The sequence below is a fragment of the Limanda limanda genome, chromosome 20, assembly GCF_963576545.1.
Source record: "Limanda limanda chromosome 20, fLimLim1.1, whole genome shotgun sequence".
NCBI lineage: Eukaryota > Metazoa > Chordata > Actinopteri > Pleuronectiformes > Pleuronectidae > Limanda > Limanda limanda.
In genome coordinates, this window is record NC_083655.1 from 8,020,100 (window position 1) to 8,306,640 (window position 286,541).

At 43.9% G+C, this 286,541-nt stretch overlaps 12 protein-coding genes, 1 long non-coding RNA gene and 1 other non-coding gene across 34 annotated transcripts in view; 9 read left to right on the forward strand and 5 right to left on the reverse strand.

Annotated features, from left to right (window-relative positions):
- Window positions 1–4,763: 4,763 nt before the first annotated feature.
- On the reverse strand, window positions 4,764–38,591 carry fam49bb (family with sequence similarity 49 member Bb). Its single transcript, XM_061093738.1, has 12 exons — window positions 38,507–38,591; window positions 29,151–29,241; window positions 17,231–17,313; window positions 15,962–16,083; window positions 14,992–15,097; window positions 11,211–11,350; window positions 9,707–9,784; window positions 6,870–6,986; window positions 6,693–6,772; window positions 6,479–6,605; window positions 6,331–6,401; window positions 4,764–5,536 (listed from the first exon to the last, which is right to left on the reverse strand). The coding sequence occupies exons 3-12, from the start codon at window positions 17,301–17,303 to the stop codon at window positions 5,473–5,475; spliced, it is 978 nt and encodes a 325-aa protein (XP_060949721.1). The 5' UTR covers window positions 17,304–17,313; window positions 29,151–29,241; window positions 38,507–38,591; the 3' UTR covers window positions 4,764–5,472.
- A 1,306-nt stretch (window positions 38,592–39,897) lies between these two features.
- eef1a1l3 (eukaryotic translation elongation factor 1 alpha 1, like 3) lies at window positions 39,898–41,801 on the forward strand. Its single transcript, XM_061093569.1, has 7 exons — window positions 39,898–40,041; window positions 40,118–40,297; window positions 40,380–40,676; window positions 40,751–40,901; window positions 41,045–41,301; window positions 41,375–41,609; window positions 41,695–41,801. The coding sequence occupies exons 1-7, from the start codon at window positions 39,898–39,900 to the stop codon at window positions 41,799–41,801; spliced, it is 1,371 nt and encodes a 456-aa protein (XP_060949552.1).
- A 999-nt stretch (window positions 41,802–42,800) lies between these two features.
- Window positions 42,801–90,294, reverse strand: asap1b (ArfGAP with SH3 domain, ankyrin repeat and PH domain 1b). The gene is made up of 28 exons (XM_061093568.1): window positions 90,169–90,294; window positions 74,106–74,178; window positions 72,309–72,454; window positions 69,933–70,007; window positions 69,446–69,495; window positions 69,104–69,233; window positions 66,203–66,288; window positions 64,408–64,483; window positions 64,095–64,181; window positions 63,020–63,120; window positions 62,818–62,887; window positions 61,141–61,228; window positions 60,798–60,846; window positions 58,432–58,598; window positions 55,908–56,041; window positions 55,582–55,673; window positions 55,302–55,488; window positions 53,504–53,589; window positions 52,624–52,739; window positions 52,464–52,531; window positions 51,587–51,694; window positions 50,533–50,761; window positions 48,099–48,260; window positions 46,292–46,370; window positions 46,083–46,147; window positions 45,452–45,996; window positions 44,677–44,799; window positions 42,801–44,155 (listed from the first exon to the last, which is right to left on the reverse strand). Exons 1-28 carry the CDS (start codon window positions 90,292–90,294, stop codon window positions 44,081–44,083), a joined length of 3,393 nt encoding a protein of 1,130 aa, XP_060949551.1. The 3' UTR covers window positions 42,801–44,080.
- trnaa-agc (transfer RNA alanine (anticodon AGC)) lies at window positions 50,940–51,012 on the forward strand. The gene has a single exon. It is a non-coding gene; the product is annotated as a tRNA-Ala (tRNA).
- A 4,927-nt stretch (window positions 90,295–95,221) lies between the features above and the next one.
- nfx1 (nuclear transcription factor, X-box binding 1) lies at window positions 95,222–107,926 on the forward strand. Its single transcript, XM_061093799.1, has 23 exons — window positions 95,222–95,467; window positions 96,849–97,793; window positions 98,517–98,678; window positions 98,968–99,045; window positions 99,124–99,229; window positions 100,101–100,172; window positions 100,280–100,419; window positions 100,533–100,632; window positions 100,729–100,946; window positions 101,243–101,340; window positions 101,683–101,713; window positions 101,799–101,881; window positions 102,258–102,366; window positions 102,559–102,678; window positions 102,753–102,832; window positions 102,925–103,155; window positions 103,592–103,665; window positions 103,757–103,858; window positions 103,948–104,085; window positions 104,215–104,281; window positions 106,281–106,426; window positions 106,519–106,620; window positions 106,910–107,926. The coding sequence occupies exons 1-23, from the start codon at window positions 95,449–95,451 to the stop codon at window positions 106,983–106,985; spliced, it is 3,297 nt and encodes a 1,098-aa protein (XP_060949782.1). The 5' UTR covers window positions 95,222–95,448; the 3' UTR covers window positions 106,986–107,926.
- A 12,111-nt stretch (window positions 107,927–120,037) lies between these two features.
- smarcd3b (SWI/SNF related, matrix associated, actin dependent regulator of chromatin, subfamily d, member 3b) lies at window positions 120,038–144,677 on the forward strand. Of its 2 annotated transcripts, none has more exons than XM_061093707.1 (13): window positions 120,038–120,611; window positions 128,523–128,734; window positions 134,126–134,168; window positions 136,060–136,182; window positions 136,358–136,480; window positions 137,143–137,238; window positions 139,542–139,643; window positions 140,208–140,369; window positions 140,458–140,555; window positions 141,080–141,215; window positions 141,456–141,578; window positions 141,756–141,857; window positions 141,962–144,677. In XM_061093707.1, exons 1-13 carry the CDS (start codon window positions 120,534–120,536, stop codon window positions 142,013–142,015), a joined length of 1,452 nt encoding a protein of 483 aa, XP_060949690.1. In that variant the 5' UTR covers window positions 120,038–120,533; the 3' UTR covers window positions 142,016–144,677. The 2 variants fall into 2 exon arrangements, with proteins under 2 accessions (XP_060949690.1, XP_060949689.1); XM_061093706.1 differs by having other exon boundaries at window positions 120,040–120,611; window positions 136,355–136,480.
- Window positions 144,678–146,158: 1,481 nt separating this feature from the next.
- Window positions 146,159–152,279, reverse strand: chpf2 (chondroitin polymerizing factor 2). Its single transcript, XM_061093675.1, has 5 exons — window positions 152,093–152,279; window positions 150,891–151,220; window positions 148,905–149,469; window positions 148,601–148,783; window positions 146,159–148,014 (listed from the first exon to the last, which is right to left on the reverse strand). The coding sequence occupies exons 2-5, from the start codon at window positions 151,160–151,162 to the stop codon at window positions 146,740–146,742; spliced, it is 2,295 nt and encodes a 764-aa protein (XP_060949658.1). The 5' UTR covers window positions 151,163–151,220; window positions 152,093–152,279; the 3' UTR covers window positions 146,159–146,739.
- Window positions 152,280–153,636: 1,357 nt separating this feature from the next.
- Window positions 153,637–158,815, forward strand: abcf2b (ATP-binding cassette, sub-family F (GCN20), member 2b). Its single transcript, XM_061093711.1, has 15 exons — window positions 153,637–153,698; window positions 154,477–154,627; window positions 154,748–154,960; window positions 155,103–155,285; window positions 155,441–155,612; window positions 155,956–156,051; window positions 156,157–156,259; window positions 156,453–156,548; window positions 156,883–157,002; window positions 157,146–157,235; window positions 157,319–157,429; window positions 157,513–157,575; window positions 157,696–157,824; window positions 157,915–158,118; window positions 158,216–158,815. Exons 2-15 carry the CDS (start codon window positions 154,489–154,491, stop codon window positions 158,330–158,332), a joined length of 1,836 nt encoding a protein of 611 aa, XP_060949694.1. The 5' UTR covers window positions 153,637–153,698; window positions 154,477–154,488; the 3' UTR covers window positions 158,333–158,815.
- Window positions 158,816–158,817: 2 nt separating this feature from the next.
- On the reverse strand, window positions 158,818–167,234 carry si:ch73-173p19.1 (uncharacterized). The gene is made up of 18 exons (XM_061093712.1): window positions 167,106–167,234; window positions 165,994–166,100; window positions 165,740–165,879; window positions 165,403–165,548; window positions 165,099–165,257; window positions 164,538–165,006; window positions 163,989–164,090; window positions 163,101–163,191; window positions 162,680–162,712; window positions 162,363–162,586; window positions 162,020–162,262; window positions 161,841–161,939; window positions 161,443–161,636; window positions 161,172–161,346; window positions 160,919–161,075; window positions 160,667–160,820; window positions 160,248–160,359; window positions 158,818–160,144 (listed from the first exon to the last, which is right to left on the reverse strand). Exons 1-18 carry the CDS (start codon window positions 167,124–167,126, stop codon window positions 159,972–159,974), a joined length of 2,799 nt encoding a protein of 932 aa, XP_060949695.1. The 5' UTR covers window positions 167,127–167,234; the 3' UTR covers window positions 158,818–159,971.
- Window positions 167,235–169,607: 2,373 nt separating this feature from the next.
- Window positions 169,608–202,866, forward strand: slc4a2b (solute carrier family 4 member 2b). Of its 7 annotated transcripts, none has more exons than XM_061093427.1 (23): window positions 176,334–176,505; window positions 181,600–181,777; window positions 189,077–189,245; window positions 189,367–189,593; window positions 190,483–190,607; window positions 191,419–191,636; window positions 193,269–193,405; window positions 194,915–195,095; window positions 195,182–195,317; window positions 196,417–196,645; window positions 196,736–196,844; window positions 196,939–197,123; window positions 197,213–197,426; window positions 197,518–197,724; window positions 197,849–197,997; window positions 198,271–198,465; window positions 198,851–199,066; window positions 199,183–199,272; window positions 199,369–199,535; window positions 199,624–199,877; window positions 199,962–200,131; window positions 200,380–200,553; window positions 200,744–202,866. In XM_061093427.1, the coding sequence occupies exons 2-23, from the start codon at window positions 181,712–181,714 to the stop codon at window positions 200,822–200,824; spliced, it is 3,699 nt and encodes a 1,232-aa protein (XP_060949410.1). In that variant the 5' UTR covers window positions 176,334–176,505; window positions 181,600–181,711; the 3' UTR covers window positions 200,825–202,866. The 7 variants fall into 7 exon arrangements, with proteins under 7 accessions (XP_060949409.1, XP_060949410.1, XP_060949412.1 ...); XM_061093429.1 differs by having other exon boundaries at window positions 196,739–196,844; XM_061093430.1 differs by having other exon boundaries at window positions 191,422–191,636.
- A 9,618-nt stretch (window positions 202,867–212,484) lies between these two features.
- On the forward strand, window positions 212,485–242,235 carry nrbp2b (nuclear receptor binding protein 2b). 3 transcript variants are annotated; one of them, XM_061093657.1, is made up of 18 exons: window positions 212,485–212,699; window positions 232,585–232,707; window positions 233,302–233,403; window positions 233,566–233,655; window positions 234,056–234,096; window positions 234,190–234,284; window positions 234,426–234,449; window positions 234,572–234,658; window positions 235,155–235,210; window positions 235,303–235,398; window positions 235,656–235,788; window positions 236,448–236,550; window positions 236,659–236,709; window positions 236,797–236,932; window positions 237,216–237,269; window positions 237,417–237,480; window positions 238,842–238,897; window positions 239,013–242,235. In XM_061093657.1, exons 1-18 carry the CDS (start codon window positions 212,580–212,582, stop codon window positions 239,097–239,099), a joined length of 1,518 nt encoding a protein of 505 aa, XP_060949640.1. In that variant the 5' UTR covers window positions 212,485–212,579; the 3' UTR covers window positions 239,100–242,235. The 3 variants fall into 3 exon arrangements, with proteins under 3 accessions (XP_060949640.1, XP_060949642.1, XP_060949641.1); XM_061093659.1 differs by lacking the exon at window positions 212,485–212,699 and adding an exon at window positions 225,791–225,836; XM_061093658.1 differs by lacking the exon at window positions 212,485–212,699 and adding an exon at window positions 225,858–225,965.
- LOC133027053 (uncharacterized) lies at window positions 227,021–230,373 on the reverse strand. The gene is made up of 3 exons (XR_009683252.1): window positions 230,091–230,373; window positions 228,107–228,297; window positions 227,021–227,405 (listed from the first exon to the last, which is right to left on the reverse strand). It is a non-coding gene; the product is annotated as an uncharacterized LOC133027053 (long non-coding RNA).
- A 1,495-nt stretch (window positions 242,236–243,730) lies between the features above and the next one.
- puf60b (poly-U binding splicing factor b) lies at window positions 243,731–251,211 on the forward strand. 4 transcript variants are annotated; one of them, XM_061093579.1, is made up of 12 exons: window positions 243,731–243,796; window positions 244,347–244,442; window positions 244,674–244,769; window positions 245,183–245,272; window positions 245,773–245,823; window positions 246,950–247,111; window positions 247,221–247,313; window positions 248,510–248,723; window positions 248,804–249,036; window positions 249,596–249,710; window positions 250,176–250,423; window positions 250,536–251,211. In XM_061093579.1, exons 3-12 carry the CDS (start codon window positions 244,692–244,694, stop codon window positions 250,833–250,835), a joined length of 1,584 nt encoding a protein of 527 aa, XP_060949562.1. In that variant the 5' UTR covers window positions 243,731–243,796; window positions 244,347–244,442; window positions 244,674–244,691; the 3' UTR covers window positions 250,836–251,211. The 4 variants fall into 4 exon arrangements, with proteins under 4 accessions (XP_060949562.1, XP_060949563.1, XP_060949561.1 ...); XM_061093580.1 differs by having other exon boundaries at window positions 243,741–243,796; window positions 244,350–244,442; XM_061093578.1 differs by lacking the exon at window positions 244,347–244,442 and having other exon boundaries at window positions 243,747–243,796.
- Window positions 251,212–252,477: 1,266 nt separating this feature from the next.
- The window catches only part of scrib (scribble planar cell polarity protein), a 55,683-nt gene continuing 21,619 nt past the window's right edge, over window positions 252,478–286,541 (forward strand). For all 9 annotated transcript variants that reach the window (XM_061094083.1, XM_061094088.1, XM_061094090.1 and 6 more), the window contains exons 1-15: window positions 252,478–253,471; window positions 276,427–276,544; window positions 277,438–277,516; window positions 278,453–278,542; window positions 279,146–279,202; window positions 279,466–279,529; window positions 280,345–280,419; window positions 280,602–280,746; window positions 281,239–281,357; window positions 281,505–281,704; window positions 282,078–282,244; window positions 282,397–282,524; window positions 282,630–282,755; window positions 282,921–283,103; window positions 283,200–283,562. In XM_061094083.1, the coding sequence (XP_060950066.1) occupies window positions 253,313–253,471; window positions 276,427–276,544; window positions 277,438–277,516; window positions 278,453–278,542; window positions 279,146–279,202; window positions 279,466–279,529; window positions 280,345–280,419; window positions 280,602–280,746; window positions 281,239–281,357; window positions 281,505–281,704; window positions 282,078–282,244; window positions 282,397–282,524; window positions 282,630–282,755; window positions 282,921–283,103; window positions 283,200–283,562 (2,073 nt within the window). In that variant the 5' untranslated portion in view covers window positions 252,478–253,312. The remainder of the gene's footprint in view (window positions 253,472–276,426; window positions 276,545–277,437; window positions 277,517–278,452; window positions 278,543–279,145; window positions 279,203–279,465; window positions 279,530–280,344; window positions 280,420–280,601; window positions 280,747–281,238; window positions 281,358–281,504; window positions 281,705–282,077; window positions 282,245–282,396; window positions 282,525–282,629; window positions 282,756–282,920; window positions 283,104–283,199; window positions 283,563–286,541) is intronic.

Genomic DNA, 286,541 nt, shown 5'->3' on the forward strand with positions numbered 1-286,541 from the left:
GGACAGATTTACATGAAGCTTATTAAAATGATACGGTTTAGGTCAGAGAGGAATCCATTACATTTCCGTTTGGATCTGGATCAGGCTGCGGCTTCAGGACTGGATCTTTCCCTGTCTTACTTTTGTGAGATAGGGCGTTTTTTATTGTTATTTCTCTATCATGTGCTTATTTTGTTTCCTGATTATAAAGATGGGTTGCTAATAGGCAGAGCCAGGCTTCCTGTTCCCCCACTTTTCCCAGTCTTTACGCCACAAGGGTCTCCGGCATTTCCAAACCGTCGCACCCGCCAACCAAGACTTATTTCGCCATTTTCTGCCAGAAAAGGCCAATCAGCCAGCTAGTTCGGCGGCTCGGTGGGATGTGTGGCAGTGACAGGATGGCTGGAGACAGACCTCGGCGGTGGAGACCCTAGCAACAGTTGCACAGTCATCAGGACTCAGAGTTATGATTTATGGTCAAACGCCACGACAGAAAACGGTCGACTCCCTGCGTCAGGACCTCCGTCTGAGGATATTGCAGCAGACAGGCTGCATCAGGAACTGGAAGTGGAAGTGACTGAGAGCGCGACGGTTTTGTCTTCATGAACAAAAAAAAAAAAACTTGATGTCCGAGCCAGGTATTAGTCTGGACCGAGCTACGAGGATTTGTCCACATGAGACAACATCTGTCAGAGCGTCATGATGATATTTCAATTAAAAAGTCTTAATAATTAATATTTCATGAGGTCTAAGGAATGCTTTTATTAACTAAATTATTTATTTAACTTATTATACTCATACTCAGGCTTTATTATCTATATTCAGAATATTAATAAGTATATGTATTATACTTCAGTGTACAATTTGGAATAACCAGATATTATTGTACTACACTGTCTAATAGACGTAATAGACAATGTGTTGTAAATACATTGGGAGAGAAGCTTTTACATGTAAACGATATATTTGTACACAAAACTTTACCTTGTGATATGATTTTACTACTTTCATTGTTAATGATTGACATAATGATTGTTTCTGCTTTAACGACAGTAGTAAACCATTAATAACTTTTGTTGGTTGCTAGGATTTAGTGATAATCAAATTGGCAAGAAATTTCCATAATATGCAAAAGATCACACAATATTTTGAAGCTTTTTTTTATAAAGAATAATAAAGATTAGCTAAATATTATTATTATATTTATAGTCATCAATCGTTACTTGTGAAAATAAACCAGTAAGAACAAAACCATTGGGCTGACAGGTTGTGAGAAGGTTGCTCTTTCTCACAAAAATCTCATTTAAGCTTTTATAAATTATTAACTATAACTTGTAAACACAGAGTATGTCTGGTACCAAAGGTTCACTGTGGAGCTCAGAAACATCTGAATCCTCTCGGAGCAGAAGTGGTCTCGGTGTCGTCCCCTGACGTGTGGACCAGCTGCTGTTTACAGTGTGAGTGAGTGTGGACGTCTGCTGACCTGCAGCCGGAGGTCAGCTCCGACATGAGGACAGGAGTTCTACTGTCAACAAGGACATGACGTCCACTGAAGGTGTATTTCACACGACGCCTGCTCACTGATGTGTGAGGCATGTTTATAAAACATCAACAAGCAACAAGCAACACGCTCTGGAACATCTTTAGAAAAGGTGGTTTAGCTGCTCAGACAACTGGAAAAATACTTTATCTGCGTCTCCAAGACAACCGAGCTACTGAGGAAGACTGTGTGGGGAGATCGAAAGAAAATATTGCTTAACATTAAGTAAGGATTTAATTGAATTAAGAACATCTGCATAAAAATGTCACAGCTGCAACTACGAGCAAAAAGTTGTTTTGTTTACTGTTGTATAAATTATGGAAAAGCAGCAAATCTTCACCACTTACAAGCTGCACCTGCATTTCTCCTGGATGTGGACTCCACCATCCATCCATCCGTTATCTGTACCGCTTATCCCAACCGGGATTCAAACCTTCTACTTATTGAAAGTTGTTGCACTAAAAAATCGTTTGTACAACTGCTTTATTTAAATCATCTCTTCCAGGGGTCATTTGCTCTCATGGATTATTTGCATTAAAAACTGTTAGAACCTTTATCTCTGTGACGTGATGATATCTTCCTTTAATTCCCTTCTTACTTCCACAGAGTTTCCTCCTGATGTATGAAGTCTAAAAGTCAATATAAATGTTTTACATCGTTTCTAAAGTTTATATTTAACTACAGGAACAAACAGGAGGTGTTTCTCTGTGTATTCTAGAACAGGACCGGTGCTCGGGCCTGAGCCCTCTCCCCCCGAAGTGTAGCAACACTTTCACTGACTTCTCACTTCCTGAGAAATTGCTCATGCAAATGCTTTTCACAGAGAAAATAGTCCTATCTGCCCAACGGCCTCAGATTACAGCTCCTCTCGGGTTTGGCATGAAACCTGATCCTCGCTGAGCCGTTGATGTTTTGACACGACTGATTAACTAAGACTCCTCCGATTAAAGCAACGTACAGGAGGAAGTGGGATTTTTTTTTTGTGTTCAGGGGGGGGGGGGCTTCTGCATCTGTGGCAGCGTGTTTGTGTGTGAAGGGGGGCGGGGGGGTGGTCTAAGAGGATAGCCGTTGTCTTTCCGAGAAAAGCAAACTTGTCTCACCCCAGAGACAGATGAGCAATGTGTTAGGGCCTTGTGGTTTATGGACAGAGTTCAGTTCTCAGGCTCCTCTGGGGGGGGGGTGGGTGTGGTGGGGGGGGGGGGATTTCGCTGGAATTAGAGAAACTCTTTACTCAGAAATAACTGACAGTTGTGCCAGTTCACCGTGGCACATGATGCTCCAAATGTCAAACCGTAGAGCGGCGTGACAGGAACGTTACACAAACCTGGTGTATTCAAGAAAAAATAATATATTATATTATCCTTATTGCAAAAAGATGGACGTTTCTAATTGTGTCCAGAAGACGAGACTCTCCTCATGTTCGTCAACTCTCTACGTCTTCACTTCAGTCGTCATAAAAGTCGTTTAGTGTTAACGTCCCCGGACACGAGGAAGACATTTCATCTGTAAAAGGTTCGACCGACATCATTCACCTGATGAAAATCCTCAAGGTCAAACTCTGGAAGCTGCAAATCGCTGCAGGACTCCCTCTCCTGTGTGTTTCCTGTGCTGCATCTGTCCTCCACCTTCACTTAACCTTCAGGTTCGGCTGCAGTAAAACAAATACAATTCCCCCCGAACATAAATCCACATTTATGCACCAGCGAATGTCTGTTAGAAAGTAAAATATGAGGTTATCACCCAATATAAGTTATTTTTCTTCTCCTCATCCAACTCTCTGACTCTTTAAAATAGTATTTGCTTCATATCAGACGTCAGGATGATCTCAGTAACTTTCAAGTTCACTCAATGACAGCATCCGGGTGCAAAGTGCAGTTTGGGAGATTGGATTTTCTTGTTTCTTCGAGTCGGCCACGCCTGCAAACCGCATTTTTTCGTCATAATTTTCATGCCCGATAGAGCAGAGCACCTGAGAAGATGCAGCAGGATGAGTGAGTGCTTGTGTTGCCGGGTCACAGCAGGAGATCAGCCGTCGCAGAACAAGGATGCTGCTGCCCACTGAGAACATGTCACAGCGACACACACACACACACACGCAGCTGCATGCTCCACAACCACACACAAGCTGCATTCACGCAACAGAAGCTCCGGGCAGCAATTTCCAGTTCTTACCCACCCTCCTCTCCCTCAAGGACTTTCAAACCCACCCAACATTAAAGCACTTTCTGTCCTCCCCTCTCTCCCCTCCCTCCTCTCCCCCCTGTCTGTTAGTGCAGTGATGCTGCAGAGGACACACCCATCCACACTCTGCTGCCTCCTTGTCTCTCTCTCCTTGACCCTGAGAAGTTCTCCAGTGCTGCAGTGCCCCCCCAGCGGCAACTTCCCTGATCCCACTGAAATGCTGCTGGAAGGAGGAGAAACACTGAAAGGTTAAGAGACGTGAGGGTGGAATGAACGGAAGATTCACTTTCCCTCTTTTACTGAACACAACAGACACAACAAATATTAATAAATGTGGAAAGAAGGAACAATGGATCCCAGAAAAAGCTCTTTTTTTTTTATGAAAGGGAGACGACTACTTGTCAATGACATCATGTGAGTAGGTTTTTAATGAGCCCTAAAGTACAGTAGACATGGAGTGGTCATAAAAGGCAAAGAGAACACGGCTCATATTAAAAGCACATGAAGGGAAATGCATGAATTTAAAGAGAATGTATTACTCCCTTTATTATTTTCTTATTTATTTAATAAGTCTTTCATAAGCCTGAAATCAAACTGTCCCAAACTGTTATTATCGACTCATTCCTGCTTCAAATTGAGGCTTCAAACCTGCAGCTCACAAACCAATGGGTGACGTCAGGGCGTGGTTTCTTCTGCTGCACATTCAAGATGCCTCACTCTCGATTACCAGTTTAAACTAAATGAGCAGATCATCAGATTACATTTATTTTGCAATGCCGAACTTTCTTATAAGGTTCGGGTTTATTGTTTATATTAAATAAATGTTTGCTTTTTGTGTGAAACTGTCCCTTTAAGGTAGTGGAGCTCATCCTGTGTCACTGGGTTTGTTTAATCAAGAAAAGAGAAGCTGTGAGATCTGAAACGTTTTCCCCCGCTGCCTGTTTTTATGATCGATCATAAGAAGGAGCTTCTTGCTAATTATCACGTGAGGAATAAAAATAAACCTTTACAGTAAAACATCCGACAACTCGGATATGAGAACAGATGAAACCCGACGAGGCGATGGTAGAAAACCAGAGTTCTCTTTTTAATGTCTCCAGCCACAACTTACTGTCCACGTACAGTACACGCTCCCAATTTGATTTAGATTTTTGCACACATCACAGTTTGAAAGTTTTCAAATGAAAAATACAACACAACTATGAGAAAAAAAAGTCATATGCACAAATTAAAACCTATAAAAAAATATAAAAACAGTACTCTGAAATCTCATTTTGACAAGTACCATTTCAATAACAAAACATGTAATAATGCACAATAGAGCAGACAAATTAAACTGAACCATTAGTTTTTTTAAATACAAGGAAAGAAAGACAATTTTCATCATGCAGAAGATGTAATATTAAATAACGAATCAAACAAAAATAATATATACTTCTCTATATATCTCTCTCTTTTAAATTTTCAAGTCAAAGCACTCCCGTCCCTTAAACAGGGAAAAAAAACAAGACATTTTTAAAACCCCAGAGGTTCTGCTATGTTTTCATCAGCTGCCATTGTTTCATGGCCTTTTTATCGAAAACATCACAGCGACATCTTTTTGGCACAGAAAAAGACGTTTCATAATGGCAGTAGCATTTTGCAATATAAAAAGAGGGCGGAGCTGCAGCTCTTTAAAAAGGAAAAAAACAAAAACATTCTGTGCACCGACATCAGTCAGGAGAGTGGCGTCCCCCCCCCAGCAGGCTGTGAGGCAAGCAGGCAGCTCGGTCCTACTGCAGCATGCTCTTGATAGTCTTGTTGGTTGATTCATCGTTCAGATGCTTGGTCGTGTACCTGCAGCCACAGGAAAAGACACAAGTGAATTTCAACAAACAGAAGAAGTGTTCAGATGTTGTAATTCCCTCCGACATGGAAGTTGTGATTTCATCTGCGTTTGTTTGTCTGTTAGTAAGTTAGTACGATGCTGGAGGATACGAATCAAAACAAACAGAGACAGAACAAACATGCCGCCAAAGAAGTGGAGTTAAATATAGGACAATATAATGAAAACCTTCCTAAATGGATTCATGACTTAGTACATAATATTTGAATGTATTTGGGACTCTTTATAACCCTGGAGAAAACCTGTGTAAAGTAAAGCTGTACTAGAAATGTACTTTGCTACTTTCCACCACTGTACATCTAAAATAATTTGTCATCCTCTGTCCGATCCGAGATGTGGTCGCTGAAAGGAAATCTGGCAGCTTTGGGATGAGGTTGACCTCACGCTGCTGCTGAGCGCTCGCCCGCCTCAGGCCTCCGGTACAAAGAGGGAGAGAGAGAGAGATACAGATGTGAGGTCGACACAGACACGGCCTCGGCAGCTCCAGCAGCTGTGAGTTTTGGCCCAGGCGGGCAGAATTTGGACGACTACGAGGGAACGAGGTGTCAGACGTAATTGGAATCTCTGGAGAGGCTTCGACAACCAACACACAGACGACAGAAACCCCAGCGGACCGGGCAGAGGATGAGTGGCCGCACTGGAGGCGAGGGTGAAATAAACCGAGAGCCCCGTCTGCTGCTCATGAGCCAGAATCACCAGCAGGAGCAGCCGTCTCCTTCTCACTGAGCTGCAGAGGGGAAGTTACCTGAGAGCGTTGAGAAGGCCTTCCACACTGTTCGGAGGCTGATCTCTGAGGACTTTGATGCAGCCTTTCATCTGAGGACCAGAAAGAAACTGTTAGAGTCGGAGTCAGATGGGAAGAGCAACAGTGCAACGACCCGGGCAGCACTCACGTCGATTTTCGATGACTTGGCGAAGGCCCCTACGGGATGGACGTAGTCGTACAGGATGATGACCCCGACCATGACCCGCAGACAGAACGACACCGTCTCCTCGCTGGCGAAGCGGCTGCGGTACTCCCTGTGAGGACATGAGTATCGAGGGGTTACATCCACGAAGGGAAAGAACAGGAGGTGAAGCAGCTCTGTCAACATTCAAGTCACTCACGGTGTTTCCAGCATGACTTTACACACGGTCGCCATCGTGCTTAAGCAGTCTGTCGTGTTCTCGATAGGCAGGTTCTTGTTCTATAAAAAGACAGAGAGATAAAAGAGGAGTGAGAGCTCGGTGACACAAAGACGGGTGGGTTAAAAAAAGCTCGCTGCCTCGGCTGTCAAGTTTTACCTCCGACACAAACTTTGTCGTGCCGTCGCTTAATGTCTTCAGCATGGGCGTGGCATCGGCGTAGAACAGAGAGATCCGGTTGGCCAGCTCGTTGTTGACTTCATTCTCACCCTCCGCCTGCAAACAGTTATTTATTAATGAGTTAATCGTGTGTCATTATAATTTCTTTGAAGAATCATCACTTTCATGTCAAAGGTCAGACAGACCGGACCCTGGAGTTTACAAAGATTCACCAAACTGCTCAATACAGACACCTTATTGATTTGTATTTAAAATGAGCAGAGTGTTGAGATGCCATTGTTCTCTTTTTTGTGATAATGTGCAATATTTAGTTTTTAAAATGAACAAAAGACGAATTGAGTAGGTTGGAAGAAAGTGAGGGAGTCATTTGGAAAGCAGGTGTTTTTTATTTGGCTTCACACTCGTCTCCATGCCGCCCGACTGGGATTGTGCGTTAGAAAGTAATTTCATTAAAATGAGATCCTGACAGAAAGACACTGATGTAAACTGACCCCTCCTGCTCCTCCTGGTTTTGACACATTCTGCCGCTTCACTGAAAAAACACAGGTATCTCTCCACCGGTCTGTTCTAAATTTGTCTGCATATTTAAAAAACGATGAAGAACAATCCGTGCCTTCATTGTTTCAGCGCTGACAGAATAGGAATAAAATATCAAAACCAATTCCTGCTTTAACAGATGACGACATGCGAGCCCAGAGACGTTACCACGGGGACAGATGTGTTTCATCTCCGATGTCTGAATGATTCAGTCGTCTGAGCGGTGACTCAAACGCTGCTGCTGCTGCGTGAGACTGAGCCCGAGCTGCTTTCAACAGTGACAGGTTCTAATGACAAGTGTCTGGGTCCATTCGCCGAATGGTAAATGTCAGAGAGATCAAACCAAAGAGCGATGTCTGTTCATCCTACACACACACACACAGGAACAATGAAACCTCTCTGTTATATGTCCACTGAAAAAAGATGCATGTCTTCTATATTTTATATCGCAAAGTAGGAGTGAATAAAACGCAGGCCCGGACTTTGCTCAATAAAAAGGCTCAAGCTACATTTCCACAGGTCTTCATTTTTAGAAAAGAGTAAGGTCTAAAAGTACATTTTAGGAAACAAGCTTAACACACCTCAACTTAGTGAAGGTCAATTAGAAGATTTATTAAATAGCAGTTTCACGGGTGAATCCATTGTAAAATCACAAACCCTTATCAGGTTTTTCTGCAGCAGTCCTGCTTCGCTCTCACACCACGAACAAAGCTTGGAACTCGTCCAAGACGCCCATTTGCTCCAGACCAGAGTTCAATCCCAGAAGGTGTCATCTACAGGATCCGCATTGACCTGGAATTAAGTGTTTAATCTCTAGAGGATTTGGGCCGTGCCACTGATTTGGGATCAGATTCTCCCGCCACGTGCTGTTACCTCCCACTCTGAGCTTCAAACTCCCTGAAGCTCCCTGTGGGGCCGCGGCGATCAAACAGTCTGAAAACTTCATTTGTCATTCCCGCCTTTCAACTCCCGCGCTCTGAACTCTGCCGAGATTCTAACGAGAAGCGACGGCTCAGGTTCTGAGTTCAGACGAATCGCGATGACGCACATCTTTAAATTTGATCAGGGCCAGCGCCACGGCGACATTAAAGGAATTCAAAATCACAGAGCGTCTCAACATGAGGAGTTTTAAAATAAAGTCATTATTCATCTTTGCTGAATCTTTTGACAGTTGACGTAAAGGCCTCTGCAATCACACACACACACACACACACACACACACACACACACACACACACACACACACACACACACACACACACACACACACACACACACACACACACACACACACACACACACACACACACACACACACACACACACACACACACACAACTGAATTCTTTGCATTTTAAATAGCAAACTGATGAAATGTGTTGTGGTCGTTAACTGAAGTTGAGCTGAAATTCTGTATCTATGTTTTGCAATGTCACACCCATCAGAGATAAAGGCAATGCCAGTTAATTGACTTCATCCAGTAAGGACTACACAAAGTAATTTAGAAAATAAGTAACATAAAGAGCGAGATAGATAAAGTTTGGGGAATTAATATACTATTCACCCCAAGTCAGTTTCTTTTCGATCTAACTCCTCTGAAGGCATGTACACAAGAGACCAAGAGCACTTGTTACATATATTCTTGATGACTGCTAGGAAAATGGTGACAATGAAAAGGTTGAATCCACAGCCGCCTACAGAGGCACAGTGGAAACAGAAGCTGAGGGAGGTGTATGGAATGGAGGCTTTAACTGCTCAATTACAATTAAGGTCTGATGTTTTTGTGAGGAGGTGGCTACCTATTGCAGGATACCTCTCTAACTGAGGGGAATCCTGTGGTACGATGGAATGTCTTAACTGTCCATTTATTTATTTTTCACTAATCAGTCTGTGATATCTAATTTGTGATGTTGTCAAGTAAAGTTTGTGTTTCTCTTCAACAAAGTTCTAAAAAAGAAATAAAAAATAAGTAACTTTTTCTGCTGCGGTTGAAAATAACATTAAAACAAGGAGACTGAACCAAAACAGTATAGTTGCAGGCTTTTAAATTAAAACAATAAACTAAAAGATACTAAAACGCTCACTAGACTAGAGCTGAACTGCAGAATTGTGTATAAATCTCTGAGCTTATCATCTCCAGAGATTCCTTTCAAGCACAAGTAGATATTTGATCCATGGCTGAGATCAAACCATTGATTGTCGCTGCTTTAACCAAGTTGAATTCTCTTCAGCTACAGTCCCCCCCCCCCCCCAGAGAGCGTTGGACGTAATGAGCTCACCGGCACGTTGTTGATCCGCATGCGGCTCAGCGTTCTCCTGTAATAACTGAAGTCATTCTGAATGGCAGGATTTGTCATCTGGAAAACAAAAACAAACAGAAATGGGTTTTAACACACACACACAGAGTGAGAGAGTGTTTCTCTTCATGTCTGCAGGACATTCAGCTCGGGATCAAACACGCCGGCGTCCTGACAGAGTCTTTTAGTCAACAAGGCAGAAATGTAGCTTTGGGGGGCAAACGACATGAAAAGAACACTGATACAATTACAGTTTCATTTGCTGAACTGGATTTGAATCCTCTGACACTCATCCCGCTTTAACGTCCACATCCCCGGCTCCTCCTGTCAGGGGGTATTTGGTAATTCTCCCTCCACAGTCTGGCTGTGCAGCTGGATAGTTTCTGACAGGAGGGTCAACAATTACACAGCCGTCAAAAAGGTAGTAGCGGGTCTCGTTAGGCCGAGCGGAGGTGAGAAGGAAAGCCTCGAACAAAAGCCACAGAATTCAGTTGATTTCCTTTGACACCACTTTCTACAAATATGACTCATCTGGCTACAGTGACCTCTTAAAAAAAAAAAAGCAAAAAAAGAAGCAACCAACCAGGGAGCTTCTTTTCAAATGTCACCACTAGTGAGAGCTCATCCTGTGGCTAATTATCGTCAGTCCTGTATGAGCATGTCACATCCAGAGCTGGACTGGCAGCAGGCTAATCCTGCGACAATAGACTGGTGCTCGGTCTGCGTCCACCAGAGGAGACGGGCGGCACGCCACACAGACAGTTTAACTAGGTCAGGAGCCCGTGCATGGGTGTGAAAGATTGATGACAAGGCCTAGCATGCCACTTTGCACCCCCCCCACCTTTGGGTTTCCATCCCTGGGCAGTGGGCACTAATTGGGACATCGCAGCAAATGGCCTCAGGGTGTCAGGAGGGGTTTTTTGTAAGTTTTTGTTTCTGAGGAGTCGGGGTGTAAGGGGAACCAGTTCACCCGCTGTCTCATCACGAGGCCTCATGTTTCTGACAATGCGCATTCAAGCGACACCCCCACTCCATTCCTGGTGGGTTTTTTGGCTGGCATCAGCAACTTGTGTCTGAACTCGAGCCAAATATTAATTTCTGGAAGGTGCCTTTCTCCTTCATTAATAAAAAAACGACTTCATTATGCAGAACTACACTCAGGACAACAACAATTTGCAGACCTCTTTACCCGCAGTAACCCGTATTAGCCATTCCACTGACATCCGCTGTATTATAAACAGCAGAGCAGTATCAGGACTCTAATTAAATGCTCATTATGCACTCACTGGCTGCGGTTTTTAAATTGCACGGAGCAAGAAACCTAATTCAAGGGCGTCAGCAGCTCATAGGGGACGGAGAGGTTGGGTCTGTATCACAGGAGAACAGTGCAGAGGTTACTTCAATATCTAAAAAGGTGAGCTCGAGGTTTTTAAATGCAGAAAGTGACGCACCCCCGGACGGGCTGGAGACATTCAGAGTGTCTTACTTTAAGCTCATCAAAGCGCAGAGTGAAGTGCAGGATCTCGGCAAACTGCTTGGCCAGCGCCTGCTCCCGCTCCAGGTGCTGAGTGGGGTCGTCGTACGTCTCGCTGGTCAGAGCTCCCAGGAGGCTGTGCAGCGCCGCCTCTGTGGGAGAAACACGATGTCTGTGTTAGAGGAAAGGAGCCGAGAGGACGGGCACGAAAACACGAGAACAAAATATATACATGTTCTTTGATTGAGCCCGTCAGAGCCCAGGTTGTCTTTCACAATCGAGTTTTTGTTGCTCAAGGTTCCAGTTAACAGCTGAAGAATCCGTACAATATTACAGAAATTGAAAAACTCAAAAGGTTGTGAGAAAGAAGCAACGCTCCATCTGTCACAGCAGAGTGAATATTCAACTCTTAAATGTAAAACAGTGCAGCGACTTTAACAATTGTAGTTTATTTTCAACATTGATTCATCTGCTGAATATGTTCGTTCACATTGAATTGTTTCTTAAGTCTTTGGGAATGATTAAAAAAACTTTAAACAAGACAAAATATATCAACTTTATACTCATTAATGATAAGAAATAACAGCCAATCTTAACAATTGAGAGGCTGATCCCAGCTAGTGTCGACCATAACAGCTCCAATAACCCTTATTTGTGATACATGGATACACCACCAACGGTACCATAGGACTGTAACTATTTGGAACTCTGAATTACATTATAAACAGTATATTAATACTGTGTCATTGCTGTATTTCTCTGTGATGTCATCCTATGCACCAACTTTTTTCTTTTTTTTCTCTTATTTAATTAGTTTTATTTCATCAATGCGTGTATTTTTTTTAATTTTGTTATGTTATTTTCTGTAATGTTTGATGTAGATTGCTCTGTATGCTCTGCATGTTCTCTTGCAATGTGAAAATATTTTGAAAAATAAAATATTCCAAAAAATAAACCAGCTCCACATAACTCATCAACCAAGATTTAGATTCTTTCTGTCTCGTATCATTGTGTGTGTTGTTTCTGGACGAGGCCAAAGAAAAGTCTTTAAAGTGGATCATCACCACAGTTAGTGTGTCAGCCAGCTGAAGTCGCCTGATTAGGACACAGACAGATAATGGGACAGTGGTGGTGGTGCCCAAACTGCCGAGGGCCCAGTGCCAGTCTGGGGGGGGGGGGGGTGAGGGGTGGTCCGGGAAAGAAGGGCAGGGGGGGGACGAGAGGCTTTCCTGCTCAGATGCAGATGAGACATGGGACTAATTATCTCATTGGAATGGAATTGAGGGGGGGGGGGGGGGGGGTTGGAGGGGAACAGGATTTCATTCAAGCAGAATTACACTCATTGTTTTGACAGTAAGTAAATACAAAGCCTGTGTCATGCCTGGACGTGACACACACACACACACACACACACACACATACACACACACACACACAGACCGATCATTACACATGCATGAGGAGCCGCAGCAGGGACATTAGGAAACGATTAAGTGAAACGTAGAGATCGACGCTCAGGAGATAATAATATCAAACGAGACAGGTCCTCTTCAAACTCACAGTTTCAAGATCGAGAGGAGAAACCTGAGTCCAGCGGGAAGTTTGTATTTATAGATGCAGACGATGCTCAGAATTCAGTCTCGTCCGAGATGCTTTTTAATAATGACACAACCCAGAGGAGCTGAGCATCTGATGCCAGAAGCCGAGCGTGTTTCCAAATGAGCACCGGGTCGATTTACTCTGAGTGTCTTTTACATCTCTTGTTGATTACACACGACGACGAGCACGTCAACATTCAGACGGTGGTCGACTTAAGATAATCAGAGAGCGGAGGGGGGGGGCGGACGGACGGAGCTCTGGCAGCTCCGCGCGGCAAATTGAGCGTGTTTGCCATTCGGTAATGACTCCCATCTGCTCGGGCCGGCGATGGCAGCGAGGCGGCTGACTCAGAGCGGCACTGAGGAGCGGCTCCTTCCTTCCCTCTAAGTCCCAGTCACAACAGAAGTTAAGATGGAGATGCTTAGAGGCTGTCGGGAATGAGCCACTCTGGTCTGTGGGGATGGAGGGGAGGGTGGGGAGGGGAGGGGGGGCATGTCTGAGCTCATCAGGTCACGGCAGAGCAGGCAAGTAGAATGCGGGCATGTTAGGCGCTGTAGTCGCAGAGAGGGGGGGGTGAGTGCGTCTTTAGTCTGTTCGAGACCCGAGAATCTATGAGGAGTGAGACTCAAATTCACATCAGTTTCTCAGAGTTAAGGTCATAAACGTAAAATCCTCATCAGAAATAAAGGATGTTAGTCTGGTCTGTAGCAGAAAAAATTTACGTTGTGACAGTGATGTTACATTAAAATCAGATTCGAGTTTTCATGCAGGAACAACACGTGAGCAAAGAAACACGTCTCTTACATAATCAAGTAAAAATGTCAAATATTTACCACCTTCTTTCACATGCAGTAAACATTCGGTTTGTTTTCAACTGTTGGTGAAACAACCCAAACAACATAAAGACCTTTTATTCTGGGAGGATCCAAGTCTTAAGTCTACATTATGCTACATTATGGGGAAAAATTGGTGTCAACATAAATGACAAAGAAACACGTCTCTTACATAATCAAAGCAAAAATGACAAATATTTACCAGCTTCTCAAATGAGTCTCTTTCAAATACATGAAATACATTCGGTTTGTTTTCAACTGTTGGTGAAACAACCCAAACAACATAAAGACCTTTTATTCTGGGAGGATCCAAGTCTCAATACTACATTATGTTACATTATGGGGAAATATGGGTGTCAACATAAATGACATAAAGAAACACGTCTCTTACATAATCAAAGCAAAAATGTCAAATATTTACCACCTTCTTTCACATACAGTTAACATTCGGTTTGTTTTCAACTGTTGATGAAACAATCCCAAACAACATAGAGACCTTTTATTCTGGGAGGATCCAAGTCTCAACACTACATTATGGGGAGATATGGGTGTCACCATAAATGACATAACGTCCCCAGTAGTAGATCTTCCCTCCTCAGCTCTGCTCCACCAGCCTGGAGTGGTGAAGCTCTCTCAGCTTCACGCAGATCCGACAGGAAGTCGGGACGCGGACGCCATCACGGCCCCTGGAGCCTGAAGTCAAGGCGGTGAAATAGAGCAGCAGCCGCGACTGGGAGGTGACCTACTTCATTACATAACCGCCACCGCCAGGCAGCCGCCGCCCACTGCTCCCATTGACTACCTTCTGCACCGCCACTGGGATTACGGGGCTGAGGGCGTTGGGGCATGGCGGGCTGCCCCCCCCCCCCCTTCAAGCCTGAGGGTCATAAGAAGATCAGGGAGCAGTAAGCCTACTCCCCCCCCCCCCTGTATCCATGCTAATTAAACAACCTATAGCCCAGCAGAGGTCAGCGGGCAGTGCAATGCAAGCAGCATGTTGAGAAATGCGCGGCTGTGGGGGTTTCAAAGGGAGTTTGTGTAAGGCTGAGCTGTGGGTTACGTGTGTGTTGACTTTTGCAGTTCAGCAGTCAATACTGCAGATGCACACGTGAACAATTAAGGTCATGTATGAAGGTTGTGTGCTGCTGAGGCCACTAGAAGATGTTTTATATAAAGCACATGTACTTTCATCCTTCTCAGCAGCAAGTCTGGGACTGAGGTGATGCTTCAAATTAAGAATGCACGAAAAACTGAGACACACAAGAGAGGAGTTTTGCATTTTACAGGTAAAGAACGCAGCATGAGACTGTTTGGGTCGGACACGTTCAGGACAACAGGAAAGTTAATCTGCAGATACGTACCTAACCTCTGGGAGAACTGGTAGAACTTCTTCAGTTTCCCCACTAAGGGAACCACGGCCGCCCACGACTGCTCCTGTAACGCCTCATCGTTCGGATTCTGGATCGCCTGGAAACACACACACAAGAAAAATAAGAATTATTTCAGGTGAATTACAGACGAGGGTAACTAAACAGAGTTATAATAGAGGAGCGCTACAGATTTTCTACAGGAAATTCTGTATAAAAAGGTATTGGGGTGCACTGGAAAATGTCTTTTGTGGTTTCCATGCTCGAATTTAGTTTATTTACTTCATAGAACTTATAAAGGGAGGACAAGGAGAAAGACAATTTTCTTTATACAATTGAAAAATCTGATTCTTTTCAATAAAATAATTTTATCTGTCATCAATGTCTTTCAGAGTTGGTCACAATGGTATGTTAATATCCCCTCACTTCACAGAAAAATGTCTAATGTCCACTTTTTTCTTCAGGTGTATATATATATATATATATATTTAGATATACGTTTATATTTTATTTTCTATTTTAAATTTTTGATTTTCTATTTTCTATTATTTTATTCAAATTTTGTTTTATTGGTTGTAATACTCTGAGCATTGCTAGAAGAATTCCTGTGACCCAAGCATTTCATTACCAGCGACTGCTTAATGTTATTGTTGTGCATTTGATAATAAACCCTTGAATCTTGAATCTAAATGTCAATATTTATTTGTGGTTACAGACCGAGGCGAGAATTCCTTAATGACTTAATCATTTTTACAACCCTTGTGAATTATTCCCAGCAGTCGTCTCCTAAGGAGGTTATTCATTTGACTTTTCTTATTTTTAATCCGAAAGGGAAACACCTCCACTACTGTCAGTGTGATCTGAAATCCTTTCTTCACAGCAGGACACAAGCAGACTCTCCAAACTCTGCAGCAGCTCTGCCTGCCTCTGAGTTGGAGTTGGGTTATTTTGTGTAAGGGCGTACCTCTCTGATCTCCTGGCCCGCTCCCTTGTACGCCTGCAGCTCATCCAGGATCCCCTTGGCGTCTTTCAGCACCACGTCCACCTGCTCCCACACCTCGCGCTCTGCGTCCGTGGGCTGGGCATCTGCAGCAGACCACCACCACCACAACAACAATAACAACAACAGGGTCAACAGGGCAAATCTGATTAGTTTCTAATCCATATTCAGACTGGCTTGAAACACACGGTAAAAAAACAGCTGTAGGAAATCTATTAAATCCCCAAATATGATGAGAATGTGCAGCTTTCAATTATGTAAATGTAAATTCACAGGAATAATCTCATCTTGGCAAAGTTTCCCATTTATCCGTGACACCACCCACTTCCCTGGCTGATAGGAGGGAAATGGAGCAAGATAAGAGAAGACAAATGAAAAAGGCTTATATATATTCTTTGTAACAGCTCTGTGTGTAGAGACTGTTTGGTTTTCTGAGCTCTTATTTTGCCTTGAGAGAAGTGGCAATGAAGAATAGCAACAGGAGTATGAACTCCTTTCCAGCACCTGAAGGAAGAGCACCTTGCCAAGTGTGATGAATGTAAACTCCTGCTCCCGTGCAGAAGCAACACCTCAAACTCAGCTCATACTGGGAGCTATAATAAAGTATTTCTACTGTGAATCATTATTCATTTTGCTTTTGAATTTAATCCATTCAATAAGTCTTTGTTTAAATTTAATATGAGTTTTTTTGAGTAGATTTTAGGGAGTAAAAACATTCGCAAAATGCAAATACACTCTAGAAAGACTACAGCTAGTGAGATCTTTATAACATTTAAGCAATCCTGCATTGAAATTATTTGTTAGATATAAAAAACTGTGATGTTATTTCAATATATAAAAAGAAAATCAGCTAGAACCAGTTGGAGCCATCCGAGGCATTGTTTCCTCTAAAGGTATGACTGAGTCTCTGGCTCTGCCAAGTGTGAGAATAGTACAGTACAGGATCAAGCCATGTTGAGGGGCCTGAGGCTACACAGCAGCTGAACTTAAGCGCTTTATATTTGAGGAGGGGGCTCTGCTGCAACCCGGCCCTGATTGATATTCCGCTCACACTCCGGTGGAGGAGAGGCAGGTTTGATTCGAAAAGAGCAGAAGTGGTGGGTTTTATTCCTTTTTGCCGCTGGGAGGAACACAGTGTTTTTCGGAGCTGATAATGCTATGGTAAGATATTCAGGTGATCAATATCAGTGGAGAGGGGGGGGAGGGGGGAGCAATTACTTCAGAAGGACTCACTTTCAAAGTCGAGGAAAAAATTGGGCTCCTGTTCCAGGTCTGTGCATGTCAAAACTTTCAGTAGGTTCCCCATGATACGATACCTGTTGAGGAGAAGGGAGACAAATCAATAGGGAGCAAAGAGAGAGAGGAGTTCAGCGGTAAAGTGAGTGGGAGGAGAGAGCGAGTGAATCCACCTTGCCAATGCAGCGGTGCCCCCCAGATGTGTTTCCTGCTCTCAACAACCACATGTCACACCAACAATTCCAGAGAATATAAAAATAAAACAACACTCTTATTCTACCCGGCAATCATCAGCATTTACAGGCGGTTGTACGCAGAGTAATCAATCCCACCAGCCTCCGCAGGGAAATCAAACATGATCTATGTTTATGTGAAGCAGGTAAATGTTCCCTGCACATGATTAGACGCAACTAATTAAACTTTTATAGAGGATGTTGTCATGTGGAAACAGAAGCGGAGCAGATTATGGAGTTGGTTGCTCGTGTGTGATGTAGAGCTCGTCCGCCGTGATTTGAAATGCACTTCGTCGTCTGTGCAGAACCACGATGTTCCTCGGGACAGTGCGCCGCAGTATCGTGAAACACAACATGAATCATTCACGTCCCTTTGCCAACCTAAGTACCGACAGTGGGACAGACACAGAGGTTTGTATGTACTACAGGAGCACAGTGCAGGCCAGTCGTAGTATTTATTGTGTTTTTATGTTTATTGTATGCACCAACAACCAGAGCAAATTCCCGGTAGGTGTAAACCTACTTGGCAATAAATACATTCTGATTCTGATTCGTCCATATAGTATAAAATACATTCACATCCCATGAGTGATGTTGGAGCAAGTTAGATTCTATGACAAAGAAATTTAAACTGCAACTAAGTATTACCTCCACAAGTTAGTTTTGTTTTCACCCATTGTCTGTTAGTTTGTAGGATTAAGGAAAAACTACGGAACAGATTTCCACAAAACTTGATAGGACGGGACAGTGGATCCAGAAATGTTTCAATCACGTTCTTTAACATTGTGAGAAAGTGACTTGTTTTGAAGTTTTCACTATTTTTCAAGGGAATCATTCATGGATCTTGATGAAAAGAATCCGGAATATTATGAACGCCTGAGTTATGTTGGAATTCCACGTTAAATTCTATGACAAAGAGATTTAAACTGCAAACCAAGTATTACGTCCAAAAGTTAGTTATGTTTTCACCCTTGTGTGTCAGTTTGTAGGATTAAGCAAAAACTACAGAACAGATTTTCAAAAAACCTGATGAAAGGACGGGACAGAGGATCCAGAAATGTTTTAATCACTTTCTTCTTGTGAGAAAGTGACTTGTTTTGAAGTTTTCACTGTTTTCCAAGGGAATGATTTATGGATCTTGATGAAAAGAATCCAGAATATTACGAAAACTCTCCAGTTCCATGTCCCCATACACAAGAAATTAAAATAATATATGAAATGATTCCATTGTTCAAGCAAATAAAGATGCAAATGAAAATGTTTCAGAAATGTACTCGAGTCTCATTGACCTTCACTTAAAAAATACTCCTTTTTCAAGCTTTCACACTTTGTAACTGGATTTTAATTCCTGGTGCAACAACTGTGCAGCATAAGGCAAGTATCAGACTTTGCCATTGTCCCTATGACGTGACTTGACGGTTCAGGAAGAGGATGATGATGATGAGGAAGACTTTCCAAGCTTTGGCGGTCACACCCATACCGTCGCTGCTGATGCACACAGACGTTTACAGATACACCTTAAAGCTACAGATCTACTGAGAGCTGCACAGGGAGAAGTGACAGCCTCTCACATGTCTCCGTCCTGTCGATCCTCCAACTCCTAGAAAGCACAGAGCAGGATCTCTCTCAATAGCACCAGGTCAACAGACATATGACGAGTCGAAGATCGGTGGCGGTTTGTAGAGAGAAAGCAGCGGCGGTGACAGATTTAACCCCTGGTGACAGAGCGGAGACGGGCAGGAAGCACTCAGGGAGGAGGGAGGGAAGGAGGGAAGGAGGGAAGGAGGGAAGGAGGGAAGGAGGGTCCATGTGATGAAGTTAAACTTCAGCAGGCAGATGTCAGCAGGAGGAGCGACAGGTGAGCAGCCAGAGTGACTGAGTGAGGACCGGAGGTGACAGGGTGAATCACGCCAGCAGAGGTGATGCTGGGAGACAAGGAGACGCTGCGACAGAGCAAAGTACAGAGTCAGCAGCACGGGGGGGGGAGATGGAGTGCTTTTAAAATGCATGAGGTGCACGAGGGAGGGAGGGGGGGGCGACGCGTAGGCTTGCATCTTGAAAACCTTGTCAAGGCTTTTTTTTTTTTTCTTAAACAGAGATTTTTTTTTATGATGAATGGACAATTTATACTTGACTGTAAAGTTTATGTACAAAAAGCTTTTATACATATTATTACCTTCTCTGGATCCAGATAATGGATTGGTACTTAATGAGCAGAGCATCTCAAAGTCAAAAGGACAAAAAATAAATGTCTTCTAACATGTTTCCTCAAGTTCAGTCACGAGTGAATCAAGCTGAAGATAAAAAATATATACATATAAAATCAAATATCTAAGTTTATCTAGTTCTGGATCTGGTTCCTGCTTCTTCAATGGGATTTCTTTTGGTGCTGGTTTTAATTTTCTTGGATAGTACATTTTAAATCTGGGTGTTTTCAGCTGTGGTGGTCTAGTTCAAAACAAGGCGGTTTCACTATTGACTTCTTTGTGTTTTATCGCTGCAGATCCAGGAAAGCTGCTCAGTGTTAGATTGAGGATTGTGATTACTACTAGATTGCTTAAATATAAAATGTGCCTGCCCACGTTTACAACTATTACTGACAACAACACCATCATTACTGTCATTGCTGCTCTGATACTTTGTCTTTTGTATGAATACTTAAAACATTGATGCACCTCTCCACAGTGTTGTCTCCTGAATGCTTTAAATAATGTTATTTTGTCGACATGCTCTTTCACACACGAGACACCTATTGCACTTCTGTCTGTCCTGGGGGAGGAATCCCGCTCGGAGGTTTCTGCATTCCTCCGTTAAAAGGTATTTGTTCCTTTCCTCTCTCTCTCCTGCAGCACTCTGCACAGACAGTATCTTCTCCTGACTGTTGTGGTCGCTCGTGGCGCCCAGCGACCACCTGCACAGCCCCACCTGCCTTGTCCGGCCTCGTCCTGTCACCCTCCACTAATGTGACCTGAATGTCTGGCTGTGCCGGCGCTGGCACCTCCCTGGCTGTCGGACAGCAGCACCTGATCCAGCCGCCCTCAGAAGGGATGAGAGCTGTCAGCGTCCTCCTCACCCTGCTGGATGCAGCGGGCACTGCCCACCGTCGGGGGGGCCTCCACCGGTCCTCTGCTGCCCCCTCTCAGCCGCCCTCGGACCGGCTGCCTGGCAGAGCTGCCGGGGCTCGGAGCGCTCGGACGCCAGCGCTGGCAGCCGTGCACGCTACTCCCCCCGTGCCGCCTAGAATGAGGTCATTTTAGGGACAGGGATTCACGTGGCCGAGTTTCAGAGTCAACCGGGGGAATCTTCAAGTGTAGCAGAAAGACGGGAGATTAAATCTAGAGCATTTTTAATTGTTATACCTCGATCTTTCTCTCAAACTGCAGCCTGAGTATCACTTTCAGATTACATAAACATGAACCAGCTGACTTTATCGCTCCTGTGATGACGACCCTCCTTACAGAAGATGAATTAAATGCAATATGAGTTCATGTGTGTACGCCGGTTGCCTGGTGACGGTGTAGTAGAGTGAAGTGCCGGCTGAAAGTTCACAGATACAGTATCAGAGAGAGATCGAGGAATTGAAGCCGCCGCCCCTCTCTCCTTCTCTCTCTCTCCCTCTCTCTCTCTCCCTCCCTCAGCAGTGTAGTACTACCCGGTCGTGCTGGCATGACCTGGGCACCACAGAGAGCCCGCCGACAGCCTTGTTGTTGTTTTGCACCCCCCCTCCTCCACACCCCCCCCCCACTGAGCCATCGCGTGCTCCCTGTGTGGGAGGGGAGGGGGGGGGCTGCTTCTAAGGGCCAGGGGGCAGAATCTGACAAGCAGGAGCCCGCGCGCTTCTCCCATTGGCTGAGCCGATCTACCCAACAGCTCACTGTATCCATGGAGTCAAAAAAAAATTTAGTGCCATTGAAAACATTGCAGCAGCCAATCAGAGGCCGGCTCCCGGTGAGCAGCGAGTACAGTAGTAGTAGGACTTGAAAGCACATGAATATATTAATACAGATGAGGTAATGCGCCAAAAACAGCGGATTAGCAGAAGGAGGGAAGAGGAATTTTTAATTCCACTAGTGAGCACGTTGTGGGTTGGAGTGATTTCATTATTTTTTATACGCAGTACAGCAAGTTCACATTATTATGATCAATTAAAATTAAAAAAAATATTCACAAATTATGCTTTGTGTTGTCACTTTGCGAATAACGGATAATCAGTCAAATATCAGAAAAATATATAATATAAAACTGTGAAAGTATTTGCAGGTTGCAGAAAAAGGGCTGAAGCTTATTTTGGAAGAGACACCACCACAGTGCCACGCCCATGCAGCAGCCTGACCTCCGGATGGCACCGGCGTCTCTCAGGTCCCGGCTCTGAGACGCCGGAGCAGCTGAACCCGAGCACTGCGGCAGCGTCCGACACCAACCTGCTCCAGGGGCCGATGGCCGGCTGACGGGAGGGAGGAGGAGGACCAGAGTGCTGACATTCCACTACTCGGCTGCAGCATGAGGATCCACGTGTCCTGCCGCTTTACTATGGATGGAAAAAAAGAAAAACAACGCCCTCCCCTCTCCTCTCCTCCCCTCCTCTGCTCCCCAGCCGGGCGCAGACACAGCACAGAGCGTCACGTGGGCTCGGCCGTGGAGAGGCTGAGAGCACGCCTGGGGTGTGTAAAGGGAAGGGGGGGGGGGGGGGGATGGGGAGGCGGCGGTGGCGGTGTGTGTGTTTATGTCTGAAATAATGTGGGTCTGGACTGGGAAATGCCTGGCTCATTATTATTAATTTTTTTGGGTCTGTGTATGATATTTAAGTTAAAAATTAAACAGTAATATGGGGTAAGGATGAGTGCTGTGTATTATGGGGTGTGTGGAAGGTGGGAGGGAGGGGTGGGGGGGGGGATTTTGGAGCGTCACACTGCGGCAGAGGCGGGCAACGCCAGGCAGCTTTAAACTTGACCTAGATTCCCCGGGTGACACGCCACATCGCGTTAGCCCACTCAGCCGGACCCCGGACCCGCCGGAGCTGGCTGACACTGGCCCGTTCCGACAGGCAGAAAATGGGGGAGCACTTCCCGGCGTGTGTGCCCCTAACCCCCCCCAAACACACACACACACACACACCCCTTCCTCTAAGCCATGTTGTCTTCCCCAATTCAACTTCTCCTCACCCCCCCCCTCCTTCGCCCATCCCCTGCCAATTCAACCCAGCTGACTAGAAATGGCTTAGGGGACACATGGCGATGAGGAAAAGGGGGCGGGGCTTAGGGGGAGGCCGCCATTTGTTTGTTTTTGGGAGCGAACCTTGATTACCTCGTAGCCACGCCTTTGTGTTGTCACGCCCGGGTAAACATCGGCTAATGCTCCTCTCACCCAGATTCTATCACATCAAAACAAAACCGAATCTGCACGACTGGCGGCGGCGCTTAGAGTGACATCAGCTGCCGGCGAATATTAAAAATATTCCCTCCTTTAAAAAACAACTCCTTTAAAAGCTTCCTGCATCACATCCCATCTTCACTGTGTGTTCATCAGGGAAATGAACACGTGAAGCCGGCAGTTTTGGACCAGAGAGGCAGTTTCAGAAGAGGAGGATGAAAGTGACAGCCCCTCATCCTCGGCTAAGCCCCCTCTCTCTTTGGACGGCACCAGATGAAAGTTGGAAACCATGGCAACAGGCACATACACAAAGAGTCAGCTAAAACGCTGGCTCCATTGAAATTAGAGCGAAGAGGCTCTCAGCGCCGGCTCGGCAGTCACACCAATATAACACTTTACCCCATCAACACAGAGAGAGACTGACTGGGAGTTTCAGAAGCAATTACTGATTTGCTTGATTTTAAGACTAAGCTTCTACAGCAGAATATATCACATATATCTATATCAGAGCCACAAAAGTTTATTTGATTCTCCAAAATGAAGAGAAGGATGGAAATATTGCGTGACTGACATGTCAAAGGGTTATGGAACCTGGCCACGATGTCTGTATGAACTCTTTTCCAATTTCACCACTTTTGACTCTTTCCTCTGCATCCGCTGAACATCTGCCTGAGAAGGAAGCCCCCCCCCCCACCCCCCCCACCCACCCTCCCTCCCTGCCCTTGAGAGTCCTCTGACTTCCCTCCTATAGGACGTGTTAGGAAATCATTAAAAAAAAGTGGCATATTGCCTCAGTGTCCTCAGTCAAAGCAGCACCTCCTTCAGGGGCAGCTGCCTCCAGAACCCATTCACAGACTGATCCCCCCCCCCCCTGGTTCTTTTGCCCCGAACCATCATTACTCGCCCGACCTTCTGACTGACTCTGACTCACCAGCATCACTGCATCCTCAAGTCTAACGCAACATTCAGAGGGATTACTCCTCACAGTTTTGTGTGATGACAGATGAATGCCTCATTTGAAATGAGAGAAACACACGTGAAGCGTCACCTCACTTAGTTTTTCCCGGCAGATTGTGAACCTAACAGGAATTTGGGTGGGGCTCGCTGGAGATTTTGGAGGGATGATGCCTGTCACATGGAGGAGCACCCGGGGTTTTTATTTCTGTGAGAGATGAGTGCCATCTGGAGGAGGAAGGCAGTAGTGCATGATGGGTAACGAAGACCACTCCCAAACCGTACACCATCACAAACAAGCTTTAGGGACGCTTCGTACTTTCAGATACAACTGCAAGGGAACAGCTAGAAACCTTACAATTAGTTGAATCAGTAAAATAAAATGCTGTCATCTGCAAAAACTAATTTTAAAATCTTTGCAGCAAATAATATAAATATCTGATTCTAATAAAGAACCAGCTCCCTGGATGAGGACTGGCATTAATGACTGATCCAAGAGCTCCACCCAGTGTTTACATGCAGTCACTTCAGGAGATAAAGGGGATTTAGATTTTATAAAAAAGGAAGAGAATTCAACATTATTATTATTATTGACTAAATCTAATGTTAATCTGCCTTTTGACAGGATGTCCAACATGTGCGGCTGCAGGAGGGAACTTTGACAGGAAGTTCCAGAGCCATCCAGAGGCATAAATAATAGATAACTGAGGAGAAGCCGGGAGCTTTTAGCTGACATAACAAGCCACTCCATATATTACACCCACTTAGACACATCATCTCAAATTACCCATGCAGCCTGTGAGGGTGAAGAGGAGCAGGGGCGTTTTCCATATGCTGACTCAAGACTGGAGCAAGTGATATTTCCATGATATAAAAAACTCGTGACCAAGTCTTTTCATAAGTAAACTCCTGAAAGACAAAGACCCCCTTTAGTTTGGAAGTGTAATCGATGGCATTTGTTTGGAATCACTGATTTTAGAGCTAGAAAACATAAAATCACAGAGATCTAGTAGTCAGACCCTTTTTATTTCATCTAATGTTGCAGCCTTATGCCAAAATAAAAATAATCCTTTTTTTAATCTTTTCCAAAAATGGAAATACATAATATTTAGGCCCTATCCTCACAAGCACCTTTGACGGGGATTAGCAATAACATGTGCACACCTGGGTTTAGGGATTTTACTACCATGCTTCTCAGATAGACTCGTTCTCTGTCAGGTCAGATGGCGAGCGTCGGTTCAGAGCTATTTTCAGGTCTGTACAGAGATTGGGTTCAGGTCACTGCTCCGTTTGGGCCACTCGAGGACACCCGCTGTCCTGTTGGAGGGTCCTGAGGGCTCGGATCTTTTAAAGGATATCTCTGTACTCTAGTAAAAATCGAGGGGAGGCTGAATTGAATTAAATTAAATTCTCTGCCAGTGAAATACACCTCCACACTACCACTACTATGCTCCACCTCTAAAATGGGATTGATGAGCAGTGCTGGTTTCCCTCATCAAGGTGTAGTAACAGGTTAAAGATGATCATGAAATATTAGAGGCACTTGAGCTTAATTGTAAGCGTCATAGCAAAGTGTAGGAATACTTGTGTCAATTTGATATTTCAGTGTTTTATTTTTTAATAAATATGCCCAGTTTTCACTTTGTATTTTTGCTCAGAGTGTGAATTGATGAGGGGAAAACATAATCAAGGATTTTCAGCATAATGTGAATTCTATATTTTATGTGCAAAATCCACTATATCAGGCTCCACCAGCTGGGGGCAGTATTGACCAGGTTATGATCCTAGCAACAGGAGAGCCAAGGAAAGCTTCTCCTCGGGCTTAGTGAGCTAATCCATCCTGTGCATATTCACACAAAACTCTGCTGCATTAACTCGGCTCCATTCTCTGTTTGTAATGCAACGCGTCTCCTGCTCGCCTGCACCGCCACAGGCTTGTGTACTGCATGCTAACTAAAATAGCTCGTTGTTCAGGCTATTATCGTGAATGGATTTGAGTCTCACTCGAGCACCACGGCAGCTTGGGGTTAGCCTATAGACACACACACACACACACACACACACACACACACACACACACACACACACACACACACACACACACACACACACACACACACACACACACACACACACACACACACACACACACACACACACACACACACACACACACACACACACACACACACAGTTCTCTGGTGGGGATGCACTGACTTAGTGATCCTATATATGAACCACCTGAGGCTAAGCTGTCAAAACGGTGCAGCATTCAAGCAAAGGAGCTTAACAAGTGGAATGATAGCTCTGTGTGTCATGGAGACAATCTCCAAGGAAGAAAATACAACAGGGATGGGCAGACAGACAGACAGACAGACAGACAGACAGACAGACAGACAGACAGACAGACAGACAGACAGACAGACAGACAGACAGACAGACAGACAGACAGACAGACAGACAGACAGACAGACAGACAGACAGACAGACAGACAGACAGACAGACAGACAGACAGACAGACAGACAGACAGACAGACAGACAGACAGACAGACAGACAGACAGACAGACAGACAGACAGACAGACAGACAGACAGACAGACAGACAGACAGACAGACAGACAGACAGACAGACAGACAGACAGACAGACAGACAGACAGACAGACAGACAGACAGACAGACAGACAGACAGACAGACAGACAGACAGACAGACAGACAGACAGACAGACAGACAGACAGACAGACAGACAGACAGACAGACAGACAGACAGACAGACAGACAGACAGACAGACAGACAGACAGACAGACAGACAGACAGACAGACAGACAGACAGACAGACAGACAGACAGACAGACAGACAGACAGACAGACAGACAGACAGACAGACAGACAGACAGACAGACAGACAGACAGACAGACAGACAGACAGACAGACAGACAGACAGACAGACAGACAGACAGACAGACAGACAGACAGACAGACAGACAGACAGACAGACAGACAGACAGACAGACAGACAGACAGACAGACAGACAGACAGACAGACAGACAGACAGACAGACAGACAGACAGACAGACAGACAGACAGACAGACAGACAGACAGACAGACAGACAGACAGACAGACAGACAGACAGACAGACAGACAGACAGACAGACAGACAGACAGACAGACAGACAGACAGACAGACAGACAGACAGACAGACAGACAGACAGACAGACAGACAGACAGACAGACAGACAGACAGACAGACAGACAGACAGACAGACAGACAGACAGACAGACAGACAGACAGACAGACAGACAGACAGACAGACAGACAGACAGACAGACAGACAGACAGACAGACAGACAGACAGACAGACAGACAGACAGACAGACAGACAGACAGACAGACAGACAGACAGACAGACAGACAGACAGACAGACAGACAGACAGACAGACAGACAGACAGACAGACAGACAGACAGACAGACAGACAGACAGACAGACAGACAGACAGACAGACAGACAGACAGACAGACAGACAGACAGACAGACAGACAGACAGACAGACAGACAGACAGACAGACAGACAGACAGACAGACAGACAGACAGACAGACAGACAGACAGACAGACAGACAGACAGACAGACAGACAGACAGACAGACAGACAGACAGACAGTGAGAGAAGGAAGAAAAAGAAAGCAAAAGGGAAACATGAACAGGAAACAATTTCTAAAACATTCTGCTCTAAAATAAGAAACATGCAAATCCTCTGTGAGGCACAACAGCTCAACAGCATGGAAATTAAAAAACATGGAGAGTGCGTGTGTGAGAGATCGCACAAGAAGTATCGAGAGCTGAGAGTTTGTCGTGAGCAGTGACCCGGCGCCCTGTCGTTACATAAATACACTGGGCCTGGGGAGGGGAGGGAGAGGGGGGGGGGGGTGCAGGAAGCACCTACTGTACATCTCTCTGCTCCTTTTTACAGCCCACAATGCACTTCATCCCCTGAGCCAGTGTTACACATGCACCAACAGCACGGCACATTAAGATGATATTAATAGGCAAAGGTGCACCACCGGCGGTCTTACATAACGATATGTCTGTAGTGGTGCACGCAAGGTACAAGCACAGAGATTAAAAATGCTCAATATCTTTAATCCTTGGTGACGAAAAAGGCTAAATGGTTTTTATTTTAACACAAGCCATTACGCCTGAACAGCAAGAGGTTCAAGGAAGATGTTAAAACTGCATTTCAACAGTTTTTATGATGACTTTAATTATTACCTGCACCAAGGAGGTTGTGTTTATGCCCCGAGGTCATTGCTTCGACTTCCCAAAAACTGTAGGACGGATTACCACAAAGTTTGGTGGAAGGATGTAGTGTGTGGGTCAGGAAAGAACCTATTAAATGTTTGTGTGGACCACAAATCCATGGTCAGATCGAGGACAATTTTTTGATTTGAGGCTGCTGAACAATGTCCATAGAGAGCAATATCTCCACCTGGGTATTAAAACAGCAAAGTGAGACAACAGTTCCACGATTTCTCCTCCCACCTGCACTGAGCCCACGCGAGCAGGGGAAACACCAGCAGTGGAAAGAAAGCTAAGTATCAACAGCCATTTACAGAAAAATGCCTCCATCGATTCAAAGTCCTTCATGACCTAAATTCCTGCTGAAACAATGGGAGAAATGCAGGCGCACAAACCAGAGGGATGTAGAGAATTATGTCTTTTCCTCTCAGTGACCTGTGTTTTCCAGCGCTGCGGTCAATTCAAATGAAGATCAGATATGATTTTAATCCTTGGATGGATATAAATAGACACGTAAATGCAAATCAGCAGTAACTGTGTGAACAGGAGATGCAATCTGGACATGCAAAATGGAAGTTGACATAATAAAAATAGCCCAATGGGGGAATTTTCATCGATGAATTGAACACTGAGATGAAACATACAGACTTAGATATTCAAATTAACAGTAAAGTTGGTTTTCGGACAATACTTCAATGTTTGTATGAACCCTGAGTCATAAGTCATAAGTAAATGAGGCTGTGAAGAGATCTCTTTTCCCTAATTAATATTCCATTAATTGTTATCGTAATTTTTCAAACACCATTTAGTTGTAACTTCTCAGTTGTGGGCGTTTGCTGCTTTTCTTTGTCACAGTAATCAAATATATTCAAGTTTCTCTGAAAGTTTTCACCATTTTCTGACCATATGTCACCCACTAACATATATAAACTTAGATAAAAGATAAATTGAGACAACCATCTGCAGATTACTCGCTGTAGCCACTTCTGAACCAATCACACGACAACAAACGTTCCCCACGGCTTACAGGTGAGGCTTGTTAGGAGGACTCACCAGCAGTGGAGCTGTGCGACTGTCAGTCCGGAGCAGGGAGGCCTGGCCTGGCAGTGGCCCCGGGTCACAGTCCTCCAGCAGATGTCAGCCTCTGAAACACAGGTCGACACAAACCACATCTAAATGAAACTCTACGCAGGAGTATAACAAAGTAGGGCCTAGCTCAAACAGCAGGAGAGAACCTGCACACGCATGTTATTTCACTTCTCTCTGACAATCTGTTATAACTCAATAACAAAACACACAAGAGAAATAACGCAACCAGAGTTGTAACAGTTATGGTAAGGATCCAGTAAAAGGTTTGCCGTTATGTTCTGCTGTGCCTAACTTGGGGAGAATGGCCGAATTGCAGACTGAGTTCAAAAAAACATGGAACAAATAGCTGTGCATACAAAAAAAACCACTTCCTATTGTGCAACACTTCCTCTGATTCACTTCAGGTTATCTGCAAGCCGCCCGGCTTCCTCCTGTACGAGTGCAGTAACTTAATACACTCAACCCGGCTCTCGTTTACCACCCAACATTTAAAAGACGACCAATGCAAACTGCGAAACTAATTAAGTCGTTTAAAAGACACCTTGCAAATGCCAGGACCTAGAGTAACAAAATCACCGCACACTTTTCCGTTTTCCGATTGAACACATTCTCTTAAAGCCACAAGTTGGTTTCACAAGATTTGCAGAGAACAAGCTCAGCAGACTGCGAGACCAGTAGTACCAAGGAACTTCTCTCTTCCACAGCCTGCATGCAAATGAAGGGCAAACGCTGCAATGTTGGTCATGCGTGATTGTGATCAGACTTCAAGCCCTGAAACTTCAAATACCCACAAGAATGGAGAGAGGCCTGTGGGGGTCAGCCGGAGAATCCAACAATGTGAAAACTACAAAAATAAAAGCAGGAATAATAGAACCACTCTGAACGTGAAACTGTAATACAGAGTTACGGCCTCTTTTCTTTTCCTGCTTTCTGTCAGAAGCTTTCCTTCATGCAGACTGGCCGCTCCTCCGATGGAGCGGGCCTGTCAGAGGGGAGCTGCTGGGTGACATCTGTGTCAGGGCGTCATGGGAGTCAGCCACACATCATGCTTACAGCTGGAGGGCACAGTGACACACGGCCAGATCAGCCCTCAAATAGAGGTTAATGTTTAAACCCACAGAATGTGGAGTGGAATCTTTAAACTACTCTCCTGCATCACGTTCTTTATGATGAAAACTATAACTTCACAGTCAAGATTAATAGAGCAACTAAGCCAAGATCATTAAAATAACAACATGCATTGCACATGTCATTTAATTCAATTTTATTTGTATAGCGCCAACTCAGAGGGTTAGGAGCCGAGAGATGGGTGCTCTGCTCATGACAGCTTCCATAATAAATGTGAGGTGACCTGATAAGTCCATCTTCTGTAGAATTCACTCCCACAATCTAAATTATCTTTTAAAGCAACTATACATATATAGAAGGAGGAGGAGAACTGTCATTCACTGCAGCACTGACGACAAAAAAGCCTCACATGATGAGATCATTCATGGGCTGTGTGTGTGTGTGTGTGTGTGTGTGTGTGTGTGTGTGTGTGTGTGTGTGTGTGTGTGTGTGTGTGTGTGTGTGTGTGTGTGTGTGTGTGTGTGTGTGTGTGTGTGTGTGTGTGTGTCGTCATTCCACTTTGCTCATGCCCCCAAGCAACAGATAAATCCAAGCTATCAGGGGAAACTCAGCTCCAGGATAGTGTAAGTATTTAACATTAGTGTAACTATTTAACATTTCAACTCTGAGGCGTCTGCTTGTCACATGAGACGCTTTTCATCCTACAGGAATATAAACTTAAAAATAAGCTATTTAAATAAAAGACCAAGTCGGTCAATAGATCAATGACATAAAAAAAAGAAAATCAGATATTAAACATGCTTTAAAAATCTCTTTTCCAAACATCAGTAAAGCAACACGACTGATCCGACGCTGCTTTAATCCCACAGGATCAGAAGCAATCAAACTGGGCTCCATGTTCACATCCTGCTGTTTCAAATACTTAATTCCTTGTTTTGATTAGTCACTTTCAGAGCGTGTGCACAGTAGCTGCTCCGCGTCAACCAGATCAGAGGAGGATGCGTTCAAGAGCTGATGTCGAGGGGCTGGAACATCACAGCAGCTCCAGTTTGCAGGAGCAGTAATAAGTCGACAGGCCGCAGATATTCGTTTGCCTTTTATCTATAGCACCACATGAAGGGGTCGATCGTTGTGTGTGGGCCGGCTGCAGAGTGTGTGTGGTACACATGTGTCGAGTCCGTCTATAGATGAGAGCCCTGAGGTGATCTACAGGATCTATATGTGGAGCCCGTCCATTTGTCACGCACATGGAATACATAGGGTTTATTAGGTTTCCCCACACACACTTTATATTCATCTTTAAACTGTTGAGAAAAACGTAAACTGACCTGTTGCTTGAAATTAGCTCCGTCTGCCGTGACACGATTCAAAAACGCCACAACTGCCACTAAGTAGACTTTGTGGTGGGACTGTTCTGACCCATATAACATGTTTAAGACTCTTTTTAAAACGCTAATAAATGTGACATTACTGTTGCTATAAAACTGAAGTGTGTGTCTGAGGGATTGAAGACCAGCCAGTACAGAATTAAAGCCCGAGGCACTTGGACACAAATCCGTCGTTGTGGTGTGAGTTTCAACACCACTGAATAAAACTTCCATTAAAACTCAAGTTGCCATGACAACTAGTACTCCCCTTTCCCCTGCTGGCGAGCGAGAGCCGAGGACGGAGGAGGGACATATCGAGTGAAGGTGCCGAAGCCAACGGAGCACAGCGGAGCCTCTGTGGAAAATCATTTCATTAAGAAAACTCCCACCGCTCAGGTCCGTGGACTGGAGACGCTCGGACTGAAATGTCACAACAAATAAGTTGTTAGGGTTTGCTCTTCTCATCTGGACACAGGAAGGCATCACAGCACGTAGAGCTATTACAATCAATCACCACACAGAGGTATAGAGGTTTGTTTGTTAGTCTGCCATTAAATTATCATTATCTTCATCAGTGTGAGCTTTGGAAAGAAGCCAACTCCAGTCTTTTCAACAATATCAATCCACTGACATGATGTCAACTTGAGACAGACATGAAACCAAAGACTTTAGTAAATAGGCATAAAACACAAACCAGTTGAAAACGAGAAAAACATGTAGATAGTCCCACGTGACGGTTTCGATTCGATTGTTTTGTCAAACCAACAGAGAAATACCAAAATATATTTAGTTCATAATAGAGCCCGACTAATTTATAGGTTGGTGAATGAATACAAATTTTGTAAAACAATTGTTTGATATGAAGTATCAGCGCTTACATTTGCCAATATGCTTCAATTTTACATATTTATTTTTCTTAAACATTGCGAAATAGGACTTTCACCATTTTACCAGTTAATACAAATATTTAAAGCAACAAATCACAGATCTGAAATTACTATTTGTCCCTGAACAATTAAAAACCCTGGATAATGAGCCCTGTGTTCTGCACCACAACACTGCGTCTTTGTCAAGAAGGAGAATTATAATCGTTTATCAGCAGCTTACAATGTTCTAAACATGGTTAAATATTAATGAACTACGCAGTTGCAGTAAAAAGTGGGACAGGATTTCTCCCCGGGTTTATGTGACTGTTTAACACTATGAGTGTGAGAATGAAGGTTTGGTGCGGGGGCGGCACAGCAACAGTTTCATGCAACAAAAAAAAAGAGAAAAATCTTAATTTCCTGCTGGTCGGCCATCTGTGGCAACACCCTCCTCTACGTGTCCACAGACAAGTGGGCGGCCACATGAGGACTTCATGCCTGCCTCCTTCAACATGCTAACAGAAGCATCAACAAGGTGCAGATGGATTCATTCTGATCTGCTCGCTGCAAAAAGAAATTCACTTTACATCTAACTGATTTACATGAATTTTGCTGAATTTTGAAGACATCTTGTACATAAATGTCTCTTTTCTATGATCTGAGCCTGGAACGGTTTTCACTGCAAGTGTGAAAGGTATGGAGGGGGTGGGGGGGAGGTGAAAGACGTCACTGCTTTTTTTTCCTTTTGAGTGGGCCTTGCTATTTATAGCCTAATGTTAGGAGATTCAATGCAAAGTCCACTTGGCTTCTTCTTTCCGCATTTACTCCCGAAGATGCGGCTGATGCACGCAGGGAGCAACAAATGAAAGCATCCTGTTGGCCGCCTGCAGGAGAGGGAACGAAGAGGAAGAAGAAAAGGAGCTGCTCCCTCTCTCCTCTCATCGTGCACATGCTTTAAGGCTTCACATAAGCCAACATCACAGGGCGGAAGTGAGAGAGTTGAGAGGAATGCTCGAGTCTACCAGCACAGCAGATCAGAAACCAGCACTCACACAGTGATTCATGCACATCAGAGACATACATCAAAAGTATATTACTGCTGCCGCCAAAGGGCTGCACACACACACACAAACACACACATACAGACACACACACAAAGCCAGGACCTCCACAGCTTTAGAACATCTCGCTCTGCTCATTTAACAGCAATAAACAGTGTCGACTAAATCTGTTAGTGGGCTGACGAGCAGGGAGCAGGAGCACTCAATGTTTCCTCACATACAGTACGGACTCTTTTGTGAATTCAAACCACTCACATACACTCTCACTGAATCCATATGGTGTCTTATGAGAGAGAGAAGAATGTAAATGGACAATTTGTTCCAGAAGCTGAATAGCAGCATCACTGAGATTAAACAGCTCTATTGATTGTGAATAAAGATCGATGACGTGTCTCTTCTTCTTCGTCACACTATCCAGAAATGAAGCTTGAAATATCCTGGAATCGAACGCTGCCATCCTGCACATTTAGAGCCAGAGTCTGACTAAGAGCGATCGGGGGATGGAGCTGCAAGAGAGAGGTCCAGCAGATGCACATGCTTGACCATTCAGATCACCCAGTTTTTTTTATAGCATCAAATAACAGATTAAAACCAAACAACAGACACATGAACACATCAGTGGGATAAGAAGCACAGAGAATGAAAGAAGGAGTCCAAGGTTTCTGTATTTGATGTGAACTTTGAGTTTTTAGTTTGGTTTTATGATGCAGACTCTCCACCATGAGGTGATCAAGATGTGGTTTCACATTTGGGATGCCATCATGTCTTCGATATTTATATACAGTCTAGGTCATGGCTAAGACATAAAGGCTATGAAAACATACACCCTAAACCCTAATAGATAGATAATAGATATGTATATGAACAGAATAAACAAGTAGCACAAAGATAACGATCAGAGGGATAATGTAAAGGTCAGAGTCAGATATCTAATAGATTTCAGGTCCCTAGTAATTCTGCTCTGTACAGGAACACAGGCCTGCTCCAATGGTGAGGTGGTGTTGGGGTGTGGGGTTGAGGGGGGGAGACTCAGTCGGCCTCTCCCAATGACTGACTCAAATCACTTCAGCTATGATCTGCTTGAGGACAAGTGCAGACATGCAGCAGTGAGAGAAGAGGGAGAACCGTGTGCACTCGAGAGGGAAACGAGATCACTGAGGAGAAGTCCACGACTGATTATTGTATAGCTGTCAAATAATACAACTTCCATGACACTGACAAATCACCTGTCTCTGTAATTGTAAGTCGAGTGCCTTTAAAAAGTATATAACCTAAAATTAGATAAATAGAATGATGTCCTCGCTGTGTCATGATCATGTTCAGACAAAATGCTGAACAGGCCAAAGCAGCCAGAGGAAGTTCAAATCCAAACAACTGCACAAACAGCATTAAGCTGTGGAAAGAGATCGATCCAGCTCTGTTCAGTATGAAGCCAAGACACAGCAGCACCTGGCCGAGCACGCTGACTAACACAAACCTTGCAAAATGTGTAAATACTGAAATGTAGTTGTGTTTGCGGACTGCGTCAGAGGACTGCTGGTTTGTATTTGAGCCCCTTGTCAACTTGTTATTGTGTGAAACAACTAAAGATCAAATAAGTCCAATACGATGCAGGTGGAACTGAATAAAAAGCTGAGAAACAAGGTTAAGTGGGTCAATAACAGCTTTGCACGGTAGTAAGGTAAATACTCACTGCTTAGTTAATTAACATGGTAAACGAGTTGGATTGTCCCAACACTGCAGACCCTAATGTTGCAGCAATGACTCAGCTAGAAAAAATGCAAAGTGTGTGTGTCTGTGTGTGTGTGTGTGTCCATTTGCTGCCGGAAATATATCAAATCGTCTGACTGTCAGCAGGAGACATCAATAAAGCTCATATCGACAGTAACTGAACCTCCAGTCAGCGTCTCACGGGGGGGGGGATCAGGAGAGTGGGCTGCACTAGATGGTTCTCGCCACTTGAAAATGTCCCAATCAGATATTATACAAAAGGTGCATAATTGTAATCATAAGTTTTTGTTCTCATGACTGTTTTCCCTTTCAGTGTAAAGACAGACAAAATGAGAGTGTCTGAGCAGCTCTGTCTTAAGAGGTGCTTGAGACGACTCCTGGAAAACTGATGAATAATTAAAATGACAAACCATTATGCTTCCTCTCCTCTCATGTTATCAGCGTCTACAGATGGTCCAACTAGAAAAGATATTTGCTCAAGACACCATGTGGAAACTCTTCACTTCACTGGTTCAGTGGATCCCATTGGGTGGAAATCAGACAGTTTAACACAAATTTAATACAATATGAGGCTATTTTTTTAACCACAATTAAAAATGTGTCTATTCCTGTTATTTAAGCATTAATATAAGTTAAATGTAATGCAAAATAAAGGTCACAGCCAGATTATAACCACGCAGTGATAAGTTAACACATAGAAATATCCATTTCCTAACCTGGAAGCTGGCATTTGCTCTGTATTACACAATATCCGATCACTGTTGGATTTTCTGAGAAAGGTCATGCCTACCAAACGTGCATGCCTCTGCATGCGTGTTGTGCATAATGAGCCTCATTCTACTTTCATGCTTGTTTGACAAACCACAGCCGTGAGAAGAAAGAGAAGAAGCTCCTGCATGCGACTTCCTGAAGCCTCAAAATACTCAACACCAGATTTCACCTTTTTTGTCACAAGAGGCATTTCCTCTCACTTTGGCAATCTGAGTAACTGCTGCTGCAGATATTTCCATTCAACACGGATCAAAGTAAGGATTCTGTTCACTTCAAGATAAACTGAGAGTTTGAAAGTCGCCCAGGACTGATTTCACATCTGTTCACGCCACTGCAGAAAGAGAATGAGACACAGCAGAGCAAGTCGTACCACGTCTCCCAGAGTCCTCGTCTGTGGGAGAAGCCGGGGATGTGTCATGTTGTTTCCAGACCAAAGTTACAGGGCAACGCTGAATCAAACTATGAGAGCAGACATGTAGTGTAGATGTAAGTAGGAGTAAAGAGTGAATCTTCATCACAGGCCGAACTCGCCTCTCACACGAACAGAAAGCGTGACAACTCTGAGACAAGTTACATCAGAGCACAACTACTTTGCACTTTCCTAACAAGGCATCAAATCTGTCTTTCTGGACGTTTCACTTCCACTTTCAGGACGTCTTCAGAAACACGGGCAGAGAGGAAATAACACGCACTTCCGTTCGCTGCTTGTATGGTTGTGTAGACAAGTGATGCAAACACAAAACAACTAAATAACTCCAGTCAGATAGTTGTCTGAGCTAATGACAGCTTTGTTAGTGGACCACATGAAGACTCTTGGAAGATACTGGGACCCAGTGGTTGGACCCAGTAGCACTAAATCACATTTACTCTAGAACTGCACTGGAGGAGAATGTTGGGAAACCAGCGGGTACATATTTCCATTTTAAGATACTTTACACAGCGTCTCAAATGGAAATATCGCACTTTCTACTCATCTACGTGTATACGACAGCTACAGTCACTAGTTATAGATCAGAAAATGAATTAGCTAATTGGATCATTTTGATAATTTTCTAGCAAAAACAGTGGATAAGAATTTCCTGTGTTATACACACACAAGTAAACTAAATTTATCTGGGGGTTCTTTGGACTATTGTACATGTGTATGAACAGTTATTAGAAACTCAAAGCAATAACCTACCACTGAATTTGATTGCATTTTAAAAAGTCACTGCTCTAATTGCACTAGTTTTTACTGTATTTACTTTTAAATGTTGTGTTTTTATGGGGAGTGGGGTTTGTGTGTTCTGGTTCTTTTTCTTGTTATGTGCTGAAGCAGATTCCACACACCCAGTAAAGTGGCAGTAAAAGTCCTGACTCTTGAACTGACTCTCGAACTGACTCTCGAATTGACTCTTGATTGACCCTTGAACAGACTCTTGAATAGACTCTTGAACTGACTCTCGAACTGACTCCCGAACAGACTCCGGAATAGACTCTTGAATAGACTCTCGAACTGACTCCCGAATAGACTCTGGAATCGACTCTGGAATAGACTCTGGAATCGACTCTGGAATCGACTCTGGAATCGACTCTGGAATCGACTCTCGAATCGACTCTCGAATCGACTCTCGAATCGACTCTCGAATCGACTCTCGAATCGACTCTCGAATAGAAGCATGAATCGACTCTTGAATAGACTCTTGAATAGACTCTTGAATAGACTCTTGAATAGACTCTCGAACTGACTCCCGAATAGACTCTGGAATAGACTCTTGAATAGACTCTCGAATAGACTCTTGAATAGACTCTTGAATAGACTCTTGAATCGAATCTCGAATAGAATCTCGAATAGACTCTCGAATTGACTCTCGAATAGAAGCATGAATCGACTCTTGAATTGACTCTCGAATAGACTCTCGAATAGACTCTCGAATAGACTCTTGGAGAGACTCTCGAATTGACTCTTGAATTGCTTGTCAGCCGGTTCATTTCCTCTAAAGCAGCTTTGCAGTCGCCTCCCGTCCCGCGGCTGGAAGCGAGCAGCCTAATCCAGACCATACGGTCAGTCTGGATAATCTGAGGCCGGACACCAGCTGATGAACGTGGCCTGCGGCCGGCACACGGGGTCCGGGGGCATGTCACAGTCAAATGCCTCCGGCCAAATAAAGGAGAAACGGTAGCCGGCGGTGTCGCCTTGAGAAACCTTCCGCTGGGGCTAAAACAAAAAGAGGAAGTTAACGGTTCCAAACCGAGGACGTGACCGAAAACACCCGAAAGAGAGACGTTTCTAATTAAAGTGGAATTCAATTAAAAACAAAAAACTCAGTTTCAGTTTTTTTTTGAGTCACCATTCATTTCTTCCCCCAGCGAGGAACAGAAGTGAGTGAGTCGGGAGAAGCTCCGGTGAATGGCAACCGGTGGACCGCGGAGGAGGGGGGGTGGGAGGAGGCGCTGGGTTTACTGGTTTCTCTTACCTGGATGCTGGTCCGGGGACTGGGGGGGTTTGGAGCTGGAAGCCGCCTCGCTGGGAACCAGCAGCGGTGCGAGCCGAGCGGAGAAGAGAAGCGATCTGCGGCCGCTGCTTCCGGGTTGGCTGCGGAGCGTCACTGCCGGAGGGGGGCGCTCGGTTTGAGTCACCTCTGCGGGGCGGGGTGAGAGCGGGAGAGAGACCCGCCCGTGCGCCGCGGACCCGCTGAGGTGATCCAACCCACCGGGACTCGAACCGGATCACTCCCGCTCCGACCCGCTCCACCGATGTGTCACCGCTGCTTCCATTAGGTCCTTTAGAACCCGGTTTACTGACTGTGGCGTAGCGATACCAACACTAATTAAAACTGTTCATCACCAGTAATTGTATAATTTAATTAATAATAATAATAATAATATATATATAATAATTATAATAATATGACTCTTCTTTATCAGTCATATTATTCTATTTTACACACACACACAATCTGACCCCAGGTAACCCCATGTCGTCTTAGCGTATTAATTGTTGTTAATAATAAACAGCTGAGTGAAAGTATGAAAGTGCTTGAAATGACACAAACTTTGTGATTTCTGGTGATGCAACATATAGGCTATATCCATTGTCTTTTCTGATATAGATGTTGCATATATATATATTATAAAAGTTAGCAGCTGGTGATACAGATACCGATCCTTCAAGTTATACATATAAATCAGACAGGAGAAGTTACGCAGCCTTGCAACAAGAACATGTGACTTGTCTTATTCTCTGAAGTGTGATGCACCATTATTGATGACAACAGTTTCTTGCTTAACACAGTCAAACAGCTGTTCCTGTCAAATTAGAAACACATCTATCTCCCGTCTGATCCTTTTCTCTTTGTCTCTTTGTGGTTAATCACAGTTTGTTTGATGCACACAGAGAAGCTGTTTATTAAAGCTGTTTGAAATGGTTCCACCTGCAGAACCCACCGCACCTGGCTGTAATATCAGCTCATTAGATGATCCACAGAGACTTTAAAACACAAACTGACTCTAAGTGCTCGCTGCACGATGATTAAAGCTGGAGCTGGAACATTTGCACGATTCCTTACTTTGCACTATTGTACATAAATGAAAGAAACAGCATTTCTGACAAGTATTTAAACCTTTGCAGCATTTTATTCTCCTTCTTTCCAAACTGTTTAACAGCATCGCTCCTCAGGCGACTGGACTGCCACCAATTAAGCTTAATGATGCAGCACACCTGAATCCTGAGTGGTTCCTGGAGCTTATATAGTCCGTGCACAGATCCTGTTCCTTCCTCTTTGGTAGCAGCCACAGAACACGTCCACACAGTTGTTGCATCTCAGGGGAAAAATTGTTTGTTTGCTCAGCAAGTTGACTTTCAGCCATGGTGAAAGAGAAGTCTCACGTCAACATGGTGGTCATTGGCCACGTGGACAGCGGCAAGTCGACCACCACCGGACACCTGGTCTACAAATGTGGAGGCATCGACCAGAGGAAGCTGGAGAAGTTTGAGAAGGCGTCTGCACAGGTGAAGAACAAAAGGCCTGAAACCTAATGTTTAAAATGTTGGAAAACCACTCATCTAATGTGGTGTGTTTTTACAGATGGGGAAGAGTTCCTTCAAATTTGCCTGGGTGTTGGACAAGCTGAAGGCCGAGAGGGAGCGTGGAATCACCATTGATATTTCACTGCTGAAATTCAACACACAAAAGTACACTATGACAGTTATTGACGCTCCAGGCCATCGAGACTTCATCAAGAACATGATAACCGGAACATCACAGGTAAAGATCGCTGAATGCTGAATTTACTGTCCGCATATATGTATTCTGACTCTTTAATGATGTAAAACTACTGTGGTTTCAGGCTGATGTTGCCCTCCTGGTGGTCTCTGCAGCCAAAGGAGAGTTTGAGGCCGGTGTATCGAGAAGTGGTCAGACCAGAGAGCACGCCCTGCTGGCGTACACCCTCGGTGTCAAACAAATGATTGTGTGTGTGAACAAAATGGATCTGACCGAGCCGCCTTACTGCCAGAAGCGCTTTGACGAGGTGACACGTGGCGTGAGCGGCTTCCTCAAGAAGATCGGGTACGACCCCGGGACTGTGCCCTTTGTTCCCATCTCTGGCTGGACTGGGGAGAACATGATCACCGCAACCCAGAAGGTAAAATACAGATTTAGCTTGAAGTCAATAAGGTGACTTATCAATGTGTTAAATTGATGTGTGTGTGTGTGCAGATGCCCTGGTTCCAAGGCTGGAAGGTCCGACGTAGGGAAGGCCACTCCAATGGGAGAACTCTCCTGGAAGTACTGGACTCGATTCAGCCTCCTGTGCGCACCATCAACAAGCCGCTTCGACTACCTCTGCAGGATGTCTACAAAATTGGAGGTAAGGAAAACTAATTTGATATTAAATTGAAATTAAAACTTGATTTCCAGGCTTCAGACTTGGTTGATTGTCTTAATACCCTTTAATGAGTCAGTTGAGTATTTAGGAGGAACTTGTTGAATGCTCTGTGTTCCTTCCTCCAGGAGTTGGGACGGTACCGGTGGGCAAGATTGAAACTGGCATCCTCAAACCCGGCATGACCCTGATGTTCTCCCCCGCCAAACTCACCGCCGAGGTCAAGTCCATTGAGATGCACCACCAGGGGATGGAGGCGGCCCTGCCAGGACACAATGTTGGCTTCAACATTAAGAATGTGGCCGTCAAGAACCTGCGGCGTGGGGACGTGGCCGGCAACGCCCAGCAGGACCCTCCGTCAGATGTCAGCAGCTTCGAGGCCCAGGTCTGTACGAAGCAGCTGAAGAAGTTTGACCATTAACATGTCTGCTTGTCCTGATGGTTCCTTGTGTCTGCAGTTGATTATCCTGAACCATCCAGGGAAGGTGAAGGCCGGATACTCTCCGGTGCTGGACTGCCACACCACCCACGTGACCTGTCGCTTTGCCGAGCTGAAGGAGAAGCTCGACCGGCGCACGGGCAAGAAGCTGGAGGATTCACCCCAGGCCCTGGTGTCTGGAGATGCTGCCACAGTCAGACTGGTTCCCATCAAGCCCATGTGTGTGGAGAGCTTCTTCACATACCCCCCCTTAGGTACAGAATCAGTCAGAGTCTTTATGTGAAATGAATCTCCCTTGTGTGGTCTTCTGAAGTGTAACATGTTTGTCGTGCTCCTCAGGTCGCTTTGCAGCCAGAGACCTGAAGCAGACAGTCGCTGTCGGCGTCATCAAGTCAGTGGTGAAGGACCATGGGTCTAAACCACCCAAAGCCCAAGTGGTTAAATAAGTTAGTTTCTGTTTACCAGTATTTTGGTATCACTACTTTGTGTACAGTTATTTTTATTCAGACTGAATCTTTGTGTTTTGACACAAAGTATTTGTTTTGTGTTTTGAAGTGTATAGTATTCCTGTGTTATCAATCTCAAAGATACTGTTGAGTTGTATTTTGTTTAACATGTGAAGAGATAATAAAAAAGTATTATTTGAAGTTCACGTTTCAGACTTTTGACTCATCTGCTCTTAAATTGGTGTCTGATTAAAAAAACTGAAACGAGAGTAAGGTTTCAATATCGTGTTATATAACTACCAGATCAATGTAAATGCACTGAAGTCCTGCATGCAAGTCCTCTGTATTATGAAAAAAGTAATGGTCCATTGACTGATTCTGTCTGGCATTATTGGATTACTAAACCTGATGGACCTACAGCAATTTAAAACTGTCTAATTCTACAATAAATACTTATCTACAAGTTTAGTCCAGTCTTTTCCTCAAATGTCTGATTCCCTTGAAACATGAGGTGTTGAAATAAATGAGTCATGAGGCAAACTTTCTACACTTCTCCTTCCCCACCATATTGTTAGGTCTCAACCGTTGTGTGAAGCTAAAGATAATTAATCAATTCAATTTTGAAATTATATTTAAAACCAAATCGATTGTGTCCTTTTATTCCAAACCCTAAAAAGGGAACTTACTGATAAATATAAAAGTACAAGATTTCCCTCTGAAATGTAAGTGTTCAAATTAAAATGTGCCTAAAAGAGATACACTACTTGTGTACTTGTCATTTGTTACAATCTACAAGTTGGATTTGTTTCTTTTACAGATGAGAGCTAATTATCCTGAAGACTGTAAATCACTTTCCCTTGTTTCTCCATCTTGAACAGTTGCTCGAATAAGCTGCTTAGAAAAATGCACATTTCCCTCTAATGCTGGAGTTTTGAAATTCCACATGGAGACACAAACACCTTGAAATCACTCGGTACAATGAAAACTACAGGAGCAGTCTGAGGGTTGAAGTACAGCACTTTTAATGATACAATGGGTTTGATGGGTTTGTTCCTTAACATGGGAAGAACTGCAAGTCAGTGAGGACCAGGTGAAAATACATCGGCTCTCCAGCCTTTTACAAAGTCCACTCTTCATCTAAAAGACATCTCTGGTTCACAGGCAAACCTGGAAATGTACTGAATCCAGTAACGTGGAATGATATTACATGACTCAAACAAAAAAAATATAATAAAAATTCAAGCTCATGAGGTTTTACAAGACACTGAACTGTGAACACAGGTTGGTGTGAAACGTCTAGCCTGTCAGAAAATCAAGTTATTGCTAAAGATGTTGAGTTTCCTGTACTTGTTATTAATAGTGGCTTTTAACGACAGGATACTGGTTGTGGAGTCCTGCTTAATTAATAGTGGCTCTTCAAACCCTGAGGTGAGCGTCTCAGAACGCAGCACTCCACTCAATTCCAGTCATTGTTACACCATGCACAGAGAAGGTCAAAGCACTGCGGAGATGGGAGTAGAGTTCACACACGGAGCATACACACAGTGAACAGTGTAACAAGGAGTAAATTAGTGACCTACAGTGAACCACAGGCTTCGATATTCCACCACACAGTAGCAGCAGGTTTCTATACTGTAAAACAACCATAATACGTGTACACACACACAAAGCAAGCAAGAACGAGGAGTACATTTAATGAAAGATCAGTGGGAGACTCCGGCACCTTCAGTCTATTCTGGTGGCAAACAGGGATGCAAGACACGAGTAGTGACGCGACCTATTTCACAATCCTTTTTCTCATTTGTCCTTTTTTCCAGAAATATATGCTGATAGTTACTTAGAGGGCCAGTAAAATGAATACAGATAAAACTCAACCTCTACCGCCCTGATGCTTAATCTGACAGGCAGAGAGCAATGGTACATGTTTTGTACAATAAAACATGTATATACACTCACACACAAATATATATATTTACATACATATATACACAGTAACAGCATAAACATAGACTTTTAGGTAAGTGCTAGGGTTCTGAGAGTGGCTTCGTCACAGCCGTGCTATAGGGTTAAGATAATACTGGTAGAGGAAGAATACACACATTCTTTGTACAGCATGGATGAGGAATCCATGGCTAGATCATCCTTCTTGGGTTAATTCTTCTTCTTCTTCGTTGTTTTTTTTTTTCTTTAGACACTCGTCACGTGACAAGAGGTGTAATGATCGCTATTTACAGGTGCTCCCGATTCAGGGGGAGGTGTAGTGCAAGTCTCTCTGGCTGTCAGTCACTCAGGATGTGCACAAAAGACATGGGGAACACCCCCTTTCTTTCCGGATCTCCTTCAATGTGCCCGATCTGGAAATAAAAAGCATGAATTAGTATGTGAGGACAAGATTATGATCTCGCAGTAAGTGTGTTTATGACCCTGTTCAGACCTGGTATGAAGATCTCTCTCACAAGTGGAGAGCTTCAAGTTTGTCTGTTCACACTTGATATTAGAATGTGTCCTGAAAGTGTCTCCTGTGACAACTTGTGACAGGATCTCACTTCCCCACTCACCCAGTTACCCAGAGTTTACAGACGTGTGTCCAACAATGTGTGTGTGTCTATGAAGAAAAACTATAATGTTGTGGCAGTGGCTACAAACAAATCAATGTGTGATTACTGAGCATTCAGACCTGAACTTAACACTGATCCGATCACAAGTGGTCACAGGAGAAACGATAAGGACACATTTTAATACTGGGAGTGAACAAACTTAACAGAACAGATGTTTATACCAGGTCTGTGGAGCCTCTGTGTCTTCAAGCTGGTTCAGAAACCGTCTGAGAACCAAAAAAGTGGAGGTAAAGAGTAAATAGTGGAGCAGGACTCACCCACCACTCCCCGTCCTCCTCGCCTGTAACTATGATCACCTCTCCTTCCATAAAGGTCAGCTCGTCATCGTTGTCAGCCTGACAGTCGTAGATCGTCTTCACGCGGCGGGATTTGCTCTTCCCCTGGACATATTGTTCAACATGATTTTACATTGTAAAGCCGCTGTGACCACAAATACTCATTTTAAAACAGACAAGGAGACAAAGAGAGACGTAGAAAGCATCAAAATCCAAGATGGAAAATCTCAAGGACAAGAAATCCCCTTGGAAGTCAAGCAAATACCTGTAAAATCTAAATGAAGTGGCTGTTCACCACCTTCAGTTTTTTCTGTCTTTAAGTGGGACAAAAATTTGCAGCCTGAGGGGACAGAGCTTCTCGGCACCAAACTGACAGCAGCAGGAGAAAATGCCACCAATACATCAGTATTTTTTAAAAACAGAGTTTTCGAAGACGGATAAAATGTGGAGCAGTGAGGGACTTGTTCCTCAGGGGAATTATTGCCTGAATCCAGCAGAGGACATTAAAACAAACCTTGAACAGAATGTTAAAAAGCTGATAGCCAGTGTCAGAGTGATTTATTGTATCACACTGGATGTTTTATATTTATAAATTAATAAAACTGCGACGGAAGAAAGCCAATATTGTTCTAAAAATCACAAAGGGGTGAAAAATAGAGTAAGAAGTAGAAAGTAGACAAGCTTAAAGTAGAACTGCAGTTAATCAGTTCTACATATGATAATAGTTCACAAGCTTTAGAGGTGAGCGTGTTTGTACCGTGTTTATCTTCCTTGGTAGCGGCACAGGCGTCTCCGCGGTTCCTACCGGCGTCCCATTGGTGTCCTCAGCAGTTTGGTGGGAGGGGGTGGGGACGTTTGCTTGATTAGGTGAGGGCGAGTCTTGAGGTGGAGGTTGAGCCTGCGGCTGAGGTTGGGTTATAGGCGGAGGTGGAGGTTGCGTTTGAGGCCTTTGCAACGTCTCTGGAGGGGGCCGGGGAGCGGACTCAGCCACCCCCGGTTTGGGGGGGATGTCGGCGAGGTGAGGCTTGGGAGGGAGGTCTTTGAGCTGGGGTTTGGGCGGGAGGTCTCCCAGCTGAGGCTTAGGAGGCAGGTCAGAGAGCTGCGGCTTCGGAGGAAGTTCTCCGGGTTTCGGAGGGAGATCAGACGACTGCGGTTTGGGGGGCAGGTCTCCCAGCTGAGGCCGTTCCGCCGGAGGAGCCTTCTGAGGGGGGTCCGCTGCCGGCGGGGACTTCTGGAAGACCTCTGGAGGAAGGCTGGATTTATCCATAGACGGGTGTATGGTGTCAATCTTCCGCAATGCCACTGCAGAGAGGAGCAGATCACCACTCAATCACCTCTTCATTTTGAAAGTTTCTATTACAATAAAATCAAAAAAAAGGAGACTTTACCTTTTTGAGGTAGTTTGGGAAGAACCCTTGGACCAAGTGTGGACTTTGTGTTGCTTGCAGTAGAGCTGGGGAGAGATTTCCAGATTAAACAGAATCTAAGAGGCTGCTTGCACCATCTCAGCTGGAGTGTATTTGATCATAGTGAGTGATGTCATAAATTTGAGACGCCTGAAACCACAGATTTCACCGTGGCTGTCGTGTTTCAGTACCTTTGCTGTTGAGGAATGCCTTCAAACTTGTTAGACACAGGAGACATCTTGCTGACAGGAGGCGGGGTGGAGTCACTTCCTACACAAGTAACATTAACGACGACAAACCGATTACTCAACAGCAGAGCACTCACCACGAGATTATATTGATATAAATGTGGAAATAAATAAACATGCTGTGATGGTTAAAAAAGAAAAAAAATGAGGGAGGCGTCATCTGGCTGAGCTTTCCATGAGCCCGTGTTGTTTGGAAACTAACGTTGTGCAAAATAAAGTTTAATTAGTGGTGGGGTGTTACAGTACGTGTGACACAGAATCCACAAACACCACACCACAGAGGACAAACAATAACAAGAGGAATTACAGCTAAAAAAAATCCCCATTTTACAGATAGGGGATAAAAGACCGTTTGATTTCACTCCCTCTATCTCCAAGTCTTTGGGAGGGAACCTCTCTTTTCAGGGGGTCTGCATTTCAAAAATATTAAAGTAGCTGTGTGTCTTTCAGTAATGCGAGAAGCCAGAAGAGTAAAAACTTGGTATAATATCGAAAAAAAGGAGAAAATTAATATATGAATAAAAAAATGCATCATTAGGGTGAACCAGTCATCCATTATTTCGTTTTTATCCACATTTAATTTAGATCCTTTATTCTATAGTATATATAAACTGCAAATTAAAAAAAAAGGCAGCGATGATTTGTGCTGTTCAGGGTGAAATTAAACTTAACTACTAAGAATCTAAACATCAGTAAATGTTTAGGCCTTAAAATATCTTTAAAAAGGTTTATTCTTTGAAAAAAATAACCCTTAAGAATGAGGCTGGTGATATTCTACAGTATTGTCAACAAATCACATCAACAACCAACAGTAAATTAAGTGAACTGACAAATACTGTGTCTCCAAATCCTGATACTGATTTCTGTGTATATTAAAACCGTGAGCCAGACTCTGGATGTCAGGTTCCTTCAGTATAATGAACAGGGACACTGTAGTTTACACGCACAAGCCTGGTTGCATTAATATTCATGAGGATATTCATGAGGAAATAATATAATTATTAACTGCTAGTTGACTTTGCCATAGTATTTTATTGACGAATTGTTTTATACCTTGTATTACTGTGTATATATATATGCATATTTATTTCATTCCTATTTATTCAATGTATTAACTTTTAATGTATCAACTTTTTTATTGTACCCTCGGCACCATTGAAAATGAGGGTCTTAACCCTCAATGTGTCTTCCGAGGCTTAAATAAATATTCAATCAAATGTGTATAAATCTGAAACTGAAAATTGTCTCCTACAAATGCACTATTAACTCCTGTTAGAGTAAAGTTATAAACATTAATACACATGACAGTGACGAGCTGTTTAAAGAGACATTAAACTGTGGGAGCTGCTTTTAAAGATTTACATCTTCATTGTGAAAATGTGACAAACACATAATTTTTGTGGGTTTGTTGACAATATTAAAATAAAGGATAACACCAGCCTTATAATCTGACTCAATAATCACTTAAGGGCTTTTTCTGGAGCTTTCAATAGCATGTTAGTGCAGGGAGTTGACTCAGGAGGTTGTTGTATTGTCAACAGATTGTGCACCGGTTGATTAAATAGGTGAAAGCTCTGGACAAAAGCTGGCAAGTGGACCTAGAGTTTAGATTATCTTATCAAAACTTCTATACATTTGTTTATTTCAGTGCAGATCTACTGAAATCCTCCAGCCTCTCTGGAGAATCATGATATTCTGGCTTCAGGCTGGAGCCAGGCCGACTTTACTGTTACGTGTGCTTGCGTCTCACCCCCAGTCAAGCCCCCTTTACTGTGTGGACTGTGAGAGAGCGGGCTGGGTGGGTCAGACAGGGTGCGTTTGTGTCCAGGAGGTGGGGGCGGAGGCCTCTTCTTGGACAGGGTGGAGCTGCCTCCTGGAGTGAGTGTAGAGGGAGGGCCAGATGGGGGAGGAGCTGGAGGAGCGATACATAAAACACATGAGGTGATGAGGCCGACCCCCAAAAAAATCATTCTGTTAACCCCCAAATCCCAGAGAAGGCAGAAGAGAGGAGAGGAGGATGAAACATGGAAAGGAGAGGAGGAGCGGAAAATATGGAAAAAAGTTCTGCTCGCTGTCACGGAGAAGTTTATCAAGACGGAACGAGGACACAGGGAAAACCACAGATATACAACTCAAATGTAAATTCTGAAACAAACTACTAAGTGTGTTTATGGCGTGTCTATCAGGTTGGTGTGTTTATGAATATGCCTCTCTGTCTTTACTGGGACACAAGTACTTACTGGTCCCTGTTATAGACCAAATAAAGTGTGCAAGCAGCTAACAGAGAGCTCAGCCAGAGAGGAGTCAGCTCAAGGATGGTGGGACACGGTCGTAGACGTATAAAAAAAAAATCTTCTAGACAAGAAATGTTTAACTTGAAGCTCAAGTTGCCGACGTGATCCCAAAAAAAATCACCACCACCCTTTAAACCTGAGCTGCACAGGGAGAAACAACTGAGGGGTAACTGTATGTGGGCCACACAGCCGAGTAAGGAGGAGAACGTAAGAACAGGATATTCACTGATGTATGGTCGGGTGCCAGCCAGAGTGGCGTAGTGCGAATGAGAGCCGAGGAATGCCAAGTGTGGAGCTGAAAGGATAGAGAAACAAAAAAAGAGAGAAAAGAAAAGAGAGCGAGATGAGGAGTGTGGGAGAGAATCTGCAGCAGGTCAGTCTTAAGAAGGAGCTGCTCCCACACATTATAAAATAACAAGATGAAATCTAATCAGTGGCAAGCAAAGAGAAAAAAGAGAAGGAGCAGCGGGTGCAGAGCGGACCCCCGGGGCGAGCTCGTCAGCACCCGCTGAGAAAGAGAGAAAGAGAGAGAGAGAGAAGGGCAATTACAATCAGGAGCATCTGCAGAGTTAGCATGTTTCTCTATACACTGTGCAGGTATGTCATCGTTTTGTAGAAGTAGAAACTACACTGGTTTCCAAAGCTATTTTAATCATCTGTCAAATAAAAACCGTTTACTCCTGAGTCGATTCAACATGATCTGAATAGCTCTGTATCGCCTCCAGGAACAGAGATGCTCCAGGAACTAAACTTCTGGGAACTGAATTTAGATTCTGGTTCCTGTGGTCGACAGGAAGGTGAAGGTCATGAGTTACTAAAGAGCTTCCTGAAAAAAAGAGGAAGTAACTGACACGTCTGTCAAACTTGACCTTTCTCCATATACATGCGAGGTGTGCGTGTGACTGTGATGTGAGTGAGATCAGTAACATTTGTTGTGTGGGAGTTAGATATATTTTGATATAGAAAACCCATTGATTAGCCTTCATTCTCCAAGCATAGTGTTGTATAAAGTTAAATATATATTCTGAAAACTAAGAGCATAAATGTAGCCTCTATGTCGTTAATGTCTTTTGTTTACTTCTGTGTTAAATTGTAGATCGATGGTTTAAACAACAATCACCACAAATTTCGAGAGTGTGAGAGTAGAAGGAAACTAATTCAAACTTGTTCATTAGCACTGAAAGCAGAAGCAGTTTCTCTCCTTCTTTGTTTTATGATAAACCAGATTGATGGACTGAGTGACTCGTTGGGATGGATGTGTTGCTTCTTCTGCAATATTTCAACCACCGACTTCAGTCCCCCCCCACAGAAGGAGGAGTGTTATTTTTAATTCTGATAGTGCAGAGACAGCACGCCCCCCCAGTACACTGTGTGTGTGTGTGTATAATGTGTCTGGAGTAATGATTAAGTGTGTATCCAGCTTCCCTTTCACACGCCTGTCTCCCCCCCGCCGCCACCCTGGCTTCTTCTGCAGCCATGTTTTCCTGAAGGTTTACTGTGTAAGCAATCCTAATGACACCTGCTTCCCGCCCTCTGGTCTGTTTGTTGGCAAATTGCATACCACTGCAGGGTGTGTGTATCTGTCGGTGTGTGCGTGCATGTGTGTGTGTGTGTGTGTAGACAGCGCAAAACTTTCCAGAAAAGTGATAACGAAGCGTTCCTCTGCAGCTAATTCTGTCCTGGATACAATCAATAGACCTAATAAAGTAAATTTTAAAAGCTACAAGTGCAGAGACAACCTTTGGACCATTTGCATCACATTTTGTTAAAGAGATAACAGAACATAATCTCTTGAATTTAGCTCGACTGTGTATAAACCAGTAAATTAAACTGAAAGTTGTCTGAAAAGTGGAGGCTGGAGTAAAGGCGCTCGGAGCAGGCAGTTCTGACCTTTGCCCTGGTTCCTGGGGGGCAGCGGCGGCCCGTCGGCCACGGGGGAGGAGGTGAGGTCGGTGGACGCGCTGTACATCTGGTTGGTGAAGGCGCTGTAGGACAGACGCTGCTGCTTGTCCCTCTGGCTGATGAAGCCCGGCAGAGAGAGCTTGTCGTGGGGTGAGAGGCTGGAGGAGTGGCAGAAGCTCTGGGGCCTCGGAGAGCGGTCCTTCTTGATGGGACTGGGCTGGAGGGGGGGGGCAAGGGGGGGGACATGGGACAAATGAGACTTTAGATTGATTTTAGGGACGGATGATTCAATTATTGACAATCATTCATGACATGCTGCGGATTACAAGTCCTCCATACAGATATTAGTGTGCACATTGGATCGTATCCACTTTGAAAGGGAGGCACTGGTAGCTGGGGGATTAGCTCAGATGGTAGAGCGCTCGCTTAGCATGCGAGAAGTAGCGGGATCGATGCCCGCATCCTCCAATGCTTTTTTTTCACGATTAAATTTTACTGGTGTTTGCAGCAGTTGAATGACAAGAATCTGTACTTGCTAAACTGACATCGTCACTTGATGCTAATGATTTAAATTGGTACGCATATATCTTAACGTCGATTTCAGTAACCTTGGGAAATCAATCCTTGGATTCTCTTACATTGTGTTTGTGGTGTGGTGAGCTGTTCATTAACCTAATGAGAACCAGTTTGGTAAATTATTCTAACAAGTGTTTCCATGGATGTCTTTTTTCTCTGCAAATCACAAAATCAATGCACACGAGTGTCTATTAATTTGACTATTTTCATCCCTTATTCTAATTCTTTACACACAAAGACACACAAAGACACGAGAGAAGCTTTTGTTCTCTGATTCTCTGGAGATGACATCAATTCTTGTTCCTATTATGTTTCATGTTCGCAGGGGACGTCTCAACATATCATACGAATTTGGAAGATTAGACACAAAGACGACAAAATATATCAAATCCAATCACTGAGCTCTGGAGGAGAATTCCCTCAGGCATGATTATTAGTAGCATTCAATAACATGATGTGTTCGAACCTTATCATCCAGGTCGTCATCGCTCTCGTCCATCTCCTCCAGTCTCAGGCTCCATTCATACTCCACATGGATGTGAGGGTTGAATTTCCCCTCGGCTGCCTGCACAAGCTAACACACACACACACACACATTCATCAGATAAGCTCAGGCAATGTACTCTGGCCACAGTCTAGGATTGCAAATATGATTATTTTCAGAGTATTTTTTCTTATTAAATTGTTGGAAATAGTGGAAAAAAACAAGTGTCCAAGCTGATATATTCCAATGTCCCATTTTGTGTGTCTAACAACCAAATATATTCTGATATATAAAGTATTTTATGTATGAAAAATTAATTTGATGAATTATTTGCTTGAACAAGACTTAGAATGATGAATAATTAAAAAAGACAAAGTAAAACACTATAAATAGGTCAAAAAAAGAAAAGCAGACAATAAAAAATGCCATAAGGAACATTAACACTATAAATTGGGGTCAAACATGAGAACTAGGAGAACAATAAACCACAGATATATTAGTGTTCTTCTCTGTATGAGAGCAATTGTCCAATGTACAGATGTACCACAAAGAAACGTTACATTTAAAGCTGCTTTTTTGTCTACATGCTCATATTAGCGTTAATAACAAACATACATCAACAATTATTTCCACTCTGCTGACATTGTTGCCTCTGGCTGGAGACAGACCTTTGACTGCCATCTAGTGTTCTGAATTATCTGGTCAACATGTGTCCAGTCAACGCTCCTCAGCTTTTTATTTGATTTATCTGATTTCATCTGTATTGCGTGATTTTCTTATATATTTATAAATCTTTATAGACCATCTAAAAAATCCACTGTGGTGTCCAGACGCTCCGGCCTGGCAGACGTGTACTTACTGCCTCCTCACACTGAGTGTTCCTCAGTCGCCTGGCAACATCCAGAGCCGTCTCTCCGTTCTGATTGGCTGAGGGGAGCGGAGCGAGAATCAACAGTTAGGGTCTGAAACGTGTGCACGGATGACATTAACGAGACGATGAACCTCGCCGTGTGACTCACTGATGTCAGGAGCCGGCTTGCCCCGCAGGAGCAGCTTCAGGCACTCGGGCTTCTCGTACATGCAGCAGTAATGCAGAGCGGTGTTCCCCCATTCCGTCTGCTTATCCACGTTACCACTGAGAGAACACACACACACGTTCAGATTTACACACACAGGAGTAGTCAGGACACGGGTCAAGAGCCGCAGGGTGATTTCCACAGCCCGGCAGCTGCAGGTTAATGTGGTATTACCCAGGATTTAGCGAGAGAAAATGGTTGAAAACAAACGAAGATCTGTCTATTCCATTAAAAGTCTGAAGGAAAAAACTAAATACAGCAAAAATAAAGCAGAGCAGGCATTAGCTGTGCAGAATCTTCAATGCTACAGTCGGTAAATAATCCATTTATGATCTTCCGCAGCTCCCAGAGTAATATTTTAAATAATGAGGCCTAAGCATGACACTGTATGAGCACAGCTATTAATTAATGAGAGGGTCCCGCTTCTTCTGCATACAGCCTGTGTGCGGTAGGAGCAGTGGTGGGTAAACAATTGAAAAGAGGAATAAATTAAGGCAGCGAACAAGTGCTTGACCCATTTTTTGTTTGCCTTGTGGGAATCGGAGCTGAGCTGTGCAGCACTAAGCTTTCCTCTGCACTTCGGCTGCTTTATCACAGACCGGAGCGCCGAACAAGAAAGACTCGCAGCCGACAGACAGATCACATTTAATGCTGTGTTTTCCCACCAAAGACCTTGTTTACTGCATAATTTAGCCGTAAACCACTGATGTGTTCAAAAGACATTCTGACAGCTGTTTAAACTCGCATGAAAAGCCAAAGTCAGGCCAGGCGCTTGTGCAACAACATGCCGACTTTCCCCTGCAAAGGACTGTCAAAGATTTACCTGTTCTGCACGAGGAAGTCCACCAGGTGCAGTGAGGTTTGGTCAGCAGTCCGTACAGAGTAGTGCAGTGCTGTCTCTCCGGCTTCCTGCAGGGGGCCATCAAACACAGCAAAGACACGGTGAGACAATCTTGGGCAGCATCCATTCTGTATTCTCTCCCTCTGTGTCTCTTTCAGCATTTAAACAAGCTGCAGTAAACAAAATGGCTCCTAAAAAATCATATTTAAGCCGACGAGAAACTACGATTTTGTCTATTTTGAGGGATATTCTCGCAGATTGCACCCGAATATGTTTGAAAAAACCGTAAAAGCTATTTCTTTGGATTCAACGTTAAAGCTGGAGATATAGGATTAAATTAAAGGAACGGTTACATGTATTGTATATTTGGTGGCATCGATAGGTTTGAGAATGGGCTGTGTGTCGTCATGCATTCCTGTAATGCTATCTGTGCCGAGGTTTAAGGGGAGAGTGTCACTGTGCAGTCTGCAGCCATTCAGAGGCTCTGACAGCAGCAGTTCACATATCGGTGAGTCAGACTTGAGAGCAGCAGCAGCAGCAGCTCCCTCTCTCACCAAATGATGTCTTCTTTCATTCGGTTGCAGCAAACGCACATTTAATTTTTCATTAGGGAAAAAAACACGTCTGTGTTATAAAACCTCGACCCATTTATGTCAGATCAGGTCTGACCAGTCATGTTGTTTACGGTACGATACAATGAGAGAGAGAGAGAGAGAAAACAGGCTAAAGGACAGAATAAAAAAGCTGACTCGTGGATCGAGCCACTGCAGATGTCGTCATTTCAGTAAACATGGACTCAACAGAGATTCAGGCTCACAATGTGGAGGAGGTTGTTGGATGTCCCCACCTGCTGGCGAAGTTCTCCAGATGACTCAAGATTTTCCAAATGCTACGCCCACTTCTACCCACCAAATAATTCACCGACTGGTCAAGATGTGTCAGCGCTGGTTGACGGGAATAAATGTCACATGGGGACGAACCGCTGCAGCAACATGTGCAGCGCTGCGGGGGGGCCGTGTTCCAGGCTTTCTAGTTTAGTATGAGATCACTGAGCATGATAGAAATATACTGTCGCCCTGCATGTGGAGGCTCGGCAGGAGGTTGGCAAAGATTACAGACAGCTTGCTAACCGGGACCATCAAGTTCCCCGGGTTTTTAATCATGATTAAAAGACTAGTTCAACTAAATAACACCAAAAAATGATTTTAAGGCTCCTCAACGTGCAGCAGATATATGCGTCCTTCCATCCCTGGAAAACAAAGGCTGAACTTGTGGATCCTTCTCTAGCCAACATATCCCAGGATTCATTGCACCTGGTCACAAACCGTTTTTCAAAGCGGTAATGGCGCCAGCAAGCGAACAAACGCTTGATGTTTGAGTATTAAGCCACGGTACACGTGTCAAAAAAACAAGAGCCATTAAACCTTCTCAAATCCTCTGTAGACCAGAGCGTCTCCTTTTGGTAAGCTTTTATGCAACTGGCAAATGTAAATATTATAACACATCTCCTCTAAATCTGTCAAAGAAACTCTGACACTTCCATTCAGTCACAACTCAATCACACCAGGCTGATGAGCTGATGATCTACTTCCACATTTGCTGTGTCCAAAACAGAGTGATAACAATTGCTGCAGCGTGACAAACCACATGACGTTCAAGTATCGCAAAAGATTATCATTCCACATCAAATCATATTATTTCCTTGTGGCTTTGGAGCAAATAATTGAAGTCCCACAGCCCGGGAGGGTTTGGAAACCACCGCTGCAAAGATCAGACTCACCTGCCCCGCCTCTGGCAGCGGCTCCATAAGCTCCACCCCCTCTGCGTAAACCTGGACGAGGGCCAGCAGATCCCTGGACTGAACCGCCTCGAACAGGTCGATCATCTTAGCTGATGCGGACGTGCACGTCTTCCTGGCATACCTGTGGTCCTGGTACTTAGCGTTGATGAACTCCTTCCTTACCGTCCTGTGGAAAAATGAAATAATTGTTATCAAAGTTTGTTTTGAGAGAAAAGGAATTCAGTGCAGTGTTGGGGTGTGAAACCCTGAGAGGACTTACATGTCACTAGAGGGAGTGGGCTTTGGTGAAGGGGTAGTGAGGTTTCCCTCCATGATCTCATTGAAACTACTGTTCCCTACATTCTTGGCCAGCTGGGGGAGAAAGAGGGAAAAGTCAGTCATGTTAAAAAAGTAGAGCAGCATCAGAGCCAGATGAGGACGGAGTAAGACGCCCTTCTGCTTCAGGAACCACATTCTGTGCTATCCCCAGTTTCCATGACTTCGCTGTTTCTAATGTTTCACAGGAGATGGAAATAGGAGAGGGCCTGGACTCCTGCCTCTAACAAAGACTCCTCACTAACACGTTTGAGCGATTCTCTGACTCACCAAGAGTTCGGAGGTCCCCAGCTTGTCGAGCTCCATAGACTGGATGCGGGAGATGTGGACCCCCATCTCTCGGTGGATGCCAGAGCACTCGATGCAGGTGAGGATCCCCAGGTTGGTAGAAAGCCATTTTGGGTCTAGAGACACAGACGATACAGGAATAAACACGTCAGCTTCCTGCAGCGTACAGTTTCCGCTGTAGTCGGTGGGATTGTGAGTGGAGCGGGTGTAGGTCCAGGAAAACTTTTTCAATTTGGATACGCGTCTCACACCAGGTGCCACTAACAGCTCGAAGCTCCAGATACTGCAAGATAGGATAGCTTGAATACCCAGAATCTATTTATACTGCAGTCAGGGAACATGGTCGATAAAGATTGCAAAAAAATGTATATATACCGAATGAAAAAGCTAAAGTTTCTCCAGCAATAAAAAGCATCCGTCATGCTTCTCAGTGAAAATAGATTTTGTGGCCATAATGTATCTTGGCCCTGAAAAGCTGCTGCGAGTGGTGGAATTGGTTTCTCTGAGTCTCTATCGATTCATTCCCGTGTGATTGTTGAACTCAGGAGAAAAAGCCTCGACAGAAGCTATTACACCTGAACCGTGAGGAACTGACATCAAAACCACAGATAAGGTTTATCAATAGATGAAACATTTGATACGAAACTTCTCTAAAGCTCTGTAGTCACATTCTACACTCTCGACATTTGATCACATTTGAAAAATATAGGTTTATCGGCTTTGCTTAATTTTTTTTTATATAAGATACCAAATTTGGCACATTCTGTAGCTATACACAAATCCGACCCCAGAAATTAATTTTAATAAACAGCAAGGATCTTTGTGTAGATGTAGCATTTTTTATTCCGTGCATTTTAATCCTGTGTCATTGATTGAGGCTAGCACACGGGCTAACCGCTCAATGCTACAGTCCTGACAGCAAACAACACACTGATTAAAATAAACAACCATTCCAGTCTGATCCTCGTCAGGTCAAATATTTGATATTTGAGGTCATGTAATCTTGTGTCAGCTGATGAAACGTGTGTGTTTCGACCACATGAACCTTGAAAATGACGTGGATGCTTCACACAAGCTTATTTATTGACCGCCTGGATTGATTTTATTGGCTTTTCAAAAATAGATATTTCAGTCAACTGAAGGACGGGCGCTAGCAGTGACCTCAGTGGCATCATACACAAGGAGGCAGATAACGTGTGTTGTGTAACCAAAGCAAAGCCGCTAGACGTAGCAGCAGGAACTCGGCGTGCGCTCTGAACCGCTGCATCGACCGCCATCACAGCCCCGGTGCTCTGATGCACTCTGGGAGATTTAAACCGGCGATAAACACAAAGCTGGGGCCGTGTTGCTTGTGAGCTCAGTGATGCTGCATGGTGAATGATGTCGTTCTGTCTCACTCTGACAAGTGGATACCGAGCAGCAGAGGACGGTGGACACGTCAGGTGGCACTTTGAAAATCCAGTGAGTCACACGGAGCAGAGGCCGGCACGTGCACAATGAACAGATGCGCGCCGCTGACAGGTCGCAGAGTGCACGTTGAGCATGATGACTGGATGCATGGTGACCTCTATAGCTGCTTAATGCTAAAGCTGCAAAGCCGGGGGGTTATAGACGGAGATCCTGAGAGAATATCAAATAAGATGGAGTCGTCCTCTTTCCACTCGGAGCAGAGGGAACAAAGAGGCGCCGACCTTTGTGATTCATTACGATGACCTTTGCCGTACCGGGCGTCATCTCCTGTGATTTGATGAGGTAAAAACAACAGAAAGCAAACAACCTTGATCCACATCTGGTGGTGATGCTACCAAAACCATGGATACGCAGCGGCGAGAGAACAGACGTGACAACTGCCCCCCACCCCCCACCCCTTCTGCAGATTTCAGGAGTCGACAAAGCGTGTGTGATTTATGTAAGAACATGATGTAATGATGTTGCTTCTCAAAGCGTAGAAAGGTTTTTTTTCCCCTCAGAGCATAAAGTCCTCCCGTCGGTCCGAGCTGCTGTGTGTGTTTGTGTTGACGTAGGGGAATGTGAGAGAGTGTGTGAATGTGTGTGTGTGTGTGTGTGTGTGTGTCTGTGTGTGTGTGTGTGTGTGCTAAGTGTCAGAGGGCCTGAATGTCTACCCTCTTAAGTGCTGAGTCTTTGCTTCCAAATGTGGGGGAGGAGGACCGAGATAGGATTGTGTCCTGAATGCTAACAACACCAGTGCACGTACATGCACGCTCTTGTTTATTAAAGGCTGCTGGTGGAGGCGCACTGCAGCTGGTTCCAGTGCCGTCTCCCCAGGGACTGTGACATTGCAAAGAAATCCAGATTGCTGCGTGGGATCAAATAAAACACTGGCTCACAGTTGAACGTGAAAATGCTGAGGTGACGATGTTTGTCCTTTTCCTGTAACAAGGTGAGGGATGACTAAGCACAAAACAGGAGGAGGGTGTGTGTATGTAGATGTATTTGAAACCTGTCTGGACACACACACACACAAACACACAGCAGAAGTACACACCTGAAGCTCCGCAGTCACAGCAGATTTCGTTGCCTGGCATGCGCAGCACGTCCTCTATGATGGCTTTAGTGAGATCCTCCAATCCGTCTTCGCCTCCGCTGCTCTGCCCGCCGCGGAACGCCATGTTCAGCGCCTCCTCCTTGCTGTTGGTCAGCACCGAGATCCAACTGCAGGAGGAAACACACCATGAATGGAGAGGAAGCTGGAACAAGGGAATATTTGTCCTTGTTGCTTAAACCGACAACTTTAAAATGATTAAGATGATTATATATAAATATTGCGAGTGAGGTAAATTTCCATAAACCCAAAGACCAAATATATTAAACACAATCATAAATCAATGTTAAGCAAAAACTTCAGAGGCAATAAACTACAAAAACTCCTCTATAACTAAACAGTTTTTTAAATATATATGTTTCTTTTTAATTCCATTTGCTGACATGGCTGTTTGAAAGGTGTATTAAAATCTCAAAACTAAATCGGTTTGATTCTTCGAAGGTGTTTTGTGCCTGCAGATGTGTTTCCTTTGAAAAGGTAAAACACACACAGACGTATTCACACACACTGTTGTTCATTAAGAATCACACAGGAAACACTGCAGCGGCCTTTCAAACATGGCGTCCCGCAGCTAACTACACAGCGCAATCTGCTCCTACACTCTACCCACTGAACCGGCCCACGCTCACACCTACACACACAACACAAACACAACACACACACAGAGTGGGCTTTATGAGCCTGACGTCAGCATTTCCTCTGTCCCTGTTTGTAAAGCCAGAGGCCAGACAGGGAGTGGGGCCACAGACTGATGTGTTAGATTGTCTGTTTATCAACAAGTGTGAAAACACAAAGGTATTTTAATCTGCAGATGCGTAGGTGTGCAGCTGCTGAGCCAAAGCACTTTTGTGTTTGTGTTACAATACGCTCCCAGCCTAATTGAAGGGGAGCATGATTGCCTAAAGCAGGAGGCCTATGGAGCACTGAATATTTGATGGAAAATTCCCATGAAGAGGCTGCGGCTGCTGCAGCTGGAGGTGCGTGACAGAGCAGGCGGCGAGGAGCAGAGGGCTGGATCCCAGAGGACGACATGTACACGGAGGAGCGTTCACGCTGCACTGAACCAGGCAGCACAACCACAGGAAGGAGGAAAAACAAAGTTCCCGTCTTCAGAGGAGAAACATGCAAAGGACTGAAGTGTCAGAAATCAAAAGAGTGTTTCAACTCAAGAGCGCTTTAGTCCAGACAGCTCGAGAAGATTCAGTGTGATTGAATTCAGTTTTCTTTCAATGATTTAGTGTGTTTGTCCCGAGAAGCAACACAGTTTACGTGTTATTTCATCATTTTGACTCGTTTGAATGTGTTGAATGAGGCTTTATGGTTCCATTAGCCTTGGGATAAAGTTATATACTTACTTGAAATAAAGCTGAAACATCCTCTTTTCTATGTTTTACATAAATGCAAACTCAATCATTTTGGTTGGTTTGACAACAGAAGCAGCTTGAGGGCATAATCTTGTGCTTTAAGAAATTTAAACTGGTATTTTTCACAGTTTGAAGACATTTTATTGACTATATAAAATGTCTTCAAACTGTGAAAAATACCAGTTTAAATTTCTTTCTTTTCTTTTAGTTTAGTCAGGTATTTGACCAGATAACCAGTAGATCAATTGAACATTTAAACAAATCTGGTTGCAGCCCTAATTAACATTTAATTTAGAAGTCAGTGCCAAAAAGTTAATCTTAGTTTTCAAACAGATTAATTTATTAAAAGTATTCAAATTGATGCAGCAGAAAAAGAGCTATTGCCTTATTTATTTTTACCCACAATGCAACTCGGCAGCTGAGAGTTCAGCTCATAGAAGCTAATGTAGCATCGAGCTGCTGCTGTTGATCTGCAGCAGTCAGGAAAAAACGTTACTTATTGGTTCATAGGATGTGGTTCTGCTTGTGTTTGTATCTATAATAAAACAGTGGTTGAATGTTGAACTGTCCCAGTAATCTGCGTCTGTGTGTTCCTACCCATTTATGTGCATGTGTGTGTGTGAGTGCATGTGAAACAACAGGTTGAGGTTGACCACAAATTCAACCGCTGCCTTCTCAGCCTCTAACTCTCCACTGTCTCTCTGCTCGTCACAAAGTAAAACACATCCTGGCTTCAAGGATGACAGGGACACGACCCACTGCCTGCCAGCCAACCTCTGCGGTACGTGACAGCTTTCTAAGTGAATAAATAGATTTGGATGGAAGGTCATAGGAAACCAAAAGTCTCTTTCGGCTTTGCAAGGAGGGCACAACTCAGACACCTCAGGAACTAAGAGGAAAAGCTCTTTTTACTGTGGTTGATGTATTTTTCTCTGAAGTACTCACATCACAAACTCTTGCTCATCCTCAGCTTGGAAATGATATGTCCGGTTATCTGTGGAAAACAGAAACCACGTTGTTAAATAAGCTTTGTAATGAGAATCATCAGACGGCACAGTGTTGAATAATCAGATATAAGCCTTGTCATGTGATATCTGTTGTATAACTTTCTAAAAATGTTCTTTTCTACCAAACTGTGTTGAATAACCACAGATTATTTTTCCTTGATGTTTTTGTTTAATAAACTCCTTCCCAACGTTCGGAATGCTAATGTCACTTTACGTAACTGATCCACTCTGGCACGAACAGTGTGTGTTTGTGTGTGTGTGTGTGTCTGTGTTAAACTTACGAGAAATGAGATCAAAGCACTTCCTGTCCTCGGCGCTCGGTTTGACCTGGCAGGTGAGGAGGTTGAGTTTGACCGGCTGCCTGTTGGACTGCAGACATAAACAGATTCACGATTACAAAGACGGCCCCTTCACGATAAGACATTCAATCCAGACAATGCACAATATTAGACCCTGAACGCTCTTTATGATTAATGCAAAGATTTCTAATAGAGAATCGTGTGAAATGTCCGAAAATAGTTAAAAAAGCTCATTAGAATTTCCCAGGACACAAGGAGACGTCAGCAAATTGATTTATTTTGTCCAACAACCAAAGAAAACACTGAAAAAGGCAAAAGATCCTCAGGCTAAAGAGGTACAATAATATGTAAATTGTAAAATTAATATTGATGTATTCATGTTTATAAAATTATATAAATATAATAAAAAACTGCATCAGCTCTCTCTTTTATTCTGATAAAGAAGCTTGCTTTAATCAATCATTAAAATGGCTGTTGACTTTATATTCATAATTCAATAACATCACTGCCATTAGCCAAATATAAACCTAAGATATTGAATTATTCACTAAATCAAAGCTACAAACCCGTCAAACTGTTGAACAACAATCTGACCTCAAGGCTTTTCTGGTGCCCACTTGGAAGCTGGGCCGTGCTGGCTGGCTGGGCTGTGTGCTGTAGTAATGGGCCCAGTTGGCACATGCCCACGGAGCATTGTCTCCTGCCAGTACCGTGCCAGAGGAGAGGCCGGGGCACGTGCTAACAAAGCGCTAACAGGCTATGACGAGCCTCGGAGCTGTGCTGGCCCGCTGCCGTTACACCATGTCAACCAGAGTCACCGAGAGTTCAGCTGCCGCGAGGGCTGAAGAAATAATCAACTTGGATTGTTGGTAGATGGGGAGAATTGATTAGAAGCTCTCAGACTGTACAGAGCGAGGCTAGAGATTTTGTCGCTTTCGAACGGAAACCTTTCATTTTCTATCTGAGGCGACCACTTCCCCTGAGCCTCTTCCAGCGCACACACAGGAATGATGTCACGTTGGAGGCAGCGGCTCGGTGAAGGTTAAACATCGAGCTCTAACACCGAGTCTATAAAAGCCGCTAATGTGAAGAATGAAACTGCACAGGTCAGGATCGTTCTGCGCTGCCAGAGCTGATCCCTCCGGCAGATGAGTTTGAACAAGGATGACTGTTTTCGGTTTGTAGGCCCGAGGAAGATCCATGTCGAGTTGAAACCGACGAATTACTGCCTCTCAGCTTCTCTCTTCACTTATTTGTCCTGGGATTTCTTATTTCCAGTGTGAATTCTCCAGAAGAGAAGAGAGGAAATCACACTGAGCTGTTTCTCTGCTGCTGCTGCAGAGCGGAGACACTGCTACAGACGTGACAGCGTATACAGTACGCTCGCACTCGCTCCGAGATGAGTCACCGAGGCGCAGCGGGCGGAGGGGGGAGGGGTGGTGGTGGGGGAGCTCGGTGGTTGAGGAAAGGGGGGGCACTGTTGCCATGACAACCCATCTATGTCAATTCCACTCTTGAAGCCTCCAGATTGAGAAAGACAGACACAACCTTTTCCGAATGATGATGCTCTCCCTTTGATTCACATAGCTACTTGTGGGAGGGGGGGTCAGGGAGTTTGTGTGTGTGTGTGTGTGTGTGTGTGTGCGTGTGTGTACTCACTGTGGCATGAGAGATGGTGAGCATGCCCCCCTTCACTGAGCACTGCCTCCTCTGCCACACCTTCCTCAGTCTGCGTGAGAGAGAGAGGGGGGGGGGTACACACATTAGTGAAGGGGCTGTCGTGTCTCTGGTGTTTAAATGTTAATGCAACACGTTGTGTTCGGTGCAGCGTTCTGAAACAATGGCCGTGTTCTCCACTCACCCGTCACTCTTCTTCAGCAGATAGCCTTTCTTCTCACTGCCAAACTCCTTGTTTCCCTGCAGCTGGTGCATGCTGTATCCACCCTGCTTGCTCTGAGAGTCCTGCGCAGACGCAAATTAAACTATGTTAAACACTGAGCATGCACAGGGGAGGTATGTAAAAGACATGCATCACAGACACAGGACACAGGACACAGGACACAGACACACGACACACGACACACAACAAACTGACATCCAAAGTACAGGGGCTCTTCTCAAAAACAAAGTGAAAGTACTAACAGATGAACATTTACAGGGCATGCACTTTAACACTTCTAAAGGGCCAAACAGTCAAGCATAATAGACAGATGCCAGCAGGCTCCACATGCACCAGCACTTACTCTTCTAGACTTGAATCCAGACAAGCAGAAGGCAGAGGGGGGGAGATAGAGGGAAGAGGTGTGAAAGATCCGGTTCAGGTGCAGGCGGTGGGTGTGAAAAATTGTGTGTTGCTCGCCCGTGTGCTCACTGAAATCTACCATCTCTCCTTTCAACTAGTTTGTGCTATTAGCTGGAGAAGCTACAGGAGGTGTGACTGAAATGTGAAAGGCTCTATTGGTTGTTTCATGCAGAACGGTGGCGTGAGAGTGTGAAAGTGTGAACTGAGAGGATGGTGGGAAATCTAACCGATATACCAGCCTGTGCAGATAAATAAACCCAGGGTTGGCTGTGGTTTGAATGTGTGTGTGTGTGTGTGTTAAGTCTGGCAGTGAGTGTCTCTCCACTGAGCAGCCAGTGAGGCACAACACTGGTCACCAGCAAAGCCCACCACACACTGGCTACCAGCATGGTACAGCACTGGGCACTCGCTCTGTGCTGCAGGAGACAAGCTCCAAACCTGGTAGTGGCCAGAGTGAGAGCGTGTGCGTGGTCGGACATGGAGAAGGGTGTTTTAAATAAGACTGGAATGGCTGACTCGTGCCTACCCTGACTGTGTTAAGCCAACTATATGTCTGTTTGATCTGGTGCAGTCGGAACATCACCTGCTACGAGTAAAGATTTGGCCTTGGTGTGTGTGGGTGTGAGCTGCCTACCTCCTTCTGGTCCAGCTGGAGGGAGGACTTGATCAGATCTCGCAGGGCAGTCAACTGCTTCTTCTCCTCATCCTGAGTTTGTTTAATCTGTGGAGAAAGTACAAATACACCAAAGCTGTTTTCAGACTCTGTAAACTGCCCGGGATCCAATTTTCCTGACTTTGAATTTCACATATGAAGAACGCAGCAGGAAACAAAAGGACAATTCTCAGAAACATCAACTGTGATTCTGCTGAGAGAAAACCCCCCGAAGCTGGAGGATGCATTTGTTGGAGGAGGTGAAGAGGTGAAATGGTGAAGGAGGAGTATTTACATTGTAGAGATCAGCTGCCAGCTTCTCGATGTACTGCTTCAGCTTATCCGCCGTCTTCAAGCCATCTTGGAAGAAACTGCAGAACAGAGGAACGTGTGAGTCTCACAGACATTAACATTCACTGGAATAAATATGAGGCACATCAGTAATTTACGGGAACTACTCTGCAAATGTCAGGCGTCACAATCCGCTCCTCTTGGCTGCGATGAAGGTCACACAGAGAGGAACTGCTGCAGTTTATGTTTAATGTATAGACCGACTCCGTCTGGCACCTTTGCCTCTTGGCACAGAAATTCATGGCTGGCCGAGTCTGAAGGAAATTTGCAGAGGTGCTTAGCACATCCTGAAATCAATTACAGATCTGTGAGTGGTGCACACCTCCATGCAGCGCTGCGGCTGCAAATCACCAGTAATGACCTCCCCCTTTCTCTCTCTCTCTCCTCCCACTGACCACTACTCTCTTCTTCCTCTTCTACCATACATCTCCTTTCCTCATTCCATTACATGCTCTTTCGCCTCTTTTGCACTCGTTGTCTATTACTCCCCTCTCAGTCCAGCCAGTTCTCCATTAGAGACGTTACGATACTTAGTCAGCATTAGGTCGCCAGGTCGGATCACACGCAAATGTATGTGCCGACCTAATACCAGGTCTTTAAAGTATATGAGTTTCATCCAGATAATGGATGATAAAAAGTTCAAATATACGTTAGATACGTTGTTCATTAAATGCACTAGTATTGGATGGGTACTCTGTATTGGACGATTCTTAAAGTCCCGACATCTGAATCACTATCAGGAAGGCAAAATAATACTTCAGGTATTTTGCTGTGCTACACATCTACAGAATGAAATTGAAGATGACCTTTTTCTCTACCGAAATTTGGAAAAGGAGATTAATCGACAGTGTCATTTGAGGTCCCTGAGTGAGAGCTTCGTGATCTTTAGAAATTACTTAACAGAAATCACACACTCACACGCTTTGAGCTCGGCTGGAAGTTAACACAGAAATCAGCCCCCTGGGAACCTCTGTAGCTGATTCACTAGCCCTATTCATGCTCTTTCATCTTGGAGAGAGACTGCGGTTCGGCATGTGAGAGAAGTAATAACAAACATGAGGAGATGGCTCAGGCCTGCGAGTTTCAGGATCGCATTTACTGCGAACCTTGAAGTTTTGAGATGTGAGCAAGATGTTAATAGACACCAAATTCTGCTGTTATTGCTTTACTTTCTGAATGAAATGATCTGGACCGTAAAAATGAACGCAAACTTTCAAATTATCTCCATCTTTCCTCGGCTGTAAGCAATCACACACACTCAGCTCTCCATCCGCTGCATTAATGCCTCTAATCCATCACCGGTGCAGCTTTTCTATCCATCGAGTCCCAGGTTGAACAGATTAACAGGGAAGTATATTGTTTTGTCCCGGTGTTATGACAGGACCTAGCAACGCTGACAGAGAATTTGTCATCCTGTGACGGGGCTTTCTGAGTTCTGGCACGAAGCGCATCCACTTATTTACCCACCAAACCCCACAGCTGTCAGAACACATCTGTATGAGGAACTGTGCATATTTATGAGCGCTATATACACACACACACACACACACAAACACACAATGATGCACCACTAAAGATCTGAGAAACATTAAGTGATAGGAAATTGAAATCTAGAGCTGCAAAGAGAGAGAGATGACCTTTTCCCTGGCGTGGTGTATAATCCATTTCTCCTTGGGTTTGATGTACATTACAGGGTAGATTCGCAAAATCAGGTTTGGGGGGATTAAGGTGGTACTTACTTGCACTGTGCGTGGTAATACTTAATCAGGTTCTGGAGGAGGTCCACTCCTTTCTTGGTCTTGATCTCATTGACTTTGATCAGGTACTGCAAGATAAAGAGAGGTGCAGAGTTCATCAACAGGTGGAAATTCAGTTTCTTCAATCGTTTTTTCATGTGGCAATGCTGTTAGACCGAGAGAAGAGACTCTGCTTTGTCGTATGTACTCTCTGCATTATGCTAATCACATCTGAGTGAGTGAAGCCTTTCATGTACCAGCCAGGACGGCCGTGACACTGGGAGTGGGGACAGGACTGGTGAACACAGAAGAAAACGCCTTGTAGTACAAGAGAATACCATCGCTCTGCTTTGATCTAAATAAAGTTTGAAAAGGGTGAGGAACAATATTTTATATTAGCATTATGAAGAAAAGAGAGAGAGAAGCCTCCGGAGGAAGAGCTTTGTCGGCTCCGTCTGGGCTTGTGAGGATTCAAAACAAATGTCTTCAGACGCCGCTCCCACTAAACAAACGAATAAAAGATAATCATAATCGGAGTTAATCCCACAGTGTGCCAATCCACAGAGATTTACAAAGAGTCCCGGCTAAAGACCAATTTCAGCTCCGCAGTCAAATTAAAACTACTAAAGCGTTGTTAAGCTTCAGTTGCCAACGTACAGTTTCAATTTACTTATAACATGTATGTGGATTCATGGATTCATACGTGTCTGTGTGTGTGTGTGTGCTTCTATGTGTGTATGCGTGTGCATCTATGTGTGTATGCATGCATGTGCTGTCCCTTTGTCTGCCTGACTGTGCTCGCTGGACGGGAGATTATCCACATTTTGTCTGAGCCTTGTGTGGGTTCAGTGTTTTGAAGAGCGCTGCCGCATGTGCATGTTTCAACTCTTTTGTGTGAATGAGCAGCGACGCTCAAACTGCTGCCGTGTCTGGGCGGAATATAATGCAGCCCGCTGATCCCTGCCTTTCCGCACTCCTTCGCTGACGGCGTAGGATGAAAAGGGTGAGAGAGTGAGAGCATCCTGTAATCTGGTGATTGAGTAACATGGTGAGAGAGAGAGCGAGAGAGAGCGAGGGAGCGTGAGAGTGCACGCAACACAGAGAAATGAGGTTAAGTGGGATGAACAGATTGTGCCACTGACTGCAGCGACTGCCCCACACACAACAACAGCAGCAGCAGTGATATGTCCGGCCAGGATGACTGTTGATTTAGGATATCGCTGATGTTTGTGATTACTCTGTCTCCTCTGTGTTATTGGCAGCTTCAGAAATATTAATTAATCTCAAAAACACGTCTCTTACATAAGACAAAGTAGGATAAATTGAATAAATGCCTCAGCTAGAGAGAGACATGGATAAAATGTCAGTTTAAAATGTTTGCCATCTGCTACTAATATCCTGTGAAAGGGTTTTAAACTGAGCAACCACACTACTTAGCAACTAGCATTAGCATCCTCCTTTGCAGAACTTAAAATAAATGGCTTCTATTTGGACTGGATCAGATTAATACTCTGACAAATCTTTGATGAATTGGATTTGTAGCCAGAATGTGAAGAAGCTAAAATAACAATGGACGCATGTTAAGATGCATCAAGATGGCGGGAGAGAAACGTACTGCATTGAGTTCACATAACCAACAGCAGGAGAGGAACCATTGGTCCATTATGCAATTGTTGGTATAAAAGAAAAAAGTCCTAACAGGATAAAACAGTGAAGAAGGCGTAGGCGTTGCCGCCCACCACCAGAGAGGGTTTTGGCAAAGCACAGTGAGCGCTAACAGTTTGTTCTGATTCTCTCGGGCACATAAAGAGCTCTCATTGGTTTTGCACTTAATTCCAACTGTCACTTTTCTTTAAGTACGGCCTTTGGGATTAACCAAAAAACAAACTAAAAAACAACAGTGTCGCCACAGACTTGAAGGGAGACCAGTTTGCAGAAACAATGGAACATCTGAAAACACTTCAATTAAAAGGCAAACAGCTTGAGTGTTTATGAGCTGTGAGCTGCTCAAATATTTAAAATGTACTCATCACGTGTCATGAGACTTTGAGTGTTGTGTTTTCTTAATCTTACCCACTGACTTTCAATCATTGTCCAGTGTTGAGGAAGTAGAGACTGGTGAAGTACGTACCATCCCCATGAATTAAGTTCATGCACAAGTGTTGCAGCTATCCTTTAAACTATTAAAATCATCTAAGAGGGGAAAAAGTCAACTATATTAAACTCTAGATCAATATTATTAGTAAAAGACATGCTATCGTTTAACAATAAATAAATATTCATGATGAATATCAAAATACAGCATTTTTTAAAAAGAACATAAAACCAGGAAGGCCAGTGTGATTGACAGATCCATGGGTTTAAAGGTTAGGCCAGTAAACTAAATACAGTTAATTTTTACAATTCCGATCCCAAGGAGACTGCAGTTCTAATGCAGGATAACTGCAAAGCACACGAGGCTGTGATACATTCCAGGACCTGGCTAACGGCTGGGCTGCTTCATTACAGCTCCAACTGCCACATCACTTGTGTTTTGGCTCCATTTACACCTGGTAATAAAACCTGATAATGAAATCTTATCCATCGGCCTTTATTACTGTTATTCATTAACGATCTCATCATCGTAATTCGGCCTTCACTTTCATCACATCTTAATGGGCAAACAGGAGTGGGGGGGCATAGGCACACTATCTTGCTTGCTACTGATACTACTTGAACTAGAACTCACAGCTGAGATCTGATCTTAATGAAAGACAGACCACCTCCACTTTGCCTCAGTGGCCACAGTGTGTCACTGTATGTGGTCTGGCCCTTTGTTCCTATATCCACATCCAGGCTTTCCAGATGCAGATTGCGTGTTCATGCAGCTCTTAATGAGGTCAACAGTCACATTTCACTACCTACCTCGCACATCTGGAGCTGGAAGAGACGCCGCTCCTTCTCCATCTCCTCGGCGATCTCAGCGCCGGTGATCTCGGTGCGGATCATCCCGTGCTGCTTGGCGTGCTCTCGCTTCTCTTTCTCTATCTTGGTACTGACACCGAGGAGAGAACAAATCAATAAATGAATGTGCTTCTCCTTTTCACATGTTCTTGACTTTGTGCGTAGGCTTGTGACTTCTACAACACTCCAAACTAAATGATTACATGTTACTAACACGGTTTGATCCATTAGTTAGACCACAACAATGAACAAGGTGATGCAAATATGCAGGATTGAAACAGCAGACTTTAATTATCTACTTACAACTTGGCCTCGTAGTCCTTCCATGCTTTGTCAAAGGGCTTCTTAATGTCCTGCAGAAACACAGGAGGGCAGGCATCAGCAAACTACAAAGAGGGTCACCAAGGGAACCATGTTGTTTGCCGAGTTGGATCGCTACCAGAGACGCAGCGCATGCCTCACTCCGCTCACGATTTATTCGCTGGACGCACAGCAAGGGACTGCTCCCCTTCCTTGTGCTCGAACATCAGGGGCTCGTGACCCAGTTACTTGCCACTCACCTCAGGCACAACATGGAGGCGGTGTTTATTTCCCCAAGATTTACAGTGTGTTCCTAAAAAAACAAAGAGCTGAACCCCTAACTCCCCCATCTCTCGTCTTACTCCCTCTCACTCACATGCACAGTTAGATAGGGAGGTGTGCAGATGAGGGATCTATTTTTCCTTGGCCCACTGCTGAAACGTGTCATGGGGGAGGGGGGGGCCAAAAAAGTCAAGCGAGAGATTCTTACCCCTTTCACGCCTTTCAGATCGCCCTTCAGCAGCGAGTCCAGGGTGAAGATCACATTGTGGCTGAGGCTCTGGAGCTGAAAGACGACACAGAGAGAAGGAGGACAGGAGTTATGATCTGGTTCTTGTTCATCATAAAACAGTGTGAGATGTACATGTATTTAAGGGTTGAACAAAAACATGAAAAGACAGAAACATCTATAAAGCTGGAGCTTAATATAACAAATTCAAGTAAATCAACCTGCCATAGATATTTACTACTATGAGCAACGTTTGCTAAAGCCTACAACTTCCAGCTATTTTATAAATTGGCTCTATATACAGTACTTGCCACTCTAGCTGGTTTTTAGCCAGTATTTAAACATCAGGCAGGTAACAGAGCAACCTAATACAGTGAAGGATCTTATTTCTGGTCACCTGATGAATCTACATCCATTATTCACTCTACCTCTTCGCTCTGTTTTTGGTCTCCACAAACTCCTGATCTGCACTATGTTCACTCAACGAACTTTGTTTGCAGATTGGTGGTGAAGCGGTAGCGTACATTGGGTTTATCATCTTGTTTTATTTGTTACGATGCTAAACCCAGCTCTACTGTTGCTGTAACAACGAGAGACAGGGAAACAACACTAAAGTAAAGTTTTGGTGCAGAAAAAACAAAAGAAATATGCTGAAAGACACAAACACATTTTGTTTGGTTGAGGGAAACTGCAGAATCATTCATGTGTGTCCTTCCACATTACATTCAATCATCTGATGTATTGCCAATATAAAATATCGATTAGTGAGGCCACTGATAGCCGAATGGTTAGGGCACACTCTGTATGCCTGGTGCAGCCGGCCGGCTCCTGTTTGGCCGGGCCGCCAGTTTCCTGTCTCTATCAAAATGAAACAAGAACAAACATGCCAAAAAAGCTCTACTTTGAAAAAATGTGCAGCTTTAATCTTAAGTAGGGGCTTGAAGATAGACAGCCACAGTCAAGTTGTTGTTTTGGCTTTTTTAAATTATTTTCTTGACAATGAGCAAAGTCTCTATTAACACCAGCGTTATCCTTTAACCTATAGAGCAGTGTATCATCACATTCCTGCTGATTGAAGAAAACTTCATAGCAAAAACAGCACAAGTGCAAGTTGGGCCTTTTGAGGAATTAGCAGAAGCTGGACGCTGCCAGCAGCTCGGTTTGCCACAGCTCTGCTCAGCAGCTCTAACCATCAGGATCAGCAAGGTCATTTACAACACTACTAAGCATTTAAGTCCCCGATGTCTGCACAGACACACAGCGGCCGTCAAGGAAGTAAACAACACTTAATGGGCGCTAATGTGCTTCTTAAGTGCCTGTCTTGCATATGGCCAACGTCAGAATCAATCTTCAACTGGACAAGTGCCGGACTACTCTAACAGCCCATCCTGGAAGCTGTTACCATCTCCTTGGCTTTCTCATTCGATATGTTTCTCCGAAGGAACATAACAGGGGAAGGTGCAGAGAAGCTGGAACCAACATCACCACTGACAGAAATCCTTACATTTAAGGCAGAAAACACATGTAGGACATCGAGGACAAGCATTATTCATCAATACTAATTTGTAGAACACGAGCATACCAGCAGCCCTGAGGGCTAATTTATCGAAGTCTGCACAATCACTCGATAAAATACTCAAAACGGAAATGACAGGAGGCAAAAGAAAGGCAAAAGAAGAGATCGAGAGTAAAGAACAGAGATAATTTCACTGTCCTGCAAAATATGTAGGTAGCACCGACATGTGGCTGATATGAGGAGGTTTCCAAATTGTCACACCCAGATATAGACACAGACACACAGTTGTTCCCTCATGGAGTCTAATCTCGCTGTCGGCCGCACAGGAAGAGACGGTGAGAATGGAGACTGTCTCTTCCTCCAAGAACAATCCATCACAGAGGATTCACACAGGACACAATATTCAACAGAGACGGGGGGGGGGGGGAACAGGGGAAATCCACAGCGGGCAGATAAGAGCCTTGACCGGAAAAAAGAAATACGAGACTCCGAGGTAGATTTATTGACTGTCAGCTATACAGTCTGGCTGTGGAGATGGCTTTTAAAAGGTGTACAGACATAAGAAAACCTCTTGATCACCTGCAGACAAACAGATACAACTATCACCCCTTACCTTAAAGCTTAACCTTTAACCTAAGGTAAAGCTAATCCCAAACCGTAAAGCCAAAAGCCTAAACCACTTATCCGAGCGTAGACAGGGAGAATAAACTCTCTCTGGAGAATGATCCTCTTTCTGTCCACGTGAAAGAAGAGCAGCCACGATGGCAGTGAGCGTTCAGTCGGACAGGCTCTCTAAGACGTTCCTTTTAATTATAGCCCCGGTGTTGACATGCTGGACTCACCAGGTTCTTCAGCAGGGCGGACAGCTCCTTGGTCAGGGAGGAGAACTTGACAAAGGCCGTCCCCAGGTCAGGGTTGTCCCGGCTGATGAAGTTGCTTCCGAATTTGTCCAGAGCCTGGGTGTAGTTCTCTTCATTTTGAACGTGGTCTGAGGGAAAAAGAGGTCAAGCAGTGATAAATATACCTGCCAGAACATGTGATAAGCACAAGAGTAATATGAAATGTATTTATAATCCTAACTAGAGTTCGCTGCACAAAAAATGTGGTAAGATTAAATGAAAAAGTAAAAAAAAATAACTGTAACATCACTTTTTGTATTGAAATGCAAGAGACAAACACGTGGAATAAAGCCGTTTTTTAAATCTGATTCCCCAGGATGGTCATGTTGACACAGATGTGGCAGAATCCTTGAGCGGAAAGTTTCCCTCATCAGTGCAGCGACACCAGCGAATCAATAACAGACACATGAGACCTCAACCCTCGATTTTCATCGTCAGTCAAACAGCAGCATCCATCCGTCCTCGTCCTTAACTCCAGAAATGGAGAGAAGCTGGAGGGACGGACAAGTTTAGACTGATGCCAAATCCAGACACGAGTCCTGGGAGGGAGGTCAGGTGAGACGAGCGCCGTGGAGCTGATTCCCGCAGCAGCCATTTTGGACCTTTGTTAAACTGGAAACTCAAATAGAGTCCAAACAGGGCTGTAGTTTCCATTGAGGACAAATAACCCTTGTATTGTTCATATATTCTTTTATGTGGGTCGATATTTAATGGGCCAACAAAATATGTTATATATATCCTTGACAACCTGTAATTTTTCTAAAATTAACCACACACTTCTTTTACTGTGAAGCTATCGCAAAATAACCACTAGAATTAAGTTCTTGTCACCGGAGTTAAAAGATCGTACAAAATTCTGAAAACCAGACATGTTATTTTCTTGCATTTTCTCCTGAGGATCATTTTTTATTTTTTGAAGCCTTAATGGAACCAAACGGCGCCTCAGCGAGCTGACGAATGAGGAGTTGCAGACGACGATCTGCTGCACACCTCCGACTCCTCAGCAAGCTAACTCCTTCTGCCGTGTGCAGCGTGAACTCTGATTACAGGAGACGTGATGGAAAAGGGCAAATTATAGGTCGACTTCCTTTTTTTAAAACAAAGGGAGTTTGTTTGGCTGCAAAGTAAACAGACGAACCCATCGCTCTCCTGTTGTGTTTCTGACAAAGAAGTTGATTCTTGAGAAAGTTTGGGCGCTGAAGTCTTTATCTATACTTGGCGAATCTACGAGGAGTTAAATCTTTGACTGAATGAATATATTTATATTTTCTTTTAAAAATCATACAGTATTTGTCTCACACCAACATAACTACTTTAACAAGAAGGTAACGTGTCAGACGGTAAATGCAGAACTGATCCAGGCGTTTCTCTAGAGGTCACAACCAGACTAAACTCTTTCTGGGGAGAACAAACAAACGTTTTTGTGTGTGTGTGTGTGTGTGTGTGTGAACAAACATCTGAAACTGTCAATTTACTGGGAGGAGGCTGCTCTCTGAAGAATTCAGTGGAAAATTACTGAGGATCCATGTCACAGCAACGGGCAAAACAAACTCAGGTGTTGGTTTCTGGGACAATGTGGACACGCACGCACACAAAACACCATCTGTCCAAAAAAAGCCAATGTTCCAGACATAAAAAATAAATAAAGCAATCCTGCGTTTTCCACTGGGGGTTTTATTTGGAGGTGGTCGTGAACGTGTAACCAACATTGAGTGTTGATCTAGAAACAGTGTGTCTCACCTTGTCCTGAATTGTAGATGGCCTTCACTGATTTCTTCACCTTCTGCAGGGAGGTTCGATCCTGGTCCAACGCCTGAGGAGAGAGGAGGAGACAGTGGTTTTTAAGTGGGTTTCTCTTTAAAGAAGAACATACTGGAAACAACCACATGAAAAGACAGCAAAAAAAGGTTTCGAAATTCAAAGCCCTTGTTTTAATGAAGAAGCAAATGTCACGAATTAAGGGCGTCGCAGCTGATATTTGCTCAGTGATTCAAAGCATTCCCGTTCCTTGAAACTAGACAGAGTGCTCACAATACAGCGCTTGACCTGAATATGGCATGAATCATTATTTCAACACTGCTGACTGCAAGAGAAAACCCTCCGTGTTCCCCATTAGGCAAAGCAAATAGGCAGCGTTTCCAATTTTATCGCGCTCAGGTTATTTATTCTCATACAATGAAACACATAAATGCAGGAGAGATAAACCGCTGAGCGAGTGTTAGAATTAATTATCTGTCCCGCTTTCCTTTCAGAGATTAATGCTCACAGTTTAGGAACCTAAGCACCAGGGAGTTTGAATAATGACCAATACAAATAAAAATAAACTATTCAGTGTTTCACTTTACGTGAGCGGGCCACCCGGGTATGTTAACACACACTAAAGTATGTTTTATTTTTTATTTTAAGTGAATGACGTCAACCGCGAACAACACTCTAGTTGACAGTTAATATCTTAAATTGAGTGAAATGTTTAATATTTACTTACTACATGCAGTTTACTTTATAGCCCGTTTTTTATTGTAAACCTTTCTCATTATTATAATACTTTTTATTGACTATATCCCATTTTTATCCCAGAAGTCTTTTCTTATTATTATTATCCAGACGTTTCTGTTTAACACAATATGAGTTTATCAATTTCGCTTTAGCAAATTTATTGTCTTCCAATTGTATTTTTGGTTGTTTTATTTGTAATAACAGAAGAATCTACAGCAGATATAAACCTTTTCTGAGCCCTAGTTTAAAGCTTCTAAGAGACTTTAGTCGATAATAGTAATAGTTTTTAGAGTTATGTCAAATTCTCCTCTGTTCTGTATTGTGATTTGTTTCCCATGTGTATGAACCGCTGTGAGCAGATTAACTGCTGAGCAACTATACAAATAACTGAACAATCCCGGAGACATTTCTCTGCTCGCTGCACATCAGCAACATGAAAATCACCTGTCAAGCTGAGCGCCATCTGTCCAACATGATTTCATTTACTGCAGGAGACGCTGAGGCGCTCAAGAAGCATGAAGAGTGTACACAACCAACACAACCACACAATACCTGCCTCGGCCCAATGGTTTCAAATCTGAGCCGGTATCGGTGCTCGTCACAATCAATTCGTCCTGAGGGAACAAACATTTCATATCCAGCCCGTTCTAACCACAGGGAATCCAACCATAACTCTGCCATGTTTGCTCATAAGAGATGATAAACACCGGCAAAAACACTATTACATCAAGGTCAGCCGGTTAAGAGCAGAGAGGCACACACACACACACACACACACACACACACACACACACACACACACACACACACACACAACAGCGGGCTAATTAAATTTCACAACATAATTAAGCTGTCCTTTCCTTCCCCTGGACAGTTTTACATGGCTCTCCCCCAATTATGGCAGCAGAATCTTGTAGCCGCGGGGCCGTTCTGCCAGGCCAGAGCCTTTTGATCCCCCCCCGCACACGGAGCAGACCTCTACTCATACTGCTTAGCCCCGTGTCTGTTTACCTGCACAGGCACAGAATGAAACTTTAATGGCACCATTATTACCTCTGTATATCATTTAGATAATTGCTATATTGAAAATCTTCAAACAGAATGAAAACATTCTCGAAGGACTAAAAACTGCACTCAGATCTAAAAGGTTATTTGTAGGGGAACACCCTTCCATTTGAAAAGATGAACAAAGCGTCTCCACTTCCTCCCACTATCCAGAAATGAGGCCAAAATATGCCATCTTGTGTATTTGACATATACGTTTTGGGACTTTTTGGTCCACTAACATGGAAGAGGCGGAGCTTATGATCTATACTGCAGCCAGCCACCCGGGGCCTATCCAGATGATTTGGCTTCACTTTCAGTCAACCCCAAACAACATGTCTATATAAAAAAGATTTATGTTTTACTATTGTCTTTGTATTATTTTCCATCTCTCAGTATTTATAATATGATGGATTTCTCTTTGGCTTATAATCTGATCTTTCCCAGAGTTGGAACAATAGATTAAAACAGAAAGTCTATTGGCAATAATTTGATAATTTGATGAAAGATCAAATAGCTCAGCCAGGGTCCAGCTGCTTTGATGAGATGATTTGCTGCTTCTCTCTGTTTGTGTTTTTAATTTATTCCATAACTGTAAACTGAATATCTTTGGGTTTTGATCAACACAAGATGCTGAGGACCTATTCATGGGCTCTGGGAAACGGTGATGGAGATTTTTCATGACTTAAAAAACTAAGTAATTAATCAGGAAGATCAACAGCACACTAATGAATGTCTTTTAAAAGCTGAGGGAGAATAAATCAATTTCTTATATGTGATTACAAACAGTGTTATACCACAAAAGTCACAGATTAAATCCCCGTAACAGCCAGCACATGTTCTAACAAGTCCTGTTTTGTCTCGGCTTTCCTCTTTGCAACTCGCCAGAAAGTGCCTTTGTCACTCCGTCCGAGTCCGTCTGCAGTGAAACCCCTTCCAAAGCAGATCTGTGATTATTCAGAGGTTGTAGTACCAAGCGCTGATTAGGATGAGGAGCACAACACACGGGCTGAGCAGGCAGATTGACCTTTGTGGGGCTCATGCTGAGAGCAGCTGGCACCGCCACCCAAGGGTCACCCGTAATCCACTCTGTCTGTGCTCTTAATTAAATATTCGGCCGCTATGTGAATGGGCTTTAAAAAGATTCACTTTCCTTTTGTTACACTGTCCATACATCTACATATCGTTACATCTGATTAGGTAGCTGCTATAAGATGTCAAGGCCGAGCGCATTCATTCAAAATCCCAACAAATTCATACAGCAGATAAATGATACATTTATTCTCGTTGTCCGGTACCATGTAACTGGGAATGATGGTTTGCTGAAGCTGTTTTCTCTCAGCTTTTCAAGGGGCAAAGAAATCAATGAAATAGCGTTGTCTTGGCACTCAGTCTTTGCAAACCCTTGGCAACAGGCAAGAATGCATCTGAACTCTGCTTTCCAAAAGGCTGACAACTATTGAATATAGTCAAAGGATTGTTTTTTATCTCGCGGCAGCCAATTGCGAGATCCCACTCTACCCAGGGGGATTAGCAGGCGTGACAATGCCAAAACATCTGCGGCCATTTGTCTCTCCACCCAAACAGGAAAGTGATGCATGTGGAGGATTTATTTTAGCGCTGCTGAGAAAATGAAGCGAGGAATAAAGTATGTTCCGTCATCATGTGCTGCTCCCCTGAGAAAGATCGGTCTTGAAGAGCCATTTGTGCTGTGAAAGTCAACATGTCAGTGTCAGAATGCTTTTAGGCCCAAGTCTGTCAGAGATGGAGCAAAGGAGGTCAATGGCCAATTAACGGGGATGAAGATGAGTGACCATGCATGACAACTCAGTATGAAGAGATTGTGTTGCTAGTCTGCACCAAAGACTGAAATGACAAACTTAAAATGTCTTAAATTATAAACCAGGGGGATTTCATCTCTTGGGTTTTGAGTATTAATACTAGTATCAATCAAGAAACAAGACAATTAAAGATACAAAGAAAACACAAGAAAATCCCCCAAGCAACATGTGACCTCATGTGACCAATGGGGTTAATAAGGCTGATTGCTGGTCGCCAAACAAACACAGAAAGCGGGGGGGGAACTGCTGTCTGAAGCGACTGGGCATGACTGACTGGACACTGTCTCAACTCCACACTTCCTGCCCGAGGCCTTATCCTCCCCCGGCAGCCCTGCTGTTTCCCCTGCAGCCGTCCTTTGACAGGAAGCAGGAAGCGGCCGGGCCTGACAGTGTCCTGTCCGGGGTCGGCAGCTCTTCGTCTAATGACACCAGCAGATCGCCGCTGACAGCCGAGCAGTAAAAACAACGCTCTCCGGCTGCCGGGGAAGTGTTTCTCTTGATTCGCTGATCCACTCAAGATTCCTGCTCTGTCACTTTCATGGCCTGTTAAGTCCTCACTTCCTCCCTGAACTCTTCCTCCGCAGCTCGGCATTTGGCATCACACCGGCGGACGATTTCTGCAGTTACCAAGGAGACGTGATCTGGCCGTCTTGCGCGTCGGCTCAACATTCTTCAGTGCGGAGATCGCAGGAAGCTGCTCTGACTAACCAGTTTGTCAGCAGCTCTCTGGGACTCAGTTGTGCCACTGTGGCAAAATCTACTGGGCACCCAGCAGAGACACTAGCTCTTAGAGGAGCTTAAATGCTAATTATTTCCTGGAAGAAGACAACAGGAAGTGGCACTTTTATCCACGGACTTGAGCTATAAATTCTCTGCAGTGGAATCTTTAGAACAAAAGTGACTGAGCAGCTTTCACTTTCCAGGTTTTATTTCTGCTTTTTGGTAAACCGATGAAGTCCTATTGTGGCTTCAATCAAACAATGGCTGCTACAAAAATACACACAAAAAAAGGCAACTCTGGCTTGTTCTGTCCAAATGAAGAACAGCAAAGATAAGTCCGTGTGTCATTTAGATTGTTTTTTTTCCTGTTGAGACTATGTGGCATGAGTCAAGCAGGAAGGGTGGGGAGTCGTTTTCATTGGCAGGAAACAAATGCACATCCCTTTCTCTGGGCCTGCGGAATGGGAAAAATGAGAGGATGTAACGTTTCCAAAAGCAGCTGAGGTCACATTGCCAGTTTGCCTCTCTTACACACTCACAAACGCACACACACACACACAAGGTACTGAAGAGTGTGATCAATTGCCTGTGGTTTTGGTTTTGGTTAAGAGGTGCATCAGGGCGACCACATGACCAGTGCAGTGTATCTGACATGCTGGCAACTGAAATAACAGGGATTAGGTGAGATGACATCTTTGTCAGAGATAGAAGTTAAAGGTCCAAACATGAACATGAAATCATTGTGTTTCCGAATGGGATTCTGCAGGAACCAAGCTTCTGCATCATCACGCTCACAATAAACTCAATATTTCATGATCAATAGCATTAATACTGAATGTCCTGCCAATTCAAAACTCACTTGAGTCCATAATTCATCCACTTACTCGCATTTTTAACTAATCCATTAGGCAGGATGGAGTCACAAGGGAGAATCCAGCTTTGCAGCACAGCTACAGACGGTAAAAGGTCAACAAAGAGAATTTACACAAACTGACTCTTGCATTTTCATCAATTTCCTCCAACTATTATTGTGTCTACCCCGATAACTTGATGGATGCTACGTTGCCAAATGAACAGAATGATTTCCAACTAGACAACTGTGCTAACTGAGTCTCTATGACTGTAGGTTGTTCATGTGCTAAACATAGAGTTAAACACGGAGGAAATGACAGCTCTCAAAAAGTGAAGGAGAGATTTTTTTTTTTAACACCTCACGCCCCCTCCATGTTATTTAGAGATAGTTTCTGTCATTGTAGGTCGTTGTTATCACGCTTGTATACGTTCAAGTGTTCATGTGTCAGATCATTTGGGTTTAATTGGTTATTTGAAGTGATGAAAACAGGGTGAAATGTCAAGGAAGTGACTCGTGATTGGTCGAGCGTGTGTAATGGCCCCAACCCTGATACTGCCGTCTCCTCTCCAGGATCACTTCTCCACAGAATCTGGCTCCGTATCCAGAATATTTTGGCTCCATCTTTGTACAGTGGGAGGAAGTGTAGAAATGTCGTCCATCTTTATTTAGAGTCTTTGGCTGAAACGTGGAAAATCACCAGTAGATAGCTGCTCTAATTAGCTTGAATGCATTTATCGGTTATAAAAACCTTGACCCTAATGTATTGGCCACCGAAGAGACGTCGATACAAGTCGAGCATTACTCCATTATCTACCGCTGCGATTAGCTTCAAGCTCTGGCCTCCCTGAGAGAGAGAGAGAGGAGCTGCTCAGCCGAGAGCTTCTCTGTGGTGAGTTCGGCGAGGTCACGTGATGGATAAAAAGCCGACTCTCCGAGCTGCACATCTCCGGAGACTTGATGCAGGAGGCGCCTGCGTGAGCCGAGCAAAGAGTCAAGCCGTGCACGCAGCAGTGTTACATTCACACATCCACTTCCCTCTGTGCTGCTCGCTCTCACTCAGCCCACCACTTCGAGCTGTGTGCGTGTTCTCACAATTACGCCCACGCACTGCTGCAGCAGACTCACATCACACAGGGAGCCATACCTCGATCTGTATCATGTTTACCATTATTCAGATTATCAGCAGCCATCACCAGGAGAAGAGTGAGAGGAACAGGCAGATGATGAATAACAAAATAAAAGCTTTTTCCTGCAGCAGAATAACGAGACAAATCTGAACATCACAACATCCAAAACCACTTTCTATTCAGGCCTGTGATTAACTACCACCATCTGTTAAATTTATAATGGTTTTGATTAATCGTTTAGTCCATAAAACGCCAAATTGCTGGAAAATACAGCCAAGACATAATACTTTACGATTATTTTCTCAAATAAATAATTTTTTTGGTTTACAAAATGACTGTAGTGACATCTTTTTTAAGCTAAAATGCCAAAAATCCACTGATTCTAAGAAGCTTAAGTACAAATATGTTATAGACCTTTGGATTCGTGGCAGCTGTTTGGTCCAAATAAGAAATACGACTCTTTCTACTTTGGTTTAAAAGGGATTGTGAAGGTTTTTGGAGACTTAGTGGATCACACAGATATTTGATTAGTCAAGAAAATAATTAAAACTGACTTATCAATAAAGAAAGTAGTTGTTTTTTATCTCTAAAACTCTTGGGATCTTTTTTAGATTTATTGTCAATGCATTTCTCATTGATTGATCATAGACAATAAACACTTTATTCCTGAAGCTCTTACAGATCAAAACAATGAGAACATCCGATCTATTACATCAGCATTAAAGTGTTGATCATTTATGACACATTAAGAAGAGGAATACAACACCAGACACAGAAGGTGTATTTTCTAACAGGCCAGCGTCCTGTAGGCCGATCAAAGAAAAGCTAAAATAAACTACTTCAAGCTTTTATCACCGAGTTTTCGCTTATCATTGATCAACTGGATAAGCCTGCCAGCTCGGCTTCCTACCAATCAGCCGCCCGTAAATGGTTAGGGCACGCCGCCAAGGAATGTGCTCTTTTGATAAACATGCACAATGAGAAGTACCAGTAATTTTCTAGCCTCTGAGTAATGTTCCCAAACGCCGCTCAGTCATCAGGAGTCCTTGTTGCAAAGTCACAGAGCCCGGACTCCGCAGAGCGCTTTATGGCATTCCTTGAAGTTTCTCTGCAGACCAGTCTCAGGTTTCACACTTTACAGGACTCCGCTGGGCGAGAGAGCAGCTCCTCCAGAACCACAGGTGGACCCACTCCCTCAGGCCACTCGGATGTTCAGACATTTGAGCAACTGGACATTCAGGGGACTTCACGGTGACAAACCACACGAGCTTGAACCACTTGAGGGGCTGTGGTTCGGCAAATTTCCACTTGGATTTCCCCTCGTTTTCAGGGGGACAGTCGCTTTGAGAGAGTCACGACGCACAAGAGGAAGTGATGCAGCACTTTTCACTGTCTGTAGACTAGCATTAGGAAAACACATAAACAGCTTGTGTCGAAGGCCAATCGGTGCTTGAAAATCCGCATTGAAAGGCTGCATCAGTTGTTCGGCCGCGCTACACGCACACACGCAAATGAAGACAGACAGTCCAGGGCTCACACACACACACACACACAGAGATGCAATGTTTACCCCCGAGGACACGACAAGACAGGCAGCCGTCACAGGACAACACTGTGTCCTGGTTTCTGCACGGCCATCCTGGAGGACAACAACGTTACCACTGGTATAATCAAAAAAAGAAAAACCGACAACACGCAAACAATGGAGGACTGAGAGCATCTGTGGCAGATATTCAACACTTAATGTGTCACAGCTCTATTTTCTATATTCAGAACGTGTCTAATGAAGCTTTGAGATCCATCTTACAGGTCATCTTTTAAGGGCTGCTGATGTAATGGTATTTAAATCCCCAGTATGAGTGGATGGTGGTCACTGAGAAACGATCCTAGATGCAATGATTAGTCAATTAACCAATTAACTGAAACTGGCAACTACTTTGCATGGTTTGATTGTTATCATGCGTTTCTGTATCTACCTGCGGCATGACAGATGTAATAGTTAATAAAATATGTGACTTGACTCTGGAATTAAATGAATGAACAGAAAGTGTCATTTGAAGACATGTCTCAAAGTGACAGCCCAGACTTCTGAGAGACGCATCCTGGCCTCACTCTCTGCTCCCTGTGTCCCACTACAGATTAAAATGGCTGTCTACTGAGGGAGACTCTAACACCATCCGTCCGTGTGAGGAAGGCGAGCAGACAGATGTGAACACTGACCCACTCTTCCTCACCTAAATCTGGGGAGGAGCAGGGGGGCGGGGGGGGATCAGGATGCCAGAGCAGAGTCTGGTCGGGGGGCTAATCCGCTGCCGGCTAATAGCCCTTGATGATATACGCAGTGCAGCTGCGGCAGGAAGGTAGGCCAACAGCTGTGGCCCACAGACCGATTATCAGATTTCAGCCACAGACGGCAAACAAGCCGACAAACAAGCAACGCAACAGACCCACCTCCTGCTGGGGGAACAAATTAGAAAAGGCATCGGAGATTTTATTATTAGTATTTCATTCGGGGGTCCAGATTTGAAGTCACACCTCCCCCATATGCCAGCCCTCTTTGAGATGCTCTTTTAGTTCATGTATCATCACTCTGGGAATTCATTGTGCACTTGGATTTATCTCTTTTTGATGAATTCGACCGGGAAACGTTCCTCATCATCACATTTACACAGAAAATCGCTGCTCAAAGGCCAGTTTGTCTAAAGTCACAGGCCGGCAGCAAATCATGTCTCCGTGAAGGCTGGAGTTTCCATTTTTTGTGGAAACTGTGTGTGAGATCTTGTTTGTGCTGCTACTGAACTGTCCTGCTTTGTGCTGACAGATGTTTCTATTTTGTCACTTTCTGCATGAGTTTCTGTTTTACCCAATGAACAGATAACGGAGTGTCCAGCTGTTTTCCAGAGTTTGAAGAACGCTGCAGGAGATTGTCGGGTCAGACGCTAGCGACAACAGGAAAATGTAAGAGCAGCAGGACGTGACGTATTCATTCAGTTTCAGAAATCACATGTTTTTGTTTACGGCACATCTACAACGTGTCGGCCATTATCACCCAAAGCTCTCCACTTTCGTTCTCTCTTTCCAAGTTGACATCTTCATCTGTGTCTCCTGCGTTTGTGACTCTTCTTTCTAATCCACCGATATTTGTATTCTTCCAGTTTTTGCGTTCGCCGCTTGTTAGAAACGTCATCATCACGCCCACTTGTCGCTGTGCAGTTTGCCGACATTTTCCCTCTGCACTCTCTAAGTGGACTCGCTCGGACATTTCACGAGGAGGCTTGAAGGAAAAGGTTCCAGAAGATGTCTGGAGCAACTGACTCGCATACGCAGCCCTTTGACAGCTTTTAAAATCCAATGCCATGTCTAATTTCACAGAAAATGAAAGTCACCATCAAGACAGTTTTAATATTAACTGCAGCAGTCATAGCAGTATGGTCACTATCAAAGTGTGTCGACTATGACAAATGCCGTGAAGAAACACTACTGCAACAGCTGCCGACTGAAAATGTCAAACTTCATACTGACAAACTGGGAAATTACCACTTATACTTGTTTTTTTTTACAGTGCAGTTTAACTGGAACAAGATGTCATGTGCTGTGGTGCCATGGCACAAAAAGAAAGTGTATGATTCATTGGGTTTTGGTGACACCGGGGACAAATGATGAATAAAATGCGATAACTTATTAATTGATTCCGACACAGCTGTGCTCCTCAGCTGCAGCAGTGGAGCCTGAAATAGCCGGCGCTCAGTTTTGTTATGTAAAGCCAAGTTTGATAAAAACCCAGCGTTTAATTATTCATCACATTTGCCTCAGTTCTGGTTGTTGGAGATTCAAAGTAGAGTCAAAAATATAATCAAGCAGGGACACGAGGGGGGGGGGATACTTGGCATATCAAATATTGGTCAGGAGATTAATGAACTGGAATCTATCTACTATCTGACAATAATGGAAACTTTTATTTACTAAGCACGTCTTTTAAATCCTCTTACACATCTGACACCAGAGCCTGAGCGATGTGGATTTTTTCGAATAGCAATATATTGGCTGTAATATATTTTTGGGAATTTAATGTTTATACGACCGAATCTTCTTTATCCAGAAAAGTCTGTTTTAAGTTCGGTCACTAGAAGGTAAGAGCCTCCGATGCTAAATGACCAAATACACAAAAGAGTTGTGTGTTTGCTGTGCAGACTGTGTGACCACTGGCTCCTCGCTGCTGGGCTTCACGTTACATGTGACGGCGATGAAGCCTCACATGATAACATGTCATGAAGGCCGCCGCCCTCGGGCCTTTTTCAGACAAACAACTCCGAACTACGACAACTAACAAACGCTGTATGACCCGCTCGCCGCTCTGCGACTGAACTCCAGGACACACAACAGCGACTCTGTGAAACCAACACACAGAAGATTCCTGCAAAACGTCACAAACACACACTTTTGTTGTTCACGTTTTGTAATGCTGTTCCTGTGTCCAGTGCAGGAGCTGTGGGCTGTTTGGATGCTTCTTCATAGTGAGTCCTTCGTTTTGAGTGATGCAGTTTGACATAGTATGCTAGTGAGTTTCCAGAGGCTTTGTTTCTCATTAATCCTCATTTATGCTCATTAGATTATCATTTTATTATTTGACAACATTGTCCAATATTATATAATAATATATGACCTTATTTTAGTCGATTCATTTCACAGATTCAGTGTTTTTAGCAGTTTTTTTCAGAATCGTTCAGCCTGACAAGGGGTTAAAATCTCACAAGGTCACCTTAATGAAAGATCCAGCATCTGATAGGAGACGTTCTGTAAATAAACACCGGAGCTTTGAAATGAATTGCAAGAATGTTAATTCTTCTCTTTAGACTTACAAACAAGAGGAGGAATGACGACTTGAGGCCGTGGTTTTCATTCCAATATGAAAACCCAGTGATTTGGAATGAAACTCTTCATTCAGCTTCAAAAGCAGGATGGACTCCAAACTACCTAAAGCTAAAACATGGCGGGACTGAAAAGACTGTTATATAAAAGTCAGAGTATAAAAGACCTGTGCCTATTAGGTCAAGCCCAGCCATGCTTGAAGAGAACGACAGCGTAAAGTCAACAATTCTCTGCTCCGGCCCATGTGATGTGGTGCGAGAGGCGGCTCAGAGGAATGCCAGAGCACTGAGGGTTTCCCTTGTATCGCTGCCGTGGCTCAGTGTGGTTGAGGAAAGCAAACCCAGTGACGCAAAGTACCATCTGTGGGGGAGAGAGGGAGGGACAATGAGAGCCCCACGGGGGGATAACAGGAGCCTGCTGCTGCTAATAATAATAATAATAATGTATATCAGAGAAAATGGGAACGAGCGAGCGGGAGAGTCGTGGAGTGACGGCTTGTGATGGCTCCTGCTGTTCAGCGGGAGGAAAAAAACCTCTCAATCTGATTAGCAGTTTTTATTGTCAGCCAAGTCATTGAGATTCCGCCTCTTCGGGCTCTGCAAGAAAAATCTAGGTAATAAATGAAAGCAAAGAGCATTATTATTATTGTAAACTAGCAAATGATAATTATTCTAGTCAGTCATTAGTTTAATAATTAACTAACTAGCTCTAATTTGTTGTGTTGCAACAACCCCGAATCATCACTTAACCGGACTTTAGGGGTACCTACTAAATTGAAAGCTGAGCGTTTATTAATAAACTGCATGCTGTGCTGCTTTTTAGGTACATAGAACTTGATAATAACAAGAAAATAAATCTGTCGTTACTGGCGCCAGCGATATTTAAAAAAAGAGATTGAACAAATAAAAACGAATTTCCTTGCAGCCATTTTCCTTTGTTTGAGGTCTGAAAATGCTAAATTTGCTTATGGATGTCAGTTGAGGAAAGGTCACAGGGTCATGAAAGTTTTGTCCTTACTTGCACAACTCTGCTCAGCTAATTGCACAGCGATCTGCCGACAAAGATCTAAGAAAAACAATTCTTGGATCGTGAATTGCCGAACGAAATTCTGCAGAGCTCCAGCAGATTAAAACCTCTGAAATATTTTTTGGGTCACGCTGTCTGAGGATCCAACAGATCTGAAAGCTTTCTCTCTCTGGTGTCTGTGTGAGTTAAACTCTCTGGACGACAAACTGTACGACTTTGTGTTCCAGGAGCATTCGAGGGGATTTCAGCGTTTTATCTTTGACTCTAACAAAGAACCAGGATACTTTTCTATCTCTCCTATCACGATGAACAAACTCCAAACTTCCCTGACAGTTTTTCTGGGAAGTGCAGCGAGGGGAAAAAACATCCACCGCCGACAATGGCTGATTTACGCCGAAGATGTCACCGAAATAAACCCCAGACGCATCAGCCGGCGTCCGCTCTGCCACCCACGCTCAGAGAACACACAATGCCCCCCCCCCCCCCCCGTCTCCTGTGTCTGGAGGCATCACCACAGCGCTGCCAGGGAGGTTATTTTTAGGGGCTTTATCTCTGGATCTCGCTGCTCATTGTTTTCCATATTTCTGCCGTGATCCCGGTGAAAGCTGTAAACATCTCCGAGAGAAACCCTGGTGATTCACTGTTTCCTCTCGGTGTCACTATTTCCTGATCAGCAATTGAGATTAAGACAATATGGTGCTGCGATTTTGGGGATTTTTGTTGCACCTCCAGATGAGTCAGTGGAAGCCTGCAGAGAAGGACAACCCCCCCCCCCCCTCGGACTCGACTCTCCCCCTCAGGTTACAGCATTAAATATTCACGCCGTACCTTTGCATAATTTACCTCGTCAACATACCGAGGAAATGACTCAGAGAAAAAGAAAAAGAGGTGATCGCTCTTTTAGTTTGAGGACAGGAACTCGAGGGCTCAGCAGAATCCAGACTCCTCTCCTCTCCGGGGCAAAGTGAAGCCGACGGCAATTTTTTTATATTTCTGAAAATGGCTCCGCTGGGTCCCTGCACGTCTCCGAAAGGGATAATTTTATATAACAGACTCTAACATAACAGTGTTCCTGGCTCCGCCTCCGTCTCATGGGTGGATCCCAGGCTGAGTTATTCCTCGCCGAGATGTTCCAGGGGCATCTCGCCTTTTGTCTAAACACTGGGGAGCGTGTTGCTCGGTGCCAGAATAACGGTCTTCCTTGTCATGTGATCTCGGCAAGAAAAAAAAATTCCAGAGCGGCTACTGAAGCACATGGCGGCCCTCTCCCTTCTCCCTTCTCTCTCTCCCTCTCTAACAGATGTTTTTCGTTTGTGCAGCCTCTCGGTTTCGGCGGCGCGGAGCCAGGGAGGTGATTCACGGCGAGAGCGTTTTCTCCCCTCGTTACAGTCGGCAGGCGCGGAGTGTGCTCGGGGTTCTGGGTAAACACGGCCCTGGCCTTGTTTCGCCGGATTTTCTGCTGCTGCGATATAATAAACTTGTAAAGGAGTGAAGGTAGAAGTGATGGATAGCACGGGCTGGAATCGCTGCTGGTGTGTGAAAGAGAGGCCTCAGCTTCCTTGGGTTCTTTCCCCCTTTTTAAACAAAGCGTCTCTGGTTACTGTGCTGATCAGATTATTGTTTACACACGAGCTGCACAGTCGTTTAGACACAAATAAACCTCATTTAGTCACTTTCAAAGTAAATGAAAATGTGGGTTCAAGGTTTCAGACGGAATCCACTCAACAGTCTGAAGCACGGACTGGAAATAAAGATGGATGACACGTCTCCATTTCCTCCCGCTATCCAGATATGGAAATATCCCGGATAAGAGCGCTGCCATCTTGCAGATTTGGAGGCGGAGTCAACACAGTAACGCTGAAACACGCGCTCGGCCAATCGTGAATCTGAACTGTCAATCAGGACATTTCACCCTGTTTTTATAGCATCAAATAACTAATTAAAACCCGATTCACGGCAAAGTTAAAAGTGAATTTCAGACGCTGATCCCTCCTGGAGGGTTGCGTTGGATACGGGCGGCGATGGAGCTCCACCTTTGACGGAGCCGTCAGTTCCTCCATCTTTATTCTGCGGCTCCGAAAGGGATTCTTGTCTACAGCTGAAGGTTTTAAGGTTGGAAATGAGGTCATGTTTTGGCATTTATCAGTGGAGGTGCTCGCTCCCCACCCACCCCCTGCTGGGATGTTCAATTTAATCATGGCAGCGAGTACAGGGTGAGGGACACACACGGACACACACACACACACACACACACACACACACACACACACACACACACATCACAGCCCACCTGCCTGACCTGATTACACTCCTCCTCCGTGATCAGAGGTGACACGGCTTCACACACTGGGACTTTGGGCGTGTTCCTGCGGAATATCTGCACCGGGTTTGTTTTTTTATTACTTTAAATCCTGAGATGAGAGAGAGAGAGAGAGCAGGGAAATCTCTGTAATCCTGAAACTGTTAAATCCAGATCTGACTGCCAGCAACTAGAAGAGGTTTCTCTCTCTCTCTCTATCTGTCACACACACACTTCTGCACCCGGGCTGCATTGCTCTGAAGCTGTGAGTTATGTAATAGTGAGCACAGAGAGAGAGAGCTGCAGGCCTGAGTGCACATCCTCCGAGTCCCTGCTCTCTTGCACCATTCCATCCATCCCCCACTCGTTTACTGCTCTAGATAATCTGGAAAGAAAAGGGAAAGAGAAAGCAGGATGTAGGAGTTCACCTCCGCACACACACACACACACACACACACACACACACACACACACACACACACACACACACACACACACACACACACACACACACACACACACACACACACACACACACACACACTCTGTATGTTCATTCAACAGCAGGGAGGCGTCCATCTTTGAAACCAGGGCCAGTGAAATATGAGAGAAATGCACTTTAAACAGAAACTGCAGCTCAACACGTGCAACTATTGTCATCTGTCGGAGACGGGAGTTGTGGGCGTTGACGTCGCCGATCGGATGACAACAACAAGTGCAAAGCATCATCTTACACTTATACACGCTCACGACTTGCGCTACTTGGCTACGTTGCAGAATAGCGTGTTTGTGGGAATCGCTGACGACTGCTAACGTGGAGAAGTCGAGAACGCCCTCATAATGTGAAAGTACAAAATGTGCTTGAGCATGGAAGAATTGGAAAAAATATATATTCAATGAAGGGTGGCTGACAGTAAACAACGAATGACTTAAATGTGCACCTGAATCAGGAACTGTGCATGAACCTGTGGCCCCCCTTATGGCCCCCAGGATTCATAAAAATCCTATATACACCCCTGTCATAGAACAACATCTGCATTTAGGGTCAAATGAAGGAAGCAGGAGGTTTGTTTAAAAGTTATTCCACCTTAAATTCCACATTATGATATATGTTGCCTAATTAATAACCTCCATCCATCCATCCATCCTTCCATCCTTCCATCCATCCATCCATCCATCCATCCTCTCCAGGCAGGATGACACTGTGCTCTTATTTTCTGAGCTTCTTTAGTTCCCGATGTGCTTGAACGAGAATCACATTTCAAAATCTATGCAATGATGTGACAGTAAACAAGTTCAAAGGAATAGTGCAATGATGTTGCCCCCCCCCCCCCCTGTGGCCCCCTTCTACAGCCCCTGGTCACAGAAAAACCTTAGCTCCACCACTGTCAAACCTCACCAGTTGAATTTAAGGGTTAAAAACCTGAACCAGTGGATTTAGTTCAAGGTGATTCCACCAGTTAAACCCTGATGGTTTCATTTCAACGTGTTTCATCGACCTTCACCCCCCCCCCGTGGCTGTTCTTACCTCCTCCAGCACGTTGACCGTGTTCCTGCAGCTCTGCAGCCGGGTGGTGAAGCTGGAGGTCGTCGGGGAATTGTAATCCTCTGTCGTCTCCGACAGGAACTCGGACACCGAGATCTGATCCGGCATCTTCCCGGCCAGGGGGGGGTGGGGGGGGGAGTGAGGAAGAGGAGGGAGAGGAAGAGGAAGAGGAGGGAGACAGCGGTGGAGGCTCAGCGATGAGAAGAAGAAGAAGCTCGGAGACAGAAAACCATGAAAGACGAGAAAAGAGGGAGAGAGATGGTGGAGGAGGAAGAGGAGGAAGAGGAGGATCTGGTTTTCCTCTGGAGGTGATGAAGACTCTTCTTCTTCTTCTTCTTCTTCTCGGATGACTTCACTGGTCCCCAGGGGCCACGGAGGGAGGGAGCGCGCTAGGATCAGCGGGCTGTGCGGGCTGTGTGGCTGTGTCCCCCCTCGGAGCCGTCTAATCTCTGGCAGGCGAGCGAACGGGCTCTGGCTACAGCCTGGAGGCGGAGGAGGAGGCACCGGGCAGCACCGCGGAGGAACGCATTACAAGCCACAGATGTTCCGCTGACCGCCGCTCGTCGTCCGCTCGTTGTCCGCTAGCGGCTCCTGTCTACGATGGAGCTCCAGCCATGGTCCGCCGGGGTCGAGTCTCTGCCGCAGCCGGGTTCGATCCCTCTTCTTCGGCTGCACTGGGAGGTTTTCGTCGCTGAACGCTGCCGCAGAACCGACTCCTGCTCCTGCTCGGGATCCACAGCTGCAGTCAAGCTGACGGACAGGGGGGAGGGACTTCCGCTGCAGGGTTTCACCATAAAAGCCCCGGTTGACTTTTAGCTAATGGCCAAATAATAAAACTACTCCACCAACTACTTATATTATTACTACTACTACTTCTTCTACCACTATTAATACTTCTACTACTACTGCAACAACTATTACTATTACTACTACCGCTCTTAACAATACAAATACAATGATACTAATAATACTACTACCACTACTACTAATAATGAGAATGATACTAATAGTATTACTCCAACAACAACTACTACTATTACTACTACTGCTACCATTAAGACTGGTCCTGCCACTACTGCTACTACTAACAATACTACTACTACTATGACTGCTACTTACAAATAAAATATATTGATACTAATAATACACTACACTACTACTGCTACTAATACAACTTATACAAATAATAGTAATACAAATATAACAACAAGAACAAGAAGTCATACATTTTCATGAATGCTTATTTAAAAGAACAAATTGTGCCCCAAAATTGTGATTTCTGTTATTATGACCTTTTGTCATGATTCATTACAGCTGCTCAGGATGTGATGATCAAATGACAATTGTTTTAAAATCATACTGAATAGGGACAAATCCAGCTTCATAGATTAATGTACACGACTCTCATAAACTGCCTGAACCTTAAATTTGAATGAGTCATCAAAAAAGATGCAAAGTAATTAAATATATGTAGTGGACTTAACTATATTTACCCGTGAAATTAAATGTAATGTAGTAAAACTGCATAAGTATAAAGGGAGTTAAAATTAAAGTCCACAGGCAAAGTACACCTGAGTACCTGTACTTTAGTAACTTTCCACTATTCAGTCTAACACACCTCCTTCCTTGTGTTTATATAAAAGTGAAAGGTTATTATTAATATTTTTGAGTTTCAAACTCATTATAAGGTTTTCCTATTAATTATAATATAATAATAACTCTATTTATACAGCATCTTTCAACAGCCGTTACAAAGTGCTTCTCAGAGGACAAATTAAGAAATATCTGTTTATATATTAAAACAATAAATAGCATTCAAATTCAAAGACAGCAGATTATACTCTACAGAATCTGAAATCAAATACAACAAATACAATAATGCACCATTATAACTTATTTTTGTAAACCGAATTCTTCGTTTCCGGTATCTCGTCTTTTTACCTTGACGCAAACCTCTCCCACCTCCGCTGGCTGACGGGGACGAGGAGTGCGTGTGCACAGTGCGCATGCGCGCTGTGGCCAGTGTGACTGCAGCAGAGAGACGAAGCTGAATCCCTGAAAAACCCAGAGGATCCTGGGAAATGTTTGAATCTGCGTCACTTTAACCTGCAGTTTGTGTGAAGTTCAAACTCCTGAGAGTTAAATAAAAGATGAGACTCCTCCTGGATTCTGTCAGTTCGAGGGAAGCAGCTTCACAAGAGACTGAATCCCACATGAAGCTGCTGAGGCTGTGCGCTGACCTTGTGCAGAGGAGACACAACTTTAATAAACACTGACTCACATTTATATTTTCTCATTCGTGCTTTAATGATAATCTATTTTAGATTTGGTACGAATGAATCATCATGTTCTTTCATTTTCCTCCCATCACAGGCCTCTGGTCCTCGGATCCAGCTCAAAATAAGAAGATGGACATTTAGAGTCACTCTGCATAATGTCCTGAGTTCAGTGCAAGTCTGAAATCTGTGGTTTGTCCTTTTGCTTGTTCTGAATCATGACGGTGCGACATGGGAAAGGGGCCGTTCCCTTTTTTGTTTATGTGAGTATAGACAGATCTGAAAGTTATTTACCATTTGTCAATAGACAGATCAATAGAAAGATAGATAAATAAAGATCCTTACGTACTGCACACTGCTATTATATATACTTTTGTAAAATATCACTGACAGGAGCCAGTTTCCTGCAGCGATCTTTCCTCTGAGAATATCTTTTAAAAGCAGGATGTTAAGGTGAACAGGTTTATGTTGGTGCACTGGTTCTTTAACCACACTGGAGGATCTGGTTACTTCTGCTGAACAACACAAAAAACATTCTGGATCTTTGCCAACGAAGAAACAAAAGCTGTTTCCTTCTTTTTCAACCAACTTCTCACCGGCCTGTATTAATATCCACAGACACACTGATCCATGTTCTCACAGCAGAGGTCACACATAGGCTTGTTCAGGGGAAACAAACATAGTAGACCTTTATTTAGTTATAATACATTTGAACCAGTGGTAGCAGAGGGAAGTCCTTAAATTACACCAGGTTTTAATCCACTAATAACTTTTTAATAAAGTGTAAATCTATAGAAAACACCAAGAATCTACCTGTGATAAATAAGCAGGAATATATAAAATACGATAACACTCAATATTCAACCCTGACAAGCTGCATATACACGTTTAATAAATGGTTTATTAGACATTAAAGTGTTAACTTTGTTTCAACAGATGATGGAAGTCGATATCAGAGAACACATTAATATTTACGTGACTTCTGTTTTCATCACAGATGATGAATTTCTTATTAATAGTCATTAACATTAAACACTTAAACACGACTATTATTATTAAAGGGGAAATTTAACCTCTGCTTTTAACCCATCTGGTGCCAGACACACAGAGCAGTGGGCAGCCGTGTACGGCGCCCGGGGAGCAGATGTTGGGGGAGTAAGGTGCCTTGCTCAGGGGCACTAGACAGGGTAGGGAGAATCCTCGTGGATTTTTGGACAGATCAATCCAGGTTCGTCTTTTTGTTGTTTCTCCGTGGAGTCGAACCAGAACAAGAATTATATTTATAGTGGACTAAAAATATATTTAATAAAGGTTTATATACAAGTTATAAAAGCTAAACTGGGTTCTAAAGTTGTACATTTCATAATTATTATTATTACTACACACTTTTTTCCACCACCAGAGAAGTCTCTGCATTTTTCTATCATAAACTCAAACATGAAGCGCCATCATGTGGCCATGTTGTGGAATTATTTAGTTGTTGATATATTTAGGGCCCGAGCACTGACAGGCACTGACAGACAGTTGACAGACTATTGAAATTGTAAGTATTATTATTAGTATTCAGGCAAATTAATTGTCTTTTTGAGGGCTTTAACATGCTCAAATACTTACCAAAATTTGTAGAAAATTAGAAAGTGGTGAAAATGTACGTATTCTGCAGGAATTTTCAAGGGGCGTGGCAAAATGGCTCAGCGGTTAATTGTATCCTATTTTTTTTTTATTTAATTTTAGCTGAAATTCTCTTGTTGAGAAATCAGCAATAATAACTTAATTTCTCAACTATACCTATAAGTTGTTTATGGTTTACTGTGGATGTTCAGGTTCAGGTTAGTAACAGCCTCAGATGAAGTTTATGAATATTATAAATTATATGCTTTACCTAAAGCCTTTAATATTAAATAATAAAAATAGTAAACAAGTGATCACATTTTTTAGTTTAACCTGCCAGTGTGGTGACTTATTTATGTTCATCATATTTTGAAAATCCTAACAGGAAGTTCCGGCCTCCCGCCTGCTTGACATCGCCTGTGCTAGCCTGTAGCTCGTTAGCATTGAGAACGTATATCATCTGTTAACAGGATGACCACCTGAACCGATTTCAATGAAACTTAGTGGAAAGGGGGGAAATGGGCAGAGGAAGAACCCATTAACTTTTAGAGCCAGTTTGATTAAGGGGACAGATCATGAAAATAGATTTTTCACTTTCTTTAACATTGTGAGATAGAGTATATGCTCTCTCTCTCTCCGACTGCCCTTCCAGTTGTAATATATCCTCTTTAAACAGGTGTTTGTGTCTACTTAACCTAATGTTCATTCAAAAATAGATTTATTTAAATAATTTATATGATTTCCTCCCCTTCGTTTTCCTATGAAATAGCTTCAACACTAGTTGACAGTCTCTTTTCAGCAGTGAGCTTCTTTTTGTTCATCTTTAATATAAGTAAACATGAAGGTTTGTTATTATTTAAATTTGTAGGTGACATGTTCATCATTCTATACACATTGTCCTATTTTTTATCTTCAGAAATATTTTGCTCGGTGTGAACAGACTTTAGTAGAACATGATTATTCTCTCTTTGGTTAAAGAAGTTAATTGCAGGTTATTTTCTGCTGTCTTCTGACCCTCTGATCTGGCAGGTGAAACTAAAAAAAATGTAGTTTCACCTGCCAGTGTTGTGACTTATTTATGTTTATCATATTTTGAAAATCCCAACAGGAAGTTCCGGGTTTCCCACTCCCGCCGGCTTGACGTCGCCTGTGCTAGCCTGTAGCTCGTAAGCATTGAGAACGTGATCCGAGGAGGAGAAGAAGAATCCTGACTCTTTCTCAACCAGCTCGTTTCTTCTCTCACATCCGGAGGAAAGCGGAGAGGATCCGAATTCTCTCCCAACAGTCGGACACACTTGACATTCCGGGGGAGATTCCCCATTTTGTTGTGGAAGGTCTCGACGCAGGAGGAGCAGCGACCGGGAGCAGGAGCTGGATGGCTGAAGGCTCCTCAGGTAACCGATCCTCCTCCTGAGGAGAAACTCAAAAACTACATAAACTCAACAGAACTGGTTTTAATATTTACTCTTAAGTCATAATCTGAAGTTTCACACTCTTGGGTTTAGCAGCTAGCTTCATTAGCCACCCTGAACTTTGAGCTAGCTGCAGCTAGCTTCCCCCAGCAGCTCACTCCCATCAGAAGTGATGCACTTTCGTCTTAGCTCGATGCTAACGTTAGCCTAGCATCGCAGTCAGTGGACTTTGAAGTCCAGATGCTAACAGAAGTTAAGCTAACATCGTAGCCCAAAGTGAATCCAGTGTTTGGTTATTTCATCTTGTCTCGATCGTGACTCAGTGATTATTAAATATGTAAAATAACTACGAGCCTGATATTAATATAAACATATGTCAAAGTCCCTACTACATTAGAAGTTAGTCCACATAACGTTAATGTTCACTGTTTTGCATTTAGCATTACACTTTTTACTTCACTTTTTATATCTTTTATCTTTTATATATTTTTATTCAGAAATGTTTATGTCAAAATAAATGTTACTTTGTACAAATATTGGTAAAAAGTGAGTAAATAAGAAGTAAACAGTGAGTAAATATATACTGGTTTCCTATTTTTTATTGCTCTCCTATGTATGTTGTAGTTATTGCGTTTTTATGTTTCTATGTCTATTGTTTGCACCAATAACCAGAGCAAATTCCTTGTATGTGTAAACGTACTTGGCAATAAAATACTTCTGATTCTGATAACATGAAAACGTGATAGACATAATCCAGTTATATATAGATAATAAAGCTGTATCATACGTTTGTTGATGCCTGCTCATATCTCCAATATCACTTTACTTAAACAAAAAATATTATTATTTAGTTATTTAAGATATTTTTAAGCTCTGGTAACTTTTGATTGGTTTCGTTTTTGACGTTATGTCAATTACATATATTTTATAAAGTTCTTATCTCCACTAACACTCACTCTGTAATCTTAACCTTTATCTCTTTATTTTTAGTGTTGGGTTATTGTTCTTTTACACTTTATATATTTTTCGTGTAGTCTTTATTTACTTCACACATATTTCCTCTTTTTATTTGTCTACTTTTCTATAAAAGACTAAGTTAGTAAATAAAATGGCTTAATGAGGAAGTGGCTGAAATATCAACCAATATTTGCTCATTGCAGATACGTGAGCAGACACATGACAGGAAACTGAAATGCAGAAATGAAAAAGATAAATTTGGACCCCATGTGTACTAGAGATATGTTAATTTATGTGAAATGTCCTGCTCTCTTCTGTTAACTACCGTATAGTTGCTGTGACTGTATACGTTTGTTATTGATGCTCAACACCAGGTTTCTAACATCATCTCTTCTTCTCTCTCTAGAACCACCTGACTTCGATCCTAATGGGACGTCACATGAAAAGCCTCATCAGCACAAACCCAGACGAGGTCGACCCAGATACAACAATGACAGAAACCTGAGCGGCAACAGCTACGATCCTTCTCAGCAATCGGGACACCTGCAGCAGTGCTTTAACCCCCCGTCCAGTTCTAACAATTCAAATCATGCAGAACATCAGCATCCTCCCTACGAGAGAGAGGAGGGAGCCAGGAGACGAGGCAGAGGGAGAGGCGGGCGGGGGGGGAGAGACGGGAATAGAGACGTAAATAGAGACGCAAATGGAAGCGTCGGCTCCGGCTGGCAAAGACCTGGAGGTGACTATTCCTCCCACGGTGGCAGCAACAGAGGAGCAGGTGGCTACCAGGTAGGTGCACATCCCATGGACAGACCCGATAGGTCGAACTGGCGAAGAGAAGATGTGAGTCGACACTCGGAACACGCCAGTGAAGATCAGGACCCGTGGGCGAAGAAACCCAGGAAGTTTGTCCAGGAGCAGAGGAGAGTAGAGCCAAATAAGAGGGGAACCCATGTGAAGGAGAACAACGCTTCAGGAGAGAATCAGAGGTCCGATGACACCAAAGCAAAGAAACAGCCGTCAGAAACACGAGAGAGACCTCAAAGGATCAGAGCAGGTCCAGACCCTCAGCTCGATGATCATCAAAGGAAAGACCCGGAGACAAAGAGACGACAAGGACCGATCAAACCGCCCAAACCAGCGTCTCAAGAGGAGATGGCCTCAGAGTGGGGGGCTGCTGGTCGAGACACCTCGGACCGGAGCCGAGCATCTCAGAATCCAACTGGTAAAGCTGGAGGAGGTTCGGGGAGACTCCCCCCCCTCCAGGCCCGAGGGGGGAGACGGCCTCAAAACACCAGACCTGATCCGAGGAAGTGGGACAAGATGCCACAGAGCAAAGAGACACAGACAGGTTCGAATTAAACAACAAAAAAACAACTGACCTGACCTTTGTGTCACCATTATCAGGACAGGAGGTCATGATAACCTTAAAAGTGTTTACCTTTGGCAAATAGGTTATATCATCTGTTAGCAGGATGACCACCTGAACCGATTTTAATGAAACTTAGTGGAAAGGAGGGAAATGGGCAGAGGAAAAACCCATTAACTTTTAGAGCCAATTTGATTAAGGGGACAGATCATGAAAATAGATTTTTCACTTTCTTTAACATTGTGAGATCAGCCTCAGCAAAGGTGCTCTCTGTCCTACAGATGTAATATATCATCTTTAACGAGGTGTTTGTGTCTACTTAACCCAATGCTCATTCAAAATTAGATTCATTTAAATGATTTATACGTCACACCATGATTTCCTCCTTTTTATTTTCCTATTAAATAGCTTCAACACTAGTTAACAGTCTCTTTTCAGCAGTGAGCTTCTTTCAGTTCATCTTTAATATAAGCTAACATGTAGGTTTGTTATTATTTAAATTTGTAGGTGACATGAACATCATTCTGTACACATTGTTCTATTTTTTATCTTCAGCAATATTAGTATTAAAGTCGCTTGGCATGAACAGACTTTATAAGAACATGATTTACCTCTGATGAAGCTGCAAAAGGTCAGTTTTTTGGTCAAAGAAATTAATTGCAGGTTACGTCTTCTGAGCCTCTGATCTTACCCCCCCCCCCACAGGGTGTCTGATTGAGCAGCTCTCCGAGGAGAAGTACGAGTGCATGGTGTGCTGCGATATCATCCGGCTCATGTCCCCGGTGTGGAGCTGCCAGAGCTGCTTCCACGTCTTCCACCTGAACTGCATCAAGAAGTGGGCTCGCTCTCCGGCCTCTCAGGCGGACGGTATGACCCTTTGACCTTTTAAAATAACATCTGGGAGTTTGCTCTGGACTCTCTGAACTCTTTGTGCTAGGACCGCACAGTAGCTCAGAACATACAATAGATCCCTGTAACACAACACCCTGTCATAATGCTGTGTCGGGTGTCTGCTGCACCAGAGGGGCCCTGTTAACAAAACACTGCTTTGGTTTTCCCGCTGTTTCATCAGTGTTTTGTGTTGCAGGACATTTACATTACATGTTATGCTACTTAGAAATGTGTCTTAATGTTCAGAGACTATGCTGTTTTTCAGACTCAGAAGAAGGTTGGCGTTGTCCAGCGTGTCAGAACGTGTCACTGAAAAGCCCGACCTTCTACACCTGCTTCTGTGGTGAGTGATGGCTGCACTGTGAATCTTGTGAGATTCTTATATCAATCCTCATTTCATTTGTTTTCATTTGATCGACAGGTAAAATGACGAACCCGGAGTGGCAGCGCACTGAGATTCCTCACAGCTGTGGAGACCTGTGTGGAAAGAAGAGAAGTGGATTGGACTGTAACCACCCCTGTAACATGTGAGTCTTGAGAAAGAAGAAATGTAATATATATCATTATTATTATTACTGTATCATTGTTTTTTGTTTTTTTTAACAATATATTTATTGAGTTTTACATATAAGAACATACATTCAAACATTTATAAACATACAAACGTTTATGAACACCCCCAACCCACAATCAAACACTCAGGGTAAAGAAAAGGAGGCAGAAATTAAATAACTTAAATAAGATTAAATAAAATAATAAAAAAAAATACATATATAAGAATAAATGGAAGTAAATAAAGACATAATTATACAAATACAAATAAATTAAATTCCAATCAATCAAATCAAAAGCCAAGATAAAATAACGTTCTCTTATTCATAATATTAGTTAGTTACAATTAATATTAGGTGCTGCTATTTTATTCTGTTTCACTCATTTATTTCCACTTGGTCGCTTTCCAAAAATTGCATGAAGGTGTCCCATATTTCCTTGAATTTACTGTTTTTCCCTCTGACCACATATGTTAATTTCTCCAAGGCAAGGCAAGAAGCCATTTCCCTTAGCCACATTGCAGTTGTAGGACTGTCCATACTCTTCCATCTCAAAGCGATCACTCTCCTGGCTTGAAGCATACACAGGTTAATCAAAGGTGCTGTCTTTCGGCCTGGTACAATGTGATTAGGATAGATAGCTAATATACAGAACTTTGCCTCAAGAGGGACCTCTATGGCAGCTATACGTGAGACCAGGTTAACCGTATTCTTCCAAATACTGTATCATTGTTATTATTATTCACTTGTTTGCAGTCGGTAGCATCGCCATTAAACCCTACAAACTTCTTTACATACATAAGTTGAAAAGAGATAATAACTTGTCTTAACACTTTGTTGTTGTCAGCTTGTGTCACCCTGGGCCTTGTCCACAATGTCCTGCCTCCATAACCAAATCCTGCGTCTGTGGGAAGACCAGGTACGTCGCCTTTTGGTCTTTATTGTGATTCTGTGACTTCACAGTTTGGTCATATTTCCCTGTTGCTTTGAGTTTTGACATCTTGTTGCCGATCGATCTCTTTCTAGTCAACCGATGCGCTGCGGCCAGGCCACCGTGCTCCAGTGTGCTGCCGTGTGCGGTTCTTTACTCAACTGTGCAGAACACACCTGCTCACAGGTGTGTCACAGCGGAGCGTGTGAGCCCTGCCCCCTGCAGGTTGAGCAGGGTAAGTGTCACTCCAACAGAAACACTGTGACGGATAAAACACATTATGAGAAGAAATTAGCTGAAATTCAGACTTGAATTTAACAGATTTTCTCCTGGTTTTATTTCCTGTAGATTGTTACTGTGGAGTCACAACTCGCACAGTCCTGTGTGGGACAGATAGAGACGGGTTTAACGGTTCAGGACATTTCTCCTGTCAAAAATTATGTGGAAAGTAAGTACTGAAAATGTCCCTCATCCATCCACACTAAAGCTCTTATTTCACTCTGACAGATCCACTCATCCTCTTCCTCTGTCTCTCTCTTTGCAGGATGCTGGACTGTGAGGCCCACAGTTGTCAGCAGCTGTGCCACCACGGCCCATGCCAGCAGTGCCCGCGCTCCCCGACCCTGGTGAAGACTTGTCCCTGTAGCCAGACGCCTCTGTCCAAACTCCTGGAGCTCGGCTACTCGGAACGACAGAGCTGCTCCGACCCCGTCCCGTCCTGTGGAAAGACGTGCAACCAACCTCTGGCCTGTGGCTCCAGTGGTGAGTCAGAGAGGGTTTCAACTAGAAATAAGTTCTTTGTTGTTCTGACTCATGGACACACTCATTCCCAGGAACTACTGAAACTCAAATAGTGTCTTATAACAGTGTAACTGGTTAAGGATGGGAATTTCTGTTAACCTCATGAGACCTGAAAATAGGACTTGAAAACACGGTTCTAACAGATTTGAACTCTTGCTCTGTTGTTTTAAATCTATAAACAGGAAGTGCATTACCTGGAGCTGACAGGCACTTTTCTAAGAGTTTGTTAGGAGTTAACACAACGTGTGTTATTTCAGACACCATCCATCTGTGTGAGAAACTGTGCCACGAGGGCAGCTGTGGACCCTGCTCGCTGACCTCCACTATCAGATGCAGATGTGGCTCTAAGAACAAGGTGGGCTGAAGCACCAGCAGGACACGTGTTTGTCACTGTCACTGGATTTGTTTAATGTGTGTTACCAAAGATTGGAAAGATGTCTTGTTAAAACAAACAACTGGCAGCCAACTGTGGAAGGAATTCAGCTGGGAAAATAGAGCCTGGCTTTTTTTTCCATTACTCCTAAACATTTTTACGAGATATTTATCTACACACTGGAGGCTGTGTGGCTGAAAAGACTCAGATCCCAGTTATTTTCTGGGAATTAGAAAGTTTGAGATGATTTATTGAGAGTTAGTCGTGATTATTACCCTAGGTTGGGATTGAAAAGCACTACAGTTCAAAATCTTTGTTTTTCAGGAAGTCCCATGTGTGACAATCCAGAAAGAGGGTGAGATTTACACTAAATCAGATTAAATGAAATCAATGAAAGATCCTCTCAGCCACACCTGACACTGTGATGCTTTCTGTTCCAGAGGAGCTTGTCTTCACCTGCGAGAGGCGCTGCAACAAGAAACGCTCCTGTGGCCGACACAAGTGTGGCGAGCTGTGTTGTGTGGTGAGTGTGTGTCCTGTTTGTTCACAAATCAATCAGACCTCAAGAAAGAAGACCAAACGTGGCCACTTTGAATACCTGAGGTTTTAAATGACGATTCCATATTGTCTTTATTCTTCCTGCTCAGGGACCACAGATGGAAATTTGCTCTACAGACTTAAAACAGTTGTTGTGTTGTCTGTTGCATCTGTTTAATAAGCTAGAATCCAGACGATAGCCTGTTCCCTCTTTGCACCATCTGGAGGTGTCACTTATAATACAGTTCAGTTTAATCTAATAACTGGGTTGAGCGTTCCTGTGTTGTGTATTCAAGGTTTCACAATCTGTGCAAACTGACCATATGAGGTTGTGTTACTGGTTTCTGTCCCTGTCCATTCAGACTGGGGAGCACAAGTGTCTCCTGATCTGCGGCTACAAGCTCAACTGTGGCCTCCACCGCTGCCAGGATCCTTGTCACCGTGGCAACTGTGAACCCTGCTGGCAGTCCAGTGAGTCATTTTCTGTGGTCCGACAGTGTTTAGGAGCCAAGTCTCAGTCAGACCACAGCGTTATTCTGTCATTCCAACATACTAAATTAAGGTTTCCTACATCATCTTTTGTTTTAGTTTGGTTCCATCTGTATTATTATAGTTGGCGTTTAAGAAGCAGCTCAAATGTGTCGTTACTCCGTCTGTTTGCAGGTTTTGACGAGCTGACGTGTCACTGCGGGCTCTCTGTGTTGTACCCCCCCATCTCCTGTGGCACCAAGCCCCCCGAGTGCAAGAGTCTGTGCACGAGAAGACACGAGTGTGATCACCAAGGTAGAATATAACAATAACCGTTCACCAAGGTGTTTAAATCAAGAATATGTTCTTAACGTTCTCCTCTCGTTTAGTGTTTCACAACTGCCACAGTGAAGAGAAGTGTCCACCTTGCACGTACCTCACTCAGAAATGGTGCATGGGGAAGCACGAGGTAACTTCCCCAGAGCTCATGTGTCTTACTCATAATCTGTCATTATTCCTGAGAGTAAAGTCAAGTGATGCCCTTTTTCTTTTTACTTACAGCAACGCAGCAACATCCCGTGTCATCTGCAGGAGATTTCTTGCGGCCTGACGTGTAACAACGTGCTGCCGTGTGAGATGCACCGCTGCCGACGGATCTGCCACCGGGGCGACTGCTTGGCAGAAGGCAGCTGCCAGCAGCCCTGCGCGCTGCCTCGTCCAGACTGTGGCCACCCGTGTGCTTTTCCCTGTCATAAAGGCAGCAGCTGCCCACGCAGCACCTGCACTGCCAAGGTACAAAACACTGTGACTGGGAACAGCTGGACTTCTGAGGGCTGAGAAACGGGCGACAAAGTTCAAGCAGATGGTCTCGTCGACATCTGTATTCACAGAGAGTCGGAGCTTATGTTCACACCATCAAACGTTTCTCCTCACTAAATAACTAATGACCCTGACTAAAGTGTTTTTAGGGAAAAAACTCAGTTCTATGAATGTGTTGCATCTCCTTAATGACTGAAGTTTAACAGTCTCGCTGTTTATAAACAAAGAAGGTAAAATGTAAACATTGATGTAGACTACAGGTCCGGAAAAGGAAGCCAATGCAATGCAGTGTCTGAAACCTACTTCCACTCAAATAACAAGCAGAGGGTTGCTATTGGTTGCAAACAGAAGTCAGTTTCTATAGAAGTCGACACTTGTAGTCGAGTCTAACTCTCCCTCCTGTCCACAGGTCCCTCTGCAGTGTGATTGCGGCCGAAGAAAGGAGAAAGTCATCTGCCAAGAAGCAACCAATTCCTATCAGAGGTCAGTCTCTCTCTTCTAGTGCCTCTACCTCTATAAAGCCAGGAGACATCTGAGTATGAGGGGGTTGAAACATCATATTTATGAACTTCAGGTACACGGCAATCTCCATGGCCAGTAAACTGTCGGACATGCAGCTCGGCGAAACCATGGACATAGGCCCGCTCCTCACCAAGAAGGAGCTGAAACAAACCAGGTAGAAAACCAGAGGACAAATACTGATGACGTTCACATGCAGAATTAATGTTACAACAGAAACCTGGAGTGTCTCTTTCTTCTTCTCAGGCTTGAATGTGACCTGGAGTGTGCTACCTTAGAAAGAAACCGGCGCCTGGCCGAGGCGTTACAGATAGACTCGTCCTCGGACCCCTTCCACATCCGCTCCCCCTCCATATACAGCGACAGCCTCAAAGACGACGCCAGGTCTGACACTTTTCATGGAAACCATTTGTCCTTACTGGTTATTATTAAATTATTATGAAGCCTCAGAGCCAATAAATGTTTAACCTAATTTCCTCTGGTCTCTTTATTTTGTCCTTCTTCTATTTCCAGGAAAGATCTGAGATTTGTCACCGACGTAGAAGAGGAGATCAAGAATCTCGTGGAGCTGGTTAATAAGGTGAGTCAGGGAATCCTTTTGCCAAAATGGTGGATTTAACGGGCTGGATGACCTCTGTTTGGATGTGATGCTCCCTCTGGTGGTTGTGTTTGTAGCCCACTGCACTTGGGCAACAGTTACTGGAGAAGAAAATTGATTAAACTCCTGAGCTTGCACTCAAGTTAATCCTTAGTAAGTGGTTGTTTCATGTTAAAATCAAGGCTCAGTTCACTGCTACACTATTAAAGGAAAACCGTTTCCATTAAATGAAGCAAACTGAGCTTCTTACACAACAGGATTCTTCATGAAAGATGCTGAACCCTCGATTTCCTTTCTGAGGCATTGTTTACTTTAATATGTCTGTCCTTTTTACTGGAGATTACATCATCTTGCCTATTTCAAGGATCTATTCGTGATCTTACTTTTGTTGGGAAGAAAACTACCTTTCAAATAATATAAAATTCGGCTGCAAAACCAGGCTGGGTGTGACATTAATGCATGTACAGCGTCTAAACTGACCCAGTTGTTGTATATTCAGTTATTTCTGAGCTTGGTCAATTCTCCAGTGGACCTCCAACATGGAACCAGCTGTGGCAGCTTGCAGATTTCTGTCAGTACAACGAAGCCTCTGGTGTAACTGTTTCTAAGCCAGGTCTAAATTAGTAGGTACCTCATGGGGCAGCTGGAAAAATACTTGACTTTTCTTTATTTTTTATTCGGCTTTGTTTAGTGCAAAGAGAGAATTAGGGACGAGACTGCCAAGGTCGCCGCTGCTTTCGTTTCATTGCCGGATATAAAATATTGTTTATCACCACCTGAATGTCTTTTACTCAACAAATCACGAGTGCAGATCTTAACTGCCGTGGAGTCGGCTTCGAAAAGGTTTTTATGTTCTTTTCTCACTTCTTAAATTAGCTGGAAACACATTTGTTTCATTACAGAGTTCTCTCTCTACCTCGGGTCGTATTGTGTGAATTTCTACGTTCCTAAATAACAAGATTATTAAATTTCATCCATCGAAAGTTAGCTGGAACGCTTTCTAACAATCTTCTGGCAAAGAAGGTTGACCACTTTCATGCCAGCTTTTGTTTTCCTCCTTTTTCCTTTGTGAGTGAGCTGTTATATAAAGTCGGGTCAAACACGCTCAGTGAACCTGCCAACAGAAAATAGGTCACACATACACTACACACCCAAAAGTATGTGGACGCTGAAATCACTCCACTCCTGTTGAAAAGGCTGTCCACGAGATTTTGGATCATGGCTGCAGGGATTTGCTCTCGTTCATTCACGAGTATTAGTGAGGTGGAGAACTGATGTTGGGTGATGAGGGACGATGTCTGTACGCACGTCCACTCAATCCCAAAGGTGTTGGATGGGATTGAGGTCAGGGCTGTGAGCAGGTTCCTCCAAAAGAAACTAGGGAAATCGTTTCTTTGTGGACCTGGATTTGTACACAGAGTTAGATTTAACCTATATCACTGAGAAGCCATCTTTTCTGTTTCCACATCTATGATCTTACTGATTAGATCAATGGAACCCAGCCTTTCTAACATTTAAACCCTTAAAACAAACTACTCTCCACCTGGATTCACTGGTTGCATGACAACGTGACTATTGACCATCGGATTTATGGATTAGTTTTAATACCTTCTAGAGGTTGAAAATGAGACATTATCATTAAATCCACTAGAAAAGTACAGTTGAAGGAAGCCTGCTAAAACAAATCTGATATTGTGCAGCAGAAACGTTCTTCTGCTTTCCTCTCCCATTAATCCTCTTGTGTGACCCACAGAATACATTCCAGATGTAGTTCAGTGATTAGTAATGTGGATTTTCAATCAGCATATTTTAACGTGACGTCTAAGTTAAGCATTCAAGATATTTTTTTTCCCATTTAAACTGCATAAATGAATATAAATGAACACTAACTCCAGAAGTAAAAGTCGTATTGAGGACAGATTGAAGCAGGTCAGCGTCTCAGTAGAAATCCCTAATGGACATGCATTACTGATGTCTGCAGGGAAAGCAGCCAAAGAGGAGCCACTGTTTCCCGCCCATGAACCGAGAGCATAGGAAGATCATCCACGACCTCGCCGAGGTCTACGCCGTGGAGAGCGTGAGCTACGACAGCGAGCCCAAACGCAACGTGGTCATCACAGCCTACAAGTAAGAACTCGGGTCCAAAACACACAAAGAGCCAAACTAATGCAAATGAATTGTGGATTTGAGGATTGTCTGTGTGTCTTGATAATGTTCAGGGGGAAGTCGACTTGTCCAAACTCAACCCTGACTTCCCTGATAGACAGAGAGACTTCAAGAGCCCCTCCTCCCATCGCTCATATCAAACAGCACAGCAGCAAGTGAGTCTACTTCCATGGTTCCTCGATATCCCTGGCTTCTCACAGGAGATCGTAGCCACTCGCCATAGTTCAGGGTGAGGAGAGGGAATGAAAGAGGAAACATTCTCCATAGTCCAAGTCACTGAACCATTAAATTAATTTTGAAGCTGCTGTTTTATGGTAAAAAAGCTCTTTAGTGTTGCTTTAAGAATCACACTCAACTCACACTGTACCTCCTCAGTCATTTTAGCTTCATCTGGATTTCTCTGCTTCTTTCCAAACTTATTTCATCTCATTATTTCTCCTCCAGGGTCACCAGCGGAGCGTCCTGGTCCAAGATGGTCAAAGAAGAGCCTGTGATAGATTATTTTGACGTCCAGGACTAAGACGAGCCCAGAACAAACCTCAGGATTTGCTCAGAAACATAACTTTGCATCATCTGCCAAAACTTTTACAGTTGTGTTCTCCATGGATCAATAAGAATCCCTCTAGGTTCAAATCTAATAAAATATAATTTTAATAAAATCTCTCAGATGTGATTACCTCCCTGAATCTCGGGGGAGGAATAGAAGGAGTGCTGAGCGAAGTCATCTCATGGGTTAAGATATTAAAGTGGATCTGAACGTGCTCAGATTCTGAAGGTGAAACATTTTGAAAAGCTCCAGAGTGTTTTCTTTTCCTTGTCTCATCTGTGTCCACTCGCTCATCCAAGACAATTTAATAAAAAGCAAATTATTCCCCATGTAAAGGAAACAACTGTTGACATCAGTCCAATCGCTCCTCATCAAAAAACCTCATATCTCCGCAGCAGATTGTTTTTCAGATGGTGCTCTGGTTTGAGATTCTCCACCAGTGTGCCAAGCAGCGTTTCAGCTGCCGGGCACCTTTTGTTTTCTTCGTTGGTATCGAGCCAAAGCTTCTGTAGTGAGCCTCTGCTGATAGAGTTTGTGGGAAGGTAGGAGTGGGCTGCACTGCGGAGAGAAAGCTTTGTTCCAAACAAAGCTATGACCCAGATGCGTTTTCTGAAGAACTCTAATAGTGTTTAGAGGTCAGACTCAGAACTTGTTCACCTGATGAGGATTCATATCGTGGTTAAAGGAAGAATGAGATCTCTTGCTTTCAAACCGTTTCAGTAACTAAACTGATGCGTTTTTTACTCAAGGGTTTCCACTTATATTTTTCTTTTCATTAAATCATTAGCTACAGTTCTTGACAGCCAAAACATTTCAAAAAGACACCAACAGCAGCGAGTAGTCTGTTCCTCCATCCTTTAACGTTTATGCTGATTTTGTGCATCACTGAATAAAATTGTGGCGTGTTTACATTTCCTGAAATCTGTCTTACTTAGCAATGAAGACTTTGTTTTTCTGGCACCTGTGGATCGACTTGTTAAAGTAATATTTAAAATATCAAACTCTTGCCAGTCAGGATTTTAAGCTTTTTAAATGTCAACTGACTGTCGACTACAAGTAAAATGGGCTTCAGGGACTTACAACAGGTCTTATGACTCGATTTTTTATTGCATAGGCTATATATACCAAATTGGTAATTAAGAAAATGGTTGTTAGGTGAAGATGAAGATGAACAAAGAAAATATGAGTCAAACAGTGTATCTATCCATTCATCTGTCTGTCCATCACTATCTTTTATAATTATTTATTTCATTGTTTCTGTTCTATCCATCTATTTTTCATCTGTCTATCTAATACTCTAATATTATATTATAATTGTTTATTAATACCACTTTATCAAGGGACATTGACCCTGATCGTTTGCAGATGCTTTTCCAGAACAGAAGGTAAGTGGGCGACATAAAACCCAAACCAGTCAGTGGATTCCATTTAAATGATAACTTCTCTACGAATCATCAGCAAAACCATAATGAAATGATTAACAGTTATAACTTAGATGGTGCATTATAATAAAGTACATATTCTTTTTATATTATGGAGCTGATTTCCTGCATCATAAAAGCATAACACCCAATAAATAAAAGTATATTTGCTGCACAAGCTTTTCAACATTTAAAAAAAAATATTTTGTACAGCAGTGCCTCCCTCCCTCTGAAATAAAACCCAGAGTACGATTTGCTGACGCTCCCTGCCTCGGTTGGTTTTTTCATTCCATCGCCTCCCCGGCAGAAGGAGCCTGCGCATGCGCCCTGGCCTCCTTCCCCCGAACCAGGCTTCACCAATCCGGGCTCTGGCTCCATCCCCGGCTCGGCGTCCCACAGGCCAGCAGCCCCATCGCACGCCTCTCTGTCCAGTAATGGAGAAGTGATCGGAGGAGGGAGAGAGAGAGAGAGAGAGAGAGAACCTGAGAGAGAGAGGAAGAAGAAGAAGAAGAAGAGGAGGAGGGAGCCGTGAGGAAGTTGAGGAAGAGAAGCTCCGGACCCGAACACATCCGACAGCTGCCGACCCTTTCTCCCGAAGAACCGGTCCCAGTGATGGAGAGAAAGGTACGGATGCTCCTGCTGCACGCTGGGCCACCATTGAACTCCTGTGTGTGTGTGTGTGTGTCTGTCTGAGTGTGTGTGTGTGTGTTTTCTTTATGCTGCAGGCCGGATTAGTGGGAGTTGTTTTATTTTTTATATAAATATATTATTCTCATGTAGCTGCAATTTATTGTGCATGTGGGAAAAAAAAAAAAAAAAAGCTGCAGGATTAATCCCCCCCCCCCTCCACCCCACCTCCTCGTGTTGGATTGTCTGCATTGAGTGGGGATGTGGTTGGAGAAGGAGGTGGAGGAGGAGGTGAAGAAGGAGGAGGTGGAGGAGGAGGAGGTGGAGGTGGGTGTTTTCAGGGGGCCACAGTGGCTGTGCAGCCCGCGTCTGCATCACCATCACACCGGGTCGTTGCACCTCCTCACCCCCGCCACCTCCTCCTCCACCTCCACCTCCTCACCCCTCCCTGTGTTTCTCCTCCACCCGCCGCAGACACCAGCAGCTCCGGCTTGTTAACCTTGACTGGTGTGGGAAGCAGACACTTGAGGAGCAGCAGTGATCCATGGATCCATCCTCCCTCTCTCTCTCTCTCTCTCTCTCTGTCTCTCTCTCTGTGCTGCTTCCTCCTCCTCTTCCTCCTCATGCACGCCTCCACCCACACATGCACACACTGTTAATAATAATAATAATAATAATGGTGGAGTGTCCAAGTGTGGAGTGTGTTTTGGATCTTGCAGGAAAAGTTTCAGTGTGTCTGTTTGTGTTCAGTGGGTGCACACAGCAGCAGGAGGAAGAGGAAGAGGAGGAGGAAGAGGAGGGGGGTTCAGGGTGCACAGTTGTAACCAGATCCACTTCTGCTGATTCCAGAGGAAAATCTAATTTCTTAGATTCCAGCTGCAGCCGGCACGTTGTCTGGAGCTGCAGCTTCGTCTCCAGTGTTCGTGGAGATAAAGAGACAAAGGCCACAAACTCGGTGGTATAGAAATATTAATATAGACATTTTGGGGGGGATTGTCTTTGTGTCTCCTTCCTGACAGTTGGACGATACCTCCTTAATGTCCGTATGGAGCTCACCCAGCAGCCAGTTAGCGTAGCTTAGCATGGAGACAAACAGCAAGGCATAAGTACTGTAGCTAGCCCACATACCTTAGGGCCCCTCTGCCTCGGCCTTAGCCCCTTCACATGAAGGGCCCTTCACTGAGAGGCTATAAAATCTTGTCATCAGTTATTACAGTGACAACCGATATCAGCTAATGGATTATTATAGATAATGGAGACACATCTGACTGCAGGACGGACGGGACACATTGATCTATTGATATCGTTAGTCCTGTCCAAGTTCACTAACGTTATTCTCGATGTTAACGTTAGGCAGGAAGCCATCATGAGCAAAACAACCTTTAACTAGCCTACTTGATTCTACCTTGGTATTAAGGTTAAAAGCAATGGATAGCTAACATGTATAACTTATCAGTGAGATTTAGATTTTTATCTCATTTATTTCATAAATACAAACACTGGTATAAAAACACGTTACGTCTGTCAGGTGTTATGTTTTGGTCTATTTCTTGCTAAACGCTACCTGCCATGCTAGCTCCCCTAGATTCTTTCAGCTAAACCCAAGTAGGCCTAACTGGTTGCTAGCTTCGAGTAAACAGCAAGTTGTCGACCTCATGTTAACAAATGCAGCTAAGTAGTCTAGCTTTTCCCCTTGTGTCAGTCTCATGCCTCGCTAAGCTAATGATTAAATACCTGTGGAGAGTGTTATCAATAGTCTCAATTAACGTTTAACAAGAAAGCAGTAGCCTAGCTATAAAGCAGTATTGCCCAAAATGAAAAGAACAAATACAGAGTTTTATACAGGCTTCTCTTTTGAAACCATTTTCATTTTCGAGGTATTGCACGATACCACGCATGCAGTAGATTGCAACTAGCATGGCACTGAGGGATGTCGGTGAATGGACACTGGTCGTTTAATAGGCTGGACTGTCCGGGGTTAACAGGTTAGGTTTTTACGGTGGCCGAGAGAGCTCAACACACTGCAAATTAAGAAAACAACTTCATCTTAGTGACGACACGTGCGCTGCAAAATAGTGATTTATCTGGCTCTGGTTCGATGTTTTGTGAATTTCCATCACCACTGACGAGTAGCAGACTTTACGTCACAGGGCATTGAACTACAGCCAGGTGCATCACCTTTTTAGGTCCCCTGGAAACATGTTGTTTCTGTATTTGCACGTGTCGGGACTTTGTGCAGCACATGTGTCGTCAAATTGACTTCTAGTTGCATGTGTTTTATTCATTTGCAGTGTGTTGAGCTCTCGGCTACCGTAGATTTAAGTTTCTGTGCAAATGCATCGCAGAGAATCTGTCAGAAGAATGAAAGACGATTGAAGGATATTTACTCCTCAACCTGAGGAAGGCAGAACATGTTCTGTACCTCTCAAAGGCCACTGGCAGCTTAAGGTGGATTGTTTTTCTTGTGTGTTATTCTGTGTTCGAGTTGACGTTGTGAATCAATGAAAGCGCCTTAAAACCTCTGGGTTAATGTACAGAGCTGTTGAGAAGTGCATGGAGGACCTGGTGACTCATCGGCTTTCTGATTGTCAAAGAGAACCATCGAGCTGCTGGGTTTGATTCTGTGTGTGAATAAGAAACATGGGCACAGACGTTTGGGTGCAATTAGTCAACAAAGATTGTTGCATAACCAGAAAACTGCTGATTGTGTGTTGGTTTCCCATGGATCTTATCTCTCAGGAGGGTTTTTGTCCCACCTCTTTCATGTCTTTTCCTCTCTGTTCACTTCTTCTTTGCATTACAGGCTGTATAGTTATGCTATTTGGTTATTTTCCTCCCTATGTTTGCTGTAGAAGTGTCTGAACCCTGTCGGCTCTCTCTCTCTCTCTCTCTCTCTCTCTCTCTCTCTCTCTCTCTCTCTCGGTGGAGAACTAGGACAAAAAGAGCTAATTTCTAAACTCCAGTCTTCCCTGACCCAGCTGCCGGCACACAAGTAGAACAGAGCCATTAGTATGCAAGGTGCTGTCACAGCTCCTGAGGTCTGATAGAGGATCAGAGGATCAGCTCCTTTTACAGTCCTCTGAATGCTTGACCTGGCTTTTTAAGGAGAGCCACACTGGATTACCCCCCCCTTCACACACACACATTATTCAGTCATGTTTAAAATGTAGTTTGGGTGGCTCATCAAGGTCGATCAATGTTTCACTGAGCGTACGGCTGCAGTGTCTCTCATAAATTTTGTCAACAGAATTTTTTTTAGCAGCAGTGGGATTGATCCGACAGAATCTGGACGCTATACGCTTTTGGCTTTGTTTCCTAAATAGCAGGTCACCCAATTAAATGTTCCCTGGCTTTGTGTTTTGTGTTGTTTGCTGGATAAACGGACAATGGAGCACTTCCTTTTTTTTTTGCCGGTGAGGAATGTGCAGACTCAATGGCTTTTTGTTACCCTGCAAACAAACGAGCCGACAGGAAACTTTATGAAAACTATTGATTACATGAAATATTAGTGTCCAGACTTTGAGTCCGTTCCCTCAGTAGCCTGCGGACAAGAGTGTTTTGATAATTAAATCATTGTTTAGATCGGTTCTCAAGCAAAAATGCTGGGTTTACCTTCTCAACGGTGAAGATTTATATGATATTGAATTGAAAATAATGTAGTTTATTCTCAGACAAAGCATTTCTACTCTAGGCTCTTACCCTGACAATCACTTTTCACAGTTTTCTGACCTTTTCCATAGCAAACACACAATCGATTCACGGAGCAAATAAATCGTTAATGTAAATAATCTTCGGCTGCAACTGAAATAACAATTCTGTCATTTTCGGAGCCGTTATTGTCTCAACCATATCTGTAATAATGCTCTACAAACAATAGAATCTGACTGTAGAGTTCTGGAGGTCGATGCCAATACCAATATTAGGGAGTAAAACAATTCCAATATATTGGCCAATATAAATATATGTTTCAAAAGATGGCAAACATTACTAAGATGCCATTATAAAACGCTTATGACAAAGATGTAAATGATATTCTACAGTTTAAAAATAAATGTTATCATAATAACTGTAAATGATAAGAAAACACAACTACAACCAAATGTGTTGGAATTGCATTAGGAAAATCAACTTATTGATCCTAAATGTAAATATAAATACACATATATTCTGCATCATAAACATCGTGGTTAGTATTGTATCGATCACTGTAAACAATAGAGCTAAAAAGCTGAAACTTTTATGGACAAACTACGTCATTTACAACAGTCCTGCAATGTTAATATTTTCATATTTTCATATCAACAAACATGAGAACCCACAGATGCATAAAATGTCGGTGAAAAGCTCCTATCGACCCAATTTAGATATTGGCCCATCGATTAATCCTCTGGACTCAACGAGCAGACAATGCAGTGATAAACCACAGTATTTAATATATACAGTCCATATAGTACATTTACAATCCTAGTACTGAGGATGAATTTAACAGCAACACTTCATCATGCAGCCCTCTGACCCTGTGTCATTCCCACAGTGAGATTATATATTTTTACGTTTTTAAGCCGAGCTCTTTCTAACTTAATAACGCATGACGGCCTCTCTGCCCTCCAACACATTACAACTGGTTTATTTTGAATCCTCGCTGCCTAACCTAGTACAAGATCTGTGTTTTTATTCCAGTTGCATATTACTCCCATTTAAAATGTGGAGTTAGTTGTCTAATGTGGACAAACTCTCTGGGTCCTAATGGTGCTACAGTTCACTGAGCGGCCGGTTGACCTATTTACATGTTAGCGCTCGATACTGCACCAACTCTCATGTGGGCTGCACACATTTCAAATAACAGACTCTACATCTTTCCTTTTAGCTGTAAAAGCTTTAAATTATTCAGATTATTCAAATTATTTTTAGACTAGGGAAACTGGTGTCAGTTATTTTCATGCTCTGCTAATTCGCTGATTATTTTTTCAATGAATCCTGTCGTCACAACTAGTCGGTGATTAATTGTCTGTTGATTAATCAGTTAATCATTTCCACTGTAGCATGTGTCTCCTGCTTCTTACAAAATCTATATGTCCACAGTCAGAAACTCAATCTTATTAGTATTCAAACAGTTCACCACTCTGGGATGGAGGATTATTAATATTTGTTTGGCTGTTGGTGAAACTGAGAGCGAATTAAGTTTGGTTTGATATTGAATATATTACCATATACAGCCATTGGGTTTTTATTTAATTATTTTGTACAGAACCTTTTGTACAATTTCATATTCTGTCTAGTTCTTTTCTATCTAGTACTAGTGTCATGTACATAAAACATCCAGTTTATATCGATTTAAGATATATGTGGAAAGATATATATGGTGAAACACTAGGCACATTAATTATAATATTACTCCAAGTGGAGAATTCGCCTCGGCTGGAAAACACCACAAATAAAATCTGCCACAAAAGATTTACCTCAGTAGAAATACAACTTAGACCTGAAAGCTGTAATGATCCTTCCAGAGGGAGCCATTAAAACTGAAGATGCTTAAAAGTGCAGTGTTTGAATTATCAAGTAATTAACAGCAAAGCATAAAATGAATAGATAAAGCCTCTCAGTTCATCCATTTAAACTACAGCACATTTCTGTAGTTAACAGTTATGTCCCTGATTTCATATGTACAGATGTTTAGATAATCTTTAGTTTAGTTTAATTCTTTACACTATAGTTAGTTTAATAAATACAATATTACTTCATTTGTGCTTTTTTCTCCCAATATAAACAGAAAATCAGCTTGTACAAAATAAACAATAATGAATGCTAGATTGATTGGGAGATGCAGTCACCACTTCAGAAATAGATAATTTATTTTTATTTCGATAAATGTCACATGTTTATTTCTTTAAAGTTTAAATAGTGTTTTTTTTCTCTTGACTGAAGGTTGTGGTTTTAAACTCTTTATCAGCAGAAAAGGACAAATCTGATTCAGATCAGTTGTGTGTTCTTCTTCCTCATCTGTGCACAAGGCATAAGCAATAGATCAATATGTTGAATCTTTGTTTTATTCCTATTGATGGATATTAGATTATTGATTTTAATGCCCAACCCCGAGATGAGTCTTTAACGATTCTGGGAATCTTACTCTTGGCTCGGTGACTGGAATGAAATGAAATAATAATACATTACAGGCAGAAACCTTATACTGTGTGTGTGTGGATTTATAGATTAAATTCTCGAATTGCTGCTTGGATGATGGGCGTCTCGTGACCCTGAAGGAATGGATCAAGTCTTTGACATGAAAGTGCATTAATTTAATTCGTTCCCCGACAACGTGATCGGCGCACATACCGATCCTGCCCTCGTCCTGTCGGCTCCCCCTCTCATCCTGCATGGGCAGAGTGGTGCTGAAAGATCAGGGCTATTACTCAGCCCAGGAGGAGGAGGAGGAGGAGGAGGAGGAGAGAGAGAGAGAGTGAGAGTGAGTTTGCAGTGGCCGAATTATTTTAAGTAACCTGCCAGTTTTATTTTTCATGTTGTTACTGTTGATTCACAGCGAGTGACTCTTCTTCACTGTATATTCGTGTCATCGTGGTCTCCATTGATCAGACTCTCAGCCGCCCGACGCCATTTCTGCCCCAAAAACCAGGATTTCTTCTCAGTTTCACGGTTTGAGCTCTGGAGCAGTTCCTCACTCGGGTTCGCCAGCTGCTGCTCCAGTTTAGAAGCCACTGCAGTCGACATCGCTCTCACCCGATTGGCTGTTGGCTCCAGACGCAGGGGCAGATTATCCCGTTGTCATGGCTACAGCAAACAGGAAATGCCCCGAAGCAGGTAACGCTTCAGGGCCTGTTCCGGTGCGACGCTCGTTGCTTGTGGGCAAACTCGGCTGATTACTGTTGCTCGGTCTTTCCATCTGCTCCCCACAATGCCGCCCTGTTTTTTTTCGGGCGGCGGGAAGCAGCCGAGGAGCTGAACCATAAACTCCGTCTGGATAAAGATGCTTTGTCCCAAACAAGCCCTGAAATCCAAGGTCGACGCCAAACTCCTTATCTGCAGCTCCTTGGTTTAGGTGCTTAACATACATTTGGAATGAAAAAACTAAATCCACGGGAGCGCCGCCGCTTTGTGCATCCTCACTATTTCTTCATAACATATTGTGCCGAGTCACTTTGATCGCAGAATATCAGCAGATGCTCCATTATTTTCGGCCGTCACGGGAGACTTTTCTCTCTTTCTCTGCGGGTTCCTCTTCATTACATATGCCTAACTGTTGGGAAACCGGCCCTGAATGTCCGTCCTCTCTCCCTAATCCCCCCGTGGCGAAGGTGCAGGTCTCTGTGCCTTTGTACAGTCCCTTTGATGGTCGCTGATGGCCATTGAGTCGCTCTCCGAGAGCTGCGGCCTTAGAGCGGCTTGAGCTGGGTTTTGTGTGCAGCTCATAAACCGAAGAAAGAGGAGAGAGGGGCCCAGGGGCGGGAGGGAATCAGACTTTCTCCATGCCCTCGGTTACAGTCCATATTCCCCCTAGTGCACCTCATCTGTCTGTGACAATAATGTTGACGGGGGCACACCGGTGGGTTCTGGTATGTAAACGTTGCCACCGGGGGAACTGCAGATTATATATCAGAGCTGGGAGAAATCTGTATTCTTTGTATACGTTTTCCCCGGCTCGATTTTCCTTTTTCCTCCTGAGCTGAAAAACAGACAAAGAGTATGGATTTCTCTTCCTGTCGTCCAGGGCGCTCGGCTCGTTGTTATTGCACAGACTAGTGGACGGGAAGAGAGCAGAGAAATTACACAAGTTCATACAAAAATAAGCATTTCTTACCAATACATACATACGTACATGTATATCTTTTATTTCTGTGTCAGGTCAATGCATTTTACCCCTTTTTGATGCCTCCTGCATCTTCTTCAGGGATTTCATATACAAAACATGTGCAATAGAGAAAAAGAGAAGAACTATTACATTTCTTTAAATTGACTCGATAAAAAGCTTTTTTCTCTTCACCAAGGCTTTCTCACAATAACTGTCTAATTTATACGTTTCATACATTTAAAAAAACAATAGTAAACTTCACAATCTGTTATTTTAGGAATGAGGAAATAAGTGATTTCATTAATTTACAGTCAGTTTACTTTCTCCTGGTTGGCATCTTTGATTAAATGCAGCTTAACTCTGATTATATAAACCTGCATCATATCCTTTTTGGCTTCAGACCCTCAGAGACCCTGAAAACCTATTTTTTTCTATGAACAAACTCTGATGACAGTTATGGGATTGTATTTTTTTGGGGGGTCTGCAAGGATGTAGCTTCAGTGTCGGTATATAATAATAATTTAGGTCACGTTTCAAGCAAAAATGGCAGACAATAGTCCATCATATCATCTGTGAGCATTTTATTTATCCATTCTGCAGACGTTTTGAAGACGTTTTGAAGGTTGCAGAGGATTCAGGGGCTGAAACTGATTTTCTTTACAAATCCTGAGCAAAGTCCTTGAATTTAAACAGTAATGCGATGATGCAGCCATAGAAAACCAGTTCATCCTCTGCTGTATGGAGCAAGCCTCCTGGAATCAGCTCTGTGTATCCCTCCTGTGGCCAAATAAGGAAGTGAAGAATCTACAGAAAGAGCCCTGAGAAGAAGCTTTGAAAATCGAATCTAATGATGACAATTTGGCTCCAAGTTGAATTTCTCAGCCGTTAAATATTTAAATAACATTTCAAGCTGCCTGATGTGTTTTATTTATATTCATCCTCTTCACAGCCAGTCCCTGAAAAATGGATTCCTCCTTCAGTTCAAACCCCAGCACCTCCCTGCCTCCCTGGCTCTCGGTATATATGCTCCCTCTCTTGGTCATCAGTAATACTGCTGCTGCTCCCTTACCCCCTGCTAGCCCCCCTCCACCCCCCTGTCTGCTACAGACTGGGACATTACCATTTGGTGAGACTGGCTGGCTTTGGTGGGGAGACGGTGGGGGTCCTGCAGGGGGTACTCCTGCACTCAAGGCTCCCTTCTGCATCGCCTGAGCAGCCGGATTTCTTTGTTATCGTTGAATGCCCACGTGCCGTCGATGAGAGGAGCAGGAGGGGGGGGTGGCAGGGTCTCTGAATCCGCGTGGATAAGCTTCTTGGCCTTGTGGGAAATGGAGTCAGATACCTTGTGTGCCCGTGTGGTGGATGCACTTCAAACCTGTGTCATATGCAAAGGGAGGTTACTCTGATGCTGACTGTTGGTGTGGACTGGTATCGATGCTGCAGTGAGGATACAGACGGGTTTGTGCAGCGTTTACACATCTTTACAGCCAAGCGTTTGTTCCTCAAAGCCTCCCTGACCTGCAGCAGTACACCCGTCTCAACAGCAGGGGTCACCACCAAGCAAACTAAGGCTGGGAGCGGAGCATGGGGATGGAGCAACGTTTGTCTATCGATAAGTCGGTTTCAATAATCAGGGCTGTGAAGGAAGCATGAAGGACGTATGATCCGGTCTTTAGATCTCTGCTGGTGCCATTCCTACCTTTCTTTACGTAATCATGTCTTTACCTCATGTGTTACAGTTAATATGGAAGCTTTAAGAAGGATCAGGCTCATTTAGACGCCTCTCAGGGATGACAGATCCTCCAGAAGGTCACGACCTCTGCCCTAGATGTCACAGACCGGCTAACCAGCAGTGATAATAGAGTAACTGCAGAATGTTGCTCTCAGAGCTGCACTGGAGCGACACCCTGTGTTTCTCACATCTTCCTTGTGCCGTTCTGTGGGAACAAGTTTGTGATGGATGCATTTTGTGCTTCCTGCAGTTTCCTGTTAAAACCCTTGAGGGTTGTTTAAGTTCCCCTTTGACGCCTGGGTCCACACTTCTCACACCAGGAGGGCCGAGGAAGAGGAAGCGGCGTGGCGGCGTAAATTTGCCGTCGTGTGTCACAAGCCGAGCCCCCTCCCTTTGAATCTGCCCCACTTCAATTCCTTTGTCATTCAAATAACCTCATGAATATTTCACTGCCCTGATGTGACGGCTGGATGGGAGCGTGGTGGCGGGCCGGGGGGGGGGAGAGAGAGCGGAAGGGGACCTGAAAGAGTCATCAACTTCAACGTGGCGTGCTTTTTAGTCCGACTAACGACCCGTGTGGCGACGGTCAAAGTGTGTAATTTGGATTGTTAGACGTCTTGTCACGTCACAGCTTCAGAATCACAGCACGCACACACACACACACACACACACACACACACACACACACGATTCAGCTTTGCTTCACTAAGTCTTTTCTTTATTCCTTCGCATCACATTCCTCTGTCCTTGGTGTGTTTTTGTTTTTTAATGTCGGGGGGTTCTTTCTTGGTTTCTTGCAATTTGTGGACGAAGCTTCAGGAAAAGCAGCTCGGGGGGGGAAATCACAACAGAGCCTAATCCCACGTGTCAAGTGCCACAGTCACCTTGCTGTGCGGAGCAGCCTTGTTTGTTTGCCGTGGCTCCGCAGCCCCCGAGCCGACCAGTGGGTGAAAGGTAAAGCTAACGAGGCGGCTGGAGGAGCTTCTCCTAACCTGTGAACGCTCTCGTACAAAGACCAGCGAAGAAACAAGGGAGGTGAAGATGCTCTTCTCCTTTTTGTGACAGGGCTGGAGAGCTCACTCCCATTGTGACACATGCTTTCCACTCAGAGGGAAACCGTCAAATATAGTCGCCCCCCTTTTTTTTGTTTTTTTTTGCTTTTAATTGAGGGAAATAACATCACCCTCCTCCTCCTCTTCCTCCCTCCTCCTCCTCCTCCTCCTCGTCATCACCACCACGTCACGGCTCGGTCATATATGGCAGTTTTCTGAGCGTACACATGCGCTAATGATATGCAGCGTGGCCCCTTTAAGAGCCCAATGTCCTTTTTTGAGAATGAGTCCAAACTCTGAGCTGTGTGTGTGTGTGCTGGCCGTGGCCTCTGGGCTGGTCACCAGGGGGAAGCTGCAGAAGAGGGAATGGCTTACTGATTCTAACCCCCCCAGCCCCCAGCCGGGACCAAACGGCAGCCTCTCTCCGGCTGTGTGCCCTTATCTACCAATGGAATGCAACAGCTGTGCGGGGGAGCAGCAGGGTGGGCTGGCTGAAACCCCCCTGCCAGACCCCTGCCTGGCTCCCCCACCACCACCACCACCACCACCTCCACCTCCAAGGGACGGACCGGGCTCCTGAAAGGCAGCTCAACTAAAAAGTGAGCTAGGCACACACACAGTGAGGGACTCGGCAGGGCTGCTGCACATTCAAAATAGAGGGAGAGGGAGGGAAGAGAGAGAGAGCGAGCGAGCAGGAGAGAGAGAGAGACAGGGAGGGAGAGAGAGAGAGAAGGAGAGTCAGGGACAGGCAGTGCTGAAAAGGAGAGCACAAAGAGAAGGAAAGTGGAGCAGGGGAGGGGAACAGGAGGCTGGGTGAAGGGAGAGGGAAAGACAAAAGAAGGAGAGAGGGGCGACCGAGCCGGGTGAACGGAGGGGACTGAGCAAATGGCCACGGAGGAGACGGCCGGGGGAGCCAGGAAAGCCACCAAGAGCAAACTGTTTGAGTTCCTGGTCCATGGAGTGGTGAGTGGCGCTGTCCGTCATTCCTGTGAAAGGAGCTGAGCTCTGGCATGCATCTGTGTGTGTGAGTGTGTGTGTGTGTGTGTGTGTGTGTGTGTGTGTGTGTGTGTGTGTGTGTGTGTGTGTGTGTGTGTGTGTGTGTGTGTGCATGAGTCGGCGCAGCAGCAGCAGTCTGTGTGCGAGAGATAGCTGGGTAAAGCTGGCCATGTGAAGGTTATTTCCAGCCCCCTGGATCCCAGCCTGTGAGGAGGAGATGACTTGAGAGAACAAGAAGTGGAGCAGCATGGATGGATGGAGCTGAGCAGGAGGAGGAGGATGGGGAGCAGAGGATTTCTCCCTCTCTCACACACACACACACACACACACACACACAGACACACACACACACAGAAAATGGATAATATGTAGGAATAGAAGCTAAGCGGTGGCAGCAGCAGAAAGCAGAAAGCAGCCAGCTCCCCCTTTGGCGAACAGAGGAGCACGCTGAGCATGCTTCCCTGGGAGTCACAGACAGAAGAGAGAGAGGGGGGGGGGAAATGACGAGTCCACTCACAACAACACAGGCTTGAGTAGCCTTCCAGGCGGCGTGCTGTGCTGTGCTACGGGATGGGATGGGGGGGATCTGAACCTGTAAGGTCACGAGACAAACGGACGTAGTATCGCGGAGACGGAGCCGAGGCAGACGGCCAATCCTGGAAATCATGCAGAACAATCAGCCCATTCATGTGGAGCCAGCGTGAAATGTCAAGTCAAGTGTTGCTCACGGTTTAGAGGTTAGGCAACTATTGCCACAAGCTCCACGCTGCACGTGAAGAGCAGGACAGGGAGCACAGGGGCTTTGTTTTGGTAATGAGCTGAATGCAATGGAGTGTGCCGAGTCCTTTTTTTTAAGTGACACTTTGCTGTTTGAGAGTTTGAACAGATGTGACATTGACTCGTTCGTTTCCAAACCTGAACATAAAGCCGTGTCTGTGTTTGACCTCTGTTCAACCGGAGTGACTTTCCCTCTCTCTCGGATAATTTCATTTCATTATATCTTTTAAGAGCCGGACACACAACTTCACGAAGCTCAAGGTGAAATGTCTCGTTCTGTAGAAGGAGAAACATCAAACCCCGAAGATATCGTGATGACGCTGATGCGTGACAATGGAAAGCAGCAAATTCGTTTTTTTATCGATTATTCTTCCGTCAGAGCTTAAGGTTTCTTTCTTTTTTGTACATCAAGTCTTGTCAGTGGGATACTGTATGTGCCTGTATAAGCGAACTGGCAGCCGAGCAATGACAAGGAAAGAGAGAGATGGACATGCAACATAAGTCAAGGCCGGAATCAGAGCAGGGACATCACAGTTCACGGCCTTAAAACCAGACAATTTGTAATGACCTTAAAAGGTAGAACTGTACAGTTTGACACAAAACTATGCAGCAAACGGCCTGACACGTTTCACCATAAATATTATTTACAAGTCCGCCTGACTCCGCGGGACCCTGCGCGGCCTCGACTTTATGATTAAAGCGAATTTCACCTTTGCACATGTTTCCTTAAACCTGGTGTCACTTCCTAAATCCTCCTAGTGTACGGAGAAGGTCAAATCTACTGTGGTGGAAGATTTATTCCCCCCCGTTGCCAGATTGTTTCATTTGAATACATTTATTTGGGTGTATTTTAAACCTTTGGTATTAAATTGAATCTTAAAGAGATGAAGAACGTTGAGAATAGTGAGGTCCATGATTTTAAAGACCTAGGACACCGGGGTCCTCTTGATTTTTGTCTTAAGAGAGCAAGCTGTAAAGTCTAAGAAAGCAGTAAAAATACATTTGAAATTTATGGAACAGAATTATATTTGTATTATTTCCTACTGCAAACATCATCTGACAGCCTGTGAAACTGATCCCGGGCCTGTCATTGGGTTCCTGATGTCCGGGCTTGTCCATTAATTCTTAGTCAAACAGTTTTCATAGTTTCTTAAAGTTGCGTTTTTCTGCTAAAATGTCAAAACGGTCTAAATTTGACCTCTTTGTGTTCAAAGGGCTGAAACTCCCACACAGCTCTTTTTGATGTTAATGTAAACCCACTCAAATTAAAACAGAAAATTTGCACTTTAATGTAAATCCATTATTTGATTTTACATAAAATTTGTGCTGCAGCTCAGAGCCCGAGGAGTAAAAAGAGAAAAGTGTGACCGTGTGAATAAGTTTGGCCTTGACCGTGGCTCTCTTGTCATAAACGTCAGCTCCAGGCTGTGGTTTCCACTTTCTGCTGAACTGAATTTCACCTTTTCCACGGATTCAGAAACTTGGCATCGCTTCACGAATCCTCGAGTACGTCGAGAATGTCCAGGAGACAGTTTGGCAGCGGCTAGTCAAATCTGTACGTGTCTCCGGGACGCTGGACTCGGCTCCCCGTTCGAAGACGTGACTCTATTGGAATCATGTAACGGTGACAGCAGGTAGATTTATGCACTGAAACAAGATGAGGTATTGTTCCTGTGACAGGAGCGGTCATTACAGGGGCTTCGGTGCCGAAGTCCTGCACACGAGACAGACTTTAGGATACAATGGACCAAGTGATTGATGAGACGAATGAGTGTGTCCTCTCAGCAGACCAATTAACCTTGATGAGGCTCCGGCTGCTCCAAGCCAAACATTTCCCTCTGCCTCTTTTCTCTCTCGCTGCTTCACTCTCTCTCTCCCCCACGTTTCAGAAATGGGAAAAGTCTTGTTTTAATAGTTGTGGCAGGTTTCCTCGCTGTGTACGCTGCGGAGAGCGCAGAAATATTTATAGTGTGGGATATGGCGATGATTTGGCGCAGCTTGTTAGCTTGTGGCGAAGGATGACGTTCTCCTTTCCCCCTCGTGGCCGACGGAGGCCGAGCGAGCTCTCACACACAGACACACACATGTCGCCGCGTTTACTCGGACAGAAATATATGTAAATACTGTACGTGCACGCCATTGTTGTGGTTACCAGAGGTCAAAGTGTTCCGGCCTCAAAGCAGCTGCAGGACTGTGTGTTGTGGGGGAGAGTGTTTGGCCGAGGTCTGGTGCTAGGACTGATGGGTGGGCTGAAGGTCTGGGTGAGGTCTCTTCTTTCTCTCTCATTATCTGCCTCACCTCCCCCTGCTGTTGGTCCTCTGCTGTGTGTCTGTGTGTGTGTGTGTTTGTGTGTCTGTGTGTGTGTGTGGTTGTGTGTTTGGAGGTCAGTAAGGGCTGCGGCGATGAGAAAAGCCTTCCAGAGCTCTGCATGGGAAACCCTGATAAGCTCAAACATAATACGACACAGTGTGGCTTTTGTCATCTGCAGCTCGGAGTGTGTTTGTGTTTAAGCGCGTGATTGGACCTTTGAAACGTAAACCTCCCCCCCACCCCAACCCACCCCACATCTGGATCATCTGGATTCCGCGCTTGAAGGGCTAGCTCGCCCCAAATTAGCAGAAAACATTCAATCCCTCTCATCTATGAGGGTTTAGATTTCAGTGTTTAGATTATTGTATATCGAAAATTACAAGACTAGTCTGTTCTCTGCATCTTCCCCAAAACAACTGAGGTTAAAGAAATGTTGTCTGTGGTGCTCACCGCATGGAAATGTATTTATTTTAAAGAGTCAACAGCCAAAACATGTGGATAATCCACAGACCCTGCCACGATCAGGTTTCATTGAAATGACTTCAAAGTCCAAACAAACATTGTAAAAGAGTGGTGGGGGGGTTCTTTGGAGGGATTAGAGCTCTTTCAGATGCATTTTTAAATCATATTTCTGTTTTTATGAGTTTCACAAATTAAGTCTCATTCGCCTCAGTTCACCAGAGCTGGAGGACGAGATCTCTAAGTTGGATTTCTTATAAATTCAGCACATGAAACCTTCACTGTCTGTGTGGTTTGATTCCACTGGAGGTTAATGAGAAAACATATCATAATTAGTTATTGAAGCCATTAGCATGTGTTAGATGGTAGAGGTAGGGAGTTAAAATCATTTTTTAATGGTTTATGTGTTATATTCTTTACAGTGTATATATTGTGATATGGTAAAGACTCAAAGTTCTTCATCACACTGATGTTATAGTCAAATAAGAATCAGAAGTTGCCATCAGTCCAGCTTATTGATTTGTATTTGAAATATTGTTATTCAAAGAGTTGGATAAATAGTGTTCTAGTTTGATATCAGTATCAGAATAAACACTTAAGTTATTTAATCGATGCTCAATGCAATGACCTGTGTCTCATCAACAATCTGCTCATTATTTTATCATATAATCAATCCATTATTTGATCTGTGAAATTACAAACAATAGTAAAAGAAAGAATGCAAGACTTTAAATTAGGTATAAAATATAAAAACATGTTTATAACATGTTTTTGATATCTTACAATTATCTTACTATGATACTTACAAGACGACAGTTAGATGACACAATATTAACGAATCATCTTCAATAAAGGTTAAACACACCACATGCCTTGAAAGGGGTGGTTGTCATTTTCAAAGCAGCATTATTCAGTAAACCAGGGGGTGAACATCTAATATTGGAAAACATATTTTATGTAGTCGTTGGGTTTTGGAAGATAAGAATTGACGTTTTCTGACACTTGAGATATCCCCCAATAAATCAATAATGACATTGATCTGCAGCCGGAGTCAAGTCCCATTCACGGAGCCTCATCCCCAGTTTGTAATAGATTTTCTGGGTGCCAGTCGAAATCCGTGTAACAACCCACAGATTCATATGTTTAGTTCCGTGTGGGTTAAGTTTGGCCTCTTCAAATCCCTGCAGCCGTCCCAGGGATGCCAACACACTTCTCAGATATCCGTCCACATGGCGGATTCGATTCCTGGCTGGCTGGCTGGAGCTCTGGGCTGAGAGCTGGAGTCGGTTCAGCAGGTCAGATTAGAGAGCACCGCCCATTGTGTGTGTGTGTGTGTGTCTGTGTGTGTGTGTGTGTCTGTGTGTGTGGATTCTAGGGGAAATTCATCTTACACATTACCCAGCTACGGCTGTGTGTGTTATCTGAAGAGCTTAAATTCTCCAGACAGCCGGTGGTAACAGTAGCTCTGTCTGTCTGTCTGACTGTCTGTCTCTCTGTCTCTCTCTCTGTCTGTCTGTCTGGGGGGGGGGGGGGGGGGTGGTCTTGCCGCTCAGAGTCTCGTTTCTGTTTGGGTGTTGCAGTCCAGCTTAGGTGGGGGTCAGACAGAAAAAGAAGGGGGTCTCTTAAGGCTCCATAAGGCGGCAACCATATGTTGTTTTATCCTCCCTGGTTTGGAGAGAGACCCTTCTCAGTTGACATCCCCCCAAACCCCACCCCCCCACCACCACCACCTCTACACCTCCACCAAGTCGGAGTGACAGCACCGCCTGCTTGGCCTCCTTATCACAGGATCTGTGCTCGGTCACCATTTCAAAGGACACATGATACGTCCATAGCTGAGTTATTAAATCTCCCCGTGAAGACGTGTTCATATCCTGACTCAGTTTAATATGTAGTTTGTCTGTGGTGGAATATCTAGTTGTTTTTATTGTTTATTACCTTGTTCTTTGTTTGTTTGTTGTCTGTGTGATTTGTGGACGGTCTAAAGATAACATTGGGGACTGTGTGTGTGTGTGTGTTTGTGTGTGTTTGTGTGTGTAAGCCACATTTAGACGTGACAAAAAACGTGAGCTGCACGCGAGGAGCTGAAACTCCTGATCGGTGGCGTTCAGCTGTTCTCCATCACTCAGCGGTTCTGTCACCGCGCTGAGGACAGATCCTGCTTCAGTTTGGAATGAGTTGTTTTCTGTTTTTTTTGCAGAAGGACGGTTCAAAAATGGTGTCATGGCTTTTTTTTTAAAGTATTTTTCAAGACATTTCAGCCAAATGCAGCTGAGCAGCTTTTCTATGGCGTTTTTATTGGGTTATTGTTGCAGTGGATGTTTGTATCTTGTTTTTTGGTCTTCTTTTAAATTCCCTCAACCAAATTGCCGACTAGATTACTAAAGTTATATTGTGTTGTGCTGATCTGCAGATGCTTCAGTATGAATGAACAACAAGGTTTAGACGTAGAGCTTTATTTGTGTCTCATTTGTGCACATGGAAATAACTTTTTTAATATAATTGCATAAGTGATTTTGCTGTGCTCAATAAATATATTTAAATGTTTCTTTAAGCCACCTAAGTGCACAGTGGAAATCTGTTGTAGAGAGTTCAGGAAGAATAGATTGATTGATTTCAAATGTCCAACATGACACCATGTATGCTGTTTAGAGTTAATTTGTCCTCATAATACTTATCACTCTTGAAATGTAACTACATCTGCTCCAGTACATGCTTGACAAGCTTGCACTCGTATTTCTACTCCTCTAAATAAACGTTTTCTTACTCCACTAAATTTCTTAGACAGTTATAGTTGCTAGTTACTTTAAAACTACTCCACCTATACGATGAGTTTGTGGAGTATGATGTATTTTAATAGATCAAACCATGCAACATATATATCAGGGCAGGATTAACTCAGCAGGCGGCCTCATTGGCCCCCAATCAGATTCTCCCACCCTCCCCTATCTCCCTGGGTTCCTCAAATTAGTTGGATTATGATTCAATTAAATGCACGTATAGGCAGAAAGTAAGTATAACATCAAGGGGGAGAGGCTGTGGAAATAGTTGGAACATTAGTTTTTGGTCAATAAATGTTTACTTTGTAAAATAAAATTATTACAACACACAAAAAGTACATTTCCTTCAAATACTTGAAGTTCGACCTCTTCTTCCACTGTTGATGGAAGTTAAGACGTTTAATCAGCGGTCTGGTTTCTCTCTGTAGACGTGTTCGATGTTTAGAGTTTTCTTGGGGGAGGTCTTTGCTCTGGATGAAGTGAAAAGATGTCGCTCTATCACGCGAAACACCCCCCTGCCCCCCCGCCTCCTTTTTCAGACAATAAACGGAGGCGGGAGGCAGCTGTTGCCATGGGAGTGACAAGCACAGGTGAGAGTTCCCCAGTTGTTCCCAGGCGTCAAGACAAGTGTGGGACTGTGGCTTCTGACACTGTTTGGATTGTTTAGGATGTGTGTGTGTCAGTGTGTGTGTGTGTGTGTGTGTGTGGGTGGGTGGGTGTCTGTGTGTGTGTGTTTGTGTGCACGCTGTGAATAGTCTTCATTTAGTCAGACTTTTGTTTAGAGGAGGTGAGAAGGAGGCAGAAGACACAACAGGAACACGACAGTTCCTCTTGTCCTCAGCTGCTCTTGTTTAGAGCACTTTCTCTAAATTACTCCCAGTATCTGTTCACCAGAATCTAATCAGTCAATGTTTCCCAGTGTAAAACGATCTGCTGAAACGTGACCATCTTTCAGAGAAGTTTTCTAAATCACACGGTTCATGTTCTCTCTAACGTGTGTGACAAAGAGAAATCCCACATGGAATTTCCCCCCATATATAGTTTCACAACTCTGCTGAACACACATCTGAAAACAGATTCACGCACATTGACTTCACTGAATTACGAAATTCTGTTTATCGACCAAGCTGTTGTTTGATTTCTTCATGGTTGCCAAAGGTTGACGTAGGCAGGAGCCAGGTGACGTGTGTCAGGTGCTGAGTTGTGTTGTTGGTGTTTTTATCCTAAGTTTCTGGTTTTGCCTGGAAGTCAAACCAGTTGTAACCAGAAGTTGATTTGAAAGAGGAAATATCTGTCAGGTGTCGTCGGTGAATTCCTTTGTTGATGCTCAACTTCAGGATCTTGTCAGATAAGATGGATGTTCACAAAACAAACGTCTCCCCAGTTGGTCTTCAATCCACCTGTGTGAAGTGCACAACAGCTACAATTGATGTCATATTTCTGTTCTTGTATTTTTAGAAACACTCACTTGAGATTATAATTATTATATTACTGGAGACTGTTTCCTACACACGTCTGACCCCCGGCGCCCTTCTTCTCTGTTTCTCCCCAGCGTCCTGGCATGCCGTCTGGAGCGAGGATGCCCCACCAGGGCGCCCCCATGGGCCCCCCCGGCCCCCCGTACGGAGGGAGCCCTGCTGTGCGGCCCGGCCTGCCCACCCCGGTGATGGAGCCCAGTCGCAAGAGGCCCGCCCCCTCCCAGCAGGTCCAGCAGCAGCAGCAGCAGCAGCAGCAGCAGCAGTCCGTCCAGAGCCGGTCCAGAAAGTGAGTCTGAGTCCAGCTCTCCCCCCCCCCACCCCACCACACACACACACACACACACACACACACACACACACACACACACACATCACCACCCTAACACTGCATGGCTTGGATACAGCAACCGCTCATGATCAGCTGTGGTCACTCTCTCACCTGAGCTGGAAGTCTGAAGGAAAAACATCTGACTCATATTTTGTGGAAGTATGGAACTGCTCTGGAATCAGGTGCAACCGATGTAAAAAGATCCGGGAATCAAATCTCAATATTTCTTTGTAAAAGCTCGAACTTGCCAAATTCTTTCTTTTTCTCAGTCACTCTTATTAAGTGTTTGATCGCACAAGTGGATAATTTCAGACGAAGCAAAAAGTTGTTTTCTGGCTCTTTGTGATGAGTCAATCTGAAACACTAAGCATTCGAGAAGTTGGTCCTATTGTGTTAAATTAAAAAAAAGGGCTTTTCAGGTATTAAACTTGTATCTGTATGAAAAACATTTGGAACTTGAATAGCGCCGAGTGGAGCACATTCCTCCGCCAAGGCCGAACAATCCGACACAATCGTCTAGTTCTCATAGTAGAAACAAAAAGAAAGAAAGGCTTCTGATAAGCGGAATTATTTATCTGTCACGAAACATAGTTTAAGAGAAAAAAAACCATCTGGATCTGCTCCTTAAAGCACATCTGCAACAACATGTAATGGCATCATCCATCCATCAAGTCTGGTGGAAATCAGGTTTATTTGTTTAGGCATCGTTGTCCTGCTTATAAACGAGCAGACACATTAAAACATAATCTCGTTGGAAGTGATAATGAAAAGACAAATTATAAACAGGTTAGTGTGTGAACTGGTGAACAGATCAAAGCTGTAACTGATTATTGACTGAGTGTTTCCATCCACCAGCATAACTAATCAAAAATGCCAAATATTTTCCAGCTTCTCAAACGTGAGAATTTGCTGCTTTTATCTTTTTTTCCTCCGTCCCTGTAAGAGGAAAAATGTCAGTCTGTCAGTAAAAATAAGTTATTAAAGAACAATCTCAAACTTTTAAAAGAAAAATAAGAAAGGAATCAATATTACGAAAAATCTTGTTCAACAACAGTTCCAATACTTTCCTAAAATTCGTTTTTAAAAAATCCAATCTCAAAGATTACACGGATGAGAAGTGGAACCGTGACCCGTGTGTGTGTGTGTGTGTGTGTGTGTGTGTGTGTGTGTCTGTGTGTGTGTGTTTTACATGCATCCACCCTGCTCCTCCCCATCACTGCTGTCAGAGCGTTTCCTCTGTTCAGGCTTCACGTGTCTTCACAGTCTGGTGATCTGTCGTATCCTTGTGACGTCCACACGTCCATACGGCGCTCTGAGGACGGTCAGGAGCTTGTCGTGCTTTGGCGTTTTTGTTTTGAGCATCAGTAAACCAGGCGCGCGCACACACACACACACAGAGTGGATATCTTCTGTATAAGGAGTGTGAGGCAGGTGTGGTCACTGGAAAGGCGATCGATGGTCGCCCTCTGTGGACCTCTGTCTCTCTCCGTTTCATTCTCTCAGTATCCGCAGCGCGATTGATCCTCGTACAATTAAGCCGACTTGTCGAACAGGTCGGGGGGGGAAGTGTTGTCCTGCGTCAGTGCCTCGACCCCCCCCTCCCCCCCCGAGCGGCCCGGTGGGGCTGGGCCCGGCTCTGATCAGTGGTCCAGGGTGACCGGTCCAGGCGTCTCTGTCTCTTTCACTCTCTGGTGCTTTGTGAGGGCGTGTTGGACAAAAGCTCGGACCCCCCCACCCACCCCCAACCCCCCCGGCGGCTGCCAGCTGAGGACGGACCACCTGTGTTACAGTGTCATTGAGACCTGATGGTCCCGGCTGCGCTCGCTCTGCAGAGTCAACGCTCTCATTTGCAAATCCCCCTGGCTAAAAATAGGATTTGATTTTTGGTTTGCTTTGGTATAAAATAAATACTCAACCTTGTGTCCTAACAATCATGTTTGTATACAACTGTTGTTTTCTTAAGTACAGTTTGTATTTCTGTTTACATGTACAATACATGTACATCCTGCTCATCACTCACAGGCAGGTGGTCGGAGAGGAAGCAGGAGGTTTGACCTTGACACCAGTTTCTCATCCTTAGTCCGGTGATGAGGTTACACAACTTCGACCTTAACACCTAATACATTCAATTGCAATGTTTGTGTTCCTAAAAACTTTGCTTAAAATCAAAAACCGGAATAATTATTCTTTAAATAATAAAATAACAAAATGGCTTATACTTTATTATGCTTATATCAAATCTTATTATAATGTTTATGATAATTTGCAAACGACTAAGTGCAGACGAACATTGTTCCTTCCTAGTTTCCATCGTGTTGTTGTGTTTCTCTGGAACAATCAGCTGCTTCCTTCTTCATCCAGCACAGCTCATACAATTTGGCGACTTTCAATCTCATCTTTTATCTCCCTTTTAAAACCGCATCGCTGTTCCGGTCTTTGTCCTGCCCCCCCCCCGTTAGTCCTTGAAGTCAGACCCTAAAACCTTTTCTCGCCGCTCACGACAAAGGGTTACTTAGACTTAGGACACTTGATGGTTTTTTAGGAGCATGGTGAGATCCGTGCAGGAATGAGGCCGGTCGGTGATAAACCAGAAGATTTAAGGCGCTGAACAGAGCGGAATGTTCTGGTATTTGTGCATAAAACAAAAACACTGTGTGCATGTTGTCTTCCCCTTGTGTCTCTGAACCCATCGCTTCTAATCAAAGCAACATCCAAAAGACTCTAAACTCACACACTGCCTGTCTGCTCCGTCTCCATTGAAGTTCACAGTGTGTCCATTATCAGTGTGTAGTCTGTCTGTGTGTGTGAAGCATGGTTGTTTTGGTTCACGGAGAAACTTTGTTGAGTGAGCGTGTCCCTCGGACGAGCAGGGCGCCCCCCCCAGGTCCTCGTCTGCGGCACCCTGTGTGTGCATGGACGCAGTCACACGCCCGTCCCTCTGTCTGCGTTTTGGAGTTGTGCACCTACTAATAGACCCTTGAACTTCACACACATCCAACACGCACAGACACACACACACACACACAAACAGCCAGAAACCAGCAGGTGTTGCTCCTCTTTTTGCTGCCGCTGAGTGTGTCGACTCTAATCGGAACAACCTTCGAATCCTCACCAATTCTCAGGAAGCCAGTCGGATTCCCGGGAGCCAATGAGATGCCGGCGAGGCAGATGGACATGAGAGAGCCCCAATCAGATCCCACGCTCGGATCCAAGTAGGAGTTTACTCTGCTGCATGTCAGTTTTCTTACGTTTGATGACTCTGGCCTGGTAGTTTCACCCGAGCCCAGCACTCCCTGAATGAGTTGTTTTGGCCGAACGTACATTTCGGGCCTGGAAGATGACTCCCTAACATGTAGTGGTGCATGCTTTGGACTGGAGCATGGCATGATGGGAAGGGTTCACCTGAAGCTAGAGCATTAAGACCCTGTAGAATCCAGAATCTGAAGTCCCTTTTAAATGAAATGGAGATTGTTGTGATGCAGGTTTGTGTTTCCCTTTGCACTGCACCCCCGGATCTTTCAATTTTCCTTGCAGCAGGCTTGTTCCAGTATTTGGCATGCTGATAAAAACATACTGCTTCACAGATCAGTGCAGTGCTCTGTGGTAGGACATTTCTCCACACTGCAAGAAATAGAATAGATGTGGAGGAAAATTATCTTATTCACAGTGAGATGATGGAAATGTAGAAAAGAGTGCACACCTCCTCCAAGGCTAAACATATCTTTAACCAGGTCCTGGTTATTATGTGGATATGCATGAAATTGTATAACGACAGAAAGATCTCATGAATATGTAGAATTTATTTTACATCAGCATCACAAAATTAAAGAAATAATCTCGCAATATTATGTAAAACATTTCGAAAAATCTTGTTCTGTTGCTGGATATTAAATACAATGTAAAATTGGAATGCGATAAAAGATTTGTCCATAGACTGTTTATAAAGATGGATGATATGACTGCTCCTCTAAAGTGAAGCCCAATCATCTGAAGCGCCACCTGGTGGCTGGCTGCTGTAGAGGTCATAAACCTGCCTTCTTATGGGACAAGGGCCAAACTAACTTCTGGTTCCAAAAAGACGGCAGTGTTTCTATCCAGAAAATTTTAGCTTCATTTCTGGACAGTAAGAGGAAGTGAAGACGTGTCGTCCATCTTAATAAGCAGTCTGTGTATCTGACCTTTAAATTAGCAGTTTGACATTTTGAGTCATTCATAAATTTGCTTTCTTACCAAGAGTTGGATGAGAAGCTTGATACCACTCTCATGTCGGTATGGATATATTATCTTGTTGTTTTTTCTTTTCTACAAATTTGTAGTAACTGTTACAAGACAAAATCTGAATATTTTTCAAAGTTTTAAACCATTCCTTGAAATCACTTAACAAAAGCAACCAATCTTTAGTAATTCACTATGAATATGCTCATCATTTCTTTGAATGCAGCTAAATTTGGAGCACAGCCAAGGATAAAAAAATCCCTCTGCTTATTTACAGCTTTCAAAGCTTCACAAGAAAAGATCATTTCTCTTTGATTAGAAAAACAAGATTAAATCTTCCTAAAATACATAATTCAGACTTTCTTTGTAAACTCTCTTTTTGCAGTGAAGTGCCATTTCGTTTTTTCTTTGAGACAGTGTCCTTCTGCAGGCACCAAGAAAAGACCACATGCATGAATCTACTCCACATATCACAGATGTTAAATATTCTAATTGGAAATTTAAAAAGGAAAAGGAAAACTGTCGTGTTTGGTTTTGAAAAGAAAGTGACGACAAGGGCAAACAACTCGGTACAGATTGTTCAACTGTTCTTATTCCCTCATCGGTAAGTATACGACAAAAAAACAAACACGATGTCAGTAAATACGTGTTGTCAGACAGCAGGAAATGCCTGTGATTCATGGATGAAAAAATCCACACAGACACACACATTGTATATTCTCCCCTGTGATACTCTGTATACCTAAAAACTCTGTAACGCACCTGTCACCATCTACATCCTGCTGCAGTGGCCCCAGTGAATCTATACCGTGTGTGTCTGTGTGTGTGTGTGTTGAATACATGTCAGGCAAAAGATGTGCGATGTGGCACTTTTTGGGCTGTTAGATCGCTCTCGCTCTCCAGGTGGACCGCTGCATCTCAGAGAACACACACACACACATAAAGACAACACTGCACACACACACACACACACACACACACACAGAGACAGACACACACACACACAGCTGGGACGCCGGGGTGCTGGATGTGGCCCAGCATTTTAGCAGATGGCCTGGGTGCTACGCTATCAGTCACCATAGTAACATGCTCCCTTTTCCCTCTTTCCCTCTGTCTTTCTCTCCCTCTCTCCAGTGCTAAGAGAAGGAAAATGGCAGACAAGATTCTTCCGCAAAGGGTGAGGCTGCATATTTTTTACCTTTGTTGCTGTGTGTCTGTGTGTGTGAATGTGTGTGTGTGAAGGTGTGTGTGTGTTATTATCTTTTGTGAGCAGAACGGATGAATCCTGGCCAGGGTTTTGATGTCAGAGGCTCTTGGAAGCCGCGGAGGGCCAGACGATTCGGTGCTATTTCCAATTGAAAAGAGGGAGGATGAGGGGAGTGCTCGGCAGGTTCTGGGGTTTCATCCTCAGGGTTTCATTCTGTTATTTGTAAGGTGGCTCTTTGATTTATATTGGAACAGTCACGCGAAACCACAAGTAGGAGCGAAGAAAGCGACAGAATCCCCACGTTTCCACAGGTGAGCCTGTGCCGACTGAGGTTTGATTCCCACCCAGCGGTGTCCGCTTGTGGCCCCGAGCCACGCCGTCACCTCACCACGTCCTGGCCAGCTCACCGAGGGCTGGAGCCGCGGAGGTCTGGACTCGGGTCTTATCCCCTAACACAACCCAGACGGGCAGATTGCGGCACAGCCACGGCCGAGGGCGCCTCTCCACCATAATGAGTCAGGGACAGGGAATGTCTGCCACACTCCTCCGTCTGCTCGGCACCTCGGCCACGGTGAAAGGCGGTGGGATTCAGATAGAGGAGGAATGAGAGGCAACAATGAAAGCAGCCATTTAGAAAGAAACATGAAAAAGGAAAGATAGAGGGAGGGAGGGAGGAGAAGGAGCGAGGCGGAGGAGTGTGCACAGTCGGGGGAGCAGCAGCCCTTGAAGCTCGGAGGACTTTTATCAGCACAACCTACACCTGGTTTTATCCTCCTGAGTCTCCAGGATCATGTTAATGATGAGCTGCAGCACAGGGACATTTCCACTGATGTCATCGCTCTATACGTGCAAGAATTATACCATTTGGGAAATAAATAAACATAGAAAATATTAAAGCAAATCAAAGGTTATACTTCTTAATCATTTTGAATTTGAATAATCTCATGAGTTGTTTTTTTTAAATGACTGGGTATAAATCTATACGCCACCAGGGTCCCTGAAGTTTAACTAACCGTGTGAACAAGGTGATGTTATGCAGCTAAAACTTTATTCAAAGCCTCTAAACTTTATTTCATATTCTAAACATGATCCCAAACTTTTAAAAAAAAAACACACAATACTGTATGTCAGGCTGAATTTTTAAATGTTGAAATAGATGTGATGGTGCAGCTATAAAAACATGATTTGATTTCATTAGTTTTTAACCTTTAGTTATTTACAAGTTGTGACATAATGTGACAAAGTTTTCCAATGTTAACAGAGATAATATTTGCTACATTGGTTTCATCTCTTTGCAATCAAGGTCACTTCTTTATCGCAAAGATAAGAAATGTGACGATTCTTCAAATGTCTGAACAATATCCAAAATGTTTCCAGAAGAATCAATACGAAGTTTCATTTTCATTGCACCAATTCAGATGGTTTTTCATCAGCAAAGTTGGTGAACACAACAATTCCCATGATCCCATGCGGCCTCAGGATGTCATCCAACTGGATTGAGAGGCCCCTAGTGGCCAAAGTTACATATTGTACATTTAATCATTGGCTGTGCTATTTTGAATAAAACCTTACAGCCACTGAGAGGTAAAGTCACAGGAAACGTAATGTACGCAACTCAAATGTCCTTGAAACAGGAGAGTGGACCCCCCCCCCCCAGCACCCAGGCAGGACACAGCTAATCCACTTAAGCCCTTCAGAGATATTCCAATGATATATTTGAAGAAAATCTGACTTCTTAATCCACTGTGTTGTCCGTCTATAGATTTTAATGTCAGCGTGTCCTCTCTCTCTCTCTCTCTCTCTCTCTCTCTCTCTCTCTCTCTCTCTCTCTCCCTCTCTCTCTCTCTCTCTCTCTGAGCAGATCCGGGAGCTGGTGCCGGAGTCTCAGGCCTACATGGACCTGCTGGCCTTCGAGCGCAAGCTGGACCAGACCATCATGCGCAAACGTGTGGACATCCAGGAGGCGCTGAAGAGACCGATGAAGGTTAGGACAAAAGATCATGTCCCACAAGGACCCACTGCCACAAGAACATGTTCCTTTGTCTCATTAACACAAAGAGAGACTCATTTGACTTCATCGCTAAGTGGTTCATGTTTCTGTGATTTGTATTTCAACCCCTTTTAAACGATGGATTTTCAATATGCCCTTGTGTCAGCAGCAAAAGCGTAAACTGAGGCTTTACATCTCCAACACCTTCAACCCCGCCCGACCCGACGCCGATGACTCAGATGGCAGCATTGCATCTTGGGAGCTGCGAGTAGAGGGGAAGCTGCTCGATGATGTGAGTTTCATTTGTTGTTTCACGCCTGTATTTAAAACACAGTTTGTGTCAAAGCCTTTTTGAGTATGACATAAAAATATAGTTTCTGCTGCAGAGTCTTATATCGAGTCATCTCTGGCAGATTAATTCTGTGGGAAATAGTTGTCGAAGTAACCAACATCATAATGTTTCCGTTTAGAAATAAAACTTTGCTGCTCTTTGTCCCTAAGTCACGACGGAGCTCAAACAACTCTGAGCTGAAAAGTATGTCCTGGCTCTGAATTTAAAACGATGATGTGAAAAGTGGTTTTATAGGGAGTGAGGATGCAGCATGAAAAAAAACAAAACGAGTGATCATACGTTTGCGCTGTGAGCATTGCTTCAAAAAGCCGCCTGTGATGCTCTCAGCCGTCTGGGGCAAGGCCGTCATTTCACAGCGGTAGGAAGCGTTTAAGTTTCACAAACCACAAATATTTCTGGTCGAGCTCGGAGGAAGTGGACCCTGAGAATGCCACTGTCTTACTTTCCGTCTGATCTCGCTCTGCCTCTTGTGGCTTTCTGATTAGTTATGTTGCCAGAAGCAAATACACGAAGACAAGTGTGTGACATGTGTGGTTAAACAGAGTTCTGTGTGTATCTCATTTTAGACATTTACTGACCACGTCTGTCTCTCTGTTCTGCAGCCGGGGAAGCAGAAGAAGAAGTTCTCTTCCTTTTTTAAGAGCCTGGTGATCGAGCTGGACAAGGACCTGTACGGCCCGGACAACCACTTGGTCGAGGTCAGTTCCAACATGGCTGCACAGAGACCCACTCACCCACATCTCATCGACCTTTAACCTGCTCCGGCCACAGTGCTCAAGACATTTGAGCTCCTATCATGACGGCTCTTTGGTTTCCATGTATCTAATATTACACTTTTAGGCTGAATTTCATTGGAAGAGCAAAGAGGCAGACGGGAAATAATGGGGGGGAGTACGAATACGACATGCAGCAAAGGTCCACAGCTGGAATCAAACCATCGACTCTGTGTGGCCACCAGAGCTCGCACCAATTTCCTGCTTTCAGTCACAAAACAAATTTTTCGCTCCAACACAACTAAACTGACACTATGAGTTTCTCCGAGAGCGCAAAGCTAAAGGAAGTGGGAAAAACAAGAATCCTGCATCTGGCCTCTTAATGGAAACTGCTCCTAAAGTGAATTGGTTCTTCCCTGTCTCATACCCCCCCTCCCACCAACTTTCAATACAATCGGTTCAACTGTTTGTGCATAAACCTGCTAACAGCCAGACAACCGGACCAACGGCTAGGAAAACACTAGAAACCACATCGACCAGATCCAGATTTTTTATTGGTTCTGCACCAAATTATTACTGAATCACGAGTGAAAAGTTTATGGTTTTTTCGTCTTCACAGAGGAAAGAGGTTTCAGATCCATTGCTGAGGGAATTACAAACATAACCGTGTAAAAATGTTGCCTTCTTATTCAAACTTAGGTAAAAAGCATCAGCAAAATCAAATTAACGTCCAAAAATGTCTCGTCCATCTCATCATTCTTTCTTTCTTTCCTCTCGAGCCTCAAACACTTATTTAAATGAAAATTAAAATACGTCCTCCTTTGAATTGTAGTGCAGCAGAGACATAACAAGGGTCTTTGATGACCTCCTCCTCAAATGGTTATTAAGTGATGTCTGGTTCACGTCAAACTCACCACGCTCCTCTTTGTCTCCCAGTTGGATGAAGTAAATTAACAATAAAACAGAATGAGAGAGTGAACCGTCTCTTTTCTTTAATAAATAGATTTTTCTGCCCCAACAGAGAGGAGAGTTTTTTTATATCAGCTTTGCAAGGTTGTTTTAACATGCAGGTTTGAGAGCTGGAGAAAACAAGTGCGTACTTATTAAAAACAGCCATAAGCCGCCCTTGACTTTGTCTCTCCGCAAAATGGGTTGACTTAAAAAAATAAAATAAAAACTCCCTTTAGCAGTTGCAGAGGGGAAATTATGACTTCTCAAGGTTCCTCTTTTTAAGAGCATATTTGAGTAAGGCACTCAGGTGCTTCACTCTGAATGATTTTCCATCAAAAGAAATTTTTCTCTGCCTTGAGGTACAATCACTACTTAATCTGTTATGAGTCAGCTGAAGAGCTGAAGGAAAACATTGCTGTGTATTGTGCACCGAGCCGCTGCCGCCCACCGCGCTCGCCGTTCCGTTTAAAGAGCTTCGCTTTTTCACATCGCTGAGCAGTTAAGATAAAATGGAGAGGTAAATAAGACACAGATAAGGAGGAGGTTCTGGAAGACAAGAAACACAAAGACATATTCTTGTTTTCCGCCAGGCTGCTCTTTGGTTTAGCTGTTAACTCCGGTCTCTACTGATGGTGTTGATCCTGAGTGAGATAACCTTCAGCTGCTGGTTAAACTTTTAGCAATCGTGGTTTTCTCAGCACATCTCACGTCGCTAGTTACCCAGAAATCTCCCTCGCCCCAAAACCACAGAGGCAGCTGAAGTGTGAGATCCAGATGAGCTGCAGGTGCATGGAAATGTCTTTCTTTTCATATGCACATTTGTTGATGCTCTAAAACATCTTATATAATAATAAATATTTAGAAGTTATCAAAATTAAAGTGACAAAATCCTTAGTTATTGACATTGTTCAATCGTTTGTAGGATTAAGAACCATGTTAGCTGCTCTAGGAGGCCCAGTGGAGCTTTGAGCTTAATTCTAACATCAGCAGCCTAATAATTAACAATATTAACTTGCTGATGTTTAACATGATCATAATCTGATTGGAGCATGTTTGCACTACACTCTTTGGCCTGATGGTGGTGCTAGAGGACCACCAAAGCTGTTACAGTGCATCCTGAGGAGACATGGACGTCTCACACAAACCTCATGAGAACTCATCCTGTAGTTGTCGAGACATTATAGCCTTGAGGTGGACAAAATTCTTGTGTGAAATAATTAAAACTGTTATGATTAATAAATTGGGAAACAAGTGAAATAACCATTCCGCCGGCTGAGTTTGAGGTGTGTAGTAAACATGTGGTGTTATGTGTGTGCGCGCATGTGTGTCTCCTGCAGTGGCACCGCACGCCCACCACCCAGGAGACGGACGGCTTCCAGGTTAAGAGACCCGGAGACGTGAGCGTGCGCTGCACTCTGCTGCTGATGCTGGACTACCAGGTGAGGGGGGGGACGGGACACCTCACTGTCCAGGGAACTGTGGGAATCGTCCCTGACACCAGAACTGAAAACCACCGCTCTACACAATCCATGTCACAGCTCGATATCTGTTCCCATGCCATAGAGCTGATGTGAAGCTCTTTGTTTATTGTTGTTTATTTATTTATTTAGAAGAATCCCCATTAGCTCTACCCGAAGACAGAGCTACTTTTAGTGGGGTCCACATTTAAAACATACATACAGATATCAAACATTTAAAACATACATTACAATACCAATATCAAACATTTAAAACAAACGTTACATTACAAATATCAAAAGTTAAAATACATAAAAATAATGATCGTACAATTTTACATTACAGATATCAAAAATTAACTTAGTGGTTACGCAATTTTACCTTTGTCTTGATATAAAACACTGATAAATCCAATTCCATAGAAGCGAAAACTGCAAACCATGTAAGAGAATACTACACATTCATGTACAGTACATCACCATCTAGTGTCACGAGTATGCTGTAGCCAAGTGTTTCTTTGTGATGCAATGTTCTCGTTTCCTCAGCCTCCGCAGTTCAAGCTGGACCCGCGCCTGGCTCGCCTGCTCGGGATTCACACCCAGACCCGCTCCTGCATCATCCAGGCTCTGTGGCAGTACGTCAAGACCAACAAGCTGCAGGACTCCCACGACAAGGAGTACATCAACTGTGACAAGTACTTCCAACAGGTACCGGGCTGTCGCTGGGCTACAAATCACATTTATGTTAGATCAGTGTAGCTAGAAAATATATTTTAACATTCACATTTTTTTGCAGATTTTTGACTGCCCGCGGCTGAAGTTCTCCGAGATCCCTCAGCGTCTCACCAACCTCCTTCTGCCCCCCGACCCCATCGTCATCAACCACGTGATCAGGTACAGATTCCTGCTGTTTCACTGTGTGGGAAGGGAACCTCATCGTCATTTAGATTCAAAATCTCCTTTTCCAGAGAGGTTCTGCTCAGATAGGCTAGAATAACAAGGAGTCAAAGTGTGTAGAAGTATATAAAAAGATTAGGTTTAACTTAAGAGTTTGTTCTATACATGTTTCTTTGTGTTAGTTCTTTGCCTTTTTGTGTCATATTGAAATTCTGAATTTCTTGGGGAGACCTTTTTCCCTGACGTTAAGTAAAGAGCTATTGAGTATATTCAATTCAACAGCTATTCACAAAATCTTAAACCATCAAATTTTGTTATAATGAAATGTTTCCTCAAGCTTTTTCTTATATTTTTTAGTGTTAAATAAAATGTTATAAATCAAAAAACCGAATAATCAGAAGGTGAAGCTTTAAGGGATTATTTTCTGAAAACCTATCCCGTCTGCCACTTCTGCATAAATTAATGTTTAAGAGTTTAAGGTTTGATCCATTAATCTCTGTTTCCTGTCCCGCCCCTGCCAGCGTGGACCCCAATGACCAGAAGAAGACGGCGTGCTACGACATCGACGTGGAGGTGGAGGACCCCCTGAAGGGCCAGATGAGCAGCTTCCTCCTCTCCACCGCCAACCAGCAGGAAATCGCCTCACTCGACAACAAGGTGAGATCAGCGGCGTCTCACACTGACACACACACACACACACACACACACACACACCTCTGAATCGATTATTGTGTTACTTGGATGCTCTAAATCTGGCAGAGGTGATAATTAAACTGCCTCCTGGGAACAGACACGTTTAATGACGTCAGGATGTTGTGGTGCTGCTGGTTTAGAGACACACACTTTTTCATTACAGATATAAACATGTAACAAATTCTTCATTCCTTCATGTTTCAGATCCACGAGACCATCGAGTCCATCAACCAGCTGAAGATCCAGAGGGACTTCATGCTCAGCTTCTCCAGAGATCCCAAGGGCTACATCCAGGACTGGCTCAAATCTCAGAGCAGGGACTTAAAGGTTCGAAAGCTGCTCTTTGTATCTGTACACAAAGACACACACTTAAATTCCCTCGGAAACAATAGGAAAATAGGAGGTTTTAGAGGCAGGATTAATCCAAAGTGATGATTCCATTGTTCCACCTGTAATTCCATATGCTCCATGTTAGTCTTTAATGCTTGTGCCTTGTCCCTGTAGTTAATGACGGACGTGGTGGGGAACCCTGAGGAGGAGAGGAGGGCCGAGTTCTACCACGAGCCTTGGTCTCAGGAGGCCGTGAGCCGCTATTTCTACTGCAAGGTGAGGACACGCCCCCTCTGCGTCTTTGAACTCCTCTGGTTCCTCCTCTAGATGCAGAGGACAGGTCATATAACCACGTTTCTCTCTCTCTCTCTCCCGGACAGATCCAGCAGAGGAGGCAGGAGCTGGAACAGGCCTTAGCTGTCCGCAACACCTAAACCAACCGAGGCCCTCCTGCACCTCTGCATCTGATCCCAGAGCCGTGTGTGTGTGTGTCTGTGTGTGTCTGTGTGTGTCTGTGTGTGTGTGAGGCCATCGCTGTAGTCTGCTGAAACCTAATACCTCTCAAAGTGTCAGTAACTTAAAAAAAACAAACGCAGCCTTCGTCTTTGTGATAGCGATTACATTTTTTTAAGGGTTTTGAAAAGGAAAATTTGAAATTTGAGGGGGTTTCCACGAGCCGGCAGCGATGTGCATGAGTGGGAGACAAGACCCCCGACAGACCCCCGACGCTCGGCAGCTCGGTCGCGTGTCCTTTGTTTTATTTTGTCTGTGCAGAACCGTGAGGACACCGTTGCTAATCGCATGTTTTTAGCCGTCAGAGGTCGACATCCTTCGTCTCACTGACGGATAAACGACGCTCCTCATCATCACTCTCTCTCCGCTTTGTAAATACTATCAAACCCCCCCCACCCCAAGTCCAACTCACCTGACTGCTCTGGATCCTCAGAAGACCTCGGACCCGGTGTCACATTTTAATTTTCTCAATCATTTTTTCCCGGGGAGGATTGATCGTCAGTGTGCGTTTGTTTCATTTGTTCTCATGAGGAGAGTGTTCTTGGAAACACTGAGGAGTAACTACACCAGCAAAGTGGAGGTGGGACACAGTGGGGGGGGGTTGCAGGGAATCATTGATATCGATAAACCTGAGATTGTCATTTCCAGGTTTTGACAGAATCCGTTTGACGACAACCAACATGTCTCACTTAAGTCTTATTCGCCTGGTAAACTGATTTTTCTTTTTACGACGATTCCTACGACAGTATTAGATGAGTTAACTGTGAGTATTAATCACACAAGCAGATCCCAGGTCTGTGTTTTAATGAAGGACAAAACCAGTATTGATCATTGTCACGATATCTTTTCTTCCCTTAATCAAAGCAAGATGTTCCTTGTACATGTTGAGATGTTTGGCCAGTTAATGTTTTGAAGGTTTTACCAAAGGTTGCAACGAGAGGAAGAGAAACTGAAACGGAAAATGGACAAAAATCCAGATCTGGTTTTTAGGCGAAATTGCAAACAGGAAGAAAAAAAACTCTTCGGGTGGTTTGGTCTTAAATGTTCTTTTTAAACAAACTCAGTCGAGCTCGCCCCCCCGCCAAGGCCCAAACAAGCCTTTTAAATTAAATCAAGCTGCACCAAATTTCACACGCTCATAGTTAGTAGTCCCTAAATGTGCCTGATTATTTCCATCAAGATCCATGAATTATTCCCTGGGAAATAGATAATCTTTAATCTCTCTGTCCAGATTGGCACTGACATTGAACGGCTTTCCTCTTGGCTCAGGTCTCATCCTTCCACCAAGTCGCATTGGAAATCCATTCAGTGGTTTGGTTCTGCAGAGAGAGCTTCCTTGGCGGAGGGAAAAACTAATTGCAATAAACACTTAAAAAGCCCCGGTTTGAAGCTTTGTCCATTTCTACACTTTTTTATTGGTACATGAAGAAGTTTTGTTTGTTTTCTAGAGATGTGAATGTAAATAAGTTGTTTTCCCTGCAGAGGGCCGACTGTACAGTACCCGACAGATTATGTGTGTGGTTTGAGTTACATGGTGCAGGATGGGAGCTCAATGAGTTTTGAATTAGTAGAGCAGGAATGTTAGCGTTCCTCTGCATCCCCTCTCGGGTCGGGGGGGGGTTTATTTTAGGTCCATCATGTTTATCATGGGAGCGGGGGGGCGTCCCTCGCTCTCGACCACATCCGTTAGCTGTAACACACGATATAATCCACACCACCTCATGTTACACTTCTTTTTCTAACACTACACTCGACTTGTACGTACTCGTGGTCCGATGGAGGGTTTCTCCTCAGCAGTCAGTTTCGAGCTGGAACTCTTTCCTGGGTTTCTTTGCACTCTGCTGTAACTGTTTCGTTTTTTTTTACATCCCAGCAAACACAAAACGTGATTGAACGATTTCACAAAGACCTATGCATGCTCCGTGGACATTCACTAATACAGCTCATGGGACGGTTTGTGTAAATATATGGAAAAGGAAGCTGGCATAGCCGTCTGTGTGAAGACTCGTTGAAATGCCTTCTGGGAACTTTTTTGCCAAAAATGACGTGCCCTACCAGCAACTAACTGTAGGTGTGACTTTACTTTCTCGTCTGTGTGTTTTGTTACTAGGTCTAAGTTATATTAACTGCACTCGTTAGAGGAGGAACAGTAGTCGGTGGTAGTATTTTAGTCCTGTGTCGAACCCAGAGGGACTTGTCTTTGTGTGGCCAGGGCTTTCACATTGTCGTCACTGGATCACTAGCACCTTCCTGTGGAGGAAAGTGGAAGCTGCAGTACCAGGTTCTTATCTGAGTCACCATGACGACTGTGTCTCCTGTTCCTGAAGCCTGGTGACCTGTCCACACGTCCCCCTGCATGTGTCCCCTCTCTCTGTTTACACTGAGGGTCACCGACAGGATGATTAGGGTATACACGCATAACACTGTTTATCGGTAAAGAGCAGAACTTGTTTGGTGACTTACATTCAACAAAATGGAAGAAGAGGAGAAAAACATTAAAAAAAAAGAAGGGAAAACAGCTGTGATACTGCGAGACAGCCTGGATGTAAATAAAGAAGCGCTTGCCAAAGTTTGTAAATGCCATGATCTCTGGGCGTGTCTTTTTTTTTTGTCCTCATCACCTCTATGGGAACGAGAAGTGTTTTGCTCTGCTGCAAAAAATGTACACATTAACATATTAAAGCTCAATGCATACAGAACATTTAATGTATTCATATCCTCTGAGGAAATAGTCCTTTAATGTCACTGAGATGTAAAGTCATTGCTTCCGAGTTAGAGGAGATTGAGACACGTGCAACTAGAGCTCTTAGTAGTTTTAACTTTAACTTTTTGTTTCTACCTTTTAACAGCAGTTGGATGTAACCAAGTACATTTTCTTTGTTACTGTACCTGAGTATATTTTCAAAGTATCTGTACTTGAGTCAATTAGATTTATTTTAATGTACTTTTTACTTGTACTCGTTGTACTTGTATGTGAGCAAATATCTGTACTTTTTACTCCACTAGGTTTTTGCAATGCATGAGAAGCCGCTGCCGAGGCTCAACCACAATGATGCAATAGACAGTTGCATCAGAGAGTAGGCTTCACTCAGAAAGTACTTTAACTTTTAATATTCTTAGTATATTTAAAATTAAGTACTCACTTACATTAGTAGAAAAGTTCACGTGGTACTTATACTTCAGTACATTTGTCAATATTCTGTTCTTTTACTTAAGTGAAGTGTTATGAGTACTTCTTCCTCATGTCCTTCAGCTCTGTGAACCAGTTTCCTCCCTTTCATTAAAAAACTTGAAGCTGCGGTTTTAAGGTTCAAAGTTGCAAAGTGTTGCTTGAGAGTGACACAGTCTAACTTTGCAAACTACATAGCCCTTCTTTAAAATAACTCTCACACTATGTAAGTGCTGGTGTTGCATTCAGGCTCATTGGTGGAGGGTTAAACTTTCTGCATCAGCAGGAGGCCAACAGGCGTTTTATTGTTCATGAGGCCTTTTCACTGGGAGCTGCAGCCGGGCTGTACAGAGCCGACTACAGTGGAGCCTCTTTCACTCGGCTGCTCCGCCATTCTCCTGAGCCCACAACCCACATGCTGGGTGGGGGAGGATGGGGGCCGATCGGAGAGGAGGAGGAAGAGGAGAAGGAGAGGGCTGTGTGAAGTGATCCATTCATCTTGTTCAACCATCTCGCTGCGGAGGTTCACCACCACCACAGCCCAGCTTGGACCAGGTAGACCAGCCCCCCCCTCTGGGCACTGGGTTCACGTGTCTCTCCCCAAAGACACGTTTTCCCAAAAAGCCCAGGGAGGCCCGGGGAGGGGTGGAGAATTACTGCCCGGCTGTGGGGGGGGACGAGGTGGGGGGGGCTGCTTCGGAACAAACTGTTCACTGCCTCCCGGCGCCGCACTCAAGCTTTCATTCAAACTGGGAAGAATGGATTCTATGAGAAGAAAACTTTCTGAATAAGAGCGATGAATCATTAGAGACCGACACAAACAGTGACCTTCTGTCTAATGAGACTGAAACTAATCACTTAGGTGAAAACTCTGTAGAATGAATGAAGAAACGAGTCACAGCGACAATAACACTCTTTAATAATAATAATACCTCTTTAAAAAAAAGAAAGAACATATCTTAAAATGAAGGCAGCTTCAGCTTGTTCCAGTATTATTTTTCAACATCTTCACAAAAGAAGATTTGTGGCTCAAGTGTGTTTTTCCTCAAATAATTATTAAGAAATTCTTTTTTTTATTAACTTATTTGTCATATATTCAGTGGAGTGTGAATATTGTCCTTCAGCTCCAGTTAGAAACAGCAATGGTACAGTTGACTGCTCTGTGTCTCTGTCCTCGTGTCTGTGTCTCTGTCCTCGATCAGACACAGACAGACACGTGAGGAGAATCTGTGATGAGTCATGTTTCCTCCAGACGTGACAGATTCCTTGATATTGACTCATAAGTCAGATTTGACACCTTTGAGCTCAGCACCAGCACACGATCGCTCCGTCAGAGTCCGTTTGAACGAGTGAGAACTTCAGTGTGTGGATCATAAAAGTACCGTGTTAAAATTCACATTATTCTGCATGTGTGTCTGTGTGTGTGAGGTTCAACGCTCTCGAAGTACCACAACGTACCAGCGATCCCAGTGAGATCTAGGTGCTGTTGGCCTGCTCCTGTTCAAACAGCGCCATGGCGAGATGCGAGCGGGACCCGAGTCCCTCCAGGCTGCTGAGCACGCAGCGGTGGTAGATGTCCTCACTGAACCGCGGGTTGCACGCTCGCCGGACGTACTTCTGGATGAGCGCCGGCTCCACCGCTCGGAACACGTGTAAGCCCGAGTAGCGGACGAATATGTCGTACACGTCCATGCTCTCCAGCAGCTCCTCGTTGTCTAAGATGTCTGCGGCCATCTTGGTCCGTGCCGTCATGTAATCCGCATTGTAAAAGCAGGCCTCGTCAAAGACGTGGCGGTCGAAGTGTCCGTCCCTCAGCGACTCGGAGGCGAAGGAGGAGGAGGCGGCGGAGGGCGGCTGGTCGCGGTAGACCACGGCCGGGCTGTACTCCTGGAAGTGGATGGGGAAGAACACCTGCCAGTTGCTGATGGCGTTCATCCGGCAGCGGTTCAGGAAGTCGGCGTTGACCTCCGTCCACACGCTGGACAGGAAGAACAGCGTGTCCACCGGGTGCTTCTTGGAGATGATGTCCATCAGCTTCACCTGCGACGGCACCTCCGTCTTCACGCTGATCCACGGGATCTTCACGTCGCCGTAGCGCTTCTCCACCTCGCCGATCATGGCCTTGATGCCGGCGAACACGTCGGTCTGGCTGACTCGCTGCGCGTCGAACGGGTCGTAGATGAACAGGAACGTGAGCAGGACGTTGTCGTGGGTGTCGAGCGTGTTCATCACGTACATGTCCAGGAAGTTGCTGACGTAATCCTGATCCTGGGCGGTGACGGGGAGGATGACCTGCACCCGCGTGGCCTCCGTCACGTACGGCATCGGGATGATCTCCACTGCGCTGAGGGGCCGCAGCAGGTTGACCCGCTTCACGATGACCTGACTGTGGCCCTTCTGCGTGTAGGCCTCCAGAGCCAGGTCCAGCATGTACTCCATGCCGCGCGTGGGGTCGAAGCGCCGGTACCCGTTGAGAAGACGGCGTTTGCGGAATCGCAGCTGCGGCTGGTAGCGCTCGTTCAGGCGCTCCACGGCGATCTCCAGCACGGCGCTGACGTCCGCCCGGTCCGCTCCTCTCATCTCACACTTTGGAGAACTGTCAACACACAAGTAGATGTGCTCCTCGGTGAAGTACTCCCAGTTGATCACCTCGAAACGGGTCCTGGGCTTGAAGGGGGGGTTGATCCCTATCGGCCACGTGACCCCGGCCTTCCCCTCGGGGGTCCGCTCACTCAGGTTGTTGATCTGCATCTGAAGAGTAGAGTGAGAAGGATCCGTTAAATAACAACGTGCCTTCTACGCAGTGTAAACATGACTTTCTCTGGGGTGTAATAACGTATATTTAAAATCAAGTCAAAACATCCCTGATTACCATTATTATCACCGGCAGATACTATATTTACACAATAAAGCTTCTTCAGCAGATTATAATCACAATAACATGGCACAGAAATTTTAAATGTCACGTTCCAGCAAAACGCTGTCTTCTTTGTTTTGGGCTTTCTGACAAAATTGTACGAGTCAGGAGTTTCAGCGATGACTCACATCTGGTTTGGTGAAGAGAACAAAACATTTCACCGTGACACAGAAGTTCAAGTTAATGAAACAAAATGTTTTATCAATAATTTAACTTCATTGTAATACCACAACTAACCCCAAAAGGTTGTTCTGGTTCTTTAACGAAACTAAAAACAATATACTTATATTAATTAGTGTGTTTTCATGGCTCTAGGGGTCGTGTTGTACTTCAGGACGTAGCCGTCTAAATGTTGTCCTCTTCTTTCAGTCTTTACACTAAGAAGTTCAGGTGAAAAAAGCCGAGCAGTGTATCACCGACCTGGAGCTGTTCGATCTGCAGGTACGTCCACTCCAGCTCGATCTGGCTGAAGCGCTTGTGCAGGCGGTACATGAGGTTCGGTTCAGAGACAGGATGAACCGTGAAGGCGTTTTTAAACTGAGCGCTGTCTTCTCGCTCTGGATCGGCGTTTTTCCCCAGTTCAAAGTAGCGGTAGGTCATCTCCTGGGAGCCACACACACAATGACAAAGAACAAGAAGTGTTAGAATCGATATAAAGCGTCAGAAGCACTTTAGACTGCGAATAACACTCTTCTTATTTGTATAATTTGAAGGTGTTCTTTACCCGGTGCACCTCCACGCAGCTCAGACCCAGGTAGTCGATAATGCAGCGGCCGAGCCACTCGTCAGGTCTCACGCTGAGGATGTCATTCCGGCACGTGTCCAGATGCGGCTGCAGGCGGGCCAGCAGGCTGCGGGACAGCAGGTAGCCGTAGCCCCCGTGGCAGTAGCGCGCCTTCTCCTCCCCCCCGATGAACTCCTCGGCCCGGCCCATGTACAGGTCCTGACCCGCGGTGAGGTGGCCCACCAGCTCCGACAGCCGGTCGGCCTGCAGGTACGTGTCGTCCTGGGCCAACAGGAACCAGTCGTAGTCGGAGCCGTAGTGAAGGTGGAGGTGGCGCACCGTCTCGTACATCAGCCACACAGGCCGGTCGTCGCCGTGGGCAACCACCGTCATGCCGTGGGGCACCTTGGGGCTGCGCAGACCCGTGAAGAAGAAGGTGCGGTGGAAGTGGTGGGCGACCGTGCGGTTCACGGCCACGGCCAGCGTGTTGAGCGTGGCCCGGGAGGTCAGCACGCCGACCAGCAGCCGCTCCCGGATGCCCAGCTCAGTGTGGATGTACCGGGTCCTGGAGGGGGGGGGGGGAGAGACACAGAATAAACAACAAAAATAACAAAATAAAAGCACAAACATATTGAAAGGACGCCTCTCATTTTGTTTCATTAATCAAACTTGTTTTTATATAGATAGATAGATAGATAGATAGATAGCTAGATAGATAGATAGATAGATAGATAGATAGATAGATAGATAGATAGATAGATAGATAGATAGATAGATAGATAGATAGATAGATAGATAGATAGATAGATAGATAGATAGATAGATAGATAGATTACTTTATTCATCCCCGAAGGGAAATTAAGTCGTCATAGCAGCCGGTATATTTGAATACAATAAAATACAGTACAATAGAATAAAATAAAAAAATATTGAGGTAGAAAGAATAAAAACAGAAACACAAGATAAATAGGTAGATAAGGTGCATTGGCAAGATGATGGTAATAGTACTGATGATATGATGGTAATATTATTGTTAGACAGTATATAAAAATAGTTCAGTATATATAGTATATAATATAACATAATATAATATATATTTATATATGATAGTAATTATACCAATATAATAGCAGTATATAGTAATAATGGCAGCAACAGTATATATAATAATAATAGTACATATAATAATAATAACATGTACACATGTATAAATATGTGTATATACAAGAATATACAAAGAGTATGATATAATATGATATGATATATAGTAGAGGTATAAATATAAGTATTTGACTATACAATAGATAATATAATATGCTATGAGTGTAAGAATATGTAGACAGAGTGTGCAAAAGACAATATTATTGTATAAAATGATATATAATATCAATATTGTTTATATTAACACATATTTTATGAGGTTCTACAACGATTTAAAGACAAAAAACTGTCTGAACACAAAACAGACTCTTCACACGGCTCTTTATAACCTAATGGAGAATATGGTTCTGCACATTCATGAGGAGTTATTAGATTAGATTAAACTTCATTGTCATTGCACAGTACAAGTACATATACAACGAAATGCAGTTAGCGTCTAACCAGAAGTGCAAAAAAAGGCAGTAAAAGTGCAGAGTATTGTGCATATTAAAGTGAAAATGTAAATAAATAAGATCTGTACAGTAGAAATATATATGGAATATTACAGTATTAACAGGAATTGTAAGATATAAGGATGATGAATACACTATGAGCAGGATAAAAATATAAATATATATGAATATGAATACACTATAGGCGGGGTTATACAGTAGTAAAAAAAAAAAAAGTAACGGTAGTGCAAATGTACAAATGTTCCAATGATCAGTGGTAAGAGGAGGGTGTGTGGCAATAAGAAGTATATGAGTATTGTGCATATTAATGTGAAAATGTAATAAATAAGATCTGTACAGTAAGAAGAATAAGTGTTTCCGCCCCCTCACTCACCTGAGGACCTTCTTGTGTGGCTTGTTGGGGTCCTTGTGATAGGGCACGATGCGCGGCTGGATGTCCTCGTCCCCGGCCTGGTCCCTGGAGACCCCCGGTCCGTCCCCTCGGCCCTGGAAGAGCCTCCCGTTGCCCAGCTCGTCCCTGCAGGACTCGTCCGTGTCCCCCTGCGTCCAGGACACCATGAGCAGGCTGAGGCTGCAGCCCAGGGACAGGCCCAGGAGGAGGGGCAGCGCCGGCCGGAACAGCGACAGCACCGAGGACACACGCATGTCTGGACCGGGCTGGAGGAGGAGGCTGCTGTGGAGAGTGTGTGCTGCTGCCTGGAGTCTGTGAGCAGAGCATGGGAGGAGGGGTCAGGTTTCCTCTGCTGGCTGTGCACGTCTGAATGGAAACATGTCAGGAGAAGCTAATGGAGAAACCACCTGAATCACTCATAGTTATGAATAAGAGAGCGTTATTTTATCTAGGCTTTTGATTTGATTGATTGGAATTTAATTTATTTGTATTTGTATAATTATGTCTTTATTTACTTCCATTTATTCTTATATTTTTATATATGTATTTTTTTTATTATTTTATTTAATCTTAATTAAGTTATTTGATTTCTGCCTCTTTTTCTTTACCCTGAGTGTTTGATTGTGGGTTGGGGGAGTTCATAAACATTTGTATGTTTATAAATGTTTGAATGTATGTTTCTTGTATGTAAAACTCAATAAATATATTGTTAAAAAAAAAAAAAATCTGTCATAGCTGTGTTGTTATCCTGATCGTCTCCTCCTGGTTGTGTGTAATCTTCTGATGAGAGGTTATGTGATCACATCCCAGAGCTCCAGCCTCATATTCTGAGATAACACAGTAAAGGTGAAGCTAAGACACTTTTATAACACTAGTTAATAAATCACCTATAACACAATAACACAATTAGCGTGTAACACGACTTCCCTTTGGTCTAATAACCCGGACTAGTCCTCCTAGTCCCCGGGTTGTGAACCACGTCCCTGCACCCTGGAGACAACATCAGTGTTTTCAAGCTAGCGCCACGTTAATTAGCTTAACCAGTCTTTTGGGGACTAGCTACTTCAGAAGTGAGCTGACTAACTAGCGTAGCTGGTTAACCACTAGTTAACCATCACCTGTGGTTAGTTAGCGATAAAGAATAACAAAGTTAAAAGGAGAGAAAGAGGTAGTGGAGTTAAAACCTTCGAAGCGGGCTAGCATGTTAGCATCGTCGCTTTCCGTAGCTTCTCAATCCATGTCCGGCTTCAGGGTGAAGATCCCAGTTTGAGTCACTGGTTCCGGTAGAGAGTTCCACAGTGGAGCAATGTGGGGGGGGGTCGTCCATTTGCTTCAGTTTCTCCACTTCCTCAAAAAAAACCGTCCATCACCACAAGCACGGAGGAGAAGTGACGTCACTCATCGTCATCGTCATCATCATCATCGTCATCATCGTCACAGACATAACTATAACCGAGAAAATAACATACATTTAAATCCACTTCAGCTGTAATTGCAAAGGAGGAAAATAAGACTTATTTAAACTATTACAACATATACACATTTAATTTTATATAATTCTGAACATTCATTCAGAGCCTTCTAGTTTATATTCGGTGGTGTCCTGAGGCTGCCCCCTGCTGGCTGCTGGCTTTCTCTGCTGCTTAGTTGGTTTGTGCAGCTTGTGATTAACTAAAGTTTTCCATAAAAGAAAATCTTTATTATCCTTCAAGGGCAATTGAATGTACAACCAGCAACCAGTGCACAACAAAAATATACCAATATATACAAGGTGAATAAAACACAATATAAAAACCCTATAGACTAAGTAGCAGGAGGAAATGAGCTTTTAATAAATTAATTGATAAGTCGACCAACAGAAAATTACCCGTCAAGGAAATGAAAAATGCAGTTCCTGTTTATATTAAACCACAGGAAATTATGCTTTTAAAACTATTTAATTATGTGCACATGGGCTCATGTAGTTTTATATAATCTGAGCTATGCCAGTATGCTTTGGACAAAGAGTAAATCTCTGCTGTACTGAAACCATTTTATTAAAATACACCAGAGCTTCAGCCAGAGCATTAAATGGCAAAAAGTCACACAATATTATGTCTTCAAGTTTAATTATTTTTTTTTTGGACATTGTTTTAAATCCACATTCAAACTGTTCCACAGATTGAGATTGAGACGCCTGAGTTAAAGTGTTTAAATTGATTGTAAAGTTCAGTGCTGAGAATATTAGATTAGATTAGATTAGATTCAAATTTATTGTCATCGCACATTACAAATACTTATACAACGAAATGCAGTTTAGCATCTAACCAGAAGTGCAAAAAAAGGCAGTAAAAGTGCAGAGTATTGTGCATATTTAAAGTGGTATATGTAAATAAATAAGATATGTACAGTAAGAAATATATATGGAATATGAACAGAATTAAGAGGTATTGTGTGATATAATAACGATGAATAGAGTACACTATGAGCAAGATAAATATATATAAATATTAATACACTATAGGTGGGATAATACAGTAGTAAACAAATAACAGGTTTGTGGACATTTGAGGAAGAGGAAATATTGATTCCCAGTCAGTCACCACATCATTTCATTTTATGAATTAAATCCTGTCTCTAAATATCCGGTTTGCTGCAGTGCTGTGGAAAAGGGGGAGGAGCCCCAGATCCTCCCCGCCCCCCGGTCCCTTATATGGTGCGTCTGGCGGTGTGACGTGCGGCTACATCCACCCGGCGAAAAGTGGACACGAGTCGTCGGTGTGCTCCGGAGACCAGAAACTCACTGAACAGGTAAATCCTACGGTAATGGCGACTGACAGCCGGGGCTCGAGTGAATAACACCCGCCGGTTGTCGAGGGATTAAACGCGGGTTGGATAAATGTGGTAGAACCGGTGAATTCTCCGGGTTTCGAAGCCGGCCGGTCGACGCCGGGCCGGCCTCGCGTCAAGCTAGCTCCCGGGGCCTGGTACTTCAAGCTAGCTGCCGTTGTTAGCTTAGCTACAAAAAAAGCTAACGCGGGGGAATTTAGTTGTTAGAAATGGACGCTATTCACCGTCTCGTCTGTGACACCGAGGCTCAACGTGTTGGCCACGTTGCCCCCGGAGCATCACCGGCTCACTTCCGTAAGGTGACAGGGTTCGATGCCGGGGTTAGCGGCTCCGTGTGGCCGCTAGCCGCCGGGCCGGCAGAGCCCAAACGTGGGACTAGCAGGTGGGACCGAGGGGCACCGGAGGGGGAAATGAGCTCATGGTGTTAGCATCACCGTTATCCCGGCTCGACACCGGCCACCATTGTTAATCGCGTCGGGCCTTTTTGCCAGTAACACACCGGCCCTTTCTTCTGGAATCGAGCTGTTAACCGGTAACTGTTTCCCCAAGCGACGTCAGCATCCGCTAATGGTTAGTCACTTCCACCCTGACTCATGCTCTGATGCTATCTGACTGGAGCCATCAGGGGCATCTCGCTATTATGAAACCATCGTGTCTACTGATGTTCTCCCCTCCTCCTCTCACACAACATGGCGATATGAAGGAGCTAAGATAAGATTTGTGTTTCCCTCTTGAACAGCCCTGAACAACCATGCCGTCCGACTTGGCTAAGAAGAAGGCAGCGAAGAAGAAGGAGGCCGCCAAAGGCCGTGGTCGCACCAAGAAATCTGATGAGCTCGATGGGGATGGAGACCAACCAGAGACCCAGACTAACGGAGCGGAGAGCAATGGTGAGAGGCCGGATCTGAATAAACACTTCTTTGTTTTATCTCTACAGCCCTGTTAAAGCTGAGGAGCGCCCCAGATGTAGAGGGTAAACTCTGAATCCATGTTTTTTATTTTTTTGACAGGTGTCGAGCATATAACTAAGGAGCTTGACGAGTTCGAACTTCAGAAGATGGAGGCGCGGGCGGTGACGGGCGTTCTGGCCTCTCACCCCAACAGCACCGACGTCCACGTGGCCAGCCTGTCGCTCACCTTCCACGGGCAGGAGCTGCTGTCGGACACCGATCTGGAGCTCAACTCCGGCAGACGCTACGGCCTCCTCGGACTTAACGGCACAGGTAATTGATTTGAGTTGTATATCTCCTGTGTTTCAGGATGGTCTCCCTGAGTTGACGTGACCTTAGCCCTCATTAAGCACTAGCAGTTGTCCCAAAGAAATATTTTTGTGACTCCTAATAATATAATTTTTATTCTGTTCAGGAAAATCCATGCTGTTGTCAGCCATCGGGCTTCGTGAGATTCCCATTCCAGAGCACATCGATATTTACCACTTGACCCGGGAGATGCCCCCCAGTGAAAAGACGGCTCTGGAGTGTGTAATGGAGGTGGACGACCAGAGGATTATGCTGGAGAAGGAAGCAGAGCGACTGGGCGCTGAGGACGGTGAGTTACATGTGATGCTCCATTAAAATGATTAACTGTGGAGGGCACATGAAAAACAACTTGGCCTGAGCAAACTGATTTAATTCAGAACGGTCTTGTATATACTTGTGTAGCTAAATGAAATCAATAGTAAATGAATCTCTTTTCCTTCACAGCCTCGTGTGAGAAGCTGATGGAGCTGTACGAGCGTCTTGAGGAGCTGGATGCAGACAAGGCAGAGATGCGAGCTTCACGGATCCTCCACGGTTTGGGCTTCACCCCGGCTATGCAGCAGAAGAAAATGAAGGACTTCAGTGGAGGATGGAGGATGCGTGTTGCTCTGTCCAGGTAAAGACCACGAGCTTCTGTGACATCATATGGGAGTGACTGTGTCAAGTGCAGCTGAATGAGCTCTCAGCAGAGCTGTATCTTGCACCAACCTCATTTAATTCAGAATGTTCCTGTTTTGCTCTCAAATCAAGAGCGTTTTCTGAGTGACACTCGAAGCTAACAAAGGTGTCAGTCACACATTTATGGTAACACCCATGGAAGAGAAGTAGCCCATATATGGACACACATTTTCTTGTATTTGCTTTAGAACCAAATTATTCAAGATTGGAATTAAAGAGCTGTTGCTTATGCATTAAGTTTCTGTAATTTAAACTAAAATAAATATACATTGTTTTTTCAGAGCTCTGTTTATCAAGCCCTTCATGTTGTTGCTGGATGAGCCCACTAACCACTTGGACCTGGATGCTTGTGTGTGGCTGGAGGAGGAGCTCAAAGTGTAAGTTAACTTCTTATTCCTTTGCTGTATAAGTCCAAACAGTTGTGTACATATATGATGAATGTGCGGAGATGTGTTTTAACACAACCTGGTGGTCCTTGTTAGGTTCAAGAGAATCCTCGTGCTCATCTCACACTCTCAAGACTTCCTGAATGGTGTGTGCACCAACATCATTCACCTACATCAGAGAAAACTGAAATACTACACGGTAAGATCCCTTGCTGGTGTCTTCAAGTAAAATCAAGACAGTTTGGCATCATCGGAAGGTGTTACGCATATCCTGAGCTGACTGGCTCCTGCGATTTCCTCCTGCTAAATAAGGAAACCAGGGGTAGGCTGTTGCTAATTCTGTTTGTGGGAAGACCCGTTGGATGACCATGCTTATCTATTTTTAACTTAAGGGCAACTTTGACCAGTATATGAAGACCAGAGATGAGCTGGAGGAGAATCAGATGAAGCGCTTCAACTGGGAACAGGACCAGATAACACACATGAAGGTAAAAAAAAGAGAAGATAATCCATTACTACGTGGTGCCAGTAATCATATTGTACTGTACTGAATACATTTTTAGAATATGCATTATTAATCCTAATAACAAAAAGTACACAGGTGTCATTTCACACTACAAAACCCACTCTATTGAGGCAGTTAAGTTAATAACCTGATCAGCTGACAGGGAGTAGTCTCCAGCAAACGCGGACACTAACAATTTGCTGTGAAAACACAGCAAGTGACTCATCTTGTTTTCTAAGCAGTGGTGTCAAACAATCATCTCACAGCTAATTCAATCAAGATGTGCACTCATGGTTCTGTTTACACCTCTCCTCCAGAATTACATTGCCAGGTTTGGTCACGGTTCTGCAAAACTGGCACGACAGGCACAGAGCAAAGAGAAGACTCTGCAGAAGATGGTGGCGTCAGGCTTGACTGAAAAAGTCACAAATGACAAGGTACGGTGCTGGTTTACCTGTAGGCTCGTAATGGTGCTTAGCAAACCACCTCATTAAAGACGAGCAGTGGTTTTGACCCGGTGACACTCACTGGGCAGGGCTTTTACCATTTTGATACTTATACTTCCCTTTCCCTTCTGCAGACTGTGTCATTTAATTTCCCTGCCTGTGGGAAGATTCCTCCTCCTGTTATCATGGTTCAGAACGTGAGCTTCAAGTACAGTGACAACACAGTGAGTACACTTCCTATCACAACATGAACACATCTTAATTCAGTAACTTCTCAGTCTCACTCATATGTTGATGTATCCTGCAGCCGTACATATATAAAGACCTGGAGTTTGGTATTGACCTGGACACCCGAGTGGCCCTGGTGGGGCCCAATGGAGCCGGGAAGTCTACGCTACTGAAGCTGCTGATGGGAGAGGTTGGTACAAAACACATCCCCACGATCCTGCGACAACTTCCTGTTTTCAGAGTGTACATATTTAATATTGTTCCTCTTCGTAGCTCCTGCCCTCCGACGGCATGATCCGCAAACATTCTCACGTCAAGATTGGCAGATATCATCAGGTAACTGCACAAGTTCATCTGAATCCTCACAGTTCACAGGATGTCACACCTTGAAAAGTTCTTGTGAAGTAGCACGTACACTCAAGTGACGGTCTCTCACGTTACTGCCCTTTGTTACAGCATCTGACAGAGCAGCTGGAGCTGGACCTGTCTCCTCTGGAGTACATGATGAAGTGTTATCCTGCTATCAAAGAAAAGGAGGATATGAGGAAGATCATCGGTCGCTACGGCCTGACGGGAAAACAGCAGGTGCGAATAGAATATCTGATTCAAAAAATGTGACTTGACTGTTTGGCTTTTTGGTCTTTGCGCTGAGTTGACTCCTGATGTGTTTTCCAGACGAGTCCAATCAGGAACCTGTCCGACGGTCAGAAGTGTCGGGTGTGTTTTGCCTGGCTGGCCTGGCAGACCCCTCACCTGCTCTTCCTTGACGAGCCCACCAATCACTTGGATATCGAGACCATTGATGCATTGGCAGAGGCAATCAATGAGTTTGAGGGCGGCACGATGCTGGTTAGCCACGACTTCAGGCTAATTCAGCAGGTACGCATTCATTTGATGGATTCATGGAATATTTAGTTTGAAACTGAGCTGTGAAGTAAAGGTGTTGTGATTTATAACATTTTGATCTTTCCTTCAGGTGGCGCAGGAGATCTGGGTGTGCGAGAATCAGACCATCACAAAGTGGAACAAGGACATCCTGTCATACAAGGAGCACTTGAAATCAAAGATCGCAAAGGCGCAACACGACATCTAATCCAACATCACACTGAGCCACTCCTTTATCATGTATTACGACCCGTAGGCTCACAAAGGGATGAGACGCATTTGCATCGCGGGAAATCTCCCAAACGACAAGAACTGAAACAATCTCTTTATGCATCTTCTCAGAAGCGTCTCTTGAACATGTTGTACTGTATTTCCATCTCGGTTTCGACAGTGCTGCATCGTGCTACACCCAACCCTCTCCTCCCCTTCACCTCAGGCTGCACTCTGATTGGCTGATTCACCTGAACCATCTCAGTGCATTTTGGAATGCATTCCATCGTGCTGTGTTGATAGAAAAGTTTTATTTTTTCCAAATGTTGTTTTATCCCAGCACGTATGCAGCAGCTTTTATGATATTTAAAAGTTGACTTATTACTACTTTTTTTTTCCTCCGTGTAGAAGCAGTTCTGCCTTATTTAACAATGTAATGCAATAAAGAGTTTGTCAGAATAAACAGATCATAAAAACAGCATATTTAGTCACATGTTTTCTTTTATTCTTAATGAATACAGTGCTGGTATCTTCAAATCAAAGGCTTCTAGGGAAATGAACTGTTCAACATCTGGAAATGAGGACAGAACTTGAAATGATAAGTTGCTTTGGATTCTGATGTGAGCCCCAAGGCTGCATAAATAACCATCTACATATTTATAGCCACTACAATATACTTTTCTCACTAAGTATCTGAAAATGGCTCGGCTGCCTCAAAGAAACCTTCACAAAGTAACATTGATAAAATAAGAATCTGAAAAAGCCACTTATAAACATCAATTGAGGCCAATGCATCTCCAGGATGCAGTCTGGAAAAAAAGCAAGTCACCTAATATCCATATGGGTCTGATTCCAAAAGTAAAAACCAAAAATTATTCCTAAATCTCCTTCATTGTTTAACGCCCCTTCAGATAAAACTGATGTTGGGCATTTAATAGCAAAATAAACTAGAGCTTCTTGGTAAATCTAAAACATGGGCTGTAGATTAAGATGGAAGACAGAAGTGAAGCAGAAGAGTTTCCACTGCACTACAGGTTAGAACATATCGTCCATCTCTCTATACAGCCCATGTTTTAAATCCACTCAAACTTAACAGTAGTGGACATCTGTGTTTGAACCAAGCACCTTTGGTTCAAAAGACAATTAGTTAAATAGTTTGTCATTTAAATTCTAGTCTCAATAATCTGTTATTCATTACAGTCTGAAAATACATGCTGTGTTATATGTTACTTTTCCATCAAGAAGTACATTTCTGCCTATCACTGTTGTCTCAAACATACGAGGCTGCACATAAAGCTTTAACGTTTGTCGGGTGGTTTCCTCCAGAGACCCCGGGCTGCAGTGTGTGTGTGTGAGTAAATACTGATTGATTCTATGTACAGTATGTAAACGTTATTAACGGCCAAATTGTTAAACACAAGCCTCCCATTTAAGGTTTCAACGTAGCGTGGATGATTGACAGATTAGTGGCGCTAGTCGCAGTTGAAACAGTGCAAGTTGAAGGAGTGTTTTTGGTGACGCCGTTCCCAGGTGATCCTGGAGGCAGCGGGGGGGTAAAAGAGGACAGCAGCAGTCAGAGGCGCGCTCAGGTGCAATATGAGAGGACTGTCCCAGCAGGGGGGGGTGGGGATCGATGCTCACTGGGCCTCCCACTCTTCGTCTGACGCCTCATCGGGGGGGATGGCTCGGGTGTTGCTGGCCCGGATGTTGCTGATGTTGGTGAAGGAGAGGTTCGCGATCCCCATCGGACTCACGCCGGTGCCGTCCAGGTTCACCTGAGCTAGGTGCATGTGCTTCAGGAACTTGAGACCTGAGGAGGACAGATACACACACGGTGACATTGGTCCCAGTCAGGCAGAGATTACCCGAGTGTGCGTGTAGAGGATGAGCCAGATGCAATGGGAGGAGCTTACCGTGGTCAGTGATGCGTGTGCGGCTGAGATTAATTTTGACAAGCTGATTGCAGCGGATCACACCTCTCCTCACTACTGTGTCTCCCACCTGAGTGCTGGCTAATCCCAACACCTACAACAAGCAGAAAGACGTACAATGAACAGGAGCACAGAGAGAGAAAGAGTTCATTTTACTAAATAGGCAAAGCAGGTTGGATTTGTGGTCAACGTTGGAATTAAGTTGACAGGTTTGAGCAGAGATTCACGCTTTCATTTTAAAAGCTGGGGGTTGATCCCATTTAAATGACAAGGTAACCCAGGGATAAAATAAAACCAGTGTTAATGTGATGTACACTGGGTTTTCTATGAGATATCATCACACAGGGTCAGAATTAAGATTATCCTCAGTTAAATAGACATATTCCAGCAGAGGAAATGACCTGGAGGTGCGGCAGACAGACGATGAGCTCAGCCACTCCTCGGCTTGTGACTGCTGTTCGGTCCAGGCACAGCTCCTGCAGCTCCTGCAGCCCGCGCAGAGAGGGAAGCCCAGCATCCGTCACCTGAGTGTTGCTGAGGGACAGCTTCTTCAACCTACGATATACACAAGATACTCTTCAACATCCCTGTTGTAACAGTACTCAGTAAGATGTGTTCATTACAGTATACCAGTTACTGAGTATGGGAATGACCTGCTCATGGTGGAGAGTTGATTGACTCCCTGGTCTGTGACCTGGGTGTAGTCTGTCAGGTCCAACTCTAAGAGCAGGGACAGATCCGAGAGGTATGCCAACCCGCTGTCGTTCACCAAGTGGCGTCCAGGGAGGGTGAGGTGAGTCAACTTGAGACCTGGGGAGGAGAAGTAGAAACCACGATAAGAGTTTGATTCCACACAGACTCGGAGCGTTTTCTTTTCATCTCGTCTGTTCCTGCCCAGTTACGGACCTGAGATGATCTGAAGGGCGTGATTGCCATCAGCAACAGGGACTTCCGCCAAACTGAGGGACGACAGGGAAGGGAGGTTGGCGAGGCTCTTCAGTGACTCCTCTGTCACGCGTGTCCCGTCCAGGTTGAGGGTCTGCAGGCTGGACAGCTCGGCCAAAGCGGACACATCTTCAACCTGGGAAAATAAGACACAGAAAGATCATTAGAGAACAGTACACGTTGCTAAAAACAATACTAAGATAAAAAAAAAGTGCCAGAAGAGCTGATGTACCTTTGTCTGCTTGATGCTGAGAAGTCGCAGCTGTGGTACACATGAAGGAAGGGCTGCCAGCGTGGCTTCTGTCACTGCCGTCTGATTCAGGCTGAGCTGAGAGAGGCAGGACGGAGCGGACTGCAGATATAACACCATCCCGGTGTCGGTCACTTTGGTATGGTCCAGTGACAGGAAACACAGACTGTTCAAACCTTGAAAACACAGGATGAAGAAAAATACTTTGAAAGCAAGAAAATCATAACCTCATTTAACACTTAATACAAGCACTTAACACAGAGCAGCTTATGTTTGGGGGTCTGGCATTCTTGCACGTAACTGTAGCTGCTGGTGAAGCGGTGTTGCATAATTTGTTATCCCTGTATAATAACTGTCTGAGCCTCATTCACAAGACTGACCTCTGATGTGCTGCAGACAGGAGTCCGTGAGTTTACTGCAGGAAGCGAGGTTAAGGTGCTGGAGTTTCACCAGGCTGGACAGGATTGATAGACCAGAGTCTAGAAGGAGATAAACATGAATTAGCACAGATGTTGACCAAACCAGTCCAGAAACGACATCCCAGGATAAAGCTTTATACCAGTGATTAGAGGTGAGTTGACAAGACTCAGATGCTTGAGCGCCGAAAAGACCCTCAACTGCCGCAGGAGCTCATTGGTGGAGTAAGGGTAGCAGTTAAGGACAAACTTCTGCAACGGGCAGCCGAAGAAGAGCTCCAGGGTGCGCGGACGAAGGAGCCTTTCACGGGACATGTGGTTGAGCAGGAGCTCTGCTAGCTCCGGGGTCAGACAGGCCAGACTGCTGCTGTACTGCATACTGGGAGCTGAGTGAGTAGAGACAGAGCCAGGAATGACCACAGTGAGTAAACAAGGCAACAAGACCCCACTTCTTAAAAATCTTTGAGTCACAGAGCTGTATCTCACCGGTCATGAGGTGCACGGTTGCTCGAGTAGCCAAAGCACAAAGGGACGGTACGCTGGGGGTCCTGAAGGCTCTTTTGGGGGGGGATGGCTGTCCCTGGGAGGCGCTGGGGTCGTCTTGCTGCGCGGCACGTTGAAGACGCTCCACCGCAGCCAGACCTGCAGCCACGGGCCCCCTCCGACCTCCTGCTCCCTCAGGCTCCGCTGGGTCCACTGCTGGAGCCTCCCTGAAACAGTTTAATGTAAAATAATGTTGAAAGTGTGCGAGTACATCCAGGCTCACTGCTCTCAAAAAGTTGTTTTCGTTTATGACCACTTACCTACCAAGCGGGTCAGCCTCAGCTCCACTTACACTACAGCAAATACCAAACGAAGATGGTGAGCATTATTAACATTTGCATCACACAATCTGCACATTAGCACTGTCACTCTGTACATGTTAGCATGCTAGCATTAGCATTTATATCTTGGCCCAAAATTACTGGGCCAAGAGCCGAATGCATGGTTAGTCGTGTTATAGTTTTCGTTGGGATAACATTGTATTCATTGAATTTCATCAGACTGAAGTAGACAACTAGCTGCAATGCACTTTAGTATCTGTCCTATAACAATAATTAATATTTGATGCTTACAAGGCAGTAACATGTATATTTTGATTGCTGTCATCCATATAATCTAGTCTCACCACATGCACATTACAGTTCTCACATTACATCAGTGGCGTTCTGTCTCAACACCTACCTGAGTCGATTGCCTTGTTCTGGCCAGTGGTGCCTTGGCTCAAATCCCACTCGGATCCGGTTCTCTGGAAAGAAGGGCAGCCTCGGCATTCCTGGGAATTACACAAGTGACAAAAAGTAGTTCACAAGATTATTCCAATATCATCAGACTGAACCACAAACCAAATTATTTACAGCCTCAAATGTTTCCACTGTTTTCACAGAGAATCGCAATTTTTAATTCCACACATCGAAGCCGCATCTTTTGTTCTGGATTTGTGATTCTCTTGATATGGAAAGCTACAACCTTGAATATAATTTCTCTCTGTGTCCTGAACGCACAATGAATCCTATATCAAAACCACAGATGCTGAAAGACAGAATGTGATTGGCTGACCAGCAGTAAGGACTCAGATCTGATTGGTGGGGCTCAGCACTGTATGTTTGACAGAAAGGGGCATTCACTTACATATTTCCTAATCCTAATCTTTCTTACACTGAAAACCCCCGGCACACAAAACATAGAACAGATAATCTGGTGCTATCGTAGTAAACAGAAGTCATAATATCCTCTCAAAGATGCAAAATATCAAGAGGCACCACTTCTCTACCTGACTGACATGATTGTGAAGTTGCATGAAAAATGTCTACTCAGGTAACATAATTACAGATGGATATACAGATCACTGTATCCCCCTACATGGCGTCTGGGGGGAGAATACAACTGAATGAGAGTTATTGCAGCAGCTGAGAGTGAAGGGGCCACGGCCATCTGTTTCTGATATGAGAGGATGACGCGTGGAGACGTGGAAACAGGAAGAAGGGGGTGAAAGGGAGGGGAAAGAAAGCAAAACGTAGGTGGAGGGAGGGATGAAGTGTCAGTATCAACCTCAGACAAAGGGAGCAGTACCGTTCAGCATGTAAGGTGGTTCCTCTTCAGCTTCTGGCTCCTCATCCACCTCGATGCCTGCAGCTTCTTCTGCATTAGCAGGAACCAGCTTCTGGCCTCGTCCTGTGGGGCACCAGAAATACCATAAAGCATCTATTTACATAATATGTAAATAATATCCAACAATCTGGTTTGTTGAACTAATTGAGCACATAGTGGCAAACTGGGACGAGCTGTAATGTGCCAGAGGGAAAATGTAGTCACTCGTGTAGTGACTCATGGGCTGAAGGGTAAAGATTAACAAAAGTCTCATTTAAAAAAGGTCAAAGGTTAACATAACAGACTGTATTTAAAGATGGACAATATGACATCGTCAAGGTTATCTCAATCAACACCTGGTGTCTGGCTGCAGTAAAGGTTATACATCCTGTGTTTTTCTACGCATCTAATATAATAATACGCAGCAATCAAGCTTTGACAAAGAAAAAACATGTCTGAGGTGCATAAGTAAGTGTGTTTGTAAATCTTCACCCCCTTTGTTTTTTCTGTATAAGAAGATAAAATACTTACCCCAGCAGTGAGATGGTCCAGACAGTGAAGCACCAGCTTCAGGGATCCCTGCATAATTGACGGCCTCTTCCCACAGTTGGTTGGGTAGTGGAGGAGGTAGAACCATGTCCTGCCCTTCTGCTCCCTCCATGACAGGGATACGAGGCTGGGGGGGCTGAAGAGGCTGGGGAGGCTCAGCGCATGGAGGGGGCTCGTTCTGTACTGCTAACGGTGGATCTGCAGGACTCGGCGGATCCTGAGGCGTTTCTGGAGGAGTGGTCTGAATACACAGTGCTGCATTGGGTGTTAGGCCCAGAGAGCGCAGAGAGCAAGCAAGTTCTGCCTCCCCGAAACGCTTCCGAGGGAAACCCTGGAGGAGGGAGAAGGAGGGTAGGGAGGGGTGGCGTCCGGAGATGTGCTCCATGACACTGCGCAGAGGGGCATCGGCTGGGAAGCGTTCACGGATCGACTCACCGGACGGCAGCCGAATCTGCAGCAGAGCACAAAACCCACAATTCTGTAATTTGTCTGTTTGTAATTCTGCCACATCTAATCAGATAATAAGGTTTGTCAGTGACTCACCATGAGGATGCAGTTGTTATCGACATTAGTCTGAATATTTCCTCCAAGCCTCTGCACTTGACCACTAGGAGGAGACGTCTCAGTGACTGGGCTGGTGTGGATCTTCCTCTGCTGGCTCTTCCGATCCTCAGCTATCCGCTTTAACACCAATTCGCGTTCCTGCCAGTACAAGACACATACAAGGTTCAATTCCACAAATAAGAATCAGACATTTGCCTCAAGAGATTTTGTTCTCCATTGCCAGTCTGGTTGAGTTAGCTCTGTTTGGAAGACGTCACAAGTCCTTCCTTTCTTTACAGCTGACCTGTTTCTTTTGAATTCTCTCTGCCTTGGCCTCCTGAGCAACACGGTGTCTCTCATGGTCTTCAAAGTCACTTTTGTCTTGCTTGATGCGCGACTCAAGGGGGAGCGGCTCTGGGGACTGTGGTTTCAACACCAGTGAAGGGGATGCTGTTAAAGCCAGAGACAGTCCAATGAGATCATTTTGTATCCGACAACTTACTTTCTTTGGCCATTTTAAACAGTACTGGTTTGATTACAATGTCTTATTGCAATTAATACGTACATTTATCAATATCTAGACAAAGTTAAAGCAAGAAAACAACTTTGATACTCTAAAGTCAAAACTTCTGGTGCCATACCTCCGCTTCCAGTGGGAGACGGATGTGACTCTGAAGTGCCTGCTGCCTCTTTCGGTGGGTTGAAAGCAGAAAATGGGTTTTCAGCCGGCTGTGGTGACTGCTTGACCAACTTGTGCCGTGGATACTGACCCTGCAAGAGCCTATTAACATATGAGAGAGGGACACCGCAATTTACTGAAGGGTGTTTTCCTTAAGGAGTGAAAAGAACATTACTGAATGAATGGCAATAACCACAAAGCTCTGGGTCCACTCACCACTCAGCTGCATCGGGCACAGAGAAATGTCCTGCCTGCATAGCTGCCTGGATCTGCTCCTCCGTGAAGCCCATCTCACTGAGGATGAGGAATAGCTCCCCGACAGTCTGCAACACAAAATCAATCAGGCTCGTAAACAGCTGTCTGACATGCCAATGAAGGCCGTAAGAACCAGCTGACTAAACTAGCTTTGCGGTTGTTTTATCCCTTATCAGTGATTGTGAAAACAACAGGCCACTGAAGGGGAGATTGTGCCGTTCATACTGTCTTTAGCAGATTTCCATTAAGAGCCATATTATTGCATGTCTGTGAACTTTTGCGACGTGTGACGTATCATCATCAGCTGTACAAACAATTATCCACACGTTATCTTTTAGATTCCTAATTTACTGATCACACACAGCTGTCGGTACATAAGAGAACTCAATCATTCATTGTACAGTTCAGAAACCAAGGTAAACTTTGCTCTTACACTGACTTCATAAAAAAGATAAGGATTCTGGTTCTGTTTTTAGGCTCGACTATCAGCTTATATTTCATTCTGCCATGACTGATCCGGACTGCAAAATATAATGAATATCATCTTTGAATGTGCTTTACTGTTTTTACTACAGTTGTATGAGTTGTTACTACATTATAGTACATACAAGTATCTCTGCTTTGATTATGAAATGTGTACTCTTTATATTAGAGTTTTCTCCCAAATACATCAGTGTTTTCTCTCGATTACATTACGTTGCTGCCTTTAAATTGCATTGCATAGATTTTTATTTATCTTTGTGTGTGCGTCATGCAGTGCCGTTAAATTGTTGACGTGCAGTTTCCAGCAGTAACTTCTGGATATTTTATGATTTTAGTGTCGACATAAAACGCATCAATTCCCAGGGATGTCAGTGAATTGACTGCAAACCAACAAGCTAGCTCCGAGCTAACGATAACGTGTTGTTGTGTCTGTTGGGTACAGTGGAGGCTGTCAACAACAAGCGACGTTAGCATGACGGCTAACTGCTGCTAGCCCTTGGGAGAGCGATGGCGAGGATACAGCTAAAAGCAAGCTAGCAGGCTAATGTATGTTGTGCATCACAGTGTCATGGAGGTGACGTGTAGCTTACCGAAGAGGGCGCGGAGCTCATGTCGTTGTTTCGGCTTCACCGTGGAGAAGAACCTGGAGAGAAACTGGTGTTTGTGAGGAAGTTTGTTGACTTCCTGGTTGGTTGTGCAGCGCAGCTTGCTATGCTAGCCGCACTGACTCCTCCCCCTCACAGCTGAGGATTGACAGGAAGTCCACAGCACAGCAGCCAATCAGCGCCGTGGAGAGAACGCACCGCCCACATCCCCTCTGACCAATCCAGTCAAGTCCCGCCCCCTAACCACTGCCCGACCTCTGACCTCAGTCATCCCAGTAAAAAATACACAAATAGATCTATGGACAAAGCAAGAAAAATAAAACAATAAATATGTAGACAAAGTGAAAAAATAAAAAAATAAATCTGTTGACAAAGTGGACAAGGTCAAAACAACAAAAAACTAATAAATCTGAGAAAGAAAGAGAAACAAACAAAACAAAATCCAACAGGGGTCGCCCACGTTCTTCATATAGATTTTACCATCTTTATAATCAGAACATATACAACTTTTGTGACCGTTTATCAACTTTTACAATGTTCAAGGCAAATAAAGTAATGTGAGGGAGATTTGTAAAATATCGCCATATGTTGTGGTTATTTATCATCAACGTTGATGCAAGATATTTAATGAATACTTAAAATATCAAGGAACATTTTCAAATAAGGATTTATTGGGGATTACATAAAATACTGAATGATGAAATTCATTCCCTGCAAAGATAAAAACTGAGCAGTGTCACTTTTGTGTATAAAAGGGTAAGGCTGAAAGAATAACACTTGTTTGTTGACTTAGTATTAATAAACTCCATCCAAGCTTTATATAAAAGAACACTTCATAGGATTCATTAAGCAAAGAATTCCTTGTTGTCAGTTTTCTTTAATGTCCAGTGTCAGTGGTCCTAGATCCCTTTGATGTGTTAGAATGCTGCAAAGGTGAAAGATGTACACAATCTGAAAAGATACAAAAGCTTGTTTATTTCCTGAACAACAAAAGACAGCACCAATTATTGCCAAAAGGAGGTAAGCTTCGTTTTACAACTTTTATTCAATTGACATAACCTTTTCACCGCGTGGTCTACACTTGATGATGTGGACAGCAGTGCGTGGTTAGTGTGCGTGGTCGCACGCAACACGCAGCCGAGACATTTCTGTTTCCCATTCACACTGACAGTCTATGATCTGAGCTGTTGAACCCTTCACTGGAATCCTTCACCGGGGACACTTAGTGGAAGTGAGTTGTGACAAGTCAAGTCTTTCTACGCAGGAGTTGTCACCCACTGCCAGAAAGCAGGAGACAGCGACCCCTATAGGTGAATAAAGGAAAGGCTCACTTGGTCTTTGTTCAAATACAAGCAACAGGTAGGAGGTCAGAAAGGTCAGATAAATGGAAAAGGATGCAGGCAGGTCCGGGCTAGGATCCACTAGTCAGTTTGTGATGTGGTCACTTGTGTGTCAGCTAATGCAATGGATTATATGGTATGACTAATAACAGGAAAGGAGTGGCAGGCAGGTGCTTGCGCAAACTGTTACAATTTTCCTAAATTGTAATAGTTTTTACACTCTATTCAAGTGAAACAGCAACGTCTCACATTAGAGGAAGTGAAACCAGTTCAACTTGGGGCTTTAATTGTTTATATAAAGTTTGTTTATCATTGTTTCAGCTCAGATGATGAGGACAATGACTATTCGACTTTCTTTGAGCTCCTGAAGTAACTTTGAACTGTAGATGACTCATCACGCAGACGAACTCTCAGATCCTCGAGGTCATGTTTCTGCATCATAACGGGAACGTCGTCCTCCCTCGGGCTTTCATCAGAAATGTGAATCATCGTCCACGCAGGCGCACGAACTTGAGTTTGGAGAAGATGGTGACAAAGTAACAGAAATAATCAAAGGGAGACCGGAAACAGTTAGATGTCACCTCCAGAATAAAGGCCCAAATCCATGACTATACAAATCTATATTTCTATCAGCCTATAAAGTGCTTTGGTATGTTTAACTTACTTATAAGGTCATCCTCTAATATAGTATTGGTTATTTTACGATACTCGCACTGCAGGCTTCGTATTTTTAATGTATTTGTACTTGAACTACTACTACTACTAGTACTACTACTACTACTACTACTATTACTACTACTACTACTACTAATAATAATAATAATAACAATAATAATAATAATAATAATAACAGCTTTTACAAAGTACTTCACAAAGAGGACAATAAAAACAAGAACACAAAACATCAGAGGGAATATAAAATAATGACATCATACAAAATTAAAAATAAAATAATAAAATAATACAACAGCATTTGAAATGAACTACATAGGAAACAGATATAATACACATAATAATACGTTTAAAAATACAGCTTTCACTTGTTCTGGGTTTCAAGGGGAGGATCTGAGTACTTCCTCTAGGCCTTTATTTTGAAAGGGTTAGGGTAAGAGTAGTTTCCATGATGGCGCAGTGACAGCGGTGAAGCAGCAGGTCATTCACACACGAGTTGAGGTAGAAACACACCGGTGAGTAAGTAACTCTTCATAATCTGCTGTCGTTGTTATTGTGAGTCTCCGAGAAAACAAAAGTCAGGCAAAAGGAGGCGACGTGTCTCCGGAGACCATTAGCCGGTGATTAGCCGGTGTCTTATTGTGACAGTGCCGCAGAGAGACAGGAACGTGTCCTCCGGCTGCAGGGACTTGGTCTCCTCCTCGTCTCCTTCTCCTCTCCTTCTCGTCTCCTCGTCTTCACAACCAGGTGAAACCCGGAGGAACAGCGGGAGACACACGTTCGAGCCCCGGGCCGGATGCAGCGTGTTGACTCCTTGTCCTCGGCTCTGTGGTCAAACGGGAATCAGGTGATGAACGTGCGGGATTCGAACCTCATCATGTCCCCTTATTCATTTTACGAGTTCAGTGGACGAGTGAGTCATGAAGAGGACAAGGTGTGGTCAGCTCCACTCATCCATTCATCACTCATTCATCGGGATGGAGTCTCTATTGTCTCCGGGGTCAGGAGGTGACACCAGCACAACAAAGATGTCTCTGTGGCAAGTGTGCCTATGGAAGGGGGGGGGGGGGGGCGAGTTCATGCATGAGTGAAAGTACAGCAACAGCAACAACACAACTTTAATGTGTTCACTGTGGGATTTAGGCTCATGAATCTATTGATCATCAAACTACTTCAAAGATGAGGTGAACACTCGTAGATTCTCCTAGTCTGTCGTTGGTGTGAATTACAGCAAGTAGTCGAAAGGAATCTGTGAAACTATCTTTTAATAATCGATAAATCACCGGAAATGTTTGCTTTCTAGTTTCTCGCTCTTATCGCTGTGAAGTGAATGTGTGGATTTTGAAGATGTCGCTTTGGTCATTAGTGTTTTATCCATTTTGACAAACATCTAATCGATTAAGCGATCAGCAGTTAACCAGATTACAGAAGTTACAGTCCCAGATATGTTGTGTACATCTGTTGTACTGTAGCGTTGATAATATTAGGCAATCGTGTGATATAAATTAGGATTATTATCATGAACATGTTCCACGCTGAGGTTGTCTGAATGTTCAAGGTAGAAAAATACACAAGTGAAAGTGATCCCACTGCTGATTGGTGCAGATGAGCTGTTGCTGGATGCACCTGTGCTGTAAAATATAAAAAATCATATTAGAAACCTGGTTTATTTAGAAAGGTAAAGGAAAGTAGACGCTCTGAAACTAGCGAGTCGAACAAGATTGGAGCTAGCAAGGTTTAAATTCTGCTGAAGTGGGATGTGACTGAAAACATCTGTGAACCACGCCTTCATCTATCATGAATATTGAACTCCTCTTCATCAGTTGATAACCTCCCAGCGGGAAGGTCATGTTTCCTCCGGCATGTTTAGGCGACTGTCGGGCCTCGGCCTAGGTTTAGAAGTCTAGTTTCTATATTTGGTGACATATGATATAGTTTTTTAACCCCCAAAGAAGAATGCGACTGCATCAGTCAGTAAACCACCCTGTAGCATATCATAAATAGTTATTTCAATTGATGACTGTTTGTGAAATAGATCCATTTGAAACCCCCTCCTCCAAGATCCCTACCACCCCCCTGCTTTGGGAACATTATACTCCCAGAACACCTCGTGTCACATGGCCAATAGATGTCAGGACGTGCCCTCTGGCAGGATGGAGGAAGGATGCGTCTCCTCTGCTGACTCAGCAAATTCATCCCATGCGCCCTGCCGGTTATTCGAGGGGACACTTTACCTCGAGAATATTAAATCAGAGTGAAACCAACCACTGCAGCGTTATTTTTAACCTGAGCACTTCACGACTCGGAGGATGGCGGATTCTGAAACATTCATCTTGCTCCACGTGAACTTGTTGGATCTTTTTAAAGGGAAACGACCTGAGATTTCTTCTTCTTGTGTCGCAGTTCCGGTGCTTGAACCCATCACAAACATCCATCTTATCTCTGTGATCTCACTCTCAGCTTTTGTTTGTTTCCCTTCGCCTCAGTGGAACTTGTCAAACAGACTTATTGTTAACTGATGAAAGAAAAAATAAAAGAAAGTCCGAGCACAAACAGTGGAGCAGAGCGTCGCCACATTCCTGCCGTGATTTGCTCGGTCATGCAGAAGAGAACAAAGGAAAAAGACGCAGATAGTAAATAGGGTTTTTTGTATCAGAGGTGCTCGGTTCTTCGTATTTATTTAACCTTCCCCTCTGCAGATAAACAGAGCCAATATTTTGTCTGTAAACACATCTAAAAAAAATCTCGTGACCTCAACCCCTTGACCTACAGGTCTGTTTACTATTAGAGAGCAAAGTCACATCCTTCACTTTCCCTACATGGTCGTTGCTCTGCTGCTAATTTGCTTTCAATCACCATTAAGTGCTTTGGCAACACATTCTGGAACATGCACAGTTGAGGCGTCTCCTGACCTGTCTGCAGTTTGTCGTCTCTTCTGAGCGTCTAATTACACATTTAGCTCCATAAAATATAGTCTGCCATCTTCTCTACTCCCCCCCCCCCCCTTCATCCACCTTCACTGTCGTGGTCCATTCCCACAGGAGAGAGAGGATCAACCTCGTGTCATCTGTCACACAAACGTGTTCACGTCACGTTGTTTCCCAGGAAATCGATCAATGGCGGATTTGTGTGTGACCTCAGCGTGAGATGTTTTAGGCCTTTGTCTGCGTTCTGAGAACCGTGGGGGGAGATTCTCTTCCCCCCCCCCCCCCCCCCGCGTCTGAGTTGCATGAGAGTAAATACAGTTATCACAAGCATTCTGCGTCTAAGCTTCACAATTACCACGTTTCTGTGAGAACGTGCTTTTAGCTTTTGTGCAGCTCGTGCAACCTGAGCAGCTCTGGATGTGTTTTTTGAGGAGAAAGTGCCGCACCTTCAAAACCGCTGCAGCCGTACGGGGGATATAAAAAAACAGTAAACCTCTGATATATTATACATGACGTCTAAGATTAGCCAAGAAACAACAGGACCTGGTTGTACTTGACCCAGGTATTTAACTTCTGTGGGATCAGTATTGAGACCACTGATTTCTAAAGCCTGACAAATATAAGAAGGTTAAAAAACATCCAGATATCATTATACTATCTGAGAAAGTGCTTGTGTTTGAGTTTTAAAATACATAACTTCATGCTACGTTTATGCTTGTGTGACTGGTTGAGTGGTTGTTAAATCTCCTAGGAAGAGATGACAGGACAGTATTTCTGACGGTGGAGTCGTTGACCTCCTCAGCTGAGGGATGGCTTCTCCACTTTGAAGCAGATGACCTCCTTCCAAGTCACACGTCCTCTCTGTTTAAAATATGTGCACCTACGCACCCATATGCGAATAGGTCAGAATTTTGGTAAACTTGACATACACCTGAAAAATAGAAGAGACTCCTGCAATGACAACAATGTACGTATTTATAAAATGTGGGAAATACAGCATTTGAAACATACACATCTATTTGGATATCTCTAGAATAAACTGGTTTACCTGTGAGAAGTCAGATATTAAGACTAGAGCTTCAGATAATTAATTTTTAATGGAGTTGGACTTCTTGGCTTCATTTCAAATATCTGACGACGGATTGCAGTGAGGATATTTTTATGTGGAAAAAGTTCATTTTCTATTTTAAAATATTGACCTGCCTCTCCGTGCACCACAACCCTCCCTCAGGATATACAAGTGCTCCACTGGTGGGTGTTTTGTTCTTTTCTCTTCAGGTGGAGAGGACAATGGGCTGACATTATGTTAGCCGCCTCTTTAATCCCTCTTCACCCCCGAGACAGGTGCGATCTCGGCCCTGAGCACAGCCGCCACTGGGAGACACAGAGAGATAGAGATGAGGCATACGTTTGACCAGGTGCAGCTGTTAGCAGTGTGAGACTGGACACGTTCCAGTGGCCGCGTGCACAAAGAGAAACTTAGCACAGTCGTGACGAAGTGTCGGACTCGGCCAAACCCCTGAGCAGGGTCGTGTGGTCACTGGGCTGCTAGGCGGGCGGCGGGGGGGGGGTAGAGATGTCTGCATGGTGAAGGGCTCAGGGACTTGGCTGGGTGACTTCTAAACGGCTGCGCTATTTCAGGCTAAAACACTCGGAGGCAACAGAGGCACAGCTATCTACACACACACCGCTGCCAAATCCCCATAGAGACACAAGCCAGCAGGGCAGCTGTCAGAGGGATACAGCCTCTCCGAGGGCAGTGCTTGCATCAGGAGGCTTGGCCGGGTGAGAGCACCGGGTTCGGTTCTGGTGAGTTTCTCTCCATTCAGCTTGTGGACGTTGTAAGTTCGTTTTTCTCTATGTCTCGGGAATATGGCCTCATTTTAGACCTCGGAGCAAGAGAAGAATAACAGGAAGCTGGAGAGAGAATTTGCCCAAGTTGTGTTAACGTTTGAGATAATGGCTTGAAAACTGAGCATGGGATGTTATTGTGTAGAAAAAGAATTTTGTTTCACGTTTGTTTTTTTTCTTTTGACATCTTTCAGCAGAAGAAGTTGTTTTGCAATTTACACGAGAATCTTCTCGATTTCTGCGTTTCACCACGTTGAGCCAAAGAAATGTTAAAAGCCGTCAAATTGTGCAAAGCAGCGTACGGGTGAAGCCAGTGTCTCTTCTCTGTGCAGGTTAAGTGTTGTGAAGTGAGTGTATCGTCTAATGCTCGTGGTCGAGACAAAGCTGCATGAAGTCACAACTCGTAATACAGTCGACCACAGCAGACGATGCTATTATCAGCCCACTGCTGGGATTGAGGAAAGCCCCAGACTTTGAAGTGGACTTCCACTGTAGCTGCTTGTGGCCTTGACTTGACTGTGTTTCTTTCCCCCCGCAAGACATGCATGTGACTCCACACTGAGGCCACAACCCTGGGGACAAACAATTATATCGCACACATATGCACATGCACACACACAAACACACACTCCCCCGGGGGTTGGGTATTTCTTTAGCCCTAAGGCTCATGTAAGCTGATGTGGAATGCAGCACTTTTTTTGGCGAACGGGTAAGCAACTTGTTTAGAACACAGGACTGCTCTTTGTTCGCTGCAAAACACAATTATTCCAGCGGCTTTCATGACTTTGGGTGGGATTAATTGTGTAATTGTGTTGATTCCTCCAGTATATGACAAGTTGTTTTTTCCAAAGCCAAACACCCTTAAGAACCTGCGGCATCCCGGTGTGAACAAATTCCCTAAACTTACACCAAAACCGATATTCTACCAGAACAGGCTCATATTCTAGATGAAAATATTCAAACCTGATGGACGTTATTCTGAATTACCTAAGGATACAGTGTGTCGACATTTCTGCATCCACACTTATACTGAAAGTCATTACCGATTAATAATTAAAGACATATTTGGTAACACGTTATTGCTTTACTGCTCATTTCATGACCAGAGGAGACATATTCACAAATGAATAAACATCCTCTGCAGCTTTATAAACATGTTGGTGCGAAGAACCTGGGGGCAAGTTGCAATGCCCTTCATGAGAAGTAAAGTTGCCCAATGTTCAACTTCCTAATGACTCACTCGCTGTCCTGCAGTTTGTTTTACCCTAAATGATCATTTGCTTGAATGTGGTGGTGAACCAGGCTTTTGTGGCAATCCTTATTCAGCCGTTGATCACTGTCTGTGTCGCAACAGGAACTTTCTGTCACTGCCGTGGACTAAAATAGTCAGTTTTAGAATAGATACGGTATTTCCACACATGTAATCCTCATGTGATTTGAAGGACCGTACATACTTGATGCATGCTCAGCCGTGACAGCACCGTGTCTCCAGGTCTGTGGGCCAGTCCACCACTTAGACAATATCTTCACATCTTATTGCAAATTGGCACAAAACAGACATTGTCTATGTTTACATGGAAATATTCTGACTGTTGATCTTATTCTGACTAAGACCCTATTTTGATTATTTGCTAGTCGAGTGTCCCATTCAGATTCCTGTTTACATATCATAGAGCCGGAGTCAGATTATGACGCACGTCAAAATTACATTCACTACATCATACGTCCGATGTTAGACCCGAACCCAGGGGAAGTTTATAACTGTTGAGTGCTGTGAAAACTCTTGATTATTTCTTATTTCAAATATGATTTTCAGAGTATTATAATACTGGTGTCCAGTCCACATGAACGTGTCCACTCAAGGTCCCCATGATAGATTTAACGATCTCTAAGAGACTCAGATTTGTGGTTTTGAAAGAAATCTCTCGAACACTAATTGATTGATTGGAATTGCAATGAAATAGGAAAACGTTCACCTCATGAAAAGCTTTAATAACATTTTCTCTCTAGCACCATCATCAGGCCATAATCTTAAATTGTCCAACAATTTCTTTGCAAAGTAGCTTTTTTTATTATTTTAGCCCTGATCCTAGATTTTTTTTGTGCAAAATTGCAGGTAAATATTCCGATAAAGTGAAAAGAGGTAGAAACTGATGAGGAGCTGCAAGTAGACACTGATTTCTTCTGAGAGATAAAAAGCACAACAAAGACGTGAGAGATTGATAACAATCTTTGTGATTGATTTTCAACAAGTGTGCGTGTGTGCGTCTGAGCACCAGCCTCCTCTGACTCAGTGCTGAATGGGCCCTGGAGTCACATGGTTGCTTGTCAGCAGGCTGGAGGAGGAAACATAATCCTGAGGAGGAAGGCTGCTGTTATCAGTTGGTGCTTGTTGGTCTGAGGCAGCACTCAGCTCGACGAGGGGCTGGACGCCACATCTCTGACTCTCGCCTCTTTTGTCTCCCTATCTCTTTCCTCTCTCCCTCTGTTTGTTTTTCGTCCTGCACTCTGACCAGCACCGGGTCGCTCTTCACAGCAGAGTTCAGAATTGCACTACAATGTCTGCGGTGGCTTCTCTGCAGTAAGCACACAAAGGTATGGTACAGTCGTGGACTTGTTTCTTATGTTTCTTACCCACTTGTCATGCTTTCAATTGATCTTCTTGGTCACTTTGTTGATTTTCTGTGCAGTTATGGTCAATTTAATCCATTGTTCATGTTATGTCGGTCGTTAATTTGCTGTTTGTCCGGTCAAATCAAACTTAACAGAACTCTTCCTGTTAGTGTCATTCTTTCTAACAATCGACCTGATTGAGGAGTTGAGCTGAATCAGGCTCGGGCCGTGATGATGATGATGATGATGATGATGATGATGTGAAGCGACAGCGGCTGTAAACAAATCAAGTTCAACAGGTTGCACAGCAGAGAAGCTCTCCAAATGTACCACTTGAGTTTTAGAAGGCAAAAGATGCTTTTCCACTTTTATAAATCAGAAATGAGTGGCTTGAAATTCAGTGTTTGTGGAATTGATAGCTGTGATTGATGAATTATTGCGACATCAAAACACTGAGCTCTTATTCTTTTTTTTAATCTTCTGCGTATATCTAACACAAATGATAAAAGCGTTTATTACTGGGAAGTTCCAGCAGCGTTCAGGATGTTCCTGTTTGTCACTGTGTGAGATAAAAAGACCACAAATTATCTCCACGTCACTTGGGATTATCACAACTACACAATCACTTGTTTTCACTCTCTTGAATAATGCATTGTCCGCTCAACAAAAGCTCTTATTTTGAAACCCAGTTCTCTAAAGGAACCCTCTGTTGTCGTCCTCCAGGCCCGCGTGTCCGAGGTCTGAACGTCAATCTTCCGTTTCCGCAGAGACATTTTTAGTGTCAGTTTGTATATTTGACTGAACTGATCTTTAATTACGCCTCTCTGATAGATTTTGCAGACAAGTGTTCAGTCTGTGGCTGAACGTACACAAGCCGAGCTGGCGCCTGAAGCCGGGCCTTGGTTCGAGCGTCCAGGCCGATCACTGGTTTCGGTCGCATGCGGGCTTGTGTTTGCTCTTGAACTCCGTCCAGTGGAATGACTCTCTCACTCCATTACGTTAATCTACTCATGAGGAGGAATTGAGAACCTTTTCTCTATTTTCAACCCAAAAGGTCACATGAAAGACCATCAAGAACCTTTCTAACTCACAGGTCTTGACTTAGATTCAAACAAATCTGACAGCGTCTGGTCATATTTAACCTTTTGTAGGATGTTCAGTGGGGATTTTTTTGCCAACTCATCACTTCCCAATGCTGCTGTGAGAAAACAGACTATGATTATGATGCCAGGCTAATTCCTGATGATTCAACGAGGACACTTTTAACAATAATCCAGAAACCAAAGAGATCTATTCTTTAGCTCTGGGACAAATAAGTCACCATAAGTGTGTATGACAGATCTGCAATAATGACAAAAAAAGCCTAACCTCTTATCTGACCTCATCTAATGTCTCGAGATATGACCCATATGTCAACATTTCGGTGACATTCAGCTGAACTTAGACTTTATATGATCGGCCTGTAGATAGTGAACCACTGCCCTGTTACTGCAGAAGCTATTAACAGCTGGTTACACACTGTCAGCTGTTAAATCAGTCAAATAGGATTAATATAAACGGAGGAGTGTTAATCTCCTTGGTTCTTATTATAAGATTTACTTGTTTACTTATTTCTTTGCCACCAAGCAGCCTCTTCACACACTTGAACTGGCTGTGTTCTGTGTTCTGTGTGCTGTGATCTTCCTGTCCTCTCTGTCTGTCCCAGGGACAGATGACAATGACAGCTCAGCTCGTTAGGCTGTCACACATTGAGTAAACCTATAATGCCCCAGGGAAGACATTAAGGGTTAGCTGGTTAGCTCAGGTATATAGATCCAGGTCAATGTTTCACGTGTCTTTCAGTTAACTCTTTCCAATGTCTGAAATTATAGATACTAGAAAGACAACCATGTTTCCATTTTTAAAGGATTATAGCTGCTTGTGACAAGGCTCCGTGTGTAGCTGTTGCCTTCTTCCTGTTTTCATACTTACTTCCTCCCAGAAGGATAGTTTTCCCAAACGCTTGTGTGTGCACAATTTGGGGATGTGACTAAATCTAGCATGGAAAGGTTTTGAAGTCTGGAGGAAAAATACATGCCACACACACCTCGTCTTCCTTGAGGAAAAGTCTGCGAGGTGTCTGCACTGCGATGACTCCTGGAAGACATGATGAACTTCTTCCAGGAGAAACACTGAGCGTCTCGTCCTCACTTCCTCATGCAGCGTCAGCACTCGTCCACGTCCTTTTGGGCAATTCAGATATTACACAAGGAACAATCAGTTCCTTCTTATGCAGCCCTCTGATTGTTCCTTTCATGTTTTTAAATGTACGAGCCTACTCGGGCGATTGCGGTTGGTATTATTGTTTTCTTCTGATCATTATTGTTATCCTAACGGTATTATTACAGACATGCCCGGAGGTAGATAAGCTGGTTCCCATGGTTTCTGCCCAGGATCCCAGGGTTCTGTAACTTTATCCCTGTGTAGCCAGCCCAGCCTCTTCCACGGAGCCGGGGTCTAGGTTTACTGAGAAAGTAATCTGCGAGCACGCCAAGCTAATGTACTGGTCTCCTGTATCAAAATCAATGCACGGATTGCAATGTCCCCAACCAGTTGACGTTGTTGTGTCGCACGGGAACAGCTGATGGTTTGTAATTAACAATTGGTGCATTGATAAGTGGTTTGGCAGAGCAAACGTCGAGCGGTGCCAGAACGGTGTGCGGTGTACTCTCAGTTTCGGGTCCCTGAGGAGTGAGGAAGGTGATGTCTTTGTTCAATCCTCGTCTGAATACAAGTTCACTCTGTCCGGCTCCGTCATGCTCCCACATCTCTCGTCAGTGATTGTACTTTAGTGTAACGTACATAGAAGTCCCTCGCTGTGGGCAAGGTCGTTGATTTGATTGTGCTCAGGCATCAGGGAAGCTTATCGTTTCTTTGATAGTTGCGGCCAGGGAGGCTGATTTCTAACTGTGACTCTTGAAAGTGAACCCAGAGGGCTCTCCTCTGCTGTGAGGCTGAAGGGGAACCAGCGCTCTGTCGTTAATGTTACTGGATGTGACTCATTTCAGGGCAGTTTTCCAGAAGTAGTTATCAGAATAACTGTGAAACAAGTTTCTTTTCTTGTTTGCCTCAATATGTTTATTAATATTGTGTTTAGCAAAACATCCTCCTCTACAATTTGGATTGTTTTACTACGACTACTTTTACTCATTCATGCAAATCTTATAGAAACTCAACAATGAATCTCAATTATATCAACAGTTATTTTATCAATATCAACTAGTTATGTTGCGGAAGAGTATGACATCAATGTAAAAGAGCAAGTGTTTTTATTTGAATGTCCAATTTAACAAGGAGGCAGTCTAGGGTTTATATATTATAATAAAAGATCATAATTAGATTCATAAATGACAAACATGGCTGAGTTGACAGCCATGACATGGCATCATCTGATTGGCTTGGGGGTGGGACCCTCTATCGTCTAAATCTCTGAATTCAACTCATTACTTCTGTACGTTATTGTCGACTTGTAGTATTTCCATTAACTTCTTATCTGTCTCTGGCCGAGTTTCTCCGGCTGCCTGAGTGATGATTATCTATCTTCCTGCAGAGCAGTTGTATAACGGACACTGTGGAATGACAGAGGTGGAGGTTAGCTGAGGCGCGTGCTGTTCTGCTTATCAAAGGTTCCTCTACACAGTAGCACGGTGTTATCTGGCTCTTATCAGAGTAATGGTTAATGACCTTGAATGGCGGTGGGGAAGTTCTGCAGAGCCTCAGATCGTAACTCACACAGTGACAAAACACGGGAGGGTCACTGTTTATAAAAGCCTGTACCTCCTCGGCCGCTGCTGCTGTTATGTCTCAAGCATAATGCAACCGTCTGAAAGTTTTTCCACCACATCACAGATCTGACATTTAGCTGAAGTCATTAGTGTTTGTGAAGTGGGATCCCGGTTTGAAGGTACTTGAGGGCCTTCCAGGAAATCCTCAAACTGTTGATTACTTCTTAGATGATTGCGAGTCACAGTGTCGGGACAGTGACGTGTGTTTAGCTCGGATTTGCATTTCAACCCACTGGCTGTGACATGCAAAAACTGACTCAGGTTCAAGATGTCTAACTTGTTTAGAAGCCTACAACCACTTCAGATAAACTGCAGTCAGTTCTTTGTATCCATGTGAAGAAGTGAAGAAAGCTCCAGGGAAGCAGATGTTTGTTGGTCAATACGCTTTGTTTAAGACTGAAATGTGTTTATTTAACAAGTTGATAGATTGCCATGACATTTTGTACAGACATCCACATTACTTGGACCAGAGGTTCCCAAACTTCTCATCCCCTGACCCCCAAAAATAACTGCACCACCACAGATGTGCAACCCCCCATTATCCAGAAACATATTTATTTCCCAGGGGGTCCTGACCCCTAGTTTGGGAACCACTGTCCTAGAGGATGAACTGTAATAACTCACTTTTCCTCCAGTGCCACAACTACATCAAAACTTACTGTTATTGCAACAAATGTCTATAATCTCATGGGTGAAATCTCATAGTCTGGGTATAATTTAAGGGCTCAATTTGCACAATACAACACTTTATATTTCATATTTCATCACGTATCCTTATGAAGTGTATCATCCATTGACAGTAACACACTTGGTATATTTCCATTCCATACTCTGACCTGCTCTGCACCAATTTTCCCTTCTCGCTTGTTCCAGGATATATTTGCCGTGAGATTAACCGTCAAAAACAGTCCAATGTCTTTGCCTTAAAATCTTATCCATGTGTGTTTACGATCATACTCCTGCTGCAATGTCCTAAAATTGAAGGTTGTGGTGTAAAAGAGGCTTAAGGTCATACATTGTTTACCAGATATGAATGTGAACATCCTGTGAGCCCAAACTCAGACCTTAAACCTCAAATATATTATTTTAATTTAAAATCCAATGTCCTGTAATATACTATACAGCCTACCTTTTATTTCTTGGTCACGCTTCATATTCAGAGATTACCTGCCCACAGCTATATTGCTCTGCCTGTAACTTGTGAATCTCCGGCTTCATGTGAGCTAACTCCCGGATCTGTGTCTGTCTCCAGGTTATGCTGCCCAAAAGCTGTCTGAGTCCCAGTGAGAAAGAGAAGGGCTAAAGCCGCGCTGATCCACACCAGCTTTCCAGATCCTCTCCAGCAGCAACTCCACTGCTGAGCCATGAGCAAACCCAACCCCGGCACCTCCGACCAGATCACAGATGCCGTGGCCGCGGTCATTCAAAGTGTAAGTCCAGGCCTCAGTCTCTCCAGTCACGGCACCGCTATCAACCACACAATGAAACGCTTGAGCCCGACTCGGTGACCAACCAGGTTCGGTTAGATTGTGATCGTTTCATGTAAGAGACGATGGGTCGTCAGCTCCAAACCTGACTTTACTGTGGTTCCCATTCTGCAAAACATTTACGCTGCATCAGCTCTATCCGTGCTCTCTGGCATCGCGGTGTGTATTTTGGATACGCCGATCCCTCCGAGGTTATGTACGTACAAATCTAGTCGCATCTCGGAGCCAGGCCCCTGATGCACTTATGACAGCAACAATAAAAAAATGTTAAAAATAGCTCCAAAAACGTTTCAGATCTGCACAGAGAGTTGAATTATCCCTTTTCATTAGAGCACGGGAGAAAGTGAGCCGTCCCACAACTAACGCAGTTTCCCTCCTCTTCTCTTTAACTTGACGGGCTGCCAGAGGTTGGAAACACTAAAGTAATACTGGCGCACGGTAATGAAAAACATAATTGCACGGCTGCGTGGTGGGATTGATGATGATATAGTAAACATGGCTGGCAAAGCCCAGGGGGGGGCAGCTGGTCAGCGGCCAAGGGAAAGCAGCATTCCTCCACTCAAGATCTCCCCAAGCAGTTTATCCCCGGATCATTAAGATGCTGAGGCAGAAAATATCGAAAGCTTAAAGGAAGAATCCACACACGGATAGTTTGATTTTGCAAAGATATCATCAGTTTACAGTGTTTAATGAATTCCATTCATTGCTTATTTTATTCCAGGAATAATAAGGATTATTGTGTTTTCCTTTCTGATACACCACCTCAAACCTCATGCTTTCTGACTTGAGTTCAGCATTTTCCTGTATCTCTGCACTGTCGACCATCAGGCCTGGATGATCAGTCTCTGTGCTGTTGGCTGAATGAGATATAGAGTGATAGAGGCTTCTTGGAGAGACGATAAAGTGACAGTACATTTTCTAATTGAATCGTCCTCTTCACGGTTTTCACTCGGCAGCATCAGCATTGTTCTTCTCTTCCCTCTGACCCAATTCGTGGAAACGTGAGCTTTCTCTTAGCGTAGCACTTTTTGTCAGTGTTCTCTCAGCTGCTTCCTTTTCCAACTGTCCAGGACAGCGTACACACACACTACCTGCTCCGGAGTCTGGAAGTGGCTCGGTTGCCGGACAACATGTGTGTTGTTCAAGTTTGTAATCGTACCCCGGCTGTCAAGGCAGAGAATGCAGAGTATGTCGGAGGTGGAAGTGGATCCATGACTGCGGACCCATGACGGATGTGCAGAAAGACAGACGGGTCATTGATTTAACTGTGTCTAACGAGTTGTTTTGCCCTTTTAACACAGAATGACACACTCTCTTTATGAATGGGGCTATTTACTACCCTTTACTTCCTCCTGTTTTCATTTTGAAACAAGAATGGCAGTCAGCAGAGCACGTCCACAGTCCCCTGATCGATTTCTACCTGTTTCATTCATCAGGATCTATGAATATTTCCCAGGGAAATTGGTGACAAACCCATTTGTCCAGATCCACGCCAAAGCTCAATGGGTTCTTTTTTGACATGTCCTAGCCTTATAATGGAAAGTGTTAGGAGCAAGTTTAGAAATTAAAAATTAAAACATTAAGTGTGATTCACGACACATAAAAAACAGTGTTAGATGCTGTAAAGGTCAGCACGGCCCATCCTTATGCAGAATATAGTACAACACCCCCAAGCAACTTAGTCGACCTTGAACTTCTAATTTTTCACAGTGAAGGTGTTGAATGACTCTCTCAGGGATGTTCTTTCAGGCCTGTTCATAATCTGCATGTCTGTATATCTAATTATAGCCGGGAAAGACAAACAACGTGCGGAGACACAGTGGACGAGAGTGTGACTCGGCTTAATGAGACTCTCCAGCAGGAAGCCCGGAGTTCAAGAAGCTCAGTAAAGATAAAAACATGTTTGCTCTGTGACACTGGCCTCGCAGTTATTGGCTGTTCCTCTCGCCTCCAACTGCACCAAGTTAATTATTATCTCCTTAACAATGTGCGTCTGTGTGCGTGGCCGGGGAGAGTTCAGACAATCCTGTTTAGATTTTTTTCAAGTGGCTATCATTGTGAAACGGAGTAACGTCTTCTCCCTACGTCATGTGACGCGGGGGAACTGAAGTGGGAAACGGTTTCCAGAGAAGAGGCTGCAGCACTTCTAGCTTTTGCTCTTGAAAGCAGTAAATCTAAAACAGTCTAGTTTTCTATCTGTGCTCCAAGCTGCAGCTCTGCTCCTGTGTGTTTGATGGATTATCTCTATGCGTTGAAGGTGAGTTTGTTCAGTTGCAGCGTAGAGGACTCCACATGACGTGTGAGTCCAAAGCATGGCCGGCTTTCTGTTTGTGCGTGTGACATTCAGTTTCGCTCTTATCATCCCCGGCCAGTCGTTATACATTCTCCTGAATAGTGCAAATAGACGTTTTTTTTACCCGAGCCGATGTGTATCCTGACTTTGCTTCTTCAGGTGAATTTAACCTCAGCACAAACTCTGACGCTGGTTAACGTTCAGTCCAGTTGCTCGATCCTCTCCGGTGTCTCTGCTTTGTCAACAGCTGAACGACTTTCAGTTATTAGTAAGCCAAGGTTATAATTACAACCAAACACAGTTAACTTAATGTGTCACTAATTAGTCCCCCCCCCCCTCTAATGTCCGCATGCAGGTGGATTACGAAATATTTCTCGACTGGAGAAAAGAACACGTTTACCTGCGATGGCCATTTTTAACCATGTGGTGACATATTCACATAATCTCAGGAAACATAACAGATGAACTTCAGATTTTTGTAAAGTGACGAGCTGCCAGTAACTCTGTTTTGCTTGTTTTAATACAGATTGAACAAACATTGATTTGGAGTGATATTTATAATTGTGTTATGCACATTCTGTGCCCAGCCTAGAAACACAATTATTTAGAATGAGAACAGAAAAAAGATAGAAATCAGAAACCAGAGTTGCATAAATAACAATAACAGACAAATAAACCATCCTGATGATTTCCCCCAAGATAAAGCCAATGTGTAAACATTAAAATTAAACAACCATTACTATCTGCTATCATCCGTGCACCAGAACATTTGTTCATGTAATATAGATTTTCTTAACTCGTCATTATAAGAGCAACACAAAGGGAAATGTGATTTGTTCTCAACTTCTCTAAATTCACACAATTCAGGAAACCTGTTCTCCTCCGTCAGCAGGATTACGCAAAAACCACAGAATCGATATGCAGGAAACTTGGTGAAAGGGTGGAACATGGGCCAGGAAATAACTTTTTTAATCTGTTTTTTCTTTGGCATTGCAAGATTAGGTGCTTTTTGACATTTTCAGCGATTTTCCAAGATAATAATTAATGGATCTGGATGAAAAAAAACAGGACTGAAATCAATGTGTGTTTAAATTTGGTGCGGATCCAAATATAAATCAATATCCTGATCTAAATGTGGTTTCGTAGAGGTGGGGCTTTATTTACCTTTCCATTTGTTGCTTGGTTTAAATGATTGTTTGTTAAGCAAGATTACACAAAAACAACTGAACGGATTAGGTTTGGGACTCTGCTTTGTCACGGTGTATCACCATCATCATATCTCTTTCTATTTATGGTACAAGTGTATCAGTGACTCATTGAGGATCAGTAGGTTCACACCCCCCCTCGTCTCTATCACACAACCTCATGTACTTCCTGTGACGTGCATGTGGTCGTCTCTGCAGAATCTTCTGACTCAATTATATTATCACATCTTCAGCTGAGATAAAAGGGGAGAAAACAGTATCTCAGGCAAATGCTCTGTTGATTTTATTTTATTTTTAGCTGAGCAAATAGTAGAAATCCTGATGCAATGGGAGGACTTGTGACCATCACTGCTTGCGTAACGCACAAGTGGGACAGAACTGGGTTAAACCTCTGTCGCGTGTCATCATAATCAGAAACCCTGAGCCGCTGGGATCTGCTTGCAGACTCGTGTTAAGATATGAAGTAATGCAGCCGCTCATCAGTCACCCAGTCCGACGGCGTGATCACGGCAACATTCCCGCCCTATCTCACCCTGTCCCCTCCAGTGCTGACTGTGTGGGATTGGAGACGACCTCACGACACAGATAATCTTCCTCTGCAGCGTCGGCTCGCCGTCACCCCGGGAGGAAACGCTGACACGGCACATACACAGAAACTTGCTCCTTCAGAAGATGAACTTTTCATTATCTGTATTTCTCTACAGTTGTTTTACAGCCGGTGATCCTCAGACAACAGACCACAGACTCTGAGACTTTTCAGGTCTTATTTGTTATTCAGGCAGACAGGACATTACCTGAGCTGCTTATTTTTTAGCGCAATATTTTGCATAAATCGTGAGGGTTAAAAATGTAAATGCATGACAGTAAGCCGAATATTTTTTTTTTATAATCTAATGCATCGATTGGATGAGTGTGGTGAATTAGCCTCTTGAAGTGTGTTATTGAATTATGCTCTGTTGGAAAGCTCCCATCATGCACGCAGACCGACGAGCTGTTTTATTTGATTTAATATAGTTTAGCAATTAAAAAATGTTCCTCTCCAGTCAAATCCATCCAGCTCAAATATTAGTTTTAGTCATTTGTCACGTAGAAATTGGTTGTCGGTGGTTTTCACACAACATGGAAAATCCAATTTCATTCCAGCCTGTTTCTTATTATGTCATCGGTCAATATTAGCCATCATAAATTCAGCTTTGAGGAGTGTGAGGTGTTCAGTACCTGTTCATTTACATTGCCCTTGAAGGCGCATTGACTGAAAGCACCTCGGTCAATATTTAGACTTCATGGGGCAAAGTTAAAATGTGGAGATGAATGTCAACGTGAGGTTTTTGTTCCGAGCTGTTCAAACACGGCGAGTCCTTTCAGGCCGCGTTTGTCCTCAAAGCGAGAAATGACAGTCTTGTTTATTCTGCCCTGGCACAAAGAGCTGGTGAAGGTGGCAGGTTGGCCGATAGGACTCAGATTAGGGTATCACAAGGCTCTGATAAGCAGAGGCAGAGGGATATTCCCCCCGCTGCACTTCTTAATCGAGGCGTTGGGTGTCAGAGCTTCAGTGTTAGTGTCATGGTGGAGACTCTGAAGCTTGTTTCCTCCAAAAACCACCGACTGTGATCGAGCTCTCGGGGCCATGAGCGAGGTAAGTGTCTGGAGCTCCTGGCCGAAACTCAAAGGTTCCTTCCTCCTCTGGTCAGTTCTGTTTTCCCTCGGCTCTCCTCTGCTTGTTTTCTGCCCATGGTTCTGACTGTGGAGACTTCACCTCCTGGAGAATCCCTCAGGCATCTCTCCCACCTCCAGGGATTCACTGGGAAACCATGATATGAATGAGAGCTCAGTGAAAATAAACCACCGGATTGTGTAGCAGTGCTCGGTGGTCTTATAGGCACCTGGTGAGGAGATGTGTTGTTCAGCTTCTTGATTCGCTCGTCCACTTAAATATTGAGATGTCATGTGAACGCAGGCTGAGACTCATTGACAGAGAAAGGTTCTCGTTCAAAATCGTTTGATCTATTTCCAAATGAGCAGTTTATTTTCCATTTAGGCCTTTTTTTTAAAATGAGGAAGTCCATTTAAAGAAACTGTGTGAGAGTCATCTGTGGCTAAAAAGCGCTGCATTGTCTCTGAGGTTTGTTCTTCCATGTCTTTGTTGGTTTGTCAGAGAAATAGCCATATGAGGAATTGAACCTTGGGTAAATATTGAGCAAACAGGCTGACCCGTCTCTACTCTGACTCCGGAGCAGCTCTGCAGCTCAGTGCAGGGTTTCCTCCTCCTGTCACCTGTGTGTGGCATGTAAAACAGGTCGGGGTAAAAAGCCGCACGGCCGTGTGGGTCATGGGGGTCGGGTTTTCACACGTACTTCGGACATTCCCTGATTCGTGAACATCTGGTGAGTGTTGTGAGACCAGATCACGTTTTCTCTTCTTGATGGATTTGATGAGATTAACGTGTTGAAAGTGGAACATACATGACCCAGTGGTGAATGAAACTTGATTCCAGCTGTTGTTTTTGCAATTTAAGTCAATGGAAGAGTTAATTTGAATTAATGTATTGGTTCCAGTTTTATCTATGCTTCTTGTAACAATTTGTCACACCCTAAGTTATGTTAAGTTGCCAATATCGTAAAGTTAAATTACTCTACAGTAAAGTAAAGTAAAACCTCTGCTATCAAAAGTTTACTCAAGTGTAGCAGCCTTATCAGCAAAACATGTTTAAAACCTTTATTTGAAAGTTATATTATCATGTATCCAATTATTTGATTGTTAATACCGATGCATCAGTATATAAGCAGCATTTTACTGCTGTAGTTGGTCTCGATGAAGCTTTGTCCAACTATATTATAAACAGTTAGTTTAGTCCATGTGCACACAGCACAGGAATCGAGTGAGTGGGTCGAGAGGAAAGAAAAACTCCCACTCCGCCTCGTTGGGCGAGCAACAGCTACTCATAATGAAACATCTGATATGTTCAAAGGGGAAATTTCCCTTTGGTGAAAATACTAAATGTGAAACATGATAACTTGTCACTGTATCGCATGTAAAAAAGTTTATTCGCTTTCTATCACTGCAGTTTTGGAAACATTATGTTTCTGAAGTGTGACTTTGACCCTGAACGGAGCAGGAGCTGCAGGTTGGACGAGAGATATTTCATATTTCATCAGGTGGTTTCTGTGACCTCCTGCTGCTCTGTGGAAAATCTAATCTATGGCAGATACGTCGGGTTGTCCTGAGAACCACCCGAGGGCGCATCAGTGGACGTGAAGCCCCTGAGTTTTTCCACAGGTTGGGCTCGCCGCGGGACCCGAGGCCTCCGCGCCGTTGTCATAGCAACATTGACTCTCCGGTGAGGAGTCTGCAGCACAACTCCGTCAGCCCGAGTCGATCCACTCCACCTATCACTCCAGACAATCCTTATCACAACAAGCCACCAGCGGAGCCGGGCACAGCAGGGCGACGCGTCCTGCTGCAGGAAAACAGATCTCTAACACTCACATGATCCCTGTCACACCACCGCGTGGAAATCAAGGAACCGTTTAAAGCTCGGGGCCATTGTTTCTAATCTAAAGCTTATTTTCAAGAATGCATGAGTTAGATGACTCCTCATATGGTGCACTGACTCTGGTGTGATCACAGCACCACAACGCCCTCTTGTGTCGGTTTAAGGGAAAGGCAATCACACCATACTGTTTCGAAAGCAGGTTATGGGTATGTGGTGATTTTTACTTATTTGTTCTGTTGTTTGTGTTGCAGCCAGAGGTTCCTTCTACCTCGTCAGGACAGGGGACTCCACGCCCAGTGGAAGAGGACGATGGGGACCTGAACAAAGCTCTGGGCGTCCAGCGCTTCCAGCAGATCCTCACCCCGGCTTCTGTCGTACCCGATGAGCAGCACCACCCCTACCATGACGAGGACATTGAATGTAAGCACACACACACATATCAAAGTTGCTGTTTGCGCTTTTAATGCTCTCTAAGCTCTACATTTAAAAAAGCACCTGCTATAATCATTGTGTCTCGTCTCCGCTCCATCTTCTCCGGCAGACCACCGTCACTCGTCTCACCACATCCACCGGCCTCTGTCCAAACTGCCCTCGGATGGACGCAGGAAGAAGGGCGGCAAGAAGAGGAAGAAGGACAAAGATCACAAAAGCAGCCACGCTTCCAGCAGTGGCCCCATCGATGAGGGAGAGGACGAAGAGGACGAGGAGGAGGAGGGGGCGGAGCCAAGCTCTGCTACATCTGACTCCGAGAGAGGGAAAGATGTGGAGGTAATGCTTTGGCTTCATACAAGTCTTATAATGATGGTTTAGTTCTTGATTCAGAAAATGTTCATTTCTCTGACCAACAATCAAAAAGCTTAAAATAAGCAGTTAACTGTAACGTGTAAAACAATGACGGCTGCAGATCTGTCATTTGGCAAATTGACGAAACGTTAAACACACAATTGCAAGAATCATCTATCACTTATCAAGATATTAGGACTGAAACACTTATCTACACACTGTGTCCTAGTTGTTCTGCAAACACACGTCACAATGAAACTGTTTTCCAAACTAGACGATAAAAACACCCTAATGTTTGAGCCACACTCGTGTCTTGCTTGTGTTTAAAATCTTGTTTCCGTAGAAACGTAGAACCCCTGTTAATGTAAAGCCTCTGTTTTTTATCTGCACCCATTTGCCTTCATTCCATCACACGGCCGTTCAGGAATGTGATGGAGAACAACAGCCCATTGTCTTCTCACTGTCGTGTCATTACTATATTTTCCTCTATGAATATTTCAGTACAGTCTGAATTATTCATCGGGGGGTTTCGTGTTTGGTTATTATGATACTTCACTGAATCAAAAGGCCGTAACAGGACCAGATTTCACCTGATCACGGTGTAACTAGGTAGTTTTAACCATCACAGGATTTATAGGATCGTATTTTAGACAAACAACTTAATTTTAATTGTATTATTCTTGTTTTTAATTCGTAGTTTCACTGTCTAGATATATTTGTCACTTTATATGCACAGCACTTTAAATAGTGGTTAATAACGGTAAGATAATGTTTTTACGTAAGGCCTCACAGGATCCACACATTCTCCACTATCGTTTCTCTGTTCACATTTTGGTTCCATCTCCTGCTCTCACACTCTGCGTCTCCTCCACAGTTCTTTGTTTCCGATGAAGACCCTTCATCCACACGGGGCCCAGAGAGCCCTCGAGCAGCCCGGTCGCTGGACATCGTCCCACAGTCCGGTGCCGGAGCAGACCCACAAGAAGGAACTTCCACAGAGTGAGTCCACTTCTCTGAATCAGTAAATAAACAGAAACGCTGTGTGAGAGACGCTCGGCTTCATATTAAGACTTTACCTGCTGCAGCGATTGTGTAATGTTCCTATTTTCCGTGTTGCCGAAGTGTTCTCACAGCTGTTCTGATTGGGTTAGAGCGCTCAGGCACACAATGTCGTCTTGGTCAGCGGGGAGCACACTGTACGTTACCATGTCTCAGGCATCCAGTGGGCCTGCTGGGCCTGATCTGATGGGCCAGAGTAATCCTCTCCTCAGAGACCCATATATCACCTTTCGCTCCAGAGGACACAACACCTCAGCTGCCGCAGGCTCCACCTATGACATTTACTTCTCCACTTCGTGAGGGTTTAGATCTGAGCTGGGATAAAGCTGCATTTGCTCAGGCACGCTGCTTGTTCTCAGTCCGTCGGAGAGAGGGACATAGTCACAGAGGAGTTTTATACCAGGGTAGGAAAGTTGAGGGAAAGCGAGCGTCTTGAAAGAGAAGTGATCCCGGAGGAAAAGGACGGTGAGTTCATTCTGCTCTAGTGGAGTTTTGTTGAGTATTTAATCGTGTGTGTTGTAGAAGGAGCATCAGTAGAAGGGGGAAATATCTGGATCAACAGGCGACCTTTAACTTTACTGCTGACTTGCTAATTGCTGAAAGTTATGAATAACAACAGGAGTAAAGGGTGTGTTTGTGGTTCAAAGCAAATGAATAGTCAATTTGCCTGTGAAGTTTCTAATTGTAAACAAGGGATGTTTTGGGGAAAATAGTAAATCAGCTACCCTGGTTTCTCTGCTTCTCTTTCCAGTAGGCCGGACAGATCGGACACTTCCAGTCCCTCCCAGTCAGGAGCACCGGAACACGCAGCGCTGGCCCGGCAGTCGTCCACCGGCCGCAGCTACGACCTGCAAGACCGCCGGCGCACGGGCAACATGACGGGCACCGAGCAGGCCAAGTACGAGCGGATCCCCACCGACGAGAGCGAGGCGCAGACGCTGGCCTCCGCCGACCTGGACGGCATCAAGAGTGAGTACAGACCAATTGTCTAAGACTATTTTTACTGATGAAACCTGTTGGAAGGATGCAGTATGATCCTATAATCCTTTCTGCTCTCCGTATTGTTTTTGTAAAGTATTTTGTTATAAGTAATGGCTTTAAATAATTTGTAGCTTCATTGTTACGTGGTTAGACAATAACAGTTATGAAGTCCTGGCTCTGTTGATGTCTGGATTCCTCCAGAAATATCCGTGTGAGTGCTGGGGGGCCACCTCCAGTCCCCCTTCCACATTGCAGTCTGCTCCCCACTGCACTGCCGTCCCCCGGCCCCCCGGCCCAGCGGGGGCTCGTGTTCAGGGCCGGGGAGATTTACGTCAGGCAGCTGACCCCTCAGCGGACAGCAGCAGCTTATCAGAGAGTGTGGCAGACAGGCTCGCATAATTAAATTAGCCGTTCCTGCTGTCAGCTGAGGCCCCTGGACCCGGGCCCGAACCAACATGGTAGCTAATTGAGAAACCGGCATCCAAGTTCATAAGATTTAATTATTAGTGGAGTAGAACGAGCGGAATAGTGAAACTGCCTCAGACGTAGGATGGAGACGCTGTAGTTTGAGGAACTGGCTCGATGTTGTGTTTGGTCGTTATGAGGCTTAGTAATAAAAAGTGCAGTCTTCAAAAGAAGACACCAGTTACTTTGTGTCTTCTTTTATCTGCTTTCCCGACACCGTAAATCATCCTGGGAAAGTCTGTGTCTCTGGCTGCTGCTCAACAATAGGAATTATTAGATCACTGTCCCTCCCCTTTTCTGTTCAACCTGAGCCAATTCACACCTCGGCTCGCTGATGCTTCCTGATAGCTTCAGTCTCCTCGGGGTCGGACGCCGGTCAAGAAATTACTACTTTCCCCATCTTGTCAAAACTTTAGCGTAAGTCCCACAGTCGGGTTTGAGTGGGTCACGTAGACAGAAGGCCGTGCCAGCGCTAACCCAACGCCCACCGCTGTCCTGCCTCCTCTGCTTCAAGAGCTCCATGCCAGGCAGGCCCCATTTCACTGCACCTGTACTCGACTCACATTCCAGTGAACCCATCATGGAGCAACTTGACAAGGCACCTTCTCAGTAAGAGCTGAGGATTGTGCAGGTCCAGGTAGAGAGAGGAGAGGATAGATGAAGATCGATGAAGACCCTCAAACGCGTCACTGTTTGTTACATAGAATTTACAAGCGCCGACGAAGGTAAGACGACCGGTATTCACCAGGAGATTTTCTATCCTTGCTTTTCAGCTTTTGCGTTCGTCCGATATCGTGAAATTATATTTGCATGCTCATTTACAGAGTGTAATGTTTTAGATCGTAACACCTGACAGACCTGTGCCACCCAGGGTCTCTCTCAGCTTCCTTTTCAGAGTCCGGTGCCACCATGAGTAACCCTACTCTCTGCTGGGAGACAAAAGACAAGTGGCCTCACCCTGTGTGAGTTCCTGGGCTGAGATCTGAACTTAGGGTGAAAGGTCACAGGTCACAGGCTGAAGGAAACACACTGAACACAGCAAACTACGTGCAGGACGTCACGTTTATGATTTGTGTTGGGAATAACTTTTTTAAACTGTCTTTAAATTGTTGAAGGGTGTAGTCTCAACCCCGTTGTTTCCTCTCTCTCCACCAGGTCATCGGTTTGAAGATGTCCCCGGCATGCGCAGACACCTGGTCAGAAAGAGCGCCAAGGGACAAGTGGTGCACACCAGTAAAGAACACAAGGAGCCGTCCCCCCGCAGCCGCAAGCCGGACCACAGCCCACATGAGGTGAAACATTACTCACCCGTCATACAGCCTCTTCAGCTTCACTGTACATGCATCATTTAATGTCCGCGTAGGTCCCAGGTCCACATCTGTGCTTAAGTTCATTTTGACAAAACTAGACTTGGAAAGTGTCTTTTAAGAGGGTCACTCGGTTTATTTATAATCTACAGCATCGGGATGGAATCAATTAATCAGGATCCAAATGTACGATGATGAAAATAGCTTCAAATTCAATTAATTATCTGGTCTTTTAAATACCCGAAAAATTATCTTAAGGGAATTTGTCGCAGTTTTCCAGAGCAAGAGGTGAGAACAATTAATCGTTGTTTTTCAGGTGGTCAGAAAAAATACTGAGGGGGGCTTTTAATATACCTTCATTTTGATGAGTGGGAGAATATATGTTTTAATCTTCATTTTCTCCTTCCGACTTTTATAATTTCTTCAAATATAACCGTAAATTGCTTCTAATCCTGGGAACTGTCCCCTCCTCTTTTCCTCTGTCACATTTAGTGCAGCCCTCTCTTCTTTTTTTTTTGTGTGTGGATGGGACAGGGAGGGATGGAGACAATTAAAAATGAATGAATGAGTTCTTTTCTTTCACACACGGAAAGAAGAAGAGAGAGGGAGACAGAGAGAGAGAGAGAGAGAGAGAGAGAGGGAGGGGAGCTTCAGTAACCAGACACTGGGAGCTCTTGAGAGAGAGAGAGAGAGAGCTATGTTTTATTAACACACACACACACACACACACACACACACACACACACACACACACACACACACACACACACACTCTGACCCCCAAGCAGCCCAATAGGTCCCTGTCAGGTGTGTGCGCTCTGGGACTATTAGCTATGTGTGTCGTGGTGCGGGTCCCATCCTCTGAGTCTGAGTCTAAGTCTAAGTCTGAGTCTGAGTCTGAGTCTGAGTCTGAGTCTCCTGCACCGTCTCGCTCCTCCAGCCGTCACCGGTGATTCTGTACCGCGGCGTCTCGCGGCCAGAAGGCTTCACGATGCCCTTCGGTCGAATGGCTCGGTACCAGAAGGTGAGGCTGGGTGACCGGCCAGAGTCCGACTCGTGTGAGCGTGATTTCACTGGCATGCAGCAGGTGGTTAACGGCACATGGCGGCAAATTAGGGGATTTCAGCCGTTTTTTTGGACATTTTTTTGCCACTCCGGACTGTGACTGACCTGCATGGTGTTCAGTTAATATTTGATGCTGAGAGTTAAGGGACATTATTGGCTTTTTGTCTGCCTTTTTTAAATTGAACATCAAGGAATAATAACATGGAGAATCCCATTAAGCATGAAGTCTGTTTTTTGATGCTAAAATACAAAAATGCTTCTCTGAAGTCATTGCTCCTGAAGTGTGATTTTATCGACCGAGAAACTAAACAGTGCTTTTGCTATGAGGTGGTGTATTTTGTGCACATACTGATCATGCATGTTGTCTGGTCTGGGTCGTAAAGCCGTTCTGTGCCGTGTGTCTCACTCGCTCCTGTGTGACGTCCCTAGGTGTTTGTAGAGCTGAACGAACTGACCATGGACAAGAACCAGGAGATGCAGTGGAAGGAGACGGCTCGTTGGATCAAGTTTGAGGAGGATGTGGAGGAGGAGACGGACCGCTGGGGGAAACCTCACGTGGCCTCTCTGTCCTTCCGCAGTTTGCTGGAGCTCAGAAAGACCATCTCGCACGGTGAGAAGGAGAAACCGAGTCAAGTGTGTGCACGAGTCATTTGGTAGAAGACAGAGCTCAGTGTGTGTGTCTGTGTGTGTTTGCAGGTGCTGTGCTGCTGGGCCTGGACCAGAAGACCCTGCCTGGCATCGCACATCAGGTGGTGGAGCAGATGATCATCACTGATCAGATCACAGCTGACGACCGAGCCAACGTCCTGAGGGCCCTGCTGCTCAAACACAGGTGACATGTAACATCGGTTTGGAGCTGAAACGATCCATTGATTAAAAGGGATGGGGGGGAAAAACCAAAGTTACAAAGCGCGATTCTTGTGAATGACGATTATAAATCGCCATGCTGCCTCCCAAATCGATTTCTTTTTTAAAACATATTTATTGGTTTATACCGGGGGGGATATATTGGGGTAGCGACATCACCCCAGAGCATGTTGACCAGCTCTTGTTTTTGCACAAGAATCTAAACATACCCAAGCACTAGCTTTGCATCGCCTACATGCAAACAACAATAACCTACTTTTTGTTTATTTCAAAGTTTATATTTTAAGTAAACTTTTATTCATTCTATTTAATTTAGCTTTTATTTATTTTTTAAAAGTAGCCTAGGTGGCATACATTTCTTAATCTGTCAGTTTGTGTGTAGTTGACAGGGGCTATACAATAATAGGGAACATTTTTATTTATTTTCTCTATTGGCTGACCGTCAGTCATTAAGTTAATGTTAATATTTGAAATAAAACTTGTAAAGTTCTAAGTGAATTTGACTGTGTTGTATTTTAAGGTATGATTCAACATTTTTCCATGGTCCAGTATTTAAAAAAATCCGTAATTCGTAATATTGAATCGCAATACATATCGTATCGCCACCTATGTATCGTATCGGGAGGTCCTTGCCGATTCCCGTCCCTATTGATTAACTTATTAGTCAGTCAACAAAAAGGAAAAGGTAACTAGTTTGGTAACCAATGAATCGCTTCTTCAGCAAAAAACGGAAAAAAAGCCTCATATTTGCAGATTTCAGTCTCTAAAAATAAAAGGTTTACATGCTTTTATTTGTCTAAATCCCCGAGGCGGCAGTTATGCCCCTTTGAATAATAACAGGGCCAAACACTCGTGAAACAGTTTGTGTGTTAAAGTCTCTTCTCCGAACCGCTGCACACTTCCTGCTACTCGGTGGCTTCACGCCTGGTCGCTGCCTCTCTTCCTCCTGCTCGCCCTCTCTCACCCTCTCTCTGTCTCTCCTCCTCCTGCTCACCCTCTCTCACCCTCTCTCGCCCTCTCTCGCCCTCTCTCACCCTCTCTCTGCCTCTCCCTCCCTCCCCTAGTCACCCGAGCGACGAGAAGGAGCACCACACCAGCGCCTTCCCCAGGAACATCTCCGCCGCCAACCTGGCCCACCACCACGGTGCCCACCACGGTGCCCACCACAGTGCCAACCACGGTGCCAACCACGCCCACCCGCCCGAGCCGTCGGTCACCGACCCGCTCATGGGCACCGTCCACGCCGCGGTGGACACGGACACGCGCATCGACATCGAGAAGAACGAGTCACAGGTCATTCTAAAGCTCGGGGGTGGCCCAACTATCTCAATCGCTGATGTTTGTCTTTCTCCTGATCTGACTCCCGGTCCTGGTTGTCCTCAGCAGAAGGAGTCGTCCCTGCCGCACGGGATGCACCGGTCCAAATCCAAACATGAGCTGAAGCTGCTGGAGAAGATTCCTGAGAACGCAGAGGCCACAGTCGTCCTCGTGGGTGAGTTACTAACACGACGTTTGGCACCTGAACTCAAACTCACTGACATTCCTTATTAACCTTTCATTGACTACTATGTCTCGCCGTCTTCTAGGCAGTGTGGACTTCCTGGAGCAGCCCACCATGGCGTTTGTGCGTCTGCTGGAGGCGGTGGAGCTGGAGTCCGTCCTTGAGGTCCCTGTGCCTGTCAGGTTCCTGTTTGTGATGCTGGGCCCCCCCTCCACGAGCATCGACTACCACCAGATAGGACGCTCCATCTCCACGCTGATGTCTGACAAGGTGAGCGAGGGATACAGATAAACCCCAGATCACATGAACACAGAAATATATAAAAAACAACTAAACACATTACTTGAATTATCGTACAGCAATTCCACGAGGTGGCCTACCTGGCCGATGAGAGGCAGGACCTGCTGAACGCCATCAACAACTTCCTGGACGGCAGCATCGTGCTGCCGCCGTCGGACATGGGCGGAGACGAGCTGCTGCGCTCGGTCGCCGGCTTCCAGCGGGAGATGCTGCGCAAGAGGGCGGAGCAAGAGGTCAAACTGCTCAAAGAGCCCATCAGCCTGGAGGAAGACGGTAAACATCAGAAGCTTCAGGAGCATGAGCGTCACTGTCTTTCTTACGATAGATTAACAATGTCCTCTCTCCTGTCGCCCCCCCCCCACAGAGTCCCGGCTCGATCCTCTGAAGAAGTCAGCCGACCCGTTAGAGCGCACGGGACTACCGTTCGGCGGCCTGGTGCACGACGTGAAGCGGCGCTACCCGCAGTACGTCAGCGACTTCAAGGACGCCCTCAACAGTCAGTGCATGGCGGCGGTTATCTTCATCTACTTTGCTGCTCTCTCTCCGGCCATCACGTTCGGAGGCCTGCTGGGTGAGTGTGAACTCTACCGTCAAATCCCTTTCATGCTTTCCCGTGAGAGGTCTGTGAGTGAAACTTAACACCCTGCTTGTGTCCATTGTGTTGCTGATGTGTTGCGTGTGTGTGTTGTTTGCAGGCGAGAAGACGGACGGCCTGATTGGTGTTTCTGAGCTGATCGTGTCGACCTCCATCCAGGGAGTGATCTTCTGCCTGCTCGGAGCTCAGCCGCTGCTGGTGGTGGGCTTCTCCGGACCCCTGCTCGTTTTTGAGGAGGCATTTTTTAGTGTAAGTCCAAAAGAGTTAATCAACTTACAAACACCCGACAAAGAGATATCATACTCCGACAATTTGAGCTGAGGGAACTTTCAAGTGTGTTGTTTGTGTAGATGTTTTTTTAAAACCCCTGAAAACTTGGTTTCAACTGTTTTTTATTTTTCTAAAACAATTAAAGATCTTGACTCGGTCAACCATCACCTGTAAAACTCTAATTGACAGAGCGTGTCTCTTTATTGTACGACTGACTGGTTCTCTAAACACTAATGTTTAATGTTTTCACAGTTCTGCAATTCGTACCAAATCGAGTACCTAACGGGCCGCGTGTGGATCGGGTTCTGGCTCATCATCATCGTGGTCTTCACGGTGGCGTTGGAAGGAAGCTTCCTGGTCCGCTTCGTGTCCCGCTTCACGCAGGAGATCTTCTCCTTCCTCATCTCCCTCATCTTCATCTGCGAGACCTTCATCAAGCTCGGCAGGGTACGTCCGGAACTTGAAATAACAACTTCTGATTTACAAAAGCTCTCTGTTGGCACGCTGGGAGATTATGACGCTGACACTAAGCCGAACAGACTAATCTTTGGATGATATTCAAAACCTCGGGGTCGAAATTAGTCTGTTTTTCTAGCAAGTGCACCTGAAATCAGCTGTGAGTGATTGGCCCTGAAAGTTAAATGGATTTAGAGTTTAACCATTATCCAGGCTTATGGTTCTGGATGGTTTGCTTTACCGTAGTTTCATGGCACCGACTTGAAAGCCGTTTGGTTTTGGGCTAATTTTATTTTTCCAGAAAGTGTGATTCATGAGTAATGCAGCTTGTGTGTATCCTGTAGTAACGATCTTGTGCTCTGATTCACACCCTCAGATTTTCAAGGAGCACCCGCTGAAGTACTGCTCCCTGGACAACAGCACCTCGATGGTGAACACCAGCCTGGTTCTGAGCAACAGCACCTCGCCTCTGTCGCAGAACGTCCAAGGGAAGCCCAACACGGCGCTGCTCTCCCTGGTCCTCATGGCCGGGACCTTCTTCATCGCCTTCTTCCTGCGCAAGTTCAAGAACAGTGCTTTCTTTCCCGGAAGGGTGAGGAGCTAAAATCCCTTTCAGACACGGCGTTAATGCAGCATTAATTATAATATATTCACCTCCGTATTTATCATTGTATATTAAGGATACAAGTGTGTTTTTTATGGGTTTAGCTTCGCAGGATCATTGGAGATTTCGGGGTTCCAATCGCCATCCTCATCATGGTGCTGGTGGATTACAGCATAGAAGACACATACACACAGGTAAGACTTAAACTACTGAAGCTTTGAATTAATGTACCAAAAAAGTCTCAATACAGACCTTCATCATCCTCGTCTTCATCTTCATCCTCTCTCCAGAAACTGAGTGTCCCCCGCGGACTCTCTGTGACGAGTCCTGAAAAGCGCGGCTGGGTCATCAACCCTCTGGGCTCGGAAGGTCTGTTCCCCGTCTGGATGATGTTCGCCTGCTGTTTGCCGGCCATGCTGGTTTTCATCCTGATCTTCATGGAGACGCAGATCACCACGTGAGTCTCCCTGCAGGCCACAAAATATTCTGTTAGCTTTTGATTTATCGCTCGATACTAAACCCCGAATCCTCCCGACCTCCTGCAGCCTGATAGTGAGTAAGAAGGAGCGGATGCTGGTGAAGGGCTCCGGTTTCCACCTGGACCTGCTGCTCATCGTGATGCTGGGCGGGGCCTCGGCTCTGTTCGGCCTGCCGTGGATGGCGGCGGCGACCGTGCGCTCGGTGACCCACGTCAACGCCCTCACGGTCATGAGCCGGGCCGTCGCCCCCGGAGACAAGCCTCGCATCCAGGAGGTGAAGGAGCAGAGGGTCACTGGGCTCCTGGTCGCCATCATGGTTGGTGAGTGGCGTCCCGTGAAATCTCATCGCTTCTCCTGACTCCTGTTTGGATTTTTTTTTAAATCTTTAACCTCCTTCTCTCCAGGCATGTCCATTGTAATCGCTGACCTGTTGCGTAAGATCCCCCTGGCCGTCCTGTTTGGTATCTTCCTCTACATGGGCGTGATGTCTCTCAACGGCATCCAGCTCACTGAGCGGATGATGCTGCTGCTGATGCCTCCAAAGTATCATCCTGACCACACCTACATACGCAAGGTGAGACGCTCGTGGTCACTTGGATGTTTTTGCGTTATTTATAAGGAGTTTTCAAAATATGAGAACCAACGAAAAGTGAAATAGTTGAAAGATATCAGATTCACGTGGACTTTTCTAGCAAAAACAACCAAACACCATTTTGTGGGATTTTTAAAAGGAATGAAATCACATTTTCAGATCCTTACATCCATTATTTTTGAGTCTCCTAAATGCTTTTGTTAGTTTTATGATGAATCTGTTTCCCGCAGGTCCGAACGCTGCGCATGCATCTGTTCACCTGCATCCAGCTGGTGTGCCTGGGGGTGCTGTGGGCGGTCATGTCGACGTCGGCGTCCCTGGCGTTCCCCTTCGTCCTCATCCTCACCGTTCCTGTGAAGATGTTCGTGCTGCGCCGCATCTTCACCGTCCGAGAGATAGAATGTGTAAGTTCACCACAGGGGGGCGCCACACACCGCTTTATACACCCTGGCCCCAGATGCAGCAATATACACTACTACTTTCTGAGAGAATTGACAAGTAACTAGGGAGCATTATATATTCTAAATGCCTCAGAGTGAGACTGACTCTTTCTGTGTTTCTGTTCTAACTCTGACGTCTCTCTGCTTCCTCCAGTTGGACGCCGACGACGCCGAGCCAACGTTTGACGAGCGTGACGTTCAGAACGAGTACGCCGAGGTGCACATGCCTGTATAACCCTGCTGCACGCCCTCATCGTGCCAGTCAACTCCTCTGAGTGGACACCTGTCAATCACAACCACTGACATCTTGGATGCAGCGACTCCAGCTTGAAGCCCTCATAAAGAAACTTGACGCCACATCACTGTGCACCGCCGACCCTCATCATCATCATCTTCATCATCCGCCTTAAGTCACCAGCACACAGAACGTCAGAGGCCTGTCTGGTTATTGCTTGAGTCAAACTTTTCACTTCTAGCTTTGTCAGGTTGCTGGAGGCGTCTCTGATGGTGAGCAGCACTTTGTGGTCTTTAGCGTGCTTCACTTTTTTTCAAAACAGGTATATCAGGGGAAAAGAAATCAAAATCCATGTGATCTGAAGCTCTAAATGAAATTAACAGTAGATAGATGTGCAAGGCCGATTAATTTTACGCCCTGAAAGGTTGCTCTCATTCACATTGAATATGTGGAGGACATGTGGGTCAAAACTTCTTTTATATCCTCGTGGTAGTTTTAGCTTTTTTTCTAGTTTGTCGTGTTTTTAGCTCACCAAGCGCCTTATGAAGGAAATGAACCGTATACTGAGGAGTTTGTTTTCCCTCATCCTGTATTATTGTAGACAGCTGATCACTTCCTGCCCGCCTCGTGAAGCTCGTAGCACTTTTTAAAGAAACCAAATCTGAAAGCTGGCTGTATTTTAATGTGATTGTTTTATCTCTTTAGCGTCCTCTTAAAATCCATGAATCGATATCAGCGTAGCTTTTCGTTTTCTTCTTAATTGCTTCCGATTGATTTTTAGTCTGTCCTTTAACTACTCATTATTTTTTTGTGCTCAAACGCAGCAGTTTATTTTGCCTTAAAATCAACGTCTGTACCTGTAGTGAGTTAAAAGCACCAGCAGAGGGAGAATTTGCAGGGCTGTGCTGAATGCTATACCAAAAAACTTTAAAAACAGTAAATAAGAAATGCAATTACACTAATGCCATGGCATCATAACACACGTTTTTTGTGAAAGTAAGGAAACACAGTGGCACATTAATGAATTTACTCTAAATGTCTCCATGCACATGTTTAGGGCTCTAAGGTTCTGACGGCTCGTTTTGACGTCTCACTCGGTTTGGTTGGTTGGTTTTTTGGGAATCGCTGTAATTTATTGTTGTCTGTGTCCGAGTGCCAAAACCAGGCTTTGTGTAAATAGTTTTGTGATCAGAACAATAAGCTGCAGTTCAGTCATCTCAATAACTATTGTTTTGGCCTAATTCACACATTTCTCATGGTATAACATTCCTCGTTTTATCAAATTTAGTGCTTTTTGGGGGGAGGAGGGAACTAATTGTTGACACAATTTTTATTCACTCATGAGCTTGGTCGACCAAATTTCCACACGAGCTGTGTAGACAATCTCAATATTCTTGTTACTAAGAGGGAAGGTTTTTAAAAAGAAATAAGAAATATACATATATACGATGTTTGTGATTAGTTTCAAGTTGTGTCCGTGTGGCATTGGATGGTTAAAGCTCTGTGCCTGTGAACCTCGACTCGTCCCCCACCCCCCCGCCTGCCTGTGGCTTTGATCTTGTGCCTGTTCGGTGTCGCAAAGCTGCACAAAATCTCAAGTGCCTGTGGGACCACGAAGCGATCGGCCGCACGTGTGTGTGTGGTTGTTCTGCTCGGGCGACACACGTTACAATAGTTTGCACTTTTCAGACGCTCACAAATCAAACATCTCTCCATTATTTATCTGTTGCAATATGAGGCATTATTACTGTTTTTATAGAAAAAAAGAAAAGATTTATTCAGAGTATTTCACAGAACCTTATTTCGTGGCTGCATCCCGGCCGTGACACTGAAGAGTATATTTATTAGAAGGAGGCAGTGGAGAACATTGCCGGTTGTGTGTCTGCTTATTGTGCCCGTCAAAGTGTTTGTTTTCCAAGTTGTGAAGTGTGATGTGTTGATTCATTTCAAAAGCAATACAAAGTCTGACAGGATATTGCTGATGCTCCCTTGTACATTGATGGTTCAAATATTGATGACAAATAAAAGTTATTTTCTATTTATCCTGTTTCCCTATTGTTTCCTCGTGTTTTCAAAGAAGGAGGAAGGAAGGAAGCATGTACACTTATGTATAATGTAGATTTATTTATAAAGCACATTTCATACACACATTAAGATTCAACGATCTGTTCAGGGACATTCAAAACCACACAGACTAAATTAAAAGAAATCATTCAAGTCAGAAAAGCAAGGATTAAAAAGATTAGAAAAAGAGGTCAAATTAATAAAAAGCATAACATCGTATTTAAAAAATTATAAGCTGAAGGATTTAAATAATGCAAACAAACAAAGAGTAAAGTTGAACGATGGTATAATCCTTAGATTTAAAAGAATAGATTATTAAGGGACAAAAAACATTCAGATTAAACAAAGCGGGACCAGGAATCGAACCCTGTGGAAACCCCGGGAGTCTGATATTGTTTAGAACTGCTTTGTCTGTCCTGCAAATAAATTAAACCCGTTTGAAGATGATTTTCTTGAATATCCATCATTTTTTTTAATAATCCACTGATTTCAAAAGAGTTCAAATTTTAAATCTGGGCCTTAATCTTTAGCCTTTAAATCCTCATGTTGTGGATCAGCTCTGAGTTGGTCTTTGTGTAAAAAGAGGGCTGGATGTTCTGCCCCGCTCATAAAGGGGGGTGGTTCCCATCCCAGCTCCCCCACTGTTACACACACAGGGTAAAAACATGGCTGCTTTGTTGCTGCTGCTGCTGTCGAGCCTCGGAGCTTTGTTCCTCGGCTCCGACGCTCAGGAGGCGTACGACAAACTCCCCGAGACCTACAGGAGAGGAGTGGATCTGGCTCTGGAGAAGCTCAACTCTCACGCCGGGATCCAGCACCACTTTCTCTACTTCAGGAGCCTCACAAAGTCAGACATCGAGGTACTTGTACAGTCATATCTGTGATTGGGCATTTACTGGTTGTGCAGTTGACTCATCACTGGGAGTTTTTGTGATAAACTGTGATTAATATCCTCAGGGGAAACATGTGCTTATCCAAGAATCAGGTTTGTTGTATAGAGTTCCCTTCATGGATGAGTTGCTCAGATCTAACCCTCCTCTTCCTCCTCTTCCTCCTCAGCCTGGGTTTGATGTGAGCTACATCTACCACCACTTCTACCTGAAAGCCACCAAGTGCCAGAGAGGAACCGTGGACTCCTCGGCGTGTCGCTTCAGGAACGACAGAGTGAGTTTGGCCTGATTTCCAGAGCCGTTGCTCAACTGAAAAAATGTGTGAAAGGAGGGCGACTGCCTGTTCCAACTTGTCAGTGTCTTTTTGTTTGTGTGCGTTCATGCAGCCGCTGGTCGACTGTGCCGTCTGCTACAAGACTTTCAGAGGGGAAATTGAACAAGAACCCAAACCCTACGTTCACTGTATCCACAGACCGGCCCTGACGGAGGTTAGTCCAGAGAACCCCCTCGTTTTCCTTTGTGATTTCAGTCTTTTCTCTTGTGAGTAACACAACCTCTTTGAATCCTGTCTGTGTGCCTGGCAGGAGATGAAGTTGGGCAGAGTGGAGCACTGCAACAGAATGGGCTACAGCAGCGGAGCGCCAACTCTACTGGCGTCAACAGGAGCTGACTGAACGCCGGCTGAACACGTTATTAAAAACACTGTTGTGATCTCTGCTCTCTCTGAAGACTTGTTTGAACTAGAAGCTTTTAACTGCATCTCCCTGTGAGGGATCCTTGTTTATCTGCACGTTAACATTCAAAACATTTGAGAAACCTTTTTGTGTCACATCTTCAGCAATGAAATGTTTCCTTCCACGTCGATCTCTAAAAATAAAGAATACATTTAAATTGTGAATAATCAGTGTGTTTGTGTGTGTGTGTTCCTGTACTTATATCTTAGTCAAGACTATTTAAGGGATAGATCCTACAGAGTGAGGACATTTTGACTGGTCCTCACTTTTTCAAATGACCAACCTTTAATGGACTGTTCAGGGGTTAAGGTTAGAGTTAGGTCTACGTTAGGGTTAAAATTTAGTATTTAGTTTGGATGGTTATGGTTAGGGTAAGGGGCTGTAGAGGCTTGTATAACGTCAATAATAGCTAGAAGTACAATCGTGTTGTGTGTGTGTGTGTGTGTGTGTGTGTTTGTGTGTGTGTGTTTGTGCACATTCAGATACCTTCATTAACCACCTCATTAACTCCATTCAGAGAAAATCTCAGTTTCCTGGAAGTCACCTGCTTTTCTGTTCCTACAGCAACAAGCGAGGATGAAGTTGTGTTGAAAGAATTCTTTCCAAGTCTCTGCACCGATAACATTTTCTTGATGTGAGTGTAATTCCACTTCTGGGAACTTCCCCACCGAGTGCGTTTTGTTTGGACAGGTTTTAATCTCTGTCCCGTGGGGGGGGTTTACGGGAACTGGGACAAACAGCTGGAGCAGCTGGAGCAGCTGGCCCTTTGACAGTCCCAGTGTCACTGTGCAGCCATAATAGGGCTTGTGTTAGAGAGGAGGGAGTTGATCCTCTCAGCTCAGACTTCACACACACTCTCTGGATGATGGCTGCCGAGTTGCTGCTGCTGCTGCTCTGTGCCGGAGCCGGGCTTCACTCTGCCGAGGCCCAGGAGCTCTACGATGAGCTGCCTGGCTCCTACATGCAGGGAGTGGATCTGGCCTTCCAGCAGCTCAACCTGCATTCTGGGGTTCAGCATCATTTTCGCTTCTTGAGGACGGTGGACAAGTCAGAAATCGAGGTAAACTCTGAGTTCCTTTACTTTCAAGTGATTCACACTGATCTGTGCATGGAGCTCTGCTGGTTGTTCCCAGGTCTCGTCTGGTGACGTTAGAAAATGTGGATCAGCTGGAGCTTTTATGAATATGTGAAATATAATATGTTTTATAACCCACCCATCAGTTCTCAGCTTGAAGCTTCACTGGACCTAGTAGAATAAGACAACGTTGGAAAAGTGAAAAGTCCAGATTGTTCTTTTCAGGACTGTTTTCAAGTTTTGAAATTAAACAGATAACTTTAACCTGTAAAAAGTGAGAGGAAATACACTTTAAATGTGTTTCAGATTTGTCTTGTTTTCAGTTTCCTGTTCCTGGATTTCAGGGTTTTGACACCTCTGCCTTCAGGGGATTCTGGTTAATACTTGTTTTCACATCTGCTCCAGGTCATGTTCACTCTGAATCTCTAAACGTCAACATGTTTTCAGCAGAGACGGAGGAGGGACGCCACATTCCTCCAATTATCCTTCACTCTGATTCTCTGAAACTCAGAGTGAACTGGCAGCGTTTCTGCTTTTAATATCGAGTGCTTTCAGTTGTCGACTTGGACAAACGCCAGCGCTGAAATATGAAGCAACTGCAAAACAGTTTCAAGATTTTACTCCACAGGGACATTCTACTATCAGTTATTAATTAAAGACCAATAGAAGCTGATGTGCAAGTTTTTTTAGTCTGATACGTTTAAATTCGGCTTATTTTCCTTATTATATATTTGAACTGTTGCAAACTAAATTCTCTGATGTGAGCGAATGAATTAATTTCTAGATTACAACAGGAATTCATCGTTAATAAAGTCAATTAGATTAAAAATAACAATAAAAGAGATCTATATTCTTTATAATTAGTACCAGATCATATCGTCCTTTTCAATAAATGTCTCCAGCTTTTTCTTTGCTGCTTCTCTGGCTCATATTGAAATTGCACCTCTCTCTCTTCCAGAGCGGATTCTCTGTGAAATACATCTACCATCACTTCTACATGAAACCCACCTCCTGTCCCAAAGGAACGACTGAGCCGGACCCCCTGAGCTGCCCCTTCAGGCACGACCGGGTGAGCAGATGTCAGGGACACAAACATTTGTTTTCACGTAAACAACAACAGCTTCTTCACGCTCTTCCTGTAATTTCCCCCCCCCCCCCAAAAACAGCCACTGATGGATTGTGCAGTTTGCTACAAAATAACAGCCGAGCAGATAGAGCCCCTGCCCAAGCCGTATGTCAACTGCATCCAGAAACCCAGACTTACAAAGGTATTGTAATTACCCATCATGCCATCTGTTCGCTTGGGTCTCACTTTATAGCTTTCAATGATATCAACCATGATTTATTTTCACACCACAATGTTGTACAGTATTTTAATGTTCAGATGTTTTTCCTGCTTCGTGGACAACATCCAATAAACCAGCAGCATGAAATCATTCTTAACTCTGAGAAGAATAGTAAAAGTAAATATAGGTGAAGGGATCTATTGGCAGAAATTGAATATAAACTAATTGTTGTTTTCTTTACCCTAGTATGGGCCTTAATATTCAAGTACTTTATATTTACATGAGGAGAGGGTCATCTCTATGTTTTCTACAGTTTGTTTGGGAGGGGTGGGTGAGGTGAGGGGTATTCAGCTGCAACATGCTACTTCACCACTAGATGTCACTAAACTCTACACACTGACCCTTTAATGTGTTTTTCTCTCGTGTTTCAGAAAATGAGGTTGGAGAGGTTGGACAGCTGCCAAAAACTGAGCTACCACAGCGGCGCTCCGACACTCTTGTCCTCGACCGCCGGCTAAATGTATATTCAGAAACAAACTAGCATGCTTGATATAATAACACGTCTCATATCATAGTATATCTGACAGCACACTTAGGAATCCATAGCCCTGTTAAGCTGCTTTGTGAGTCTGTGTAATCACTCTTACATGTTGAAATCTCCAACGTCCCCTGAAGGCTCCTCACTGCTCTGATGACAGCTCCGCTTTACTCCAACTGTCCCAGATGTGGGAGTTAATTAAAAACTGGTTTATCTGCAACCACAGAATCCAGCAGACTGTGAGAAATCTGTGTTCATCTGTGATATAATGTCTCTGTGTCGTGTGTGGACTTGTAAGACGACAACAACAAATAAAGTTACTCTTTCACAATTCTCACCTCTTGACTGCCGAGGGCCTACAACTGAAATCCAGTTTTATTTCTATAGTAGCTTTCAAAACCAGAGTTTGAAGGTGCGTCACGAAATAAAATATAAGGGCAAAGAGAACAAGTCATTGAAATGCTAGATCATAATGAGCATTGCAATAAAACGTTAAAACAGTCAAATTAAAAAAACAGAATTTCACAGCTGAGCACAGGAAATCTGAGCCTTTTTTATGTTCCAGTTTAAAATCAGTTGCATTTTTAGCTTTATTTACTCATTGTTCGACTCTTAATCAAACTTTGACAAACTTTAAATCATTTCCTCCAAGTTACTGCGGAGAAATTGAATTTGAATTTGAATTATTCAGCCTGAAAATTGTGAATGAACCATTTTAATGGGATTTGCTGAAAAGGAAATGAAGGAACTTGAGAATGAAAATTTATATGATTTAGTTTTTCAAAATCTTTCCTGTTTCTACATCATAGAATCACCAGGATTCAATTGTTGACTGTAACTAATCTGCTCTGTGACATATAGTTTTACAACAGCAACACTTGACCACAAGGTGTCGCTCTAATTCTTCTGTAGTCACATGTGTGTGCACTTGTATTTATTACAATGATCTGGGACAGTTGAATATTAAAATATTAAAAGTACTCACTTGACTACTTTGAGTAGTTTGAGTGCTTTGACTATGTTGAGCACTTGGTGTATTTTGAGTTATCTTCATAGTGACTTGAGTTGAGGATCTTGGAAACGTAAGGATTTAGAAATGTCTGACAGAAATATCATCTATTAAAATGTCTGACGTCACATAAATTTTAAATAACCCAGGAGTCAATATCATTTTTTTTTAATATTTAATCTCTAATGCGTTTATTGTAAATTATCTTGAGGGATGATTGCAACCAACATGTAAAAAAATGATTAATCTATTTGAAATATGCACCTAAATCTGCCAATGGTGAATTAATAATAACCAAGAGGTGCAGATATTTTTTCTTTTTTTATTCACTTTTATTTGGGTTTTCAACAATGAACAATAAAAAAAAAAGTAAATCAAAATCAAAAGAAATTCTTCATGTCAGAGATACAAAGACAAAATAAATCAAATTCCTTTCAAATAATTAAAATAAATAAATGAAAATTAGACTAGAGATCATAAATATTATTAATCAGTCTGCACATGTTGAACTCTGCAAAACAACATGAAGTGTCAGATGTGATCAAGATGAGGAATTAAAGCACATTTAAAAATTATACATCCCATGATTTTACATTTAAACCAGTATATTTTGTGAGAAGAGTCGGTGCAGGTTATTAAGGTAGATTATAAAGTGCTGCCAGGTCCAAATATATTTCCTTTATATATAAATTCCTCTAAACTGAAGGTAGACATAAGCTAACCTTTGCAGAAAGTAAAATCCTCTGCTCATTTGTCTCACATCTGCTGCTGAAAATCCAGTTTTTATTCTGATGAATCAAACAAACCATGACAGGAAAGTGTGAGAAGACTGAATAGAGTCTTTTTATAGATTTGACATAGTTAGAGCAGTTTTTCCCACCTTGTGCCAAGCCTTGTTGTTAACAGGTCATAATGATGGAGGCGCTGTGTCTCCCCTTGTTACTGCTGCCACCTCTGAAGCAGCCACTCTGGGCCCTGGACGTCTAGACGGCTCCATTGTGTGCTTGTCTCTGCCGCCTGTGCCAAGAGCAGATCTCATTAAGACTGAGAGGGATCGGCCGAGCACACACTCTGTGTGTGAACACTAAAAATAGAGAAAGACTGTGATTACAACACAAATCTCAAGTGAAGTGAATGAGGGTAAATCTGATGCTGGTTCCACTGAGGAGCAGAAAAGACAAGTGGAGGTGTCCTGGGCACAGAGGAGGCAAATGGACGATGTAGAATTTATATTTTCTCACATTGATCCAAGACATTAAATGCAAATACAATGAATTAAATATACTTCATGCTGCAGAAAATAATCTGGGCCTACTATCCCTCCAGATGCGATGGAAACCAGAACCACTAGATGGCAAACTAGCTTTTATTTTGAAATACCGTTTCCATGAAGTAATTCAAACTTCTGCTTGATACTTGGAAACACAGACTGGTACCGTATTCTTTCTGTAGAGGCTCAGAGGGAAATAGGCCGTGGGGACACAGCGATGTTGCATCAACAAATCCTTATTGTCAAGAGATTTAACGATTTATTAAAGGATTTATTTGATTGGTTTTGATTATTAATATTGAGAAATTAATTCATAACTTCAAATAAAGACACAAACACAATCAACAGAGCATAAACTGGTTATTTCACTGAACCCTGTTACTTGATTGCTCATCCTTTCTTTTCTATTAATGATTCTTCAAAAATATAAATTATATTATGTATATATTTTGTTGCATTAATCCAGAGATATATTTCGAGAGATCAGAACTGGATTACAACCACCACTCTGTGTTTTGATTTAATTTGATTTAATTCAGAACCATGGGCCAAATGATCACAGTGTAAAATAAAATAATAATGTCTTAAAAATAGATAATTCTTAATTTTTAACCGAAGCTCACATGTATAAAAAACATAGTCTGTCAAATTAACCTTATTATTTGATTTTGTAGACCTAATAAATACCACTAAATACCTGGAGTGTTTTAAGTATTTTATTGGGTTGTTTAATGTTTCTCCATTTTTTAAACTATGATTTAATATCTGTAAAAAAAATGTGGCCTTGGAATTTATTATTTATTGTTATAATTTCTGTTTTCTCACGATGAATATTTTTTTTACAGGTCCTTGAATGGACATTTTTGCCAACATGATTTATATATTTATTTTGAACCCTAAATGAATTGGTCCATCTCTACACCTTCTAATGCTTCTGCTTCTTTATTAATAATCAATAATCCTGTTAACAGAACCACATTAGACCACAGGCCCTGAGCTAACAAAGGCCCATTATCTGATTAACACATCAGACAAACAGGCCCTTCTCTGGGTGAGGGTCTGGTTTATGGTCAGTGACTGTTGCAGTGTTTCTGGTCTGAATCCAGATCTCATGGTTTGACACTGGTTTATTTTATAATAAATAACCCGTACTTGTAAAAAACAAGATCGGAAGGTGACAGGTTACTTATTAGTATACACAATTAAGATGGATAGATAGATAGATAGATAGATAGATAGATAGATAGATAGATAGATAGATAGATAGATAGATAGATAGATAGATAGATAGATAGATAGATAGATAGATAGATAGATAGATAGATAGATAGATAGACAGATAGATAGATAGACTGATAGATAGACAGACAGACAGACAGACAGACAGACAGACAGACAGACAGACAGACAGACAGACAGACAGACAGACAGACAGATATATAGATAGATAGATAGATAGATAGATAGATAGATAGATAGATAGATAGATAGATAGATAGATAGATAGATAGATAGATAGATAGATAGAGAGATAGATAGATAGATAGATAGATAGAAAGACAATATGCACAACATGACGACCGAGACACTGATAAAACACTGCACATACACGTAAATACCACAAGGAGACAGAAAATGACCACAAATTAATGCAAAATGACCACAAGGAGTTGCACAACAACTATAAAGAGACAAAACTTGATGATGTGGTCACTTACAACAACCACAGGGACACAAAATAACCACAAGGAGACAGACGATGATATAAAAAGATTACCACAAAAAGACACACAAGCTTGTAGATGTTTTTATCCGTCTGCTAGTTTGAATGTCGGGATCATGTACCTTTTACGTGTGTCCCAACGTTATTTAGTATAAAGAAGGAACAATTTTATATTTTATATGATCCGCGACTTTGCTCAAAGTTATGAAGCAAACAGTAAACACGGAATAAGTTTGGCCCCTCTGTGTAAATTGGGGCCCCTGGGTTAGAAAAAAATCCCAGATACGCCCCTGGGTTTTCAGCCCTCCTGCTTCCTATATGTCCTGTGCGCAGTAGTTGCAGGTTTTACGGTACCCGGTGTGTGTGCTAGCAGCAGCAGCGACGTGACGAGTGCAGGCGACGGACACACAACCTGATCGTCCTCCACGGAACAGACGGATCCTGCAGCGGAGGACATTACGTGCACCGGGAATCTTTACGCATCGCCGGGACGAACTCGTAACCTTCCGCGGATTCTTCCGTGAGACCGGGACGGAAGATAGGAAACCCGTTGTTTCCTGGGATACCATCCTCCCACTGTTCCCAGTTCCTCCAGCGACCCGGCGGCGTGCGCATCGCCTTTTTGAATTGTGTCCCCTGCAGGATGTTCTGAGCGGGGACAGAGAGAGAGAGAGGGTGAGAGAGAGAGAGGGAGAGGCTGCTGTCTTCTGGGTGGGAGGGAGAGAGAGAGAGAGAGAGAGAGAGGGAGGGAGAGAGATAGAGAGAGAAAGGGTGAGGGAGAAAGAGAGTGAGAGAGAGGGAGGGAGAGAGTGAGAGGCTGCTGTCTTCTGGGTGGGAGGGAGAGAGATAGGGGGTGAGAGACAGAGAGAGAGGGTGAGGGAGAGAGAGAGAGAGAGGGTGAGAGATAGAGAGAGAGAGGGTGAGAGATAGAGAGAGAGCGAGAGGTAGAGAGAGTGAGAGGGGGGGGCTGTCCACTGCGCAGACGGTGCGTCTCCTCCTCCACAACAACACACACAGAACGGGAGGGAGGGGGGTGAGAGAGGGGAGGGGAGGAAGAGGGAGGGAGGTAAGAGAGGTGAGGAGAGAAGAGGAGGAGGAGGAAGAAGAAGGAGGAGAAGAAGAATAACAAGGTCCTCGGGAGGAATCTGGACACAAACAGCGTGAAAATGACGATGTCCGTCCCGGAGAGGAAATCAGGATCCGAGGGGAAGGAGGAGGAGAGCGAGGATGAGAGCGAGATCGTGGAGGAGAGCCCGTGTGGCCGCTGGCAGAAGCGCAAGGAGCAGGTTGGTGCTGTGTGTGTCTGTCTGTGTGTTGTGTGTGTCTGTGTGTTGTGTGTCTGTCTGTCTGTGTGTGTTGTTTGTGTGTCCTGATGAGGGAATCCATCACTCCAGCCTCCTGCTCTGGAGGACATCCTCTCGTTACACAATGTGTGATCCCGGTGTTGTGCAGCGTCCTGACCCCGGAGACCTGAGTGTGTGTCTGTGTTTGTGTGTTTGTGTGTGTGTGTGTGTGTGTGTGTGTGTGTGTGTGTGTGTGTGTGTGTGTGTGTGTGTGTGTGTGTGTGTGTGTGTGTGTGTGTGTGTGTGTGTGTGTGTGTGTGTGTGTGTGTGTGTTGATCCGCTGGGTTCACATGCAGGTTCATGGAGACACTAGAAAACGTTTAAGATCCAGTTTCCTTTTCCGGTTGTTGACGTTGAACCTGGACTGTGTCTCACTGTGTGTTTGTGTGTGTGACTCACCTATAATTGCCAATTAGTCAAATTGTTAGAACACACTTAATTGGCAACCAATTAAACAATCAATCAGGTGATCAGAGCAACTTTTCAACTTAAAAGGCCCCAAAGCTGATTAGTTTCTGCTGTTTTATTCTTATACCATCTGTAAAGTGAATCTTTAGCTTCATCTCTTGGAAAAAGGTTGAATAAATGATTACTTTAATGATTAATGGAGGATGAAATAGGTTGTAAGTTGTAAATTAGTTGTAATTTTCTGTTTATCAATAGTTTCAGCTGTAGATTCAAAAGCTATAGCACAAAATAATCTGTACAACATGTGACCCCTTCCTCTGATTGTTGCATCAGGTTTGACTAATGAGACCAACCAAAGCTTAGTGACTTACTGTATAGAGTGATATGTAGAGACATACAGAGGGACATATAGGGCAACGTATATAGCCACGTGTGTTGACGTATAGACTATAGTGTGTTGACGTATAGACTATAGTGTGTTGACGTATAGACTATAGTGTGTTGACGTATAGACTATAGTGTGTTGTTGTATAGTGACATAGCAATGAAGCTCTATAGGGGCTCCAGCCTGAGGAAGATAACTGGTTCTTCTGGTTTGAACCCACTCCAAAACCAGCCCCTGCACCAGGTTTACCTCAGTCAAACAAATGTATATACTGCTGTGTGTGTGTCTTTGTGTGTGTCGCTGTGTGTGTGTGTGTGTGTGTGTGTCAGCATGAGTCCAACACCTTCCTCTTTCCCTGTTACGATGGTCAGCAGTATATAGTTGGACCGTTCAGACAGCACATGAGCCACGGGACAGAAAGAGAATAACCCAGTGGCCTCGTTGGCAACTTCCTCTCCCATAAATAATCCTGTTTGTTTGATGTCGGGCATCAAACATGGAGGCAGCAGCAGCCAGTCGGCGTCTGTGACGTCCGCAGCTGGTTGATACGACGGAAACTCGCCTGATTTCCCCCCCCCCTGCTTGTTTGCACAAACTCACAAAACGTTATCAGAAAGAAGAAACACACGCTGAGAAGTCTCCAGTGTTGTGAGGGTGTCGCCTCCACTAACGGCTTCAGATAAGGTGGAGAGGAGTGAAGTTGAAGGTTATCTGTCGCACACACACAGGCACGCACACACACACACACACACACACATGCACACACGCACACGCACACACACACGCACACACGCACACACACACACAGTTTTCACGAACGTCACGACCACCTGACTGACCCCGTTGCACTTTCTCTACCATTGAGTATTCTTCATGTTGGAACACACTCACACACAGACAGACAGACAGACAGACAGACACACACTTACACTTACACTTACACTTACACACACACACACACACACACACACACACACACACACACACAGAAAAACAGACAGACAGATAGACAGACACAAGCACACACACACAAACAAAGTCACCACCCCACCCTTGTGTGTTTCCACCCATTGATTATCTATCAGTCTGATTTCTGACATGTCACATGTCCACCCTCCCCACCCATCCTGACCCCCTACCACCGCAACACACACACAGACACAGACACACACACACAGACACGCACACACACACACACACACACACCAATGAGAGCATCACTCATTTAGAGCTGGCTGCTATGGTTAGAAAATCTATATCATAATATTTAAAGCAATTATTTTCTTATCTCAGTAAAAGTGGCAAAATGCTACATTTCTGTTATTATTCTGAGAATTTCAGTCACGATCAAATCTCTTTAAACTTGCTTTTAATTTTAATTCAGCCTGATTTCGTCTCATGATTCTGTTCCAGTCAGTCGTTATTTGATTTATTTCCTTTTTATCAAATCATCACCCTCTTTCACTTTGTATTTCCTCTGCATCTTCTTCTCCTTTTATATCCACTCGTGATTTGAATGTGCGATATAATTAAATCTGACTTAAATCTGAACCAGGAAGCAGCAGATGTCTTATTTTCTCACTACATTTTTGTAGAATCACTTTATGTTGATTTATTTTTTGCTGGCCTTTGATATTATGATCATGATCTGAGGCCATTGGAAGTCACTGAAAGAAAACTGATTTTCTCTCACCAGTTAAAACTTAATCATAGTGAGCTAATAAGAAGCATAATGCCTCTTTCACTTCACATTGACATAACTCACCTGGTGTTTGTGCAAATTCAAACTTGACCATTTTTTTTATATAAATGATGGAAAACATTTGAGAGGCAGATGTGGAGGAAATACTTTCTGCACAAAGAACCTTGTTTCTTTCAATGCAAACTCTCAGATGTGGACGTCTCTCTGCTGTAACTCAGTCAGTAGGTGAAAGTTCACCGTGTCTGTTTTTGGGCTCGGCCATGAAAGTAAACACGGGCCTCGAGCACATGCTAAGCACATGGAGTCGTTTCCTCGGATGTTTTCTCGGCGGTGGCACAGGCGGAGGAGGTTTCAGATTCTGAACCTGTATGAATGTGCTGCCTTTTCAAAGTGGAGTTTATCCCTCTGGACTCCACACACTGAGCATTGATTTTTCTTGGGGACTCCACAGGCTGGATTGGAAATAAAAGATGTGTGAGTGGTAACGTGACAACTGTGGGTGAACAGCTCTTCCAAGCTCTCTGGTTCCAGGGAAATGAACCAAACTATAAAAATGTGTTGCACAAAAAGCCTGCTGGTCATTTTGTTAAGATGATTACATGGAAATCTGCACGTCAGCAGCAGCAGCATGATCTTACATGTCATCGTTTGTTCCCACTGTGACGCCAGTCGGGACATTTTGCAGTTAGTGACTCACAAAATATAGCTGTTGCGTCACAAATTGTACAAAAAAATATTAATTGCATAATAACAAATCTATCAAGTCTTTCTGTGGAGAAATAAGTCACAAAATGTTCAGGGATCAGATGTTAGATGCTCTAAAGCTGAAGAGGTTTTGGAACACTGAGGCTAGATGTCAGCCCAAGATCTGATGCTTTCAAAACAGTCATTCCTGCAATTTGCAATAGTAATTTCACAAGTCCTAATAAAGTCAGATCTGAACACATTCTCATATTTCCCACTAGCTTTTTTATTTTACCTTCCCGATTGGTAATGTTTCAGAAACAGGCCTTTCTTCTGACTAAATTGCAAACAGGCATTACTAATAGGTGATTTGGTCTATTTAAAGGTGCCCATTTCCCAAAATGTCAATTTTTTTTGGCTAAACTGGAAATCAGTGCAGTAGTTTTCACATGTTCCTGTTAAAAGGTCTAACTGGGGTTCAGGTTGCAGCCCAGCGAGCTAACTGGACGTCCACAGCACCGGGTTTAGAAAGAGTTTCTAAAGAGTGATTATCTTACGGAGCAGAGGGAGCCAGATTCGACCTGACCCGATTTATTACAGTCCAGCTTGGACAGAAGATTATCACCGGCCCCACTGTGAGCTGGGGCTCAATAATGCAGCAGGGTAAAACCTCCTGAAGCGAACCCACACCCGTCCCGGGGTCCGTGGTGCACCGGAGCTGCACCTTCTATTTTCAGGTCCTTTCTCCATCTGCTCACAGGGAGATGAAAACCAGGCAGGGCTTCGTTCGCTCCTCAGGGTGTAAATTCACAGATGAATGTGATGGGCAGATGCTGTTTTCTGCATATGCATGTTAACCAATATCCCACTCATGTGCCGGTGTTCACATGCATTTGTCTGGACGCCGGCACACTCCCAACGCCACGGCCCGATGATCCAGGGGTTTGCAGTGGAAACCAGAACAAATGGCTTCAATATTCGGCTTCATTCTGAATTCATTTGGAGCAATTTAGTGTAAATTTGAGCTCATTTCCTTCTGACTGACCCTCGCCTTTGTATTTAACTTTAACCAAGCTTCAGCGCTAGTCCGCAATTCAGTGCCATCAGCCACTAAAGGCCCTTTCCCAGCAGTAAAAGCCCTACTCCCGAGGTCAAATGACTCTGACAATTGGCTTTGATCGAAACGCGACATGAGGCTGAGCGCGGTAATTTGGCAAGATGGTGAGGTGAGAGAGCGCCTCTTTTTGTGATGTGTTTGTGATGTCGAACATGACTCACCAGAGGGAAAAAACAGGAAGGTAAACTCCTCTACTGGCAAGGGGAAAGGAATCAATCACTTCTATAAACAAAATAGCGTCACACAGGTCCCGGAGAGCCAATCAGAAGTGAGAATAGAAAGTTAAACTACATTGCGGTGACATGTACAGTTCTTAAAACCACAAATGTAACTTCTAATGTGTCAAAACGTCAAATAAAACACCAAGAAACTCTGACATATGAGGCGTTTGAATAGATCAGAGGCCAGTGACACGCGCTGGGATGAGTTTACGAGTCAAATCAAAGGCAGCGAAATGTCGACACCTCACATTTGCCTTGATGCATGTGGAGCAATGAACCTTCAGAAGTTTTTGGACGTTTTCCATCTCCGAGCTTGTAAATACGAGTCATTAAACCGAGCGCGTGAATCCTCAAGGGGAGAGCGTGGCCCCTCGTAAGCCCGAGTCAAGTCGTGGCTTGCAGCGAGCTGGGGGGGGGGGTTCTGCCTAATGACACACTCCGTGCTAATCCAGCAGCGCAGGCATGCTCCCTGCAGGGTCGCTGGTTTGACAGCTGCCCCGGGAGGAATGACACCCACTCAGATTTCCCTGGAGGGGTAACAAGGAGCTGCTGGGCGCCATCTTTGACGCAACTGTTAACCGCTTGTTGCTCAGAGGTCGAGGGTTTACCTGGAATCAAATCCACACCCTTTGATTCCTAGAACACAAGAGTAATGATTTGGTGGTTGTTTTTAGCCGAGCTGGTGACTCCAGGGATGGAAGATTCACTCTGCGGCTGCTCTCCGACGTGCACTCAGAATGCATAGACTCGGATATAACGCTGAAATTATATAATATTTGATTGTTTCCAGGTCACAGAACCAGACGTCTCTGAGAGGAACGTGACAGTTCATCCGGTTTATTGTTGCATCAAGATTATTCCGGTTGAGCGTGTTTCTCTCGCTGGGTACAGCGGGTCCTGGTTTTCTGAATGGAGCGATGACAATGTATTTACCTCCTCATGTGTGATGACATACTGTACTTTACAGCTCGGGTGGATTTGACTCAGCCTGCCTGACTGCACAAGACACAGCGTGCGATTTTCATTCCGTGCATTTTACAGCCCGTGCACGTGAAGTTTCACTACCCAGCTTTTCAGGCAGCGGGGGAGTTTCAACGGAAACTGCAAATTAATGGTGTCGCGGGGTGTTGAACGCAGGAAAAGCTGATTTGATGTGTTATAAAAATCCTAGAGCACCTGATAAACTGCTGCAGTAGCTGCGTAGGTGTATTTTACAAGGATTAGGCAACGATTCGAGAAGCATTCCCCCCCCCCAGGTTGGAAACCACAGTGTTTTGTTATGGTTAATTGCTGCCAATGGAGACCGTTGTCCACCACCTAGTTATTTGAGGCAAGTAAAGCATGTGCATGTTAAGTTGTTTTTGCTTCTGCAGGACTGACTTTAAAACCTGACGTACTTATTTCACCAATAACTGAATGTAGCTGAGTGTTTGGACAGTCGGTCTTGGTAAACTGGGAAAAGTCTCAGTGTCAGATCCACTGTGACCCATTACAAACTGGGCCAGATGGAGTTCAGCCCATCGTGACTCATCCTCACCGGTCATCCTGACCCTTTAAAACCTGCGTTCCTTTTGGCCTCAGAATATTTTAGAGTTGTGATGTGCTGTCCGGGGGTCATGTGATCTCTAGGGGGGTCCTGTCGCCTGGTTGTGACATGTGAGCCGCTCTGTCAGCGAGGCCCCTGGGGGTCATCAGATCCGGCGGGGTGTGCAGAACGGTGGCTGTCAGCGTTTTTCCACTCCAGCTGTGTGAAATGGAGCCGGCCCCCCCCCCTGGATCCTCTGCCAGCCGCGGCCAGGGAAGCTGGCATGAAAAGGTCTCCTCTAGGAATGGCTGACATGTCTGCAGGCTTTTCCCAGAGCTGCCAGGGTACATGTAGCTCACATCACATGACATCAATGTCCTGAGGAGCTACTGCAGCTGGACTGGGTTTTAAATGACTGTTTCAATTCAGACGTATTTGTAGAACAAACTTTGTATTTGCCTTGTTCATGAGTAATGAGGCCTGTGGCGTTATTCACACTGAAACTGGAGTCTGAACATTTGCAGCTGGATTTTCTTGACTTAAATTTAGGCTGAAACTCTATCCTTATTACATCTGTCAAGGAGTTTTGTCTTTTCCCCCTGTCCGTATTTCTTTTGGCCAAAATTACTGAAAGGATTTCGACAAAACTTGGTGGAAGTAGGGAACAAGGGCCTTGAAAGAACTCAATTTGGCGCAGATCAGGACAAAGGAGCAGCTCCAGGAATATACTTTCTTAAACTATTGGGCCTTTAAGGAAGTTTAAAGCCTCTGTAGAGATAATCAGGGTGTAGCTTCATCGGGTAGTGAGCCGCATTTCCAAAGAATTGCTGGAAACTGTGGAATCTGTAATTAGGTTTAGAGAACAGCTCAAAATGAAGTGAGGGGCTATCTTGACGTCTGTAGCTTACATGTTTCAACAAGCCCAAGGATGTTTTTCCTGAATAAACCCAGCTTTGTTAACCAGCTCCCTCTAATCTCACACCCAGTTTAGGTTTCTGAAGGGCAACAATAACCAGATTAGTAAAAAGATGAAGGACATCAGGATTAGTTCTGTCAAACCCAGAGCACAGAGTGTGTAGGACGAAGTCAGACAAGGTGAGGCAGGCACATTTACAAGAATGTCAAAAATGACATGTTAAAGAGGAATCGTGATGGAAGCTCCTCCTTCCATCCTTCCAACAAGTTTCAAAACATTTGCATATTTTGGTGCTAGACTAACAGCAATGAAAACAAGACATCTGTGGTAAAAGTAATAAAAGTGCATAAGGACCGCTTGCTTTGGAACATGATGCATAAAAAGTGGAGATGTTTTAAATTCAGAGCTTTGCAGATTAAGTCTTAAGGGACTATGACACACACACACACACACAAACACACACACACACACACACACACACACACACGCGGTTTCAGTGTATAATAATAGTCTCAGGCACCGTTTATTTCCTGTCATGTGTGTCACAGTGGGAAGCCTGTTATAAATGTGTGTTTGTCTACTGAGTCCTGAGTGAAATCCCATAATATCCTTTTAAAAGAGCTGCTATCAGAGCGCAGAGGAGATAAAACCCTTGAAGACGCTCGGCTTGTTGTTGGATCTGAGTGTTCTCACCGCTCCCTCTGCTTCAGGGCAAAGGTCACACAGCTGCCCTGCGGTTCTACAGGACCCAACTTCAAAGAATGTGTGTAAATATGAGACTTAAAGAATGTTACACAAACCCAGCTGAGTCAGACGGAGCGACAAAAGGTTGTGTAACACCTCTTTACACACAACTTCTCCCACAGATAATGACAGTGATTTTACTTGTGGAGCGTTTTAATTGCAGCGTTTCTGATGGTGGGAAACTCAAAACATAATACAACATGATTTATAACTTCAACTCCTCCATGTCAGCCGTTGGGACATTTGGCAAATTGAATTAAATAAACGTCAAAATATTTTTTTCTAAATAGATGGTGTCTGGCATTATAGGTTTAGTTCTTGACTCTTTCTGGGTGTTGACTCATTCCTGTTCACTTTAACATCACAAGCTTGTATCTAGACCTGTGAAACCAGATATGGATTCCTGTGTGTCTATGTCAAATATGCACATTAAAAGGACTTTTGAGTCGTCTGTAGAAAGAGAACACACAGATATTTGACAGATGTTGGACATTAAGGTTAAATCATAAGTGAGTGAATGTGGTGTGTGGTTGCAGCTGCCCTTTTCTTTGACTCTATGATTTTTTATATTTTTTTTATCTAGATTTTGTTGTGTTTTTCCACATCCACTGTACTGATATCTCTATTTCTGTCTTTTGTTCTTTTTCTTTTGGACTTGTCGCCTCCTTCTTCATAAACAGTAACAGTAGGAAAACTGTAAGTGCCCCCCCCCCCCCCCCCCCCCCTGTTTCAACACCTGAAAGCAAGATGTGGCCGTCACACTTCAGGTGAAACATAATATGTATGAATGAAAATATTCATACCAAATAAGAGCAAAATTATCAAGCTGCTCAGTCTAGTGTTGTTACCTCGTGTCCCTGGAACCTTTCCCCTCCTGCAGAAATCACATCTAACCTGTGAGACCCCCCCCCGGCCCCCGCCTCCCTCATCAGTCCCCTGTTTGGCATTTGCAACCCTAGTTTGCATTCAGAATTTGAATGTGTCCGCATTGTTTATGCAGCTCAGGACGCTGAAAGTAAAACAGTCAAATTAGAATTGGATCCGAGCGTCCCAGCAACCATCAATCTGGGAGATGGCTGCTGAATTAAACATTGAGCCACCCCCCCCTGTGTTGGGCACTGAGGTTCAGGCCTGAGCCGCTGTGAGGACACAGAGGTCATGTGCTCTCTTCCTTTAAATGTAGTGTACATGTAGCAGATACAATATAATATTAGTAGAGTCAAATTAAAGTATTTATTTAAAGGAAATGGATGGACACGTATAATAATTTCAAAAAGGTTGTCCAGTCTGATATCATTAATTGTATTCGCTGTTTTCTATTTGAAGTTGAAGGTTAAAGCATGTTCCCCTTATTCCCTGTCAGGCTGCTTATGTTTTATCATGTTGAGTTTAAGAGTTGATTCATCTCATCCCAATGTCTGTCTCCACTTTTCTGTCCCAGGTCTTGATAGAGTCTTTACAAAAGCAGAATAAAGGATTTAGACCTATTCGAATGGCTGAGAGGACGCTGTTAGAATTCAGATTTCATCATACGTGACGAGAGAATAAGTTCAACATGAAGATCATTGAGGACAATTAAAGCTCGTGCTGGTGTCTTCTAACTTCTTTATTGAATTTGGCTCAACTTTGCAAATCCGTGTCATCGGGCAATCAAACACATGTGTGAGCTCATATTCCTGAAAAGGTCACTTTGTAATCCTGTCGACTGTTTACTCCGTGATAGTTATGATGCCAGGGTTGTAAAACACTATCTCATGGCTCTTATAAATAGCCGCGTGGTGTTTTGGCTCCTGCAGCCTTTACTCCGGACGTCCTGGTTTCCAGCGTGAACTCGTGCAGCGCCTGTTCCAAACCTGCCTGTTTGTAAATGGGCTGTTTGTTCGGCCTGTGGTGATGATTCATGCTTAAAGCTAGAGTAATCACAACAAGTTTTGTAATGGACTGTGCAGAAAACTCTGGACTGGTAGCGTTACATAACAGTAAGTGGAGGGATTAACAGAAAGACCATGCATGTCTGCCAACAGGCTTTTTGTTTGAACAGCTCAGGTTGACTCTCACTTTCTCCGCTTAATCCCACTGGAGGATAAACACGATGAACACCACTATCCTCTGTTCTAGTTCATATCTGCCTCTCTGTCCACATGGGGCCTTCTTAACAAACTCACATCCAGCCGCCTGACTAATTGTGGACTATAAACACACCAATCCTGGGCTGTAAACGCATTCCCACTCTCCTCACACAACTTGTTCCTCCTGCTTGTTGTTTTCTTACTTTCACCTTTCATTCGTGAGCTTGTATTCGTCCCAGAATGCACAGGGAGACGGCTCCTGTGTACTCAATCCAAGCTTGTACCTCTTCCTGGTTGACTGCGGTGGCCAGTACTCGAAGAAAAGCAACTTTGCAACCTTTTGCCAAGCCTTTTTGAGTCTTTACCCTGAGTAACCTCTTTGGCTGGAAGGCTGTACTGCAGTAGCCTCTGCCTGGGTTGCAGCAGGAGGGGGGGTGTGGTCGCTGGAAGCTCGCACAACATATTGCTCTTCCTCTCTGGGTTTGTAGTAGCAATGAAGCAAGCAGTGTGTGCGGATTTACAAGGAGTTGGGTAATCCAGTGGGCAGAAAGTGCCTTGCTTTATGGAGAACTTTAACACTCAGGCGCGCTCTGCCAGACCTCGTAAAACTCCTGCAGGAACAAGTGGGAAAGGGGCCAGTTTCAGGTCGGAGAAAAACACACTCACGTCTTTTTAGGAACACTGCTTCTATTCCAAGACTGTTGGAGAGAAAAATGACCGGTTGCAAAACACTCCGTCCTTGTTTGGTAAAGCTTCTCTCTCTCAGTCTTAGATGTGTGATCGAGAATGTGAGTGAAACCAAGTGATTATAATACAAATGGAATCTTTGAGGCCGAGTCCCAAAGTCCAGACCTGAAAGCCTGCAAACTTTAATTAACGCCATCGAGTGCCTCAACGCAGGAAGGTGCCAAATTCTCCAAGAGGATTGAATCAGCATTTTTGAAATAACAGGCATCTCTGTGGCCAGTTAAAGTACATGGCTCCAATAGAATGTGGATTTACAAAAGAACAGAGGGTTCTTTCTCACTTTCTGATTACATAAATCAATATGTTGTTCGACAAAAACAGATGAAGTCACACAAAGTATAAAGAAGGGCGGTTTCGGGATGATTTTCCCTGTCGTACATTTTCAACATGAAGAAATGTGGGAAAAACTAGCTGTAAACTATGACTGTTCTTTGATAAAATGCATTAATGATGGTTTTACTATCACATCTATCTCCATGTGGATCTAAAGTTGCTCAATGTAAACACACATTTGATTTTACAGCCTGAAACTTTGCTCTGTGCTCTCGTCACTGGCGTTTCCGACTGTAACAGGCGGCTTTTATTCCACAAATAATTGTCTAAAGTAAACCTTGTGCGCAAATAGAGCTCGGTACTAAACAGTGAACAGATAAAGTTAGTAGATTAAGTTGGCAAATATCTGGTGAACACAGAGTGAAGGGTTAAGGTTAGGCTATAAATGAGCAAGATATTTTCCGGGTGGAGGAGACCAAATCAAGAGCCAAAAATGATAGTTGATTATTTTCTACCTCTACCAAAAAAATTGACTTAATGTTATTTGTTTGATAGTTATTATCCATAATTTTTATTTTACGGAGTAATTAGTAACTAAAATATTCCCCTCTGAAGTGTACTGTAGTGAAGTAGAAGTATAAAGTTCCAGAACAAGGACTTGAGCAGAGTAAAGACAACTGGAAAACAGAGAGACAAAAATTGAGTTGTTTTACCTGAGAGAAGCGATTGTGAAATATCTGTTAGTGTTTTTCATTGAGAAGATTCTTATCGTTTGAATGTGAGCTGAACTGGATCGATGCCAAACAGCTGTATCATCGGTCGGTATCTCGGAGAAAAGAGCTGTTGACGATTCACCCAGATTTTTCTACAATTATGACTCAGCAGGAGAGCTGTGAATCGGCCTGTGCAGGGTTATGTAAGGACGTCGGCCAGAAGTAATAACTCTGCAATTAAATTTTTCTTCAGAAACTGGAATTGGTTGCTGCTGCAGAAGATATTAGAGGCCGTGTCAGTGTTTCACATCGATTCATTACTGTGGTTTTACGCCATAAAAACTGGATTCCTTCAAACACACATGGTGATTGTGAGGAATCTGTTTCCATCAGCAGCTTCTCTCTGGTTTTTAAAACAACGGATGACTTTATAATTTAATTTGCGGACTTACAGCATGCATCATATATTGGTTTGAATCTATCGGGTTGCTGCAGCCGCTCCTCTCTGCAGGCGTCTCCTGCTGCACTGGACCTCTGTTTGATCCGAGGTCCATTTGTCTTATTGGAGACGACGCACACAGCGGGTCGGCCTCGTTAACCTCGTGCTCCTCACGGACTCAGAGCGGAGAGGAGCAGCGTGGCCTCCCCACAGGAAATTAATAATTCCTCCCGTTATTTCAGGCACAAATTAAAGTTCGCTAAAACAAATTATTGTTTTTTCCAATGAAGCCGGCGCTGGGTTGAGAATTAATGTGACATCAGGCGAAAATATTTGACGTAATTGAAATAATTCTCAGTAGAGGGTAATTTGTTCATTAAATATCTTAAAATATCAAATTATATTTGATGTTACGTTAGGTTTGCGCCGATGCTTTTTTCTTGAAAAATATTGTAGAATATATTGAAAATATCAGTATAAATCAGTTATTATTATATATATCTCGTTTTTAAATGGATTCCACTATTAGCTCGTACATATCTATTGCTATTGTTGAATATGCCGACCGATAAGTAACAATAATTCACAGTCAAGATAGAAGCAGAAACAATATTTTTTTACAGAGGAGTTTTAAAATCTCTTGTGTGTGTGTTTGTGTCTTAAACAAAACAAAAAAGATCACATGTAAGAGTTAATTTTATTTCCATTTTTTGTTGTGTATTTTTTAGCTGTGTAAAATCTACATGTATGTTACAAAATATCTGGTAATGAACTAAAATAACTGGTTTAGAGACTAATCATTTCTCTGAAATCCTGCTGACAAACACACAAACGCACAGGGGTGAAAACATAAAACGACTTTTCCACTCCTGCAGCACCTGCCAACATAAATATTTGTGGAGCTGTGGTGTGTCGCCTGTAATTGTGACATTGTGATCCCCCCCCTCACACACACACCTAACGACCTTTGCATATCGTCCCCTTTCTACACTTCGTCCTTTTAAAAATCAGCAAATCAAAAGAAAAACACAGATTAGATAAAAGACTACAATGCAGCCGGAGCTCGTGGAGATTGTTTTAGGAAAAAGCCAAGCGCAGCAAATCGTCTGGTGATAACGGAGCCAGACGTGGATTTATGTGAGTTTTGACCTGTCTCAGTGGAGGAGGGTCACGTGGGTCAGAGCGGCGTGATGAGGCCTTCTCTCTTCTCTCCGACCTGTCAGCTCACGATGAGTTGTGTCTGCTGGTTCACCTTCTTATCAGATGGTAACTCTACGACTTGTACTCGTCATGTCGGCTCCCGACTGATACCGATCTCACTCATGAATGAAAGAAAAACGCAAACGCTTGTCATGAACCTGTTTGGATTTCTGTTGTGTAAACATGCTTCTTGTCTCTGAATTGTTTGAATCTGTCTTTCTACCTTTACCCCAAATGTTATAAATGTCAGTCAAGGTTTTTTTTGTCTGTGCTCAGAGGTTGAGCAGAGATTTTGTAAACACACGCACGCGTATGTACACATGCAGATAATAATGACCTTGTGATTTGAATGGTGGAGAAAGGAGGGTGTGGCTGTGTGAACAGTCACTGACTCCAGGTTCCAGAGGCTTGAACGTGTTTTTGTTCACGGTTCACAGCAGATTGATTAACAGATTCAGCAACGTGATTTTTTGATTAGTCATTTGATAGGAATTTAATATTTGCAGTTTAGATAACATTGATTTTTTTTTTGTGTTTTCGGGCCTATTCTGTTTGAAAATACGATGTTTGGGCCTTGGAACGTTTTTCATCTCATTGTGTTTTATGTATTTAATAATTATAACGATTGCAACCACTTCCAAGAAAGATACTGAATTTGAGAAGCTAAAATCTTACAAACTCATCATCATATTTTTGTGTAATTTAGTGTAATACAAAAAGAATAATTAATCATATTCAGTATTTTAGCCAAATTTATATTTACGCTAAATATTATTTTATTTTATAGAATTATTCTATTATTGTGACATATTTTATTAATTGTAATATAATATATTTGAATATTTATATATTTTTTAGTATTATTGGAAAATATTATTATTGCTATATTTGATTGAAACTATATATTATGTATTTTTTAATTGTTATTCGTGCATAGCTGTGAATATCAAAAACAGTTGACCATAAAAAGATGACTTGGAAAACTCAACCTCTTGTGAACAGGAACATGCATTTTTGCAAATATATGTATTAATGAATTTAGAATATATTGTTAAATAAAAAGTAATGGTTTGCAAAAAAAGACTATATTCAACCTGAGATCATAACACTTTTACTTTTTTTTGTTTTTGCAATACAGTTTTAATAACAATATCCAACAGAGTCTTTGCTCATAAATCACACGTCACTCACGACCTCTCCTTCTAGAAGTGAATGATTTATTAAAATAGCTGAATATTCCTGAATTGACGCAGACAAGTGCATGATGGGAAACTGCCTTGTGGTCAGTCTGAAAATAATGTTTCATTTAAAAGAATGAGGTTTTAATAGTCTTATGTAACGCTGCTCTTTGACGCTCCACATGCTCGTCACGTCCCGGTCAGGTCAGCCTCTTTCTTCTCCGATGCACTCGTGGGTTTTTTTCCGACTCTCTCCCGCCGGACTTATAAATCTGCAGCTTTGTCTCGGTGACAATGGGAGCGAGGACAGCGCGGTTACAGCTACACACTGAAACACAGACCAACACAGACCCACAGACAAAAGCATCTCTGAGAAAAAAGCATGTTTTGAATCTCTCATGAAGGCCTCACAATGCTCCTCATGTTCCAGAAATATTGATATCATGCAAAGCTTTTTAATTAAAAAAATGTCTGATACTTTTACAGAACAACAGGACGTTTCATTTACTCTCTTCTGCTTCAGAGCTTCATGAAAAGAGCTGAAAGAGCTTCGCTGGTCTTTCGCCGTGTTGTGACTACGTCGGTTCCTGTTGGTTTTGCAGCCGCTCTCTCTCCGCCCTGCATCGATCTGCTCGGCTGAACCCGCCGCGCTCGGCCCGCATTCCTCTCTGCGAGGAGCTTTAACTGCTCCATGACAAAATGAACAAGTGAGACATGATGAGGGCTGATGTGTCTGCTCGCCAGCCCGCCTGACCCCTGCTCGTCCTTTGGGAGAGTTATGCTCTGGAGAGTCAGGGACCCTGCCAGCGCTTTAATTTAGATCATGTGGGATACGGAGGGCGTCGATCTGAGAAACGCTGCAGACGAGTTAACATTAATTTCGTCTGCACGATGAAAGAATCTCTCACACAGATATAATCTGGTCGTCTGAATGAGGCCTAGACGTTTCCTGTCACCTGCTCACGGCTGGTGCCATCGAGTTATGCCTTCACGCTGAGTGGACGCACACACATTATCCGAGACGCTGACCTTATTGTGTCCATGTGACATCCTGAAGCGAGGACGGGGCGGGGGGGCGGACAGTTCAGCAGCTCGTGGGTCTGGTGAAGGTCAGCAGACGGTCAGTGGCTCAGGGCCCGTACACCAGGAACAAGGAGAGTGGGAGTCGGGGAATCTCGTCTTGTCTGGTTTCAACTCTGGTGGGATTCGGTGACGCTTCTCTGTAAAAGTTGACAGGGTTGGAAAGAATAAATGTTATTATGATTCTCAGTATTTAGCTGTAAGTAAGGATGAGTTTGATTGAAATGCAGCTCAGCCCTTAACTTTCCTTGTAATGTTTTCATGGTCATGTGTTCGGCTTATTAGTGTGGTTGATGTCCCATCCACTAACATGGAGGAGGTCGGGTTTATGACCTATTGTGCAACTAGCCACTTTGGCTTCACTTGTGGGGATCTGTCCTTTCGTCCATCTTTATTTACAGCAGCTCTCAAATCAGATTTTTGACCATTTCAGATGATCGCTTGTAAACCTCTTCCAAACTGTAATCTCCATGGTTACAGAGCTGTATTGGAATATCCCTGGAGGTTTTTACAGACGTAAATCTGCAGCCTTACAAACAGATTTAGCAAACAAACCAATACACAGTAAATCTGTCACTGCAGTACACACACCCTGTCTGTACCGAAGAGGCGGTTTCTTTCTCCTCTCAAACATCCTCACTGCAGAGACGTGATTTTCCTCTCTTGCATTTTCCCACAACACTCGAGTCCATCTCTTTGATCCTGCTCCTCTTTGATGCCGGTGAATTCTCCGGGAGACGCGGCGTCACAATGTGGACGAGAAAGAAGCCTGCGCTCATTTACATACATTACACTCGCCCGGCAAGTCACACCGCGTTACAGGCGCTTTACTTGGGTGGAGCCTTGTTTCCGTACCAGATCTATTTATTAAATATTCATACTGTGGGGCGTATCCGCTCATCGTTGAGGTATGAGGTGTAGGACGAGGCACCGACACATGTAGGAGACAAAGCTCTTTGTTACTGTACAGCTTGGACCCACACACAGTGTCAGACAAAGACACGCTTTCATTTAAGATGCCTCGGCAGCGAGAGTCCCACAGAAAGAGCTGCCATGCCCCCCACCCCCCTGTCTTTTCTCCCTCATCGGACCCTATAGCTGATTTACAGATACTTCTCCGGCCTCGGGGCAAAAGTTAAAGCAACCCCACCCTGAATCTCTCTGCATGTAAACTGTCACTGCAGACGCTCCAGCTAAAGCTTCTGGAATCATCGTGCTGAGGAGAAGATTTTAGCTTTTCGCCTGCATGGATCGATAGCAGGAGCCAGCTCAGCTCTGCACAGAGAGCAGGGTGTGTCTATTAGCACAAAATAAACTGAAATCTGCTGAATGGACAAAAAAAGTCTTACACAATACGACCCAGAGCTGCACAAACTGCATCCTCCTCATAAAGATGAACTACTTTCGCTTTAAAAAACTAAAGCTGGACATTATAACATCATTCGAATTTGATTACTTTCAGGATTTTTCCATTAAACTGCTAGAAGATGAGATTTTTAGCTTGGATTGAACTGGCAACTGAGTTTATGAAAAGTCAGAAAGTAGTTTTCATAAATAAATATATCTCAAAGCCTCACTGATTAAAATGCAAATGAGTAAAATACACATATTGGCTCTGCCCTCATACATATATACATGAGTACTGCGAGTGAACTTATAAACAATAAGGTTGCACATTGGAAGGCTTGCCAAGCAGATACTGTATATTTTAGTCTAATTTAAAGTTTTTGAATCTCTCTGGGTATTTACTAGTTTATTTTATATTTGTTATATTCCACACTTCCACTTTTCGTGGCCAGATTTTGTCCCTTGTTATCTGCACGTGCTCTTGAGCCCTAGATAGCAAAGCAACCAGCAGCATCAGCTAAAAGTGTAAACAATCTATTAGTCATTAATATTCAGTTCTGTCCATAGTGCTGTGTCATCAGATTACCTCTGAGTTGTATTTCTCCCCCACTCGCTGAACATGAGGGAAATCTCAGACCACAAGCACCAGGGTGTGAGTGAGCAGCGTACAGGAATAAACTGTGGGGTGAGGTAACAAGAGGCTGGTGTCGGATCCAGTTTTACCCGGCTCAGATGCAGACTCCACAAACATCAGGACAGAAGTTGGTCTTGTTTTGACATGAACACACGATCCATAAAACCATGTCCACACCCTAGAACCCACCTCCCCTCCAAAGGCCAATCAGGGAGCAGCATCCAGGGCAATGTTTACGAGTCTCACGCTACCATGACCGAGCAGCGGACCCCCGGGAAGGAGAGACGCAGGGACAGGGGACGCAGTGTTTCTCAGCTTGGAGGGGAAAATAAACAGCAGCCGAGCACCGAGCCATGTGGGGAACTGACATGAGTCCGCCCTGACAGCCATCAGAGCAAAGGAATTCCTTCTGCAGTTGTTCTGTAATACCAGTAATCAGATTATCTTTGGTGGAGTGGGAGAGTGGAGGGATTATATGTCGTCTCCTCTCTGCTGCCCACCTCATCTGTAAAGTAAACCCTGTAGGGAGCAGTGTTAGTGGAGGCTGAGCCAAAAACAAACCACCAAACATTCACTGGAGCGTTTCTTTCCCTTGCTGACTTCATGAAGACATCTGCGGAGTCTGAAAAGTCTGATTGTAAAATTCTATCAGCCCTTTGTGGTCGCTGGGATTTTCTCCTTGAATAAACAACCGTCCTCCTGTTGGAGCCGTTTGATGCAGAAAGACGTTTTTCTACTCGCAGGGTTAAAGATGACGACGTCACAGCACAAGTGGAGCTGTGTGGAACAAATCAATGGTTAGCATTTAGCAGTAATAAGCAGTCATTGAGACGGAGTGAGGAGCCCAGATAATAGTTGTTCAGCTGCTTCCCCCGTCATCGAGCTGCAGAGACACAGCTGACGTTTTCAAACCATTTATGATGATAATAGAGTAGAGTAGGGTCAAGTGCACGTTTTCTAAATGTATGTTTATGAAGTGATTTCATTAAATGTCCATGAGGAGCGACTGCTTCCCTGAAAGTGAAGCCAAATCCTTTGAATCGCCCCCTAGTGGTCGGCTGCCTCCAATTCTCAAAGATGGTCTCTATCGTTTAAGCTACAGTTCTTATCACACTGATGTGGGCTCAAATAGTTGGTTTGGTTTTAATTAGTTTTGTTAGTGATGATATAAAAAGGGGTGAATTGTCGTGATTGACAGCTGTGTGGGCGGGACCTCATTACTGCAACTCCATGGACCCTGTTCCTTTTTAATCTCTCTATATTTTATCCTTCATTTTAACCCACTATCAAGTGCATCCGTCCCAAACAAATAAACCATGAATAAATAAACAATCGTTGGACTGTCCACAAAACAATATGTTCACTAACTACTGTTCTATCCCTTTGGGAAGCTGCAGTTATGGGATCTTATATTTGTTAAATGCTTATTAGCAAAGGAGGTTGGTCCCACTTCAGTCTCTTTACTGACTTCACCTCCGCTTGCAAGTTCAGGTCGATTCAGCTGAAGCAGCAACATCCTGGGATGATGGGTCCTGAGCGCTTTGTTGCATAAGACGCTGCCTCATGCAGGGATGGAGCCCCGGGCGGTCTGCGTCTGCCAGATTAAAGACCCAGCCACTGCCTATTCTCTGCTCCCTTCTTTTTTTTATTGGTTGCAGTTCTTGAAGCGCCTGTGCCGCCACCTCCTCCATCTTGTGTCTCATCGCTCTAAATCCCTCGTCCCCAATCCCCTCACTGCTCCCGCTCCTTCTCCCACTAATCCATCTCTTCCCTCCCGCCACCACAAGCTGCTGCTCATTCACATCTCATACTGTACACGGCTGGCAGCACTGAGCACATCACCCGAGTGGAGTGAATTATCCTTCACACTGATTAGATCAACCTGAATTCGATGTGGTTGACACACTCTACCTTACAGACCCCCCCCCGCACCGAGAGGCCCAGAGTTACCACTGTCAGATCTGCGTGAATGGATTATACGGAGCTTTTAGCAGATATTAGCGTCACAGCTGGGGGGGAGAGGATTTCCAATCATTTCAGAACCGCCTTCTTTTTGTTGAGTATTTTAGCGAGTGGCCGCTAATGCTCTGTTGCTTTACACCGTCATCTACTACGTGTTGTTTTGGGTCACCAGCGAGAACCCTCTCAAGCTTTTGTATCCATTCTCATTGGTGAGTCACTGGTCTATTATTGACCTGCGATGGCAGTGCTGGCGTCGTGTCTGTTTTTTCTTCATATTAAATTTCTTAGAGTAAAAAGGCTTAAATGGCTGTGTAGGTAAAAGGCGTCAGTCAAAGTTGAAATATTGCTTCATGTCTGCAGGACGTGTAAACAGGTGACTCAGGTTGATCTTTAAAGAAAATGTGGATTTGCAATTTGAGATTGTGCAGCTGCCCTGTTTGCATTAACGCTAAATCCGATATCTGCTCCTTTCTGCCCCCTGCAGGTCAGCCAAGGAAATGTCCCTGGGGTGGAGAGTGCGTCCCTGGCCATGGACACAGAAGAGGGTGTGGAGGTGGTGTGGAACGAGGTGCTCTTCTCCGACAAGAAGGTCTTCAAAGCACAGGAGGTAGCACGGCTCTTTTTACCTAAAGTCAACACACAATGTATTTACTTTAATTTGTTGCCTTTATTATTGTTTTACATTATGTATATGACATGTGTTTCCCAGTATGATAAAGGTCAGTTTGTCATTAGATATTAATTAAGTCCAGTTGTCTTTGTTTGAAGGCTCCAGCTGTAGTCATTTCCATGTGTCGGCTCTGGCAGTGAAAGTAATTTTAAAGAGATATTCAAACTAAAAGCCCCAAAGCTTATGCAGGATTTTGTGCTGGTAGAAAATAATAATGGAGCAATGAACTTCTATCACAAACATCAACTCTTTATCAGTCCCTTGCCAATATCGGGCAAAATTAAAATAACAGTTATAAAAAAGAGGAAATTAAAGCACACAAAATAGGAAACTAGTTCGAAGCCTCCAGCTTTTGTTTATTCTCGTTGCATAATTTTCCAATTTATATATTTAATTTTGGGTTCCAGGCCCCCTTTTGATCACTGACCTGTAGTTATAGTTTTATTGTTAAAGGCCGAGGGGTTGAAGGAGCCTGTTGGGTCACTGAGGATAAATGAAGACGTGTGAATAACTGAGAGGTTTGTTTTCCAGGAGACGATCAAGGAGATGTTTGAGAACCTGATGCAGGTCGAACACCCGAACATCGTCAAGTTCCACAGGTACTGGCTGGACATGCAGGAGAGCCAGGCTAGGGTGAGAGGTCTACACACAACACACACACACACACACACACACACACACACACACACACACACACACACACACACACACACACACACACACACAGACATACAACCACACACACACACGTACACATTCACACTACACACTGATCCTTGTTCTTTTCCTCCACAGGTTATATTCATCACGGAATACATGTCGTCAGGCAGCCTTAAGCAGTTCCTGAAGAAAACTAAGAAGAACCACAAGACCATGAATGTGAAGGTCAGTGTTCTCACTCTGGTCACACACTGTATCGGTCTTTGTGTTGCGTGGCGCTGCCGTCCAATCACTCTCCGTATTTCCTGCAGGATTAGAGGTTATGTAACTGGACGTCAGGGTGGCTCAGTCTGGACCGACATTTATTGGATTTCTGAAACGTTGTGGGTTTGAAAACCAAAACCTATTTTGATATTCATCCAGCAAGTCGTTTTATCTCTTTGGTCGGTGCACATTTTTCCATTAAATAATTCAAAGCCCAGAATCATTGTTAAAAGTGCTTTACATAGGCTGGAGTGTAGCCTTATGTCCATTAAACCCTAAGAACGAAGGATCAATAATGTACTGTAATGTATTAGAGTCATTGATATAAATGTTTTAGAAGGTTCTTGTTGCTTTATTTTAGGCCTGGAAGAGATGGTGCACTCAGATTCTCTCAGCTCTCAGGTACTGACTCACTTTATTCTCCAGGATTCTAACATGAACCGTGTCTGTTATCTAACCTGAACATCAATACGTTGTTTTGTCATTTCCTGTCAGTTATCTCCACTCCTGTGAGCCAGCAATAATCCATGGCAACCTGACGTGCGACACCATCTTCATCCAGCACAACGGCCTCATCAAGATCGGCTCAGGTCTGCTCCCAGCAGGGCTCTTTATGTTACTGCAGCGAGCTGTTATCTCTAGACTATGGCTCTCTGGATACACCTCTTTAATGTTTGCAGATTTACAAAACACACTAAATATCTAATGTATGCTTAATTTTCTTTCCACAGTGTGGCACCGGCTATTTGTTAATGGTAAGAAATAGATTAATTTTGTTGTGGATCATGTACGTTTGTTTTCATTGGTGTCATATTTATATCTTACATTACCGTTTCTAATCTAATCCATCTATGTCATCTGTGTTTTGTGTAACCAGTGTTTCCAGATGCCAGTCTTCATGGTAAAGAGAGGCAACATCGTGACGAGCAGAGGAATCTGCATTTCTTCGCTCCGGAATATGGAGGCAAGTGTAGCAGAGTCGGGTTGTGTGCAGGTTTTTAGCTTTAGAGTTTTGCCATTTTTCCTGTGGAAGGACAGAGGATTTTCTCAGTCTCTTGTGCAGCAAAACTGAAATAATTTGGAATTAAAACCACATTCAGTAGCCGTGTGAACTGTTTGACTGATCATATGTCATTGTTGGAGATAGTGAATCACTGGAAACACAGTACAAATGGCCACTTAACATTTAGAAAAACCCACACTAGTCATTTGGAGACATTTAATGGATGGTTTGCGTAGATGTAGAGATTGCTTTGTTCTTTGAAGGAATTTGGACACGTGTGATTTTAGACTTCTAACTGTGAAATGCAGTGACACAATTCGAAGAGCAAGGCCCAGCAGTTCGCTTAAATTCAACCAAGCTGCACCAAATTTCACCAGATCTCAGAGATAGTAGTGTCTTCGTTTTTCTCTGATTCTCACCATCCCTCTCTTCCCTGCTTCTCCGTCTCCGATTCCAGCCGGCGAAGACGATTACGCCATGGACATTTTCTCCTTTGGCATCTGCGCTCTCGAGGTGAGAGAAGCACATTGATGCTGTATGACTCGCTCCTGTGTGTCTGTTTACGTGTGCGTTTGTGTTAACACAGATTATATTTGCACCCCTAGATGGCAGTACTGGAGATCCAGGCCAACGGGGATGCAGCTGTGTCCAAGGAGGCCATCGTCAATGCAGGTCAATCTCTGGAAGACCCTCTCATGAGAGTGAGTGTCCGAAATACCTCACGTCCTAAATAGACACCAGTGCAGCCAAGGACAACATGGAGATTAAAACACACAACTCAGTCAACACTCGCCCACACACACCACCTTGCTTCCTGGTTTATATTCAAACCTCACGCAGGAGAACTGTGTCAGGTTCCGATGAAACCTGTCGTCAGTGACGCTCAATAATCTGTCTCGTGGTGCTGCATGGCGCTCATGTAATGTGTTGGACTGGTTCTGTTGTTTGCTCCCTGCAGGAGTTCACACAGTCCTGTTTGCGTCACGAAAGAAAGCTCCGTCCCACGGCTCACGACCTCCTGTTCCACCGAGTCCTGTTCGAGGTCCACTCCCTCAAACTGCTCGCCGCCCACTGCCTCATCAACAACCAGTGTGAGTGTCTCACCTCCACAGGACCAGCTCGGAAATCCCTCTGTTCCTTCTTCTCATGCAAACACAAACAAATTTAGACCTAATATTGACACACATTACATTACATGGAATTACATTAGGTTTGTTTGTCATAGGACCAAGAAGTCACATTGGTGTTTTTATTCGCCTCTATTTGCAGTTAAAGGTTTAAAATGTACATTGTATAGTAAATTTTAACATTTTGGGATTTTTGGTTTAATCACATTGCTGACAAACTATTGCAGTTGTGCATGTGTCACTTTAATTCATGAAATCATCAGCGTCTCCCCAGATTTAGCAAAAATATTTATTATCTGCCTACTCGTTTCAAGTCTGTTTACTGTTACTTTTTTTACTACTATATTACCCCGCCTATAGTGTATTCATATTTATTTTTATTTTTATTTTTATCCTGCTCATAGTGTATTCATCGTCCTTATATCTTACAATTCCTGTTAATACTGTAATATTCCATATATATTTCTACTGTACAGATCTTATTTATTTAAATTTTCACTTTAATATGCACAATACTCTGCACTTTTACTGCCTTTTTTGCACTTCTGGTTAGACGCTAAACTGCATTTCGTTGTATATGTACCTGTACTGTAATTATCCTTAAACCTGTGTTGCTTCCACAGACTTGCTCCCTGAGAACTGCGTGGAGGAGAAAACCAAGTCCTTCGACCCCAGTGCTGTCATGGCAGAGATAAAACACGAGGACAGACCGGGAGTTCAGCTCAAGTAAAATCAAATATCCATCTCATATCTTTGGCCTCCTGTGAATATCTCATGACAAATCGTGCCCCAACCCTCACTGTGCTCCTTTCTGTGTTCTTCCTTATTTAATAGATATTCACACGTGTCTCCTTTGGAGCTTGATAAGTTTCTGGAAGATGTGAAGTGAGTGAAACTACAGCATATGACTGGATTTAGAGCCGAGTCTACGAAAGCAGCAGGTTTTAACATTTCTTCCTCTCCTCTCTTCAGGAATGGCATTTACCCGCTGATGAACTTTGCCTCGTCCCGGCCTCATCCCGTCCCTCGAGCCCTGTCCTTGTCTCACGAGCAGGTCGAGACAGTGAAGACGCCGACTCCTGAACCTCAGGAGACAGAATCTAGAAAGGTCAACAACACAACAGTGATAGATGCACAGTCATGCAGACACACAACATCCACGTCAAACAAGTTCTGTTCTACCTTCGGCCACTTTTACTTTTCCACATGGAAAAACACTGTCATTATCATTGTAGCCAAACTATGTCTAACAGGACCTGCATGTCTTTATTATTATTATCAATCATATGCCTGTTTATTATCAACCAAAACATATGTAAGACATTTTTGCTGTGTCTCCATTTCACTTTTGTTTTTTCGTCTGTGACCTTTTTCCTCTGTTGATGTTGCAGGTTCTTCAGATGCACTGTAATTTGGAGTCAAATGAAGAAGGGACCAAAACTCATGTGAGTCACGTAGTGTGACAGCTTTTTAATGATTAATAAGCACATTGATATTTTTCTTATTATCGTTGTGGCAGCATCTTTGTTTTCTAGTTATATAATAACCACAAATCGAGCCTGATTTAATTTGAACTTGTGATTTTTCCTCAGCTCTCGTTGTTTCTGAAGATGGATGATAAACTTCACAGGCAGCTCAGCTGTGACATCCTTCCAAGTGAGTTGATTTTCATTGTACCTTGTGATGGGAATTTTGTATTTAGACATGTTCAAATGTAACAGATTACATTTATATAGAAAGAAGTTTACTGAAAGATGTATTTCTGTGTTTAAGACTCATAGTCAGAGTTTAGCTCAAGTTAACACTATGCATAATACTCTTGAAGGGCCTTATAGACGTGGCCTTCTCAGTCTAGTGTGAACAAAAGGTTTCTCAACAGGGGCCAATTAAGTCTTCTGCAGCAGGGAGCTTCAAAGGCTAATAGGTGTGACCTGCAGAGACAGGAGATCTCTGAGAAACTCAACGGGTCTGGAACAAGATGCGTTTAGCATCTTGTTCAAACTTCAAAGAGACCGCCAGAGACCAATGTCTGGTCTTCCTGTAAACGACATGGAGAGAAGCTGATTGGACAAATGTATTTTACTGTGGAGAGGAGGGATCTGATTGTATAAATGGAGTGTACTTTTGAGAGCTCATCGCCATTGCCCTCATATCTGTCACCGTGATGTTTGAGCTCTGTGCCATTGAGGTCAAGTCTGTTGTCGTGACTTGACCTTTGTAAACCGTCCGCAGACGGTTTGAATTAAACATCCAGAATTGATAATTGCTTGTTGTGTCATGATATGTAATAATTTTCCATTACAACCTATAAGCATTTGTTACTCTATACTTGTGTTATTGTTAAAATATAATGTAAAGATCTAAACCAACAAAATGTCAGTCTGTCTCTTAGTACCATCTGACTTTCCCTGCCTTTCTTTGGTGTTCAGCTCCAATCCCACTGGTTACTACTGAAGATTAAAATCTCTTGGAACTAGGTCATGAATATTCAAATTGTAAAAACGTTCTAGTATTTTTAATAACGCAGTATGTTGTGTATTTTTAGGCAAAAAAATATTCGAATTTCTTGAGGAATTATGTTGTTAGGTGTAGCTTCTGGTCTTGCTTGAATTGCTGATGATCCAGAGAATATACACTCCACTTGAGTCGCACCCAGTCCACCAACGGTCCCCTTAAAATGTATCAAGTACCATGAATTATTCTCTGTGAAATCAAAAAAAAGGAACTGTGAAAAATGCCCTCCCCCTGATTCAGATCTGCATCAAATACATGTAATTGGTTCTTACTTGACACATGCTTTTTCCTTTCACCCAGTTTCATGGTAATCTGTCCAGTAGTTGTTGCATAATCTGGACTAAGAGCCAGACAGACAAACTAAAACAATCCAGACATAACCTCTTTGGCGGATTTAAACATCACCAGCTTTAACCATAAATATCCATACTTTCTGCACACACTGTAGGTCCATTTGTGTTGCAGATTTTTGTAACTGAGGTTTTTGTATGTGTAACTTTCAGCTGACACCTCCAAAGACCTTGCCAGTGAACTTGTTCACCATGCCTTCATTACTGAGGTAAATATAAAAGCTTTTTTAACTTCTTGTTTCCTTCCTTTGTCTCTTAAATGAATATTTGCATTTCATATCTAGTCTTGGAAATTGATTCAGCTGTGTTGTTTGCTGTGCGTAGGAGGACAGTGAGAAGGTGGCGGGGTTCCTGGAGGACGCCATCAGCCGACACCGGGTCCGAGCTCTCGCCTCCGGGAGCACACAGTGAGAAGAGGGTCACAACCATGTCGGGCCCGGACTTAAGGGGCCCACAGTGTTGACCATAAGGATAAAGACAGGGAGAGGGCAGGATCACACAGCCGGGAACAGAGGGGAGCCGACCCATTTGGGGATAAAACGGGGACAAATGCAGAAGGACGCTGGGTCTTGACAGTCAGTAAACCATCCCATGGAGAAGGAGGAGACTCCAGCGCTGAGAGAGGAACTGAAGGCGCCTCTGGTTGGACGACTAGAGGCATCATGGCCGTGTTCAGCAATCCCACAATGCAGTGGCAGATCGACAAACTCCCTGCCTAAAAGGGCTATCACGCCTTAATATATTTTACAACTAAGGTTTTTCCGTAATGCCACTAATCAGAACGGATATGTTTCACTTTGAAATGCAGCAGCCGCGTTTGCAGGAACGTTTTATCGCTCATAACCTCATTTGCACTCCAACGTTCACGTTGATTGGTGACGACTTACTCTGAAATGTAAACAAAGTAATTTACTAAAGCCTCTCTCTCCCTCCTTAGCCAGAACATTCATTTTATTACTTTTTTTGGGAATTTAATATTCCATAAAACCTGTACTGTTCATCCTTATTTATTTATGTTTAACTGTGAACAATAGCATCTAATATGTTTTTCTTTTTTATTATTTTCTGCAAAATTAACACACCTTACTGCGCTCTCGGGTTAAAGGCTCTTTCTCCCGGAGGTAAACACGGCACGCCTACATGTAGTGATGAGATGATGCCTCTCTTTTAGCCTGTAGTGCTCTTAAGGGTTTTCCCTGTAAAAGTGTTCTGAAAGCCAAAGACTTGCAAAGTGCCTGATATGGCAATGTACTTTGGACAAAGATTTCCTAATGAAAAATCACATCCAATTTGAAAATGTTTAATTTAAACTTACTCAGGCTGACTGTTTAAAAACTAGAAATATTTCGGCGAGTTCCTGTCTCTTATCCACAAAGTCCACAAAGTCAGCCTGTGAGAATAGGAGCATGAACTTGACACCCGATAATGGGAGCTCCATTAAGAGCTGCAGCCGCTGTACATTGGACAAATGGATCAGATGATAATTCTCTCTGCTCCAGTCAATATTGGTTTTGGAAGAGCTGCAGCTTATGTAAAAAAAACAACTGGAATACATCACGAGAAGCCTGAGATCTAGAATCATAGTCCTACGTGAGTGGGAGAAAAGGTTTCGGTGGTTTGACCTGAAGACTTATCAATACAAATGCTACATTGTTAATAGATGTTACTGCTATACTTATTTTGCTGTATCCCCCAAACCAGCTGAAAATACTTGCTAACAATGAATTTGATTTGTAAACAGGTCTAGAGGAGTTTAAAGAGAAAAATCCACCCATGTGTTCTGAAACCTTATGGTGCAAATAGAGAATATTCAAGGTAAAGGTGTCTTAGTGAGGTGTCTGGCCATTCTTCCATACGATTACACATTGGTCTAATACTAATAATAATCATGATAATATCTTAATTTATGCAGCAATTCTCCAAATAATGTTACAAAGTGCTGCATATACAAAAATAAGAACATACAAATAACATGATAACATATAAAATCACTGTGTGAAAGAAATTTAAACATGACCCATAAAGATAATGAAAACTAGAAGTAAGTAAAATCAAAAAATGCCGTGAAATAAAAGTACTTTTTAAGCTTTGTTTCAAAGGAAGTTACTGACTCAGCTTGCAGTATTTCCTCGGGCAAGTTGTTCCAGAGCCTCTAAACTAACATAACTGTGCCATAGGGATGAGATCTTGGGATTTGCATCGTTTTCATACTCATCAAGCTGTTTATTGACCCCTCGTGACTCAACTCACCATATCACTCTTTTCCACATCTGTGGTTTGTGCACAGCTGAACTCTCAAATGTGCATTAATCTTTGTAATGAAGGATTGATGCGATAACATCCCTCTCTAAGTAACAGTCAGCTAGGCAGAGTCGGTCTGGTCTTCTTTTCCTCACATCTCACAAATTAAGTTACTGTTGCTATTGAAACACTCGGCTGAACTTAAGCCCCAACAATGAAACCTCTTTCAACATCACTGCCATCTGTTCCTTCTCCCATCTTGATACAACATACAAATTAACCGGATTCAGCATTTTCATACATGCCAGTAGGACTTGAGTTAATTGCTTCTTTGCATCATGAAGTGCAGCTGCATCGTTTCTCTTTCTCTACTCATTCATTCAGGTTTTTCCTTTAATGTTTTATCTGTTTATATTTATATCTCAAATGTCTAGATCCTTTTATTAAGGATAAGCATTCAGCATTTCCATTGGCTTCTGAAACATCATTTCTGACAGAATGTTCTGTATGATGCCCATTTCCAAGAACAAAATGTGCTTCTGTTTGAGACAATGTCAGAGTGAACCTTGGAATTGATTGCACCGCAGCCCACGCAAGCACAAAAATAGGAAACATCTTTGGCTCTGCGAGATTTGCTCGTATAAAAGCTCAATATTTGCACCATAAAATAACTTTTGGGTGGATTTTTCCTCTACACAAAACAGTGAATTGTCTTATGAGTTTTCAGGAGAATGCTCTCATCTGTCAGACTCACTTAGTTCTGCTTCATTTGTTTCCTGGGTGTGTAAAGTGGCAGTTTCATAACAGTTGCGCTGCTGTACAGTCGTTGCTTACAGTGCTTACTTACTATAACTCTGTGTCGAGCCTTTTTATCAGCGTGTCCTTGAAGACAGAGGCCCTGAATTCAACCAGACATTCACTTGCTAGAGGCCGTGGTGTACATATTTGTTTGTGGCTATTAAAGGGGATTTACTTTGGATAGAAATTCAAAGCAAAGCCATTGCTCTCATTTGATCTTGTAAGCTGCATGTCTTAATAGCCTGCGACCATTCAAAACTTAGCATTTTGCCTTTTTCTCAGTCACAGTTCGGTCCCACCGGGGACCCGACCAAGGAAATGAATGTTTAGACTGTGCTAACATTGACAAAAAAAAAATCCATATCAGTCTTACATTATGTCTGATTACTTTTGTTTCCTGTGACTCTGTTGAATGAAATTTGCCTTTGGATGTGTTCCACTTAAACCTTTGTTAAATATCGTTGGTACTGCAATCAATTAAATGACAATAAACTATATGTAAAATGTTGGTATTGTCTTAAATTCTTATGATATTTGTATTCACAGTATTTTCATCTAGTACTGTGTTGTACTGAGAAATAATTGTGTGTACATGTATAAATATATGTTGAGTATGGTATCATTTAATGGTCACATCAAGAGCTAATGTCACAGGTATGATCAAATTCATCTAGCGAATGGAACTGTAAAGTTAAGCTTGTTTTTAAGTGAGTGCACAAGCACAAAAATAAATGTATTACAATTATTAAAATATATAATGACTACTGATAAATGTGTAGAATAAAATTATCAAACCAATACACATTATATAAGTATTAGTCTAAAAAGCTGATGAAATTCTTGGGTAGATGATAGAGTCAAAAGCTGTATATTAGTGTGATATTAAAGATTGTTAAACATCAGCTATAGTCTGGAGGTACCATCAAAAAATCTATATAATATTTTATAATCATAATTAGGGTTGCAAAGGGGTGGACAGTTTCCGGTAAATTTCCGGAAACTTTCCGGAAACTTTCCATGGGAAGTTAAGCTCGGGAATTTGGGGAATTTTGAAAAAAAATAAAAAATACGCAAATTAAAAGCTGAGCAATAAAAACACGATTCAAAACTCTATTCTAAAGATGTATGGAATGCAGCACACACTGCATTTTGAGTTTCAACCCTCCACTGTGCATTCTTCCATCACATGCACAGATAACTCCCAGCATCCTTCACACTACAGCAGGGCTATTGAGGCCTGCTGTAGAGTGCAGGACTAGTCAGGTAAGTTTCGATGATATTACTGGGAATACATATTAGCATGCTGATTGAGGATTGTTTAAATGTTCATCTAACCTATTTCCATTCATTTATCCATCAATTGTAAAATATGTTTACAGACGATTCCAATTGTTTGGCTAACTATTTATATCTCTGGCATTGCATTAGTGTTTTTTTACAAACTTTCTTCTCATCTTATTCTACATAGCAATACCACGTGCACTCTCTCATGTGTGGAGACATTTCACCCCATCCAATGTAGAAGGAAAGGCTGTGTACATTTGCAAATACTGTGCAAAGACCTATGTTAAGAATGACACAAAGATGCAGAAGCATATAGTCAAGTGCCCAAAGTTTCCTCAGGGCTCAAATCAGCATATGACACAACAAAATGTTTATATTTATGTCTGTATATGACAAGGTAAATACAGTTAGTATAAATTATCCACAAAATTTCCAGTTTATTCCCGTTAATTCCCGTATATTCCCGTATATTCCCGTTAATTCCCGTTAATTCCCGTTAATTACCTTGGAAAGTTTCCAACTTTGAATATTCCCGGAATTTTGCAACCCTAATCATAATACAGGTGAAAAAATGTCTATGAGAGAAACTGATAACCAGGTCACTCAACCTAAATTAACTAAAGCATTTTATTTTGAAAAGGTCCAGGACGAGCTCTCCGTACGATCAAAGCATCGCGAGGCCTTGTTCCGGTATCGCGACATCCGGCGGGGAAACGTCACTTGACGAGACTTGCAGCGTGGGCCTCTAGAAGAAGGAGCGCTTCATGGCGGTGACGGAGTCTGCGGTAAATAAATCCCTCGACACAGAGACACTTTAGCGAGTTCCGTCCCCGGGCGGATGTGTTAGTAGCAAGCGAGGCCTGGTGCAGCCGAGCCGCGGGAAATACGCAGTAAATAGACAGTAATTTTTTGCGGGAGAAAAACGGCGACTTCCCGCGTCATTGTAGTGAATCCCGGACGTTAGCTAGTACGAGCTAGCTTGCTAACAATAACGATAGCGCTGGTGGTAAGCTAATCGGAAACCAGGCCTTGCTAATTTTGTGCGGTTGTTCTAATCATGCATTTCGCTTTACTGTGCTGTAATAAAGTCAAACCTTAGTTAATGTCCGATATTAGCTCAACACCTGTTCGGCTAATGTTAGCCAAAACCCGTTGTTGCTACTTATCCTAGCTAGCCTATGTTAGGTTAGCATCCATGCGTCTCAAGCTAACGTCCGCTGAATAGAGTACACGGGAGAACAGGCTAGCTGTTTGTACAATGCTCTGTAATAAAACAATAATGCAAGCTGCCTGATTTGTAATTGTTAGTCTGAAGGCATTTCTTATTTCCCCTAGAAGTTGTTGAATTGTTAAAGCTTCCCCATCAGTCATCTTCCCCTCGGGGCTGTCCTGCCTCAGTCTGGTGGACCCAGCCATTAGCGGGTTGCGTAGGTAAGGAGTCCGTCCGGTCCCACCTGCTCTGAATCCCGGTGTATGTCCTCTATCATGCTATCATATTCAATTAATACCTGTGCTGTTTGAGGTTATGTGACTTATGCTTGCAATACAGGATTTGTGTAATTGAATACATGTTGCTGTGGATGTATGTACATGCAGCCGGATGTTGGCGCTGCAGACCAGGTTTCTCAGTATTCGTGCTAATTGCCCTTTTCTGGATTGCAGGGAGGTGAATCTCTGACGATGGAGAATGGACAGGGCACAGGCGCCAAGCTTGGCCTTCCGCCTCTCACCCCAGAGCAGCAGGAGGCACTTCAGAGGGTAGGAAGCCCTGGACATGCACTATCTGTATCAATGTACCCATAGTGATGATAGAAATAACATATTAAGTATCACTTTTCTGCTATAACCTTGTTTTTGTGGACAGGTTTCTCCTTTTAATGCACGTAGGGCCATAACCTGGACCTCAGACATAGAAAGAGTGAAGCGATAATTACTAAATACACATTATCACAGCCTGTAGAGGTCTAAATTGGTTGTTTCTTCTGTTCACATGTCTGATCAGGTGTTCTCCAATTAATGACTTCTCCTTTTAAAACACATAGGGCCATAACATAGACCTCAGACAGAGAAAGAATGAAGCAATAATTACTTAATACATATAATCACAACCTGTAGAAGTCTAAATTGGTTGTTTCCTCGGTTTTCTCCAATTAATGACTTCTCCTTTTCAGGCAAAGAAGTATGCCATGGAACAAAGCATTAAGAGTGTGCTGGTGAAGCAGACTATTGCCCATCAGCAACAACAGCTCACCAACTTGCAGGTGAGATGTGTGGAAAGTTTGTGGATCGCTGCTAAAAGAGGGATTGTATTGGGTCTGTCGCCTGGAAGTCTTGAGTATCTTAGCCCTTTTATACTTAATAATTGTTCAGTAATTTAGATTTCCGATATCTCCGAAGTATGTTTTAAATTAGCTTTCTTACTCCCCCATGCTCTGAAATACAAATATAATGTATAGAACGTGTTCCTTTGCTTTTGCTTCTGCTCTTTTTCAGATGGTGAAGATCGTCATGAAATAATTGCTTTTCATGTTAATTGCTTTGCATTTTTAAAGGCGACCTGTTTATATGTATTGCTTGTGATGATTAATAATTCAGATAGGGGAGACAACTCTCCAAACTATATATTATTTAGATGGAGGGTCTGAGTATAATTTTAGCCTAACTTCTTTTGCTTATCTAGCAAAACAATTACCTTTATGAAAAAGCATAGCTTAGGGATATCTAACTTTTCAGCACTTTTTTCGTCTTTACTGTCTTTCAGATGGCAGCAGTGACGATGGGCTTTGGAGATCCTCTCTCACCTTTACAATCGGTCAATAGCATATTCAATGTTTTATCTGTGCTACTGTTTTACTCGTTGCTTCTGCAACAATCCCTGCCTTTTTATCTAAGCAAAGAATGTATATTTTGTAAGAAACATGACTTTCCTTTAACATGAATGACTGTTAGTCATTGAAGCACTTGTTTAAGTTGCATTGGAATAATCTTCATTAGTGTTTTTTTGGAAGAAGCCAAGATGGTGGGTCGTCTCTACGGAGGCCACCATGTTTTTTTTTAGTTTTTTTTTTTACAGTAGTCCAAACTAGACAATCTAAACGCCTTTTGAGTTTTTATGACAACTAAATAATACCAGAGGTTCTCTCTCATGTTAAGAAGGTGAGGGTGAGGTGATGGGTATTCAGCTGCAACATGCCACTTCCTCTAGATGTCACTAAATTCTACACACTGTACCTTTTTAAAAGAGATTTTAGAGGACTTAAATAACTTCAAAAATATGTATTTGCTCCATTTATAAAACAAAGCTCTTGGCATGGGATGAAAGAGGGATAGCAATCCCTTTAATGGTCCAAAATGAGCGAACTGCTGGAACAGGGATCTTATTGGCCTTCTCAAAGTCAAGTTTTTATCTGTTAATGAACAAGTAAACTTTTCAGTATGTCCTAAATAAGGCAAGTGAAATATTTGGTTGGTGATGGAAAGAAATGAACAGAAGCAGAGAGTAAAACACAGTAACTTCTGGTGGTTAAACCATCGCTCACCTTTAGGTTACTTTAGTTACCTAACTTGCATCCCTGGACAACAGGTTAGTTACTGAAGCAAAATATTTGTGAGGGCTCTGCCTGTCAATCACTTACGGGTGTTTTCATCCATATGTCTGTTCAGTAGTATCTGGACAGAGGCCCTATTGTAATTACAAGTGGTGACATCAGTATTTAATAACTGTTATACTTGTAAGTGTTCTTATCCACAGTTATATCCATTGATTACATTATTGGGTTATTACCCTTTTTTACCTGTCCAGATCCCCTAACTTGAATTGCCCTCTAACAATGTTTGGAAAATGCAAGCACAGTAGTTAATATACATTTATTATTAGCGGCTGTCTCCTTTCCTTTGCTCTCTAATGCTTATCTTGTGGTGTTTTTCCTGGTTGGCAGGTGGCAGCTCAGAGGCAGCGTGCTCTCGCCATCATGTGCCGGGTGTATGTGGGCTCCATATACTACGAGCTTGGTGAAGACACCATCAGACAGGCCTTTGCTCCTTTCGGCCCAATCAAGAGCATTGACATGTCTTGGGATTCTGTTACAATGAAACACAAGGTCGGTATCATACAAATTCTTCTGCTTCACTTTGATTTTAATGCGGAAAATTAGTAATAGACATGCCTCAGTTCTTTCTAACGTTCTGTTTTTCCGGTTGACTGTGCAGGGCTTTGCCTTTGTGGAGTATGATGTGCCAGAAGCTGCCCAGCTGGCTCTGGAGCAGATGAACTCAGTCATGTTGGGGGGGCGAAACATTAAGGTTAGTTGTCTGGAGATGTTGGGATCTCTCCAATTCTTAGGATACCATGACTCAAAGGAACCACAAGTAATATCTCAAGTTCTATAACTGTTCCTTTTTTGATGTAGTTTGATTGAAACAGGAGTTTTGGATTCCCTCCTGCCAATTGGAATGCTGAGTCAATTAGTAAATTATGTACATTTGTGATTCTTAAATGACCTGTGTGTTACTAATTTTTCTCTTCTTGCGTGTCTGTGTCTGTTGATTTCCAGGTGCGTGTGTATGTCTGGGTGTATGCTTAGGGTATTGTCTGCTCGTGTTGTGTGTTTCCATGATGTCATCAAGGCTGTTTTAGTGACCAGTTGCAGTACGATGCCCAGCGGCGCATGGCATCGCTCCGTGTCCATGGTGTGCTGATGATGGGCTGCGCCTGGTTGGTGTTGCTTGGCCGCCCCATCTGTAGTACAGATCCCAGTCGCACATATATGCTCGTGTTACATAGGGAACTCAGTTCTGTGGTTAAGTGAGGGGTCAGAGTGTATAGTTGTAGCATAAGGCGTTCCCCTGTCGGTGTTGCCACCAGCTCAGCTAGTCACGCTGTGTAAATCTGGTGTTTTGAAGATGTACTTCTTTTTAAATGCTGAAGTTATTTATTTGAGTCATTTGAAATTCGGTTTAAAATGAATTAATTTGTCAAGATTGAGTGCCAACAGTTTATCTAGTTTATATAAGTTTTATATAAGTGACAATTAGGTGATGATTTTGGTGCTCAACTGACAAAAATTTGAAACAAATTCTCTCAAAAAGTGCAAATAATTGTTGTCCATAGTTTAATCTTTTAATCATGTTTAGTCTCAAAGCTTTATGAATTAAGAAACCTTATTATAATTTATTTAGTTTGAGTCCCTTTATTTTTTAGATGGGTTATTGGAGTGTTTTTTGTACGTGGTGCCCTTGTAGAGAATGATGAGGCTAGACATAGATTTCAGATCAATATCTGAACCATTAAACAGGCTATAGTGAAGTAATGGACATGCACAACAGGATAATTGACAGGTCAGCTTTTTCTCATGATTGTAGATGAAGACTGGCTTTGACTGAACTCGGTGGCTGCCGAAACTTAGCTCTGCAGGGACATACAGTTTCCGATAGTGCGTCCTCGGTTGATACAAGAAATCCCACACTCAATAGCCCTGCTGGTATGATCTGTGCTATAGGTTGGGCGGCCAAGTAACATCGGTCAGGCGCAACCCATCATTGACCAGCTGGCAGAGGAGGCGCGCGCCTTTAACCGGATCTACGTGGCATCCGTCCACCCTGACCTGTCGGATGACGACATCAAGAGTGTGTTTGAGGCCTTCGGGAGGATCAAGTCTTGCACGTTAGCCAGAGACCCCACAACAGGGCGACACCGAGGCTTTGGCTTCATCGGTGAGCTGGGGACCCTCATTCGCTCGTGCTCTAGCGTATCTGTTGCTCTGCTACTAACTACTGTTTTTATTCTCTTGCAGAGTATGAAAAGCCTCAATCAGCCTTGGACGCCGTGTCTTCTATGAACCTCTTTGACCTGGGGGGCCAGTATCTACGGGTGGGCAAAGCAGTGACGCCGCCCATACCCCTACTGACCCCCACAACCCCAGGTGGTCTGCCACCTGCTGCAGCAGTGGCTGCAGCGGCAGCCACTGCTAAGATAACGGCCCAGGCAAGTATGAATCCCTTCCAAAGGGATTTAATGGCCTTCCAGGTAAATATAACTCAGATTTAGCTAGAATTGACACCAAAAGCACAGATAATATGGGCATAAAACTTTAATTGACGTGACTGGGAGAAGTCCAGTTTTGTTGAAAATAGTAGATGCCCTGACAGAGTGTCAATTTAACTGCCCTCAAATGTAAGGCATTGTGGGCGTTATCTTTCATAAATTACAGTTTAATGTTAAACAAAAGTTTTTTGTAAAGTGTGTATATATAGTATCTTAACATTAGTAATCAATGCTCCTCCCATTTACTGATCAGGTGTGTGAGCTAAGAGTCTTCTCTGTTAGCTAGCACCTTCACCGTTATTTATCAGTGTGAAGAGTCGATGACTTACCAGAGGATTGTGTTATGATTGAACATATTTTGACTTGCTAAGAATAATCGGGGGTTAATTATATCTGTAATTCTGAAATACTGTTTGTGATTCTCACTAAGAGGCCAGGTTGAGCTCACTCTGTGCCATGCTTTGTGATCGTTGACTGTGCTGCCTTGTGCTGTGTTCTGTGTGTTTCCCTTACCTAATGTCTTCGGCCCCCCTCTCTCAAGGAGGCTGTAGCCGGGGCATCAGTCTTGGGGGCGTTAGCTGCGCCCCAACTTCTCGGTCAGCAAATGGGAATACCGCAGGCTGTTATGGCTGCCCAGGCACCAGGGGTCATCACAGGTGGGTATAAAGATGAGAGGGAGCTTTTCATCAAAGCAGGAGCTTAAATCATCTTGACAAACCGCTTTAAACATCATGCGTATTTCTGGTTTAAAGCATTATGCACGTTTTTTTCCCACCGCCTGATTTGTTTTACATTGGATAAAGCTTCTTTGGATAGTATTTGTTATTTTCAGGTCACAAACATCAATCTTCTCGTGATCCTCTTCCATTATCCTTCGTCATTCCGTTTTAATTTTCCAGCTTCTCTGCATATCCAACCATTTGGATTTAGCAAAATTTGGGATCAAAGCTTCATCGGTCAAAACCCTCACAATGATTTTACCAGTCATGTTTAACACTTATTCATTCACTTTATTCACTATTGTCATTACTTAACCATGCTTATTTATTTTGTTTTGTGAGTTCTTTTGTTTTTTTACGAGTGTTGGGACAGTTGACTGCAAGTCTGTCTTCTATCAACAGGTGTGACACCAGTGCGTCCTCCCATACCAGTGCTTCCCCAGGTTGGTCTTGTGAACCCCGTGCTCGCATCGCCACCAGTCCTGTCTAATCTCGCCCTTGGATCCAGCCTACAGGCGAAGAAGGAGGAGAAAGAGGAGCAGCTTCAGGATGGAACCGGACAGGAAATGCTGAGTGACCAAGAGCACATGAGCATCTCAGGCAGTAGTGCCAGACACATGGTCATGCAGAAACTTCTTAGAAAATCTGAGGTGAGATTCAGCAATGGAAGGGAGTAAGAAAAGCAACAATTATCTTTAGAGAAACTTTTATTTACTCCTTTTTTAATGATCAAACTCATGTGTGCTTGTTTGTTTCCTCCAGTCTACGGTGATGGTGCTTCGAAACATGGTCGGACCAGAGGACATCGACGACGACCTGGAGGGGGAAGTGACGGAAGAGTGCGGCAAGTTTGGCTCCGTCAACCGAGTCATCATTTACCAGGAGAAGCAAGGAGAAGAGGAGGATGCAGATGTTATTGTTAAAATCTTTGTAGAGTTTTCCATGGCCTCAGAGATGAACAAAGCCATCCAGGCCCTGAATGACCGCTGGTTCGGTGGTCGCAAAGTTGTGGCAGAGGTGTACGACCAAGACCGTTTCAACAGCAGTGACCTGTCTGCATAAAATGGTTTCACCAGCACCCGTCCCCTTTACCTGTCGCCCAAACTCATGTCAGCCAATGTCATTGCAGCTAGAGATACGGGCCTCTGAACCTTGTAATTATTTTTATTTTATTTTTTAATATTGCTGTTGATATTAATGTTTACCGCCCCATTGGGGGGGATTCATTCAAAAATACTCCTGTGTCAGATTATGCTTTTGTGATCTGTGAAGGCTCCCTTTTTGGTGCAAGTTAAAATTTTGTTATCCAGTATTGTAAAACGTTATAATTTGTTTTTTTCCTGCTTTAGTTACTTTTTATTTTCTTTCATGAATATACCAGGACTTGTGAACACTTTTTCTTTCTATGATTAAAAAGTTATTGTTTGTCCGCGAAAAACGTTTGATGCATTTTATTATTAATGGTTGTGAATGAAGAATCACTTCCAAGATGTCTTCGGAAACATCCTTACTTGTTCTGCTTGTAAAACTTAGCAACTAGTAACTTCCGTAGTTATCGTACGCTAAGTATCAGAAGTCAGAAAGTCAGAAACGTTCAAAGCAACAATCTCTTGATTTCCCGAACTAAGATCCCTTATTGTATTGGAAATATTCTGGGTACCCCCCCTATATTTACAGTATGTCCCTTGGAATAATTTGACATGGCCTGAAATTTTACATCATTAACTTATATGACAGGAACAAGATAAATGTTTTAGAAAGATATCAGATGCATTCAAATATTTCCCCGTGTTTACCCAGACTACGCATACGTCAAACTAATGGAAGTTTGTTTTTATATATCCCAACGTTTGTGTGAGAAGTGGCGTACGGATGTTTCAGGCCCCGTTTTGTGCGCATGCAACGGTTATAAATGAGACCACTGGTATTTCATGCTGGCCTGATATGCTGATGATTTAACAAATTAACGTGAACATGAGTTCACTGTTCGTGAAAAGTATGTGCAACATGCACAACAATGTACAGAGAGCCGCGGATGGCCGACCCCTGTCTACGGCGAAAGAACGATTTGTTTACTGTTCGACTGTTAAAGAGATGCCGATGTGAAAACATTAGTTCAGCCTCACATTTCCCCCTTCCGGTCGTGCGCCCCACCAGTTTGAGAATCACTGGCATAGATTGAGATGGAGGTTTGACTTTTTAAAAGTTTTTAATTAATTTAACTCAAATATTTGATTCAATTTAACTCAAATTTATTTAAATAAATTTTTTAAAAATTACATACATTTACATAGACTTGAATAAACTTTTCGAATTAATTTGAGTCAATTTAACTCAATTTTCTAAGTTAATTTGAATCAATTTTTCAAATAAATTTAACTCAATTTTCTAAATTAATTTTAGAAGTTAATTCGACTCAATTGTTCAAATAAATGTAACAAAATTTTCGAATTTAATTTAACTAAATTTTTCAACTTAATTTAACTCAAGTATTTAAATAAATTTAAATAAATGTAAGTTTTCAGTCATTATAGGAGCACTGAGATAAATTAGAGATTCTCATGTTTGCGTGATGACCGCGACCCGCCGCTGGATGGCGCTGCACAGCCGCATGGGGCCTGAGCTGCACGGGGCTCCAGCTCATCGCCCCCCCCCCACCCAACCCGGTCTGCCTCGGCTCAGCACGGGGGGGGTGTAGGAGCGCGGCTGTTGCTGAAGCCGCTGTTCTCGCTCGCTGGCGTTTTGAAACCACCCTGGAACGAGCAGCCACCGGGCGGGTTCCCCTCGCGTCTTCTTCGGGGAGGATCTAACCGAGGCACGCCGGCTGAAGGAGCTGGTTTTCCGGTAGCATTTCGTGATACAACCCTCAGCCGGAGGTAGCTTAGCACAAAGGCGTTCATCCAGCCGCCAGCCGAGGCTAGCTAACAGGAGCTAGCTTGCTAACAACACAGCCGGGGAGGACGAGCCTGCGCAGCCGTACGCCGGATAATCTCCTGCCGCCTCGCGTCCGCGGTGTTGTGGTGATATCCGTGTTAGCACAGAGCCGTGTAACCCTGACCCGAACCCGTCGAGCTGTGGCCTCTCATGCCCGGGACACTGGGAGCTGCGTAGCGGGCTTTTGCTGCCTGTTTTCCCGGCTAGCAACGCCGGAGCTTCGGTCCAGCAGCATCCAGGGATGGTGGCGGTAGCAGGAACCCGCTAACGCCGCTTCCCCCAGTGCGATCGAGCCCGCGGAAGAAGCGAGGCGGGGGGTGTCCTCGGTTCCGGGGGTACAAGGGTGGTCCTTCCCGGAGGTGGAAGCTGCTGACAGCACTCGGAACACGGCTGGGCTGACGCTGCGGACCTCGCTAACCGAACCAAGGGGATTAATAAGTGGATTTCGGCCTCTTCCTCTGGAGAACCACCGGGACGGGATTTGACATTGAGTGAAACCCCCCGGACAACCTCCTGCTGTCCCCGCGACCTTCACCCTTCCCTCCCCATCCGATGCGGAGATCACAGTAGCACCGGCGACCCAATCCCCCCCTCCCCGGCCGGACATGCTGAAGTGTATCCCCCTGTGGCGATGCAACCGCCACGTCGAGTCGGTGGACAAGCGGCACTGCAACCTGCAGACCGTCCCCGACGAGGTGTTCCGCTACAGCCGCAGCCTGGAGGAGCTCCTGCTCGATGCCAACCAGCTCAAAGAGCTCCCAAAGGTATGCAGGGGTCCCAACTGTCAACACAGAGACCCCCTAAACCCCCCAACACACCTGCACAAAGTTTCATTCACATGTGTTGAGCCAGAGGGCCAGGCGCCATAAGCTGCAGGATATGACCTGCTCGGGTACTTTGCATCACAGGTACACTCCTTCCTGGAGTGGTGTGGTCACGCTGTTGGCTGCAGTGACGTGTTTTGTGTTGTTGAGACCACTCAGGTCTCAGAAGAGTTGAGCTTGAGTCCTGGTGATTTGGGAGAAGCTCTGCAAGCAGTTAACAGCTCTGCATATTTTTGCAGGAATGCACGGACAAGTATTTGCTAGAACACTTGAGTGATGGGAAATCAAGTGTGATGGGGGTGTTGATCAATCGTGAGCCCAGAGGATAAACAGCTGACACACACACACACACTCACAACACACACACACACACACAAACACACACACAAACACACACACCATGTTGCCTGTAGTAAGGGCGTCAGTTGCCAGTTGGATTGGATGCAGCAGGAAGGCATGCGTGGAATGAGCTTCAATGCAGTCCCCACCCACACTCCCACTATTTAAAACATGTCCAAAGTTCTCTTTGCATGGTCAAAGCAAATCTTATTTCCCCTTAGAAGAAACTCTTGTCTGTCTGTTTGCTTCAGAGCGACACTTAACTATTTCCTCTCCATACTTTTACTTCAGCATTGTGCATGATCCAGACAAGGCACTGGCTGTGATTGCGATGGAGAAGGGAGTTTTCTATGAATAGCCGGCCCGGCGGTAGTGGAGTGGTCAGTAGTAAACATTGTTGGTCTCTCTCATTTCATGGCTCTAGGTCAGTGGTGAAAGGGACAAGTGGCACATTCACTAATTAAGATTGTTAATTTGTCAATGGCGACAGAGGCTGAAGTGGTGACACTGCCTGTTGCCTCCTGGGAATCATACACAATAGGGCTTTTTTTGTTTGTCTTTTGGCAGTAGATTCATACTTCTTCAAGAAACCACTTTTGACTTTTCATTTTCATTGTTCTGGTGAACACGCCTCATGTTCAGAACACAGAATAGCCTGAATCACAAAGTCAAACAAGTCTGGACACTGAAGAATCACCCAGAAAGGTGTGTTTTCAAAACAATTCATTTCCCGTAAGCTGTTAGATAAATATTTTTAAGACCAGCCCTCCTTGTGTTAGTTAGATAAAGGCAGCTTTTTGTATAACTACCCTCAGGACGCAAATTTGGTTGTGGGTTTTTTCGGCACAGATGGACGGATCAGCCCATAAAGACACACATGCAGTAGTTGATCAATATTTAACCTCATTTCAATCCCGTTCATGGGCTTAGGGATGTTTCTTGGCGTTAAAGCAGAGGCCTACTTCGCCTGATGAGGCTTCTCTGCAGACAGTGCACGGTTCCTCAGACAGTTCCTACCTGTCAGACATCCACAGTGTACCTGCAATACTAAATGACAGGCTATGCACGAGCTCTTGGGTGCAGACAGCCAACTAAGCAGCCCTGCCTCTCGGTGTGTCGCTGGATTCACCCAGGAGACATAAATGCATGGTGACAGAATGTCTCGTGTGGTCGCCATGAATACATAGCGTGCAGACAGGAAGCATACGGGCCCTCTCTGGTCCTGAGGAGTCAGCGGGACTTCGGCGGTGGAGTAGTGTGAGAGGTCAGGCCCCATAGACAGCTAGGAACAAAACCACTGACTGTATGATGATGGTATTACCATAATGAGCCGAGAAGCGGGTGAGGGTCCGAACGCCTTTTGCAGTTGCGTGCCCCTTTCTTGTCAGTGTGCATCCAGGTCAGAGATGAGTCTGTGGACTTTACTTAATGTCAATCCTCAGTAGTGGATTAATAATTTATATAAATCCGTTTTTGTAAAGATTCTTTTCATTATGTTGCGGATGGGGGGGGAAAAGTCGATTCAGTTACAAATCGCGATTCTTGTGAATGACGATTTTAAAGCGCCATGCTGCCTCCCAAATCGATTTTAAAAATAAATAAATATAAATATATATATATATATTTTTTTAACATATTTATTGGTTTATACCGGGGGGGGAGATATATGGGGTGGGCAACATCACCCCAGAGCATGTTGACCAGCTCTTGTTTTTGCACAACGACTAAACATGCCCAAGCACTAGCTTTGCATCGCCTACATGCAAACAACAATAGCCTACTTTTTGTTTATTTCAAAGTTTATAATTTTAAGTAAACTTTTATTCATTCTATTTAATTTACCTTTTATTTATTGTTTAAAAGTAGCCTAAGTGGCATACATTTCTTAATCTGTATGTTTGTGTGCAGTTGACAGGGGCTATACAATAATAGGGCACATTTTTATTTATTTTCTCTATTGGCTGCCCGGCAGTCATTAAGTTAATGTTAATATTTGAAATTAAACTTGTAAAGCTCTAAGTGATTTTGACTGTTGTATTTGAAGGTACGATTCAACATTTTTCCATGGTCCAGTATTTAAAAAAAAAAAATAACCAAAAGAAATCCCAGGAAATCGTAATATCGAATCGCAATACATATCGTATCGCCATCCTAAGTATCGTATCGGGAGGTCCCTGCCGATTCCCGTCCCCAATCCTCAGCCTAACATCTCGGTTAATTTCTGCTCGTCGGTTCATCCCATGCACCCGTGCAAAGCAAACCTAGTCCGCACAATGCTGGCCTGATTATCGGCTGACCCAGGGGACACAGTCTGATGCATGCACACCCGTCTAACAGGATTACTCTCAGTCAGGTGAACTTGGGTGCACTTACATTTTAAAAATCATTGAAATACGCAATACCATAATGGATGGAGCCATTAAACTGGCAAGCTGGAAACTCTTTAAAGTGATAATGACCAATAAGGCGTGATGTGTAGCTGTAATTAGTGTGTCACTGCTGTGGGTGGTCGGGGTTTAAGATAGCGAACAGATGGAGATTTAGATGTCCTGACATTTTCTTAACTTTGTTGTGACTCACCCCCACCCCCCCCTGCTGCCCACCAATCTCAGATTACGCTCTTTGTGGTAATTATGTCTCCATTCGTCACATCAAGAACATTTAATGTTTGTTATAAAAAACAAAACGTTATTCTGGTTTTTGTGGGACATTCTGGTATCCAGGCTCTGATTTTCTTTTATTACATGGATCTGAAGTATTTATATTGTGTCATATCTGTATGAAATGACTGTTTACAACCTGTTGAGGTGGCAGCTGGTCGGGAATTCCCCTCATGCCCTCACATCTTAATCTTAATACTCCATTGCGGCTCTTTTTTCTCATTGGCCAAAAACTAATCTCAAGGAGCCTTTTTGGGTCCTTTGTTTTAATTAGTACTGTGTTTTGTGTGTTTAACCATCAAGGAGTCATGATGACGCCACTTAAGCAGCAATGGAGAAAACACAGATTTATTTATACGTGGCATTGATACTTTTAGATTGTGTCTTTACTTCTTGACAACTATTATTCACAAGCTGCTTGAAGGAATCTTGTTAAAAGTAATATTCATCGATATATGTTGGCGGGAGCTTGTTCTGTGTTTACGCAGCAGAGTTTGTACTAAAGTGATGTGAATTTCTCTTTTGCTGCTTTGGAAAACTAGACCCGCTTCAAAGATCATGTTGAGGAACAGGGAATTAAATTTTGAGCCATTCTCCAGTCCCATGACAGGTTACAAAGAAGTCCATTCACCAGTGTGATCGCCTCCCTCATATCCAGTGTCATGGCTCTTCCTGTCCTGCCTCTGACGAAGCTTACATTAAGTATATCGTGACCCAAATTATCATTTTCTGAGATTCACAGTAGGATCAGTTGCACCTGCTTTTAAAAGCACAAGGTGGGCTCTTTCTCCGGAGTCACCACTGGACTGCAGGTGCATCAGCTCCTTCACATTTACACAACCACGTTTATCTATTTGTTCTTATTGGCTTTTCCAAAGTTGAAAGGGGAACAGATATTCCAATGGGTGTGTCCCTGCCTAGACTTTGCGAAACAGGTTTTAATGTTGCTCCCAGTATTATTACCTAATAGGAACTACTAGGTGCAGTTGATATGTAAGACCACAGATTTCCAGTCTCAACACTTATCAGATCTAGATATGTCAGACCTGTAGCAGCAAATATTTGGCCTACATAGGACAAGTGTCACGACTGATTTCAGGTTATATTCTTAATTATACAGCTTCGTAAGTGGACGTCAGGTTTTGTCTAAATGGGAAAAATCCTATGTTTACATACTTTGCACTCTGATTGCTATGGAAGTATATGTGCATGATAAGCAGGAGGGATGACTACGCAGTTTTTGTAATCCTCCGCTGTCACCAGTGTCCTCTCTGTGTGTGCTAACAGATCTGTGGCTAAAGGGCAGATTAGGGCTTCACCCGGCCGTGAAAACACCCCTCACACACCACACTTTGGACACGCAGCACCCCCCCACCAAGCGTACTGGCCTCCTCTGGGATCTGCTTTTCTGCCATTTGTTTTTTCTTTCGAGCACATAAACGCCCTGATAACAATCTGAGCCCTTTTCTCTGGAGTCCCTCGTGTACGATCCGCTTCGGGTCAAGTCAACCCAAAATTAGGCCGTGTCACTCAGCTGTGCTAAATGTGATTTGGTCCACCATTGTTTACCCAAGTCTGAATAGTGCAGAGTTTTGTTTTATGTTTCTTTTGTTTCTTAAATCTTTATGTTGAAGAAGAAAATAGCATTTTCACACTTGAGAATGAAGAGCTGCTGCACCTATCCTCTGTGTAATTGCTAATTATGGTGTCAGGAAAAAGCAGCCTGGGCTTTAAACCTGAAGTTTGTAGCACAATGAACAGAGATTGCTTTAATAATATATGACATATTCACTCCCTACTGTGTCCTCACTGTGTCCTGTCGAGTTCGGCCTTGTGTCTTCCCTCCTTCAGCTTCCAGTGAACTCTACAGAGGAGCCCTGGTTTGTCTCTCCCCAGCGAGCGGCTGAACCGGACTAGGACCTAAGATAAATTACACCTGCCACGGACCTCGCTGCAGTGAAAAACCACTGTGTTCCTCTAGCTCAGCTCTTTCTCACTTTCTCTGCTCTTCTCCTTCCTGCTCTGGTGAAAGTGTTTGAGGTCAGCGGTGCTGCTGCTCACCAAGTGTGAATCTGAAATACGATTTGTGGTGTGAATGGTTTTGTTTTGAATGCATCAGATCAGACTTTAAGATTTGCTCGCTTTGCAGTCGTTCCTTGTCTCATCTTGACTGTAGAAGACTACATCGGTCAGGAAAACAGAAGTTTAGGGGATTTTTAAACTTTTATACTAGACCCCCCCCCCCCCCTCATGCAGGTTGGGGTTTGTGACTCAGGGCCTGAAAAGTGAGAGATCCAGAGCTGCCAAGGCCACGAAGAAACAACGGTGTGCGAGTCCGGACTTTCTTTTTGATGCAAGAGCACATTCAGCAGGTCTCTTTGTCTGAGCTGATGACCAGCTGGTCCTCACATCCTGCCTACCCCCCCTCCCCCTCAGTCTAGAGGGAGGTGTGGGTGAGCGTGTGGGAGAGAGTGAGTATGTTGTGGTGGTGGTGGGGGGTTTATTTTATTCCGGAGAAGGATTACCAGGCGGTAGAGGGAGTGGGGCCGCTCTCGCACGTCCACTGGAGGAGTTGATCTGCGAGCTGAGCTCAACTGATCCTCGGTCCTCGGGGGCTCTGATGTCCGGGCCCATGCATCCGTCCGTGAACACTGGCGTCTGGGCTGATATGTCGTGTCAGGTGGGAAGGAAGCAGCCATGAGGAGTGGTCACAGAGCAAACAGCGGGTTCCCTGGAGTGTAGATGAATCTTCTGCTTTGCTTCACACAATCTCCCTCCTTCTGTTAAAGAAATGATGCATTCTTCATGGACGGTGACTCAGTGTAACAAGGATATGGAAAGTTACCCACAGGGTTTTTAATGTCCTGCCCTGCTACTTGTTTACAGCACTGACCTCTTCCTCAGTGTCATTGTCATTCAAATGTAGCTTCCTAGCCTCTAGAGATCAATCCATTCTCAACCATTTACATCCAGAGTAAAACGGTAAAATTAGTTAGAAGTACAGCCTGGCTAATGACTATCGATATTGGGGAGTAGAATATATACTACTGAGATGTCGTGATCCAATCCTTATGACAAAGACCTTTAGTTGTGGCTTGATATTTCAAAGTTTATCATAAATGAGTATAAATAAAAAGAAACACAGATGCAAGCAATCACCCTCCATCCTTCCATCATTCAATATAGAAATAATCAATAGTTACTCGCCTGTGAGTCAGAGAAACACGGAAACTCACGGTCCCATTATTATACCGTTGGCTCGACCCTGTGTGGTCCCGGCTACTTTCAGCACAGGATCATTTCCCATACAAGGCTGGGCCGTCACGTGACATGCAAGCGATGACCCCCCCCCACCACCTCAGTGCAGTGGCGGAGTGATTCGGACCCGACACTGACTCGCCGCTCTCCCATGCACCGTGGCCTCGGTCACCAGCCTCAAAGGTAAACAAGGAGGCAAAGCTCTGGTGAATAATTGATGGCGGTGGCAGCTGTCTGTGATAAAGGAGAGTTTGTGGCTGTGCTGCTGCAGCTCTGTGATAGGACAGGAGATCGGTTGGCTCCAGACATTAAGTCCACACAGGCGAGATGGACAGGTTTACACCATTTTGTCTTTTTCTTTGTCCAACTGTGTATTTTGTGTGTTTTGAGTTCGTCCACTAAGCAACCAGTGTTTTTAGAAACATCAGCTCTAAAGGGCACAGGTCTGTATTAGGATGCAGGGAGTGGCACATTTAAATCCTTCTTACAAGCAAATGGTTTCTAAATCGCATAATTTCAAGGCTCCAACTAATACCATCCTATTCTTAATCAGTTCATTACTTCAATGTGAAATCCGGAGATGTAAAGTTTTGCCCAACCAACAATCAAAACCTCAAAATATAAACAATTTTCCAAGAAATAAGTCAAATAAAATGTATCTGAATTAGTCAAATTGTACAACAAGTGAGAAACCTTTGCAGTGAGCTGAATGAATAAAAAACAATTAGTTCAGTAAATAATAAAATGCAATAAAGACAGTTAGATAGATTCAGTAATAATACAGTTTAAATAAATTGTGTTTACACGATAAGATACAATGATAGTACTTTAAAACTGCTTGGTAAACATGTACTCACTTATCATCTGTCACCGTCCCTTTACATTATATTTGCTCATCCTGTTCTCATCCATATTGTGTATTCTGCTTAAGTACATTTTCTGCCTGTGGCATTGGCACATTCAAACCGGTTATGTTATAGCCACATACTCCGAAGGAGAAAGCTGCCACAGACGAACACGTGAGTTCTCCAGTGGTTAAATTCAGCCCTGACATTTCTTTGGGGGTCGATGCTGTTTCCGAACCTTTCGATCACACAGGAGCTCAGGATCTTCACTCTTTGTCACACAAATGGCCCCTTTGAGGCCTGTCCGTCAGGGGGCTGCGGGGGAATAGGTCACCTGGGATGACATTAAAACTGACCACAAACAAATACCGGCCTTTATCTGCTGACCACACACACACAGTCATTGAAGGCCTCTATCTGTCGCTGTAAAACCTGATAGCCCTCACATCCTCACCCCAGTGTTCTTTTCCCGCCAGTGTCTCGAGACCTGTCCCTGTCCGTCACCTTCAGCTCTCATATCTCCGGCTCTAGGATTGGAAATTGGATTAAATCATTTAACCCATCAGCCATAGTTTTTTCCCCATACACAACAGCTGTCTGAAGTAACCATTGAAGTAACAGGTGGGCAATTCAGAATGACCTAGAGTCTGGGTGAGTGCTTGCTTCAATGCACACAAAGCTCTGGTTTTTATTTTTTCCGTGGGGCAACTCAGGCACTCGGCGTCATCGTCTAGCTCGTCCTGTTTGTTGATGCGTGTGTTTCTCTTGTTGATTCCTCTTTGTTGGGAGCGTCTCCCTGAGCAGGAAGTGGGAATAATCAAGTGAGCCGTGGAATGCCCTGTTTTGTGAGACCATCTCCACTCGGGACCTTGTTTGTGTAGCATTGTAGGGATCTTGACAACAGGGGGTTGGAGGGGGAAATTGTCTTTAGCATTCACCGTGCACTCTCCTCCCTCCTGTACACACACACTTAAAAGCTCACAGTATCTCCAACTGATGGTGTTTATGATAAATGATGTAAATCTCCTTGTTTCTCTGTAATCCTACAAGATGTGGCACCAACCCATGAAGGAATGTTAAGCCCAATAGCTCAGGAGTCCTGACACATGAGTACAGTTATAAAGTGATGGCTGCCGCAGTGTTTACTACCATGATGGCGTTGTCTGCACCACTTAAATACTCACTATCTCACAGCCTCTCAATCACAAGTCTCCAGAGTGAGAACATTTGGTTCCATTTGGGAGAAGATTTTCCCAGACGCAGCCAACGATTGATGACTGTCTCTAAACTACTACGTTGTACTTGTTCTCTTTTTGCCAGTGCCACAAAAACTTTGTCCACACTTGTGTGTCTAGATAGACTTTGAGCTTCAGTATTTATTTGCTGACTGATCATAATCCAAATGTGTGCTATGCAGTATTGGTGGCCCTGTTGCATCGCTCTGCGTTTTGAATTTCCTGATCACTTCCCATTATTGACCGAATAATCATTTACAACTTATCTAAATTGCTCTGCTGTCTGCTTCTATTCCATATTGATCAGACTATTGATTTTTCCTGCCATTAGCCAGAGTTATTGAAGCATGTTTTCTTTGTGTGTTGCTAGCAGATTATTAAGGTGTATCATTAACTGTAATGTCTGTAGTGTTTAGTGTTTCTTGAGATTGTTTTCCAGTCTGTTGCTGACTCAAAAGACTCAAAAGATCCACTGTGACTCCCTTATTTATAGACACAGTTCATTGTTTTAATTTGTTCATCCTCAGTGTTGATTGAGTGTCTTTCTTAAATGCATTTTCTTCTTGCTCTGCTTGCACAGAGCTTTGTTAATATTAATGCCAATTTTATCATACAAAGTTATTCTTATAAAACTTGCTATAAGGCATGATATATATTTAAAAATAATAATGAGCTTAATATTGCACAAAATAATTTAGCTACTTTCCTGCATTCCTGCTTCAGGCACTAACTGACAGATATGAGTTAAATCTGGAATATTCCCCTGAAGCTGCACAGCTGCGTAGAAGTACAGAATAATAACTGGGGCATCTTGTGAATTACTGGATGAAGCCGTCTCCATTAGTGGTGGGAATTGAGAAGCAGGTACATATGTTCTGAACCATTTTAATCATGTTTCTCAGAGCGTATCAGTTCCTTAATCAGTGCTGGCATGTATTTCTTACAGTCTTGCATTGCAAAAAATGACCTGAGGCTTTTGTGTGCGTCTGTGTGTGAAACAAGAAGGAGTCACGGTGCAGAGGAGCTAAAGGTCCAAAGTATGTCTTAGTTTCATGAAGAAAGACAGTGTGATGTCTGTAAAATGAACATTTCTAGTAGGGATGAAAACAAAAGCAATATGCTGAAACTTTCTGGACTTAATATTCAGGAATGTTGTGTATTTGTGACTTTGCCACTGCTCGCCACATGAGCCACACATCCATTACGGAGGGTAATTATTTTGAGTTATGATAAAATTAGCTCCATGCACAAACTTGTGTTTTTCCACAACGATCAGGAGTTTTTCAGCGAATCACAATAAGAATCTGACCAACAAGCAGATTTTATTATGTCATTGGTTTCAATGAAATCAGTTATCGATCACTAGTCTCCGGGCGAGAGATACTTGTGAGGAGAAGTCTATAGTTCTTGTCTAGGAGGAAACAACATTTCCATGTTCATGGTCTATTAATTGGTTATTGAGTGAATACAATATAACACAGGCCTGATGTGTGAGCTGTGACACATGACAAGTTCCAGGCGTCTAACAGAGAAGTGCTGATGGGAGGATGTTTATGTGTTATGACAGAGAATAGATGTGAGAGGCCAATAGAAAGCACAGCAGGGTTCTTTAGAGACAACAAAGCAGTACGCACGCATGTGTGTGTCACGCCAGCGATGAACAACAAAACGAAGCAGTAACAGGTCTGTAGAGAAGAGAAGTGGACAGCAATTCATGTCCACTATGTGTGCATGCAAGAGTGCACATCAGCCTGCCTGGCAGAAGCCCCCCCGAGCACATCTTTTCATTTCCCGCGCAGCTAGAATACTTTGATTCTTCTGCTCAACATTTTCCTTTTATTTGTGAAAATGCTTCCTCAGCAGTTAACCTCGTTCCTCGGCCTCGTCCTGTGTTGATGTCTCGGCTTTTAAATCCGTCGACATGGTCAGAGCACAACAGACGGATCTGATGACTCATCCAGTGTGTGTTGATGCTGTGGGTATTGTCTACAGTGAAAAAGGTCAGTTATTTAAAGTTCCGGAAGTGGAGCAGTTTAACAATGCGACTCATTGTCGGCTTTATTCTCTCATCAGACGATTCTCTCCTCGCAGTTGTTTTCGAGAGTTCAAACTCCACAAAAACAATATTTATTCTCCCGGAGCAGCACAGCAAATAGAAATCATTTGTTCTTAGGGGGCAAGCTTTTTCTACTCTTTAATTTAAAATGTCAGATTCTTCACAAGTTGTGACACTTACTATAACTGGCATTTTGAGAAGGCTTGCCTCAAACGTTCCTGTAACAAGTGTGAACGATTTGGGGAGAGGTGAGTGGCCTGGTGCGCTCTGTGTTATTAACTCTGCACAGCCATGTTTGCTCTGCAGCACGTGACTTCCGAGGAAATGCCGGCATGCCTGGAATCTCCAGGAGTTTGCCCTGCCCTCTGCGAAGCTCCACACTCGCTCCTCTCTCACCCTCACGTACACTTGAACTTTTTACACCCGGGCTCCATACATAGACCAACACTGAGGCGTGCAGGATTTGCCCGGGATCTCGCTTCAGTTGAGTTGTCAAGCCAAGCAAACCCACTTTCAGCCGTTCCTTGTTAAATATGAGTCTCAGCTGTTGTAATTAAGTCAGCCGGTGTTCTCCTGGGCCTGAAAACACAAATGAGAATACTGTGACAGTGCGCCGCTGAAATAATGTCAAAAAAATAACTCCACTGCCTGCGTATTTATATTCATATTTTAGCCTGGTTTCAATAAGGTAATTTCTAGATTTTTTTTTTATGCAAACTGACTGATACTGAGCCATAACTTGGCAGCACACACACGTCTGAGGAAAGAGTGATGCCATTAAGTAGTTTATCCTGCAGAGAAACCACAGACAAGTTTGTATTAAACTATGGAAACTGTCAGAAGTCAGAGTTTATTCGTTTGGCTGTTGCAGTGTGTTTGTACTTTGCCATAACAACATGCATAGAATGACAATTTGCTGAACTGTAATATGCTAATGTATAACCTCAGTGTCAGAGTTGGTTAAATGTGAGTGGGAAGTTTTCCACTTCGCCTCATCTTCTTCTGAAATACAGAAGGTGAACTGGAACGGGAACTTAAGAGAAGTTATCACGGAGTCTAAAGCAACCGACCTTACCAACATGACCAGCCACCGCTTGACTGTCAACAGTGAACGTGATTGTTCTTGTTCTCCCTTTGGAGCACTTATTCTGCTCTGACTCAGCAGAGCAGCTGATGACCTGCTGCCCTCTGCTACACGCTTCAGATTCATCATAATATGGACAAACACCTTTTAAGAACAGTTTCTACCCCAGAGCCAAACGAGAACTGCCACACACTGATATGTATATCATGTTTGGTTGGACCTTGTCACCTCATACTATGTTAAATAAGGAACATGACAGCCTGTATAAAGTACATGTGCTGCCTGTGCTTTTTACTACAATTTTAGTATCTTTGTTTTTATCAGGTTCCTCACGTGCGTGTTTCTTAGAGCTGCCGTCACAAACCAGGTTCATGACACGGCAGAGCATGCATCAGATGGCCTCTGCGGATCAGCATGTGCTCGCTTGTGGGCTAAGTACGAGTGTTTTGGTCTCTGGCGTTGATCCTCTCTGGAGTCATGTGGGAGGGGTGCGCAGACAACTCTTTAATTATGCTGTCTCTATGACATATTAATGGGGTTTGGCTTGTAATCCAAAGTAACGGCAGCCCTTTCTTGTGTATTGTATTTGACGCAGAAATTGTTCAGTACTCTGTGATGATACATGGGAAGGATTTTCACATACTGCTTTGCTATCTTGGAGCAGATACATCGAGTGAATCAAGTGAGGCTCAGTGTTCATTCTATCGTCAGTCGAGCGTCACTCGGGAGGTTGCTGCTTCCCCCCGGCTTCTTCGTTGAACAAATGCTGGTCTCCACGGTGATGGATCTCCCAGGGCCATTGGGTTGCCTCATGCGGGGGTGCATTCACTCTGTTGTCAGGGAGAGTAACCAGATGTGGGGCTTCCCTGTCACTGCAGATGCACCGTACTCCCGTCTGTGCACAGAGGCCCGAGACATCACCGACCCAAATCTGCTTACAACTCAAACACGGCCTCTGCCCGAGTGTTACATATTGTAAAGAAGCGCAGGGAGAGAGTAGGTCTGTTTGTGTCAGAGTCACACTTTGCCCTTGGACTTTGAAAAAGCCGCAGCAGCAGCAGCAGCAGAGACGCTGCACAGCAACACCGAAAGTGGAGCAGTTATTTTTCCACAGGGGCAAAGATACTCGAGCAGTGAACTACATAGAGGTGACTTTGTGCTTCTCTCTAGGACCACTTACCAAACTTGGTGTATTTGCGCAGCCTAAATAATTCTATGCAAACCACCCATGCATTTAAAGACTCACTACATACAGTAAATTAAGTAGCTTAACGGAATTCCTTGCTTTTGGTAACACACACTTTTTTAATTCATTCCCTCTAAAACAGCGACAGTCCTTGTGTAATCCAAATTTGTTGGATCCAGGCAGAACTGACAGATGTTTGTCAGCTCATTCTCTTAATTTGGTAACGAAATGTAAGTTGACTTTAAAAATGCACGAGAAAGACTTAGGATTTGGATGCTGCATCCTTAGCTGTCTGCTTCCATGACCCTTTCAAACGGTCAGGGAACATTCCTGAGAGAGAAATGTGAAGCGAGAGTGAGACCTGTGTGAACTGCCCGTTGCAAGAGAGAGTGAGAGAGAGAGTGAGACAGAGAGAGAGAGAGAGAGAGAGAGAGAGAGAATGCCAAGACCGTTACTAGAAGACACTGAGCCACACGATCCTGAGAGGGAGGCCCCAACCTGGACACACACAATGAATCAATTGTAGTGAGGCTGCTGGTGCAATCATGATACACAAGAACTTTTAGTACGTTTTTTAACGGCGTAATTCTCAACGTTGTCCCTGTGGTAAAAGTAGAGAGAATCCTGAAACTGAATAAAATTGTGCATGGTGACCAGATCTTCTTTTTCTCTCTAAGAGTCTAGAAATGAGATATGAGGTTTAATTCATAAGTACGTAAAGCTCCTCAGAACCGTCTTTCTTTGGCTGTATGTTTCTGTATGTGTGCGTATCGTCTGCAGAGCCTAGTTAATGCAGCTTTTTAAAATGTAAGCTCTTACTGTTGCTAGTGTTTTTATATTTACAATATCGGCCGACTCTACGTTAACCAGGCAGAAAAGTACTTGTATATACAACACCGGGGTGATGCAGTGCCAGGGGCTCTGGCTGCTGTGTTGATCCCCTGCAGCGTGGCTCCACCGTGGGACAGACTGAGAGCTGGCAGGCAGGCAGCACATACCGGAACCTGCCCATCCAGGAAAGAGCCCAGCGTCCTCTGTGGACTATAAACAATGGAGCTTCTGCTTTTGTCTCATGTTTGTGGGAAACACAGAAAGAGAATGAGCACGCGTGTGATGAAGTCAGAGAGTGTGGGTGGAGGTGGAGGTGGAGGTGGAGGGTCTCCTCTACAGTTTCTGATTTCCCTGTGTACTCCTTCATTCCTGCTGGATGAGCACATAGCTGGAGAATCTCGGGCCATTAGCTTAACTAAACAGTAAAGCCTGAATGGGAGCAGTGTGCACTTCATTAATACATTGACAAATAATCGCTGCTCACAAACCTCGGGCTGATCTCTTTGTCTTCCATATGCGGTCGTGTTTTGCTCGGGGACTTTGCAGCCACCTGCAGGACCAGTCCTCATTTACATTTCCAGGCAGTGCTGGTGTTGATTAATGCCGCACCCTCTTTGGACATAGGCCTTAAAGTTTGGTTCATCACCACAGAAACCTCCCAGCACTCAGCTGTTTGCTCACTCCCAAGCTAGTAGCTCAAATTGTACTTCTACTTTGTTATATTGTTTCCTGTTTTCTCTAATGTACAATGCTGTCAATAACAAAAGTATTGATTATAGCTAAGTGTTCTGATTGTCAAGTGGACGAGAGGCTGTATGAAATCTGAAACGTGCAAACTGTGGGCAGGTGTGAGAGCTTTGGAAAGATCAAGTTCAAGGCTTTCAGCTCAGCTGCTGCTTTGAATTTGGTTTGGATTGCAAATCTGCACAGGGAGTCGGTGATAACTCTCTCTCTCACTCCCTCTATCTTTCTCTCTCTCTCACTGAGAGTTTGTGTTAATCAAGTTGTAGTCGCGGTGTCCCAGAGCTGGTGGTGCAAGCTTTTCTATCACTGTGACAGTTTTAGAAACCAAAGCAGTGATTAGCCCACCAATATGGCAACGGCAGACGGATTACCCGTCTATTCTTAAAATGCTGACTGGAAATCGCTTGACTGCACCAAGCATTCGCCATTCTTGGTTGCGGAGGAGTTCCATAGGCCACATTCTTTACCATTATTATACATTTAGGGGGTTAAATATAACTTGGCACTTAAACATGTATACGTATAGAAAACTGCCTCAACCTTTAATTATGTTTTTCCACTAGACAAAACGGGGACGTATGGTAAAGACGTTTGTGGTTCATGTGTCACAGAGGTTTTCTGTAGCCATGTATATTCTTTAGTACACGATCCTCTCGCCCCACAATGTCCTGTTCACCTGTTCTCTCTCAATCTTTCTCCTTTAGCTCTCTGGAGTCTTCATCCCCAGAGAGAAAGTGTGATTCAGGCTCTCTTTCTTATGCTGACATTGTATATATGGATGTAGGAGAGGGCCACTCCTGGTTGCACACTTGGCTGAATTCAGGCAGGATTTGCTGAAACAGTGTTTTGTTAACTCGACAAAAACTATTGGAGGCAAAGTGGGGAAAGTCATTGTGGTGGTTTATTAACCGTGTTGATTTAGGAACCGCATTTCTCACCAACAGTGGCTCAGTGGAATCAGGCTGTGCTCGGGTTCTCGTGGTTCCCTCTTTTCCCTGAGTTGTTCTCGTTTTCTTCAACGGCATCCTTCCCCATGTCCCCCTGTTTATACAGGCAATGGTGCTGTGAGGCAGCAGGCGTAAACACACAAGTTCACTCACATACACACAATCATGTAAACACACATTAACTGTACGTGTGCACAGCCCCAAGGCCCAAACCCCTTCAGCCGGGGCCATTTATCCATTCCTCTGAACCTGTCCTGACACATCCTCACTGAAGAGAACACACAGCAAAGCACCGGATGTCCAGAGGGCAGACACAACAACAGAGAACTATTTTAAAGTATTTTAAACTATTGCTTGATTAGTTGTTCAACAAGCTGAACTATCAAGCATGTCTAGGCTCCAGCTTTTAAAAAATATGAAGTTCGGACAGTGTAATTTGTCAAAAATAATGATAAAACCAAGTTGTAACACAAATTGTTTTCTCCATCATGGACATTTGGTTTGTATCATCAGTGGTTAGTTTTTTCTATCGCTAGTTTATCTGTCTTATTGTCTATGCATATCTTTCTAATGCGGTTCAGGAGCCTCCGTGCGTTAGACTTCGGGCTGCCTTTGATCTCAGCACTGATCAAAGTCACCAGGACAGGTGTAAGTAGATGGAAGCTTGTGAGGATGTCAGTCACGCTGGTGTTTCCACGCCCACCTCTCTGTGTGGCCTGCTCCGCCCGGGGGTCTGGAGCCGGGTGATGTAGTCGAGACTGAAAGCGCCACTTAAGTTAAACACAAAAAACTTAATGCATGCCTTTTTGTAACGGCACACACACAAATAAATGTGCGTCGCAAAAACATGAACACACAGAACTTATATATTGTGTGCGAGGATATTTGATTAGGCAAATAGAATTAGCTGTGCCGTCTTAAATGAAAGGCACATGACTCTCTCTGCACGGTGTACTGCTGCAGTGTTTGTGGATTTGGTTGTTTCTTTTTATTCGTTATCTCTCAACTGCACCTACCTGATATACAAGCAGAAGAGGGAGATTGTGGGTGGAGGAGGAGGAGGAGGAATTTAGGTTTATGGTTGTGGGTAGGTGGTGTGGTTGAAGTAGGAAGTATTGAGAGGGTGGCGGTTCAAAAAGTCATAAAGCAACATTCAGAATATGGTACAAATAACTAAGAAACACTGAGTTTCTTGTGTACCAGCTGTCTACACCCGTAGGACAATATAAAGAAACCTACGTCTATCAAACCTCTTTGTCGCCAAACTATAATTAACAGATCACTGCAGAAACCTTTGTTCTTAATCAGAATTGAGAGTTAAAATTGCACTTTATAGCACAGGTTCTGGTCTTAGATTTAGACATATTTTTGCAGATTCCCTCTCATAATTTATCTGGTGACTGCGGGAAATAAAATAACCTTGACCCGTGCCTCACTACTTACTGGGTTTTTTAACAAGCTGCATTGTCTTCAACACTATGAGGCTCCGTGCACCAGACATAACCACATTAATGACAGTCTGTTGATTTGTTGGATGTTTTTGGTTCATAAATTACATTATTCATCTACCAGGGGGGAAAGGGCAGTGAGTGGAGATAATTTGTTGGTCAGTGGTTGAAGTCTCTGTCCCCATTAGTGGAGCGATGTGTCCAGAGCCCTGTGGGAGACCATTGTTTACCCTCCATTCTTCATTAGTGGTGTAGTGTCACTCCCTTTCTCCCAGCTCCCTCTCCTCCACTTCGCACACAAGCTTCCTTTTCTTCTCGGCACTGTTCACTCCCCTGCTCTATCCTTCTTAGTCATCCCTGCCTTTTTGTTATGCTTTGCCACTTTCCTCTCTCAGGTCTTCATCCCTTCATTTCCAGCCCTCTCCCGCTCTGCCTCTTCTCCGCGGTACCCTTTCGGACAATGGAGGAATCCCCTGGCCTGGCTGCAGGGCCGGGGGCAGCGGGGGGGCAGCGGGGGCCGGCCTGTGACTGACAGCCCAGTGTGGCGCTGCTGCTTGGCCTTTGTCCTTCTGCCAAGGAAAATTGAGAGAACCCAGGGAGGAGGTGGAGCACTGGGAAAGAAGAGGGGGAGAGGAGTACCAGTTTGGGTGTCATTCATGTGTAGAGGTTTTGGGAACTCTGGGTTTCAAACAGTGCTCTGTCGGGGGAGGGGGGGGGTTGGAAGCTTTGGCCGAGCAACCTCAGCCCACGTTGCTCCATTAGCATTGGCCTTGAAATGACCGGGCTTGCAGTCGTGCTGGTGCATGTGCTTTTAGTTTCGAATAACTGCACGGAGGATATTGGATTTGGTAAGAGGAGGAGGAGTGATTCTTGGACGCACAGCCACGTAACACCGGAGCTGCCTTGTGTCCGTGGCCATTCATGTACCGAGTTTACGCCACAACAATGTCCGCTGCTATCCATAGAAACGAGCGGGCTGTAATGAGGCTCGCCATTCGAGTGGCCGACCAAGTTACTCAGTCAACCAAATCCTCTCTGCTTTTTATTTGCCCGGACACTGAAAGAGTCCAGGCCAGGACAAAAGCCTGTGCCCTCCCCTCCCCTCCCTTTGAGCCCCTCACCCCCACTAGTGTGTGTGTAGTTTGTGTGGGCATTGTAGGGGGGGGGGGGATGGATATTGGGAAGAGTGGGGACATGAGGACTAGGCTGGAGACGGGGCAGATTTGGCAGAAGATTAAGAGGCTGCGGAATGTGTGAATAGGAATTCCAGAGGACTTACAGAGGAGAGGAAGTGCGCAACAGTAAAATGGGAAAAAAATGAGGGAAGAATATGAGAGCAGTTCATTGATGGTATGCTGCTGTAAATGTTGCCAGCTCAGATGATGAAAGTGAGATGAGTGGGTCCCTGGATTAAATGCCTAGACGAGCTGAGACCTGATCGAGTTGGTTCAGCTCCATTTTTTTGTTTCACTTTAATACAGAGTCTTTATGCCTTTGCAGAAGTTAAACAAACTCCCCTTCTTCTCACAGAAATAAGTATTTTTGTAGATATTTACACTGTTGTGTTTTAAACAATGAACTTGGCCTCAGGTTGTTGATTTAGGACAAACATGGGGTTGGTTGTCTGGAGTTTATCTAAGGTATCCTGCACGCGGGATACTCCCTGCAAGGCGAAAGTTGGAATAAGACAAGATTAGAAAACTTTATTGATACACACACTGGGGAAATTCAGTTGTTACAGCAGCGGCAACTGTGTGAGGTAAACAAGATTATAAAACAATTCAAAAAGGCAATAGAATCAAATTAAACAAAATGTTGAGTATGTACATAATGTACACCTTTTACTGTCGTAGGTTGCATAGAAATGTTATAAAGGAAAGTTATTTGTTAGTGTGTGTGTGGGCAGGCGTGTGTGTGTGTGTGTGCAAAGCAGGAAGAGCCTGCTCTGATGGCATGATTGGAGGGAAACCGTATAAGCTAAATGGAGTCACTTGACTGGAACACTGCAGCCTCTGTGGACACCAGGCTTCAGCTCACTGCACCTACAGAGGAACTCACACACAGAACATACAGTTCACTCATATTTGTATTTTTTATCTGAGTTATTTGCGCTGCTGGTAAATTTACAGGGTCGCTTCCAGTTCTCATAAACACTCTCATTAACACCCAGTGCCGCTGAAACACATGAACACACAAATATGCATGTTAACCTACCGCCGTGTCCTCCAGGCGCACACATGCTGAGTCCTACCACTGCAGCCAGGGTTCCGGGCAACTTTAACCAAAGTAAAAGTGAGACTACAAACAGTGGTGTGTGCTGATGTGAAGACCTACAGCAGCGGGTCTTGTCTCCAGTGATTTGACAAGTTTGCAAAAACTACAAGCTTGCATGGACACACACACACACAACCGCACATGTACACGCTCAAGCAGGAGGATGCAGATAAGACAACGTCGAGTTATTTCACAACTGTCCGACACACACACACACACACTGATATGCATCGTGTCTTTTGCCTCACACACACAAACAGACTCCTCTCTGTCACAGGTTGCTCCTGGGTGTCTGGGCTTCCCTCACTGTATAATAAATGGGGATATTTCTAATAAACGGCCGCACCACAGAACCCTTTCCACACCGGCTGGAGTTGGCCACACTGGATGCTGCACAGACCCGATCCTCCCTCTGTGTGAAACTCTATCACAGTCTGAATCTGTGCAGCTGTGTCTGCTCCCATCGCTGTCCTCACCACCGTTAATGGGATTTGTCGTCTACATTTTCCCCTGGAATTCAAAGCTGTTTAAGAGGAAACATGGCATTAAGACGTTTAACTTCCCATCTGTCTCTTATAAAAATGAACAAACTGTCAAAACAAAGGCTGCTGCACAGATTTAACAGATTTATCAACAGTTAACACGTGGCTGGTGTTGATTTCCAGTTTTGAAAATTGCCTCGTTCGACTTATTTTGCTGTAATTTACCAGTAAATGCTTTTTAATTTCTTTGTATTATTGATGTGGCAAAAGGACTTTGATTCAAATGCCCGGGAAAATGTGTGCGTAGTATTCTCCTGGTTGTTTGTGGTGTGATGTAAGTGGTGAATGGTTTGATATATATTTACTGTAAGTGCTCGGAGACCCCACGCTGCCCTCTGCTGACACGGCCATCATTTACCCTCTCCCTTCCCTTCCCACTCTGCTGAACCCTCCTGTTCACAGCTTCACTCCCACATTAACCAAACAACTCTCGCATGTCCCTCATAAAACATCCCACTTGCAAAGTTATATAGGAAACTCAATCCCCCTTTTCCACGGGTCAAAAACCCACTAACATCTGGCTTTTGTCTGCAGGCACGGACACAATCAGAGACTCGGGTTTTTATGAGCTTCGTTCGGAAGTGACCACAACATGGCCCCGTGGTGACCGCACTGGTTTCTTCTTTATTTTGTCTGGCGCTGCACCTTCTCTGACCTGACATAGAAATGCAAACTCCTGTACTGTGGCTTTTACCAGTATTTAAAAAACCTGCATATATACCCACTAATCTTGGTGTAAGAGGTAATAGATGAAGAGTACACTAAATCCCTCTGCTCCTGCTTGTTATTCCAATTGACCTCCCATTGATTTCTATAACACCTTTGGCTCCTGTTTAATTTTGAAAGTGCATCAGTCAGTAGGAAGCAGCAGGGAAATCAGATCCAGTTTCATTGATATAAATAGCACTTATCGACTGTCCTGAAAGCAGCGGAACACAAAGAACAGATTTATTAAATCTTACACACGAAGGACGTCTGTATGTTATTCGGCATGTGGCCGTTTCTCGGAAAGAGACGACTGCTGGGTACAGCTTCAAAGTTGTTTCCGAGAAAAAAGCACTGGCGAGCTTGAACGAGCGGCCACTCGGGAGTGAATGGCCATCTTTGTGAGTGTTCGTAATTACTTGTTCACAGGCATGATTGCATTACTGTGTCAGTGTGGCTCTCTCCCTCATCGCCAGTGGAGCTCTGGACGATATCAAAAGTGGGGAAGGAATGCTCCGATGCAGACGCTTTTATTGGCTGATTGCTTTCGCCTGAACGGAAGAATTGCCTATTGTGTGTCAGCAGTAAAATGGCTTCTTGTGCTTCGGTGTAAGAGTTGTTTCCCAGCTGAGGAAGACTTTTTTTGAGGAGTTAAAATCGTGTCGTACTATTGTCAACGCTGCTCATTCTGAGAGTGTATCCCAGCAGCCCCAGCCTGAGTAGCTCTCTCTCTCTCTCTGAATGTCACCTGTTCTCCTATTCCGGGGGCTGGCTCCCATCTGGGCTCGGCCTGATCACATGTTTGTCCTCCGCTCCTGTTTCCTCTTCCTGCCACCTGATACCTGTCACCTGCTCCTCGGTGGGCCAACACCCTCTTTGTCTCTCTGTGGCTGTGTCCTTTTCCTGTGGTTTTATCTCCTCACTCCTCCTTCCACTTCTCCCTCCGTCAGGTGGGGTCGCAGTGTGAAGGACTAAACTCATTCTGGGAAGTTTTTTAGTTTTTCGAACAGTACTGGCTAAACCTAGACAGATTCCAGGGGGAAAAACATTCTTGTTTGTAGCCACACACACAAAACTAGTCAAGAGCAGGAAGTGTCTGTCATCGAGGAACAGAATGGCTCTGAAGTGCCGCAGTTCTTTTGGCAGCGTAATTGTCGAGCTGTCTCCCAGAAATGCTGTTGAGTGTGTGTGTGTGTGTGTGTTGCACGTCTGTCGAGTATAAACCTGACAGTAAACACCAAAGAAGGTTTTGTGTTATCTGATTTACAACAGTTAGTAGACAGTGGGGGTGTAAATGCTCATTTATTCTTCCTTTACGTACGAAAACAAAAATGCCAGTTTCAAACAACGTAACCGTTACTGCTCATACTTCCGTGCCTCCTTCGTGTTTGCATGGTTGTTAAGCAACACATCCACTAGAGTGCGGCACAGAGTCCAGAGTTTCTGACAACAAACATGTCACAGGTGGAGGAGGATGTAATGATGCACCTCTTAAAGAAGAGGTAAAACAGTTTTAGTTTCTTACCAACTCACAAAGTCTCTCGCCATTGTTGACATGTTGTCCTTGTGTCCGATGGGCATCTCGTTGAACCGTTGCCCCCCCCCATGCTTTTTTGTGGTACTGCTTTGTTTTGTCTATTTTGTTCTGCATCAGCAGACTTGCACAAATATGTATGACATGATCGTGACATGAGTACAAACAACAAGCTTTGCCTGTTTCTGTTTTCGTATCTCAACATTGAGCATAAACAAGCCTTAACAGAGACACATTTTATAAACATAAATCCCATTGAAGGAGGAGGAGCTTGGGAATTGTCTGGATATTCCAATTAAGCATATTCATCTTCACCTTTATTGACACACATTGTATTTGACTTTTTTTATAGTCGGCTCTTTCTACCTTGCTTTTAGTTAAATCTAACTGTTGCACTGCTGAGCAGACGGGTTTCTTCTTCTCCAACAGCTTTCATTGTACTTTTGACCCTTAGTTAACTTGCATATGACAAATAAAACTTGAACACAAGGGATGTTTTCAGCGTTGGACTTGCCGACAACCTGAGCTTTAATGTGAATTAACGTTCATGCCCCAAGCTCGCTGACGTCTGCTTTCCGAAAGAATGCCTGAATAATGAGTTTAAACAAATTCCTTCCCAAAAAGCAAGTTCCTCAAGTCTTCCATCCCACCGTCTGAGACGTGGATTGGTGTTTCACAGAGCGGACAGTGGCTCCTCTGTTGCCTGCAGGACCAGGGACTCATTGAGGGGTTAACAACTGCATAGTTTGGGCCTGTTGCTCTTGCTGTTCCCTGCTAGCCTGTCTTTTCTGTCAATCTGAACCACAGATGACACACGGACGCACGCAGCGCTGCTGGCAGAGGAATGTTTCTGAAAGCTGCCCTGTTCAACAACCAGGCTCTTGTGAAAGCACTTGGCACGGCCACAGCCGCAGCACTCTCCTCAGCGCTCCTATCGAAGGACGCTTTGTTCGGTTGGCTTTGCCACAGCAAGGAGGAGTTTTTGGGAATAAGAGGATGGGGTGTTTTAAAAAGCGGCTCTGGAGTAGGAGCTCCTCTGAATATACAGAATGTTTTTGTGTGTTTAATTACAGGTATGATCAGGGAAACAATCAGCAACTAAATTAATTTATGATGTGCATTTTTCACTATATTGTGATTTGATAGATGAAGAAGCAAATTTACTGATGCTTCTGTCTCAACTAACTTTCCTTATTTGTGTCTGCAGCCTTTCTTCAGACTACTGAACCTACGGAAGCTTGGCCTGAGTGACAATGAGATCCAGAGGCTGCCACCTGAGGTGGCCAACTTCATGCAGCTGGTGGAACTGGACATCTCCAGAAACGGTACATAAATACATGCATATAGAACAGGGAAGTGAAATCTGATAAAACATGGCTATTGAATAAATCTCCCTGCCCTGGATTCACACCTATAAAACACTCAAAACACTGCTTAATCTCCATGAAGGACCCACAAGTAAATGCCAACTGTGCTCTTAGTTATACATGGCATGTCAAGTTATACAAAACCTATTCCAGTAACGCCTGCATATATTATAATCTGCTACTCATCATCTATAACAGACACACACATATCCTGCCCTCTCTTTGTCCTTGCACGCTGCACACACACACACTGAGGCAGGAAGGGCCTGTGTGGCAGAGATGAGACATCTGCTCTGCTCCACACTGCACCAGGTGCTGGGAGAGCAGTGTGCAGTGGCCTGTAAGAGGGCCTTTCCCATCTGGCTGCCTGTCTGCTCCTGCTGCAGGACCACGCCGGGCCAGATGACTGTCATTGGCTCTGTAGGGATTTCTCAACGTGCACCTGCAGGGTCCAGTGGCAGAAGTGCTTCTCCTGGTCAGACCAGTGGATCATTTCTCCACCTGTGCAACAAAATGAGCAGGAAAGAGTTCATCTTAATCATTGCCTTAAACCCTTTATCCTTTTAAGTTATACATTAATGCACAGACTTAGAAATTATCTGTAAAACTGATAAAGGAAAAATAAAGACATCACTTTTAAACGTTGAACACATCCTCCCTAGAACAACTTTCTCTTCTGTCTCTCATTTGACTTTTCCGTTCTCTCTCTTTTCTCTGCTTTAACCATCTGGTTGTGATTACAAAGAACTTAAAATGATTCGGTCTATAGAATGTGACCCCTTTCTCTCCTCATCTGTGTGTTCATGGTGCTGACTCTGGTCCCCCCCCCCACCTCCTCTTTTCTCCTGCAGACATTCCTGAGATCCCTGAGAGCATAAAGTTTTGCAAGGCCTTAGAGATCGCAGACTTCAGTGGAAATCCCCTCTCCAGGTAAGTGGATTGGAACGGCCCATCGCTCCGTTCATCAACACTGGGAGAAAATGTTGTGCTTGCTCGGATAGAACCAGGAGGAGAAGAGCAGCACTGGCCTGTGAAATTAAACAAAGCATTGAAAGTGTTGTTTGCCTGCTTGAATTACTTTTATTCCAATTTTAAATGTGCAGCGAGTGAATCGTACTTGTTTAAATGTAAAGTCTGCGTTTCATCCTGGTGGCTAAGAAGTAGTAATTGAAGTGAATGGGTCTGAAACTTCTCATTTCCAACGTGCGTTATCAATGGTCATGGAACAGACCTACGACCAATCAGAGCAATTAGACGCATGACATTGCACATAGCAGGAGCTCATGTTCTGTCCAGTTTATTCAATACTGCGTCATAGCAGATTCCACAGATCTTATCACCGTCAGATATCTCGGTTATAACCAAAAATGCTTCGGCGTCTTCAGGGCGGAACTTTGTCCGTCAGTTCTGTGAAACCTTTCCCGATTTTAAGATAACTGCCCGGCCAGTTTCTGGAGGGAAGGATGGAAATCGGTCTGAATGGGAGTCGGGCCACAACCATCTGTGAGAGTGAATAAATATGAGCTCATTGATTGTTCTGGTTTCCAGTCTGAGAATTATTCATCGTACAGAACAAAAGCCTGGAGGAGATCAAGCCTCGTGTGATGATGTGCTCTCTTTACAAGCATGGCTGTGAATGACATTAAGTGTCTTTACAAACTAATCAAGAAACCAGTATCTTGCAGTTAACGTTAGCATATAGAAAAAAGCAATGGAACAAAAGCTTTGTTTGTGAATCCTTCGATAAAGGGGGTTATCTAAAGGGCCTTTAGTGTGTGTGTGAGTCAAGTGACCCCATGCGTTCTACAGCAGAGACCTAAGAGACACACTCTCCACTAACGTCCCCCCCCTGTCTTTCTCCCTCAGATTGCCAGATGGTTTCACTCAACTCCGAGCGCTGGCTCATTTGGCACTCAACGATGTGTCACTGCAGGCGCTGCCCAACGACATTGGAAAGTATGTAAATGTGCACAACAGCTCATAGTAGAAAACCTGATATGAAATAATATTGAAGAAGATGAAATGTGCTCTTCTATTTCACCATTTATAAAAAAAATTATACCAGTAAAAATGTTTTATCACATCAATTTTCCAACTCCACTCCTGCATAGTATAGAATATATGATCATAAATACTTGGGAAGAGAGCAGAAGTTATTTGTCAAGTGAAAAAACCTACACTGTCCAATTCCAGCTGATAAAATGTGAGGCTATGTGAGTTTTCTGTGGCTGTTTGTTAAATATCTTTGTGATTTTGGGTAAAAACAAACAATTTGACTGAAGATCTCGGACACAAACGGAGCCGAGAAGCATCAGAAAACTGAGCAGATTTCCCTCGGAGTGTCATTCTGTTGTCAAGTGGGCTCTGAGGCAGCTGGGCTCCGGACCACTGTTGCGTTCAGGCAGATGGAAGAGCCCCTCACTGTGCCAGGCACCCCAGACAAACAGACCTGCCATCTGACTAACCAACCTGCCTCTCTCCCCCCCCCCCAACCTCTCTTTCCCGACGCCTGCCAACCTCTACCCCTCTTCCGTACCCCTCTTGCCTCCTCTCGAGCAGCCTGGCCAACCTGGTGACGTTGGAGCTCAGGGAGAACCTGCTGAAGTCTCTGCCCTCGTAAGTGTCATCATAAGTATACGTGTACTGAGCTTTGTGTCTTATCTCATTCCTCATCACCTCCACTGTTACTTCTGCTGTTCACATCAGCGTCATGTTCCTCATGAACACTTACTCTTTGGATAACATGTCTCTCAAGTGCAAATTAAATAGCGTGAACGGATGGTATCTTGTTGTCATATGCAAAGCTCTACCCTTTGTTGTTGCAGGGTGCATATTTGTGTGACGTACCATGTGTGCTATTTTTGTGTGTGTGTGTTTAGGTCACTCTCTTTTCTGGTGAAACTGGAACAACTGGACCTGGGCAGCAATGAACTGGAAGTGTTGGTGTGTGAACAACTCATCCTGTTTAATCCCATGATGCAAAGTAGATGACTCATTCTGCCCTCAAGTGCTCAAAGAACAACTGGAGTTGTGTCTTAAAATAGCAAATGTTGTATTCGCACTGTACACTGAGTGACACGTGTCACAAATATCCTCCTCACATTCCCACGACTGCAATTATGATCCAACCCATGTGGATCTGCATAACAGAGCAGAGCCGGTCTGTCTCACCTGAGGCCTGCACTGTACCCCGGGGGTGAGCGCTGCTTCTAGCCTGGGAACACCCACCTGTCTCAATAGAACAGGGTAAACACTGACTAATGACCCGACAGGGGCGGAGTCTGAGCAAACACTTGACATCATGATCAAACCTTTGCCTGCCTTGCATGTCTGACATAAACCACTGCTTCACTGACAGTCTCTTTAATTTAATTTATAACGTAGACTTTAATTTGACCTAGTTTTAGGAGAATTCAGCTCAGTGTGTCTGAGACGGCAAACAAGAATATGCTGGAATTTTGAGCCTTAATAAAAGTGCAAGGAAAAAAGATGGATAGGAGAACATTTAATGATTCTGCTCTCAAAGATGCTATAACTTTAATAGCAAATATAAAGATCTACATCAAATAATTGAAATCTAGTTTGTCTGTGTGTGTGTTTGGGGCACATGCCTTCTATTTGCTAAGGCCCCAGCCTTTCTCAATAGTTTTCAAATGATGCAGATTTCCACTCACTGTTACGTGTTTTCCGAGTTCTCACTCCCCCGACTTCTCACCACAAATATTACCAAACATAAACAACCTTCTTCTATCTCTTAGCCGGACACCCTCGGGGCCCTCCCCAACCTCAGGGAGCTGTGGCTGGACCGGAACCAGTTGTCCTCATTACCACCAGTGAGTATCATTTCATAACACAACTTTTTTTTCGTTGTTCCCCTTTTGCAAAACACTTTTCTCAAGACTACACGTGCAGGATTAACTCCCACCAGCAGACTTCCTGCCCTTGTTTCTGTTGTGCACGTAATGGTTGTGTTGTGTCTCTGTCTCTAACTGTAAGTGGTATTTATTGTGCGCAGGAGCTGGGGAACCTCCGGAAACTGGTGTGTCTGGATGTGTCAGAGAATCGTCTGGAGGAGCTTCCCATGGAGATCAACGGCCTCCTGGCCCTCACCGACCTGCTGCTCACACAGAACCTGCTGGAGGTCGTCCCAGACAGCATAGGTGAATAATACAGAGGAAGAGAGAAGGACACATTGTCTACTGATCAAATTGTGAAACCAGTGTCACCACACCAGAAGTTACTGTCATTGCCACCATACAAAATCCTGATAAAGATAGAGGAAGTAGCTCGAAGGTATTTTGTTTGCTAAAGGTTTTTGTTCTTTCTTGTGATTTCTAGGGGGAAAATGTACTTTGTGAACTTTAAAATCTAATAATTGTGTATAATATATAATATATATAATGGTTGATGTAAATCCAGGAACATTCCCACCGAGTGGGTGGCTGAGTGGTTAGAACAACACTGCCCTCTAGTGGAACAAATATTCCACAGCATGGGTTATCTTAAGAAGCAGTTCAAACTTTAATACCGCTCATAAAATACATGCCAAACAATCACTGATGACACATTAAGATTTGTATGGTCCCGAAGTTGTAACTATATTGTTGTGTGATTGCTGCAGTTTGTATAACACTCCTGTGATTTGCTCCCAGGTTGTTTGAAGCAGCTGTCTATACTGAAGGTGGACCAGAACAGACTGACCCAGCTGACCGACTCAATAGGAGAGTGTGAAAACCTCACAGAACTGGTTTTGACGGAGAACCTTTTACAAGTAAGGATATAAACCACTTACGACTGCTTTGCACTGACCCCGTTTGGATTTATCCACGCTCATTAATATCGAATTCCCATTAGCAGCCATTACGTTTCAATATTGATTTTACAGATTATTAATGGCCTCTGTCTCCCTCCATTAAAGTCACTTCCTCGCTCTCTGGGCAAACTGAAGAAGCTGACCAACCTGAATGTAGACCGCAACCGTTTGGGCGGTGTGCCCAAAGAGCTGGGCGGTTGTGCCAGCCTCAACGTTCTCTCCCTGAGAGACAACCGCCTTGGCAAGCTGCCTGCCGAGCTGGCCGATGCTACTGAGCTGCATGTGCTGGATGTGGCTGGAAACAGGTAACCTCCCGGAGCACCTTGAGCTGTTAATAATGTAGAGACGACTTTCTCCTCTAAGGTTGAAGCCTTCAATTGAACACCTTTGCAGAAATGAACTATTATCAGCATCTGGCAGAGAAATCGCACCTGTAAATTTGATCCTATACTAAATCTCATATAGAGAGAGCTATTTTCACAGCTATGGTGCAGTTTTGGAAATTGATATATTGCCAAACCACAAGCAAAAGCATCACTTTCAAATGTGCCTCTGCCCTTCTTTTGACCTGTGTTGTGTATGAGAGGTGGTTAAAGTCATAGGTGGATCATATTTCACTTTAAATAACGCAAAACCACATGTTGCAGCTCATCTCACCTCATTTCCTCCTCTCACCAGATTACAAAACTTGCCTTTTGCCCTGACAAACCTCAACCTGAAGGCCATGTGGCTAGCAGAGAACCAGTCGCAGCCGATGCTCAAGTTCCAGACAGAGGATGACGAGCAGACAGGAGAGAAGGTGTTGACCTGCTATCTGCTGCCCCAGCAGCCTTCCCCAAGCCTAGGTGAGCATCACTCTGCTCGAGCAGCTTGAGGTCTGAATTGGTTTGTTATTGTTCATGACACAGGTGGAAAACTTGGCTCATATGTGCGTATATCTATTAAGTCAGTTTAACATCCGTCTCTATCTGTACTTTTCATTCCTTTCCCCCCACAGAAAACTTGCTAACGAACAGTGTGGATGACAGCTGGACAGACAGCAACCTGAACCGAGTCTCGGTCATTCAGTTCCAGGAAGAGACCAAGGCTGAGGACGAGGATGATGAGGCTGCAGCAGAGCGCAGAGTGAGAAATCTTAATCAGTGTTGTAAAGAATCTATTAAGTCCTGAAGATTATTGAGAACTTTTTGTTGTCAAAATGCGGTTTTTAATCTGTTGCCTTTCCTGCAGGGTCTTCAGCGCAGAGCCACACCGCACCCCAGTGAGCTGAAGGTGATGAAGAAGGTGATCGAGGAGAGGAGGAATGAGGCTTACACAACCAGATTTGATGGAGAAGAAGAGTCCTCTAATCCACAGGTTAATCTGACTTCCTATAAAATTACGATTAAGTCATGTCTGCAGGTTGTAGTAATCCCACAGGCTGGTGAAGTAGTAGAAGTATTTATCTTTAAACTTCCAACATCTTGTGCACGGTTGAGTTATTGATGCTAATTTAACTAACACGGGTGTTATTGGTTTTAGGAGAAACGGCTCAGTGACCTCTCCAATCAAAGTCACAACTCCCAGGTATCCAACAGCACGATATCGGCCACTTCCCACGAGGAGAGACAGAACACGACGGCCGTCTCGCGGAGGGAGGATCTTGTGGACGGCCGTTCCCCTCAGGAGGACGAGCTGGATGAGATGGAGGTGGAGTACATTGAGGTGAAAAATCTAAACTTCATCAGACTCGGTGGTGGACAGAGAACCTTTTCATTGGTGTGTATTTGTTTTGAAACTTTCAACTCTCCTGTTCTCCAGCCCACTGTGCACTTTGCAGAGGAGCCCATTATCCGCTGCAGGGACGAGGATGAGGATGAGGATGGGGAAGACGGTGAGAGGAGCGATGAAGAAGAGAGGCCGACCATTCCCGCAGAGAAGCAGCGTCTGATCAGAAAGGACACGCCACACTACAAGAAACACTTCAAGATCACCAAGTTGCCCAAGCCCGAGGCGGTGGCCGCTCTGCTGCAGGGCTACACTGCTGAAAGCCACAACGCTCAGAAAAAGGCGCCTGAGGTTGAGGAAGAGGAGGATGAGGAGAGTATTGGTACCCTTCAGAACCCTCACAGAGTGGAGGAGCTGGAGGACAGCCGGCAACAGGTCAACTCCAGTCAAGTGAAGGTAAAGGAGAGATCCCAGCACTGGTAGGATGCAGCTCAGGAACGTAGGAGTCGCTGGATAGAGATAAGAACATATATGAAAGGAAATTTCACTTGGGGAAAACAAAACAGCAGCATAACACACCAAATTACTAAATTAGCTTATTTTGTGCTTTGAAATATTATTTTTATCATATATTGTTTTGCCTTGCTCATCGCCTCTATGCAAACATGTAAGACTGTATGCATAGAGTGCCCCTACCACCTTGCAAGTTGCATTCAGTTTGGAGTGGGCTGCTTGTATCTTTTAAGTATGCGGCATGGCATGAAGGGTCACTGTGAAAAATACAGACGTGTGGAATCCTCAAACCCTCCACCAGTATCCGCTCGGAGCAGCTCCTGCAGAACTTTCATTTGCTTTGTCTCACAAAGACCAGATGTCTTGAGCTTCACATATTATGTCATCATCACCACAGAGATGTAACAGCCTTTACCATGATTACAAAGACACCGATATTCCAATATTAACCTGACAATTGTGAGAATAAGACCCTGCTCAACCCGAATAAAGTCAAACTAGATATGAGCTTCAATTGAGTCAGGATATGTGGAGTTAAATCTTAATGTCCTATTAGATTTTTCACAGCATTTTCAACATACAGCAGTCACCTACTGCTTGATGATGCAAAATCTGGGTGTTGTAGTTTATGCAGATTTAGATTGAATCACCCAACTGACAGAATAAGGTTATAGATGTAATGATAATCAGACTCTGCTATGTAAACTGGAATATTCTGTTAACTTCTCATGTTAACATCATAATCAAAATGTATTTTTTGGAACAAGGTCAATAGTCAGATTATTGGTGTCCATGTAAACATGATCATTGTCTTGATTTTCACAGTTAAAGATCAGAGAAGCGGCACTTACAATGTTTCTGTGTCCATCAAAGATTGCATCTCAATCTTTGTTTACGTAGAGAAACCAGATCTGAGCACAAGCAGCTGCAGGCTGAGTTCAGCCTTTCTTGCAAAACACTCGCCTGATTCAATACTAAACTTCTCACCATGTTATCAGCCATCTCCTGATTTATTCGAAATTTTTACATTTTCACATTTCGCTGCTTTTTTAATTTTGTAACATTGTGTGTGTGTCTGCTGGTGTGACTGGAGCGAGTGAAGTCTGCTGAGGTGCAACTTGTGAAAACAAATCTTATTGATCATGAGTATTTGCTGAAGACTCCTGTTGATTTATCATGTAATTTAGAGAGATTCTTTTTTTTAACACTATGATCAAACATCGTCATCTCACCAAATCTGTTGTGTGTGTGCGCGTGTGTGTGTGGGTCTGCTTTGTGTGGATGACCTCAGACCAACCAGAACATGTATCGGCAGAGCTGGAATGTGAGATCTAACGAGCCTTGTTTTTGTCATATGTTAATCTATTATGGGATGTTTAAGTTACTATTGATAGTCAGATTCTTCTAGTTTCTTATAAAATTGTTCACCTATTTTCTTAAAGTCTCTGTAAATTACTTTTGCACCTAGATATGTTTTCTTTTCTAGGCTGAATCCTCTAATGTCTCTTAGTCTTTTACATTAAAAGGCCTTATGTATAAATTAAGACTGGAGGAAACTGCTATTTGTGGTGTGGAGGCTCATTCTGGCTCGGGAGCTTTTGCCTTCTTTTGTCCGCTCGCTCCTCACTGTTTGTTTTGCGCTGTAGCTCAGCTCCTTGGGTCTTGTCTTTCCATCTCTGCCTGTATTTGCTTTTGGTGGCTGGGGAGCGACTGGAACGTATCGCTTCTGCTTGGCGGTGGCCTGTCCCGGTGGCCTGCAAGCAGACAGTGGATGATGTGGACGTGTGTGTGTGTGTGTTTGGTGACGTTTATGGAAAAGTGTGGCGAAAGTGTTTTTTCTGTGTGTGTGCGCGTGAGCATATTTTTATTTTGGCCTGACTAATCCGCATGCCTCTTGCTGGTTCCTGTCCTAACAGGGGGTGTCATTTGATCAAGTCAATAATCTGCTGATTGAACCTGCTCGAATTGAGGAGGAAGAGGTCTGTACCTACTCTTTCCACTCTGTCTCTCTGTGTCCCCTCACTCACCCACTCTCTCACCCACCTGTACTCAGAGGTGGAGAAAAGTACCCACAGAAATCCATTGTAATTCAAAGCCAATCACTAGGGACCCCCTAACCATAACTCATTTGTGAGATGGGCAGTGTGGCAGAGCCTGGATGCAAGAGCACAGTGACAATATTTAATTTCAATGTATTGTTTTCCACTACAACTGGGACTCTTAAATTGTGACATTAAAATGCAGGGAGGGTTTTATAAACTTTTATTGTCAGGATCATAGGGCATCAGGGAGAATTAGCCTAAATTTCCATATGTTGACAATGTACTTAAATCGTTAAAAGTAAGGTACGGTAAAGTGAGGCCCTAGGTATTTTTTTTATACCGATGCAGGTGTTTGTTAGACTAATTCACTGTAAAGGCTGCTGTCTCTGTTGCTTGTATCCACAGCCGACGTGAGCAACCATATTTTGAATCTTTCTCTATTTGATCATTCTTCTGTTGATACTTAAAAAGGATAGATCCAAGCACCCTGCACGGTTAGTCTGTGGTTAGTTGCACAGAATAATTAGGTGTGATCCCCTGAGTCCTGTTCGGCTATTCGCTGAATAAACAGTGTAAGGTAAATATTGAGAGCAGGTTTGTTAGTGCAACAGAATAACATAGAACAGCATATTCAGTAACGCCGGGCGAGGTAGGGCCAGAATAAACTTCTGTTAGCACAGCATCTGCCAAATATAAATTCTTTGGAACCTGCGTGAAGTGTTTATTAGTCCCCTGCATTTACACAGTCCCGTGTTTAGGTGATATAGTTAAACCTATCAACATAATCATACAAATCCCAGTCCTGTATCCGGCTCTGCCACACTACACCTCTCCTGCCTTTCCTCTGCTTCTGCTGCTTCGCCTCTTTTCATCCCCCTCT

Coding starts and splice junctions, on each gene's coding strand:
- fam49bb (XM_061093738.1), bottom strand. CDS start 17,303: ATGGGGAACCTACTGAAAGTTTTGACATGCACAGACCTGGAACAGGAG. Junction 15,098..15,961: donor CGGGCCAGGAGATCAGAGAG/GTACGCCCTTAC, acceptor GTGTGTTTCCAG/GCGATCCAGAATCCGAACGA. Junction 5,537..6,330: donor GGCCTTCTCAACGCTCTCAG/GTAACTTCCCCT, acceptor CTGTGGCTGCAG/GTACACGACCAAGCATCTGA.
- eef1a1l3 (XM_061093569.1), top strand. CDS start 39,898: ATGGTGAAAGAGAAGTCTCACGTCAACATGGTGGTCATTGGCCACGTG. Junction 40,042..40,117: donor TTGAGAAGGCGTCTGCACAG/GTGAAGAACAAA, acceptor GTGTTTTTACAG/ATGGGGAAGAGTTCCTTCAA. Junction 40,902..41,044: donor GGATGTCTACAAAATTGGAG/GTAAGGAAAACT, acceptor TCCTTCCTCCAG/GAGTTGGGACGGTACCGGTG.
- asap1b (XM_061093568.1), bottom strand. CDS start 90,294: ATGCCGGATCAGATCTCGGTGTCCGAGTTCCTGTCGGAGACGACAGAG. Junction 70,008..72,308: donor CCGCCCTGCTGAAGAACCTG/GTGAGTCCAGCA, acceptor GTCGTCTTTCAG/CTCCAGAGCCTCAGCCACAA. Junction 45,997..46,082: donor TCCCAAACTACCTCAAAAAG/GTAAAGTCTCCT, acceptor TCCTCTCTGCAG/TGGCATTGCGGAAGATTGAC.
- nfx1 (XM_061093799.1), top strand. Junction 99,046..99,123: donor CTTCTACACCTGCTTCTGTG/GTGAGTGATGGC, acceptor TTTGATCGACAG/GTAAAATGACGAACCCGGAG. Junction 103,156..103,591: donor GCAGCACCTGCACTGCCAAG/GTACAAAACACT, acceptor TCCTGTCCACAG/GTCCCTCTGCAGTGTGATTG.
- smarcd3b (XM_061093706.1), top strand. CDS start 120,534: ATGGCCACGGAGGAGACGGCCGGGGGAGCCAGGAAAGCCACCAAGAGC. Junction 137,239..139,541: donor CGGACAACCACTTGGTCGAG/GTCAGTTCCAAC, acceptor TGTCTCCTGCAG/TGGCACCGCACGCCCACCAC. Junction 139,644..140,207: donor TGCTGATGCTGGACTACCAG/GTGAGGGGGGGG, acceptor TCGTTTCCTCAG/CCTCCGCAGTTCAAGCTGGA.
- chpf2 (XM_061093675.1), bottom strand. CDS start 151,162: ATGCGTGTGTCCTCGGTGCTGTCGCTGTTCCGGCCGGCGCTGCCCCTC. Junction 149,470..150,890: donor CCACACAAGAAGGTCCTCAG/GTGAGTGAGGGG, acceptor CCCCCCCTCCAG/GACCCGGTACATCCACACTG. Junction 148,015..148,600: donor TGCAGATCGAACAGCTCCAG/GTCGGTGATACA, acceptor TCTACTCTTCAG/ATGCAGATCAACAACCTGAG.
- abcf2b (XM_061093711.1), top strand. CDS start 154,489: ATGCCGTCCGACTTGGCTAAGAAGAAGGCAGCGAAGAAGAAGGAGGCC. Junction 155,286..155,440: donor GCGACTGGGCGCTGAGGACG/GTGAGTTACATG, acceptor TTTCCTTCACAG/CCTCGTGTGAGAAGCTGATG. Junction 156,549..156,882: donor ACCAGATAACACACATGAAG/GTAAAAAAAAGA, acceptor CCTCTCCTCCAG/AATTACATTGCCAGGTTTGG.
- si:ch73-173p19.1 (XM_061093712.1), bottom strand. CDS start 167,126: ATGAGCTCCGCGCCCTCTTCG. Junction 160,360..160,666: donor TCTGTCTGCCGCACCTCCAG/GTCATTTCCTCT, acceptor TGCTTGTTGTAG/GTGTTGGGATTAGCCAGCAC. Junction 160,145..160,247: donor CACACGCATCACTGACCACG/GTAAGCTCCTCC, acceptor TGTCCTCCTCAG/GTCTCAAGTTCCTGAAGCAC.
- slc4a2b (XM_061093426.1), top strand. CDS start 181,712: ATGAGCAAACCCAACCCCGGCACCTCCGACCAGATCACAGATGCCGTG. Junction 190,608..191,418: donor CAAGAAGGAACTTCCACAGA/GTGAGTCCACTT, acceptor TTCTCTTTCCAG/TAGGCCGGACAGATCGGACA. Junction 196,845..196,938: donor GGCCACAGTCGTCCTCGTGG/GTGAGTTACTAA, acceptor GCCGTCTTCTAG/GCAGTGTGGACTTCCTGGAG.
- nrbp2b (XM_061093657.1), top strand. CDS start 212,580: ATGACGATGTCCGTCCCGGAGAGGAAATCAGGATCCGAGGGGAAGGAG. Junction 232,708..233,301: donor AGGTCTTCAAAGCACAGGAG/GTAGCACGGCTC, acceptor TTTGTTTTCCAG/GAGACGATCAAGGAGATGTT. Junction 234,097..234,189: donor CAGATTCTCTCAGCTCTCAG/GTACTGACTCAC, acceptor ATTTCCTGTCAG/TTATCTCCACTCCTGTGAGC.
- puf60b (XM_061093578.1), top strand. CDS start 243,776: ATGGCGGTGACGGAGTCTGCG. Junction 245,273..245,772: donor AACAGCTCACCAACTTGCAG/GTGAGATGTGTG, acceptor ACTGTCTTTCAG/ATGGCAGCAGTGACGATGGG. Junction 247,314..248,509: donor TGGGGGGGCGAAACATTAAG/GTTAGTTGTCTG, acceptor TCTGTGCTATAG/GTTGGGCGGCCAAGTAACAT.